Source organism: Calliphora vicina, chromosome 1 (genome assembly GCF_958450345.1).
Source record: "Calliphora vicina chromosome 1, idCalVici1.1, whole genome shotgun sequence".
NCBI lineage: Eukaryota > Metazoa > Arthropoda > Insecta > Diptera > Calliphoridae > Calliphora > Calliphora vicina.
In genome coordinates this window covers 151,158,238-151,446,595 of record NC_088780.1, presented here as the reverse complement: position 1 = coordinate 151,446,595, position 288,358 = coordinate 151,158,238, and the positions used below count along the sequence as shown (strand labels likewise).

The following is a 288,358-nucleotide window of genomic DNA, read 5'->3' as shown; positions in this document are numbered from 1 at the left end:
AGATATTAAGGATTTTAGATTTTTGAGTTTTTTCATATGAAAAATCGATTGCTTAGGAATCTGAGTGATCACAGATCGAGCTGCTTTTCTTAATTAAACGCTTATTTACAAAGATATTAACGATTTTAGATTTTTGAGTTTTTTCATATGAAAAATCGATTTTGGTTAGAAAAATGAGTGATCACAGATCGAGCTGCTTTTCTTGATTAAACGCTTATTTACAAATATATTAAGAATTTTAGATTTTTGAGTTTTTTCATATGAAAAATCGATTTTTGGTTAAAAATATGAGTGAGCACAGATCGAGCTGCTTTTCTTGATTAAACGCTTATTTACAAAGATATTAAGGATTTTAGATTTTTGAGTTTTTCCATATGAAAAATCGATTTTTCTTAGTAATATGAGTGATCACAAATCGAGCTGCTTTTCTTGATTAAACGCTTATTTACAAAGATATTAAGGATTTTAGATTTTTGAGTTTTTTCATATGAAAAATCGATTTTTGCTTAGTAATATGAGTGATCACAGATCGAGCTGCTTTTCTTGATTAAACGCTTATTTACAAAGATATTAAGGATTTTAGATTTTTGAGTTTTTCCATATGAAAAATCGATTTTTCTTAGTAATATGAGTGATCACAAATCGAGCTGCTTTTCTTGATTAAACGCTTATTTACAAAGATATTAAGGATTTTAGATTTTTGAGTTTTTTCATATGAAAAATCGATTTTTGGTTAGAAAAACGAGTGATCACAGATCGAGCTGCTTTTCTTGATTAAACGCTTATTTACAAAGATATTAAGGATTTTAGATTTTTCAGTTTTTTCATATGAAAAATCGATTTTTGGTTAGAATATCAGTGATCACAGATCGAGCTGCTTTTCTTGATTAAACGCTTATTTACATAGATATTAAGGATTTTAGATTTTTGAGTTTTTTCATATGAAAAATCGATTTTTGCTTAGGAATATGAGTGATCACAGATCGAGCTGCTTTTCTTGATTAAACGCTTATTTACAGAGATATTAAGGATTTTAGATTTTTGAGTTTTTTCATATGAAACATCGATTTTTGGTTAGAAATATGAGTGATCACAGATCGAGCTGCTTTTCTTGATTAAACGCTTATTTACATAGATATTAAGGATTTTAGAGTTTTTTCATATGAAAAATCGATTTTTGGTTAGAAATATGAGTGATCACAGATCGAGCTGCTTTTCTTAATTAAACGCTTATTTACAAAGATATTAACGATTTTAGATTTTTGAGTTTTTCCATATGAAAAATCGATTTTTGGTTAGAAATATGAGTGATCACAGATCGAGCTGCTTTTCTTAATTAAACGCTTATTTACAAAGATATTAACGATTTTAGATTTTTGAGTTTTTCCATATGAAAAATCGATTTTTGGTTAGAAATATGAGTGATCACAGATCGAGCTGCTTTTCTTGATTAAACGCTTATTTACAAAGATATTAAGGATTCTAGATTTTTGAGTTTTTTCATATGAAAAATCGATTTTTGGTTAGAAATATGAGTGATCACAGAACGAGCTGCTTTTCTTGATTAAAAGCTTATTTACAAAGATATTAAGGATTTAAGATTTTTGAGTTTTTTCATATGAAAAATCGATTGCTTAGGAATATGAGTTATCACAGATCGAGCTGCTTTTCTTGATTAAACGCTTATTTACAAAGATATTAAGGATTTTAGATTTTAGAGTTTTTTCATATGAAAAATCGATTTTTGGTTAGAAATATCAGTGATCACAGATCGAGCTGCTTTTCTTGATTAAACGCTTATTTACAAAGATATTAAGGATTTAAGATTTTAGAGTTTTTTCATATGAAAAATCGATTGCTTAGGAATATGAGTGATCACAGATCGAGCTGCCTTTCTTGATTAAACGCTTATTTACAAAGATATTAAGGATTTTAGATTTTTGAGTTTTTTTCATATGAAAAATCGATTTTTGGTTAGAAATATGAGTGATCTCAGATCGAGCTGCTTTTCTTGATTAAACGCTTATTTACAAAGATATTAAGGATTTTAGATTTTTGAGTTTTTCCATATGAAAAATCGATTTTTCTTAGTAATATGAGTGATCACAAATCGAGCTGCTTTTCTTGATTAAACGCTTATTTACAAAGATATTAAGGATTTTAGATTTTTGAGTTTTTTCATATGAAAAATCGATTTTTGCTTAGTAATATGAGTGATCACAGATCGAGCTGCTTTTCTTGACTAAACGCTTATTTACAAAGATATTAAGGATTTTAGATTTTTGAGTTTTTTCATATGAAAAATCGATTTTTGGTTAGAAAAACGAGTGATCACAGATCGAGCTGCTTTTCTTGATTAAACGCTTATTTACAAAGATATTAAAGATTTTAGATTTTTGAGTTTTTTCATATGAAAAATCGATTTTTGGTTAGAAAAATGAGTGATCACAGATCGAGCTGCTTTTGAGTTTTTTCATATATAAAATCGATTTTTGGTTATAAATATGAGTGATCACAGATCGAGCTGCTTTTCTTGATTAAACGCTTATTTACAAAGATATTAAGGATTTTAGATTTTTGAGTTTTTCCATATGAAAATTCGATTTTTGGTTAGAAATATGAGTGATCACAGATCGAGCTGCTTTTCTTGATTAAACGCTTATTTACAAAGATATTAAGGATTCTAGATTTTTGAGTTTTTTCATATGAAAAATCGATTTTTGGTTAGAAATATGAGTGATCACAGATCGAGCTGCTTTTCTTGATTAAACGCTTATTTACAAAGATATTAAGAATTTTAGATTTTTGAGTTTTTTCATATGAAAAATCGATTTTTGGTTAGAAAAATGAGTGATCACAGATCGAGCTGCTTTTCTTGATTAAACGCTTATTTACAAAGATATTAAAGATTTTAGATTTTTGAGTTTTTTCATATGAAAAATCGATTTTTGGTTAGAAAAATGAGTGATCACAGATCGAGCTGCTTTTGAGTTTTTTCATATATAAAATCGATTTTTGGTTAGAAATATGAGTGATCACAGATCGAGCTGCTTTTCTTGATTAAACGCTTATTTACAAAGATATTAAGGATTTTAGATTTTTGAGTTTTTCCATATGAAAATTCGATTTTTGGTTAGAAATATGAGTGATCACAGATCGAGCTGCTTTTCTTGATTAAACGCTTATTTACAAAGATATTAAGGATTCTAGATTTTTGAGTTTTTTCATATGAAAAATCGATTTTTGGTTAGAAATATGAGTGATCACAGATCGAGCTGCTTTTCTTAATTAAACGCTTATTTACAAAGATATTAACGATTTTAGATTTTTGAGTTTTTTCATATGAAAAATCGATTTTGGTTAGAAAAATGAGTGATCTCAGATCGAGCTGCTTTTCTTGATTAAACGCTTATTTACAAAGATATTAAGGATTTTAGATTTTTGAGTTTTTTCATATGAAAAATCGATTGCTTAGGAATCTGAGTGATCACAGATCGAGCTGCTTTTCTTAATTAAACGCTTATTTACAAAGATATTAACGATTTTAGATTTTTGAGTTTTTTCATATGAAAAATCGATTTTGGTTAGAAAAATGAGTGATCTCAGATCGAGCTGCTTTTCTTGATTAAACGCTTATTTACAAAGATATTAAGGATTTTAAATTTTTGAGTTTTTTCATATGAAAAATCGATTTTTGGTTAGAAATATGAAATATGATTAAACGCTTATTTACAAATATATTAAGAATTTTAGATTTTTGAGTTTTTTCATATGAAAAATCGATTTTTGGTTAAAAATATGAGTGAGCACAGATCGAGCTGCTTTTCTTGATTAAACGCTTATTTACAAAGATATTAAGGATTTTAGATTTTTGAGTTTTTCCATATGAAAAATCGATTTTTCTTAGTAATATGAGTGATCACAAATCGAGCTGCTTTTCTTGATTAAACGCTTATTTACAAAGATATTAAGGATTTTAGATTTTTGAGTTTTTTCATATGAAAAATCGATTTTTGCTTAGTAATATGAGTGATCACAGATAGAGCTGCTTTTCTTGACTAAACGCTTATTTACAAAGATATTAAGGATTTTAGATTTTTGAGTTTTTCTATATGAAAATTCGATTTTTGGTTAGAAATATGAGTGATCACAGATCGAGCTGCTTTTCTTGATTAAACGCTTATTTACAAAGATATTAAGGATTCTAGATTTTTGAGTTTTTTCATATGAAAAATCGATTGCTTAGTAATATGAGTGATCACAGATCGAGCTGCTTTTCTTAATTAAACGCTTATTTACAAAGATATTAAGGATTTTAGATTTTTGAGTTTTTTCATATGAAAAATCGATTTTTGGTAAGAAATATGAGTGATCACAGATCGAGCTGCTTTTCTTGATTAAACGCTTATTTACAGAGATATTAAGGATTTTAGATTCTTGAGTTTTTTCATATGAAAAATCGATTTTTGGTTAGAAATATCAGTGATCACAGATCGAGCTGCTTTTCTTAATTAAACGCTTATTTACAAAGATATTAAGGATTTTAGATTTTTGAGTTTTTTTCATATGAAAAATCGATTTTTGGTTAGAAATATGAGTGATCACAGATCGAGCTGCTTTTCTTGATTAAACGCTTATTTACAAAGATATTAAGGAATTTAGATTTTAGAGTTTTTTCATATGAAAAATCGATTGCTTAGGAATATGAGTGATCACAGAACGAGCTGTTTTTCTTGATTAAAAGCTTATTTACAAAGATATTAAGGATTTAAGATTTTTGAGTTTTTTCATATGAAAAATCGATTGCTTAGGAATATGAGTGATCACAGATCGAGCTGCTTTTCTTGATTAAACGCTTATTTACAAAGATATTAAGGATTTAAGATTTTTGAGTTTTTTCATATGAAAAATCGATTGCTTAGTAATATGAGTGATCACAGATCGAGCTGCTTTTCTTAATTAAACGCTTATTTACAAAGATATTAAGGATTTTAGATTTTTGAGTTTTTTCATATGAAAAATAGATTTTTGCTTAGTAATATCAGTGATCACAGATCGAGCTGCTTTTCTTGATTAAACGCTTATTTACATAGATATTAAGGATTTTAGTTTTTTGAGTTTTTTCATATGAAAAATAGGTTTTTGCTTAGTAATATGAGTGATCACAGATCGAGCTGCTTTTCTTGATTAAACGCTTATTTACATAGATATTAAGGATTTTAGTTTTTTGAGTTTTTTCATATGAAAAATAGGTTTTTGCTTAGTAATATGAGTGATCACAGATCGAGCTGCTTTTCTTGATTAAACGCTTATTTACAGAGATATTAAGGATTTTAGATTTTTGAGTTTTTTCATATGAAAAATCGATTTTTGGTTAGAAAAATGAGTGATCACAGATCAAGCTGCTTTTGAGTTTTTCCATATGAAAAATCGATTTTGGTTAGAAATATGAGTGATTACAGATCGAGCTGCTTTTCTTGATTAAACGCTTATTTACAAAGATATTAAGGATTTTAGATTTTTGAGTTTTTCCATATGAAAAATCGATTTTTGGATACAAATATGAGTGATCACAGATGGAGCTGCTTTTCTTGATTAAACGCTTATTTACAAAGATATTAAGGATTTTAGATTTTTCAGTTTTTTCATATGAAAAATCGATTTTTGGTTAGAATATCAGTGATCACAGATCGAGCTGCTTTTCTTGATTAAACGCTTATTTACAAAGATATTAAGGATTTTAGATTTTTGAGTTTTTCCATATGAAAAATCGATTTTTGGTTAGAAATATGAGTGATCACAGATCGAGCTGCTTTTCTTGATTAAACGCTTATTTACAAAGATATTAAGGATTTTAAATTTTTGAGTTTTTTCATATGAAAAATCGATTTTTGCTTAGTAATTTGAGTAATCACAGATCGAGCTGCTTTTCTTGATTAAACGCTTATTTACAAAGATATTAAGGATTTTAAATTTTTGAGTTTTTTCATATATAAAATCGATTTTTGGTTAGAAATATGAGTGATCACAGATCGAGCTGCTTTTCTTTAAGGATTTTAGATTTTTGAGTTTTTCCATATGAAAAATCGATTTTGGTTAGAAATATGAGTGATTACAGATCGAGCTGCTTTTCTTGATTAAACGCTTATTTACAAAGATATTAAGGATTTTAGATTTTTGAGTTTTTCCATATGAAAAATCGATTTTTGGATACAAATATGAGTGATCACAGATGGAGCTGCTTTTCTTGATTAAACGCTTATTTACAAAGATATTAAGGATTTTAGATTTTTCAGTTTTTTCATATGAAAAATCGATTTTTGGTTAGAATATCAGTGATCACAGATCGAGCTGCTTTTCTGGATTAAACGCTTATTTACATAGATATTAAGGATTTTAGATTTTTGAGTTTTTTCATATGAAAAATCGATTTTTGCTTAGGAATATGAGTGATCACAGATCGAGCTGCTTTTCTTGATTAAACGCTTATTTACAGAGATATTAAGGATTTTAGATTTTTGAGTTTTTTCATATGAAACATCGATTTTTGGTTAGAAATATGAGTGATCACAGATCGAGCTGCTTTTCTTGATTAAACGCTTATTTACATAGATATTAAGGATTTTAGAGTTTTTTCATATGAAAAATCGATTTTTGGTTAGAAATATGAGTGATCACAAATCGAGCTGCTTTTCTTAATTAAACGCTTATTTACAAAGATATTAACGATTTTAGATTTTTGAGTTTTTCCATATGAAAAATCGATTTTTGGTTAGAAATATGAGTGATCACAGATCGAGCTGCTTTTGTTAATTAAACGCTTATTTACAAAGATATTAACGATTTTAGATTTTTGAGTTTTTTCATATGAAACATCGATTTTTGGTTAGAAATATGAGTGATCACAGATCGAGCTGCTTTTCTTAATTAAACGCTTATTTACAAAGATATTAACGATTTTAGATTTTTGAGTTTTTTCATATGAAAAATCGATTGCTTAGGAATATGGGTGATCAGAGATCGAGCTGCTTTTCTTGATTAAACGCTTATTTACAAAGATCGATAAGGATTTTAGATTTTTGAGTTATTTCATATGAAAAATCGATTTTTGGTTAGAAATATGAGTGATCACAGATCGAGCTGCTTTTCTTGATTAAACGCTTATTTACAGAGATATTAAGGATTTTAGATTTTTGAGTTTTTTCATATAAAAAATCGATTTTTGCTTAGGAATATGAGTGATCACAGATCGAGCTGCTTTTCTTGATTAAACGCTTATTTACAAAGATATGAAGGATTTTAGAATTTGAGTTTTTTCATATGAAAAATCGATTGCTTAGGAATATGAGTGATCACAGATCGAGCTGCTTTTCTTGATTAAACGCTTATTTACGAAGATATTAAGGATTTTAGATTCTTGAGTTTTTTCATATGAAAAATCGATTGCTTAGGAATATGGGATCGAGCTGCTTTTCTTGATTAAACGCTTATTTACAAAGCTATTAAGGATTTTAGATTTTTGAGTTTTTTCATATGAAAAATCGATTTTTGGTTAGAAATATCAGTGATCACAGATCGAGCTGCTTTTCTTGATTAAACGCTTATTTACAGAGATATTAAGGATTTTAGATTTTTGAGTTTTTTCGCTTTTTGGTTAGAAATATGAGTGATCACAGATCGAGCTGCTTTTCTTGATTAAACGCTTATTTACAGAGATATTAAGGATTTTAGATTTTTGAGTTTTTTCATATGAAAAATCGAGTTTTGCTTAGGAATATGAGTGATCACAGATCGAGCTGCTTTTCTTGATTAAACGCTTATTTACAAAGATATTAAGGATTTTAGATTTTAGAGTTTTTTCATATGAAAAATCGATTGCTTAGGAATATGAGTGATCACAGAACGAGCTGCTTTTCTTGATTAAACGCTTATTTACAAAGATATTAAGGATTTAAGATTTTTGAGTTTTTTCATATGAAAAATCGATTGCTTAGGAATATGAGTTATCACAGATCGAGCTGCTTTTCTTGATTAAACGCTTATTTACAAAGATATTAAGGATTTTAGATTTTAGAGTTTTTTCATATGAAAAATCGATTTTTGGTTAGAAATATCAGTGATCACAGATCGAGCTGCTTTTCTTGATTAAACGCTTATTTACAAAGATATTAAGGATTTAAGATTTTAGAGTTTTTTCATATGAAAAATCGATTGCTTAGGAATATGAGTGATCACAGATCGAGCTGCCTTTCTTGATTAAACGCTTATTTACAAAGATATTAAGGATTTTAGATTTTTGAGTTTTTTTCATATGAAAAATCGATTTTTGTTTAGAAATATCAGTGATCACAGATCGAGCTGCTTTTCTTGATTAAACGCTTATTTACAAAGATATTAAGGATTTTAGATTTTTGAGTTTTTCCATATGAAAAATCGATTTTTCTTAGTAATATGAGTGATCACAAATCGAGCTGCTTTTCTTGATTAAACGCTTATTTACAAAGATATTAAGGATTTTAGATTTTTGAGTTTTTTCATATGAAAAATCGATTTTTGCTTAGTAATATGAGTGATCACAGATCGAGCTGCTTTTCTTGACTAAACGCTTATTTACAAAGATATTAAGGATTTTAGATTTTTGAGTTTTTTCATATGAAAAATCGATTTTTGGTTAGAAAAACGAGTGATCACAGATCGAGCTGCTTTTCTTGATTAAACGCTTATTTACAAAGATATTAAAGATTTTAGATTTTTGAGTTTTTTCATATGAAAAATCGATTTTTGGTTAGAAAAATGAGTGATCACAGATCGAGCTGCTTTTGAGTTTTTTCATATATAAAATCGATTTTTGGTTATAAATATGAGTGATCACAGATCGAGCTGCTTTTCTTGATTAAACGCTTATTTACAAAGATATTAAGGATTCTAGATTTTTGAGTTTTTTCATATGAAAAATCGATTTTTGGTTAGAAATATGAGTGATCACAGATCGAGCTGCTTTTCTTGATTAAACGCTTATTTACAAAGATATTAAGAATTTTAGATTTTTGAGTTTTTTCATATGAAAAATCGATTTTTGGTTAGAAAAATGAGTGATCACAGATCGAGCTGCTTTTGAGTTTTTTCATATATAAAATCGATTTTTGGTTAGAGATATGAGTGATCACAGATCGAGCTGCTTTTCTTGATTAAACGCTTATTTACAAAGATATTAAAGATTTTAGATTTTTGAGTTTTTTCATATGAAAAATCGATTTTTGGTTAGAAAAATGAGTGATCACAGATCGAGCTGCTTTTGAGTTTTTTCATATATTAAATCGATTTTTGGTTAGAAATATGAGTGATCACAGATCGAGCTGCTTTTCTTGATTAAACGCTTATTTACAAAGATATTAAGAATTTTAGATTTTTGAGTTTTTCCATATGAAAAATCGATTTTTGGATACAAATATGAGTGATCACAGATGGAGCTGCTTTTCTTGATTAAACGCTTATTTACAAAGATATTAAGGATTTTAGATTTTTCAGTTTTTTCATATGAAAAATCGATTTTTGGATACAAATATGAGTGATCACAGATCGAGCTGCTTCTCTTGATTAAACGCTTATTTACAAAGATATTAAGAATTTTAGATTTTTGAGTTTTTTCATATGAAAAATCGATTTTTGGTTAGAAAAATGAGTGATCACAGATCGAGCTGCTTTTGAGTTTTTTCATATATAAAATCGATTTTTGGTTAGAAATATGAGTGATCACAGATCTAGCTGCTTTTCTTGATTAAACGCTTATTTACAAAGATATTAAGGATTTTAGATTTTTGAGTTTTTCCATATGAAAATTCGATTTTTGGTTAGAAATATGAGTGATCACAGATCGAGCTGCTTTTCTTGATTAAACGCTTATTTACAAAGATATTAAGGATTCTAGATTTTTGAGTTTTTTCATATGAAAAATCGATTTTTGGTTAGAAATATGAGTGATCACAGATCGAGCTGCTTTTCTTAATTAAACGCTTATTTACAAAGATATTAACGATTTTAGATTTTTGAGTTTTTTCATATGAAAAATCGATTTTGGTTAGAAAAATGAGTGATCTCAGATCGAGCTGCTTTTCTTGATTAAACGCTTATTTACAAAGATATTAAGGATTTTAGATTTTTGAGTTTTTTCATATGAAAAATCGATTGCTTAGGAATCTGAGTGATCACAGATCGAGCTGCTTTTCTTAATTAAACGCTTATTTACAAAGATATTAACGATTTTAGATTTTTGAGTTTTTTCATATGAAAAATCGATTTTGGTTAGAAAAATGAGTGATCACAGATCGAGCTGCTTTTCTTGATTAAACGCTTATTTACAAATATATTAAGAATTTTAGATTTTTGAGTTTTTTCATATGAAAAATCGATTTTTGGTTAAAAATATGAGTGAGCACAGATCGAGCTGCTTTTCTTGATTAAACGCTTATTTACAAAGATATTAAGGATTTTAGATTTTTGAGTTTTTCCATATGAAAAATCGATTTTTCTTAGTAATATGAGTGATCACAAATCGAGCTGCTTTTCTTGATTAAACGCTTATTTACAAAGATATTAAGGATTTTAGATTTTTGAGTTTTTTCATATGAAAAATCGATTTTTGCTTAGTAATATGAGTGATCACAGATCGAGCTGCTTTTCTTGACTAAACGCTTATTTACAAAGATATTAAGGATTTTAGATTTTTGAGTTTTTTCATATGAAAAATCGATTTTTGGTTAGAAAAACGAGTGATCACAGATCGAGCTGCTTTTCTTGATTAAACGCTTATTTACAAAGATATTAAGGATTTTAGATTTTTCAGTTTTTTCATATGAAAAATCGATTTTTGGTTAGAATATCAGTGATCACAGATCGAGCTGCTTTTCTTGATTAAACGCTTATTTACATAGATATTAAGGATTTTAGATTTTTGAGTTTTTTCATATGAAAAATCGATTTTTGCTTAGGAATATGAGTGATCACAGATCGAGCTGCTTTTCTTGATTAAACGCTTATTTACAGAGATATTAAGGATTTTAGATTTTTGAGTTTTTTCATATGAAACATCGATTTTTGGTTAGAAATATGAGTGATCACAGATCGAGCTGCTTTTCTTGATTAAACGCTTATTTACATAGATATTAAGGATTTTAGAGTTTTTTCATATGAAAAATCGATTTTTGGTTAGAAATATGAGTGATCACAGATCGAGCTGCTTTTCTTAATTAAACGCTTATTTACAAAGATATTAACGATTTTAGATTTTTGAGTTTTTCCATATGAAAAATCGATTTTTGGTTAGAAATATGAGTGATCACAGATCGAGCTGCTTTTCTTAATTAAACGCTTATTTACAAAGATATTAACGATTTTAGATTTTTGAGTTTTTCCATATGAAAAATCGATTTTTGGTTAGAAATATGAGTGATCACAGATCGAGCTGCTTTTCTTGATTAAACGCTTATTTACAAAGATATTAAGGATTCTAGATTTTTGAGTTTTTTCATATGAAAAATCGATTTTTGGTTAGAAATATGAGTGATCACAGAACGAGCTGCTTTTCTTGATTAAAAGCTTATTTACAAAGATATTAAGGATTTAAGATTTTTGAGTTTTTTCATATGAAAAATCGATTGCTTAGGAATATGAGTTATCACAGATCGAGCTGCTTTTCTTGATTAAACGCTTATTTACAAAGATATTAAGGATTTTAGATTTTAGAGTTTTTTCATATGAAAAATCGATTTTTGGTTAGAAATATCAGTGATCACAGATCGAGCTGCTTTTCTTGATTAAACGCTTATTTACAAAGATATTAAGGATTTAAGATTTTAGAGTTTTTTCATATGAAAAATCGATTGCTTAGGAATATGAGTGATCACAGATCGAGCTGCCTTTCTTGATTAAACGCTTATTTACAAAGATATTAAGGATTTTAGATTTTTGAGTTTTTTTCATATGAAAAATCGATTTTTGGTTAGAAATATGAGTGATCTCAGATCGAGCTGCTTTTCTTGATTAAACGCTTATTTACAAAGATATTAAGGATTTTAGATTTTTGAGTTTTTCCATATGAAAAATCGATTTTTCTTAGTAATATGAGTGATCACAAATCGAGCTGCTTTTCTTGATTAAACGCTTATTTACAAAGATATTAAGGATTTTAGATTTTTGAGTTTTTTCATATGAAAAATCGATTTTTGCTTAGTAATATGAGTGATCACAGATCGAGCTGCTTTTCTTGACTAAACGCTTATTTACAAAGATATTAAGGATTTTAGATTTTTGAGTTTTTTCATATGAAAAATCGATTTTTGGTTAGAAAAACGAGTGATCACAGATCGAGCTGCTTTTCTTGATTAAACGCTTATTTACAAAGATATTAAAGATTTTAGATTTTTGAGTTTTTTCATATGAAAAATCGATTTTTGGTTAGAAAAATGAGTGATCACAGATCGAGCTGCTTTTGAGTTTTTTCATATATAAAATCGATTTTTGGTTATAAATATGAGTGATCACAGATCGAGCTGCTTTTCTTGATTAAACGCTTATTTACAAAGATATTAAGGATTTTAGATTTTTGAGTTTTTCCATATGAAAATTCGATTTTTGGTTAGAAATATGAGTGATCACAGATCGAGCTGCTTTTCTTGATTAAACGCTTATTTACAAAGATATTAAGGATTCTAGATTTTTGAGTTTTTTCATATGAAAAATCGATTTTTGGTTAGAAATATGAGTGATCACAGATCGAGCTGCTTTTCTTGATTAAACGCTTATTTACAAAGATATTAAGAATTTTAGATTTTTGAGTTTTTTCATATGAAAAATCGATTTTTGGTTAGAAAAATGAGTGATCACAGATCGAGCTGCTTTTCTTGATTAAACGCTTATTTACAAAGATATTAAAGATTTTAGATTTTTGAGTTTTTTCATATGAAAAATCGATTTTTGGTTAGAAAAATGAGTGATCACAGATCGAGCTGCTTTTGAGTTTTTTCATATATAAAATCGATTTTTGGTTAGAAATATGAGTGATCACAGATCGAGCTGCTTTTCTTGATTAAACGCTTATTTACAAAGATATTAAGGATTTTAGATTTTTGAGTTTTTCCATATGAAAATTCGATTTTTGGTTAGAAATATGAGTGATCACAGATCGAGCTGCTTTTCTTGATTAAACGCTTATTTACAAAGATATTAAGGATTCTAGATTTTTGAGTTTTTTCATATGAAAAATCGATTTTTGGTTAGAAATATGAGTGATCACAGATCGAGCTGCTTTTCTTAATTAAACGCTTATTTACAAAGATATTAACGATTTTAGATTTTTGAGTTTTTTCATATGAAAAATCGATTTTGGTTAGAAAAATGAGTGATCTCAGATCGAGCTGCTTTTCTTGATTAAACGCTTATTTACAAAGATATTAAGGATTTTAGATTTTTGAGTTTTTTCATATGAAAAATCGATTGCTTAGGAATCTGAGTGATCACAGATCGAGCTGCTTTTCTTAATTAAACGCTTATTTACAAAGATATTAACGATTTTAGATTTTTGAGTTTTTTCATATGAAAAATCGATTTTGGTTAGAAAAATGAGTGATCTCAGATCGAGCTGCTTTTCTTGATTAAACGCTTATTTACAAAGATATTAAGGATTTTAAATTTTTGAGTTTTTTCATATGAAAAATCGATTTTTGGTTAGAAATATGAAATATGATTAAACGCTTATTTACAAATATATTAAGAATTTTAGATTTTTGAGTTTTTTCATATGAAAAATCGATTTTTGGTTAAAAATATGAGTGAGCACAGATCGAGCTGCTTTTCTTGATTAAACGCTTATTTACAAAGATATTAAGGATTTTAGATTTTTGAGTTTTTCCATATGAAAAATCGATTTTTCTTAGTAATATGAGTGATCACAAATCGAGCTGCTTTTCTTGATTAAACGCTTATTTACAAAGATATTAAGGATTTTAGATTTTTGAGTTTTTTCATATGAAAAATCGATTTTTGCTTAGTAATATGAGTGATCACAGATAGAGCTGCTTTTCTTGACTAAACGCTTATTTACAAAGATATTAAGGATTTTAGATTTTTGAGTTTTTCTATATGAAAATTCGATTTTTGGTTAGAAATATGAGTGATCACAGATCGAGCTGCTTTTCTTGATTAAACGCTTATTTACAAAGATATTAAGGATTCTAGATTTTTGAGTTTTTTCATATGAAAAATCGATTTTTGGTTAGAAATATGAGTGATCACAGATCGAGCTGCTTTTCTTGATTAAACGCTTATTTACAAAGATATTAAGAATTTTAGATTTTTGAGTTTTTTCATATGAAAAATCGATTTTTGGTTAGAAAAATGAGTGATCACAGATCGAGCTGCTTTTCTTGATTAAATGCTTATTTACAAAGATATTAACGATTTTAGATTTTTGAGTTTTTTCATATGAAAAATCGATTTTGGTTAGAAAAATGAGTGATCTCAGATCGAGCTGCTTTTCTTGATTAAACGCTTATTTACAAAGATATTAAGGATTTTAGATTTTTGAGTTTTTTCATATGAAAAATCGATTGCTTAGGAATCTGAGTGATCACAGATCGAGCTGCTTTTCTTAATTAAACGCTTATTTACAAAGATATTAACGATTTTAGATTTTTGAGTTTTTTCATATGAAAAATCGATTTTGGTTAGAAAAATGAGTGATCTCAGATCGAGCTGCTTTTCTTGATTAAACGCTTATTTACAAATATATTAAGAATTTTAGATTTTTGAGTTTTTTCATATGAAAAATCGATTTTTGGTTAGTAATATGAGTGATCACAGATCGAGCTGCTTTTCTTGATTAAACGCTTATTTACAAAGATATTAAGGATTTTTGATTTTTGAGTTTTTTCATATAAAAATAGATTTTTGGTTAGAAATATGAGTGATCACAGATCGAGCTGCTTTTCTTGATTAAACGCTTATTTACAAAGATATTAAGAATTTTAGATTTTTGAGTTTTTTCATATGAAAAATCGATTTTTGGTTAAAAATATGAGTGAGCACAGATCGAGCTGCTTTTCTTGATTAAACGCTTATTTACAAAGAATTTAAGGATTTTAGATTTTTGAGTTTTTTCATATATAAAATCGATTTTTGGTTAGAAATATGAGTGATCACAGATCGAGCTGCTTTTCTTGATTAAACGCTTATTTACAAAGATATTAAGGATTTTAGAGTTTTCAGTTTTTTCATATGAAAAATCGATTTTTGGTAAGAAATATGAGTGATCACAGATCGATCTGGTTTTCTTGATTAAACTCTTATTTACAAAGTTATTAAGGATTTTAAATTGAGTTTTTTCATATGAAAAATTGAGTGTGAGTGATTACAGATCGAGCTGTTTTTCTCGATTAAACGCTTTAAGGATTTCAGAGTTTTGAGTTTTATTATATGAAAAATCGATTTGAAAAGGGTTTATAATTAAAATAGTAATTTAAATTGTTTCCTAAAAAGGTCTGCTGTAAATAGGCCACGAGAAAAAAACTCACATACAAATCCAAACACTAGTAGTTCAAGGTTTTTCCTTTTAATTTCTTAGTTTTCTTAGCAACATTATTTATGGGCATTTTTTTATTCAACGTTGGGGATCCGTTTTTTTCTCAACTTCTTCCCAATATTGTGGTCAATACAAAATGTTGTAGTTAAATAAATGTGTTTAGTTTATTAAATGTTTGTGGTTTCTCTTTCATATATTTAATGACATTGTCGTATGTGTTGGATTGGATTGGGTCGTCATATTCAGTCACAGAGTGTGTGTATTTGTTTCTTTCCTTATTTTTTTTATACTCATTCAACATGATTAAATCTTAATGAGGCTTAATAATCTTTTAAATCCTCACAACCTTAACAAAATGAAGCAATTTTTTATTTTTGTTGATTTTTTTTTTAATTTTATTATCATGATTACAAAAAAAAAAAAGAATCAAAAATTCTTTTCATTCAAGAAATACAAACGAAACGTTTTTGGAGGATTTTAATTTTTTTAACAGACTCCCTTTGAATTTAAATTAATCTGTCGGATTAAATCTTTCAGGCCATAACGAAAAAAAAACTTTGTATTTAAGTATTTATGTGATCATATGATGATGATGATGAGTTCTTTTTTTTATCATCCTCTAACATGACAGTTTATGAACTTTTTACCACAAGCAGGACAAGAAAAAAGAAGCAGGCAGGCAGCACACCAAATATAAAATAAAAATAAATAAACGAAGATAAAGTTCATCACTTTAATTTTATAACCAACCTGACACAAATCATGACAGTGACAAGTGTATTTTGAAATTAAAAAAAAATTCAAATTAATACACTTGCTTGCATACATACGATTATGTATATGATTATGTATGTATACGTGTTTATATAATAAACTCTCCCTCTCTTTGTCTGTTTCTATTTCCTTGTTTTCTCTTAAACCCTTCTCTATTAAAAGAAACCTTCCCTCTCAGTGGCTAATTCGGTAATAATGTCCTTTTAATATGCCTAAAAACTTTAGTACCCACCAAATACCCCCTTTCTGTTCAAAATGTAAAACTCTTCTCTTTTCGGATGAATCCAAATTCAATTTAAAAGAGACTGGACGCCAAGTACACAATTTAGATAGTCTATAGTGAGGGACTGTTTTTTCAATTCATATCACAGACTGATTTTAAACGACGTTATGCATCCAAAAGCTGGGGAAAATATGTCACTGGTTTGGAGATGCCAGCACGATATCGCGAAATATCAATACCATAGATAACCTATGGAAAATTGTAGATTCCAAAATACGGTCTCAAATTGTACCACAAAGGAAGATCAGATCAGATGCCGTTACACATGCATGGCAAAATATTTCTAAGAAGAGGATTGATTCTTTGAATGCTTCAATGCATCGTCTCTGTCAAGTCCGACAATAATTTATTTTCGTGAGTGATTTTTGGAAGTGGGTCTTATATGGGAGCTACGATCAATTATGTCCCGATCATCATCAAATTAGGTCGTGTGTTTTATTTCTAAATGAAACTTATTTATGTTGAATTTTATTTTTTTTAAGAGTTTTATGCTTGTTTAAGTAATTTTCGGAAGTGGACCTTATATGGGAGCTAAATTTGTATCAGTTATAGTGATTTTTGCAATGGGATTTGTATGGGAACCATGATGACCTGTTATGGACCGATTGCCATGAAATTAGTTTGCGTAATTTCTTTCTATTTTTTGTGAATACCAACATTTTTAATTGGAAGTGGGCCTTAATTGGAAGTGGGCCTAGTCAATTATGAATCGATCCGCACAAAATTTAAAAATTGCGACCTGTACTTTGCGTACAAGTTTACATGGATAGTGATTATGAAGTGATTCTGAATCGATCGGTGTTAGACCATTTCCGAAAATCACTTTAACGAGCATAGTTATCTTAAAAATATTGGACTTTTCCGGGAAAATTTTCGTGTAATTTTTTAATCCTTAAATGTCCTTTTTGAATAGACTTTTTTTGATTTTCTCGAAAAAGGGTAAAATTGACTCCCAAATAGAGGAGATAGAGGTTTAAGATCTACCACTAAAATTATCCCCATAAAATTCCACAATATAACTCTGACAATAACAATTCTCTCAGACATAAACTTACAACATTTTTTCATTTAATATAATGCTCCCTTCGAACAAAAATTTACAATTTTGACCCACTGACTTAGCTGTTTAAGTCCACTTTAAAAATCAGTTTAATGAGATTTTTAAAAATGTTCGTATTCAAATAAATTTCAACATAAATAAGTTTCGTATTTACACTAATCATGTCGCCTAATTCCTAACTCCCATAAAACCCTCACTTCCGCATCAAAAATAAGCAAAATTTTAAATTATGTAAAATAATATTTACATTTGGTGTACATTTCACAAGGAGACCTTTCGCGACTCGTTGGCTCGGCTTTACCGACTTTTAGGCATTCGGAGCAGGTCTCTGCTGGTTGGTTACCATAACACAATAAACATAGCATACAGAGCAGTATTATTTTAGGACATTTTTTGCTTGAAAGGCAATAACATTATGACAATATGACATGATAGGAGACCTTCTGAATTGACCAATTTTAAATGAATTTAGACAATTGAAAATTCTGCTGTCAATTGTCTAACTGTTTTGCTGTTTTGCTTTTGGTTAGTGGCACAAGTGGCGGCAAATTAAAATATTGTGTTAATTTTTTGACATCCTTTAAAAAATCTTCAAATTTAACCAAAAACTCTTCAACTCCTCAATATGTCAAATCTAGCAGACAGTCAGCGCTATTCAGCAAGATCAATAACAAACCACTCTACCCTTTTGGTGGTTAATAAATAATTCATTGCTTTTAATTACAATATTATAAACTCAGGACAAACATAAAAGGGATGATGTGATAAATAATAGGAGATGATAGTGGTGGTGGTGGTGGTGATGTTATGATACTCCTGTATTTTTTTATAACCCCACTTTTTTGCACACAAAAATTATAAAGCAGCTGCTCTTTAATGAACTTTTCTATTCTATAAATTTCATTTAACAAGTGTTACATTTCAGAAAAAAAACAAACTATAGTGTTTTAAAACTTGTTTTTCATTTTCTTTATTGTTAAATTTATTGCTATTGAACCGTGTTTATTTTGTTTGTTTTTTTCCTCTTTTTTTTAGATTTAACCCTTATGTTTCCATAAATGTTTTTGATCATATAATTACATTTAACTTTGTGTAACATTGTTTTTTATAAACCTGCCAGATGCGTATGATTTATTGTCATTAGATGATGTTCCAAAAATGTTTTGTTTTTTGTTAGTTGGTTTTAATTTTGTGGTGTAGATAATTGTAACAAGTGGAAAATTATTAGGGTTTTATGGAAATTTGTTTAAAATTTATTTGAATAACAAAATGTATAAATGTTAAGATTTTATAGAAAGTTCTAATTTAATTATTATGAGCAATAAATTTACAGATAATTTACAAGATGTACATAGATCAAATTATATTTTATAAAATGCCATTTAAGATATTTACAATTGTAATATTCGATATCGGGAAAAATGTGACCGAATAACGATACCGAAAATATAGATTAATTTTAAAGAAGAAACATGTTTTGAATAGAGTAATTTAATTCAATAAAATGAAGATACAAACAAGATGAATAGCGACACCTAAAATTGAGTTTCTGTTTAGGCCTAATTTTGTTGTTTAGCCTAGTATTAGTTTGGTTTTGGGCCTGAAATCCCCAGTTTCGATCGTATTCTTGATATTTTCAAATTTCAAAAATATAAAAGAAAAACTTTCGAATTACAATTAAAATTATATATAAAAGATTATAATAAATATGATTTATTGGGTGTATGACTTAAAAATGCGGGATTTACAACAGATGGCGAATTTTTTGAACTTGGATTTTGTTTTTATTAACTTATTAGTCATTGTGAAGGGTACATATCTGTCATTTATTCCCATTTAGTCATTGAAAATTATAATGTAAACAACAAAGTTTGTTTTTGCTTTGAAAATGTCATAATTTGTACCAACACAGCGTCATATGCGGGAAGTTTTGCTTTACTTCTTTAATTTGAAAAAAATGTCTCTGAAGCACACCGATTGCTCACCGAAGCTTATGGTGAATGTGTTTCATCGGTTTCAACGTGCGAGATATTGTATGTGCGGTTCCGATGTGCTGATTTTGATAGGGAATACAAAGATCGCCCAGGCCAGCCAAAGAAAGTTTGAAGACCAAGAATTGGAGGCATTATTCCATGAAGAATATTGTAAAACCCAACAAGAGTTTGCAAAATCATTGGAAGCTAGTCCAGCAGCAATTTCAAAAAGTTTGCGAGCAGCAGAATTCATCCAAAAGCAGGAAAATTGGGTACCATACTAATTGAAGCCGAGAAACCTTGAAAAATATCTTTGCATATTCGAAATGATGCTTGAACGCTATAAAAGAAAATCATTTTTGCACCAAATCATTACTTGTTATGAAAAATGGATCCATTACGATAACTCGAATGATAATAGATCGTACGTGAAGCCCGGCCAACCAGCTTAATCGACACCAAAGTCAAATATCCATTTCGTTAAGGTAATGCTTTGTATTGGTTGGTGGGAGCAAAAGGGTCCTATCTATTACGATCTGCTGAAATCTAACCTGATAATTACAGGGATCTTGCACGAAACGTAACTGATTCGTTTGAAGCGAACATTGGCCGAAAAACGATCAGAATATGCGACCAGATATGAAACCCTAATGCAATGCTAGGTCACATGTTGCAATACCTGTTAATAAGTATTTAGAATGAAGTGGTAGGGAAATTTTGCCACACCCGTTATATACTCCATACAGTGCCAAGTCCGACTATTAGTTGTTTCGATCGACGTAGAACATTCTCTTTGGGATACGCTTCACTTTGGAAGAGAGTATCCGATAGTGGCTTGATCCATTCTTGGCCTCAACACCAGTTCTTTTGATTCGGAATCCATATGTTCCAAGAAAGATGTGAAAAGGTCATAGTGAAAAGGGCGGCTCGATGATTGATTTCGTCCACTTTATCCACAATCTCGAAAGCTCTGTCATTTGTTGTCGCTTCTAGGTATGAGCTGGTCTACCAAGTCGTCTTCTTCCCTGCGGGTTCCAGTCTAAGCATTTTTTGGCAATGTCATCTGTCTGGTTTTCGGAGGGTGTGACCTATCTAACTCCATCTCCACTTTTTTATTTCCGTTTTAATAGGCTGCTTTGCCTCCACCCAAAGGTGGTTGTTGGATATTGTCAGAGGCCAGAAAATCCGTAAGAGAAACACTTCAAGACATTGTGTATCTCGTGATGCCATGTTCCAGGTCTTACATACATACAAGTAGGAATTAAATAGTTGGACTTTGGTTCGTTTCGCAATATTAGATGATTTCCAAACCGGATTTAACTGGGCAAATGCACTCTGTGCCTTATTTTTGCGATCTCTCTGATGGTGGAAATTTGTGACTGCATAATACCTCTCTTCTGATGGCTTGTTGCTTTCAGCATCACAACATTGAGGACGCATTTAAAAAACACAGCTTTGTCTAACTTCAGTTTTGACTACGATCTTGTCCCTCAGCTGTTTTTCACGTAACATACGGCAAGTGGCATTCTTGTTTGATTAGCTGTGTTCATTTTTCGGGGGCACCCTTGCATACCAGCGAGTTCCATATAGCGTTATGGTTGAGTGTGTCAAAGGCCTTTTCTGGGAAGATTTATGATGACTCCATCAGACAAATCGGCAGGAAAATATTCATGTGCCCAAAATGGTTTAATAATGGGTTCCAGCAGTCGCGCACTGGTTATACGGTCGGCTGTAAGCAATTCTGGAGATATATTATCCAAACCAGGTGATTTGTTTGGTTTGAGAGATCTTATCACTTATTTCAGGACAATCAGTAGAGATGTCACCATTTGGTGTATGCAGTAGATGTTGATAGTATACCGGAGTAAAAGCTTTCCCATGAAATTTCTATGTTTTAAGTTCTCCCACATCGTTTTTTAAAGGCTTTCCGATCGATTATTGACATACACGATGGGTTTCAGCCGCAGCATGAAGTTCTTTTGCTATGTTGTTGACCCATTTCCATTTACCTCTCCGGGCACTGCGTTTTACCTCAGAATTAAGGCGGGGCCTACCTGAGCGTTAAAATCACCCATCATTATGACAATATCTTGTCACTGTTGCGAGGACGCTATCGAGAAGATCATAGAAAGATTCCTATGTGGAGTTTTCAGAGGTTTCCGTGAGGTACGCCCCCACGAAATATTTCGGGCTTTTCCACGCACTCTGGCAGTAATGATTCTATCGGAATGAGGTTTCCAATCAATTAGGGCACGTTCTACCTGTTTTGAATCCGACGCCACTTGGTCGAAATCGTTAGCTGGTTTTCCGGAGAATTGTTCTGATTCAAACCATCGCATTTTGCATAACTCAAGTAATTAGAGATTATAAGCGGATAATTCTTTGCATAATGGTGTAAGCCTTGAGGTTTCCAATAAAGAACGTACATTCTATGTTCCAATTCTAGTCCTAGATTTCATGCAAAATACCGTCGTCGTTTTATCGAGTTTATTAGTTATTCTTGTTCTGGTTTCATTAATAAGATTGCGTCCGATCCTGGTGTTGGGGCTGCCAACATCGCCACTGGGCATGCAGAAGTGTGTAGGTATTTAGCCATACAAAATATTAGGGTTATCCCGCCCATGGTCGGTCGTTAGCGCGACAGTGGACACCAAGTATTTTAGACAGTGGGTGAGGTTGACATTAAGAAAGGTTTGGCCACGTAGACAAATTTAAGAATTTGCTTGCGCTTCACTTTTCCATTATACCCCCAATGGCCAATACTTTGAATAAATTTATATTGTACAAATATTTCAAAATAAAAGCTAAAAATTTGAAAAAAAAAAATTCAATAGTAGGAGTTTGACTTATTATTTGGGAATTCAAGTATTTGCTGGTTCATTATTAATTATTTAACTTGGTTTGCCAATACAAAACTTCCGTAGCAACCTATATACAACCAACGGCCTAAATACAAAAGAAATCATTAAATAATTGCTGTATGTTTTCTTAATAAAATATTTGCTTAAACATATTGTTAAAATTATTGTGAAGATTGTTGGAAATCACCACAAAACATACCAATCAAAAAAACATTTTTTGAAATTTAAGTTATTTAGTGTATTGTAGAGCTCATTAAGCAATATATATTTTTTATTCACATTTTTAGTTTTCGTTAACTCGAAATCGAATTTAAACACAGAGAATTTTCAATTTATTAACGCTGAAATAAAGCAAAACAAAAACAGACAGCTTTTAAATATTTGTAAGATTTTGTTATTGTTATTGTTGCTGTTTAGTTTACGTTTTATTTTTGTTTTGAAAAGGGTTTCATTGCTATTTTGTTGGTCGGTCGGCTGATTGCTTCAAATTCGATTTTTCAATGTTTGGTTTCTAATTAAAATACCTTTTGGTCTTTAAACTTGCCACAAACACAAACAAAATTATTCCGCATCTGTGCTAGTGGTGGCGATATTAACTTTTTTATTTAGTAGTATTGGTTGTGGGATCGTGTGTGTGTGAGAAAGAGTTAAAGGAAAATATTTGGTTGAGCTTAAAACCGATCGTAAGGATGTTGTATTTGGTCGTGGTGGTTTTAGTGTAGTGTTGGCGGTCTCACACACAAAAAATAAATACGAAACTTTAAAAATAATAAGCCGACCTTAAAACGAAAAATTCTCTACGATATAAAAAAAATAAAAATAAACAACAATAACTTTAGTAACAACAAATAAATTAGAGGGGGTCTTTGCAGACTTTAAAATACCCTACTATTTATATAGAAAATGATTAAAAGAGCTACAAGAGTAAAATTTCAAACGCAAGGATTTGCTGTTTCAATCATTTTAGATGTTGACTACACAGCTTAGTACTTATTAAGGTTATAAAGATCAGTTAATAATTTTCCCATGATTACATTCTGTTACATTTCATCACTTTGTCAGCAACAGCTATAACTGGCCTGCTGATTCTCAGCATTAAAAGAACCCTGATCAAATATTAAACTCTCGTTAAAACCCCTGCTCAAAGAAATTACATTATATGTAAATGTAATTTTAAGTCATTTAAGGAGACCTCTTCCTAGCAATTACTAGACCTTGAATACAAATTGGCCACCTGAACACACCTATTCCCCCAATCCAAAAGTAGGTTTTGTTGAAAAACGCAGAAAAAAACATCATCATATGTACATATGTGCATTTTATTACTAATGAAGCACAAAATGTTGAAATATTCGCTTGATGTTGCATAAAAAAAATTCCTATGAAATTGGCCAATACACCACCAGCAAAACCCTTGAAACAAGTCCGTAGAAGTGAAGGGGAATAAACGTTTTGGTTTCTTGTAGATACGTATGGACGTAATGCTTACATCTACTACACTGATCTACTCGTACTATGTGTAGCCGCAGCATGCGTGAATATGCGGCGCAGCATGAGTGTAGACGAGAGAGAAAAAATGAAAAATGTGCGAAAGTTTTGGTTGGATTTTAAACATTTGCACAGACTCATCGTCATCATCATGATCATCAACATGGATGCAAACGAACTTGATGACGATTGTTGGTTTGGGAAAAGAGGAATAAATAAAATGACTCACATTGAAATATGAAAGATGCTGATGAGGATGATGATAAAATTTAAAATGTATTTAAAACGGAAGCATGATGTTTTATAACTTCTTTTTAATAATTTTAATTTGTTCTTAGTGAACGGGGAAAAAAAACTCATTAAAAATAAATTTTGTTGTGAAATTGTCTGTGTGAATAAGAGCCAGTTTAGACACCAACTTTTTAATGATTTCATTTCAGTTTTTGTGGCAGCCAATTAGATAAATGTTTTGGGATTTGTTTATATTTGAATTAAATTAAAAATGCTTATTATATAGACATTTAATAGATAGAACGAAATATGCATCTCAGCCGTGATCTTCTTGATGTTAAAATGTTTAACGTTACTAGCTGAACGATTGCAAAGTAAATGTCTAATTAATATATTAAGTTATTAGAATGTGGGATGTTTGTACAATATAGATTTATTCAAAGTATTGACCATTGTTAGCTATCACCTTTTCCAATAATTCTGGCAACATATGGATTCCGTGCCAAAAGAATTGTTCATCTTTTAAGGCCAATAACGAATTAAGCCAATGTCGGATACACTGTTCCTAAGTGAAGCGTATTCCAAAGAGAGCGTTCTACTGTGATCGAAACAAATAGTAGTTGGACGGGGCACGGTTTGGACTATAAAGCAAAACTTCTCAAACTCGTCTTTCTAAATAGTTGTCATGATGGAATATTACGGTCGCATATTCTGGGCGTTTTTAGGCCTGGCCAGACCAACATAGATCATAATATATAGAACCCTTTTGATCTCACCAAATACTGAGCACCATAGATATTTGTCTCGTTGAACGGGCTTCACATACAACCTCTTTCTTTTCTGGGTATCGTAATATATTTTTCATCGCAATTAATGATTCGGTGCAAAATTTCAGACATGCAAAATCGTCTTTCAAAGTATCTCGGCTTCAATTCGTATGGTACCCAATTTCCCTGCTTTTGGATGAATCCTGCTACTCGCAAACTTTTTGAAATTGCTGCTTAAGGAGCTCCCAATGATTTTACAAGCTCTTATTGGGTTTTACAATATTATTCATGGAATAATGCCTCCAATTCTTGGCCTTCAAACATTTTTGGCTGGCCTGGGCGATCGTTGTCTTCCGCATAAACCAGTATTAAGGCGTTGTCCGATATAGAGTTAATGCTGATCTACTTTATCACGTCATTTAACATATCCTGCATGTCACATAACCTACACGCAGAGAAAAAATATGGTTGGACATGGTTACTACAACTATACTATGTTCTCTGTAACAATATATTGTTGTCGTAAACATATAATTATTGTTTTAATTTAATTTCAACAATATTATAGTTACTGTAAACGTTTATATTTTCATCGCAATTATAAATATGAATATGGTTTTCGAACAACTAAATAATGATAATTAGGTAAACATATTATTTTTATGTACAACCATTAAATGTTAAGTTTATATACGCGTAGTCATAAAATGTTTAAGATGTTAACAGAATATGTTTAGAACAACTAAATAATAATAAATGTAGTCATAATATGTTTAACATGCAAAAAAAATATGTTTACTTTTAATAGTCTGTTTTCCCACCATTTGTGAGTGTTGGTGTTTGTCTCAGCTATGTTATTTTTACAAGTAAATTTTGAGTGTCTGTAATTCCCATTCGCTCTATAGTTTTATTTGTATATTATCTTTAACTTTCCTAGAGCGAATAACAATAAATTTGATTTAATCAATAATATTTTAATTGTGAATTTAGTTAGTACTTTAAAACTAAAACCTATTAAAATTTTGTATTTCCAAAAATAAATTTTAATAACAATATGATTATTTTGGATCATAATATGATTAATTGTATCATAATATGATTTAATTGGGTCATAAATATGATGACTTTGGGTCATATTATGATTGATTTTTATCATAATTTGATTATTTCAGAACATATTATGATATTTTATGATACTAATAATGATCATAATATGTTTTGGACTACAAGCAAAAATCTGATCATAATATGTTGCTCTTAGTTTATGGTTACCACAACCATGTTTTTTCTCTGCGTGTATGGGAGAGTTCACATTTATCATCAGCCTAGTCTAATGACTCTTTTCTAAATCATTAATTTTCAACTGCAAATGGTCACCAAAAAAAGTGTCATCACACTGTTGCCATAGTTATTAAACAGTATAAGGAAGGAAGACTAGAACATAGATAGGCAACCTTGATCAGGAATAAGGTCTAACAGATACTTTAGCTTTTGTGCATGGGAGTTACTCCTCAATTTGATTCGAAAGGAAATCGTTTCGAACGTATTTAGCACTCAATTTCGAACATTTTCATTTTTCGATTGAGTTACGCAGTAACCGCCCTGAATAATGAAATGTAACATCCAGATAAGGAATAGCATAGGTGTCTCAATGGTATTAGATGTTTCTACTTTTGAAATGTTAAAAATTTAATTCCTTATGAAATACCTAGATTTTTTCTAAACACATAATACAACTCTAATAATTCTTCTAAATATATATAAATGACTTTATTAAATAAAATTGCTTGAATTGAAAAACAATATTTTGCAAAGTTATTTATTTTTTTCTCAACAAAATTTATATTTATATACTACCAAATAACTTTCAAAGTCACATACAGCCATTAAAGGGATTTTTCTATAGCAAAAAAAAAAAAACAAAAGATTATCTTTTCAAAAAATAAATAAATTTCCTAGAAACTGATGAGATTAGGAAACATATCGAAACAGTAACAAGGTGTTTTATGTCTCACATGTATGGAAATCAATAGAAAAAAACAGAAATAAATAAAAAAAAAACTAAATAAACAGACATCATTTGGTCTTTAATATAGATTTCCAGCTATAACCCAACAGTTTAAACATGAAATTGTAGTAAAAGTACAAAAATCGAAGAAAAACGTGCGCGATAAGTTTTGTGTAAATCACGTCAAAAATCGAGTGTTGAAAATATTGCTTTTGGTTATTGTACTTTTTTTTTTTTTGTTTATTGTTGCAATGACTTTGTTGTTGTACTAGAGCTGCAGCAGCAAGCAGTGTTGTCTATACGAGTGTAAAGTGATGGTGTTGAAAAACATATCACATGCAAAATATACTTTAATGTTGCACCTTCTTCACCATTAGGTACATAAAACATGCAGTACTATCTTGCATAAAAAAAAATTAAAAGAAAAACGTTATAAATTGTTGTTATGGTTGTTTAAACCTTTAATGAACCAGGGAGTTTTTAAATTAAATACCATTTTAACATGTTTTTGAAATGCAAATAACTTATGTTACGCATATTTATAAGAAGAACAAATTGAACTTGTTGCTAGAATATGGGAAACTTTCCATATTTGACAATATTTATATTGGGAGGAAATGAAACATGTCAGTATAAAAATGAAATCCGTTTCTTTTCAAAACAGGTAATTGAAAATCGCACTTGAATAAAGGATATCTTAAAAAAGTATATTTTTTTCTTCTTCTTGGACCAGCACTCAGAAGATGACCTTTACTGATGCAAAACATTGTGTTGAAACTAGGAAAATAGGTTATGGTAGGAAGGATATAGGGAGTGGTGTTTGTGAACATTTGATTTAAATTTTCCTATATTGAAAAAGACAGGAAATACTTCAGGAGGAAGCTTATTTCACATTCGGAAAGTACGGCTAAGGAAAGAATTTTCTCTGTAGTGTGTTGTGCGGTTCACTGGACAATCGAGCACAAAGGGATGTGTTCTTGATGAAAAACGTGTGTTACATATAAATGTGCGCGTTTCAGAAACAAGTTCTCTAATTTCATCAGAACATTTTACATTGTAGTACCGATTGAACATTGAAACGCTGCCCACATTTAGTCGGTGCTCCAGCGAATCAATAGACTTCGATGCCCTAATGTCACCAATAATCACCTTCGCCCTCTCCGGTACACGGTCGAGAAGCTCCAAAATATACTTTGAAGCACCGTCGCATACATGGGAGTTGTATTCCATTTTCGATCGGATATAGGTATGCAAATAGAGAAGAGATCAGATGAAGTGTAGTAATTCCTACAACGTTTCAGAAAATCATGACAGAAGAAGCTTTCAATTCTTTCGACACTTGAAAAATGTGTTTAGACCAGAGGACATCACATTATATTCTCATACCCAGAACATCAAGAGCGTTTGATTTCACAATATTTACACAACCCATAAATACAGATGAAGCAACATAGTCTGCCGTTCGTTCGATATTGTCAGAAGGTTCCGATTAAGGGAATCATTCATGTTTTGCCTCATTGCCCCAATCTCCGACAGGCTTGGTCTGTAACTGAAAGCATATGAATGACAAATGTTGCTGTCATCTGCAAAATAATAGATAGCGTTGGAAGTTTGACGTAGAAGGTCGTTTTGAAAAAATAAGGAATAGAGTAGGAGAAAGAACTGATCCTTGCATTACCCCTGAATTTATCTTGAACTTGTTTGATGAGATCCCATCTATAACAACTCGTATAGGGCGATCTCTGTGAAAGCTTGATATAAATCGAGGGAAGTTAATACCGTCCTCCGAAATTCGACAGTTGTTAGCGGTCATAGTGTTGAAGCTATATCTGTCAAAATCGGATAAATGGATGAATGGGTACGTCAACAAATAAAATTGTCGAATTTGGGAAGATACCAATGCAATTGAGATTCAAGAGCGTCCAATGCACCCCGAAAACGTCACTCAGGTCATCACCGCCGACGGCGAGCGCTACTGGTCCATGATTACCAACTTCTTTTGGCATAAATTTGATGATATGGACACCAACGACATGTGGTTTCAATAGGACGAGTGATTTGAGGATAGAGGTGATATGAAATGGCCACCGAGATCGTGCGATTTGACCCCTTCTTCTTGTAGGGATTTCTTAAGTCGCTGGCCTTTGCGAATAAGCCACAAACCACAGCGGCCCTCAAAGCCAACATAACCCATGTAATCGGTCAATGGAATGTTTAAAATTTGCAAGATGCAAGATATTATATTGCGTGTATAACTTTAAAATGCGGGATTTACAATAGATGGCGTATTTTTTTAACGTGTATTCAAATCATTTGCGAGCAGCAAGAATTGAAGCCGAGATAACTTGAAAGACGATTTTGCATGTCCGAAATGATGGCTCCAATAATATAACCCGAAGAATAAGAGATCGTATGTGAAGCTCGGCCAACACCAAATATCCATGGCGCTATGGTAATTTTCTCTATATATGCAAGGAGCAAAAGGGTCCTATCTATTATGAGCTGCTGAAATCTGACCAGACCATCACAGGGAATCTCTACCTAATGCAACTGATTCGTTTGAAGCGAGCATTGGCCGAAGATAGCCGAGAATATGCGGCCAGACATGAAACTGTAATATTCCATCATTACAACGCAAGACCACATGTTGCAAAACCTATTCAAAGAATTTAGAATGAAATGGTTGGGAAGTTTTGCCTCACCCGCCTTATAGTCCAGACAGTGCTCCTTCCGACTACTATTTCGATCGATGCAGAACGCTCTCTCTGGGATACAATGCACAGAGAAACCGAGTATCCGATATTGGCTTCCGCATTTTTAAGTCATACACCCATTATTACAGACGAAAAATGTCGATGATATTTCACACACACTTTGTTTTAATTAAATTTATAGATAGGAAGCGCTTATAGAAAGACCCTTTAATTTATCCAAAAAGCTACTCTTTAGACAAGGTTTGTCATAATTAAAATTTATATATTTACAATGACTTTGTTGGAAGAAAACATGTCACCTCCAATATTCGTACCAATTGTGAGACACATTGTGCATTTAAGTGTTAAATTCACATATGAATATGCATCTTAGTATTATCGTCATTTTTTTTTGTTTACGAAAGTTAAAGAAGAAAGAAAAGATCCTTCGACTTTTATTTCATGTTTTTCATTTTGGCAAAAAATGCGCATGCAGTACCCAACCAACAACCATCGATGATGATGATGCTGATGATGACGATGGTGCATATTGAAAAATGTTTATTGTAAACGCATTTTGATCGCAATCATTGAAGTTGAAACACATGCTTATAAAGCTCAATGATTATGGAAACAAAACCACAAAAACTGCAGCTAAAAGAAGTACGAATGTAAGAAAAAATTTTATAACCGTAACAGAAAACGTACAGAAAATTTACAAATTTGCATGCAGTACCTTACTGACTGGTAAGTATTTGGAGTAAGACTCCAGGCATACAATGTGTGTCTTTATATGGGCTCTCTCTCTCGTCGACAAAACAACAAAAGATGCAGTGGCAACTTAAACTGCGTTTAATGGCTGCAACATGATGACATGATGCCAATACCAGGTAACCATGCAAAAAACTAAACTAAAAACTAAAACACATACGACGACTATATATTGGTGGCTGTTGGACAACTTACCAACCATACCAAGTCATCATCATCTTCATCCAAACCAACTCAACCAAATACAGCCATTGCACACAGCGACCAACAACCGACAGATTTAGCAACACTTATTTTCTTTACTGCACTTTTTGTTGTTGGGTTCTCCGGTGTGTTGTTGTCGAGCGAAGGTGCTGGCAAGAAAACATGTGTTGTTTCGTAGCTGCCGCTAAAGTACATGTAAGTGTCATATTGATATGAATTTATGACATCACGTGGCCATGTAATCGACATTTTCGGTCATATTCAAATGTAGCAAGCTGCCATTAAATGGCTTTACGAAATCTATGTACATTATAACATTATAAATGCAAAATACATTATTGAAAATAAACTACATAGTGTGAGATTGCTATAATCGGTTTTATCGAATCTTTTTAAGCTCTTTTCAATACTATTTTGAATGCACAGCGAAATATATACACACAGCCCCAGAAGTGAGTATACACAAGTGATTTTTTTGATTTTTTTAAGATCATAAAAATCATTGTATTACGAATTAAATTTTTTTTTTCAGAACCATATCAAATTATTCAACTCAATCTCCAACAAACCGAATCTTTTAAATTTGAATCTATGGACAGATTTTAGGATTTTCATTATCTTAAAAAAAATCAAATAATTTTTGGTTTTTACTCACTTTCGTTTTAGAAGATTTTCAAAAGTTTACGATTGTTCGCTGAAAAGACAAATTCTTCTGAAGATAAGTATTCCTATCATAGGTCAATCCCTATCATAGGCCAATGAAAACGGTCAGGGGATCAAATAGGTGAAGAGCTAACTGGTATTTTTTTACCAGAAAATACAAAATCCCGGTCCAACATTTAATGGTACCATTCTTGAATTCTCGAGAAAAGTCAAATACTACTACTTTGGCGTTATTTTAAACTCTATGCTTTTGTGGAAACTTAAAGTTTTTTTTTTTTTTAAACAAACACAAACTGCGAAGCGTTTTGCTTGTATGCAGAAACACCCAGAGTCTCTGGCAGGAATCGAAACCGCAACACTTGGATTGATTGTCCAGTACACTATCGTCTAGTCTATCGGGGCAAATATATTATAACATACCCTTGAGAAGAGATGGGGTCCTATCCTATGGATAGTTGTGGACACTGAAACACACCTCAACATTTTGAACATGGAATAGAGACTAGCTTGCTGTTACTGGCTCCATGTGTTCATTTCCTCAGTCAAATCTGGTCGCTGGACATATTATTCCTTAAAATCTACATCATATGTTTCTATGCTATGACGGCTCTTAGACTTCAGTCAAGCTGACTGAAGCATTACCACATTAACCCCGCACAATCATACAAAAAGTAGGCAAAATTTGGGAGTAGCAAACGACTTATATAGTTAGTAGCTACACCGAACTTTGATATAACCTTTAAGAACAGAATACCTAAACGAAATGACTGGGCTGTGAACTCTTTCTTCCGATGAGACGCGATCTCAGTCCAAACTGAAATATGAAGATTGACATTGGTTTGGGAATTTTCTTTTGGCGTACTTGCAGTGTTGCCAATTTAGCCCTTTTTGGGCTAAATTTAGCACTTTTCAATCTTGTTTAGCCACAAAAAAATTAATTTAGCCTTTTGCCTTTTTTTAGCCTTTTTTATTTTCATTTAGCCATATATATTTACTCTAATGAAAATTATATATTTACTCTAATGATCTGAAATTTTTGGTGTTGAAAATTAGTAAAATCAGTTCAAAAAAATTGGCAGGGATATTATGACAAAAATTAACTAAAAATGTAAACAATTTAATTGTTTGAACCTTCCATACATTAAAAAAATGCCATAACTAATATAGAGAAAATGGACGTTATTTGAATAAAAATTGTTAATAAATATGTTAATGTTTTACGTGCGGGTCCTTGCGTTTATAAAATCATATATAGGGTTAAAGAGAATACTTTAAACTTTATCTGGGCGATGTATTTGTTGATACTTTTGAAGGTTAGGTTCCTCTAAATTTAAAATTTGATGTAAATATAGTACTTTAACAAAAATTGTATAACACATGCCATGTAGTATACCGTTTTCAAAGACTACATTCCAACCAATTTAGAAAGAAAAATTCAGTTCATTATCGATAATAACTTAGCTATGATCATTTATACATATCTGATCAAATATAAAAAATTAACTTTTATCCAAATTTAAATTAAATATTTATGTTTACATATTTTGGCTACCTTAGTTTTGATATGTTTACTAACTAATGGCAAAATTTATGTTTTTGCCAATGAAAATCAATTCTGTACGGCGAAGTGTATAATTTTTAGAATATCTTTTTTTCTGCATTACATGAGAGGCATATTTGCCATATCAAAATATTCTCCATCGAAGTTATCACAAAGGATTACTTTATACATAATTTGTCTTTCATATAAAAAAATTTTCCTAGGAGCATTTTGCAGGCCAGGTGATAAATACGAGGTGATAAAAACATCGGCATATGATATACGTGTGGCCCCATATTACGTTATTTGAAAGTTAAGGATCAACATACAGGAATAAATATTCTTATTTTCGCATTTGAACGTGTGTTATATTCATACATTTTTGTTTGTCTATTCGGCATAGCCAAATGTAACATTCTAAGTAGTTTTTTGTGTCAAATGTATGTATTTTTTTAATTAAAAATGTTAGCCCTTTTTAGCCACTTTTTAGCCCTTTTTTAGCCTTTTTTTTCTAAGTATTTAGCCCTTTTTGTTCACCATGAATTGGCAACACTGCGTACTTGCACCATTTACCAAGAGGAGATTTTCGGTATCGATGTAGCTGGCAGAAAATTATTTGTCGAAATTGATATCTACATGAACAATCAGGGATCTCAAATTTAACTTAAGATTATGGAAATTTTATCTTAATTGTACTTATTCGCTGGCCCAACTTAGACAACAACTTGTAGAGTTAATATGGGTTCCTGGACATGATAGCAACCCAGGAAATGAAATAGTTCTTCATTTGATCTTGATTGTAGAATTTTCAAAATGCACTGGCACTTTCTGGCACGGAAAAGAACCAGGAATCTCCTGGCACTTGGTAGGAAACCACTACTTACTTACTGTTATAGAACTGTTTCATGATCTGGACGAACTCAATGATGTGTCACTGATAAATTTTAGTTCTTACGTGGACTTAGGTCGGAGGTTAATTCATTTAAAGTGTATAATGGTATCAAAATGGGCCTAAGAGTTTTTGAGTGTACTGGCTAATTGCGAACCGAACTATATATTCGGGCAAAAAAAGTCTAAAAAATGTTAATGCTATACTTTAAGTGAATGTTTGAGCTCATTTTAGCATCAAAGTTAGAAATGGACTTATTTTGCTTTTTCATGTTAAATAAAATTTTTAGCTTATGACAAAACATAAACTGAAGCCTTCTTCAGTCTTTTAACAAGAGTCCAATGTATCTTTATTTACCAACAAATATTTTTGAAAAATTTCTTCTGCATTTTCATCACAACATTTCCTCGCGTATGTCAATCTATAAGCTTCGATCGTTTTGTAAAAAATCTCTTTGTTCCTTTCTGGAACTCAATATCGGGTAAAATGTATCATAATTTTCTATTTGAGATTTTGTTATTCGATATCGAGCCAGACATTTTTTACATTTTATTGTAATTTCGATATTGAAATCATTTTTCGAGACGATACGAATGCTATAATTCGGTCCCTGACCTTTGTTTCTGTATATTCAAATATTTAACAAGAACTTCATTACCAGACTACTGGCCAAATCGAGCTAATTTGCCGATTTCTTTATTTTTTCTTATTCATAAACATATCACACTGGTTCCTCTAAAGCAGCGAAATGCAATGAGCTCTCAAATGAGCTCTCTTGTTTTTATTTTCACATGTACGCAATCACACACATTGTATAAAAACAGTCAGTCTCGCATGAGCATTGATAGAAGCAGGTTGTGTTACGCTTTTATGTTCGTTTATTTCATTATTTCAGCTATTTGTTTTTGTTTTTGCCAGAGAATAATTCTCAACTCATACAACTACAAGATCTAAAAACTGTAGTGGTGTGAGTTTGCATTTCGCTGCTCTAAAGAGAGTCAACTCAAAATTTCAGTAGCGGCAAAAAACTGTTTTTTAATACTGTTACGTTTTAACCTTTTCAAAACGTTTGGTTTATTTCCTTTAAATAAACCGTTTAGTAGTTTGAAAATTGTAACAACTCTTTATTTATTTAAAATATACAACAACAGAATTAAATAGTCACTCAATGTTTTTTTTATACACGTTTATAAATTCTCAGAAATACAGACACTTTATAATGTATACGAATTCACTTGAAAAATACAGCACACTTTAAGGCACTCAGTTGATGTTTATTCAAATAGGGTATCTGATAAACTGACTCACGACTGCAACCTCTGCCACTATTTATAACACTGCCATCTGCACTCCAGATTGTTCTTTAACTGTCAAAATTCGAATATTCTAGATCTTGCTAATACATACGCCATCTGTGGTGTACTTTCTACAATGTTGTTTAACTGAATATTCGAATTCGAATACAGCGTTGCCAACTTACGATCAAATCAACTGAAAGCTTTTATTTAATAATGCCCACAGATATGTTTCAGTTTGCTATTACAGCACTGTTATTTGAAAGCATTATGCTACTTTTAAATCAGCCCTTAAAATCGTTATATTTGAATTCAAGTACAATTTCGTAACAATACATTACAATGAAAGTTGAAGACGGATACACCAGATTTTTTTGAGAATAGAGAAAATGATGTAAGATCGATTTCTTGCAAAAACACTTAAAAATGATAAGGAGATTCGAAAAATTTGAGCACCTTCATTTAAAAAATTTACTGAAGATGCTACAAAATCATAAAGAAAAAATCATCTAGCCAAGTGTTAAACTTCTTGATCTAGGCTGATAAATGGTAGTCTGAGATTTTCGGAATTCTTTTGTTGAACCAATCAGGAATAATATTTATATCAGAGTTAAAGTGCATTCAAAAGAATAATCGTATATTTGCGCATTTAATGATTCGTAACAGTCGTGCAGATATAATCCTGATTTAACAATATTTCTCATCAGTATCTTTCTATCTATAATGAGAACATAATATATCCATGTGTAACAAACGGAATGACACAAACAATAAACCTCCTGAATATTTAATGGAAGTTATAAAAGGCTTCTAAAAGGTAGAGCAACAAAAACAACAACAACTATAATAATAATATGAAAAAGTATGGCAAGTTGAGATCCATAAAACAGTCTATCTGTCCGTGATGATGTCCGTCCAAACGTTTGTCTGTTTTCTACATATATATTGAGATAATGCCATGTTTAGAAGAAAATGATTGTGTGTGAAAAAGAACATTAAAACTTTTTGTTGCCGCAGTTGCTGTTGTTGCAACAGCAAAAGTTCCTTTAGGTGAACGCATTTTTTTCTCATAAGTAGCTGAAAACAACAGCAACTTCTAAATAGTAATATGTCTTGCAACATATTTAAACATACATAGTAAAATGTACTCGTTCGTTTGTACTCGTATGTAAAACATGTTGGCATGTTACGACAACTACTTGCTTCGTTCGTTCGTAGTTGGTTCGAATATGGAGTTTGTTGCTCGTTGTGGTGTTAAAAACACGCAATCTTGTTGAAAGTAATTGGTTAATTATGTTACATGCTAAATTTTGTAACGTATATAAATTAAAAAGGACTTCTAATGGATTCCAAGATTGATGTATAGATTCACTAGAAAATTAATATCTTCGTTGTCGACATAAATTCTTTTAAGAGTCTCAGAGACTGGTGAGACTAATAAAGAAACACTTGAAACAACAACTGAATGGCAAAAAAAAAAAGAAAATAAAAATAAAATGAAGGAAATAAAATGTTGTGAAAAATTTGTCAAAGCTGCATTTAAGGAAAAAAATATGTAGTAACTGAGATTACTTGCATACATAAATTTATTTTAAATACATAAATAAGTCTTTTAAAAAAGCGATTTCTTATTGAGGTTATGTCCTACTAAATATGTATGTATATGGCGAATATAATAAATGTCTAAATTCTAAAATATGTAAAAAAAGGTATCTAATAAATTATTGATTTTTTCTTTTGTTAAACTAGTTGCTGCACTTAAAACAATAATAGCAACATGATTTGTTTAAACGTTTTTTAAATTACTTTCAAAGATTTTTCTTTTATATAGAAATGTAGACTATTTTATATAGAAACTAGCTAAACCCCGATATGATGCATATAAAAAAATGAGAGACCTATTCGGACAAAGTTTGAATAATCTCATAATTATAGTTCTCAAGATATTTAGAAATAACTGCTTACTTTGTATGGGTGGTAACTCATCCTTTGTACCGATCCTCCCATTTTTCGGTTAAATATCATGCAGTAATACGAAATTGATTCGTATAAAGTTTGAAGACTTTCACAATAATGGAAAATAACTATTTACTTTGTATGATAAGTGTCACGCCCACTAATACAATCCCGCCCATATTCAGCCAAATTTCATATAATGATAAATTAATTCGCACAAAGTTTAAATACCTTTACGATTATAGTACTTCAGATATTATAAATTAAGAAATTACATTGAATGGGAGGTGCCACGCCCATTACTACAATACTACCCATTTTCAGCCAAACTATGTACAATAATAAAGGAGATATTCGGACAAAATCTAAAGACTTCCACAGCTATTATAAATCCCGCATATTTGAGTAATACACCCAATATTTACTTTGAATGGGAAGTGCCACGCCCACATGAAATGTCCTTTTGTTTCTTTCAGATATAGTAAAAATTTCAAGATCGATTCAGTGGTTTAGGCTCCTATAAGACACAGCCAAACAAACAAATAAACAGATATACATAATTTTTACTTGTATCTATATTGTATTTAATAAGGAGTGAGATCAACAAAACCTTAACACACATTTTTTTGTATTATTTGATTTTTTTTTTGATCAAGTTACCTTTGACAAGTGTGCCAGTTATTATGTTTAATATCAATTATGTTCGTTTGTGGTTAATCTGTTTAAAATGAGTGACGAGAAAAAAGTGCGTACCAAAATTATTAAATATTTTCAACAAAACCGAACTTGGTCCTACAACAACTTGGCCAAATAATCAAAGGCACTGTTTCCAATGTTATTAAACAGTATTGGAAAAACTAGTCCGTTGATAGATAACCTGGTTCATGATGTTTCAAAAGCTAATAAATAGAAAATACCTGCTGCATAATGAATGACAAAACGTATGCCTGTAAAATTTTTTGCAGCTTCGACGTCAATATTGTTATGTTGCTGATGCTCGAGTGAATGTTGTAGAAAAGTTTAGGACCCAAAAGCAGAACATTTTCCCAAAAAGTTCTTGGTATGGCAAGCAATATTCAGTTGCGGCAAAAAAAGCCATACATTTGTTTCATAAGGAAAAAAGTACGTACTAAAATTATTAAATATTTTCAACAAAACCCAACTTGGTTCTACAAAAAGTTGGTCAAACAATCATAGGTCTTCCGTCAAACTGATTCCAATCTTATTAAAATTGTCCGTTGATAGAAAACCTAGTTCAGGTAGAAGGAATGGTCCACATGATGTTTCTAAAGCCAATAAATAGAAAGCATTTTAAAAAGAGCTCCCAACACATTCGGTAGGACTATTTGGTACGAAAAGTTAAAACCAATACAAGTATAAAAACATACAAGGCTCAAAGAGTTTCTGACAGAAACCCCGCTAATAGGGGGGTCAGACGGCATGTATTGCTTGTGTATTGGGACATGTATTCGAAACATATGGAATTCCATGTGTATGTCAAAATTCACGTTAGACATACGATTCATAATTTCCACGTTCAAACGTACATATGTAATTGCATGTGACATAACCTCTATTTGCTTATATGTTTGATGTTTTTAACAATATATTTATTTAAAACGCTTTTAAATAACAATAAATATATTTAATGCAATGAAACTTATTTTGTTATGATTTTTCTTTACTCGATATTGTTTTGTTTTTTTATTTTGCACTCACACAGTGTTGTATTTCAAAATACAACACTGTTATACACACGAAAATGGAACATGCTCTAATTGCCAAATATGTCACGAGTAATACACATGTATTTTACATACACAAAGTTTCATATGGATCACACGGTATGTATATGTTTACATGTGGAAAAATGTCCCAATACATGCCGTCTCAATACAATGTCCCAATACAATACGTTCAATATTTTTATGTTGATGATGCTCGAGGGAATGTTTAAGAAAAGTTTAGGACCCAAAAGCATACAATTTTCCCTAAAAGTTCTTGGTGTGGCAAGCAATGTGTAGTTGCGGCAAAAGAAACCAAAGAATTGCTACAAAGGGCTCTATAAATACCGAAATTTACATCAAGGAATACTTACAAAAGAGAATGTTTCCATTCATAAGACTTCTTAATGCGTCTACTTTGTTGGCTTGATTTGTCATTCTGTCATTATGATAATCAAGGTCTTGAGTGGTACAAGAACAATAATGGGGTATTTGTACCAAGAGTTGCAAATCCTCCAAACTGCCCGGAGCTAAGGCCAGTGGAGAGATATTGCGCTCTTGTTAAAAGAGAATTGAAGAGCACAAAAATGGTGTCCAAAAGTGTGGTAGATTTTAAACGGACTACCTGTTTGAACTATGTGACAGAAAACTCTATAAAAACCTTAATGGAAGGGTTTCCGGAAAAGGTTAATAAATTCATCATTATTAGAACTATAAAAATAATATTTTTTTGTAAGTTGTAATAATAATTTCAATCAAATAAAAAAAACTCAAAACTGTAGGTTTATTGTTTTTTTTATTAACATTTAAGTATGTTAAGATTTTTCGATATCACTCCTTAGTGTTATGGCTCATATTTAACGCAAATCTTTGTAAAATTGATGATATCTTTTTTGAGATATGCTGTTTTGATGAAAAACTTTAAAATATACGAATCATTAGCTTTAACTAATGCGAATTCAAATATTTTGAATTGAGAACTTTAAATTTCATATGACCATGGAAAAAAATATATAACAAATATTATCGAATTTAGAAGAGTAAAGATTCAAAAATTCAATTTTCTTGTCCACATTTTTTGTTACGTCCCTTTACTTATATATTTTTAAATAACAACTTTCCACATCCCTGTTATTTTTTTTGTTAACAAAAAATATTCAAAACTTCTAAAAAAAAATAAACATAAGTGTCAACATAAGAAGGTCAACTGCCAGCACTTGAAATAGCACGAGTCATAATAAAATAAAATAAAAAACCAACTCAACTAGATTTAAAAAATAAACCTCAACCCACAAAAAACAACAACTGAACGACAGATACAACAGACAACGAGCGAACGCACTTGAAAGCCAGACAATGCAGTTTAACACACTTGTACAACTGATCAAATTTTCATGCGAAATTGTCACATGTTCAAATTTTTCTTAGACAACATGTCGAAAAAATTGTAACAAAAAATATAATAGAATAGAAAGGACTCACAAAAATAAACCTGAAATCTAATCAAATTCATATTAGTGGTATTAGTGGCAGCAGCATCATCAACACCCATGTGGAAACCACCACCACTTCCCTTAAATTGGGGTTTCATAGTGTACGTTTGCGCATTTGTAATGCTTAATTTAACAGATACAAATATCGGCCTCTTTTCGTATCTGTGTGTCTCGCAACCACCCTTAAGTGAGTACGCATGTGTGCGTTTTACTTTAATAGAATTAGAACATTGCTGTAATTGTTGTTTTGAATTGACTTTTATGTTGCGGTTTTAATTTTTTAGACAAACATTACAATAGGATTAATTAAGGATTACTTTTGTTGTATGAATAATTAATTCGAGAAGGCATACATCATTATTTATGTTTGGGGAGGGAGTAGAATATTGAAAATTTTGTAAAAGTGTTTGAATTATCATATTTTTAAATTTTAAGTATGTACTTTAGATAATTTAAAATCTGGAACAATATAAGTGATGATATCGCCATTGCCATACATTGCAACATCCTGATAAAACGCGAACTAAAATGCTTCCAAAAAGCAATATTTACAAGCTGTTCTCTCAATATATTTGATGTTTTCAAAATATATCTAAGAGGACACTCTCTCAATCTCATAATTAAACAAAATTTAACAGGTGGACGAGTTCTTTTTGACATCGAATTTAACTGTTTGTGTGGAGAATATAAAAGACTTTTTGAAATTCGGAAAACCATCCAAATACAAATAAAACATGCTAAATTTTTGAGAGTTGAATTAAAAATTAAAGCCCGATTTCATAGATTTGATTTCGGCATAAATAAATAATTTTCGATCGTATTCCACATATTATTTCCCGAAGATCTCCAAATGACTGTTAATTAGTTGTATATATTTTTGTTTGCAATTTATAATGTTTCCTAATTTGGAGAGAAACAATTTTTATCTTTCGATTGTATTCCTTTCAGAACCTTCCTAAGAAATTTTCCAAAAAACGCTCATTTTGGTGAGCGTTTCGGATCTTTCAAATGGCCGCCTAGATAGTCTCTTTTTCTTTGGGGTTATGTGAAGTCGAAAATCGTAATTCGCGATTGTTCGTTCGGGTAATAATACTGATGCCAACATCCAATTATATTTTAAATTTTTTATTTAACTCTAGTGGAATATTTTTGCAACATTCAAATTAGATGAAAAAGGTATTTGTATTTTAAAGAAATTAAGCCATTCAAAATAAACTTTTTTTAAACTGTTTGTAAAAACAATAAAATCAAATTAAAGAAATAATGCTTCCGTAACAAAAAGAAAATTTTATCGCGAATGAAAATAAAAAAAATATTCTTATTAAAAATTGTATAGCCATAGAAGACAGATAAACAAAAAAAAATCAAATGAAAAGCTCAAGACAATTTTCTTTTGTTTTACCATTTTTAGTCTGTGTGTGAGTTTGTTGGCAGGCATTTTATCAAGATTTTCTGTGTGTTTTTTTTTCAGGCGATTGTCTATGCCGCTTTTACCGCTTTTCTATACATTTTGACAAGTGTTGCAAGTTGTTTCTATTTTTATTTTATTTATTTCGATTCGTTTCATTGTATTCCTTTGTAGCACCCACATGCTGTGAAAATTCCTTGTTTATTGGCATTTTATAAACCATCATCATCATGATCATCGTCGTTATTATTTTTATTATTATTATTATGGTACTATGAGTATGAGTGTAGTGTAGTGTGGCAGTTGAAGTTGCAGTTGGAAATGGATTTGAAGTTGTTGTTGTTGTTTGTGCATTTAAAATGCACTTTTAATAACATTTATGGTTATTTTGTTGTTGTTGTTGTTGTTGGTTGATATTGCTGCCTGCTCCTTAAGTTGGTTTTGTGGTTTCTATTACAGGGCTGGGGAATTTAGTATTATTGTAAGTTTTCCCATATATTTAAAGGTTTTAAAGAATTCAAGGGCAAAATTCCCACTGTGAGATATGTGGCATAATTTTAGTACTATTCCTACTCATTCTTATTGATTCAACAGTAGAAGCTATTGCATATTTGCTCTTTGGAAGCTACTGTTTAAAAAATTTCCAAATTTATTGAAAGTTTTTACACGGTCTTAGATATGCTTCAATCTAAGTTCTTTATACAGATAGATTAGCTTCAATTGTAGCTCTTTATACGATCTTAGATTAGCTGCAATCGTAGCTCCTTATACAGTCTTAGATTCGCTTCAATCGTAGCTCTTTATACAGTTTTAGAATAGCTTCAATCGAAGCTTTTATACTGTCTCGGATTAGCTTCAAACGAAGGGGTTTATACAGTCTTAGATTAGCTTTAAAAGAAGGAATTTATACAGTCCTAGATAAGCCTCATTTGTATATTTTTATACAGTCTTACATTAGCTTCAATATGTGCTCTTTATACAGTCATAGATTAATTTCAATCGTAGCTTTTATACTGTCTTAGAATAACTTCAAACGAAGGGGTTTATAAAGTCTCGAATTAACTTCAAACGAGGGAATAACTTCAGTCGTAGCTCTTTATACAGTCATAGATTCGATTCAAACGTAGCTATTTATACAGTCTTAGATTAGTTTTAATCGTTGGTATTTATTCGGTCTTAAATTAGCTTCAATCAAATGCCTTTAAAAAGTATTAGACTAGCTTCAAGTAGTCCATCTCCGTTTAAAATCTCTTTAAGTCTCTTTTAACAAGAGCCCAATATCTCTCCACTGGCCTTAGCTCCGGGCAGTTTGGAGGATTTGCCTCTCTTGGTACAAATATCACATTATTGTTCTTGTACCACTCAAGAGCTTGTTTACCATAGTGACAGAATGTCAAATCAGGCCAAAAATAAGTGGATACATTTACAAGTCTTATGAATGGAAGCATCCTCTTTTGTAAACATTCCTAGATGTAAATTTTGGTATTTATACAGCACTTTGTAACAAATGTTTGGCTTCTTTTTCCACAACTGCATATTGCTTGCCATACCAAGAACTTTTTGGGAACATTTTCTGCTTTTGGGTCCTAAACTTTTCTACAACATTCCATCTAGCATCAACATACAAATATTGACCTGGAAGCGGCGAAAAATTTTCCAGAACATATGTTTCGTCTTCCAATATGCAGCAGGTATAGTTTTTTTTATAAAATATGACTTTAATTTCCGTGCTCTGTTTTTGGCCTGGAACTTTTTGAGCCTTGTATGTTTTTAAACCTGCATTGGTCTTAACTTTTCGTAGCAAATAGTCCGAGTACTGAGCTAACCGGGAAGATTTCCTACTGGATGTGTTGGGAGCTCTTTTGAAAATGCTTTCAATTTATTGGCTTTAGAAACATCATGTGGACCATTCCTTCTACCTGAACCAGGTTTTCTATCAACGGACAAGTTCTTCCGATAATGTTTATTAACATTGGAATCAGTTTGAAGGCAGAACTTTGTTTGTATGGCAAACTTTTTGTAGGACCAAGTTGGGTTTTGTTGAAAATATTTAATAATTTTAGTACTCACTTTTTTCTCGTCATTTATTTTAATCAGATTAACAACAAATGTACATAATTGACATTAAACATAATAACTGACATACTTTTCAAAGGTATCTTGATAAAAAAAATAATAATATTTGGGTTAAAAGTTTTAAGGAAAAACGTGCGTTAATGTTTTTTTGATCTCACTTCTTAGATTAGCTTCAATCGTAGCTCTCTATACAGTAATTTATTACTAATTCCTAATTTCAAATTGAACATATTTTTAGCTTGTTTTGAATTTATTTATTTTTTGGCTGAGTAGTTGGGTGTTATTGCCAGTACTATTGTGGTACTTTTCTAAGTTCTTCAAAGTATTTTTACAATATTGAAGCTACTTTAGAAAGTTTTGAACTAAAATTGGTAAAGTTTCAGCAATATATCTCTTAAATAATTTAAAATTAAGAAGTATTTTTAATAACACAAGATTATTTATCCATCCACTACTTTTTGCTTCCAGCTATATTTTGTAAATTTTAAATTCCCATTCCTGTTTCTGTGGCCAAGTGTGCGTCTTGGTTTATTCGCTTAGTTGGCTTGCGTCTCTTTTCATAGCAACTTGCAGTTGTTTTTGTTGCTATTACTCATTCATTGTTTGTAAGTTGGTACTCTTGCAATACTTGCAACGTATTCGTATCCTATACGAATTTATATTGTTTTGTCCCCCATCTCAGGTTGTCATAAGAAATATGATGCCTTTGTCAAGATGCTTTTGTTTTGTGTTGTGGTCTGGTCTTCTTATGGTGTTTTCTTCTTCTTAATAAAGTTGTAGGAGTTTTGTTCAACTCCAAAATTAACAAAACAGAACTACAACTCAACTGTTTGTAGTTTAAAATAGCTGTGTTCGTGTTCGTGTAAGCGTGTGTGTTAATGTTAATGTAGGCCATTTAAAAAGGGATTTAAATGTATATTTGATTATCGCGTTGACAGGTTTCCAAATATTGAAACTTTTTTTGTTTGTGTGAGTACAGTATGTACTTATATTCCAAAGAAATCATTAACAATGTGGTTTTTTCTTTGTAACATTTAACTAATTGATTTGTACTTATTTGTAGTTGACAATGTAATGTAATGAAATGAATTATTATGGTTATAATTCAATATAATTGGATATAAGTAGTATTTTAATAATAATTTCAAAGCTTTTTAGGTAATTGGGAGTTCTTTGAAAATTTATATAAGTAGATAGTTTTTAAACTTTTGGTATTTTCTTTTAACATGTGGTATTATACCTCCATCATTTATTGGGGATCCTAAATTTTTTTGGAATGCATAATAAATAGATTTATTTTGGAAGGCTCTAATCCTCGCATTAACAAGCGTGAAACCTGACTGAGGTAGACAAATAAAATTAAATTTGTGCTTTTGTTGCTCCCACAAAATACAGAGAATTACTTTAGTCCCATTGATACTTGGCTTTGGTGTCGATTCGGCTGGTTGGCCAGGCTTCACATACCATCTCTTACGATTCGGGTTATCGCAATGGAAATTTTACATCGTAGGTAATGATTCGGTGCAAAAATGATTTTCATGGTCTCTTGGCTTTAATTCGTATGGAAGCCAATTTTCCTGCCTTTCTCTGTTGTTCCAAATCAAAATCTAGGTGGACAAAATTATGAAAATCGGTATCTTCAGATTTTGGAAAAACTAAGTTTTTTCGGAAGCTGACAATCTGCTCTCCTCCAATACAAATGGGTTTTTCAATTGGACATTTCGTTTTCTCGACAGAAGCGCCAGAAGATCGACAAATTTTGAATCATATTTTTTTTTAATTTTTTACTGCTTTACTAAATTATATATATCTCAATTGTTTTACCATATAGAAATTCATACTTCAAAACATAGACAAACATTGATATAAGCTTTTATTAAGTGTATATCTTATATTTATGGGCCACTCCATTTTCCTGTTATAGTCCTTTAACTTGGGTCTCAAATATACTGATATTTTTTTTCTAAGAATATTATATAGCTTGCCAAAAAAAAAGACCGTCGAAGCCCGTCCAATGACTATATACATCATTTAAAGAAACTTCTGGGGAATGTCTTTGTAAAAAAGTTGTAGCCGCCAGCACCCGCCGAAATATTTTTTTTAATTTTTACGGAATGGAATTTTTAGAAATATTTCATTATTTATTATTGATTTTTATATATCTAGACCCTACTGTAACTTGAAAAAAAGTTATAAAAAGAACGCCAAATAATTTTGTCCACCTAGATTGTGATTTGGAACCACAGTGCCTTTGGATGAATTCTGCTGCTCGCAAACGTTTTGAAATTGCTGACTGAGTTCCCAAGTTCTATTTTCGCACACCCTTCGCAGTAAATCGATCCAAGTACTCGATCGTTTCTGGTTTATCTGCATAGATATGGGACTTAACATATCCCCAGAGAAAATAATGTAATGGCGTTAAATCACATGAACGAAGTGGCCAATTAACAGGTCAATTTCATTAAATTATTCGTAAAATTTTTCTCTCAGTAAATTTACTGTATCGTGTGACATGTGACACCATCCTGTTGAGACCACATGCCTGCAATAAAAGTGCTTTCCAATTGAGGCCCAACAAATTTCTATACCGCTCACCGTTGACTTTGACGTTTTGATCATCGCTATTTGTCATATGGAACAATAATTCCACTAGCCCACAAATCTCACAGTGAGTTTTTCTAGGTGAAATGGTGTTTTGAAAATGGCTAGAGGATTATCATGAAATGCGATAATTCTGTTTATTGGCAGACATTTAATAAATTGTGCTTCATCAGTGAACTAAATTTTCCATTGACATTTTGAGACAATAGCGATGTTCCCTTCGTCCCATTCACGAATTGTACGGCAAGATCCTTACGCAAAATATTCCATCATGTGGATAGTCACAAGTTTAGTTGTTGACAAATTGATCATCATCAACGCTACGCTGCCCTGAGGGATGGAATGGTCGTAGAGCATTGAAATTTGGCACCGAGAATTATATGGACTAAATTAAGAAAAAAATAAAATTTTATCTAAATCCACCACGCCCAATGCGCACTGGCCATACAATCCAAATAGATTTTTTTCGCATAAAATTGTTCCCATCCAAGTAAAAGTCTAGAAATTTGGGTTTCAATAAAATCTGTCACGCCCACCGCCCACGAAACCCATACATAGATAAGAATTTTTTTAATATTTCGTTTATTATTCGATAAAAAATTTTAAGTTTTCATCATGTTCCGAAAACTATTTTTTTGAACTATAAGTGTCTTTAAACATTTCTCTACAAAACTGCATCATTTCATTTTTGAAATTCGGGGGCGTATTATTGTTAAGAGAAAACATAAATCGATCCCACCAGAGCCGCCGCAGCAACCTGTATTAATAACAAACTTTTCTCCACCTTTCACCACCTTCCCATCTCCAATCTATCCCCTTTCCAAAGAGAGTAACATAATTGTATACAGACATTAATTGCCTGAGTGTTACTGCTCTCAAAAATAAAAATATTAATCTCTCTGATGGACCATAAAATGCACGTAATGCGTAATGAGTTTGTCGAATTGAATAATCATTTTCAAAATAATTTTAAAAACATTGCTCTGGCGTTAGTCTATTCATAATAAATAGCAAAACCAAATTAACCTCAAAACAACCCAGAACTGTTAAATCGGCTGCAAATTTAAAGTTCTCCTCCTCTATAAATAAACTATTTATATAAAAATCTTTCAAATGGAATTAAACAATTTGACATCGTTTTTAATTTTTCATATAGCAGAAGTACTCCAATTTGAGACCTTGAGATTCCGCCCGTCTTTGGTCTTTAGAGTCCAAATTCAAAATTGAAGATTGCACGTAATGCTTGATGAGTTTGTCGAATTGAATCATCATTTTAAAAATAAATTTGAAAACGTTGCTCTGGTGTGAGTCTATTCATGATAAATTTGCCAAACCAAACTAACCTCAAAACAACCCAGAACTGTCAAATCAGCTGTGACAGGAAACGGTGCTGCCAATTTAAAGTATAAAAAAACACTCTTAATATTAAAATCTTTCAAATGGAATTCAATCAATTTGGCATCGTTTTATATTGTTCATATTCCGGAAGTACCACACTTTGAGACCTTGAGAATCCGTACTCCTTTGATCTTTAAAGTAAAATTTCAAAACTTGTACTCAACTACACAGAGAAAACAGATTCGTGATAGCAACCGAATTTGTTTCCAATCGAATGATTCTATCTTAGTGACCGAATTTTACAGTTGTGGCTACAATATTTTGGAAGGGGTAACTAAAGTTTGGTTGCCTCAACTGAAATTCTTCTTTATCAACTGACTTTCTGTTGTTAGAACAGAAAAATTCTATATGTGCAACCGAATCATTCGATTGGCAACAAATTCGGTTGCTATCACGAATCTGTTTTCTCTGTGTACACCTCACCCATAGCCACATTTTATTTAAATCGGACTATTCCTTTAGAAATTGAAGATTTATTTTCGATATTCCCCCACTGTGCAACGTGTCACTGTTTGGTGTGAATTTTGGGCTGGAGGCTTCATTGGACCAAAATTCTGGTCTTGATCATTGAAAACTTCAACTATAAAGTTAAACAATTAAAATAAAATATTTCAAAATCTTTTAATTTCTATAAAGTTGCATCATTCTTCTGTAGATTCTCCAAATGCGTACTTATTTTCATAACTACTTAATACCTCTAAGTTAATTAAAGTAATCCTTTTGACATGCCCAAAACAATAAGACAATTACAATTAAAATCGCTTATAACTGTTAAATACCGCAGCCAAAAATGAATTTATCACAGAACAATAATCTTTATTGAAATAAATTATTTTTAATCAATGGCCATTATTAATGGCAACAATTTAAAAATTAAACTACAAAGTAGCTACAAATCTTGTTGCATTATCAGCACTAAATCTTAAACAATCTTTCAATTCCAACCAAAAAAAAAAATAAAATATAAAACTCACTTTAATCCTCTGCACAAGTTCATACATAGATATATGTTGTATGTAGCATGAACGACGAGTAGCCAATAAATTGTTGCTGAGAGTGTTTCCTCCTCTAACACAATGAATGACTTAGCCAGGGATTATTGGTCATGTAGTTGGGTTAGAATAGAATATTGGGACTGGTATACTTAGTATTCCTGTGTGTGATTGTTTAGTTTAAGTATTTTTAATCGTCTAATACATGATGGCAGTGATTATGTCAATAAAATTTACGCTAGATTTGTTCAAATCGAACATTATTTGTGGCTGTGTGCAACCATTCATTCCACCAGCCAACCAACCACCAGATGAGAATTGATATTTTTAGAAGCGAGAAGAGAGAAAGAGATTAAATTATAGGAAATTAAATGTAATTTAGAAAGCAAACAGCTTTAAAGTGGCAACAACTGTGTAGTAAACGGTGCAACTGTTGCAACCGCATTGGCATCATCATCATTATCATCATCATTCTGGTATTTAGTACGTAGGAAGTTAATGTGCACGGCTGGTCGGGCCAACTGACAAGTGCGTATGTGTTTATTTTGGACTGTAAATCCTGGCACGCAGTTTTCGTAAAACCGAAACATATGCGTGCATATTCCTACACCACCAACATTGTGGCAAGAAGCATGTTTGATAATCTCTTAAATCTTTAACATGGTTTTAAATCTGCACAGACACATACAAACACACAAACAATATTTCAACAACTACAACCAGAAACAAGTTGGGCTGTGTTGTGTGCAGAAAGAATTCCTTCCATTCATTGCAACAAAATAAAAATTATTATCAGAAAATCAAACATATTGAGTAATCAAATCGAACACAATAAACATTCATATCAAAAAATCCAATCTGACAAGGACGTTTGTATTCAATGTTGTTGTTATTGTTAATCCTTAAGGCGTGTAAGTGTTGTTGCTTGGTTTTTGTTGTTATTTTTAAAGTGCAACTTACGCATCCTCCCCTGTTTCGAATGGTGGGTGATTAACCTTATTCCTGCTGCTGTTCATTGGCACCCTTATTCCTGCCTCAAACAAGTACATTTATCAACAAAAATACGTTGGCAATTAGAAATTTGGTTCATAAAACCAACAATATTTATTATTCTCTAGTAATGAATAAGTTGGCTAATAAATTTGTACATTAATAATAATTTCAAGCTACTTTTTTTTTAGAAGATTTTAGGAGTTTTGTAATAATGAAGGGGGTGGTTTATGTTTGACAGTGCGTAACCACTGATTTTTACGTTACAAGTTACATGTTTTTCATGTCCTTTAGATGTTAAGAGTTGCACCTTAATGATGTACTTGTATTTTGCACTGGTTTATAAATTTTAGAGCAATTAATTTTTGTCACTTTTATTATGGTTTCGAAAATAAAATTTAACCGTTACAATTTCTGTTGTTTAGTTTCAACCCCTTTTTGCCTTGATGGTGAAGGATGCTGTTTGTTTAGTCTTCGGCTTTGTTATCACAAGTTGTTTTGCTTTTTAGATTTTTAATAAAAAATATCATGATTTTAAGGTAAATTTCAAATATGTCTATGAAATTTTAAAACGTTAGCGTCGGCTTGACTTTTGTTTTGAATATGTTTCACAAAATTATATTTTTACTGGCTAAATCGAAAGCAATAAAGTCCTGTTTTTACAAAATTAAAATAAATTTCTTTCCCTGAATCAAGGAGAAAACATATTACTTTATTAGACTGCTGAACGTTTATATACAGAGAGCTTCAAATATGAGTAAACACCAGTGAATTTTTTTATTTTTTTAAGATCATGAAAATCATTATAGTCCGACTTAAATCTTTTTTTGGAACCGAATCTATTATTCAGAACAATCTCCAACAAACCGAATCTTTTAAATTGTAATCGATGGATAGATATTAGGATTTTATCTTACAAAAAAAATCAAATAATTTGTGGTGTTTACTCACTTTTTAGGCTCTCTGTAGTGTCATTAAATGCATCCCTGAACTAGTTCCATGTGAGACCATTTCCAAAAAAGGACGAGTGCTATATTCGGCTGTGCCTAATCTTATGTTTCACCTAAGCATACTTTAAGACTAATATTAAAAACAATTTTTGGTGAAAAAAATATTATTACATTTTTACCTTTTAAAAAGGTTGGTTTATTTCCTTTAAATAAATCGCATTATTTTAGCTTAAAATATGTAACAGGCAATTTCAGCTTAGTTCCAAAGACAATTTTTGCATTGTTATTTTGGGGAAAGTAAAGTGGTGAATCTAGATATTCGGTAGTGTGTGGCATGGAGCTCTTTTACCAAAACTTATTGCTTTTGGTGTCGGTAATATCTTCTCTCGATTTATATCGAGCTTTCTCAGAGATCGCACTATATGTGTGCACAGAGAAAACAGATTCGTGATAGCAACCGAATTTTTTGCCAATCAAATGATTCGGTTGCACACATAGAATTTTTCAGTTCTAACAGAAAGTCAGTTGATAAAGAAGAATTTCAGTTGAGGCAACCAAACTTTAGTTGCCCCTTCCAAAATATTGTAGCCACAACTGTAAAATTCGGCCATTAAGACAGAATCATTCGATTGGCAACAAATTCGGTTGCTATCACGAATCTGTTTTCTCTGTGTGGTAGATAGGATCTCATCAAAAAGATAAATTCATGGGTACCGCAAGGCTCCGTTATTTCTTCTACTCTATTCCTTATTTTTCTAAATGATCTTCTACGTCAAACATCCAACCCTATAAATTCTTTTGCATATGACACCAACATTTGTCATTCATATTCATTCAGTTACAAACCAAGTCTGTGGGAGATTGCGACAATGAGGCAAACGATGATTACCTTTATCGGGACCTTGTGACAATCTCTGAATGGGGTCGTGCGAATAGGGTCGCTTTCAACGCTCGCAAGACACAGTGTTGCTTCATCTGTATTTATGGATGGTGTAAATATTGTGAAATCAAACGATATTGATGTTCTGGGTATGAGAATAGAATGTGATGTCCGCTGGTCTTAACACATTTTCAAGTGTCTAATGAAGCATTCAAGTGTCTCGGCTTTCTGAAACGCTGTAGGAATTACTTCACTCCATCCGATCTCCTCACTATATCCGACCGAAAATGAAATACAACTCCCATGTATGGGCCGGTGCTTCGATGTTTATTTTGTATAGGGCGAAGGTGATTATTTGTGACAGTAGGGTCCAACTCTATTGATTCGCTGGAGCACCGACGCAATGTGAGCTGCGTTTCACTGTTCTATCGGTACTACTATGGAATATGTTCTGATAAAAATAGGGAACTCATTCCTGATACCCGCAGATTTTTACGTAATACACGTATTTTATCAAGAACACATCCCTTTGCCAGTGGACCGCATAACACAGTGTAATGCAGTTTAATTTTCCAGCTGAGGTATGACTCAGTCTGTCCAGGTTCGATTCAGAGGTCTGCTTCCTTTGAAATAAAAATGTTTGGGTGTTATAAATATATTGGTGTATAAAAATATTCAAAACAAAGCATTTATTAACGAATCCTTTATCTACTTATCCAATACTTAAATCTACGAAGTTATTCAACAATTCAAATACGTTGAAACGATGAAACGTAGTAGCGGCGGGACGGTAGAAACTTATACGATGATGAAACGGCAGAGTCGGTACACACGGTGAGTGGTGAAACGATGATGGAAATCGATTGATCCTCGGCTTATGGAAAAGAGAAAACAAACGAGAGTTTGTGTGAAATATTACAAATTCGGTTTGTTTAGTTCGGGTTGTTTAGCAGTCTAGTATCTACAGTCGGCTAAACTACAACGAAGTCAAGAAGAATTCGGCTACGGATGCAAAAATACGATTACAAGAAATATTCGGGAGTTCTTACGATCGGCTAAATACTAGGAAGTTGAGAAGAATTCGGAAGTTTTTGAATTCGTCTACGAATGCAAACTACAATTGTAAGAAATGTTCTGGATTTCTTACGATCGGCTTAAACTATAACTAATTCGTCTACGGATACAAAAATACGATTGTAAGCTAAAATAGGTAGTTCTTACGATCGGCTAAACTACAACGAAGTCAAGAAGAATTCGGAAGTTCTTGAATTCGGCTACGTATGTAAAAATACGATTGTAAGAAAAATTCTGGAGTTCTTACGATCGGCTAAAACTACAACTAATTCAAAAAGAATTCGGGAGTTCTTGAATTTGATTACGACTACTAAACTACGAATGTAAGAAAAATTCGGGAGTTCTTACAATCGGCTACGGTAATACAATTTTTTTATTTTCCAACGTAGTCTCCTTTGAGCTCTATGCACTTTGTCCATTGTTTCTCCAATTTGGTGATACCTTCCAAAAAGTAAGAATTTTCGAGGACATCAAAATAGGTATTTGTTTGTGATATGATTTCATCGTTGGAGTCAAATCTCTTTCTGCCGAGACATTTCTTCAGGAGCTAAATCCGGAAAATATTGAGGAAGAGGGAGAATTTCCTAGCCTAATTCATGGATTTTTGCCATGGTAACTAAACATGTGTGTACCCGATTGTGAGAAAATTCGACAGCTTTCTCATAACTTAGGTATGATCACTTAGTGATCATTCAAAATTGAAACCACTGATCCTAGTGAAATGATTATGGCTCAGACAATCTCTCGCACTTTCAATCTCCGATCTGCCTACAGCATGTCGTGATTTTTTCCAATTGTTTCGGGTGTAGAGACCGCAACTAGGCGTCTAGAACGGTCGACATCTTCCGTGCCTGTACGGCCATAACGAAATTATTATTATTAAACGAAATTCACTTTTTTCCAATTTCTCCTAAAGTCACGAGGTAGTCTGCTATCAATGTCTATCAAATACAAAATAAATGACATTAAATGATTTGAAACATTAATGGGTCAGTTACTTTCGGGCTCTGATCAACACTCAAATATTATTAAAAACTCATTCTGTGTTTACATTTCAATTGAAATGTTTGATTTTTATCTTCACTTTATATTGTTTAATTCTTTTAGATTAACAGTTTAATTTAAATATTTTCTGCATGTATTTTAAGAATTTTAATTTCTAGTTCAAGACTTAATAAAAACCACTTAATCGAATATTTCAATAATGGTCATCTGCACTAAAGATTAGATTATTAGAAACCAAATATTTTTAATTTAAACTTTTAACCTTTCAAATGAGAAGCAACCAGCTTTCTCACAACTTCTACACATTATCTCTCACCGATGCTTTAATGATCAAAGTGATTATAAAAATATAAAGTTAAAGAAAATTAAGAAAAATAATTCAATATAGAATATAATGCAACAGTAACAACAACAAAAATATCTAAAAAAACTAAATTGGTAGACCTAATTTCCAAACATTTCATAATCTTGGCATAATTTTGGCAAAACCAGCAGGCTAACAAAAATGTTGGTCTACTGGCGAACGCAAACGAAGCAAAACTTCAAAATAAGACCAAAACCAAGAAGACAAGACAACGTCACCTTGACGCTGTTAAGAAGCTGCCGTGTAAAAATTTAGGAAAACATTAAATGATTTGAAACTTTGACCTTAACAACAAAAACTTATTTAGACACACACTCTAAAGCTAAGTGCTTGGCAGAAATGATTGGCCGGCAAGCTTTTGCTAACTTGGTTCTGACTTTGGCGGCTGATGAAGCTGAGAATTGAGTTTTTTTTTGTTGTTCTTTGATACTAAAAACATCTATATTTTTAAACTTTAAATTTAAACTAAAAATAGTTTTTTTTTTCTGATGATGAATACACATTAGAAGCTAAAACCATAAAACATTTATGAATAAAATGCTAAAGAAAAAACAAAAGTGGACGTTTATAAATGTTATTTGCCAATTTTGGGGTTAGAGATGAGCGTACAAAAAAAAAAAAGACCTTCTTAAGGTTCTGGTTTTATAGTTGAGGGAAACTGTGTTAATATACCTTAGTTAATTGGTGTTTAACCATAAAAACCAGTAAAATTCAACGTTAACTTATGTAAGTGGAAATTGTTATCTTTTGAGGATTATAAGAAAAACCTGGGTATCTTTTTTAAAAAGAACTTGGTTCAAAAAATTGCAAATATTCTCAATAATCTTTAAGTATCAGTATAGGAGAAACATATATTTGTGATTATCATGCTTGGGTTTGTGTTTTAAGATGAAACCCCCCAAAAATAATATGAACAAAATATCAGTTAAACTTCATGCAATCTTAACAAATAATAATGTTGGGAAACAGTGGTTGCTATACTTTTTTAAATGAAACCAAAAAATTAATAATGAAGACGAACAAAAAAATATGTTCATTTTGACGATCTTACTAAATCATTCCCTCATGATGTTTTCTGATAAAACAACTGATCTTAGACGACCTTCACTAAATTTATCCTATTTCGAACGAAATTCTTTATTGTATTTGGAAACCCAGCATCACTTTTTGTAGTGATCGTCTTAAAGCTTTCCTCAATTTCATAGTAAGTCTAATGACGATTCTGCAAAGTATTATTTTCATTTTAGACGATCTTCGGGAATTTAATCCTTAACCTTTATTTTTCTTCTTCTTGTACTCATGCAAAGCATTGTTTTAGAACTAGTAAAATAGGTTATGGAAGGAAGGAAAGATTGAAAATGACAGCAAAGACTTCAACAAGTTCCCTAATTTTATCAGAACACATTCTATTGTAGTACCGATAGAACAGTGAAACGCAGCTCACATTGAGTCGGTGCTCCAACGAATCAATAAAGTTGGATCACCTTCGCTCTCTCCTGTACGCGGTCGGGAAGCTCCAAAATAGACTTTGAAGCACCGGGATTGAAGTAATTCCTAAACGGTTTCAGAAAATCGAGACACTTGAATGCTTCCTTCATTAGACACTTGAAAAATATGTTTAGACCAGCGGACATCACATTGAATTCTCATACCCCGAATAAGAAGAGCGTCTGATTTCATAATATTTACACCATCCATAAATACTGATGAAGCGACATGGTCTGTAGTTCGATTTTGTGTCAACATGCAACAATTTTTCAATAAGTTAAATTACGATTTTGTGATATCAGGTCATTACATTTTGGTATTAATATATCTGTGCCGGCTAAATTCAGATGCCTGCTCCTTTGGTGTATTAAAATATATACAGAGTAAAGCTTTTATTAACGATCTACTTATCAATTACTAAATCTATGAATTATTCAACTATTCAGTGCGATTAAAGGATGATTCGACAGAGCTGAGCGGTGTGAAGGTGAAACTTTGATGATAATGTTGGAGTGTTTGGAGTCGGTAAATCAGTTAACGACGTTGGTAATACTATAGAAGAAGAGGTTTATTGTAAAGAAAATTAAAACAAATCGGATATCTTGTAAATTATACGGAACACAATTCGGTTGGTTTAATATAACTACAATTGCGAGGAGATTCGGAAGCTCTTAAATTCAGTTACGAATTCAAGAGCTCTTGACTTCTGTTCTTCTTATGATCATACGAAACGGAGTTTGTTTAGTATGATCGTAAGAAGAAGAGAAGACAAGAAGAATTTGAGAGTTCTCATAATCAGTAAAACTGCAGTCAAGACATGAAGAATTTGTAAGATCGTGATTTCGACTAGGACAAACTAAGGAGTGAGATCGAAAAATTCTTAACATACATATATGTTTATAAAAAAGAAACCACTAAACTTACAGCTTTAATTTTTTTTTTATTTGATTGAAATTATTATTACAATTTACAAAAAAAATTATTTTTATAGTTTTAATCACTAGTGATGAAATTTTGAACCTTTTTCGGAAACCCTTCCATTAACGTTTTTATAGTGCTTTCTGTCACTTTGCTCGAACATGTAGTCCATCTCCGTTTAAAATCTACCACACTTTTGGACACCTTTTTTGTACTCTTCAATTCTCTTTTAACAAGAGCCCAATATCTCTCCACTGGCCTTAGCTCCGGGCAGTTTGGAGGATTTGCCTCTCTTGGTACAAATACCACATTATTGTTCTTGTACCACTCAAGGGCTTGTTTGCCATAGTGACAGGATGCCAAGTCAGGCCAAAAATAAGTGGACACATTATGAAGTCTTATGAATGGAAGCAGCCTTTTTTGTAAACATTCCTTGATGTAAATTTCGGTATTTATAGAGCCCGTTGTAACAAATGAGTGGCTTCTTTTGCCGCAACTGCATATTGCTTGCCATACCAAGAACTTTCTGGGAAATTTTGTCTGCTTTTGGGTCCTAAACTTTTCTTCAACATTCCCTCGAGCATCAGCAACATAAAATTTTTGACCTGGAAGTTGCGAAAAATCTGCCAGAACATACGTTTCGTCATCCATTATGCAGCAAGAATATTTTTTTATAAAACTTGACTTCAATTTCCGTGCTCTGTTTTTGGCCTCTAAATTTTTAGTAGCGTTCCTGTCAGGAACTTTTTGAGCCTTGTATGTTTTTAAACCTGCATTAGCTTTAACTTTTCGTACCAAATAGTCCGAGCACTGAGCTAACCGGGCTGCTTTCCTACCGGATGTGTTGGGAGCTCTTTTGAAAATGCGTTCTATTTTTTTGGCTTTAGAAACATCATGTGGACCATTCCTTCTACCTGAACCAGGTTTTCTATCAACTGACAAGTTCTCCCGGTACTGTTTAATAACATTGGAAACAGTTTGACGGCAGACCTTTGTATGCTTGGCCAACTTTTTGTAAGACCAAGTTGGGTTTTGTTGAAAATATTTAATAATTTCAGTACGCACTTTTTTCTGGTCACTCATTTTAATCAGATTAACAAAAAAATTAATATAATTGACATTACACATAATAACTGACATGTTTTTCAAAGGTAACTTGATCAAAAAAAAATTCAAATAATACTTGGGTTAAAAAATGTAATGAAAAACGTGTGTTAAGAATTTTTCGATCTCACTCCTTACTGTAAGTTGGAAATTTTGTAAGTTCTAGGTTTCGGCTTAGACAATTTTGGAGTTCTACATTATTGTTAGTGCTCACTACAACACATGTCCAATTAAAAAGCAGATCTAAGTCGCCAAACTCTCAACTAGAATATCTTCTCTTCTTCCAGCATATCACTATTTTTCTTGGTATCGGCTTAGACAATTCTGGGTTCTATATTATTGTTAGTACTCGCTACAACACGTCTCGAATTAAAGAGTCGCCAAATTCTGAACAAAATATCTTCCCTTTTTCCTGCGTATTACTATTTTTATATGATTTCGATATCTACGAAACGTCCTATTATAGTCGGAAGGATCCGATATAAAGACAGAGTTTGCAAGATCCATTAAAACACGGGCTGAGATTATCTGCCCAGATTTCATCCAAACATCGAATCCATAAAGAATCTCCTACTTCTCAAATGATAAGAGCTCTTTAAAATGGGAGCTATTTTCAAAAAGCATGTTAAGATCATGACAATCGATAAATCATACTGATTAGCGCCCCACAGTGGTATGAGACAAAAAACGGAAAAAAGGGAAAAAAGTACTTTTTTTCTTTTTAAGTTATCTAAAAAAATTTTAAAAAGGTGTATTAGGAAATTATCCTTTTTTTAAATGAAAAAAAAATTGAAAATTGTTGATACCGAGGTGACCAGGTCCATCCAAAAATCGCCTATTTTTTTTTTTATCTAAAATTCAACTTTAGGGCAAAAATTCTCAAATCGCATCAAAATATAGTTACCCATTTTAGATGGACCAAATATGTTTTTAATTGTTTTGTAAAGTGTTCCGATACTTCAGCCAAAAAACTAAAAAAAGCCCATTTTTGGGAGTTTTTAACACTTTTTTGGGAATTGCGGGATTCCAAATTTCAAAACTTATTTTTAGCTTTCTATTTTCAATGGCAAAATCTATGTAACTTTAAAATATTAAAGATAAGGATCAGATTTTCACTTTTGAAGAGCCCGCATTCCAATCAGCTTATGAAATCAAAATTTTTATCAGGAAAGAACTTTGAACAGTAGCTTTTAGTAACCTTTTAAGCATATTTTTTATTAAATTGTTTTTGCTAAAGTTAACAACAATTATAATTGCATCGCCAGACAGCAGTTACATTTTATACTCATATAAATATTTCGCATTTACATTGTATAAATGAAACAATTTAAGATATCTTTACGTATATCATTAAAAAAAACCTGAAAATTCCATTTGTTTCCTCCAATTGCTATTTTAGGCCTTATAAATTAATTAATGAATGATTATAATCACTGTTCATGTTGCAAATAACTCTTGTCTGGATTTGCTCAACAGACCTGATTTGGCACCCAATGTGTTTATTCCGCTACTTGTATCCAAATTCCTACATATTTTTTTTAATTTAAAATTATGAATTCTTATGTATGTATTCCATTCGTAGTAGATACTAATTAAAACTTGCCACAAACTACTGTGCAGCATAAAATCTTAAACATTAAGATTATTGTTTCTTAGATGTTGTTTGTAGTTGTTGTTGTAACTGTTGTTGTTATTGTAAAATGGCCAATGGTTCAATGATTTGCTTTAGTACAGAGAATATTTCTGTTGCTAATATTTCTCATTTTTGCTTAGCAGTTATTGCCAGCATTTATTGTTGATACTTTGGTGGTGCTGTAGCTGCTGCTGCTGCAAAATGTTTGCTACAAATACATTTATTCATTGATTTCGTCTTCGTGATGTACTTTAATGAAATGAAATCTGATACCTTCGTGTATACTGGATTTTAAACTTCTACTACAATTTATTTATAATTTTTTTTTGTTTTGCGCAAAATACTGCTCACTACTATCCTGCTTATGATGATCATAATGATCATCATTATAATCAACAACATTCGTATTCGCATCAAGCAGAAGCAGCCTTTTTAAATCTATTATAAGCCATGAATTTTATACTCAAATGCTTGTACGAGTTACTAAAGCTGCTGCTGCAGCAGCAACAGTTGCTGTCTACTACCACTACTACTACTTCCACTTCCATTGGTACCCATAATATTGGCATCTGTAGTATATGCCAACATGTAACAAGTTTTTGGTCTGCCCGCTTACAATGCAGAATGAAGAATGAAAGAAAAAAAACCTTAAACACAAATTATTATCTGCCGTTTTATCCGCGTTGCAAATATTAAATTTCTCATCACGCCCTAACCACAAGGCATTTCGGTGGTGGCGATTTTTATTTTCATTGCTTTTTTAGACCCCCAGAGGGGGTAAGCGGGTGCTTGGTAGTGGCACAATTAAAAAACGTGAAAATTTAAGCGTTCTTAGCACTTTTTTAAATGTTTTTTTTTGTTAAAGATTTATGATTTTAAGCATTTACTACAATTACTTACACTTTACCATCATACACGTACATTAACAACACCATGCCACAGACATCTTTCAATGACTTTGGCACCTTTTTTTATAACATTTTGTTGCTAAAGTTAACAACAATTATAATTGCGTCGACAGACTGCAGTTACATTTTGTACTCACATAAATAGTACTTAACTACATTGTATAAAGGAAGCTATTTAATATCCTTAAAAAAACGTTAAAATTCCATTTTTTCTTTGTTATTTAAGGCCTTGTAAATGTATTTATGATTATTTTATAATCTCTGGCTATGTAAAAATTAAGTTTTACCGGTTATTGCTTAAATATGATTTCATATTTTGACTAAAAATTTTATTACACAAACTTTAAGGGATTTGAGATGTGCCAACACTGCACATAGGTCTGGCGAACCACATTTTTTGGCCAAAACTCAAAACTCCTTTTCCTATATTTGTTGTTAGAATGTGGTAGCAAACACTTCAGAAAAACAAAAATAATATTTTGTTCGTTATTCTATGAAGGGAGAAAGTTCAATGTTTTAAGTGCAGTGGTCAACTGAAACACGTGGTGTAATTTTTTGTTTTCTTTGAGTCACATGTTACACGAATATAAAAAAACGTTTTAAATCAGTTAGTTATGGATATTAATGACGATGGTAAGTAGTTAAATTTTTAATAGTGAAATATTCAATAAAAATTATGGTAATAAGAAATTACATAAAAAACTTGCATAACCTAAAAATCAGTGATTTTAACTTTTTATAAAAAAAATAGTATATAACTTATATAATTTCAACCGATTTCAACCAACCAAAAACGCACAAAATTACAGTGATATTTTGTGCTTACGAATCATCATCTGCTAGTTTTTGCTTATTTTGAAGAAATCAATTTTTGTTTCAGAAAACTTTTTCTTCAAAAATTATAATTTAGTCATAATTATATAATGTATATAACATACATAATTTCAACCGATTTCAACGAACCAAAAACGCACAAAATTACAGTGATATTTTGTGCTTAGGAATCATCCATAAATTTCTGCTAGTTTTTGCTTATTTTGAAGAAATCAATTTTTGTTTCAGGAAACTTTTGCTTCAAAAATTGTGATTTACTCAGAGTTTGGCAGAGTGGAAGTAAAAAACTAAAAAAAAATTAAATTATTAAAAACTTAATAAAATTTATGTTTTTTGTTATTAATTGTATCTTTTGTATGAATTTATGTATATAAGTGAATATTTTAGTTTTGGCCAAAAACAGTGGGTCGCCAGACCTATGTGCACTGGTGCACAATTTGTAAATGAAATCGTTTAAATCTTAACCATTTCCGAGAGATAAGTTTTCAAAATTCAGTCGATCCTCTTGCATCGCTTTTTAGTGATGATGATGTTTGCCGGGCTGAGGGATTTGAGCCCTTTCAATGATTTCTAGGGAGAGAATATTTCGTTTGGGTCATGGGATTTTGAGGGGATAACATATTTATAATAAAGTTGTTTATATTACACAGGTCTACAATGATTTTAGTAAAGCCAAAACTAAAACTGATTTTAAGTATATTCGATATCCTGATTATATCTGTATTAGGATGGGTCGATTATTATTTTATAGGTTAGAACCTTTGTTTTTGGATTTTCTGCGTTGGAGGTCCTTAGGACACTTCCATGTGATACTTCAATAGTAATCTGCCATCAATTTTAAATCTTGATTGAAAGGTTCTCCTACACCCAGCGGAAAAATGAACACCTCCGTGTACAATTTGACACCATATCAACCCCGTATGTATACAAATTGTACACGAACGGTGTCAATTTGACAACTAAAAATGACACCATTCCGTTGCCGAATTGACACCATCCGTTGTCAATTTGACAACGTTCGTGTACGATTTTATAACAGACCGTTGACAATTTGTCACCGTTCGTATACGATTTGACACCAGACCGTTGTCAATTTTACACCATAAGTTGTCGACTTGATACCGTTCTTGTACGATTTCACACTTGACATTTTTTCCTTTCTATTTTTTTGGTAATTAATATAAATATGTAACAATTTCTTTATTTTTTAAATTTTTTAGTACAATACTTATAAATACTTAAATATAAAAACTATAAGTTTCCATTTGGAGTTGTATGTCGTCACTGGATTCGGTGGTCTTCTCTGCCTGCATCTTCATCTGCATCAACACTAATTCGCAATCAAACATAATTACACTTTCTTTATATTTTGGTTTTTTTAACCATTTATTTGCATCACTATTACCCTTTAGTATTTATTAAAATATTTTAAATTTTTAATGTAACTAAAATTAAAACACACTTATAAAAAGCAATGTTTAAAAAGTATGGTGTCAAAATGACACCAACCGTTGTGGATTTTGCAACGTCGTTTTTCCTTCAGTGTACAACCAAGTTTTTTAAAACTAATTACAGGGTCTATAACTAATTCCTGGTAATTTTGTTTCCTAAGAAATTTTCACAATGGCAACAAAAGATTTCCAGCCGCTGCATCTAAATCATTCATTGAATGTCTTATTTGTGTGCCATCAAGAATAGCTTTATGTACTCAAAACTGAGGACTTTCATTAAATAAATTCAAAACATGAACCAGTTTTATAGAATGCCTTCACATGTTGCTTCATAATCCCAATATGATGTGTAATTTAGGAAAAATTTTCTTATCTCTGGAACCATTGTTTTTTCATTGTCCTGTTTTCTCGCAGAGCCAGGCGGTAAACCACGATATGTCATTTTCCCAGGGACCGTAACGGTTATAAGTGATATCAGAAAAGTTATTTTATTTGTGACTTTAAAAATGAAAATCCAGTTATTATTCTACGAAAAAATAAAAGTTCGCATGAAACTCTTAAAAAAAGAGTTTTAAATAGTCGCCATAAAAAAAACTCATTTGAGGAGTTTTATTTTTTCCGTCAGAAAATAAAACTAATTTTATGTAAATGGACACCTAAAGCTTGCCGCTGCTTAGATCATTACAATTTGTAAAGCACCTTGCATTGCAATTGAATAAATTGTCATTAAAATAAAATCAAGTGGGATTTTAATTTGCTATTGTTTGGTTCCTATTGTCAAATTGCTGTTGTTTTTTCTTAAACAAATAAATTACTACAAACATTATACCAGATAGACTCAATAAAGAAAAATACTGACAAACAAATTTGAAAATAAACGAAAAGAGTTTTATTTTCTGACGGGAAAAATAAAACTGCTTAAATGAATTTTATTTTATGACGGAACAAATAAAACTCCTCAAATGAGTTTTTTTCTGACGGGAAAAATTAAACTCCTCAAATGGGTTTTTTTGCGGCTATTTAAATCTCTTTTTTTAAGAGTTTGATGCGAACTGTGTAGGTCTCCATTGACTCTAACATAGAAACAAATCATAAGTACACCAAACTTCAAACAACTACTTACCGCTTTCCCACTGTATTAAATATTCACTACACACTTTACATTTTTCGCTATAAGGACATCATGTTAAAATCAATTTATTTATTGAAATGTATTTATAAGATTATGAAACGGGCACAAGAATTTACTTATGGCAGCCAATATTGAAAAATTAGTTTTCCGTTAACTGTGTTATAACAGGTGCACTTGGGACAACTCCATCTGAGGCACTGTTAACTGATAACCGCGAACACCACATTGGGACTAAGTGGCACAAAAACATGGCAACTTAACCACTTTAGTCATATCAGATGGCCATCACATTCCAAAGAATGTCACCGAAATATTAACTGAGGGATTAAGATCACATCAAAACCAAAAGTGTCAACATCATTTACAGAGTCATTGCAGCAACGTCACCCTTAATGTCCACATTTCGTTTCGTAACAGAACTAGCATCCCTCAAAACTCTCCACATTCTATGTAAGCCAAGCAATCTACAAATATATCTGCTCTCATTGCAAACGATTCCGATATCCTCGTAACGTTTTCATAATATAGTCTAAAAAATCCGAGAGCAAGAGCCCCGATTCCATTCTAACATCAACCCCGTAATGAATCCTTTTCCATCTCAAAGGCACAAATGTCAAAAGGTGTGCTAAGTTCAAATGTCATCTAAAGAACATGTAGTAACAGATGCATTTAGGACTACTCCATCTATTTCATCAGGCATTTTGGTAGAACAAATAGCCCCGACTATGAAAAAGGCCCAAATATTTGCCGAAGTATTAAGATCATACGAAAGGGTAAGAGGTAGTTTTTAATCAAGCCAGTTGAATTTGATACTGTCCGTCAAATTGGCCTCGCAACAAGTTCAGTATCAAGGGATATCTGGCACATATTTACTGTTGACAAATACCCCGTTAGATCCCTTGAGAATGTGTAAACCATATCGAAAACTGTATAAGAATGTCGGATGTTTTTGATGGGTTCTTGGATATGGTGACTTTGAAGGTAGTTGCTGACACGTATGCGCAGACTACCCTATGTTTGATTAAGTTTAGTTCACTAAGGGTGGACAAATAATTTAAAATAAACATTATCTCATTGCCAAAGGCCTGGTCTCCACCTATATGGAGACCAGACCTAATTTGGATACTTTGGAGAGGACACGACTTGCAATAAAGATCAGAAAACTTCACCTAAGGAAAGTAATATCGATCATTACTAGTTACTGATCTCTAGGTTCCCAGGCTGTGATTCTCGTACAACCACTTTTGTGGAATTTGTTTCGACGAAGTAGAAGAGGTTACAACTGAGCATCTTTTATGTAATTTTTCGGAATTTGGGGAATTAATACAATGAATGTTTGGTCAACAACTTCTTATTAACAAGACTTGTCTCTCTAAGCGGAATTTGGGTAGAAACCATTATAATACTAAGACGGCTGGAGAGTAATGGTGATCAAGAAATTTAAAACAAGGTATAATAACGGGTCCGACAAATAAACCATACCTAGCCTATATCAAATATGATACAATTTTGAAATTAAAATCTTCGTAAAAGTGTCATTCCATTAAAAGTACATAGAATTTCTAGTCGAGCCGCTTTGATCCTAATAATGTACCTACACCCATATACATATTTGTTTTAATTCAATGTAGATATCTAAAGAAAAATTATTGATTGCAGTTATTCAGCTTGTCGTATCAATTGTAATTCTAAAATAGTTTACTGTCTCAAGTTATGTTGTTTTAATTGAATTTTCTATACCTTGGAGAATTTCTTTTTCTCTAACGTTCCTTAAAGTTCTATTTATTTAGCGTTTTTTTTTTCATGTGCCAAGAACTTTCAAAATTCCCGCCACCTTCCTTTTTATATCATATTATTTTTTGTTAAATGTTATTCTTGTTTTATTTTGAACAACTATTTGTAGAAGATCTTGTTGCTTTAGCAAAAAGCTGTCGCCATCATCAACATCATCATCCTCACCTATTTTTATTATTGTGCTTTGCTGCAGCACAACTGTCTCCATCATCAGTGGGCCATTGAATCAGTTTGATTTCGTTTGAAATTGTAGAACTCTGACCATGATGATCGTTTTAATTTTATTTTTGGCCGGCTTCTAGTTTCTCCCGCTCTTTCGAGTAAAGATCTGTTAAACAAAAAAACAAAAACAAAATCAAATCGAAGCAGTTACCAACCTAACCAAACAAAAAAATTGGATTTCATTAATTCGTGTTTTAAAATGAAGTGGTTTATCATTCAGTTTTTTTTTGTTGTTAGCTGCTCCTTCTCTTTGCTGCAGTTGGAGTTTCTTTGTGGCACATTTTGTTGTTGCTGAATTCATGTTCTTCAAATATTTGTATTTGTAATTGTGCCATTGATCATGGGAAATGGATTTGTAATTTAAGATTTCTATTTGTACAGTTACTTTAATTAAATGAAAGTTTTTTCATTACTGTTGCTGTTTAGTCTTTGCGAATTAAAAGGATTTAAAGGGAAGTATTTCTGGGGATTTATTGTATGAGATGGAAATCTTTGAATTTCATTTTACACCATTGGTGGTTATATAATTTTAAGACCGATTAGAAAATCTTTTGGCACCTTAATCATTTTTAGCATTTGTTTTTTTAATAATTTATGAACTTTCATATTAAATTATCTGTTTAAACGTTTAACATTTTCCTTAGCAAATAAATTACCATAATTTGAAACCAGTACTTACTAATAACTATTGCCAAATCATTTTCATTGTTTAATTTGTGATTTAAATAAACAATAACGAAATACATCTTCTCAAACAATATTGCTAACCATTAGTGCAGTTAATTCACACCATCAGCTTATTAGCCTTATAAGGACATTTAAACGAATGTATGTATGAATGAATGAATAAACTAAATTGAATTTGTATTCGTATTCGTAGGAAACAAAATAAATAAAAACAATTTTAATAACATATTAGTACTTACAAACAATAACTCTTGTAATGTCAACTTAAACACATTCTCACCCAAGTTCAACAATACGGCAGACATAAATCATTCTTGATTTAACTCTCAAAGGAGCACAAACTACAAATCCACCATAAACTCCCTTTAACAGATTTAAATAACAAAACTATATAAATAACCACACATACATACATAAATACATATAGTTTCAATTTCAAAAATAAACTACAATTGTGTTAAACATGGAAACTATGAAAATTATTGTCAAGTATCGACAAAAAAAATATACTGTAAATAAATGTGGCCAGTAGAAAAAACAAATCTCAGCCTCACTGGGAGTAGTTATGCTGGGTTTTTTGTTTTGGTTGGAAACGTTTTAGCTGGTTGGTTGGTTTGGTAAGGTTTAGTTGGTCTGGTGGTTTGTTTACCTTAAAGAATACACAATACTGCCAATTATAATGACTACGATTGAATATAAATCAAAAATAGGTAAAAACAAACAAACAAATAAGACTGGCTTATAAATGAAAAAGAAAAAAAACACTGTCGTACAAGGCAACTGTTTGGGAGAGGAACAGAAAATAAAACAATCAGAAAAATTATTAAACAGAGATTCCGAATCATACGGAAAAACCAACTACCATAGCTGTCTGATTACCATATATCTTTGTAGACTACAGTCTAATACTTAGACTACCATCTTATACTTAGACTACCCTCTTATACTTAGACTACCGTCTTATACTTAGACTGCCGTCTTATACTCAGACTACCGTCTTATACTTAGACTACCGTCTTATACTTAGACTACCGTCTTATACTTAGAGTACCGTCTTATACTTAAACTACCGTCTTATACTTAAACTACCGCCTTACACTTAGACTACCGTCTTATACTCAGACTACCGTCTTATACTTAGAGTACCGTCTTATACTTAAACTACCGTCTTATACTTAGACTACCGCCTTACACTTAGACTACCGTCTTATACTCAGACTACCGTCTTATACTCAGACTACCGTCTTAAACTCAGACTACCGTCTTATACTCAGACCACCGTCTTATACTTTGACTGCCGTCTTATACTTAGACTACCGTCTTATACTTAGACTATCGTCTTATACTTAAACTACTGTCTTATACTTAGACTACCGTCGTATACTTAGACTACCATCTTATACTCAGACTACCGTCTTATACTCTGCCGTCTTATACTTAGACTATCGTCTTGTACTTAGACTACCGTCTTATACTTAGAGTACCGTCTTATACTTAAACTACCGTCTTATACTTAAACTACCGCCTTACACTTAGACTACCGTCTTATACTCAGACTACCGTCTTATACTTAGAGTACCGTCTTATACTTAAACTACCGTCTTATACTTAGACTACCGCCTTACACTTAGACTACCGTATTAAACTCAGACTACCGTCTTATACTCAGACTACCGTCTTAAACTCAGACTACCGTCTTATACTCAGACCACCGTCTTATACTTTGACTGCCGTCTTATACTTAGACTACCGTCTTATACTTAGACTATCGTCTTATACTTAAACTACTGTCTTATACTTAGACTACCGTCGTATACTTAGACTACCGTCTTATACTCAGACTACCGTCTTATACTCTGCCGTCTTATACTTAGACTATCGTCTTATACTTAGACTGCCGTCTTATACTTAGACTACCGTCTTATACTCAGACTACCGTCTTATACTCACACTACCGTCTTATACTCAGACTACCGTCTTATACTCTGCCGTCTTATACTTAGACTACCGTCTTATACTCAGACTACCGTCTTATACTCAGACTACCGTCTTATACTCTGCCGTCTTATACTTAGACTATCGTCTTATACTTAAACTACTGTCTTATACTTAGACTACCGTCTTATACTCAGACTACCGTCTTATACTCAGACTACCGTCATATAGTCAGACTACCGTCTTATACTTAAACTGCCGTCTTATACTTAGACTACTGTCTTATACTCAGGCTACCGTCTTATACTCAGACTACCGTCTTATACTTAGACTGCCGTCTTATACTTAGACTACCGTCATATAGTCAGACTACCGTCTTATACTTAGACTACCGTCTTATACTTAGACTACCGTCTTATACTTAGACTACCGTCTTATACTTAAACTACCGTCTTATACTTAAACTACCGCCTTACACTTAGACAACCGTCTTAAACTCAGACTATCGTCTTATACTCAGACTACCGTCTTATACTTAAACTACTGTCTTATACTTAGACTACCGTCTTATACTCAGACTACCGTCTTATACTCAGACTACCGTCATGTAGTCAGACTACCGTCTTATACCTAAACTGCCGTCTTATACTTAGACTACTGTCTTATACTCAGGCTACCGTCTTATACTCAGACTACCGGCTTATACTTAGACTACCGTCTTATACTTAGACTACCGTCATATAGTCAGACTACCGTCTTATACTTAGACTACCGTCTTATACTTAGACTACCGTCTTATACTTAAACTACCGTCTTATACTTAAACTACCGCCTTACACTTAGACTACCGTCTTATACTTAGACTACCGTCTTAAACTCAGACTATCGTCTTATACTCTGCCGTCTTATACTTAGACTATCGTCTTATACTTAAACTACTGTCTTATACTTAGACTACCGTCTTATACTCAGACTACCATCTTATACTCAGACTACCGTCATGTAGTCAGACTACCGTCTTATACTTAAACTGCCGTCTTATACTTAGACTACTGTCTTATACTCAGGCTACCGTCTTATACTCAGACTACCGGCTTATACTTAGACTGCCGTCTTATACTTAGACTACCGTCATATAGTCAGACTACCTTCTTATACTTAGACTACCGTCTTATACTTAGACTACCGTCTTATACTTAAACTACCGTCTTATACTTAAACTACCGCCTTACACTTAGACTACCGTCTTATACTTAGACTACCGTCTTAAACTCAGACTATCGTCTTATACTCAGACTACCGTCTTATACTCAGACTACCGTATTATATTTAGACTACCGTCTTATACTCAGACTACCGTCTTCTACTCATACTACCGTCTTCTACTCATACTACCGTCTTATACTCATACTGCCGTCTTATACTTAGACTACGGCCTTATACTCATACTACCGTCTTATACTCAGACTACCGTCTTATACTTAATTTACCGTCGTATACTTAAACTACCGTTTATACTTAGGTAAAAATGTCGTTTCTTATTTGATCAGTTTTTTTTTATCCAGTTTGTGACCGTCTGCTCTAATGCAAAACATAAGACTTTAACAACAAACCTTGACTGGATTTGGGCAGCAAGAAGTCTCCCATCATCAGCCTGTTAAAAATAATATTTGGTTTGTTTTACATTATTTAATATTGATTTAAGTACTTTTCTAACAATAATTTGGGATTATGACAATTTTTGAAATCTGAAGAGGAAAAAATTATTGTTTCTATGCATCACATTACATAAAAGGAGTTCGTTCTGCTTAAAACAGACTTTAAGGCGTTCTATGGTTTTAATCTTCTAAACTCCAACGCATTTGTTCGAACTCTAAACAAAAAATCAATTTGGTTACTACAAACAATATACATAAGTACATAATAAGTTTAAACAACAAGCCAAACTGAAAAAAAACAGCAAATAAAACATTTATTGTTAACAATTCATAACTGGTGTAGATAGTTGTAGTAAACTTGCACGCTGCTGTTGTTGCTGTTGTTGGCCAAAGAACACTGCTTTATAAATTGTTGGCAGTTTGTTGAAACTATTATTGATGTTGTTGCCGCGCTGCTAGTTGGTGTTGCTGTTTACGACAATGCCATACATGCATCATTTTACTTTGGAGTAAAGTATGACTACAACATGTGTCTTGTGTGCTGTAGTTTTTTTTTGGTTTTTTGTGACTTGTACGACAAAAAGATAAAACAAATTGACTTCGTGTGTGCCGAAAATGTCTTCTTGAGAACTTTGTAACTTAAAATAAAGTTTTGTGTCTTTTTTCGTTGTTGTTTTCTAATTTTTCTTCATGAGTTTTTTTTTTGGATGCTTTTAGTTGTAAAAGTTTTAGAACAGTGGGTTAGAGGGATTATTGAGTAACGGTAGTAGTACTCAGTATACTCAAAGTATGAACTAATACTCAGACTACAGACTTTTACACATATGTACTACCTTTTTATACACTGACTACGTACTTATACTCAGACAACTGTCTTATACTCAGTCTCATACTTATACTGCTGATAGCGGTCTTATTCTCTCTTATATTCAGACAACAATTTCATAATTATATACATATGTGTTTTAGACCTAACTCAGACTAATATATTATACTCAGACTATAGTCTTATAATCAGAAATTACTGACTTACCTTCATATTCACTTTAAACTACTTACTGTCTTGAGGAAATCCTTTTCATTAATTACAAATACAAAAATGTATTCCTCATTTCTCCAAATATTGGCCCACTGTCGCTGTAGCATTTCATTACTAAGTACATTGAAGCCAAAACAACAACAACAACAATCAAACAGAAATTGAACATATTGTTTCCTTTTGGTACCGAGTACTTAACAATTTCTTCATATCCAAACGTCACAACAAACAATAACATTTCATATAAATCCTCTTAAAGAACAACTGCAACAAAAAAAGAGGCTACAAACAATAATATACGACGACATACTAACTAATAAGTTAAAGATGTGCAACGGTTTTTTAGTACAATTGTTCGACAAATACCAAAAAAAAAAAATAAAACTTTAAAAAAACTTTTTGGTACTGTTTTTTTTTTGTTTTGGCCTGTATTACAAGTATGGTCTAACAAATCGATACAAAAAAGAAAAACAATACCATCACATACTTATTGAGGAAGAAACGAAATGAGAAAAATCAAAAAAAAGTTTTTTGTAGAGTTTTGCACCTACTCTGGTAATGCAAGAGAAAATAAAGTATGAAGACAGCATCACCCAAAGCTGTCGTAGTTTTAGAGTATTAATTCAATTCTAGTTTCATATATCAAGGTTTATTCTCAACAGGTCTTATATTCAGATTACAGTTTTATCTTATACAACGCTGACCGTGGTATACTCAAACTAAGACCGTCTTGTAGTCAGACGCTGACCGACATATACTCAAACTAACCTTCAGTCAGACTCAGACCATCTTATACTTAGACTCTTACCGTCTTATATTCAAACTAAGACCGTCTTATAGTCAGACTCAGATCGTCTTATACTCAGACTCTGACTGTCGTATACTCAAACTAAGCCAGTCTTATAGTCAGACTCAGACCGTCTTTTAATCAGACTTTGATCGTTTATACTCAGCCTTTGATCGTCTTATACTAAGACTTTGATCGTCTTATACTCAGCCTTTGATCGTCTTATACTCAGACTTTGATCGTCTTAGACTCAGACTTTGATCGTCTTATACTCAGATTTTGATTGTCTTATACTCAGACTTTGATCGTTTATACTCAGCCTTTGATCGTCTTATACTAAGACTTTGATCGTCTTATACTCAGCCTTTGATCGTCGTATACTCAGCCTTTGATCGTCTTATACTCAGACTTTGATCGTCTTATACTCAGACTTTGATCGTCTTATACTCAGACTTTGATCGTCTTATACTTAGACTTTGATCGTCTTATACTCAGACTTTGATCGTCTTATACTCAGACTACCGTCTTATACTCAGACTACCGTCTTATACTCACACTACCGTCTTATACTCAGACTACCGTCTTATACTCAGACTACCGTCTTATACTCAGACTACCGTCTTATACTTAGACTACCGTCTTATACTCAGACTACCGTCTTATACTCAGACTACCGTGTTATACTCAGACTACCGTGTTATACTCAGACTACCGTGTTATACTCAGACTACCGTGTTATACTCAGACTACCGTCTTATACTCAGACTACCGTCTTATACTCACACTACCGTCTTATACTCAGACTACCGTCTTATACTCAGACTACCGTGTTATACTCAGACTACCGTCTTATACTCAGACTACCGTCTTATACTCAGACTACCGTCTTATACTCACACTACCGTCTTATACTCAGACTACCGTCTTATACTTAGACTACCGTGTTATACTCAGACTACCGTCTTATACTCAGACTACCGTCTTATACTCAGACTACCGTGTTATACTCAGACTACCGTCTTATACTCAGACTACCGTCTTATACTCAGACTACCGTCTTATACTCAGACTACCGTCTTATACTCATACTACCGTCTTATACTCAGACTACCGTCTTATACTCACACTACCGTCTTATACTCAGACTACCGTCTTATACTTAGACTACCGTGTTATACTCAGACTACCGTCTTATACTCAGACTACCGTCTTATACTCAGACTACCGTCTTATACTCAGACTACCGTCTTATACTCAGACTACCGTCTTATACTCAGACTACCGTCTTATACTCAGACTACCGTCTTATACTCAGACTACCGTCTTATACTCACACTACCGTCTTATACTCAGACTACCGTCTTATACTTAGACTACCGTGTTATACTCAGACTACCGTGTTATACTCAGACTACCGTCTTATACTCAGACTACCGTCTTATACTCATACTACCGTCTTATACTCAGACTACCGTCTTATACTTAGACTACCGTGTTATACTCAGACTACCGTCTTATACTTAGACTACCGTGTTATACTCAGACTACCGTCTTATACTCAGACTACCGTCTTATACTCAGACTACCGTCTTATACTCAGACTACCGTCTTATACTCAGACTACCGTCTTATACTCACACTACCGTCTTATACTCAGACTACCGTCTTATACTTAGACTACCGTGTTATACTCAGACTACCGTCTTATACTCAGACTACCGTCTTATACTCAGACTACCGTCTTATACTCAGACTACCGTCTTATACTCAGACTACCGTCTTATACTCAGACTACCGTCTTATACTCAGACTACCGTCTTATACTCAGACTACCGTCTTATACTCAGACTATCATTTTATACTCAGACTACCGTTTTATACACAGACTACTGTCTTATACTCAGACTACCGTCTTATACTCAAACTACTGTCTTATACTCAGACTACCGTCTTATACTCAGACTATCATTTTATACTCAGACTACCGTCTTATACTCAGACTACTGTCTTATAATCAAACTACCGTCTTATACTCAGACTACCGTCTTATACTCAGACTACCGTCTTATACTCAGACTACCGTCTTATACTCACACTACCGTCTTATACTCAGTTTACCGTCTTATACTTAGACTACCGTGTTATACTCAGACTACCGTCTTCTACTCAGACTACCGTCTTATACTCAGACTACCGTCTTATACTCATACTACCGTCTTATACTCAGACTATCATTTTATACTCAGACTACCGTTTTATACACAGACTACTGTCTTATACTCAGACTACCGTCTTATACTCAGACTACTGTCTTATACTCAAACTACCGTCTTATACTCAGACTACTGTCTTATAATCAAACTACCGTCTTATACTCAAACTACTGTCTTATACTCAGACTACCGTCTTATACTCAGACTATCATTTTATACTCAGACTACCGTTTTATACACAGACTACTGTCTTATACTCAGACTACCGTCTTATACTCAAACTACTGTCTTATACTCAGACTACCGTCTTATACTCAGACTATCATTTTATACTCAGACTACCGTCTTATACTCAGACTACTGTCTTATAATCAAACTACCGTCTTATACTCAGACTACCGTCTTATACTCAGACTACCGTCTTATACTCAGACTACTGTCTTATAATCAAACTACCGTCTTATACTCAGACTACCGTCTTATACTCAGACTACCGTCTTATACTCACACTACCGTCTTATACTCAGTTTACCGTCTTATACTTAGACTACCGTGTTATACTCAGACTACCGTCTTCTACTTAGACTACCGTCTTATACTCAGACTACCGTCTTATACTCAGACTACCGTCTTATACTCAGACTACCGTCTTATACTCAGACTACCGTCTTATACTCAGACTATCATTTTATATTCAGACTACCGTTTTATACACAGACTACTGTCTTATAATCAGACTACCGTCTTATACTCAGACTACTGTCTTATACTCAAACTACCGTCTTATACTCAGACTACTGTCTTATACTCAGACTACCGTCTTATATTTAGGCTATCGTCTTATACTCAGACCACCGTCTTATACTCTGACTACCGTCTTATCGTATACCTTAAAGTGTAATACTTATATATTTTAACTTAGCCACCTAATTGTAAACTATTCTCGTTAACTAACCAATTCCTTTCAATCTCTGCCAGCCTCGACCAAGCAGCAAGCGAACAAAAATATTGAGTATTTGTTAGTTAATTCGTTTAGTAAAGTTTTGCCGCTTCACATGGCATCATAAATTATACGAATAATTGACGCTTTCAGTGAACTCAAAATGCAAAAGAAAAACTTGCTACAAGTATAAGAGAAAACAAAATAACAACAACAAAAAAACTGTGTTTTTTAAGCGACAGCCAACAAGGCTGTCGTCAATTTAATAGGGAGGTAGGTGGTTGGCGGTTTGGTTGAATGTTGCACTTATTTTCGATATATTTTTTTTTGTCCTGGTGGCTTCTTATAATGATGAGGATGGTTGGTGGTGTGGTTGTAACAATAAATGCAACAGAAGATCTGTTTAATATTTAACATCTGAAGTTGCTATTGTTGCTGTTGTCGTTCTTATTATTATAGTTATTTTATGTTTATTTTTTTTTGCTTGATATTTTGAATTCTTTAAAGCAGAAGCCAAATTAACAGCAACAATTTTTGTGTTGTCGCTGTATGTTGAATGTTGTCGTTTTCATAAAAGTTGATGCGGTAGGTTTATGAGATGACTGGAGTACGACAACAACTTGTTGTATTTCGATTTAAAGATGAGATGAGATCGAGATAAGAATCTTCCAAATTTAGAAATAAATAAGTTAAAGTATAAGTATAAGTACTTGTATTTGTACATACAAAACATACGTATGTATGTACCTAAGAGTTGCAAGTAAAATGTGTGTTTAAACTGATTTGTTATAGCTTTAACCCCTTGTTGTGCTGCAAGTACTTACACTTGCAACATTGTATTTATTTTTGAGATGTTATGATTGCGATAGGATAACAGACATGTTTGAGGACATATTTAATTTGGGAGTAAGAAACAAATTGTTATAGAAAATCGTGTTTATTAGTAACCTTTTTCATACTAATTGATTTATTAAATGAAGATAAAAAAAACAGTAGTGAGAGAAAGTAAAAGACATATTGTCTGCTTCTATATCAACTAGAAAATGATAAAGTTTCTGAAATATGAATTTATGCAAAATAATGCAGACTAAAAATGTAAAAAGCGATTTAAAATCTTGGAATGATCGTATCAAAACCAACACTTCCAAATTACAGTTCCGATTTGGACAAAATTTAAAATATTCTCGTTCCTGGAATTTCCTGATCTTGTACCATGGTAATGCACGATCGAAAGGCCTTAATGAATTCTAATTCAAATTTGGAGTATAAAAGCATTTGTATTTCACTTAATATATATTCTGTATATAATTAAAACTATTCTTCTACTAGCTAACATTCCACTAATGTCCACTCATGCCTCAAAACATCAATAGCTACCGATTCCTCAGTATTTACTCTACTCATTAATACAAATGTGACACATCAAATTAAATATCGTTTAACAACAGAAAAAGGGGTTAAAAACATTACGTATACAAAATGTTGGTGGTAATAATAAATATTTTTGTTTGCAGCAACAATAATAATGCACACAGCATTAATGCGTCTGTGAGTGAGTGTTGTGCCTTTTAACCAATTGCTGTATAGTTTTCTAAACAATGGTCTCCACTCTATATTCATATAATACCTTTCAGCGTACAGGTGGTTATGGCCATTGTGTGCATTATAATGCAGACACACAAACACACGTACTGGCACGTAATAATAATATTTATACAAATCTTAACCACACTGCACTAAAGGGTGATCCATATTTTTATAAAAATTAAAAAAAAATACAAATTCCCTTGGTAAAATTTCATGTGGCTGGCTCATCACATCATGGCTCATCACATCTTGTTTCTTGATCGGTGTTTCGGTTTCTAGCTTTTCCCGAATGGCTTAGAAAGTAGTCGTCTTAAGGGTCTTTACTGAATGATCCGACCAGTGTCGATCTTTACCAGTAATTTTTTAGTGCAAAAAATTTAAAAAAAATATTTTTGCTGGAAATGCACACAAATTTCTCAAGGTTACTGAGAAACATAAAATCAGTTGATATTCATCTAAGTCACTGCCTTGTACATTTTTCCCAGTATATCAAGATTTTGAAAAATATTATCAGTTCCCAGTGATAAGACAGGAAGCGTCATTCAATTAAAATCGTCCAAGTTTTCATCTTCAATTCTAGCTCACAAAAAGTAGTTAATCTCTGTTGACTGAAATGCCATTTCAATGGTGCTTGTAACATGATGTTTTAGGCCAATGAAACGAATGATCGTCCAAGTGCAGCATATCTTCAATTTTATCACATTAACGACCCGTCAGAGATTGATAGTTTTCTTATATTTTACTATTACCAATCAATTCATGCTAGGTTTCCTATTCGCGAAAAATATGCCGGGAATATGTATTTTTTTGGAAATTTTTTGGGAAATCTCGGGAATTTCTATATAAGTTTCCTTCTTATAGTTGAATTCGAACAATTTTACTGGTTTTTGCTTAATTTAGTATTAAAAATTTCCCGGGATTGAACCGATTTTTTTATTTCACGGGAATAGAAAAAGTCGGGGAAATTAAGAATCATATCAAAAACATGTAAGTCGATTGTGCAATAGTGTATGGCATTGACCGAGCAATTGAAGGGAGTTCTCCTATTAATCACCACCCACTTCATCTTCAAATAACATCCGCTTACAGTCCCATTTTCATTAGATAACACCGGTCGACACGACTTTGGGTCTGACTTCGAAATATAATTTTTTCGTTTCTTTTATGTTGCAAATAAAGAAAAAAATATTTTTTTTTGTCAAAGTTTGTTTTTATGGAAATAAGACCAACTTTCGATTTTTAAGAATAATGACTGTTTTTCTCCAAAAATTTTTGCTGAACTTCATAATACTTTTAATTCAAGACTAATTATAAATAATAGCTTGGAGATAGAAACTAAAATAAAATCAATTTCAAAAATTAATATTTTTAGTCATTTTCATATTTTTGTATGGACTTTCTCGTATTAAACCCCAAATGTAGTCTCCCATCATATTTTCGTTATACTGTCCTGGGTAACACAGTTCTAAGTCTATCACATCTTAAAAACTCTCTCCTTGCTCTTTTGAGTAGGCACCCATATTATCCTTAAATTGGTCCAGATGTGCATGTAGAATATGAACTTTATGGGACATTCGTCTGCCCAAAACCTTAAAGTTTTCAAGCATAGTTTCAATTTAATCGTAATAATTATCCATTAACTACATCTTTGAAACTGTTCCAGGCTTGAGTAACTAATATTGTGAATTCATCACTGTTTATTATTTTTTTATTTGTGGTCCTACGAAGATTCCTGATTTTATCTTCTCTTCGGATAATTTGTGAAAGAATCCTTTTAAATATTCGAAAGCTTGATTCAATGCTTTCACAAATTGTTTCATTATTCCTAGTTTGATATGGAATGGAGGCGTTAAGATACTTTTTTGGATCTACAACTGGTTCCCATTTGACGTTATGTTCGATAATTCGACAAAAATCTTCAAAACTTACTTTTCTACGTAAAACAGACAAAAACCAACTTTAAAAACTAGGAATTGGTATTTAGGTGTTTTTCGGTGTCTATTAATATAATTTATGAATTATAACAGAAACCCAAGAATTTTTATTTTTTTTTGTTGACCGGTGTAATATATCAGATCCTCTAAGACTAAATTCAGGTCATGCCTGATATTCTTTTCAATTTGCTGCTGTCCATGGACTCCTAATAAGATTTAGTTTGTATGCAGCTTGGTGAATTAATTAATCCTTTATTATCTTGTGTACAATAAGAGCCTCTCAATCCACTCAACCGATGTACGTATCAAGATCCACTATTAATGAATATTGTCGTCATGGATATCAGCATATCTGCTTCAGGCACCTAAAAAATTCTTGTTTGATCTCTCAGTCTAGATATCTGTCACAACTTCTCACAGAAAACTCCACTTCACATGCCATTTTATTTCGTTGATCCGTTTCAACGGTATCCAGTATTATGATAAAAAAAAACGTTCAGTTGGCACAATGCTTGTCTCCTTATCGAAATGGAATTGAGCCGATATGTAATCAGTCTGGTCTGCAAGTGATATTTACTTATCAAAGATTAGTCATCGGATCTGAAGACCCCACGTTTTATCAATTAATGCCTGACAGCTATTCTAACTCTTTCCTTCAGGATTTGAAGAGTCCATTACATTTAGATTCGAAAATCTAACCTAAAAACATCGTTTCCTTTGTCAAATTTAGAGATTATCCACCAAATTTAGAGAAGTTAGGTATCTTCTCCTCATAAACAGATCGATCTCGTTTTCTGAGGATTAATAAGTGTCTGAGAGCACATTCCATTACTTTCGAATCCGTAACATTATGATTACCGATCCGACTTTCAGTAGGAGATTGTGAGTTTAAAAACTCGGTTAGATAGTTGACGACGTCATCTTGGGAAGTAACGGAATCCACCAATTCGACAGCAATTTCACTATGAATCTTAAAATTCAATTCATCGACATCAATGTTATAACAGCCAATTTGTTGGGGATGACCCCTACTCATGCAAAGCATTGTGTTGGAACTAGGAAAATAGGTTATGGGAGGGAGGATAGAGGGAGTAGTGTTTGTGGACATTTGATTTGAAATTTCCTATATTGAAAGTGACAGGAAAGTGACCACATACGGACAGTAAGGCTAAAGAACGAATTTTCCCTGTAATGTGTTGTGCGATCTACTGTCCAGTCGACAACGAATTGATGTGCCCTTGCCGAAGAGCGTGTGTTGCGTAAAGATCTACGGGTTTCGGGAACAAGTTCTCTAATTTCAGCAGAGCACATACCATTGTAGTATCGGTAGTACAGTGAAACACAACCCACATTGCGACGATGTTCCAGTGAGTCAATAGAGCTGGATACCCTACTGTCACCGATAAGCATCTTCGCCCTCTCCTGTACGCGGTCGAGTAACTCCAAAATAGACTTCGAAGCACCGGCCCACACATGAGAGTTGTATTCCATTTTAGGTCGGATATAAGTGGTGTAAATAGTAAGGAGATCAGATGGAGTGAAGTATTTCTTACACCGTTTTAGAAAACCAAGGCACTTGAATGCTTCTTTCGACACTCGAAAAATGTGTTTTGTCCAGCGGACATCACACTGAATACTCATGCCTAGAACATCAAGAGCTTCTGATTCCTTAATATTTACACCACCCATAAAAACAGATGGAGCATCATGATCTGTTGTGCGTTTGTGGGTTAACATACAACATTGAGTCTTGCGCGCATTAAAATCGACTCTATTCGCACAACCCCATTCAGAGATTGTCAAAAGATCTTGGTTGAGCGTATCATTCATATTTTGCCTCATTGCCCCAATCTCCGACAGGCTTGGTCTATAATTGAATGCATATGAATGGCAAATGTTGCTGTCATCTGCAAAAGAGTAGATAGGGTTGGAAGTTTGACGTAGAAGGTCGTTTATAAAGATAAGAAATAGAGTAGGAGAAAGGACGGAGCCTTGCGGTACCCCTGAATTGATCTTGAACTCGTTTGATGAAATTCCATCTATAACAACTCGTATAGTGCGATCTCTGAGAAAGCTCGATATAAATCGACAGAAGTTATTACCAATCACCGCCAAAAGAATCATCGCACCACCAAACCGCCTTTGATTGTTTACTAAACCTTGCAACGGTTTGTCTAGTGCCTCCAAAGATGCATGCGCCATTGTACATTCATCCCAAACGATCAGTTTGCTTTGCTGCAAAAGTTTGGAAATCGCAATGTTCTTGGAAATGTTGCATGTTGGATATTCAATGGCAACTTGAGTGCTGAATGAGCAGTTCGACAGCCTTCCAACAACTTAGCTGCAATTCCTGATGAAGCAAGTGCAATATCATTCTGCGAACATATCGTTGCCGAAATCAACGCGTTTGAATCGATTAAAGGCTCCAGTTCCACCGGGAGCCTTTTATCGCTTAAAAATTATGGATAGCTACACCAGTATTTGGTGCACCTGTACGTTTACAAAATTTCAATACAGTGTGAAACACCACAGAGTGTGAGTCTCTTGTGTATGAGTGCCAGTATGTCGTTTGTTTGTTAAACATGCCAGTAATACAACAAATATTTCGTGTTAAACTTTTGTATTAAAAGAAAAAACAAAATAAGAAAAAACTAAAAAAAAACCAACAAAAAGCGTTGGAGTTGGTTGGTTGGTGTTAGTATTGTCGTCAATATTGTCGCTTTTATTGTTGTTAAAAATCTGCCTGTTTCCTTCTCTTTTGCACTGCTCACAAAATATTGTTGTATTGTTGTTTTATACATTTTTTCGCATCGTTTTGTCACTTTTTGGTTTAGTTTTAATTCCATGTTGTTATTGTTATTATTATTTTTTTGTGTTTTGTTGTTGTTGCTGTTGTCTCGTTAACTTAAAATCGTTTTGTTCGGTGTTGTCATCATTTTGTACCTTTAGTTTGTTTGATTTTTTTTTGTTTAATACTTTTTTATTATAAATAACTGTCTTTTTATTTGGTACTATTTGGTAAAAGGGTATTTAAAAGAGTGAAATCTTGATTATAATCTACACCATGTTTGGCACTCCGTTTGTAAGACTCTTGGAAGACCTTTTCAACAAAGTGAAATATATTTTAGTTCTTCGGTTAAATTGTTTTTCCAAATAATTTTTGACAAACAATTTTTTAACAAAATTTGGCCCAGACCAGCCAAAAAGTTTGAAGACCAAGAATTGGACGCATTACTCTATGAAGACTGTTGTAAAACTCAACAAGAGCTTGTTTATCATTGGGACCAGCTTCAGCAATTTCAAAACGTTTACGAGCGCAGGATTCATCCAAAAGCAGTGAAATTGGGCACCATACGAATTGAAGTCGAGAGACCTTGAAAGACGATTTTGAATGTTCGAAATAATGCTTGAACGTTATAAAAGAAAATCAGTTTTGCACCGAATCAGTACTTGCGATGAAAAATGGATCCATTACGTTAACCCTAAGCTTAAGATTGAAGCTCTGCCAATCAGCCGAATCGTGAACATAGCCAATTATCCATGAAGTTAAGGTCATACTCTGTATTTGGTGGGAGTCAAAGGGTCCTATATATTATGAGCTGCTGAAATCTGACCAGATCATCGCAGGGAACCAGTACCGAAAACGCTCGGCCACATGTTGCAATACCATACGAATTGAAGCCGAAATACGGTTTTGCATGTCCGAAAAGAAAATCAATTTTGCACCGAATCATTACGAAGCCCGGCCAACCGGCTGAATTGTCAACAAAGCCAAATACCCATGGCGCTAAGACAATGATCTTTATTTGGTGGAAGCAAAAGGGTCCTATCTATTATGAGCTGCTTAAATCTGACCAGGCCATCACAGGGAACGCAATATATTCGTTTAAACCAGGCATTGGCCGAAAAACGCCCAGAATATGCTGCCAGACATGAAACCGTAATATTCCATCATTACAACTCTAGGCCATATGTATGAATACCTGTTAAAAAGAATTTCGAATGAAGTGGTTGGGAAGTTTTGCCTCACCCGCCTTATAGTCCAGACCGTGCCCCGTCCAACGATCGATGCGGAACGATCACATCACTCTCTTACAAACTGTGTGTGATTTACTTCTATTAAAGATGCTGTGTTGATTTATCTGACTCTAAGATGCTCTGTCCGTCCATCCGTCCGTCGATACGTTTGGTAACCTTTTTATTATTTGTATTATCAGTACGAGTATTTGTTGCTGTTGATTTCAGTTTAGTTTTTGTTACTTTTTTTATATTTTTCTGATTCTGTCGGTACCTTTTGTTTTCTTGAATCTGTGTAGTTGACTCTCCATTGGTGCTCGTTTATTTTTTTTATTTTTTTTTTTGCTTTGGTTTCATCTTTTTGTCATCGTTTGTGGGTTTTAGGTTTCTTTAAATTTTTTTTCATCTTCAGATTTATATATTTTTTTTGGGGGGGATTTTTAGTGTTGACAGTTTTGAGAAATTGTTGTCGTTGCTGTTTGAATGTTGGCTGTATTGTTGTAGTTGTTGTTTGTTTGAAGATTTGCATAATTATGTTTTAACAAGTTGTCAAATCGTTATAAATTGAGTTTATACTTTTTTTGAATAAAATTTTGTAAGATGAAAAAATATCACAGCAATAACATAAAAACAAATCTGTGAATGAATTGTTAAATGTAGTTAAGATTCTGTATGAGTGTGCAGTTATTTTTTGTTGTTTAAGAAATCTATGGAAATAAGATTTAAATAAATAATATAGTTGAGGTTTAAATAGTAAAGGTAGGTGAGGGCTAGAAAAGACTTTGTTGTTTATGTTATAGGCCGGGCAGAGTATTTCGTAACCGTTTGAAGATAAATATGTACTTTAGGAATACTAAATGATTGACTAGCAGGCCAGAAATAATCACTATAGATATCCGAGTACAAATTTCCAAAAAAACTTTTGGAGTCAGGAAACTTACAGGAGAGAAATAGTCGCTGAAATCTGTTATAAGAAATGAGGTAACAGCAACCAACTTCTCAGATGCTTTTAAAATGAATGGCATTTTTTCTGTTCTTGTACTGTATTCTTAGCCAAAACCTCTGTTATTATATTGCTCCCAAATCTAAATGATTGACTAACATGCCTGGAATAAGGACTATAAACATCCGAGAAGCAAGATCGAAAAATCCCTTGGAATCAGGAAGTTAACCAGATATAGTCGCTAAATTTTGTTATAAGAAATGAAGCAATCATTTGCCAACTTCTCAAATGTTTAGAAAACCAATGTTTCCTACTTTTTTTAAGTTTCTTTACAGTTCTTGTACTGTATTTTTTGCACAGATCTTTTTCATTATTTTTCTCACAAACTGTATTGAGAAACTTGCTCTGCAGTAGTTTCCAGTCGCCGAGTTAAAAGGTAGTATGGTAGAGTACTTTGTGAACATTTTAAGATAAAGATTTCGATAAAGCGAAATGTTTGTCTAGAATACCAGGTATAAAGACTATAAATCTCCGAGAATAAAGTTCCAAAGAATCCTTGGAATCAATAAACTAACCAGAGTGAAATAGTCGCTAAATTTTGTTATAAGAAGTGAAGTGAAGGAGTGAATATCCATGCTAATGCTAAAACACCTAGGCGAGCAGTTAGTCGGGTATCTGAAAACGGTTTTTAATCTTTTAGGAAGGAGCTTAATAATACCCGAAGCCTGGAAAATGGGTATAGTGAGTGTTCCCATTGTTAAAACCTGGGAAAATCGCGAGCGAGGGACAATCGTAAGGGCCGATTTGCTTCCTGTCACCTGTGGCGAAGACACTCGAAGCTCTTCTCCTCCCCCATCTGACCAGCAGCTCGTCACCAGCATGGATTCCGTAAGATGCACAGTACCACCACAGCATTATCCGCCATGGTATGGTATTCAGGCAGCCGTCCAAAACCTTAGGTATTGTTCAGCTCAGTTGGGTCCAATAAACGTTCCGCCATAGTCACTCAGATCTCAAATCAACACAGGTCTTTCAAAATCCTTCGTCACGCCACTCTCTTCCAGCACATCCTATAGTCCACAATGACCAAAAAAAACGAAGAGATGGATAGTGAACTGTCTGAGTGGCAGGCAGTCGTTCGTGGAGTTTAGAGACAAATGCTCAAATTACCGTAGAGTTAAACAAGGAGCCCCTCAGGGTGGGGTCCTGTCGCCGGTCCTGCTTAACTTCTACCACTCTAAACTCCCAGTGCCCCCACAGGATGTGGGGGTAATCACATATGAGGATTACGTATTGGCACAACGTTGATAAGCTTTGGCAAATGGTTATCTCAAGAAATCCACAATTTATTAATTGCACGTAACCTGCAGCTATCACCAACGAAGTCATGGGCAACACTCTTCACCACCTGGATGTAGGAGGTAAAACTCAACTTAGGCATTATGGTCGACGGAGTACAAATTCCAACAGAGAACCACCCGAAAATCTTGGGCTTTCAACGAATCCGGGAGCAACAGACTTGGCATGCCACTTGCCAACTCTGAAGTCGAAACCAGCAACTTCTAAGATGCTGACAGTAGCCAACAAAGCCAATTCGGCAACAGACAATTAATCATCAGCAGCAGATTGTTGACCTTCCAAGAAGATGTTAAAGAATTTCCCATCTAAGGTCGAGCTATCAAATAAGCTAGAAGATTCGTAATCCAGAATTGAAAATTTTGACCCATTAAATTACTTTATTAAGAAACATAATGCCAGACTTCTCTCTACAATCACTTAATCATAAATAAATATACCTGCATTATCTATTTCACACAAAAAATCAAAGTGTAGGCAATATCGCCAATTGTTAACATTTAACCAGATCATCATTAAAATAGTTAAATAATTATTTTACTGGTAAATTTTTATGCTTTTAATCTAAAGAGCAATCAAGATTCTTAAACAATTTCTTAATTTTTAAAATAAAAAAAAAATAATTTGCCAAAGAACATTTAGCTTAATCTCCAATACATTTTCAAAAATGTACTTTAAACAATTAAAACATTAATCAGTTACGTTTAAAGATAAAAACTTAACTTTACAATTATAAAGCTCCACCTGAGAACTAAAGAACCAACGACTGACTGAGTTATTTGTATAGAATTGTGTGGTAAATGTTGTTAATTCTGGGAAATATTAATCTGTTGCTTAAACTTAGCAACGAGTACAACGATGTAACACAAGGATAATAAAACAATTTAAACATTTTCCACATATTTTTGTGTAAAATTGATTTAAATTTAACACAGCCTTCAATTTCTTATTGTATTTTTTGGGAAACCGTTGATAACCGTAAAAACATGGCATTTTAAAATATATGGTTCGGTTTGATTTAGTTAAAAGATGAAAAGAACTCCAAACAATCGCTGTAGTGACTCGTTCACGATAATGGTGTGAACATAAAGCTTGTTGTACGCCGCAGACAAGTTATGTCTGCTCCGAAGTATGTACTTGCAGCCAATGTAGCATAATGCATCATTCATTGTTGTTTTCATATGAAATTACTACTGCCAGCTTAAGAGATGAGCACGAGTACATGAGGAAGAAGAAGAAGTAAAATGTGGTGGGGAGGAGAAGGAGTAGGAGGAGGAGAAAAAAATGTTACCATAACCCGACACTAATTTATAGCAATACTAATATTAAGTAATTAAATGTTGTTAAATACTGCCATAAATGCAAAAACTACAACTGCAACAACTACAGTGCTACGCTCGCTCTTTGGAGTATTAAATTGCAGCCGCAAAAACAAAACAGTAAAAGCGGCAAAAAACAAAAACACACACCGAGAAGAACCAGGTAGTTAGCCAGTTTTCCAGCCTGGCTTATAGGAGCACCGGCAACACAGCTCCAAACAATAAAGCGAAGCAAAGCACAGCACAGCATAGTCTGGCCACTAAACGCTGCATGATCATACGAAGACATGAACCAAAAATGGTGAAATCTAATTTAATTATCAAATGCTATTACAAGATTCCATAGCAAAAATATTTTCACACCTCAGCCAGCCAGCCAGCCAACAAACACTCACTCTAAAGGTGGCTAAATGGCTGGCTGGCTGGATGGTTGTATGACTAGCATGGCTTTGGCAGGCTGGCTAATTAACTTGGTAAATGCTGTAGTCATGAATTGGAACTGAACTAAAACAAAACTCAACTAAACTAAAGTGAAGTGATGTTTGTGGAGTTTCTTTTTATTTATTTATTTTTTTGCACAACATTTAGGATGTCAATTGAAATTAAAGAGTATCAGACGTTTCGACCGACCGACAAATATTTATTAAGGAATATAAATATGTTTAAATGGATGGTCCCATTATGATGCATTCTTCTGGTTGTTTTTTTGTGTATAAAACCAACTCCAAACCGAAATAAAACAAACCAAACTTCATTAAATGCCTTAAACAGATGAAGTGGTTTCTATTAAATTGGTTTCAGACGACAGCAATCTATGTATGTTTGTACGAGTTACAATGAGTTACCAAGCTACCAAGCCAAAGAATTCCCAAGCTAATCGGAAACAGATGTAGAGCACTATCTATGGTTTGTGTTTCTTTTTTGCAATCGCTTGTTTTTGGTCTTCGTTTGATTTGGCTTTGGGTTTGGCATTGTTGTTCATTTTTATTATTATATTGTATTACAGAGACTACAACATGGTATGGCTATGGCTATGAGTATTTTGTACGATGGCGATACAATTGTCATAGAAAATGTTTAAAAGAAATTGTCTCCTTTGAAACTGTTGGCCATCGACATATTTGGCAACAAATGACAGGGCGAACAAGTGTGTTTTGACGCACATGCATCATCGACCCATCAGCTCGTCATCACAATGTATCTGTGAACTAAAGTGAAATGGGATTATTAGCAGAGTTGTAGTGATTTATGTGTGAGTTTCGGGGTAGGGGAAATACATGACGATATTTTAATATGCGAGAATTCAGAATGTTTCTAACACTTGGCTTGTCTGACATTACAAAATGTCAGATTAGTTTGGATACCAGGACAAAAGCCATTCGAGAAAATGTACTCTTGGCTTTTCTGCAGACATATCCAGAGTCTTTGTGGGGAATCGAACCCGCAACAGACATATTGATAGTTCAGCGCACTATCACCTAGTCTACTTATTAAGGCACCCCGATAGCATGCCAAGAATAAGAATTCCGAGAAGATATTTAGAAAGAACCTTTGCAATCAGGGACCAACCGAAGAAAAATTTTCGTAAAATTCTGTTAAGTATAAGAAATGATGAAATTGGCGACTTCTCAGATAGTTTGAAAACGAATAGGATCTTGATTTTCAGGTTTCTTCCAGTTCTTTATCAGCAATTATTTGGCTAATAAAGCGTATCTTGGAAATCTCTCTAAATACATTGATCGTGGTTATAGATATATATTGAAGTCGTTTCCCATCTTTAGTCGAAATATCGAATATGTTAGAAGATCAGGACACAGATGATTTAGGCTCATTAACACCTACTCCACCGGAAAGAAATAGTCGTTAATTTCTGTTATAAATGACGCAATCCCTCATGGTTTTAAAACGAATGCCTTTTTATTTTCAACCTCTTCCCAGTTCTTGGACTAAGTATTCTGCTGTTCTCAGTCATTAATTTTGTCACAATACATATTCGTTCGAAAACTGAATTAGTTTCCTATCTTTATGAGTGAAATTTATATAAGGACATCTGCCATCAATATAAATTCATACATAATTTGATTCCTATTTTAGTCGGAATATTGGTTGTAAAGAACTTTGTGTTTTAATGATCTACGATTATTGCTCCTATAGTCTTAATACTGGCTCAACAGAGCCAATGTATTTATTATGAGTTTTATCGTTAAATGGATGAAATGGGATTATTAGCAGAGTCATAGGGTTATATTTGTAACCAATACTGCAGAAGATAATTGGTTTAGGTCAATATGTAGTCAGTTTGAAACATCGTTTGCAAATGTTCCATTTTGCAAGAACTGAAATATGTATTAAGTAAAGATTAGAAGACCAACGTTGTAGTAGTATACTGAAGTGCCTTCGTATTTGAAGTAGAAATATAGAATGTTTTAGACGATTCGCGTAGGGAAATGGAGTAAAGATAGTTTTAGGATCAAAAACTCGTTTTAAATCGGGGAGAAATGGAAGTTAAATTCAGTTAGCCTAAATGACACAGTCGGTTTTTTTTGCTTTTTAGTTTTTTCCCAGTTCTTGTGCTGTAGTCTTAGCAGAGATCCCTTTCATTATTTTGGTTAAAGTAAATCGAGGTAAAGATATTGGTGGTAACTTAGAATGGGTTCTCAGAGATGCGGAACAAGAATGAGTAACCAGCATTACCTTTTGTCCTTTACCCATACAGCACAGATCATGGCAGGAGTTAGATCGATGAAAGTACCAAATAAGGATCACCTCTTGCAACAATAACTGTATTATATGAAGATAAAATACCGATTAACACACCGTATGGAAACGTATCATATTGCATGATCACATAGTGAAATATGTCTAAAATAGAAGATCAGGAGGCTCAGTGAAGCCAAAGTACGAGAGTATTGATTAACAATTCCCGCATTATAATCATTATCTCTTTAGGATAATCAAGCCTGTTTTCGTGAGTCCTCTCGAGACTGTTTGCGTCTCACCAGCATTCGGGTTACACGTCGAATTCAAAGTTTCTAATTCAATCGAGAAATCCCTGGAAGAGTTCCATGTTCCTGGAAGAGTTCCAGAAGACGAATTTGGATATTCAAGAATTTCACCACCCTACATGAAGATGTAAAGCGTTTGGTTTTGCAGATGGGTTTTGCGTAGCGCATGAGATTGTCTCTCAAAATTACACTGTCCTTGTTCACACCTCCACTGAACACAACAAATACATTTGGCAGGAGTTCTAGCAATGAAAGGAGTAATATCTGATAGTATGGATATCTCATGAAACGGTTAATACAGACTATATCTATTAACAATCTTTAGAAGAGACGATCAATGAGTTGAACTTAAAAATCGTCTGGTTTCGTGTAAAGAAATGGATGATGAACTAGATTGTTCCATCTTACTGAAAATCCACCAAACGCAAATGTTGTTGGTATTGGAATCTCTGCACATGTAAATGAGGAGAGCCCTTAAAATCTTAACGGTCCTTATTATAACTTCCAAGGACAATGCAAGGAACACATTGGAAAATGATAATTGATTAATCTCTTAGATTAGGAAATTTAGAGTATTAACCGCTTCACTGGTTGAGAGGGCAGAGAGGAATATTAATTTCTAAAATTTTTTCTGAAGTACTGGTTGATTCTACGAAGAGGGCAGAGAGGGAGATTATGGGTCTAACTTTATCAAGCAAAACACTTAATCTTATCAAACATATGAGATGGTTCCACATAAAACGGATGTCTAAAGCAACATAAAATTTAATTTATCATTAAAATTAGCTTTAGTTCTTTGATGTACAACTTTTTCTCTAGCTGCCGCCCCTGACATTGTGTCAGTTTTGAAGCAATCTGTGAACTGATGGTGGCAAACGTGCTCCAGAGAAATATTTTTCAATTTAATTGGTAACAGTTGGTCACATAGTTTCATTGGCTCCTTGTTAGATTTTTCAACCTGGCTTGTGTGGCGTTATAATTTTGTTGTTTATACGGTGCAACATCCATCTATTGCCAGCAAAAAAACTCCGACTGCAGCAGTAGTAGCATCAGCAGCAATAGTTGCAAACGCAAACGAATACGCATTTTTATGCATGCTCTTATTTAACGTTATCTTTTACACTCTCAGGGGGCTCAAGATGAAGATGAGGAACCCAAAAGATGAGGTGAAGTGCACCGGGCAAGAAATGAAATGAAAACAAACAAAAAACAAAAAGAAAAACAATAATTTTATGAAATGATCTTTTAAAATCAACGGGAATCGCAAATGTAATGTAAGACCGCCGTGTTGTCGCCACGTTCAAGACATTATTCCATATACGCCGTATTATTACGAGACCATGCAACAACATGCCTCTAAAGGATGTGACTAGTTTTTGCCATCAGCAGTTCTCGATTATACATACGTTTTGGAACAACAACAACAAAGTTGATGGAGTTTAAATGCCAACAACAAAGAACCAGCAGCAGAAGTATCAGAAGAAGTTGGGCGAATAAAAAATCAATCACAGAACACAGATGTGCGTTGAAAACATGAATGAAATCAAATGATGTCAACCTGCATTTATGATGATCACGTTCGTTCTTTCTTCATCAGCGCAAGATGATGCTGTTGCTGCCAATGTTGGCAGTAAGTTATAAAGCAAGGCTGATAAGTCGTTTCATAGAAATATATTGAGATACCTATATACAAAGTCCAATGTTTCTCTAAACACTCATGTTGTCGGCTGACCTGCGTTTTGTATGTAGTAATAAATCATGGAAATTCCATGTGCTGATTGCTCTTGCTTATACCCTGAGATCACCGGGTAAATGACGCTATTCTCTAAAAAAAAATAATATTGCTACGATCAGGTGGAGTAATTCACTGTTTCCGTTTGCATTTGTCAAACGACTGCGATACACAAAAACAAACTTCTTGTCCTGAATTTCTAGAGTATTTTACCGGCTGCTCTCGTACCTTGTACATTTTAAAACATCAACAAACTAAAAAACTTCATAAAACTGCTTTAAACAAACCGGGATAAATGATCGATCGTTTTTATAAAAGAACAAAACTTGGCTTGTGAATTATTTCGTTAAAGTTTTTTTTCTTCTTTTAGATTATGTTTCATCATCAGTTCATCTTCATTTTCATGAATGTATGATAAAGTTCTTTTGCCTTTTAGCAAGGCTATTGAATTTTTAACACCGGTTTTAAACGCACTTTTTGTGATGGCTGTTTGGCATCTTCACCAAAGCCAAAGTGCATCGAAAAAAAGAGGCATCACAGCAGAAGAAAAAGAAATAGGGCTTCTGTAGAAGCAGTATTGTAACAGAAAATCGCTTAAGGAAAAATTCTACAGCAAAAAAAGCAGCATAAAAATTATGTTAAAAACCCATAAAGCGCCAGTTTAAAAAATATGGTAAAACATACATAAAAACTACAGCCAACACTACTCCACTCGTACTAATAAACATTATACATTTTGAACCACACACTACAGCCAAGAACAAACATCGGGCCAAAGCACAAAATGAAGATGAGGTAAAATAATCTAAACTCGTGATGCATCAGCAGGAGCAGCATCATCATCACCGTCACTACTCGTACGTACACACACTCTACACATTTTGGCTGTAATGCACCTGAAACATTTGCAACAAGTGCTTGAAAAACTTCTGAACAGATGCACGCAATAAACGCGGTTACTGAACTCCTTTTACACAAATACACTACACAACTCCGAGATCGTAGATCGCGCTAATACTCATACACACACACTCACACAACAAATCTGTGCACTCTCTCGTTTCGTTATTGTTTCAACGAAGACGCCATTTAGCCACGGGCAGTAAAACAAATCGTTAAACGCACTACTTACCTTATATCACATATTCAACAACAGAAACAGCAACAACAATGAAGATCGTTTAAGCCACGATCTTGAATAAAAACGATCAATCGTTAAATATACCAAAAAAAAAAGAAAAACACAACAATACCAGCTATATTTTTGAATAAAACAACAAACAATTGGCTGTACAACAACAATAACATTTTGTATAAAATTGGTAGCAAAAAAGCAGTTATTTCATTTGGCTTAAACACCAATCAGAAACCAGAAAGTTCCCCTTTATTTTGTTTGCATGAAGAAAAAAACTCTCCCTCTCTCTTTTGTTTTATAATTTTCAACTCTCTCTTGTATTTTGTTTTGGTATTTGCTGCCGTTTACAAGGTAGGTACTAAATGATTGGTACTTTTTTTTAAAGAAATTAAGGATGACTTTGAAATGGTATACTCGGAAAATATTTAATGAATTTCGTGATTTTAACAAAGGCCAAAATAGTAATTATATCATTTAGCGTTACCAACCCTAAGTGTAATCGCGTAACTGATTCCTTATGAATGAAGAATTTGCTTCAAAGCCACCAATTACAAGCTGCGTTCAAATGGATTCTGCACATACTTTTATATATTCTCATCCTACATAAGTAGGATCCCCAGACTCGAAGGATCCTCTAACAGTGTGATGTCGAAGTTTGGATGACTTCCCGAAGGAATGGTTGTACTCATAACGTTGTGGTATCTCTCAGCGAAATTGTTGGCTATTGGAGCTTTGAGAAACTTGTTCCTATTTCGCATCTTGCTTTTAATTGTAGTGTCGTGTGCTGATTTGTCTGAAGTGAATCCCAACGGTTTTGAGCGGTTTATTGTAGAATTCTATAACTTGATTTTTTGAACAATCGACAATTCAAAAATTTAAAAATCTAACAAAGTCGAAAGGTAAACAAGTTTTGTTTCAACTATAAAACTTTTGTTTAATACCGGTTGGATTCACGCCATCGATTATGACACCTAAATCCTTTTAAGATGCGAATATCAACCAGGGAAGATTAGGCCGTAAACTGTGTCCTTCAGTCTATACTGGTGATTCAAAGCACTGTTTCGGGAATCTTGACCTTAGCCTTCTCTCAAAATGCTTAATGTCTACACCGTTTTTTTTTCGGAAATTTACGCCATATTACAGTCTTGCAGTAATGAAGGCTCCCAGTTCAAACGTGGTGAACTATTCCCGTGGGCATCCGTGGAAATGAATCTGCTCAAAAACGAAATCTGTGATCTTGATGATCTTGACATGTGAGTATCTTTCTGACTGCTGAAATTTACGCCATATCTTTGGTTAACATTATGAATTCAATGTGAATTCAACCTAGAATCATCGACCATTGATATCTACTTGGATAGCCTTGTAGCAATCAATACTCTTAGTTCCTACGTGGTGAAATCCAAATTTCTACTAGATTGTGTACATTTCCTAAACCATCCTGGATGGTTTCCGAATATCGAGCAAATGTGAGGTCATCCGTTGGAATACTGACAAATGTGATATAATAAACTCGTCTTCCTGGGATGAATATTTGTCGCGAAAAGACATTCACATCCTCTTGGTTGCGATATCGAACATGATCGCTCAAAGAGCCGGCTCATCGGAGGTCTATAAATGCCACTAGTAGAATATCCAGGATGCTATGACCCTCTCAGACACGGGAAAGGATCAATACTCTTTTGGCACTTAGCAAGGACTCATTCGGACTTCTTATAGGTATACTTACTTGGCCACGTGTGGATCCAGGGTGGTTAACAAGGAATTTCCCTCCTAAAATGAAAAATGTCAAATAAATTTTACCTTATTTCCCAAATGGTTATCCTGGTTCCGTGCCTGTACTGGGCACTATATGATTGGACGTATGGATTACCGATGTAATAACTACTGCCACAGTTGTTTGGATCAAGATAGTTGATAGATCCAAAACTATGCTGGCAGTCTAAGATAGCATGATATGGACTGTCTCACGAAAATGACTGGCGATCCAAGTAATCTTACCTAACAAGTCGCAAAAGCCGATAATATATTTGAAATATCTACTAAATTAGATTAAAATTCATAATATGGTTTTCTACTTAAAAAATATTTAATGCAGTACAATACGATAAAGTGACGACTAGTCAGTGAACTACTAGTTTTAGAGCAATTGTCAGTTATCACTTACTAAAAGGTACTATTTTAAAAAGTACTATTACTATTGCTGCCATTAAATGATCACACACATTTCTGATCCCTCTCTCTCTTTGGTTTTTGTTTAATACACTCTCTACGTATTTTGTGATTATCTCTCTTATTTTATATAGCTTCAATACTTTCTGTAAATATGTGTAATTTACTTTCCATCCCCTTAAAACTACACAATACACGTTTATTACACTTTTATCTCTTCATTTAACTAAAAACGTAAAGAAGTGTTAATTTAATCTGGCCTCGGGGGTTGCGCTACTTGTATTCTTTTGACTTTAACGTTGTAGTCGATGCTTCCTCTTTGATTTTATTTTGATCTTGTCTTGCGTGTTGTATTCTCATCTTATTGTTTCTATTCGATGTTTTAAACTACTGTTTGTTTATTGTTGCTATTGTTTTTATTGTAATCGTTATAATTATTTTTTTTATATTTGACAAAGCACAGTGGGCCGAAATGAAAAATATGTAAATAGAGGTTAGTGTAAAACTAGTAAAGTGATGTTACAGATCGGTGCATGAATGTCAATATTAAGAGAGATAAAATTAATTAAGCATTTGGAAATTGGTTTGGAAATATGTAAATTCGAAATATACAAAGAGTACCAAAGTTGATCAGCTAGATCTTCTTCAATTTAAAAGTTGTATCCCTCTTCTATTTATTGATAATCCTAGTTTTTTGTCAAGATCTTTCTAATGTACTAATGTAATTTATTTTTCAACCCACTGTGCAACATAACTAGTGTTAGTGAGTAGTTGTAGTGGCAGTAATGTAAGCAGGTATTTAGAGCATGAATGATTGAGTTTTTATTATTTTTGTCTCTGACTCTGGCTCTGTGTCTGTCAGTCTACATCTCTGTGTGTATGTGTTGCTTTAAGGCGTGTGGTCGGTTTTTTATAGGAAAATCGCTTTTAGGCCTATAATTAAAATTAATAATAAGACGGTGGTAGTTGTCTTAATTTTGTGTAAAAAGACTTAATTATATTTATTATTGTTTTATAATACTGTTATTGTTTAATGTTTTTGTTGTTGTTGCTGTTGTTTTAGTTGTCTCTGTTATTAACCATTTTTAACTGGACTGTGTGCTCTAGAATGTAAAAACAGTGTTGAGACTAGAGTGGTGTAGAGTGTTGGCATTGATGTGCTTTTTGGTGGTCTCGTTTATAACGATGGGAATTTTTGTGTTAAAAATATGTATTAAATGATTACGTTAAATGGTCAATGTATTCGGTTAGTCCATATTAAGGAAAATAAATTAAATTGTTACCAAATGATTAATTGTTTGAGTTGTTTATAGTTACATACATACATATGTATGTTGCTGGTGATTGGTGTAATAAAAGAAATTGAAAATTATTATAAAATTGGACGGCCCAAAGGGATTTAACTGGAGGTCTTTGTTATAACATAAATAAATTATTTATAACATAAATCATTACAATATTTAATTGAAGTTGTGAGCCATTTTGGTTATGCTATGAAATATAGCTGCGAATTCCATAATAATAATGTTATTAATACTTAAAATTATTAATAATCTTACTATTAGCGAAGTAATGTTTAAACTTTTATTAACAACACTGTAAGATAATTATCGTAGTATGCTTATTACTACTTGTACAATATAACCTAGAGGTAAGGGAACTGATTTAGTCACATATGTGGATATGTGGAAGTGTCATCTTTGAGGCTCTCAGTGATAAGGAGTGAGATCGAAAAATTCTTAACACACGTTTTTCATTACATTTTTTAACCCAAGTATTATTTGAATTTTTTTTTGATCAAGTTACCTTTGAAAAACATGTCAGTTATTATGTGTAATGTCAATTATATTAATTTTTTTGTTAATCTGATTAAAATGAGTGACCAGAAAAAAGTGCGTACTGAAATTATTAAATATTTTCAACAAAACCCAACTTGGTCTTACAAAAAGTTGGCCAAGCATACAAAGGTCTGCCGTCAAACTGTTTCCAATGTTATTAAACAGTACCGGGAGAACTTGTCAGTTGATAGAAAACCTGGTTCAGGTAGAAGGAATGGTCCACATGATGTTTCTAAAGCCAAAAAAATAGAACGCATTTTCAAAAGAGCTCCCAACACATCCGGTAGGAAAGCAGCCCGGTTAGCTCAGTGCTCGGACTATTTGGTACGAAAAGTTAAAGCTAATGCAGGTTTAAAAACATACAAGGCTCAAAAAGTTCCTGACAGGAACGCTACTAAAAATTTAGAGGCCAAAAACAGAGCACGGAAATTGAAGTCAAGTTTTATAAAAAAATATTCTTGCTGCATAATGGATGACGAAACCTCCAAACTGCCCGGAGCTAAGGCCAGTGGAGAGATATTGGGCTCTTGTTAAAAGAGAATTGAAGAGTACAAAAAAGGTGTCCAAAAGTGTGGTAGATTTTAAACGGAGATGGACTACATGTTCGAGCAAAGTGACAGAAAGCACTATAAAAACGTTAATGGAAGGGTTTCCGAAAAAGGTTCAAAATTTCATCACTAGTGATTAAAACTATAAAAATAATTTTTTTTGTAAATTGTAATAATAATTTCAATCAAATAAAAAAAAAATTAAAGCTGTAAGTTTAGTGGTTTCTTTTTTATAAACATATATGTATGTTAAGAATTTTTCGATCTCACTCCTTAGTTTACTGAATTAATCTAAGAGATATTGTTCCGTTATCGATATTATATACATATGTATATGGGAGATTTCATGTCAAGTGAAGCAGCTTTTAAAATCGATGTCTTCCGATCGGGATGAAATTTGCACCAACGTTAGTCCAATTTTTCAACAAGATCGGTCAGGAACTCTCTGAGTTAGATGGGGTCCAAATTTGACATGTTGGCCAAACATGTGTTTTTTCTCATCCATATAACTTATTACCTATTGTTCTTAGCAAAATGAGTCCCAAATAGTTTAGATAGCTATTTCATCAATTTTTGGAAAAAATATTTTTTTTTCAAAAGAAAGCTTAGGTATCTATTCATTTAAGCTTAGGATTTTCCTTTAAGAGCTTTTTGATCGCTTAGTGGGGTGCGAGTTGGATATATACCAAAATATATGTTTTGTAACTCAAGGCATACAATTTTTGAGTTAATTTTTTTTTTTTAAAAAGTCAAACAAGTTTTTGATTTTGGAAAAAATTGTAAATTTTTTTAAAAAAAATTTTTTTCGAAAGACTATTTGTGACACATTTTGCTAAGAACATTAGGTAATAAATTACATGGATGAGAAAAAACACCTGTTTGGCCAAAATGTCAAATTTGGACCACCTCTAACACAGCGAGTTTTTGAACGATCTTGTTGAAAAATTATGTCTGAACCCAATAGGACTGACCTTGGTGCCAATCCCGATCGGAAGACATCGATTTCAAAAGTTAGTTCAATTGACATGAAATCCCTCATATATCATTTACTTTATTTAAATGAATTTACAAGATACAGACAAATAGTAAATTAAATAAAAGTTCAGAGGGAACATAGCGCGTCTACAAATTCTATCCACTTTGCTCGATCATTAGCTAGGCTATTAGCTTGGTTCCAAGTCAGATTGCGAGATAAACATTTCTTCTTCATAATTCGAATCCAAGAATTCCGGGGCCTACCAGGATAAACAAATAAATCAAAGAGTGTATGAGATATCTACATATATTCGCATAGACCTGCGACTTAAGAAAACCTCACAAGAATAAGACTAACGAGGTCAAATCGCGCGATCTCGGTTGCTAGTTCACATCACCTCTACGTGGGATGGCAATGTTCTCAAATCGCTCTTGAAGAATGACCAATATGACATGAGCCTTATTGTGGAAACCACGTGTTGTTGGTGTTCATATCATCAAATTTAGACAAAAATAAGTTGGAAATCAACTTTCCTTTGACGGTGAAATATGAACTGATAACACCGCCAGCCCAAAATCCACAACAGACTTTTTCGGGATGCATTGGACGCTCTAAGATCTCATATAGATTGGTATCGGATCAAAAATCTGTAATATTTGAGTGGATGAGAATTTTTGTAAGATTTTTTTTGTTGAATAGGTGGTACTTTAGGCTTTACTATGTATTTTTAATTATAAAAATCGAATTGTTAAAAAAAAGTTATCAACAGTGAAGAACCCATTTTTTGATTTTTTTTTGGAGTTTTTGTATAAAAGTAATAGTACTATATATAGTACACTAACTCACATATTTTTAGACCGATTTTAAAATTTTAAACAATTATGGAAAGGCATCTAATTAATCTTTTATAAATGTCTAAATATTTCATGAAATTATGGAAGTTTTTATAAAAAGTTTAGCATTTTTTATTTTTTTTTCGTAATTTTTCAAATTCGACAATAGTTATTTTAATTTTTTGTTATGAAAACCTTTTTTTTTTGCACAGTATTTTAAAGAAAATTTTATGTAGACAAAAATGAGACATTACTTGTTAAATCGGTTTATATTTGCAAAGGTTATTAAACTTTTTCGAAAAAATTTACCTTGCAAATTAAAAATTGATAAGATTTTTGTTTTTTTTTTATTCATATGCGCTGAGGGAGAAAATACTATAAAAGGTGCTAATGAAAATTTGAATAACTTTTACAATTCTCATCCGGTTAAAAAAAATAAAAAAAATTTGTTAAGAACTAAATTTAGTTTATACATAGTTATAAATTTGTATAACTTATCATAGCAAAATAAGCTATCAAAAGCAACTAAAATAAAAAAAAAACTTGACATTTTTTTTTTTAAATTTCTGAGTTGCTCAACACTTTTGCATGCCATTTGCTTTTAGGCACCAAAAGGCAAACGGTGCCAATAGTTAAAATCCTTGTCAAAGTTGCGTAGGTAAGCCATAAAACATTATATATTTTAAATAAATAAATTTCAAATCTGCTAACAATATATACAAAATTCATTACAAAGATAGAATCTGGATAAGATACCCTTTCCAACAAGGTATAACAGTTCTGAAAAAAATAATTACAAATATTAAAAATACGCCCATGAAAATGGTATAATTTTAACTCCCTAAATCTTTAAAGTCGAAAGTAGTGTGTTCTGTCGCCATTTTCGAATACTTCTGTTGACATATTATTAACTATAATTTCTGCAAATAATTATTGCTTGACATCTTAACTTTACGATACAATTTGTTTTATGGTTAATTTCAATCATTTGCAAAAATCAATTATGATATGCATATACCTTATATAATCCACTGTGCCTCGCCTCGATATCCGAACAGAAGAATAATTTTGATAAAACAATTTTATCATTTGCACGTGTTGTTAAACGCTATATTCATACATGGTTATTTGGCAAAACAAACTTAATAAATGACAGCCAATTCTACAGATGTTACTTCAACAATATGGCGGATATATACTGTCAAAATTCGGAAGTCCCTATTGGAATACCCTTTATTTTATAAATGCTGTTCAAGGTGGAATTGAAATGATATACAAATTGGTGAAAAACAAGCGTAACACAACCCTCCTGTACGAAATAAAGTGCGAGACTGACAGCTTTTATGTATCTACGTAGACTAGGTGCCCCGATAGACTAGACAATAGTGAGCTGGACTCTTAATCTGAGGGTTGCGTGTTTGATTACCAAGATTCGGTAAAGTCGAACTTTTTCCTATTCAAATTAAAGTTCCCATCAAATATTTTATACCCAGGTTTATTTCCCGCCCAGAAATGTTTAGTTGAGTCTACAACAGGTTTTTTTTGCGAACTTTTTAAATACTTGAAGGAGTATTAAAACTAACAAATTCATAAATTTGACCTATTTTTAATTACAAGTTGTTAAATATCAAAACTATTTTTATTACTTGAAAACCCCATAACTAATTTCAGTTACATTTTTGCAAGTTACATTATTTTGCATTGCAAATTTAATGCATAAATATTAAATTTTACAACCATAAAAATGCATATTACAACCAACACTTAACATATGCTGCACAACAATAACTAATCTAATTGATTAGAAATGAAATTAACGAACTTCCAAACAAAATTAGGAAATCAAGGGATGCAATAAATAACTAACCATAACACCCTCTTATCAAATACACTGGGAAAAATAGAAATAGAATTTAACAATAAATGATTTAATTGTAACAATTGAGAGAATTATCATAATATTACACAATTTATGCTCTTGCTCTCTTATAATAATAGTATTTGCTCTCTTCTGATTTTTCTAATTTACGCTCTTTTGGGTGAATGTTTTCAAATGGAGTATGGTCACCCGAAACTCAAGTATCTATAAACTACAAAAACAAACAACCAACCAACTAACGAATAAACGAATCCAATACGAATAAAATTATTGTTGTTGTTTGGTTCTTGGATTGTTGCTGTGCGTATGTGTTGAGTTGGTGGTGTATCTGTGTGAAATGTGAAATGAAATGAGCGCATGCCGCGAGGTTTTGTTAGCCGCAGGACTTGTACAATTTAGTTGAGCGTCATACTTTGAGCTGTAAGCAACAACGGTCGGATAGTTGGTTGCTTGGTTTGCTAGTTAGTTATTATTTAGTTAGTGGTTGGTTGTAAACAACACATTTATTACATTAACTGCTTGTTTATTATTGCTTCTTCTTCAAACCAGATAGATACATTTGAGAGTTTTGTGTGTGTGGTTTTGCCTGTGAACGTACTCTGTAATGTAACATTCTTTACAGCAACATTATGTTGTGTTAACAGTGAACTGTTAAAAAAACCTACAACGAAATCTGTGTAAAACAAAAACAAAAAAGAGTTTAAATTAAAGTGAGTGCAGCAAAAAAAAACAACAATTCTCTGTAATAATCAGCATTCATACGAGAATAATTGTAGTTAAATGTGTGTAAAATATATAATTGTTGTTGTTTGAGAGTTTCATACTTTACAATTATTAGTTTTATTACGATTGCGATTATTATTGTTATTAAACTCAATCATGAACGGAGTAGCAAAATACGTTACTTGATATGTGTGTGCGTGGATTAAAACAACAAATACACTAAATGCAACATTAAACACACGGACAAGTGCAAGTGAAAATTCATAAATAAATAAATACAAATTTTAAAGATTTAATCAAAACAAAAAAAAAATATCTTTGAAAACAAAACGAAAATTTGAAGAAAAAAATTTAAAAGAAAATCATTGAAAAATTTTAAGAATTTTAAAAAAAATCATTCGAAGATTTCAAGAATTTTAAGAAACAAACATAAAAAATATTTTTAAAATAAAAAAAGTAAGTGTGTAATTAAAAGTGTTTAAAAAATTATAAAAATATTAACAAAATACATACTTAATTGAAAAAAATAAATTAATTTTTTTTTAAGTAAATACAAAAAAAAACAACAATTCTCTGTTGGTATCATTAAAGAAAATATTATCTTGAATTTAAATAAACCATTTACTATAACTTAATACAGTTGTAAAGAAAATGTTCTTAAAAGTTTTTTTTTTTAAATTTTGAAAATTTAAATATGTTGTGATAAAAATTTACATAAAGTTCATGAATTATTTCACCTTTATTATGGATTTATATGAAAACCCCATTTGAACATCAAAGAGAAGTAAACAAAAGAATTTTTTCATTTAATTTTTTTTAGGAAATTTAAAAGTTTTTTTTTTAATTTATTATAATTTTATCAGTGAAATTTTTAGTTATTGTAAAAATAATAATTGAGTATTGTAGTTCTATAAGTTTCGTTGTTATCTAAATTAAATAAATAACTTTTTAATAAATTATGTTCTTGTTAGCATATCAAGTGTGTTTAAAGATTTTAACATTTATTATGAGTCATTCCAATAAATTTTTACTCTAAACTGAACATTTCTTTAGATCTTGCTTGTTTTAGATTATACATGAAATAGCCACAACTCATATTTATTTCAAGTTGATATTCTTTTCAAAACTCCGCTTTTCAAAACTCCACACAAAAATATTTTTGTTTTTATATTCAAATGGTTAAACTTTTTCCTGAAGATGCTACACAAAGAGTAGCGAAATATTGAAAAAAATAAAAATTACAAATATTTGTAAAAAAGTGACCTCAAGCTCACTAAATATAAAGAAAATTAATAATAAAAAGGTCGAAAAATTAGACTATAATTAACTAGATTTTTATTAAAAAAGCACAGAAAATTTTGAGTCAAATTCAGATTTTTACTGAGATGTTACCAAAAGATTACTTTTTATGATTGAAATTACTAAATTATTTGTATATTTGTGACATACACAGAAAAAATTATATTTCAATTCAAACATTTATCCCATATTGAACTGGTTTCAATTATTTCATAATTAAATTCATTTGCTCAAAAACAAAATTTCTTGATATTTTCTATTGAATTTTGAGTTTTGAATTTGATTATTTTTACAATTGAATATACAATTTTCGTTATTAGTTGAATTTCAAATACAAAAATTATTGAATAGATAATTTTCGTAATTGAAACACAAAAAATAACAAAAATGTGTTTTCAATTATGAAAATTATCTATTCAATAATTTTTGTATTTGAAATTCAACCAATAACGAAAATTGTATCAATTGTCAAAATAATCAAATTCAAAACTCAAAATTCAATAGAAAATTTCAAGAAATTTTGTTTTTGAGCAAATGAATACTTGATTTAATTATGAATTAATTGAAACCAGTTTAATATGTGACAAATATTTGAATTGAAACGGTTTAAGAAATAGTTTTTTCTGTGTATATAACGAGTATCATTACAAACATATAAATGATGAGACAGTTTTCATTCAGTACAATTTCCAATTTCTTTAACACTTTATTAACAAACTAGAGTTATTCATCAAAAATCATTTGCAGTCCTTAAAGTAATACATTGATATTGTCGAAATTTTCTCCAGAACTCTTAGCCAGCAGGGGCCAAACGCAATCGGATATTCAGGTGTACACTCACGAATGTGAGCGAAACCTATCAAATCATTAAAAGAGAAACACATTGAAAATTGTGCATCAAACACACAATCAGAAATTTTCAATAAATTTAAAATAATTGAATTGAAAATTCGAATATTGGATTATTCATTTGAATAAAAAATTTGAAAAAAACTCAAGTAGACAAATCAAAAATGCATGGTGTCAGATTTGCCGATTTATCGCAAATTTGTAAAAATGTCAAAGTACGATTTGCCGAAAACAATTCAATAAATATTCATAAGGTATTTTACATTAACTAAAGTTTTTACGATTTCAAAAATATTTTACCGATTTTGACGATCTTTTAGTTAAATTTTTGCCATTTTATACAAAAATCTTTTGTAAACGTTCTACCACCGTTTGGGAACAAAAACTTCGACCGAAGTTTAGAATAATTTTGTAGTTGTTAATGGAGAAAATTCTCCTTAGGTCATTAAAAATTCATTAAAGAACAATAGAAAGTTGCAAAAGAAAGACTTATGGTGTATTCTTTTTTAAAAAAAATTGTGCATTTTTTCTGCCCCTTGTTTTCTAAATTTTGCTTACAAAACCATATTTTTGGTACTAGTAACGGACATTAGGTCATTAAAATTGAAATCTGTAAAATAATGATTTTCTTTCATGTAAAATTATGCATTTTTCCTGCCCTTTACTTAAAACGTCATATTTTTGGTATGTATTTCAGTTAAATTTGGTTCCAAATCAAATATATTCTAATGCCGAGTTTAAAATAATATTGTAAATGTTAAAGAATAACGATTTACTTAGGTCACCAAAAGTCCTATAAAAAGCTATAGAAATGTGTAAAATACTTACTTTCTTTCTGAAACCTATAGTTTACAAAACCGTATTTTTTGGTAATAGCAAAGAAATATGTAAAATAACAACTTTCTTTCTTGCAAAATGTTGCATTTTTTCTGCCCTTTTTTAAAAAATATCCTATTTTTGGAAATATTGCAAATAAATTTCGTAGCAATATAAAACTTTTGAGAAATACATCAATATTTTATGAAATATAACCCCTATTCAAAAACAATTCTCAATTTTTTTTATGACGTATTCCCATTTTTTTTTTTAAATTTTGTAATTTTCATATACATTTTCTGTCCGTGTTTCCAAATCAGACCCTTACATTTTCCCATAAATTGTACAATCCTATAATATGTTGGTAAATAATTAAAGTTATTTAAAAACAAGTAAGAGTGCTATATTCGGCTGTGCCGAATCTTATACACCCTTCACCAAATTATACTTAAAAATTTTAAATATTTTTGGTAAACAAAATTTAATTTTTTTTCCAGTTGTTTTTTTCATTTTTTGGAAAAAAAAATTGTTCGATTGTTATTTTAATTATTTTTTTTTAAATTTTAAAATTTTTTTTTTGTGAAAAAAAAAATGCGGGTTAAAAATTTTTTTTCCAATTATGACCCATTGTTGCAAATGTCTTTGAAATATCTATCATTAGATATCCATATTGTCTATATTAATGTCTTAGTAATCCAGATATAGGTTAAAAATAGGTCGAAAATCGAGGTTGTCTTGGTTTTTTCCTCATATATCAGCCATTTGTGGACCGATTTTGCTGATTTTAAATAGCAAAAGTCTCGAAAGCATGTCTGACAGAATTATTGAAGATTTGGATCCCGAAGATATCGGGGGTCTTCAGAAAATTGATTTCAACAGACAGACAGACGGACATGGCTTAATCGACTCCGCTATCTATAAGGATCCAGAATATATATACTTTATAGGGTCGGAAATGAAAAATGTAGAAATTACAAACGGAATGACAAACTTATATATACCCTTCTCACGAAGGTGAAGGGTATAAAAACGTCCAGTTTTATATAAATTTGTTTGGGAATATATAATTTTTAACTATTAGATGTATAAATATTTGAACTTAAATAATAAATTCGAACAAATTGTACAATTTCTAGAATATTTTTCATATTTTTATTTATCCCATAATTAAAGTTATAGATCTTGAGAAAACACATATGCATAAGTTAAATGTCTAGTATGTACTTTGAAAGGAAGGCAGAAAAAGGGCAACTTTTTTTGACAATAATAAAAACAGCTTTAATTTTTATAAACCTCATAAAAGAAAAGCAAACTGTCATTCAAATTGTTTGCTATCGATTTTTTAAATTTGAATTGATTAAATAAAAATTTTATTTTTGAAAAAATTATTGAATATTTGCTTTGTCTTTATTTATTGAGCTAGCTATGGTTATTGTGATAGATCTTGAATAACCCTTTTTAATAACACACATGCCAGGTTTTCATACTATTTTTATTCATAGGAGGGCAGAAAAGGGGCAACATTTTATTGCACCAAAACAAAAAACGCTTTATATATTTACATAAATCGTGAAAGGAAAGCAAGTAAATCAATTTTAGGAAATAACTTACATAAATATTTTATGAGATATATAAATATGTGAACTTGAATTAAATTTTTAAACAAATTGTACAATTTTAGAATATTGTTCTTTATTTATTGCGATAGATGTTGAAAATACCTTAAATTTATGCCCGTAACTTTAACAAATAGATAACTACGATGTAAAATACCCAGCAGATAAATTTACCTAAGACATTAATTTCATATATTACATAATGTCCGTAATTTCAACAAATAGATATCTATTAGTGCTTAGTTACTTATGGAGTAAAAATATTTGGTAATTTTAACCCGTAGATATTGTTTTGAAATCAATGTCAAGTTACCGTTTAGGTAAATTTATCTACTGGTTATTTTACACCGTAGATATGAAATTACGGGCATTAATCATACATATGCCCAGGTTGAATATCCAGTACAGCTATTTGCAAGGAAGAGGGCAGAAAAAGGGCAACATTATTTTTGCCAGCAAAGAAAATAGCATTCGATTTTTAGACAAATCATAAAAGAAAAGCATGTTGTTAAATAAATTCTGCTATTGTGTTTTATTTAGATTTGAATTGCTTAAAAAAAAACCAAATACATTTATGATGGTGTTGATATCCAACAAGCAATTTTCAAAAGATTATATGTATGGTCATATAATATGTTGATGTTGTGGATGTCGATATTATTAATATGCTTGTTTTTGTTTTAAAATTTAATTGATAAAAATATAAACAATTTGTATACATAAATAATGAAATATTTATTTATGTACTTTATACTCACTCTCACTCTAAATTTTGTATTTTACTCGTTTAAAGTTAAATAATAATACTTTATTATGTACATTCTGATATACTCATGTAGATTCATTCAACTATTTTTTGTTGTTATTTATTTGATATTATTATTATTATTATTGTTATTTTATTCTTATTATTTAAATGATTGTGTATGGTAACGACAAACTAATATGTATTGTACAATATACATATAGTAAATCGACAGTTTATTTGAGTATTTACTTGCATACAAGTACGACTGGTCAACACTAAACGTGTATTCATTTAAATTTACTCGTAGTTACTCTCTACTTTAGTGGTCGGCATAAAGAGAACATGCAACATAAATTATCATAACATGTGAATATACTTTATTTGATGATTTAGGTTGCTGATTTCATAATTTGTTTGAACTTTGCTGATTTTCATTGTGTTTACAGGTTACAATTAAATAGTCATACTTGGACCCTGCTAGCTATGAGTGCCGACCACTGTTCTTCTCTATTGATTGCACTCATACTACTATTTACCAAGGTTGCCAACTCTTCAGCTCAGAAAATGGCTAGATTTAGAATTTAAAATGGCTAGAAATGGCTAAAACCCAAAATAACTGAATACAAATTCATAAATATTACCTTTTTATTTAGTGAGATCGACATTATCTATATAAATAAAAATCATGGTCATAGTCCAACATAGGTTTTTACGGAATGAAAAATTGACCAAGCCCACTTTTTTTGATTTATATTTGGCCAATATTTTGCTTAAATGTTCGTATCCAATTTAAGTTTTTCAATTTATCTAAAATCGGAAAACGGCTATTTGGCTAATTTGTTTTTAAATGTTCGTAGTAAAATTCGTAAGAAAAATTTACCACGCCCACTTTTTTTCGATATATCTAAAATCGCTGAACGCCTGGACCGATTTGGCTATTTTTTATTAAAATGGTTGATCGACCGCCATCTACAACATTGACCAGATTTTTTGATATGTGATGGAATGATAAATTTTCTCGATCTGTATAAAAAATGTGTACATTGGTTTTCATGTATGCTGTTGTTGCTTGGACAGGACAACGTCTGTCGGGTCAGCTAGTTAGTATACAAGGTGGCGCAAAAGTAAACTTCCGATGTTTTTTGATTCTTCTTGTGGATTATTTTTATTTGGTCTTTTAATTTTTTTTACATCAAGTCGAGAATATGATGTCATGTAAATGGCCGCCGCCACAGTTGATTGTCATTTGAGCCCTTTTTATGGCATTTTCCATCACTTTGGCCAAAACTTCCGGCGTAAGGTCCTCACATTCTTGACGGATATTGTCTTTAAGAACTGCAAGAGTCTGAGGCTTGTTGAAATAAGCCCGCGACTTCAAAAAGTCCCACAAAAAGAAGTCTGGAGCGGTCAGATCAGGCGATCTTGCTGGTCAGTGCAAATCGCCAAAACGGGAGATTAGGCGCCCGGGAAATACATCATTCAGCATATCGGTTGTGGCACGTGCAGTGTGTGCCGTTGCACCGTCCTGTTGAACCACATGTTTTCCAATCCCAATTCATCAAGTAGCGGCAAAAAGAACTCGTTTATCATTGCTCTGTAGCGCTCACCATTCGCAGTAACCGTTTGGCCCGCAACGTATTCGAAGAAAAAAGGTCCGATGACTCCTCCAGCGAAAACAGTACATTATACAGTGACTTTGAGCGGGTGTAATGGCTCTTCGTGGGTTACACGCGGATTTTCAGTGCCCCAGAAGCGTAAATTTTGCTTATTTTCGTACCCGCTAAGATGGAAATGGGCCTCATCACTCATGATTATTTTTGATGAAGTCACCGACCGATTGGTCAAATAAATAGTCAGCAATATTCCGCGTTCTGGAGCAGTGTAGCGTAACATTGTTTATTAACGTGAATTTCGCATGTGTTTACTACACAAATGTCAAAACAGAACTGACATTAGGGGCCAATCGCAAAATTTATAGCATTTTCTGATAGGAGGATTACTTTTGCGCCACCTTGTATAAAATATTACATTTCTTAGCAGATTAAAAAATTGTAATATCAATAAAAATTGGTTCCTTTTTGATAAATTAAACGAATTTCTGGGCACTTATAAACCAAATCGGATCGCTTAAATAAATGTAAAATAGATTTTTGAATATGATTGATGTGTTTGCTTTGGAAACAATTTCGCAGCCTGTTCTCATCAAATCCTCTACATAAGATTTTTTTTAAAAAAAGACTGTTTCTTTGTCATTTGATGAAAAATAATGTCTTATTTTTAAAAAAAATTCACGAAAAGTTTAAAATAAAAAAGGCTAGGACAAAATAAAATGGCTAGATCTTCCGGCTAGATTAAATCTAGCCATTTTTTTATGGCTAAATGTAAATAAAATCGCTAGATCTAGCCGGAAAATGGCTAAATTGGCAACCTTGCTATTTACTACTACAGACTATTTGCTCTCTTTTTCTCTCTCCTTGATTTGATTATTTGTGTTTATTGCATGATGCCAAATGAGTTTGCAAAGAAAAAAAAAACATACGATTATGATTATTAAAAATAATAATAAATAAATAATACATAAATAAGGAGCCAGCCGTAGTTTTATTAAAATTTCCCTAGAAATTAACCAAAAAAATGTGCAAATAAATCTTAATACTTATAACTAAAATGGAAAAAAGCGGCGGCATATTTTGAAGATTGCTCAAAAAAAATATGTACTAAGATTTTCAAATACATAACACCGGTTTAAATACAATTGCTGATATATAAAAAAAATAAATTAAAAATGTCACCAAAAAGAGAATGTATGCTAAATAAAATATTTAAAAATATTAACATAAATAATCAATAGTTTATGAAAAAAGGTGTGTTTGGTCAATTTAATTGATAAAGTTATAGAATCGATTTTCTTAATAGTGCGATGTCGGTTATCTGCAGTCAAGAAAATCCAAAGAAATTTTAACATCAATGTAACTGACTCAAATTCCAAGCACTATTCACAAGCCGTAATTAAACGATAATAAAGTAAAGCTGTAATTTCTGATTCGCTCTTTTTCCTATTTCTCAAAATTATATAAAATTTACTTTTTCTATTAATTTAATTTTCATATAACAATTCAAGTTCAATAAAATAAAAAAAATAACTTCTTCTCCCAACTGCTGACAGTAAATCCTATAAGCTCCCTCATTAATTCAGACATTAGGTCTAAGCAAGAAAACCCCAAAAAAAACTCTTAATAAAAACCCAAATTCTAAGAACATGATCTTTAAGATCGTTCTTATACATACATACAAACACAAAACAGTTTCAAACTCTATAAAAAAAACTTCATTCATGAACTAATTAGTGATCATCATCAATACACATTCATTTTATGACACTATTAACATGAAATGCCCCACAATATTCGGGGTAATAAAAACTGGAAATGTAAATTAAATAAAATATTCCCACAAATCTAAAAAAAAATTGATGGCCAACATCAATAAAAAATGTAAGAAAACAAGAAGAAAAACTTTTTGGAAAAACTATAAAATAAAGCTAGCTACTTTTTTTTTTAGTAAAAAAGTATTTTATTTGTTTATAATCTCTTAGGCCAATAGATTCTTCAAAATACTGTTGTTTGTATTTAATTTTTATATTGAAAAGGGCAGCGATTTATTTTCATTTAATGACACTCGCTTTGATGAAATGCAGGTGATGCTTTATTTTGGAATTCAAAATTTTTCTTTTATTTCCTTTTTGTTTTATTTTTTTTAACAAAATTTATGAAAAAGTAGTATTTCAAAAAATAGTTGCTTATTAGAAATTGCGAATACGTTTTTTTTTGTGAAAATCATTCTGTTAAATAAAATTTGATGAGCACTGACGCAGTTTTTTCTAATATCTCGTGAATTTGGTAAAATAAAGTTTTTACACATAATTTTTTTCAATAAATACAAACTAGAAGAGATTTACAAAAGTTCTGTAAAACCTTTAATTTCGTAAGCTAACTGTTTTAAAATCAAATTGTAAAATACAAAGGCAGTTCTAATTTTTTGCCAATATCTCAGCCATTTATAAACGAATATATAATTTTCAATAACAACTTTTTCTAGAACATAATATATATATTGGGGATTTCAGGTCAAGTGAACCAACTTTTGAAACCGATGTCTTGTGATCAGGATGATTTTTTTTGTTTTTAATATGGACCTTTTTTTATTTTTTTTTTCGACTTTTCGCTTATTGTGATTTAACAAAATAAATGTTTTGTAACTCAAGACATAAAAATTTTGAAATTTTTTGCAAAATCAAACACTTTTTTGCATTTTTTTTATCAAAAAGGGACCATTTTTCAAAAAAAAAAGAGTCAAAAATGTTGGGGCAACTTTTTCTAAGAATGATAGGTAATAAGTCCCATGGATGAGAAAAAACTACCGTTTGGCCAAAATGTCAAATTTTGACCCCCTCTAAAGGGTGCTGACCGATCTTCATCCCGATCGGAAAACACCGGTTTCAAAAGTTGGTTCACTTGACGTAAAATAATAAATTAATATCTCATCTAAAGGCTTTGTTGGAAAACATTTTTTTATTTCTCAGATCTGCTGATTTAAAAAATTTTGTGATTTTATTGCCAGTAAAAATAATCTCTGATTGATTTTATGTTTAGATTAAATAAATAATATGTAATTTACAAGTTATTAACACGTTTCTATTCCATTTTATAGTCAGTATTATGGTTAGATTATCAATTTGATGTTTTTATTTTAGTAATAAAATGTTTGGTAATAAAATCTGTGATGTTTTTTCGAAAACTATTTATAACTTGTGGGTTTTAAATAAACATTACCAGATTTATTTTTATAATTTAACAATTCTATTTTATGTTGTATTTAAAAATGTATCTGTAAAGCTATAAAATAAATGCAAATGCCCAATAATTTTAATATTTGTGATTTGAAAAATGTAGCTGACTATGTTTCTTTTGAGAGCAGATTAAAATCAATTTGTAATTTACAATACCCAATTAGTAAGTAAATTCAGTTCCAGGTTGATGTGGGCGCAGATATAAGACACAGGAACTCCTAATTGTTCACTAACAATATTTAGCAAAGTTGTAGCTAGGGTATAAAGCTGAATAACTTTTCTAAACATATCAATGCACTCTAAATAGCTTATAAAGATCACTTTGTACAGGCAGACAGACGGACGGACATAGCTAGATCGTCTTAGAATCTTATAAGAACCCAGAATATATTTTTCAATATACACCCCATATTTTTGATGGTGGGTATAAAAATCGAGGTAGTTTGCTATTTGGCCATTTGTGGTCCGTTTTCCGCTATTTTAAATGGCAATCTAAGATGGACTATAGTGGATATATTGATGTATCAATAATGTTTGGTGGTTGATTTCACCAGACAGACTATGAGGGTGGGTCCGCGACTTTTTGAATTTCTTGACTCTTTACTGAAAGGGCAACACTTCTTCTGTCAACAGGCATCTGTCAGTTGACACCTGTCAACATTTTAACAAGCTGCGTCAATTAGTTTGTGTTTGACAGCCATTGATAGCAGACTATCAATCGTCTGCTCATTAAGCATTATTTTTTGAGGAAAAAACCCATAACTCAAATAAAAGCTAAGCTTGGTACTTTGGAAACTCTGCACCATCAATTTCAATGGTAAAAAAGTGGTATACTGAATTTCGTTGTGGCCGTAGAAGCACGGAAGATGTCGAACGTTCTGGAGGCCCGATACAATTGAAAAAATCAGGATATACGGTTTGGGTATAATAAAGCTTTTCGCTAGATGGCTGCCCCGTTTGCACACAATCGGGTGCACAAAAGGGTATACATGTGCAGTTTCCATGCCAAAAATATATGAATATATGATCATAGCCTCATGCTCTCTCTTCCGCTATATTCTCCGGATTTAGCCCCAAGAGGCTATTTCTTGTTTCCAAACCTTAGAAAATGTCTAAGCGGAAAGTGATTTGATTCCAACGGTGAAATCATCTCACAAAAAATACCTATTTTGATGACCTCGACAAATTTGAGAAACATTGGACAAAGTGCATAGAACACAAAGGAGACTACATATATTGAAAAATTAAATAATGTTTCATGCAAAAAGGCAGGGACTTTAATTTATATCCATTTACTTCTCTATATTTCAAATTGAGAAATACTGATTCATATCTAATGATTAATTTATTATTTATTCAAAAAGCCAACAACTTTTTTTTGTAATAACCTGCTGTCCAAACTAATTATATACAATTTCCTTTACATTTCAATCTAATTAAAGTAAAACCTGTTGCCTTTAAATGATCTATAATTAAACATTTACTATTTAACATAAATAATAAACAATTAACACTTTATTTGTTAATATCTCTCTCTTTATTTACCTACATATGATTATAACAAATTACTATAACATTATTATCATTTACAGCATTAAGTGCTCCAATTACAAAAATTAAAATTAAAGGCATGCAACAAATAATCATATGGCATCAAGCAAACATTTCAAATAATAAGAAAACCCCTTTTTTATAGAAAAACTTATACAAAAATTCACCCACTAAACAAACACCTACATATACTGACACAAAGAAATTTACACAAAAACACACACACTCATGCATGCATATGTACGTGAGAGCAAAATAAAAAAATAAAAAAAAACATAAATAAAATGCAATATAACTTCCGGTCAACTACTAAACTCTAGTTTAAACTACACACCAATAATTATCCAACACAAATTTTGTGTGCTTGTGTGTTTGAGCGTGTCTCATTTTAACTCTCATCAAGTCAAGTGTATTTAAAAAAAGTATGTGTGAATGATGTTGTTTAGTAGATGATCATGATGGCTGGATTGGATGAATGTTCATCACATTATGATCGTGGTCGTCGTCGTCGTCATAATTTTTATAAATCGTTGTTGTATTGACAGAGTCAACGACTTCCGTTTTATGAGAATTTTTCTTTATGAAATTTATTACTCTCCGTACGTTGGTTACAAATGAGGTTAGGCTGGAAAGTGCTTTGCAGATAATAAAACAGTTTTAGAGACTTTTTTATATGGCCTTTTTTAAAAAAAATTTCAGCTGGGAAATAAGAGATATTTCAACTATAACCAGCGAAAAATTATAGTTGTAAATGATCACCGTAATCATTTCAATATTTTTTAACGATATTATGGTTACTGTAATTTATAATGTTTACCGAGACTATAATATGCTGAATTTACGATTAACATGATGGCAGTATTTGTGTTTGTGGCTATCATTTTTATGATGAAGGGTTATACCATATTATGGTTATCACATATATTTGTCTGTGCCGAATCTTATCAAATTTTAAATATTTTTAGATAAACATTTTTTTTTTCAAAATAGTATTTGAAAAATTCGTTTTCCAAATTTTGTATTCGAAATTTTTAAATTTATTAGTGAAACAATTTTTTTTGGTGAAAAAATAATTCGGGTTAAAAAATATTCTTCGCGATTTTGACCCATTTTAAGTCCAAATTACTATAGCCGTATATACATCGTTGCAATTGACTTTGAAATATCTATATTTAGATATCCATATTGTTTATATTTATGACTTACTAATCGAAATATATATAAACAAGTAAGAGAGCTATATTCGGATGTGCCGAATCTTATATACCCTTCACCAAATTATACTTAAAAATATAAATTTTAAATATTTTTAGGTAAACAAATATTTTTTTCCAAATTTGTTTTTTTTTTAATTTTTTGAAAAAAATTGTTATTTAAAATATTTTTTTTTTAAATTTAAAATTAAATTTTTTTTTTTAAATTTAAAATTTAAATTTTTTCTTTAAATTTTTAAAAAAATTGTGTTTTTTTAATTTTTTTTTTGGTGAAAAAAAATTCGGATTAAAAAATATTTTTTACCGATTTTGACCCATTGTAGGACCAACTTACTATGGTCTTATATACGTCGTTGCAAAGGTCTTTGAAATATCTATCATTAGATATCCATATTGTCTATACTAATGACTTAGTAATCCAGATATACAGTGTCGGACAAAACTAAAGCACGGACTATTACCTCGTAACAAAAACCACAATAAAATTTCAAAAATCACGTTTTTCATTTTTCTTTTTATAATTTTCGATAGAATATATGTTAGGAATTATAAAATAGAATGAATATTCATTTATTTCTAATAAAAAATAAAAAAATCACAAAAAGTTTTACATTACCCTGAAAAGTGCAGCGGCAAAACTAAAGCACATAACATAGAATATATACTCTTTCATTAAATTACAGAAAAATACGAAGAGAAAATATTATTACATAACGAAAAACTTTCTCTTAAAGACATTCTAAGAGTTATTACAAAAAAATAACACGTGTTTTACTATCACTTTTGATCTTTACCATTCCCAGTGCATTTTTTGCGATTGAAAGTACAAAATGGCTCGTAATAAATATTCAGTGCATTTAAAAGAAAAAATAATTGAAGATTTTAATAAAGGAGAATCTGTAACAAAAATTGCAAAGAAATTTAATATTCATCATAGCGTAATTTCCCGAATTATAAGCCGCTTTAAGTCAACAGGTTCACTGGTTACCATACATAAGGGTGGTCGACCACGGAAAACCACTAAACGGGAAGACCAGGCTATAATTCGAATTTTAAAAAAGGATCCCTTTACATCTGCAAGGTCCATTGCAAACCAACTGGCATTAAATATTACTCCTAGAACCATTCAAAGAAGAGCGGTAGAAGGTGGCTTAAAATCGTATAGGACTGTAAAAAAACCATTTATTTCCACAAAAAATAGACAGGCTAGAATTAATTTTGCGAAGGAACATTTAAACTGGAGTGTAACAGAATGGAAGACAGTACTGTTCTCCGATGAATCCAAGTTTAACTTGAAGGGTTCTGATGGATATCAGTTAGTACGGAGACCAGCAGGGCAACGACTTAATCCACTGTATACTAAAGGAACTGTAAAACACGGAGGAGGTAATATAATGGTCTGGGGATGTTTCTCTGGTCAAGGTATTAGACCCATTCACAAAGTAAATGGGATAATGGACCGTTTCATGTATAAAGACATACTGGAGAATGTAATGCAGCCATATGCGGTGGAGGAAATGCCACTTAATTGGAGGTTTCAGCAAGACAACGACCCCAAACACACTGCAAAATGTGTGAAAGAGTGGTTTGTTGCAAATGAAATCAATGTCTTGAAGTGGCCAGCGCAATCGCCAGATCTCAACCCGATAGAAAACCTATGGGAAATTGTAGATCGGAAAATATTGCGCGATAATTGCAAGAATTTGGAAGACCTTTTCCGCCAAGTGGAAATAGCCTGGAATACTATTCCTGGGGAGGTTATATCGAATCTAATTGAGTCCATGCCTCGTAGATGTAAAGAAGTCTTAAAAAATAAAGGCTATGCCACAAAATATTAGAAATATTTTTAGTTTTAGTTAATATTTATAAAATGTGCTTTAGTTTTGTCGCGCCCAAAAACGACTGTTGAAAATGTGATATGAATTTTTTTTGTTATAGTTAATGAAGTTATTTATTTTTTGTTTCTTTTTAATAAACTAAGATGTTATCTTAATAAAAAAGTTGAAAAAATATAAATACTAACTTGAATACTATTTTTATTGAAGTGTTGTGTATTAAGTATTATCCCGTGCTTTAGTTTTGTCCGACACTGTATGTAGGTAAAAAATCGAGGTTGTCCTGGTTTTTTCCTCATATCGCAGCCATGTGTGGACCGATTTTGCTGATTTTAAATAGGAAACTTCTCGAAAGCATGTCTGACAAAATTATTGAAGATTTGGATCCCGAAGATATCTGGGTCTTCTGAAAAATGATTTCAACGAACAGATGGACATGGCTTAATCGAATCCGCTATCTATACTTTATAAGGTCGGAAAATTGTTTTGTGGAAATTACAAACGGAATGGTAAACTTATATATACCCTTCTCACGAAGGTGAAGGGTATAAAAATAGGCTGTCCCGGTTTTTTCCTTATATCTCAGCCGATTTTCTCTATAGCAACCGATTCGGGAGAATTACCGATATATTGATGTATCAATATCATGTTTGTAAGTTATTTGGGGGCTACGGAAACTTGATTTCAACATATAGACGGACATGGCAATATCGACTTCGCTGTCTATAACGATCCAGAATATATATACTTTGTGACGTCGCAAATGAAAAATGTAGAAATTACAAATGGAATTTCTTGGTGAAGGGTATAAAAAGGGGAAAATAGAAAAATGTTTAGATAAATTTTCCTCTGCAAATGGTTGAACTGGATCCGTGTCTGGATTATCATAATCTGAGAGCAACATATCATGATATAATGAATCATCATGAATATTTTTGCCATAATTATTATTTACCTCAATCATCTAATATGAATGTTACACTCATGCGAATCGTAACTTTAGCATACTATGGTTGCTACAATCATATAAATAACTATAGTGATAATAAAATTTTTAAAAATGCTCTATTGCTTCAAAAAAGTTGTTACTTTTGAAGGTTTACAAGCATGAAACAGCGCTATTAATATGACTGCAACATCTAACAACATTGAGCTGACAGCTGTCATTTGTTCATTTTAAAACTAATTGTGACATTTGTGTTGGATTTCTAAAGCCCTTTTCCAATTGCTCTCATTTATATAGGAATGCTTGCAACAAAACCTTTAAATACATTGTACATGAAATTATCATCGTTTGTTGTAGTTTTCTGCTGTTGTTGTCTTTTTATAGTAATAAATGCAAATTAATTAATTAATTTATAAAACGAGTAATTAACACCATGTTATAAAAGTCAACAAACAAAACGACAATGAAAAAGAAAATTCCAAAACCAAAGTGTATAATCATGGGAGACAAACAACAAACCAGCCCATAACAAGACAAGTCAAGACACAGCTAAAGGAGAATAAATTCTCAGCAAAAACTATATAAAAAGAAAAACAAAAAAAAAACAACCACAAATAAACAAAAACTTAAAAAACAATTAGCAAACAAATACTTCATGTGGTTTGGTTTGCTTTACTAAGCACTGGCCATATTTAGGGGTGGTGGAGGAGCAGCATGAGATGAAGCAGGGACAGAATTGATGCAAAAAATAAATAAGCAAAATTGCATACAAATTTATAAGCATGATTTTTGCTTGTCTGTCTGTCTGGCTGTAAGTTTCTGTTCACCACTAATTTCCCTGCATGCATGCGTACATATAAATAAATATTCTTTATAATACCTTCCTTCTATATACTAAATACTGCATGCAGACTGCTCTGCCACGTTCTTTCGTTTGGCTGTCGATGATTGCAACAACAAGTGACAACATTGACAATGTTGCTGCTGCTCATCGATCTTCTTTATGGTTTGTTTATGTTGTTGCTGTTGTTCCTGATGATGACGATCGTTGATCGTTTCATGAAAACATTATAATATTTATTTGTTTTTTTTTTCTCATCTGTCGTTCTCTCAGGGGTATGATGATGATGATGGTGTATTTTTCTCAGTGTTTGCAGTGAGTGAGTGAGTGTGTCTGTGATAAAATGCTGGTTAAGCCAGCTCATTTGTTGTAGTAGTTTTACAATGATGATGACGATGATGCTTTTTCATTTCTTTTTTATGGTTTGTTTATTTTTGCAAGCAAGTGTTGCCGGATATTTTATTTTGTTTAATAAAAAAAAATGGAAAAAACTTTTTAATAAAATATAAGCTTAGTTTAAAAATGTGTTAACTACATTTTTATATAGTTTAAGCAGAGTTTTAAAATCCAGTTTTTTTTAAAATATTGGTAAATTTCTGGAGAATTTACTACCCATAGTTAATTCTATATAGTGTAATATCTATTTCTCGAATACCTGCTATTTATATTAAATTTGAGAAATCTTGCTATTATGGTAAATTTGTCGAGAATTTGCTATTTGTAGTAAATATTTTTATATTAGCTATTTCAGTAAATTTTTCGAAAATTAGCCATTTATAGTAAATTATTCTAGAATTTGATATTTGTAGGAAATTTTTCGAATATTTCCTATTGATTTTTGGCAAGAGTGGTTAATTCAGTTCTATTATTCAACATGGACCCGAAATTTCTAGCTGGGGATTAAATTAAAATGATTCATTCGACCATTTATCTCACTATTACACTTGACGTTTTATTTTAAGTTTATTTTATAGAACTGCTTGTCATTTTGTGTTGGAAATAGATTTGTACTAAACTTTGAAGAATTTGTTATAAAGAACATTCCAACAATTTAAAAATATTGTTACGTTTTTACCTTTTAGAAACGGTGGTTTATTTCCTTTAAATAAACCGCATTCTTTCATTTACACAACAATTTAAATAGTCACACTATTTTAATATACACACTTTATAATGTACAAGAATACACTGGTAATGCAGTTGATGTTAATTTTAACATATACATAGTGCTCTTTTCTAGTAGATTCATGAATTATCTTCAGCTTTTAGCAGCTTTAACTGTTAATGTTGTCATACTTATAAACAATGTTAATAACTGCGCGTTGACAACTTTGTTGACAAATAGAAGTCTCTACTGATGGAAATGCTTATAAACATGATAAATGTTGCAGATCGTTAAATTCAATTGATAAGAAATTCAATTTGGAAACAGTATGTACTTGTACTAAGAAATACTTCAGTATATTTTTGGTAAACTATTTCAAAATTGCAAGAAAGAAAAGAAAAATTCATTGCAGCTTTTTTTATCCTAGTTTTTAAATTTTCTGGGGTATATTTCAATCCCCCTTCAAGTTTTTTGTACATCTGGCCACATTTTATCAAACTTGGTTTGAAAAACAACGCGAAAAGTAACAGCAGCAAAATAAAAAAAATATTGTGAATTTTAAATTAATGTAAATTGAATTGCATTTGCATTAAACATGATGCTTATTTTTTTATTTTTTGGTGTGTTTGTGGCCGGTTAAGAGAAAAAATGATGAATGAATTTTTTAAAAGCATGTGATGATAAAATTGAAAACTGAAGAATCAACAGCAATGGTGTTTTTTCTTCTTCTTCTTGTTATTATTATTGAGTATGGTCAGGTTTTTAATTTTTATTTAACATTTTGTCATGAAATTAATTGAAATTATAAAAATGATATTGAGAAAGTAATAATTTTATACAGTCAACTGAAAGGAAAAGATATTAAAAGAAAATGAAATTTAATAAAAGAAAAAATATGCTAAATAAATTTATTAAAAGTATTTAATAAAACAAAGAAAATACAAATATTTAAATTTCTGCTGAAAATTTACTATTTATAATAATTTTATCTAGGATTTCTTATAAATAATTTCTATAAAATAGTACATTGAGAATTTGCTATTTATAGTAAATTTCTTGTTTTTTGAGAATTTACTACTTATAGTAAATTTATTATGCGTTGCAAACATATTAGCCCAATTCAAAATCTTGTGTAAATGGTCTTGCATCACAGAAATACTCCAATTTCTTGAGAATTGGCTATTTTTAGTAGAATTTGTTACTTTTAGTAAATTTTCTACTTTTGGTAATCTTAAAAGAAAATTGCTATTTATAGAAAAATTTTCAAAAATTTCTATTTTCAATAAATTTCTTAATAATTTGCTACTTTTAGTAAATATCTCAAAAAATTGCTTTTAATGTAATATTTAAAAAAATTGCTATTTATAGTAATTTTTTTGTTTCTATAACATTAATATTCAACAAATTATCGCAAAACCGAAAACGATTGGTTTTCAATTTTTTAAAATGCGATTTTGAAATTCTTCGGTTTTTTGAAACTCTAATTTATAGGACTTTTAAAAATATAGCTATTTATAGTAAATTTTTCAATAAATTGCTATTTATAGTATTCTTTAAAAAAAATGCTTTATAGTAATTTTTGCAAAAATAATTTATAAAAAAATAGCAATTTATGAAATTTTTTCAATAAATTGCTATTTATAGTATTAAAAAAATGCTATTTATAGTAAATTTTTAAAAAAATTGCTATCATTAATTTCTACATTTTTCATTTGCGACCCCACAAAGTATATATATTCTGGATCGTTATATATAACGAAGTCGATATAGCCATGGCCGTCTGTATGTTGAAATCAACTTCCGTAGCCCCCAAATAACTTACATACATGATTCATACATATATCGGGAATTCTTCCGGCTCGGTTGCTATTTAAAATCAACAAAAAATCGGCCGACAAATGGCTGGGATATAAGGAAAAAAAACCGGGACAACCTAGATTTTTGCCCTATTTTGATCTATATCTGGATTACTAAGTCATTAATGTAGACAAATGGATATTGTACGTACAGTGGTGGCCACCAATTTAAGACAAATCTTGAATTTTTTTCATCAACTGAATTTTAAGTGCGATAAAGCCAAAATAAAAGGACCTCTAAGGGTATGAAATTTATTATTAATGTTTCTAGTTTTTGAAAAATGTTTGGAAAAATCGGTAAAACATATATGGACAAAGATATGTGGAAATACGTTGACCCACCTCAGCGAACATCCGCTGTTAATAACATGATATGAGCGAAACTAATGGAACTAAAAATACGAAATTTGGTCCGAATATTTTATAATAATAAAAATATAATGATATAAATGTGAGAAAATATGTTTATTTAAAAAAAATTTTTTTTGGTCAAGTTGTAGAAAAATTGTGTGTTCGTGGTGAATATGTATGAATTGACATAGTCGAATAAAACACACTTGTGTGTTAAAACAGTCCTCATGCATACATATTTGTGGAAATATTTGAAAAAATAATTGACAATCACGTAGAATTTAGCAAACAATTTTTGTCTTAAATTCCTGGCCACCACTGTTTAATGGGTCAAAATCGGGAAAAATATTTTTTAACTCGATTTTTTTCATAAAAATTTTTTTTTTGTCATAAATTATTTTTTCAAAATTTTTTTTTTAAAAATTAAAAAAACAATTTGGAAAAAAAAAATTTTTTTTAAATTTTAAAAACCATTTTGAAAAAAAATTAAATTTTATTTAAATAAAAATATTAAAAAAAATATTATTTTTAAGTATAATTTGGTGAAGAATATAGCTCTCTTACTTGTTTTTATTTATTTTAAAATTTTACTAATATTTTTTTTTCCTTTTCTTTGCAGCAATCTTAACCTAAAACTGCCCATTTTGAATTTAAATATAAAATCAAACAAAAACCATTAAATCTATAAAATAAAAATATAATTTTTGAATATAAATTTTACAAAAATATAAAATAACAATGATAAAACTAAAATAGAGAGTGATAAATAAAATTTTGTTAAACAAAATATAAAAATAAAACACATAATTTTAAAATTGAAAAAGAAATTTTATTCTTTAATCTTTAATAATATGTTTAAAACAAAATGTACTAAAAGTTTTTTCAAACAACAGTGAAATTGTGCAAAAAATAAAATAAGCAATTAATTAACAAAACTTTCTAAAAAAAACAACATAAATCAATTCCACATGTATTTATCATCATCGTTTACCACAAAATCTTCATCATCACCTGCTACACATAAAATGTTTACCAAACATTTTCGCAGAAAATCTTCCGAAATTTATGGGAAATCCAGCATAAATTCTTTAAACCGTTCCAGTTGTTGGAGTAGAATTACCGCCATCAACAACACCATCACAATGCCTTGTATTTTAATATTTGTTATATTAAGTTTATTAGTTAATAAGGTAAGTGTTATTAATTGTTTATTATATTTACTCAACATATGCTAGTTGGGGAGCCATAGAAGGCAAAAATGCTAAGTCCGTTTTTATGATATTTTCTAAAATCATTAGATTTTAAGGGATATGGAAATATAATTTAAATTTCCTTATTTTATTTAAATAATATTGGACACCTGTGCTGCCTAAATCGATCATTGTTGATCTTTAACCATAAAAAAATGATTTAGTTGTTTATAAAATAAAAGAACAAAAAAAACCGCATTTAATTTTAATTTTAAAAATTAAAAGAAAATCTATAACATTAAAATCACTAGAAATGTAATAAAACCACTATAAAAACCCCAACAAATTCCTTAAATATTTAATTTACTTGTATACGATCGTAAACCAAAAAAAGAGTTACGTTTAAATAATGATTTTTTTCCACTTTATGGTGTTGATAAAAACCAGCCTCTTAATGTCTACTGTGTGTAAATTTCAGTTTAAAAACAATAGAATTGAAGAAAAAAAAAAATAACATTTTGTAATTTTGATTTGATGGATTCGTTTCTAGACACTTGTTATGGCCAACAACAGAGTGTGTGTAATCAATTAGAATCTCTTTAACCAGTAACAGAGTAAAGTACAGACACATATGGTGGAATTTTCTACCACTCAAACTCTGTTAACTAAATATGGTGTGTGTTTGTGTATCTTTTAGATTTCATTTAAGACAATAAAAAATTATATTCAATTTAATTAATTGTAAGTAGTAAAACGTGTATAGGCCTTTTTTTGCTGTGTGTTTTTTTTTTCTTAAACACTACAAGCTACAAATATTTCAAAAAGGTTGATGAGCATCGTTCACATCATTTAACAAACTGACAAAGAATTTTATTAAAATAAAAAGGAATACACAAAATAAATTTGAAAAAATTTCTTTAAACAAAAATGTTTAATTGTGTATGATTAATAATTCAAGATTAGTTAAATGTCTTCCAAGTCCAAAAACAAAAAAACTACCATAAAAACTACTCCCAAAAAAATGTATGTATTTAAACTATAAAATTGATTGAGTTTATTTAAAATATGGTTGGAGTATGAGTACGTTTGTGTACAAGTAGGAATCAAGAATATTTTATGTTGATTTCTGTTTTAGATAAAATATTTTTTAGTTCAGTTACCAGCCATTTGAAAAATGACTTTTTAAAAGGTATAAAATCATGTTTGTTTGTGTGTATTTCTTTATGTCTGGCGGTAAGTCTTTAGATTATTTGGCCTTAATTGTTGGGCTTCAAACTCAAGTTCATTAGTTTTTATATGTTTATTAATGAATTTAATGTAAAAGATCCTTAAAAACAAAACCTTCACTATAGAATGTTTTATGATCATGTGTGTAGCTCTTTATGTTAATGAAAGTGGGGGGTCAGAAAAATAAATCCAACAATTTAAGGAAATTTCTTTAGAATTTTTTTTTTTATAAATTTCTTAATTAGTTTCGTACTATTTATCTTGTTTGTTTATTGATAATGATGGTAGTTTGTTTAAATACTTAGCAACAACTAGCATTATCTAGTATTGTGTTTAAAGTTTGCGGGTTAGAGGGTTAATATGTATTGCGACATGTGGCCTAGCGTTGTCATGATGGAATATCACGGTTTTATGTCTGGCCGCATCTTCTTGGCGTTTTCGGCTAATTCTCGTTTCAAACGAATGAATTACGTTCGGTACAGGTTCCCTGTGTTTGTCTGGCCAGTTTTCAATAGCTCATAATAGATATGACCCTTTTAGCTCATAATAGATATGATCCTTTTAGCTCATAATAGATATGACCCTGGAAAGGGTATTTGAAGGGCATGGTCCCCAATTTCACAGCTTGTGGATGGGAGTAGCTCCCAATGATTTTTCAAGCTCTTGATGAGTTTGACATTAATCGTCATGGAGTAATGCCTCCAATTCTTGGTTTTGAAACTTTTTTTGGCTGGCCTGGGCAATCTTTGTCTTTCGTGTCAAAATCACCACTTCTGAACCGTACATGCCATCTCTCTCACGGTGAAACCGATGGAACACTTTCACCATAAGCTTTGGTGAGCAATCGGTGTGCTTCAGAAGTAAAGCAAAACTTCCCGCATACGACGCTTTATTGGCACAAAATTCGACATTTTCGAAACAAAATAAATGACAGAATAAATGTACCCTTCAAAATTACATATTAGTTATTAAAAAAAAAAATCGTGTTCAAAAGATTCGCCACCTATTGTAAATCCCGCATTTTTAAGTCATAAACCCAATATATAACAGATTATAAGTCAAGTCATTACTAAACTACTTCTTAGTAATAGAGACAGTATGAAATAGTCATTACAAATTATGTTGATCAGTAATAACAAGTTAGTGCGAAATTTTTGTTTAATGTTCGTGACAGGCAGTAAAAATAAGGCGAAAATACGTGCATTTTTTAAAGCATATTTTCAATAAATATACAATTTTCTTTAAAAACATAATTTGGCATATTTTATTGTTCTATTTCAGCTAATTTCTTTATGATTTCATTAAAAAAACTGCTTTGTAATATAAAACATAGAAAACACTACAAGATTTAATGTTACAAAAACTCAGTCACCCTTAAATTCTGATAAATTTAAAACAAACAAGTAAGAGTGCTATATTCGGCTGTGCCGAATCTTAAATATCACCAAATTATACTTCAAAATTTTAAATATTTTTAGGTAAACAAAATTAAATTTTTTTTCCAGTTGTTTTTTTAATTTTTTGAAAAAAATTTTTTTTCGATTATTTTAAATTTTAAAATTTTTTTTTTTAAATTAAAATTTTTTTTTTAAATTTTAAAATTTTTTAAATTATAAAATTTTTTTTTGTTTTTTCAATTTTTTTTTGGGAAAAAAAAATTCGGGTTAAAATTTTTTTTCCGATTTTGACCCATTGTAGGTCCAACTTACTATGGTCTTATATACATTGTTGCAAATGTCTTTGAAATATCAATCATTAGATATCCATATTGTCTATATTAATGTCTTAGTAATCCAGATATAGGTCAGAAATAGGTCAAAAATCGAGGTAGTCTTGGTTTTTTCCTCATATTTCAGCCATTTGTGGACCGATTTTGCTGATTTTAAATAGCAAAATTCTCGAAAGCATCCCGAAGATATCTGGGGTCTTCAGAAAATTGATTTCAACAGACAGACAGACAGACGGACGGACGGACGGACAGACGGACAGACAGACGGACATGGCTTAATCGACTCCGCTATCTATATGGATCCAGAATATATATACTTTATAGGGTCGGAAATGAAAAATGTAGAAATTACAAACGCCCTTCTCACGAAGGTGAAGGGTATAAAAAAGATATTAATTTTGTTTTTTTTAACTACTAGGGGGTCAAATTTATTACATTCTAAAACAGAATTAAAAATTATAATATTTAAAACATTATTAAAAATATTTAATAATTTTTTAATAAAAAACATCATGGGTGTTCAGTTAAGATTTCCTACAAACAACAACAACAAATCAGCTCATCTCCATAATGAAGATCGGTTTGTTTTAACTTGATTTTATGATCACTTGTAGTTCTCCTGCTGCCAGCTTCCTTAAAACATTTTATTTAACTGCTTTTATTTATTTTTTTCCTTTACAAAAGACTTTGTAACGTTTTCGTTTTTTTTTTAAATTGTTGTATGATCGTTTGCCAGTGATTACCATGAAGATCTGTTTCGTTTTGGTCTTTTCATTTCATTGCATTGCATTCCATTTTCATTTGTGTTTTGTGTTCACAGCTCATAATCCGGTCATTCAACATTTATTTACATGCAGTGATCGTAAGCATCAATTAAGAATAATTTACATGCACTAAAAACAAAAGACTCATACTCGACATTTAGTTTGATTCTGTTACATTTGTCCAGAACACTCAGTTTGTTAAAAGAATTGAAGTTGAAAGCTAAATTTCTGGTTTCATTTTTGAAGCCAGAAACTAACCAACCATCATAATTAAGTTGATGATAGTGTTGATGCCTGAAATGAGATTATTTCCTTATCGATTTTGTAAAAAAAGAGTTTTAACATTTTTTGCTAAACATTCGAATATTTTAAATTTTGGCACACTCTATAAGCTGGTTTTTCAAAACAAGTTTTTGACAATATTGTCTGGATTGTTGTTAAGTTTAATAGTCTATTTCACAATATCGAAAGAAAGATTTCGTTTGCATTCTAAGCGAAAGAAAAATTATTCATTCACATAAATATGAAGTTAGGGAAACCAAAATCGGTTTTCTTTCCCTTAGAATGCGAACGAAATCTGTAATTCGATATTGTAAAACAGGCTATAATTTTTTGTTAATTGAAGTTGATTTCATTCCAATTTAATATTTCCTTTTAGATGCTATGGTCTATGAAGCCCCCTCAGGGGTCTATTGTTAGTCTTCGATTTACGATTTAGTTAGGGTCACCAATCACTAAAGTCCCCTTATGGCAACAGGTAGAATTAAAAATCGTTTAAAATTCTTTATTGAAATATATTTGGTCTTCTGATTACATTAATATTCTCTCAGTAGTCCATTTTATATATAAATTCACTCTTTTTCACACAGTCCTCTCCATACAGTTATATTTACTGTTTTCTTAGAGAACTTTGTTTAGTCTTTTAGTAATGAAAACTAACCAGGAATAATGTAATATTACTTTGGCCCCCTTAGGGGTCATTTGTTAGTTATTAAAGTACGTTGCAATGTTTATTAAAGGGGAAAGTAAATCTAATATAAATAATAAGAAACCACTAAAGCCCCCTTAGTTGGAACCGCTCATTTAAGTCCCCAGGGGTCTTTTTTGTTATATGACAACAAAATTCTTTATAGATCTCTACTTGGTCTTCTGATTACATTAATGTTCTCTCTGTAGTCAATTTTATTGTCCTAATCATGAATTCTCTCTTTTTCATACAGCCCTCTCCATACAGTTATAATTACTGTTTTCTCAGAGAACTTGTTTAGCCGTTAAGTAATGTAAACTAACCAGGACTAATGGACTATTACTTTGGACCCGTTAGGGGTCATTTGTTAGTTTTTAAAGTACGCTACAGCCACTAAAGCCCAATTAGACCAGCTCATTTAAGCCCCCAGAGGTATTTTTTTGTTTTATGACAACAGGGAGAATTAAAAGTTTTTCAAAATTCTTTATAGAATCTATAACGATCTATAATATAGTTCTATATTTGGTCTTCTCATTAATGTTCTCCCAGTAGTCAATTTATTGTCCTCAAAAATTAAAATATTTTAATGTTCTCGCTATAGCCTAAATAAATTCTCTCTTTTTCATACAGTCCTCTCCATAAAGTAATCTTTACAGTTTTCTCAGAGAAGTTTTTTAGTCTTTAAGTAATGTAAACTAACCCCTCAGGGGTTAATTGTTAGTTTTTAAAGTACGTTACAACATTTAAAAAAGGGGGAAGTAAATCTAATATAAATGCATATATATGTACATATATCCAATCCTATTTATTTTAACAATTCCTCTAAATGTGAAAAGTGGTAAAAATATTATGGGCCAAAATTTATTATTTGTTCACTTTTGACCTCTTAATTGATTTTCTAAATCCCTAAAGCCTGTTACTAATTGACTACTGCAAAATTTATGTATGTATATTGATTTCAAACTATGTAAATACTTTGTCATATTTTGTATTTATTTAAAAAAAATACAAAGCAAATACTTATGTATTTTATAGCAAAGAAACTATCAAAAACATTAAACTGTCAAAAAGACAACATTTTAATGTTCAGAAAATCAAAATCTAAAAAACTCTAAAAAAAAACCTCAAACTCAATCTGTCGAAATGTCTGAAAGAGCAATGTTCCAATTAACAAGCCCTAAAAACAAAACAAAAATCACTTCAGAAAGCAAAAAACTCAAACAAATCATACTTTAGGTTTCTTAAATAAAAAAAAAATCTTGCTGAAAAAGATAAATAAAAAAAGAAACTTTAAAACACAAATAAACAATTTGAAAACAGTCAATACAAACAACTCAAAATTTTAAGATATTTTCACACAGTTCAAAACTAACAACAAGAATTCTTAAAAAAAAACCTTTTTTCCAATTTGAAACTATTGAATGAACATTAAAAGAATAGATAGATATAAAGAGTTATTAATATTCTTTGTAGTAACAACAACAACAATTTAAAGAATAAGACGAAAACAAAAAAGAATTATAACTAAACGATGGTCAAAGATTTAAACTAATGAAGATAATTTATTACAAGATGCCGTTTAATTAAACTCAGATAAGATCTCAGCTTAAATACAACAACCACAAACCGTATTGATCTTAAACAACAACAACAACGCACAAAAATTATACTAAAAGATGATTCGAAACCAGACCAAAAATAAACGACAGAAATGAATTTAAACCTAAAAAAAATATACAAAACTTCTAAATGAGGTTTAATTTTGTAGGTTTTTTTTTCATTCCTCCACTCAGCTACCTTAAACAATCTGTGTATCTGTGTATAGGTTTCTTCAGAAGTATCCTTTTGTATAAACACTACTACGATATTGTGTGAATATCTTTAAACTCAGTTTAGTGTATCTTTTTCTACTGCTCGCAGTCGTCTGTGTTTGGAGTTTGTCAGACAATTTGTGAACGCGAACCATAATTTTTTGTTGTGGTGTGTTTTTTTATGATATTTTTTTTTAAAGGCTGTTGATCAGTCGGTAGTTTTTTTTCAGTTCTGTTAATTTCCCATCATCAAAATCTTGAAAAAAATATCGGAAAAAAAAGTAGTCACAAGATTAAGCGTTAAGATCATCATCAAGATTTGATTTTTTGTATACTTTTCAGTTCATTCTTATTTATATTTTTGTTATTTTTTAAGGAGTCACTCAGTTAGTCAAAAAAACCTTCAGTTTTAAATAAACCAAAAAAAAAGGAAAAAAAATCAAATTATTGGCTCATGCAAAATATGTATTTTGCTCTAGACAGACTACCCAGGCTTTAAACTTAATTTGTTGTTTAATTTTTGTTTTATTGAACTTTAAAGTTTTTTTATTTATTATTATTTATAAAGAGAACTCTTTCTTAATTGCATTTTGTATAGCCAGTATGCATTGGTATATATTGTATTTTTATGATTCCATAAATGGTTAAAGGAATTTCATGTAGAGTTTTATTTTTGCTCTTTTTTTGGATTTGTATGGTTTTCTTAGTTAATTTGTAATTACTGAACGATTTGGTTGTTTCTTTGCTGCTGTAGGATTAGTTGTATCAGTTTTAAGGGGAATTTTGAAAATATTTGTTTACACATCTTTTTATTTTAGTAATTAATTTTTGAGGGAACTTTAGGTCAGAGCTGTAAATGAATCATTCTTTTTTGATTTTAATTCATTATGAATTAGCTAAATTTTGAATTAATTCATTGAATTGAAAAAATGAATTGAATGAAATTTGAATCAATTCAAACGAATTAAGCAGAAATGAATTTCAATTCATTTCTAATTCAAATGAATTTGTAAAAATGAGTTGCAATTCATTTACAATTCATTTGAATTGAATTGATTTTGAATTAATTCAAATGAATTAGAAAAAAGAATTAGCAATTCAAATGAATGACTCGAAAATGAGTTGCAATCAATCAAATTCAAGAGCAGATCTCTAGGGGGAATGAAACATTTCTCCTACCAAAATGAAAATATCCAGTACAAAAATTGAAAAGCCTTGTCCTGTATACGCGCCTGATCAATGAAAACATGGTGTTTGGAGTTTATTTCTTCAAGAAGAACTGATTTTTATTTTGAAATACGCTGAACGACAAAACATATTTAATATTCAAGAAGCAATTAATAATTTTTGAAATTTTGTGACCCACGACCACCCAACGACAAACTTTTTGCTAATATTTATATTATATTTATTTCAAAAAAATAAAACTATCTTCCAAAAATAATCAAAAATCAGGAAAAATAACAATGTATGTAGTTCAAAACACAATTGAGTTTCATAAATAAGGCTAATTAGATTTAATTAGAATGCATTTGGAAATGAATTGCTAATTTTTTTTCTAATTCATTTGAATTAATTCAAAATCAATTCAATTCAAATGAATTGTAAATGAATTGAATTAATTCAAAATCAATTCAATTCATTTGAATTGGAAACGAATTGCAATTCATTTTTACCAAATTCATTTGAATTAATTCAAAATCAATTCAATTCATTTGAATTAGAAACGAATTGCAATTCATTTTTACCAAATTCATTTGAATTGACTCAAATTTCATTCAATTCATTTTTTTGTGTGAATGATTCGCGAATTAATTCAAAAATGAGTGATTCATTTACAGCTCTGCTTTAGGTTGGTTAAAGAATTGCAATAGAAAGGCAAATATGTTTAACAAAATTGGAAAATAAATTTGTACAAACAAGTTAGAATGTTATATTCTGCTGTGTTAACTATGCTCCACCTAAAATTTGAATTTCAACAAATAACACAAACCTGAGCTTAAACCAAGCCTAGCAAATCTGTTGATGGTCCAGGAACTATCGATTTTATTTTGCATTTATGGTCTTCCCTGGTTACCAACTGGAAGTCAACTGACCCTACATACTTTACCAAGAAACTTTCTGGTATGTAACTTGTCAAATGTCATGGCAGTGTAGTTACTGATTCTAAGTTACCACACTAGATTCTTAACTGGTTACTTGACAAGCTATTTAACTAGTTAATTTCACAAGTACATGTAAGTACATTAAGCCAATTGACCCCTAATAGTCAGTGTAAGAAACTGTTCAAAGTTCAAGAATCCGAGTCCACAGGTTGTAATTTATTTTAAAAGATTTTACCCGAGTACCAAATATTGCACAGAATCAAATATTTGGCCTAATCCGAAACCAAACATTCGGTGAAACTTTAGAAATAATCCATTTGAAATATAATGCTCTCCAGATTGCAAAGGATAACTAAGTGATAATGGGCACATAAAAAAATGAATTACCTAAAGTATAATATGAGAAAGTGTTTAACTAGCTACACTCTAGATTACTTAGGGACACTAAAGTGACAAATATCTATATGTCAGATTGTCTGAGCAAGACTTGAGTTTATAGAAGAGAGAGGAAAATCTTTCCAATCTCTTCTCCTCTCTCATCTACAAACTCAAGTTTTGGGCAAGTAAACTAGACTTGTGTGAACCAGCATTGTCATTGTCAAAATCTAAGACTTTTTTGAGGACTAAATGGGAATACAATGACAAAATACCCAATGATATGTTGTTAGTAATAGATAAAATAGCCAGTCCTTAAAATATAAAACAAATTTAATATAAGATTGATACATAAAAGTGAAATGTAAAAATGTTTAAACTGACTACATTTTAGATTACTGAGGGTCATTAATGTGACAATTGAATCTATTTTAGGTTACCTGGGATGTGTTAAGTAAGCAATATAAATCTTTTGGAATTAAAAAGCTGGTAACTAGACATAAGTGATAATTGCTTTCTAGAAGTCATTATTTGTAAGTGTAAAAATTAAAGACATGTTTTGTCTAGAGGAAATATAATGACAATTGAACAAACGATATGTTTTTAGCAGTCAGTAGAATACGAGACAGTAATGAGCCAAATGATGCCGACGATACTTTGAATAATTACATTTAAAGTGAACTTTAACTGGCTACACTTCAGATAACTCACATACATTAACGTTAAGGTCAAATATATACATTGGAATCATCGAAGGATTAATTGTCAAACGAACTCTGATACTGCGCTCACTTTTTGTCATTTATGATCAGTATACTCTGGTAAATCCAAGGCGAATTTATATACAAGGTGGTGTCGGTGGCGAATTCAGGCAAATTCATGCATTTTTTATATATGGAGTTTGATATTCGAAACAATGAGATAGTTGTTTTGAATGTCAAACTCCATATATAAAAACTTAATGAATTCGCTCGTTTTTGCCCGAATTCGCCACCGACACCACCTGGTACCTAAATTCGCCTTGGGTAAATCATCATGAATAGATTAACGCTTTGAATAACGCTTCCAAATTATTCAAATTTACTTTGAAAATCAGTCATCCATTCGCTCAACTTTGCTCAGAGATGAGGCTAATTTTTGGCTTAAAGGGTTTGTTAATAAACAAAGTTACTGCATATGGAGTAAAACCAATCCCTAACAGACCCTACAAACTCCATTACATCCAGAAAAATTCACCGTTTGGTACAGTTTAAACGTTGGTGGCATCATCGGACCTTGTTTATTAAAAAAAGAAGCTGGAGATCGCGTTACTGTCAATGGAGATCGTTACCATACCATGATCAATTATGGTTCGGCATCGATCTATGTTATTCGTGACATGCGGCCAGCAATGCTTGAAAAGGTGGCCTAAAATGGAACGTCCAGAATGCAGCCACGGTGGCCACATACCCGAAATTGATATATGTTTCGCAATGAGTAAAATGACTTGAAAACAAAAACTTAAAATAACTTATAGACTACAAAGAGCTATTAGGTGACAATTATCTCTGTTTAGATATCGTCTGAAGAGCAAAATAACTAACTTAAAAGTGTAAACTGATTTTAGACTACATCAAGCTAAGAAACGGTAACAATGTTCTTCAAAATATTTTCGATGTTTTCTCACTATTTTCCTATTTGACCGATTTTATAGATTTTCAAAACCCAACTGCCTAGGATAATAATAAACATTCTGAAAGAATTGAATTACTTTTGGGTTTTATATTTTCAACTTGAACATAATTTACACAGACATAAGGACCTGAACAAATCTTGAAAATTACAAGATACCTTTAGGATGAGTGATGATATTGGCTACGCATATAAATATGGAACAAACTCTGGAATTACTGTTAATAACATTACAATCATTCAATCTTTATCTTAAAAATAAATGTTTGCAACAAAAAAAAGTGCAAAATTAAAGCACCATCATTAAGAGTAAACATTCTACAACTACTTATTCTAGATAATTTATACATTTACTACTCATTTTCTCGAACTCTTCGTAACCATAAAATAATCTCAAGTGTGTCATAAAAATGTTAATTTTATAATGATCATAAAATCATCTAAAAAGCATTTGTTACCGTTATAATAAGCAATTTTGTTACTACTTTTAAATTACTACAAAAAAAAAAAAAACTTTATTTATAATTTCTAATCAAATTAGAACAGATTTATAGAAGAACATTAACAATACACAACGTCAATAATAAAACGAGCAACCGACCAATAATGAATGAATGAATGGATGCATGAGTCAACTGTTTTTGCTTTTAACATGGAATACTGGCTAAAAAAAAAGACAACAAAGTAGAAATTTATAAACCATAAAGATTTTGCCAACTAATAATTTAACACAAACACAAAATGTTTAGAACAAACTTTACACGTACGCGACGAGTACACAACAGTTTTCAGACACTGGAGCGGCTTAAACCACTTTGGTCATTTTAAATATCTACATAATTAACTGACACATTTTGCCACTTTACGCGCGTACAAAATTAACAACATTAATATTATAACAAACTCATAGATACTTTACCTTCACTTAGCTACCTACCTAGCTAGCTATACACTCTTACATATTTAGTTACTAATTTGTATGTATTACAAACATTTCTTTGGTATTTTTTCTTTCTATTCTATGTAATTTTTAACTCTATCGCTTGAGTACACGTACACGTTGCTAGTTGCTGTTTGAAAAAGTCTGAAAAATTTAATCCCACGATTTAAAATTAACTGAATTATGGACATTTAGTGGACAATTTTTTTCACCTCATACATAGTACATGTGTTTGGAGACTTTAACTATTGCTAGAAAAAAATCTTAATTTATTATAATATTAGGGAGGTTTTGGTTTAAAATAAATGCACAAATGTTAACATTTAAAAAAGCTCTCAAATGTTATTTATGAAATTCTAAACCGATTTAGTGTGTGTAAATCAAGCTGACGTCTAAAATACCAAACCAAAATTAATGTGATTTATGTAGAATATTTATTATTGTCTTAAGTAGTTGGGTATTGAAAATCATCAAAATCGGTTTAGTAGGAAAAAAGTTATAAACCTAAATAGGAGACAAAAAATTTAAACATTTTAACGAAACATATTTTAATGAATGAAAATTACAGCAATAACCTTAAGAGCATGATGTAGGAATACTGGTGTGAATGGGCAGAATGTCTAATTACGCTCTACATAAATAAACTTAGAATTCTAAATCGTTTGTAAAATTTAAAAAAGGAATTTACTGCTTTTTTTTGATTCCCCCTAATATTTAGTCTTTTACATGCATATTACTGGCAAAAAAAACAACTTATTATAATGGCTATAAAAAATTATTAAAGTTTATTTGTCATTAGTTAGTAGTATTAAACTTAGTAAGTATGACTATTAGACGGTAGTAGTCTGGTTATTGTATTAAAGGTCTTTAATGCTTTTGTAAGTAACAAACAAAAAAAAAAGAGAAAACAGGAGAACAAAAAAAAATATGAAAAACTATTAAGTTAACAAAGTTAATGTTAAACATAAATTGTCTGCAGACGCATGCACAAGTCCTGGCTATAGCAACGACAGTTGAGGGCAAAAATAACTACTCCTAATAGCAAATGTACAGAAGATCTAAATGGGCAAATACGCAGGGAAGAAATAAGTACTTTAAAATATTTAGAAAAAATAGCTAAAAATGGTGAAAACTAAGACAATTCCACTCTAATAGCAAAAGTTATTATTTTAATAGCAAAAAAGGACTTCCAAAGAAGCTTAAAATAAGTAGAAGGTTCAACATAATTTGACCTTAATGAAAAATATATAAAAAAAAGTTATAAATCTAACTTTTCGATGATAAACTATTTTTTTAATGTTTTTGTTTTATAAAAACCAAGATCTAAATTTATAAAAAAAATCAGTTTCTAAGCAGTAAATATTTCTGACAGTAGCCTAAATTCCAATATTGACGTTTTCGATGAGATTACGCAAAGAAAATGCTGTGTTTACTTGGCTTTTCTTGGCATTAAAAAGGATAAACATATAAACATGAAAACAACCAAGCAACATGATAGACTGCTCCAAAAATGTAAACATTGCCACCATCAAGAAGAAATATAATGACAACTGGCTGAAAAATCTGTCATTTGTAAAACATTTTTTTTTTTACTTCGCAAAATGTCGAATTTTGTGTCAACAAAGCGTCATATTCGGGAAGTTTTGCTTTACTTTGAAAAAAAATTGCTCACCAAACCTTATGGTGAATATGTTCCATTGGTTTCAACGTGCTGTGAGAAGCCGAGAGATATTGAAAGATGATTTTGTATTTCGGAAATGATGATAGAATGATATAAAAGAAAATCATTTTTGCACCGAATCATTCACCCTTATCGTGGTTGGCGTAAACGTCGTACGCCTACGACAGTTTCGTACTAGATTAAAGAAACAGTTTGTATTTTATCTTTAATCTAGTACGAAACAGTCGTAGGCGTAAGACGTTTACGCCAACCACGATAAGGGTGATTACTTGTGAAGAAAAATGGGGCCTTTACGATATACCGAAGCCTACGAGATCGTATGTGAAGCCCGGCCAACCAGCCGAATCGACACCAAAGCCAAATATCCATGGCGCTAAGGTAATCCTATCTATTATGAACTGCTGAAATCTGACCAGACCATCACAGGGATCCTGTACCGAACGCACCAGATTCATGGACCGAATGTAATATTCCATCATGACAACGCTCAGTCACATTTTGCAATACCTGTTAAAAACTATGTAGAATAATAAAGTTGGGAAGTTTTGCCTCACTTGCCTTATTGTCCAGACCGTGCCCCGTCCGACTACTATTTGCTTCGATCGATGCAGAACGCTCTTTCTGGGATACGCTTCAATTTGGAACACAGTATCCAAAAATATCGATCAGAAACCCTGGGTTATTCTTAAACTCCAATTTTAGAGGGGATACGTAATATTATCTGTGTGACTGTACGTCAAATGTCACAGCACAAAGTCAAACAATTAACAACATGCTGATTTTATCCTGTTGCTAATTCGTCAACTGAATACAAATGTCTGAACAAAAACTTGTGGTCCTTCGAACCAAATCATATATTTAAAGCACTTCTGGGCAACGATTATTTGGTAGTTTTAAACCAAATTTTTCGAAGCACCTTTATATCAATTTAGTTCTTTTGTAGAGCAATTGAGTCAGAACTTCATTAAGAATTTATGGTCCTTCGAACCTAGGGATTTCTTTAAACCTTTTGCATTCAATATAAAGTTAGATGTTATAAAACAGGTTATAGGATTTAGGTTTGTAGAACTTTAAATTACTGTTTTAAACAGCTTTATCAAAACTACATTAAGAATTGTTGGTCCTTCGAGCCAGGCAATTTTTTTCAACCATTTATATGCCATATTTCGTTAATAGTTATGGAACAGATAAAATATGTGAGTCGTTTTGAATGACGTTTACAACAATTTTGTATATTAGTTAGTGGCTGAGTAAAAATTGCATACGAATTTTATGGTCCTTCGAACCAGCAGATTTTTTTTAATCAATTCTATGTAGTATTAAGTTAGTAGTTAAAAATTAGATAAAGAATTTGGAGTAACATTGTTCCGTAGTATATATATCTAACAATTAAGTAATGAATCATTACAAATATATTGGTCCTTCGAACCAATTATTTTCCTTAAACCATTTCTATTCTATATGTATATAGCTAGATTTACAATCGACTATTTTTAATTTTCTCTCAAACATTTTTTGTCTCTGTTGCTGCTATTTACAAGACCTCTAATGTGTTTAAACCTCAACTATTAAATTACTTTTGTTATAACATTAAAACTCTTAGCTAAGTATACCTATATTTTTACTACAAAGTGTTATATGATTTTGAGAATCTTCAGTTGAATATTATTTTGTTATTTGTAGCTGGAGCATTGACTACTACTCTTAGTTGAAAGTATCTAAAGTGTTGAGTTGCTAAACATTTTTTTTGTTACTTTATATGGATTTGAAAAAGTTACAATTATGCTTAATCATGTTGTTGGTTAATTTTTTTTTTATATATTACAATATTTTTTTTTTTATTTGAAACTTGTAGGTATTGGAGACTGCCAACACCTTTTTTTATACAAGTTTTTTTTTTTTAATTTTAATAAGTTTTTTCCTAGTAATTTAAATAGTGTTGTTTTTTTGATTATCCAAATTATATTACATGTTCAATTTATTTTTTTTAATGTTTTATATCTAATGAGATTTTCAAATTGTTACATGTTACTAGTCAATAGTTTTTGATGTACATTTGAGTTGAAAAACTGTTGGCGGTCTCATTTAATTAAATGGGATTTTTTCTGGTTTTTCTTTGAATTTTTAAATCAAAAAACTCCATCAATTTCCTACATCAATATTTTTTTTCGAGATTGTTATAATAATTTATCATAAATCATGATTTCAATGAATGTTTAACAATTTTCTGCTTAATTTTGCATAACTATTCTGTGTTTTCGTTTCGTACTTGTTTAGTTTATTTTTTTTTAATTCATATCTCTTAATTAAAGTTTATAGAGCTTCTAATTAAAACTCTGCAGGCTCCTGTTTAGTTCACTATTATTTATTTATTATTTCTCTTTTCTTGGTGATTTCTTTAAGGCTACAAGATTTTCAATTTGTTGGGCCATTATATTTTATGGCTTCATTAATGTGGCCAAAATGAAAGTCTAACTTACGAATTATGAAAAATTTAAATAAAAATATGATTGGTGGGAATTTTAAATATTTGTTATTTTAAATAAATTTTTGAATGATTTTAAAAGCTTAATCATAGACAATATTTGGCGTTTATATGATTAGTATTGATGATTAATGATTAACCATTTAAATATTAAGTTGTTGTAATCAATTGTTAAATTTAGAAAAATATACAAATCTTAAGAAGGCATTAACTTAAATATTTGAAAAATTGGCAACATTTTTTGCCAATAAATTAGTTAAAATGGGTGTTTTATCACAGCTTATAATTTAAAAAAAAAAACATGGCATAAAATATTAATTTATTAAAATTTTTTGGTTGTTTTTAATATGCCAGCTTAAAATTTTAATTTTAGATTAATGAAACACAAAGCTATGATTTTCTTTAAACAAAATAAAGTAAAATTGAAATTCGCTTTAAAAGAGCGTTAGACCAGTGGTGGGTACTTATAGTTAACAGCAGCCTAATAATTTCAGCTACCCAGCTGCAAATAGCATGAATGTTTACATTTGGCGAATAATTTAGAGATTGAATATCAGCATAATAATTAGGAAATGTATTTTATACATCATTACAATACATTCACATACAAATGTGGCTTGTTCTGTTTGTGCCGACCACTGCTTTACACTGAAAACTTAAAGTTTAGCTTCTCAAGTATCTGCGTATTACTTTATAACTGGTTTCTATGAGGCTTTAACAGTACTGTACAGGAGAATCAAAATTAGGAAATGTATTTTAATGTGGACTGTTATGTTACTGCCGATCACTGCTTTAGACCGTTGGTGGCCAAACACTACCCCGGAGTAGTTATGTTATTCTCACTAATACATACGCAATACGAATGCTCTGAGTAAAAACACAAAGTAAACTCAAAACTAAAACAATTTAATTAAATTTTTTCAGTGCAAAGCACACGCATTTCCATTTGAGTACTTTTTTATTTTTTCACTACTACATATGCATTTTAAGCACTCTCTCGTTGGCCACCACTGCTTTAGACTGAAAGCTTAAAGTTTAGCTTGTCAAACATCTGAATATTACTTTATAACTTATTGCTATGAGGCTTTAAAGCATTGGTCTCCAGCAGTACGCCCGCGGGCACCGTCTATGTGTGAGTTTCTTATACATGTGAAACCGAAATTAAAAAGGAACATGAGTTATTTTACAAGTGTTGCCAGTGAAGGATATTTTCATATTTTCGTAACACTAGAATACGAAGCAAATCTATTGTTGTCAGAGTTTGGTTAACAATGCTTTAAAGGTACTGTACAGGAACATTTTAATTAGGAAATGTATAAATGTATTTTAATGTGGATTGTTCTGTTTGTGCCGACCACTGCTTTAGACTAAAAGCTAAAAGTTTAGCTTGCCAAGTAACTGAATACTGCTTTATAACTTGTTTCTCTGGAGCTTTAACAGTACTGTTCAGGAATATTAAATATTTTTCGCTTTCAAAGTTATTTAATTTAAACTTTCAAATCATTTAACTTTCTGTAATTTAATGATATAAAACTATGATGACATTTCCCTAGTTTATCATTATTATAGCCATTATTTTGTTAGCTGAAAATATTTTAAAAAATTTCTTTTTTTTTTACTTTAAATTACATTTATTTCATTATTTCCTTTCAAATTTTCTTAATACATATCTCCGCATTCATTGCCGGGGTAATTGTCTTAAACATGCCTGATAATTCGTTTGGTTTGATTTAAACGCATTTATCATTATTTTCATTTAATTCATTTAAATCACAAATGAAAGAAAGATGGAAATAAAAAACACATAAATAATGATATCATGAGCTTTTCCTTCTGCAACACTTAACATATCAAATTAAACAACTTCAGACAATCCTAATTCCACTTGTTGACTGAGAGAAGAAACAAGAAAAAAAAAAGAAATCATCCTGGTCCTGGATTTCCAATACACCTTCTGTTAAAAACTTTGCTTCATTGTGTTGTGTTTTCTGTATAAACTCAAATGTTTCTCAATCGGTTTTACCACGGTATCAAGGTAAAAAGTTAAGAAAACAAACAGAAACGGAAAAAAGTAAAAAAAAAAATTGAGGATGACAACTCATTAATGAGGCCGATGTCATGCAAATTCCAATGGTTTCAGTCAAGCGACATACTTCTTGTAGCTTCTTAACAAATACCAGCCAGCCAAAACCAAACAATTCTTTCTTTCATCTCAGCTCAACTCAACTTTTCAAACAGCCACTACAAAACATCTGCAACCAAAAACACCATCATCCTCAGCGTCATCATCATCTGTATCATTCTCATTGCCAGTGTTTTTTTTTGTTTGTCTTCTCTGCTCAATGTTGTCGTCTTCTTTATTTTTTTTTTTGTAGTCATCATCATCAATGTTGTTGTGCTTGTTGGAGGTACAATCACATGGTCATCATTATTCCTATAGCCGATTTGAAAAGTCCCCAACGAAAAACTAAAATAAACTACTAAAAAGTCTTACATTCTTTTAGACGACATACTTAATTTGATAAAAAAAAATAAATAAATAATCAAACAACAAACGATTGGCTTGAAAAAGAAGTGCTCCCGCATAAGGGGTCTTGTGCCGATCCATTACAAATGAAATGCAACAACATTTTATCGGCAACAAAGTGATTTTTTCTTATTTTGGTTTTCAATTTGACTTTATGATATGTCAACAATTTCCTTTCAAGAAAACTTTTGCAGTTATTCATGTTAGAAATTTTGACCATGTTAATTCCAGAGAAACTAGCCCTTCTTAAAGCTTGATTAGCTAAACCAAGTTTAATTAACTAAATAATACACATATATAACTATAACCCCCATTTCTCTCTCTCTTGCACTCTCTTAGTTTTTGTTTAAAATTAACATCTGTACTTAAGTATTTCACTTTTATACCACACCAAATGTCAACAACTGATATCAATGTTTAAAAAAAGTTGGTTCTTTTTTATATTTGTCATATATTCCTTTAGTTTTCTCAACAAATCTGCAGACCAGCTCTGCAGTTACCACCAGCTAGTGATTACAGCCAGAACAAATAAAAGATTTGTAAAGGAAAAAAAAAAGAACAGAAATAAGTTTCCAATAGTCACTGGCCGATTGTCGTCATCATTATCATTATCAAGCACACATCAATGTCACAATACTCGTACACCGACTTTAATGACAATCAGCGCCTGAATACATTTTAAATGTTTCGCGTTGATGTTTTTCTTGTAATTTTTTTTTAACGTTTGAAGATGTTGTTTTAATATCCGTTTAAGTTTTGGGTGTATGTGTACGGAAATTCAAGTTTTTTTTGGTGGCTGATTTAAAGAATTCTACTGTTTTTCCTTTGGTAGCCACAGTACATGGGGAGAAAAGTTGTAGGAGTTTCAATATTTCAATATCTCTACAACATAACATTTTAAATATGTTTATTTAAATATGTTTATCCACTTCAATCTGCTTAAACATTTTTGGTCCTTCGAACCACTGAAACAAATTAAAAAAGTACCTGTTCAAATAATATAAATCTAACCATTTCACTAATTTTAAAGAACTTTAATGAATTTTTATTCCAAATATACAAATTACTTGTAACTATAAGAAGTTTTATATTTTAAGATTAATACTTCTAAATGACTTTCTAGAATATTCGTTAAATGTCAAAGCACAAAGTCAAACTATTAACAACATGATGATTTTATCCTATTGCCAATTCATCAAATGAATTCAAATGTCAGTGTCTGTCATTCAGATTTAAAATAAGGCAGCAGTCAGACAGTAAAACTGCAGCAAAAACTTGTGGTCCTTCGAACCAAATCATATATTTAAAGCACTTCTGGGCAACTTTTAGTGTTAGATTGTTTAAATATACAGTAAATTTTAACAATTCAGTTTAAATTACATAAAGAATTTATGGTCCTTCGAATAAATTATTTTAGTACAATTGCTTAGTAGTCGTTAATCACTTACATAATTTAAAACTAGAGTCATTTCAAAGAACTTTTTATCAATTTAGTTAATTTATTATACTGAGTCAAAATTTTATTGAGAATTCATGGTCCTTGTAATTTGTTGGCATTGCAAAGATTCTAGTATTATTTACTTGTTTGATACTAGAGTCATTTCGAAGCACCTTTATATCAATTTACTGCTTTTATTTACCAATTGAGTCAGAACCACATTAAGAATTTATGGTCCTTCGAACCCAGGGATTTCGTTAAACCTTTCCCATTCAATATAAAGTCTGATGTTATAAAATAGTAATAGGATTTAGGTTTGTAGAACTTTAAATTACTGTTTTAAATAGCTGAATCAAAACTACATTAAGAATTGTTGGTCCTTCGAACCAGTCAATTTATTACAATCATTTATATACGATATTTCGTCAATAGTTATAAAAATATTTAGTACTAGAGTCGTTTTGAATGACGTTTATAACAATTATATATATATTAGTTAGTGGCTGAGTCATGTAGTATATGGTAGTATTAAGTTAGTAGTTAAAAATTAGATAAGGAATTTGGGTCTAACGTTGTTCCGAAGTAGCTTTTTATTAATATCTGTTATCAATTAAGTAAAAAACATTACGAACATATAAGTCCTTCGAACCAAGTATTTTCCTTAATTCATTTCTATTATATGTTTAGCTTAACCTTAGATCTGGCACAAAAATTCCTTAAAAATTCAACGATTTTGGATTCGCAATAGCTTTATCGATTTTAATTCAGGGCAAAAACTTTAATTTTTTAAGTTGGGCCAGAATTAAATCAAAATATTAACCTCAAGTTTTTATAGTTTCGAAAGAAGTTTTTTAGTTTTTTTTTGTTTCAGAATAGTTTTAATAAATACAATGACACATGTTTACAGAACTTTTTTTGAAATAAATTTCTAATTTTCTCTCTGTGTGCAAAAATTTCGTATGCTGAGACATAAAAGAGAACAAAACAGCAAATAATAGCAGACTTGGCCTGTAATTTCTGTAAAAGGATTTGGTGTAGTTGCTGTTGGTTAAATGGTATGTAACATTGGCAATTGTTGTCCATCTGTTTTACTCAAACGACTAAGACTTGATAAACACACATCACATCACATTGTTTTATTTTTTCATTTCATCATCATCATCTACATTGTCTTCTGCGCCACATCTACAGCTTCAACATCATCATCAGTTCGATACGATTTTATGCAACAACAAAACCTTACTTGCTTACATGCATGCATGCAGCATGCATCATGATGATGCATTCAATATAAAATCGTCTTCATTTGTGGGGATTGATCAATGTCTGTTTAATACGGACTTATACATAGTAGTTGCATTTGTTGTTGCTGGTTTCCACCTCTTTTTTTCAACATTGTTTTTCTTATTTTATACAGCTTTTGTTTTGATTTTGTTTGTGTTTGTTTGTTTGCTGTTTTTGTTGTGTCTTTTGTAACGGCCTTTAGTATTTTGTTGAAATCCAGAAATTTTATATAAACAACAAAAAAAATCGTTTATATTCCCAGATTCCCACCTGTGATGTGATGGTGATGATCATCATCATCAAAACATTCATACACACTCGATCAGAAATGTTTGTTTGATGTTTTCATGTATTGAGACAATTTGTTGGAGTATGAGTGTTTTTCATGATTTTGTTTTAATATCAGCTTTTCCCCCTTTGCTTTAATGTTTGATATTTATTTTAGTTGTTTTTATTTTTCTTTTTTTTTGTTATAAATAAAACTTCAATTTTCTTAAAGATCAATCTTTATAGTTTAAGTTTTATTTTTCTTACTTGGTTTTTTGTTTAAGCTCTCAGACTTGACCAGGCTTAATTTTGTGAAAAAAAAACTCTCTTGTATTTTCTTTCATTTTATTATTTTCCTGTTCAAACGAAAGCAGTATTAAAAGGAATTTCTGATGTAAAATCGGTTAAGATCATTAATTAGCAAAATATGGTAAACTTAGCAGGGTCCTTGATTTCTGAAATTTGAAATTTAAATGAGAATATCTTAATAGGAGATCAATGATTTTCCAATATTTTGTTAATACAACCCAATAAATTCTAATAGTATTATTCCTTTTGACTTCTTCAAAATAGTCGTGCTAGTCATAGTCTTGCTTGTTTCCAGTAGCTATCAGTTCCGAGGACAGTTGCTGGATTTTTGGTTCACTGTAATAATAGAGCAATTTCGAAGCACTTTTAAGTCAATTTCGTTTTTTTTTATTTAGCAATTGAGTCCTTCGAATCTAAGGATTTCTTTAAATGTTTTCCTGCCAATATAAAGTTAGATGTTATAAAACAGGTTATAGGATCTAGTTTTTCAGAACTTTAAATCCCTGTTTTAAACAGCTGAATCAAAATTACATTAAATTGTTGGTCTTCCGAAGCAGGCAATTTCTTTCTACCAATTATGCGATATTTCATTAATAGTTAATTCAATTTTGTATATTAGTTAGTGGCTGAGTCAAAATTACTTTGAAAATTTATGGTCCTTCGAACCAGCAGATTTATGTTTATCATTTCTATGTAGTATTCAGTTAGTACTTAAAAATTAGATAAGGAATTTGGTACTAATGTTGTTTCGAAGTACATTTTTAATAATATCTCTTAGCAATTAAGTAAAAAACATTACAAATCTATTGGTCCTTCGAACCAGATTTACTAAAACCAATACTATTCTATATTTAGCTAGATTTTGAATCTGGCAATCAATGATTGGTGGTTTAGAATGGAAGGTTTGTTACGGGTAGGGATGCCAATCCCGAAATCCCGATCCCGAAAATCCCGGGATTTTTCGGGATCGGGATTTCCCGAATCCCGGGATTTGTGAAAAACAATCCCGGGATTTTTCGGGATTAACAAATCCCGAAAATTACGAGATTTTTTAATATTTTAGGATGAAACCTAGAAAGCTAAATTTCAGCATACTTATAATACTAATATAAAACAACTAAGAGTGGTATATTCATCTTTTATACCCACCATCAATATGTAGTTTTGGTCTTCTATGGGGACTTGAATCAGTATTTATGAATGAATGAAATTTATGTTAATATCATTATATATAAATTATTTATTGACAATAAAATATTTTCTGATATAGAGGTTATATTATTATGGACTGGCCCTCACAAGAGTTGGTAGAAAGATTAATTTTCATATGCAACTTGTTTATTAAATTTTATCACTATATTAATTATTATAAGACAACTATGAATGTTAAAGTCATTTTCTGAAGGGAACCATGTATGGGGACTAGGGACAAATGTAGCCCGGTTTCCTCAATACTTTATATATATATTAATTCAATCCATTAGTTTTTGCTTTGTTATATTTCTACTTAGTGTATTAACGAAATAAATAGTTTTTATTTTTGAACTTGATGTTTTTTGACATTTAATTAAAATCCCGAAGTCCCGAAAAATCCCGAAATCCCGAAAAATCCCGGGATCCCGAAAAATCCCGGGGTCCCGAAAAATCCCGGGATCCCGGGATTTACATTTCTAAAATCCCGAATCCCGGGATTTGTAAAACCCAGTCCCGTTTGGCATCCCTAGTTACGGGTGAGGTTTCGAAACGCCGTAAAATGTATTACATATTGAATTTGAATACAAATTCTTGGAATATTCGCGAAAAAATTAAAGAACTGAAATTTATCTATCTTTTTTTATAAAGAAATGATTATTAGGAATATTATAGACCGATTTTCATTAGTTCCTAGCTTTCTCTTAAATTTCAAAAGCACTTTCCACGTTACCCTCATATTTATTTGATAATTTTTGATTGGTATGAGTTCTAAGACAGAAGAAAATTGTATCTAAACCGGTTGTTGCATAGTTTATCATATTTTCCGTTTTTTTTTCTGTTTCGTTTTCGTTAAGAAAATCGTATTTTTTTTTAAATTAAGATTTTCCCTAAGTTGAGTGCTGGCTGGGTATGCCGCTAATACTTTTTAGTTTACATAGTTAAAATTCAAAATTTTTTTCTACTTCATCCTTTTAAGCTTAAGCTCACACTCTCTGGCCTTTGGCCATAATAATACATGATGTAAAAAAAAAGAAAACTAAATGAAGATAGACCAAGTTAAAGTATTTTTTAATTCCACTTGTTGCTGGAATTAAATTTTCAGTTTTTATTAATGAATGTCATGTAACCAGTCACACATCTCTTGAATACATAGAACTATATGAATTATTATTACTATAACAACTAAACTACAAATATTTTTTAACTCAGACACTGATTTTTTTGCACATAAATAACCCAGCAAACATATTAATCGTACTATGAAAGGAAGGAAAAACTTATTTCTTGTTTTAAAGCTTTAAAAGATTTTTGAAATATTAATTTTGCTCACTGGGTTTGCAACTACATAATATTACATACATACCTGCATTTAGCTGAAATTTTCCTAGTAAAAAAGTAAAATTTAACAGGATTGTCATTGTCAGATATAAATACTCTATGTAAAAGTTTATGTTTTTTTTTTATTTGTTTTTGTCTGAAATCTTAACAAAGTGTTTAGAACATCATACATCATGCATGAGCACAAACGTTCCTGTTTAAGTTCGTGTGGCGTCATATTGAAACCATCATCCACTACTTCCATTCTTTTTCCCCCTCCTGCTCCCTTGCACTTAAGCTTAAATCAAATCAAAATTGATATAGAAGAATAAAAAAAACTCAAACCAAAGACTAGGCTTTTATTTATTTATAATTTATTTAAGCGCCTTTATTTCTTTTTAAATGCAGCAAACAAGTTTTATTAGTTTTTGTGCGTAAGATTTCTTTTTCGCGCAAATAAATGTGTTGTGACTTTTAATTTAGATTGTCAAGAATTTAATACTAGGAAAGCAATTAAACCTAGAACCAAGGTACCTCTGTTCTCCTTTTCATTGTTAAATAAATGTGTGTGCTTACGCATTTTTAGTTAAACTTAGGCTCTTAAATGTGGTATATAACTAGTACCATTTTACAGCTGTCATTTGTTTGACATTTTGAGAGAGACAGAAAGAGAGAGTGCAAACAGAGTTAGAGAGATAAGGTTGTGTAGCATGAATAATATTGAGGATGTTAGATTAGCGTCTGTCAGTGTGATATAAAGTCTTAAATTAAATCTTAAAGATTTTAATGACAGAGTCAGTATTAATGATTCTCTATTTAACTAAGTTAAACAGGAAATTGCAAGCCACCAAATTTCAAAACTTAAGGGTTTTGGTCTGCTTATAGTCTTCATGAATTTTCCTTTTTTCTCATTTGCTATTAATCAATCTGTGAGTTGTATTAAATATAATAGAAACCACATTTAAAATGTCATTAAATAAATGCTTTAAATAAATTATTTGGTAATGTTTATTTAGTTTTAGTTATATCTAAAGATTTTTCTTAATTAGTTTTGTTTTTCTGTTTTTTTTCTTTACAGATATCTGCCGCTGGTAATTTTGAATTAGAAATATTAGAAATTTCAAATACAAATAGTCACTTATTAAGTGGTTACTGTTGTGGTGTTCCTTTAGAGATAAGAAGTACAAAAACAACGGGTAAGTACCATATAAATTTATTTAAATCTAACCACAAATGATAAGGATATATACCGTCCTTTTACTAACGATCGAATATCGTAAACTCACCGCAAAAGCCCTGATATTTGAAACAGCGTTTAAAGACGGATTTCAGTAATTAAAATATAACATTTTTATATAGTATATTTCAATCTGCGCTCAATTATCTTTCTAACGACATATAAAAATCAATGATTACTTGAAAAAAAATTTATTATGCTTTTGGTCAAAGTTAAATTTAAAAAAAGAAATTACTATGTCCGATTTTAATGATATTTACCAAAGTTATTGAAAATTCAAAAAATCATAACTTTTAAACCTCATAATGTAGTACATCAATTTTGATTTATATCTGAAGATAGAGCTAGCTATTGCTATAAAAGGTATAGAAACATATTTTTTCGATAGGTCAATGGTCATATAATAAGATAAAAAGTTCAAAGGTCAATATCTCAAAAACCGTATTTCTTTTTTTAAATTCTTTAATGAATATATAATGGTAGCCTAAATCTCTTCTGTGGTCTTGCAAAGTTTCAAGGTGGATGCTCGTTTAGTTTAGAAGTTATGAACCAACAAATATTTCAGAAACAAATTTTAATAAATTGAGAATTACTGTCTAAGATTCCATTAAAAATAAAATTTTATTCTTAATTCATCTGCAGAAAGCATTTTTAAATACAATTATTTTGAGGAGAAATCTTTCTTTTAGGGTAGAATTACCTCAAATTTTGTGAAACGCCAAAGTTGCCATTAAACTATCGGTTTTGAATGTCAAACAAAATCATTAAAAATCTATGTGACAACAATATAGTTTACAAGTCACGCTCTCCAAAGTTTTCTGAATGAGCTAATGCACATTACTACGTTTTAAACTTTGTTTTAATACAGATAAAGTAAAGCAGTGACCGGCACAAAAAATATGCCACCTTAGCAAATGTATTGTAATATGGCTAAATTGAATTTTCTAATTACGATTTTGATTCACAATCTTCAGTTTACTTACCTTTCACTGCTGTTAAGGTAGCAAAATCTGTTCTAAATATCTACATAATGTACCACAGTATATTTTTGATATTTTAAATTCAATAAAATTCTTTTGGAATATTATAACCTGCATCAGTATACCTATGCTTACAATTCAAAAGTTCATATTTTCAAAAATTTGTGAATTGTCTAGAAAAAAAATAAAATAATTGACTCTTTAGGACCAAAATTGTGGACTGATCTCCATATTAAAAACAATATACACATTTTTCTTAAGGATTTTTAAAAGGAAAATCGGAATACAACGTTTTTTACAATTATTTTTTTTATAAAATTTGAAAAATTTAGGGCCCTAGTCATAGGTTAACACAGAGACGAGAGGTAATTGTTAAAAACCTAACTCTCACAACAACAAAATACATGCTAGTCAATGTATTTTGTTGTTGTATCAAACATATGATTTGTTGTATTTTTGTTTGACAAATCGTACAACAAATGTAGAACAAATGTCGAAATCAAGGCGAATTAAAATATCACCATATTATTTACAATAACACAGGCGCGGATCCAGGTCAACCATTTGGGGGGGGGGGGTTTGTTAAATTAAAATTTGTTCTACATTTTTCTTTTTATTCCTTTTTTTATATGAAAACTTTTCCGTTTTGAGGGGGGAAATTCCCTATTTCATCCCCTCTGGATCCGCGTCTGCAATAACAAATGTGAACATAAACATAGTTTGACAGACATTAAAACACGGCGAATTAAGAAACTGCTGTTTTTATGAACTCACCTTGTTAATACGCCTTGGACTCTATGTACAATTGTCTATGGTCCTAGTTTTCTAAAACGAAACGTTTTGAAACATCTATCATAAATTTTTTCCATACAACTTTCAAAATTCTATTTAATATTGAAATTTACAATTTTTTTTTTAATTTTCCAAAAATTATTTATTATTTTATTTTTCTTTCCAGGCTGTCCGCCTTGTTCTACAGCATTTCGACTGTGCCTTAAAGAATACTCCGCCATTGAGCAGGGTACACCCAGTATAACGACAGGTTGTTCGTTTGGTAACACCACAACAACAATACTGGGTGGTTCCAGTTTTGTATTGAGTGATCCCGTTAGAGGGGCCATGGTACTGCCATTTACATTCAGATGGACGGTAAGTCAAAAAAACTATTAATTTTAATTATAAATATTAATGAATTGTATACGGACTCAGAAGTCTAAAGTTATAATACGAAACTTTCAGAATCATAAGTAATGCATATCTTTGGCATATAATTTGGGATATCATTATAAAGTGTAATACACCATCTAAATAAATATAATAAAGAGGTCATGAATTATATTTCTTATTAAATCAAGTTAAACATATAATAGATGTAAATGAGAACAAAAAGGCTACGAAGAATAATGTCGAAGATCCTAGCATAGCAGTATTATTTCTCTTTTGGAGCTATTTCACTACAATTATTTGATTCTAATTCTTAAAACTATAAATAACTTAAAGGGGGGAATTCATTTTTCATAACTTTTAAAATTTAACATAAACAAACTTTAAATAATTTGTTATCTTATATTAAGCCTGAGTGAGAGAGAGATTGAAAGAGAGGTTTTTTTTGGCTCCAGTATACATCAGTGATGAGATTTGTGGCACAATACCTTTCAAAATATTTTGAATAAAAATGTTCAAATTATAATAGTTGGGTAATAAATTTTAAAAATAAAGAAGTTTTTCCAGATGGCAGGGATGATAAATTCAGCAGAAATGTACTTTTTCACTACAAATTCTATTTCAAAAGTACTCTAATTAATTAAGTACTATTTCAAATTAAGTCATTGGTTAAAACATGCTAAAGTTCGATTATCGTATAATACCACTATTCTACTTAAGGAGTCCTAAAAATATTAAAGATATTATTATATTAAACTTTGGTAGATTTGATAGTGACCAAAATCAAAACTTTTATAGATTGTGGAATTTTGAAACAGTTTCTCAACTGATCATATCTCAAACCCTAGGAAACCAATAGATATTTTTGAAACCATACAAAGAAAACTTTATTCTATTCAAAATGATTTAGATTATTAAATTATTTTGGAAATTGCTGTGTTTCGGATTAGACGGAATTTAGATTGCTGCCAAATAAGTCTGCTACAGAAAATATATTTAAAATTCATTTTCATTTTATTTCATATTTTTTCTTCTTGATCTCAGATGACGCTGTATATTTTAATTTAATTACCATTACTTTTTCCCAAATTATACATACATATGTAAATAATGTCAAAAAAGTACTGAAGGCCTGTTTACACCCCGAAAAGTAATTTTGGCTCTAAATGTAAATGTTAAAATCCCAACACTGTTATACATATGTATGACGTGAATGCGGATGATGGCTTGTGCCACATTGTACATGGTGCTCGAATTTTGATTTTCTTTTATAAAAAAAAACGTAAAACATAAAACAAACTTTGTTTAGCACATGCCAAAACCGCAAAATTCTGATAAGAACTTCTACAAAAAAAGTACCATAATTTATAGTTACATATTGCGACTTGTTTATATGCAAGAGAAAACATATTAAAATTTTTGGAATCTGTAGCATGGAACTTTTGTATAACATAATATCGTTGTACATATTTAAATACTTGTATATACTTTTTATTTATATTTTATAAACAAAACTACTGACCTACATACATATGTACATGTACAGAAATGTTCTAAATTCTTTATTTTAATTAAAAGTCAAATTTTTTTGCTTTAAAGAACTTTTCAAATATTTTTAATCTTTCCTAAAACATTAATCATTAAGCAATAGTCTAAACGTGATTTTAACCCATAATGTTGTTCCATAATTTCTGACAATGCAAGGTCATCAATTTCTTTTAACAAATAAGTGTTGATTGCTTTTATGTTTTGCTTTTTTCTTAATATTTTGATAGAGCAAACAATGGTTTTAAACTCCAACCACCAAACCAAAAAAACCAAAGTCTTAAATACTTTAAACAATAGCTGTACAAATTGTTGTTTATACTTTAAAATATTTAACAATTTATAATAATGTTTTCTTTATTTTTTTTTAATACTCAACCATTCATACATTTGTTTATTCATTGTTCAATCAATCCCGGCCGCAAAACAGCCAGATTATGGTGGCTGGAAATCTTCTCTATCAAAATATTAGAATTACATTTTATGTTTTTTTTTTTTGGAAATTTATCATTAATTTTTGTGTTTTTTGGTTTTGTTTATTTTTAAGGTTTTTTATTTATTAGTATTTTGGTTTGTATTTATTTGTAGTAAAACACAATTAAATTTTGAACACAAATATTATTGTTACCAAAATAGAAACAGCAGGCTATTAATTTATATGGTAAATAAGATTAAAGTCTTTTACAGTTTTTTAGAAAAAATTAAAAGTTCTTTTGTAAAAATAAAATATTTTTATGAAAGAATTTTAATTTGTTAATATAACGGTAGATTTTTAAGTTTTAATCATTGAAAACTAGGAAAATAATAATTGTCAAGATACCAAAAATTTAATTTTGTAAATGTGTAGAAATATTCTATAGAAAAGTGTCTTGTGTAGACTCTTTTTTGTATAGAAAAGTGTCTTGTGAAAACTTTTTTCTAAAGAAAATTGTCTTGTGTAGACTCTTTTCTATAGACAAGTGTCTTGTGTAGACTCTTTTCTATAGACAAGTGTCTTGTGTAGACTCTTTTCTATAGAAAAGTGTCTTGTGTAGACTCTTTTCTAATAGAAAAGTGTCTTGTGTAGACTCTTTTCTAATAGAAAAGTGTCTTATGTAGACTCTTTTCTAATAGAAAAGTGTCTTGTGTAGACTCTTTTCTAATAGAAAAGTGTCTTGTGTAGACTCTTTTCTAATAGAAAAGTGTCTTGTGTAGACTCTTTTCTAATAGAAAAGTGTCTTGTGTAGACTCTTTTCTAATAGAAAAGTGTCTTGTGTAGACTCTTTTCTAATAGAAAAGTGTCTTGTGTAGACTCTTTTCTAATAGAAAAGTGTCTTGTGTAGACTCTTTTCTAATAGAAAAGTGTCTTGTGTAGACTCTTTTCTAATAGAAAAGTGTCTTGTGTAGACTCTTTTCTAATAGAAAAGTGTCTTGTGTAGACTCTTTTCTAATAGAAAAGTGTCTTGTGTAGACTCTTTTCTATAGAAAAGTGTCTTGTGTAGACTCTTTTCTAATAGAAAAGTGTCTTGTATAGAGTATTTTCTATAGAAAAGTGTCTTGTATAGAGTATTTTCTATAGAAAAGTGTCTTGTGCAGATACAATTCTATAGAAAAGTGTTTGCTTCTTTAATACCCTTAACTTTTTACTCAGACTTCATGTATTTGTCGAAATTTTAAATTTTGTATGTATATTGCATAATTGTTATGATTTTCCTTTGTTTATGTTAAAATAAACGAGAAGTCAATAACATTAAAAAATCGCCCATTCATTTAATTTTTTGTTTTTTTTTTTAATAAAAAATAAACTTAATAATTTTATAGTTTTCTTTAACCTTTTAATACAGCAGTCAGGCACCAAAAAAAAGGCAATTAAAAAAATTAAAATTCGTTTTTTTTAAATTTAACCTTGTTTTTGTTATAAATCTCCATAAGTTCCTAGGTTAATGTTTTTAAATTGCTACAAACATCAACTATATGGGCTTAAACAAAATAAAACTGTTAAACTGTTTTGTATCTAAACGTATGTTTAGATGTAAGTGTGGTTGGCTTCTTTTTCCTGTTAAAATAGCATCGTTTTATATATGAGTTTTAGGCATTTATTGTTTATATGCCGCCTTTATAAGAAATTTTTAGTTTACTACTTATTATTACTACCACCATAACCAACAACCACTACTTGCCACACTTGGTTGCTTGTTGACTATAGTTTAAGTTTTTTTTTTGTTTCTTTAACTTTGCTAAACATACAACATGAGGAAAAAATCATAAAACAAAACTATGTATTATGATTAAAAGTTATTTTTGTATTTCTGTTTTAAAATTAATGATTTTAAGCTACGGGTAGTAAACCAGATGATTCTGTCTGTCTGTCTGTCTTTTGTCTTGAAACAAAAACTCATAATAAATTTATGCTTGATGTATTATTTTTTTCCAAAAAGGCTTAAACTATTTTCCGTCTTTAGGAGCAAAAAAATGTATGTAGCTTTGTTATGTCTAAAAATAATTTTTAGTTTTCTTAAATACTACAAGAATCAAACAACAGCTAAAATAGTAGTAAAACAAAACATGATCATTTTCTGTTAAACATATTGCACAGTGGGGGTACTGAAAATTCAAAATAAAGAAAAATTAATGGTTGGTTAATTAGGTTTAAGGCTTATCAGATAATATTTATATGTTTTTTTTTTTAAATATAAAAAGAAAAATTTAATAAATTTGGTTTCTTTTAAATAGACAAAAAACACTCAATCTAGGGAAGACATGGAAGACTTGTTCCCTACTCATGGAATGCATTGTGTTGAAACTAGAAAAATAGGTTATGGGAGCGAGGATATTTGATTTGAATTTTCCTATATGAAAGTGGCAGGACAGAGTTCAGAAATTTTACATTTTTTTAGCGATCTTGTCATCTAAATGTTTGATTTACCTTTCCCATAACAATAACCTTGATTTTTGCAATTACATTTATCCATTTTACACCCCACTGTGTTGGGTTTGTTGGTGGTTTTTTTTTACTGATTTGTTTCTTTTGCTTTTTTGCTGCTTTCATGTACAATCAGTTTTAGGTTTGTGTCTTTAGTTTTTCGTTTGGCTGCAGTGTTTATGTTGCTTTTGGTATCTCTCTCTCTTTTGAAAATTGCACTTGTTTTGTTATTGTTGCCGTGATGTTGTTTTTGTGTTGAAAATTGCACTTGTTTCTTATGGTTTATAAATTGCTTTACTAGCTGTGAATCTTTTGTTTTTCGTAAGCGTTTTTTTCTCTTTTTCCTTTTATTATTAACAGCAACACAATCGTGTTTAAAACACGTTCTAAAATTAAACACTAATTAAACGAAAGGCTGCCTGCCAATAAACTTTAAAATACCGAAAGATGAAAGTCTGTAAATAAAAGATAAACACTGTTGTTTTTTTTCTTCTGCAAACTTTTTATAATTTGATAAATAACATTTTGAATGGCTGGAGTTTAAAGTATAAGGAAGAGGAAAAAAAACAGGACTTGACACAGGAAGAGATTAAACATTATGTCGGCTTTTTATTAAAAATTGCCATAACTACTTTTTATATCAAAACGTTATAAATAATAACCAAAGTTTTAATTAATAAAACATTTGACATTCTTTATCTTCTACCATATCTAACCTTGTGTATTCTCATAGATTTGTTTATAACCTTGTTACAATTTGCTTGCCTTTTTTTAATAATATAAAAAATATTTAAAAAATTAAACATTTGACACATACAATTCTTTAATTTTTTAAGTTTATATAATTTTATTATGCAATTGTTGTTTAAATTCCATTTATCACATCTGTTCAATTCCATTGACATCCCATTTTGGCTTAAATAATGGCATTTAACCAAGAAAAAATATCTCTAAAATCGTTTTTATTCTAAGCTTTACAAAAAATCATAAAAACAATTGTTAAAAGAACAATTTATTTTTTTTATATTTCAACTCAATATGTGGTAGCACCTAATTTTGTATGTCTGTCTGGCAAATAACTTAAGGCTAAAATATTTCAACATGACACACCAACCAACCAGCCTCTGCCTGCCTGTAAGCCACAATTTGGCTTACAATTGGGATCTACACAGTGACTGAATGATTTCTTATAAATCGTGGTAAAAAGTGTTAAATTTTAAACACCATCTATTCTTAATATAGTAAAATAGAGTCTTAAACTCTCCTCCCTGGCTGAACATTTTTTTGTTTGTGTTTTTATTATTGTTTTTGTTGGTTTCTTAACTGCCCATATACGGTGTAATATGAGAAACAAACCGAAAAAAAAATATTCGAAAAATCATGTGTTTCAACTTGTTGAAAAATAAACAGAAATAAATGCAACATTAACCGATAGCTTAAAGCTATTAAAACTATAGATATGTATAAACGAGTACTCGTTCGTTCGTACTCACACATGTATTGATGTGTTTTAACTCTATTTTTTTTTCTCAGTTTCATTTGATTTTCAAACTCATTGGACACGACGAACGGTGGGTTTCGAAACGCAAAATTTTAATGCAACATTTTTAATTTTTAAACATTTTATTTGAAACCAATAAATTTATTTAAAATCATTTTAAATACATAATTACTTTTTTAATTGAAAATACACTTTAGCAATAACTTTTCGACTCAAATTTCTTTTATAATCATTTGCTTAAATTTATGAAATGGCTATTTGCATATTTTACATATTAAACATTGAAACATTATTAATATAATTTTAATTTACAATATATAGCATTAACAAATATACTTCGTTACGTTTTTTATAATGGTTACCCCTTACATTTGACACGACTACTTTTGTATTTTAATATCAATTAAAAAAATACCAAAATAATTTTACCCTATACAAAAAATTACCAGTTACTTAATGTTTTAAATTGGTTACTTTTTAAATTTGCTCAAATATGTTTATAATAACAGGGAAATATATATTAAAATATTTAAATAAAATTCAAGTTTACTTATTTTTCAAGTGGTTACTCATTAAATTTTATTCCAAAATAATTAAAAAAATTACATATTTTTTTTATTAAAACACAAAACGTAACAAATATTAACTATTATATTTAAATTTGATAAGAATTCCAACGGTTACTCATAGTTTTTAAATGGGTACTCATTTATTTTATTAATTTCAAGCCCACATAATCTTGTTAATCATCTCTATTTTACATAATTCTTGTAAATTTAAAATTTTATTATCCAATGAAATTAGAAATTCAACGGTTACTCATAGTTTTTAAATAAGTAGTCATTAATTTGATTAAATTAAATTTCACTTATTATAGAAATCTTCTTTATTTAATATAAGAATTAATAATAATCATTTTCTTAAACAAATAAAATAAAAAAAAATCAGCGGTTACTTAAAGTTCTTAAATGAGTACCCATTATTTTTTTATGAAACTACAATCACTACGTTATGTAAATAATATTAATATTACATATTCTTATTAAATACCTTTAAAAATCAATGGTTATTTATAGTTTTTATATGGATACTCGGTATTTTGTTAAAGTATTTTCCCAATTCTAATAAGATTTTTACAAATAAATTATTTTCCATTCCTAAAGCTAATAAAATATCACCGGTTACTTATATTCATTATACGGTTACTCGTTACTTTGATTAAATATTTGATTCAAATATTATAGAAAAATAACAGCTTTTAACATAAATAATAAAATTTACTAAATAGTATTAAAACGTAACTGGTTACTTGTAGTTTTTATATGGTTACTTGTTAATTTTATGAAATTATATTTGAGAAATTAAATTATTTTTCAATTATTATAGTAAACTTAATATAAATGTTTAAAATTTATCATCTTTTTACAAAATATTACAAAAAAGTAATCGGTTACTTGTAGTTTGTATATGGTTACTCGTTCATTTTATGAAATTTTATTTCATAAATTAAAGAATATCTTATTTATTTTACATAATAATCAATTTATTTAGCAAATATCACCGGTAGCTTAAAGTTTTTAAGTGGTTACTCGGTAATTTAATTCAGCTATAATTCAAATATTTAATATTTTACATAAACAGTATAGATAATTTATTTTTATTAACAAATATTACTAAAAAAGTAACGGTTATTCATGATTTTTAAACGAGTACTCGTTAATTTTTTTTACAAAGTAATTCAAATATTTAAGAAAATCTTTAATATTTTTCGTTATTATTATAAATAATATCTTTTATACCGAATATTATAAAAACCTCTACGGTTATTTTTATTTTATTACATGGTTACTCATTAATTTTTTTGTAAACTAATTTTAAAATTATATAAAATCTTTAATAATTCATAACAAAATTTACCGATTACTTAGAGTTTCTAAATGGTTACTTGTAAAAATTATTTTGTAATAATTTAAAATATTTCAAATATTAACAAAATATTTTTATTGATTTGCTCTAACATCACATCTTATACGGTTAATGGTTACTCGATAAATTTGTTTTAATATAGATATAAAATTAAAAAAAATTAATAATTTTTAAAATTTCTGTAAATTTTTATGTAAATCTTGTCAGTTAAAATCGTTTACTTTTCAATTTAAAATGGTTACTTGTTGATTTTTGTTTGCTTAATTAAAAAACAAATTTAATAAAATCTTTTATTTTTTTTAAATTTCTATTGAAATAGTGTTAATTTTAAAATGGTTACTTAAGTATTTGAAATGGTTACTTGTTAATGTATGCTTAATATTTTGAAAAGAAAAGCAAGGCATCATGGAATTTTAATTAAAATCACAAATCTTTAATAACTAACCATTGAATATTTATACAATTTGCTCTATTAATAGAACACATTTTTTAATTAAATTAATAAATTATTTATAAAATTTCCAATTTCCATAACTTTTCCTTTTGTCCTTAACACTGTGTGTGTGTGTTAGAGTTTCTTGTTTGCTGCCTTGTCTGGTTGCGGTCAATAGCAATAGTAACATTGAATTTATTCATCTACTGTAATTCTAACTATTTATTCTTAAGAATTCAACAAAAACAAAATTAAATGCAACTCTCATACTCAGCCTAGGAATTGCTGATACTAGACAATAGCGTGTGTGTGTGCTGGTTGGCTGGCTGGCTGGCCACATTTCATAGAAACGTTTAACAAACCATTGCAATATGAAATGTTTTTTCATTATATTCATTTAATTTTGTTGTAAATGCAGCATGGGGTGCTGTGTGGTAAGAGGCAGAAGAAGAAGCAGAAAAAAACGAAGTATATTAAAACGATCACATTTGCGAAGAGAGTACAAGTAGTACAATACTTCTTAATACCCAGACTATCAACTACTACCAACTTGTATGGATACTTATAGGCAGTAGTACTCCTCGTACCATTTACCAAGAGCATACGACTGACTTTTACGACTGGAGTAGAGAATTTTAATGCAGTCTTAACTGAGACACTTACACACACTCGGTCGGTCGGTCGTTTAGTTGGCGCGACAGACAGCCCAACAAACCAACAGTCATTCATTCAGTTACTTAGTCAACTCAGCCAGGCACATTTGTTAAGACGAAAAGAAAAGAAAAAAAAACATACTGAAAAAAACAACCTGTTTCGTGGGAACATTGCCTTGCTTGGAGTTCGAAAATCAACAGCAACAATAACAACAACAACCACAACATTACAAACAAAAAATGTTTAAAAACTTCATGAGCTCATAACATACCACAAACAAAAATAAAGACAGTTAAACCAACATACAAACCGTCAATATTAAAAGGCTTAAGCATTAGGCTCTGGCATTGCTGCCAGCTTTTGTTTTTGTTTTTCTACTTCTCTTCAGTTTCAAAAAACTGACCAAATTGTCTAACACACATTAACACACACACACACTCTTAAGTTGGCTTAAAGCAGGAGCTTAAAAGTATGCAATGTTATTAAATGAATTATTTTCATGAGGATTTTCTAAGTGAATTTAACTTTTACATATCTGTTCAAACAGGGAGTTTAGCTTTCAGAAAATTCCCAATAAGCACCAAAGCCCCAAAACTGAAGCACTTGAACATTTTGTTGGAATTTGACTTGAATGCTAAGGTAATTTTGTGTAAAACTTGAAAAATATTTGAAAAAATAAAATATTTTTCAAACAAAAAACATGGCTTGAATTTATATTTCCTTTTTACTGGAGAATGCTATTAAAATAAAGTTTAATACAACTGTAATTCAATTGCTTGACTGTAATTCAAGGCTTGAATTACACTTGATTTCAACTTGAATTCCAGTTAAAGTGCTTATTGGGTTGCCTGGAGTGGAGAATCATAGTTGCCAAATTAGTCTCAAATTAGATGAGTGGTAAATCAGCTCTACGTAGCCTTGATCTGTTTTGAGTTACTGCAAGTAGCCTTGCGAGCAGGTTCCGATGATGATGTAATTTTGACAAATAAGCTTTACGAGTTTTTCTAAATTCATTCTTGACCAAAGGCACATCTAAAGCTCTGTTATTGTTCTCATTTCTTATGTATTTGATTGTGCCCTCTGTTTGTGATCTATACTTGTATTGCTTACTGTTCCCTATAATTGGATTCCAAATTGGTCTTTAAGACCGTCTTATACAGAATGACTTTACAGTTAATTTTGTAAAACTTGGTTTGAAAATGTCTGAAGTATAGTAGTTTAAAGTCAGTGTGATTTCTATCCAACTAAAGAAATATACATTCAGCTATGTTTTTTTTTAAAAAAATACGTAGGTTTTGTATGAAAAAAAACAAAAATGTCATTAATTTTTTAATCGATTTTTATTTAATTACGTGGCTTGGAAAGCTATTTTAGCATGCTTTTTTACTAAAATAAGAAAAATAATTTGCTAATTTGTTGGTAAAGATAGGTTTTTACGTAACACAACCATTTTCCAACAGATTTTCAAAAAGTCTATTTTGTTTGAAAGGTAAACATATATCTTTTAAATAAAATAAATGATTGTAAAATCAATTTCAAAACAACATACTTAGGCTCTTTTGAAGTTGTTACTTTAGGAATATTATTATTTCACTACATTTCTAATAAAAAAGTACTAATCGAAGTGATCAAAAAAAACTACAAGTATTTCTGAATTCAATCACCTAAAATAAAACACAATTGCTTATTTTTGCTGTAGCATAGTGTTATTATCAAAAATTAACTTTAACAGATTTCTCTTATTTGCTAATACTAATTTTATAACTTCTATAACATTTATAATTTTATAACTTTTGTAACTTTTATAGCTTTTATAATTTTCACAACTTTCATAACTTTTGTAACTTTCATAACGTTGATAACTTTTGTAAATTTTACAACTTTCATAACTTTTGTAACTTTTATATTCTTTATAACTTTTATAACCTTTTATAAATTTTATAACCTTTATAATTTTTAAAACGTTTATAACTTTTGTAAATTTTATAACTTTTATAACTATTATAACTTTTATATTTTTTATAACTTTTAAAAAGTTTAAAACGTTTATAACTTTTATAACTTTTGTAAATTTTATAACTTCTATAACATTTATAATTTTATAACTTTTGTAACTTTTATAGCTTTTATAACTTTCACAACTTTCATAGCTTTTGTAACTTTTATAACGTTTTTAGCTTTTATAACTTTTGTAAATTTTATAACTTTTATGACTTCTATAACTATTATAACTCTTATAACTTTGCTAAACAAAACTCTTAATAAAAACCTTATAGTTATGAATGAAATTGATAATCATGGCTATTCCTTTTCTCACTTTCACCATTCACCGTATTTTTGTAAACGTAATTACAGCAATATTTATATAAATAAAGTTTCTAAAATTATATAATTAAGGTTAAAACATTTATAATTAGAAATGCTGAGGAAATTACATAATATTGTTGTAATTATGCTTGCAAAAATACGGTGAATGGTGAAAGTGAAAACAGGAACAACCATGAATATGTTTTTACCATTTGTTAAGCATGATGATTAACAGCCTAACCACAAAATAAATTTCAAAATTATTTTGTTAAAGCCGACTTTATTTTATAATAGAACTTTTGGTTTTTCCGTACCATAAAAAAATATTTAAAAAAGCTTTCAAAACTTTTCCCAACCCATTTTTATACATGTAAATAAATAAAAAAAATAATTTTCTAAAAATTAAAAAAACAAAATGTACATAAAATTATAAAACAAAAAGCTTATTTTAAAATAATTAAACAAAATTTAAAATTCTATTTGAAATTTGTTCAAAATTATGGGTTTGAAATCGATTTTTCACCTTTTGCGGTTAGGCTGTAAACTTCTAAAAGCAGCATTTGACTTCAAACCTATTTTCAACCCTTTCAAACCCTAGTTAATTTTGGTTATAATTAAATATTATTATTAAAATTAAATTTGTATACACAAAATTGACTTAATACTAGTAAATATTGACAATCCCAGAAAATTTTGTAAACAGCTTAAATGTTGTAGGCCTTTAAATGGTTAAAAAAAAACTGTTATTGTGGTGTAATCAATGTCTTCACTTATAAATTCCTTTTTTTGTTAACCATTCTCAAAACTATAATCAATAAAACAAAATTATAATTTCTCGAATTCCTTAAACACAAATAAAAACTAGACTAAATGAATAAATTATTTGTATTTAATGCTGCAATTTAAAAATGTAATTCATATTTATTTATGCAATTACAAGAAATCAATTTAAAATTACAATGAATTCATACATTTAATGATTAAATTGTTAAATGAAAAGCTTAAACACACACACATACACACAGTGTAACAGTGTGTGCGTGCTCAGGTGTTAGTGTGTCTGTGCGTGTTTTTATATAGAACTCATAAATGAAACCTGTTAAATGAATGAAATGAAGAAATGTTTTATTTTTACTTTGTATTTAACTCGTTCGTCCCAAGTATTAATTCTTGTACTTTTTGCTCCCCATTTCTGTTTCATACAATTCACATTTGTACTTTTTTTCTGCTTCATTATGTTGTTGGTCGTGTTGTTGTAGTTCTTCTTCTTTTGTTCAAGGTGTTTTTAAGCCATTTGTTTGTTGTTGTTGTTTATGTTGCTGCTGCTGCCGTTCTGGGTTCTGTTTAATTTCTTTTGATGAAATACTTAAAAATGTTCGAGTACGTACATGTTCTACATTTACAAAGGTAGACAGACGGAGGGACAGACAGACGCAAGGAAAAAGCAGACAAATACAATCTATATAATAACAACAACAATATCACAAAATGTTAATCGTGTTTGTTGTTGTTGTTGTTGCTGTTATAGTTTTGTTGTGTTGTTTTTGCCTGGTCATACACACTCGTATTGTTGGTGACTTGTTGTTTACATGATTTGGTTGTTATTATTATTGTTGTTGTTGTTGCTGTTGATGTTGTTTCATGAACTCTTTAAGTGCGTTTTTTTTGCTTTATTTAGTTTGATCATTAACTGAAGTTTTTAAATCAAAACTTCTACAATTTTACACCAGTCTTTAGTCCAGCAGTTGATTTGTGTTCTTAAACCCTTTTCTATAACCTAAAACGTGGACGGTTTTAACTAATCAAAAATTAAAAATCAATTTCTTTCTGGAACAAAATTCATTCAAATCTATGAGTTTTATTTAAAAAAAATCAAATAATCTGTTTTCATTATGATTAGTTTGTTACTTCTTCCGTAGAATTATTAAAATGTTAGAAGTTTGTGCTTTATTTGAATATTTCAGTATGTTCATTGAAACTAACTGTTCGAAGGTCCTGAAGGATCCAAATACTATATCAATATATCGGAAATATATTCTAGAATTTTGGTATTACAAATCGGCAAAATCGATAGACAACTAAAACTAAAACTTTTATAACTTATATAACTTTATAACTTTTATATTTTTTATAACTTTTATATTTTGTATAACTCTTATAATTTTATAACTTTTATAGCCTTTATATTTCTTATAATTTCTATAACTTCTAAAACTTTTATATTTTGTATAACTTGTATATTTATAAAGGTTATAAAAGTTATAAAAATAAAAGTTATAAAAAATAATTTTTATAACTTTTTTCAATAAATGAAATTTTTATCTATAAATGACGAATATAATCACTTTACTCGTTAAAAATTATTATAAATTATTGTTATTCGTGTTATTATTTTGTGTTTCTTTTTCAATTTTATAATATTTGGGATGATTTTGTTTTTTTTATGTTAGTTTTTTATAAAAAATTAAAAATTCACAAAAAATTAAAAAAAAATGTTTATTTTAATCGAATAAAAAATATACGAAAATTTAATCCGAATAATATTTTTTCATTTTATAATTTTTATACCAAAAAAATATGTATAAAATTGAAATAAATTAAAACTAATTGTCAAATAATTATAATTTCATAGAAAAATAATAAAAATTTATTCAAATAATTATAATCGAACAAAAAAATATCCGAACAATTTTAATCCGAATTATAAGCAATTTTTTATATAAAAAACATATTTCAAAGAAAAAAAATATTCAAATAATTTAATGCGAATAATATTTTTTTTCAAAATTATAAAAAAATTTGTATAACTAAACAAAAATTTTCGAATAATTTTAATCGATTAAATTAAAACTTTTATAACCTTTATATTTTTTATAACTTTTATAACCGTTATAACTTTTAAAACTTTTATAACCGTTATAAGTGTTATAACTTTTATAACATTTAAAACTTTTATAACCTTTATAATTTTTATAACTTTTATAACTGTTATAAGTATTATAACTTTTATAACATTTATAACTTTTATAACCTTTATAATTTGTATAACTTTTATAAATGTTATCAGTACAAGTTTTATAACTTTATATTATTTATAACTTTTATAAGTTTTTTATAACTTTATGACTTTCTCAACTTTTATAACTTTTCTTAAATTTTACGAGTTAACAAATTTTAAAACTTTTACTTTGATAAATTTGATTTGGATTTAGTTTTTACAAAACTTTCAAAATTTGTTTAAACTACATTTAGCGTGTCATTGCACTTCGCCTACTAATGACTGTATTCCAGTTTCCTACAAAATGACTTTGTAATTTAATGTTTTTTAAGCTGTTCTTTTTTTCATTTTTGTGTGGTTCATTCCTTTTCAAAATGTTTAAATTGTTGATTTTACAGTAGGCTGTTTTTTGTTGTTGTTGGTTGTTATTGTAGTTCTTGTAGTTTTTATTATTGTTGTTTGTACACACATTGTAAAGAGGCCTGATGTGGTTGGTTCTCTTCGTTTTGAGGTGGCATGGTGGCATTTTAATCAAGATCAAAATTAAAGATTAAACTTGGCTTAAATGCAATCATGCTTATGTCTTTTCATTACCAACAAATACAAAACATATTCTGCTTAAAAAAAAGAAGACCCAGAAAAAAGAAAGAGAGTATAATAAAAATTGGTTTCACAGGATTACAAGTATAATTTGAAAGACTTTATTTCTTCTTTTTATTTCGTACGTACCGTTTTAATTTACCAAATAACCATCCAACGAACGAAAAAAAAAACTAAAAGTGTTATCAATGATTGTTTAGCTCTTGAAGTATTTTGTTGCTTTAAAATTGTTTTTCTTAATTCCGCGAAATATGATTACAATTTTTTTTTGTGTTTTCTTTTTATATTTTTGTGTTAAATCATGTAATTTGTTGTTAAACCCTGTAATTTAGTTTTATGTTTATTTTTTGGCGTTTTTTTTTGTTTTATTTTTGAAACTCCCAAATTATATTTTGTTTTCGTTCATTTAGCGGGATTTTTTTAAGACATTAAAAATTATTATTCCTCTTTTAGTTAGTTACCTTTATGCGTGTTTATAATGTTTATTTTTTTAAATTTATAGTTTTTGTTTGTATATTTTTTTTATTATATGTACGTTAATTGGACAAGTTAATATCCGACTTGAGGTTATATCATGTCAGTTAAAATGTTACTTTACTTAGTTAAAGTGTTGTTGCTGTTTTTAGCTCCTTTTTTAGCATTATTTTTTATATATTTTTTGATTTTCAGTTGGCGTTTTTGTGGCTTAAAGTGTTACACATTTAATTAAATTGTAACCCACAAATTTTTTACTTCCTTTTTGCTCTACTTAAAACTTGTTGAAATGTGGCCTAATGTTAAGTTAATGGTGGTTTGTTAATGTTTTTTTTCTGTGGTGTGGGGTGCTGGATTTTAGTTAAGCAAATTATGAGAGTCTTGTTGTAAATTAAATTACATTTAAATAAAATTTTTAGTTAAATCTATAGGTGTTTTTTTAAAAATGCAATTTTTACATATGACTTATTATTTACTAATAAAAATGCTGAATTTTTATTTTAGTCCTTTTTATATGTTATAAAAGTTAGGGAAGTAAAATATATTTTTTATCGAATAAAAAAATTCGAATCTTATTAAATTTTAGATTAAAGCAATTTAATTTCAATAAATGAAATTTTTATCTATCAATGACGAATATAATCACTTTACTCGTTAAAAATTATTATCAATTATTGTTATTCCTGTTATTATTTTGTGTTTCTTATTCAATTTTATAATATGTGTGATGATTTTGTTTTTTTTATTTTAGTTTTTTATAAAAATAATCATATTATTCTTGAAAAATTATAAATTCACAAAAAATTTAAAAAAAAAATTTGTTCGAATAATTTTAATCGAATAAAAAATGTACGAAAATTTAATGCGAATAATATTTTTTCATTTTATAATTTTTATACCAAAAAAATCTGTAGAAAATTGAAATAACTTAACAAACCAATAAGTTAGTTTTTTGAAGGAAATACTAATTTATTTTCGATTAATTAGAAGTTAATAAAAAAATCGAATAAAAATTTGTTCGTATAATTTATTTTGAAAAATTATAAATACACAAAAAAATTTAAAAAAATTTATTCGAATAATTTTAATCGAACAAAAAGAATATTCGAATAATTAAAATCCGAATATTTTTTCATTTTATAATTTTTATTAAAAAAAATTAATTATAAAATTATTTTTTTTTAAAAATCAAAATATATCGATGAATTTTAATCGAATAAAAAAATATTCGTAATTAAAATCCGAATAATATTTGTTTAATTTTATAATATTTTTTTAAAAAAATCATCATAAAATTTGTAGTTCTATTGCATAATTTTTACATACATATGTATAAGCAAAATCATCAAATTTGTATAACAAATCAAAAATATGTATTAATTTTAATCGATTATAAAAACTTAACCAAATAATTTGATTTGAAATAAAATATAAATCTTTAAAACGTCATTTACTTATTTTAAAAATTTATTCGAATAATTTTAATCGAACCAAAAGAATATTCGAATAATTAAGATCCGAATAGTATTTTTTTTAATTTTTTATTTTTATACAAAAAAAATCATCTTGAAATTTGTATAACTGAACAAAGATATTCGAATTGTTTGGAATAAAAAATATTCGAATAATTTAATCCGAATAATATTTTTTCACTTCCTTAATTTTTATATATACTCAAAATTATCATAAAATTTGTATAACTAAACAAAAATATTCAAATAATTTTAATCGATAAATTAAAACCTATTGTCAAATATTGTCATAGAAAAATTATAAAAACTTATTCGAATAATTATAATCGAACAAAAAAATATCCGAACAATTTATATAATTAAAATTGTTCGGATATTTTTTTGAAATAAAACCTATTGTCAAATAATTGTAATTTCAGTAAAAATTTATTCGAATAATTTTAATCGAACAAAAAGAATATTCAAATAATTAAAATACGAATAATATTTTATAATTTTTATACAAAAAAAATCATCTTGAAATTTGTATAACTGAACAAAGATATTTCGAATTGTTTCGAATAAAAAAATATTCGAATAATATTTTTTTCAAAATTATCATAAAATTTGTATAACTAAACAAAAATATTCGAATAATTTTAATCGATTAAATTAAAACATATTGTCAAATAATTATAATTTCATAGAAAAATAATAAAAAATTATTCGAATAATTTTATTAATTTTTTTTTCAATAAAAAAAAATAAAAATTATTGTCAAATAATTGTAATTTCATTGAAAAATTATACTTTTTTTAAATCCTAAACATACTCCAAAATTTCTAAAATTAATTTCTTCATGCCATTGGACCGTTAACATATACTAATTCCTTTCATTTCAATTTCGTTAGCAATTCAATTTCATTTCATTTTCAAACAGAAAGAAAAAAAAAGAATGGAAACAAGTCATGTTAATGAGCTGATTAAAATTGATTTAATTACAATTGAATTTAAAAAACACACACTTACATAAACTGTTATTTTAATTTAATATTGTAACATTTAACAGCAAAATGTTAACAATTTTTTGTTTTAATGCGAATAATATTTTTTCATTTTATAATTTTTATACCAAAAAAATCTGTATAAAATTGAAATAACTTAATAAACTATTCGTATCATCGATTATAAAAATTAAAACAATAAGTTAGTTTTTTGAAGGAAATACTAATTTATTTTCGAATAATTTGAAGTTAATAAAAAAATCGAATAAAAATTTTTTCGTATAATTTATTTTGAAAAATTATTAATACACCAAAAAATTTTAAAAAATTTATTCGAATAATTTTAATCGAACAACAAGAATATTCGAATAATAAAAATCCGAATAATTTTTAATTTTTATAAAAAAAAAAATAATTATAAAATTTCTATAACTGAACAAAGGTTTTAATCGATTATAAAAACTTATCCAAATAATTTAGTTTTTTTTTAATAATAAAAAAATATTCGAAATTAAAATCCGAATAATATTTGTTTAATTTTATAATATCTTTAAAAAAAATCATCATATAATTTGTATAATTGAACAGAGACAAGCGATTAATTTTAATCGATTATAAAAACAAATCGAAATAATTTAGTTTTTTATAAAAATGTTTTGTTCTATTGCATAATTACTACATACATATAAGCAAAATCATCAAATTTTTATAAGAAATCAAAAAGATTAATTTTAATCGATTATAAAATCACAACCGAATAATTTGATTTGAAATAAAATATAAATTTTTAAAGCGACATTTATTAATTTTCGAATAATTATAAATTCATAAAAAATCGAATAAAAATTTATTCGAATAATTTTAATCGAACAAAAAGAATATTCGAATAATTAAAATCCGAATAATAAATTTTTATTTTTATAATTTTTATACTGAATTTTTATAGCTGAACAAAGATATTTCGAATTGTTTAGAATAAAGAAATATTCGAATAATTTAATCCGAATAATATTTTTTTCAAAATGATCATAAAATTTGATTAAATTATAACTTATTGTCAAATAATTATAATTTCATAGAAAAATTATAAAAAATTATTCGAATAATTTTAAACCAAATAATATAATTAATTTTTTTTGAATAAAAAAAAAAAAAAATTATTGTCAAATAATTGTAATTTCATTGAAAAATTATACTTTTTTTTAAATCCTAAACATACTTCACAATTTCTAAAATTAATTTCTTCATGCCATTGGACCGTTAACATATACTAATTCCTCTCATTTCAATTTCGTTAGCAATTCAATTTCATTTAAATTTTAAACAGAAAGAAAAAAAAATGGAAACAAGTCATGTTAATGAGCTGATTAAAATTGATTTAATTACAATTGAATTTAAAAAAAACACACACTTACTTACATAAACTGTTATTTTAATTTAATATTGTAACATTTAACAGCAAAATGTTAACAATTTTTTGTTTGTAACAATTAAATAAAACGAGTAAAAAGAAACCATTTCAATTTAACACAATAAGAAATGAAGACTTCATTAAAAACAAAGTATTTCAGTTAAAAACAACAGCCACAGCTAATTATGCGCCTTGTAAATGTTTAAACAAAAACAAAAGGCTTGCAAAACATACTGGCTTAGTGGAAACAGTAGCAGCTACATTTTTAAAACAGTAAGAGCAGAACATGATTTTTGCATTCTTACAATTGAAACAAAAAAAGAAAATCTTTTTTTTTTAATGTAAAATGTTTAAAATTTGTTAATTGGAACAAAACGTGCAAATAATTTTAAATTCAATTAAAAAAGAAATTTTTATGTTTTTAGTTTATTTTGCAAGGATCGTTTTAAATTATTGTTATTAAGATTGTTAACATTTATGGTTAAAACCATAAATCTAACTTTCAGTAGTAAGTAGTTGGTTGTGATTGGCTTTCAGTTCATAATTGCTTATGAATGTAAATTATGTAAATTTATTAACTCAATTGTTTAGTAATAAATTGTGTAAACACTATTTCAACTATTTCTTTTCTGTCTGTCTGTCGTGCCTTCATATCTCTATGTAGTTATTTATGTTAATGTTCTTGTGTACTTTTTAACACACCTTGTGTTACAATTTTAACAATTCTACAATTCTTTTTTCTTTACTTTTTTTCATACCTTGTAACATAACTAAATATGCTAATGGTCTTAACAATAACTATTATAATGCTAAAATACGTGGTGAGGTTGTGAAGTTTTTAAAGCTGAATTTTGTTTGAAACTAATATTTTTCTGCATCTGATTTAATTACCCACAAAAAACTCATTAAATTAACAAATTATCTGAGGCAACAAAGAAACCATAAATTTGCTTTAAACGCCAATTTCAATAAGTAAAACTAAACTGGCTTTACAAATCATTATAATCAAGCAGCTAGTTCATCCTTTGTTAAATAATTTTTCCTACTTATATGTAGAAATAAATAAATATCCATCACTTATGTAAATTTTCAGTAAAATAAAAGTGTTTTTTATTATCCAACGAAAAAAAAAAACCAAACAAAATCACATACATTTGCATTGGTAGACTTCTAGTATAAGTTAGTAAGTAGTTGCAGGAAAAAAATCAGGAAAAAATTTATTATTTCACATGAATTTTGTAGATTTACAAATAATTTAATACCTGTCCCAGCAATCAACTTGAACATCCATCAATAAATGGTCTTTCATCACCACCTTGAGTCATGCATACAATAAAATCCGAATGAATAAATTTTACATTTTGTGAGGATTTTTTTTTCCACAAAAAGAGCTTCTTATTTTGTGGCGTTACATGGAGTAGGAAAGCAAAGAAGTAAACCTCCCTCTTTAGCTCCTTAAGACCGATCAAACGACCATACACCACTCACTCCACCCAGTTTGTAAATGTTCAAAAATGCAGACGATTTTTTTTTATATATATTTTCGTTTTAATTCGTATGTAGATGTTGTATATGTAACTGCCACTCTAAAAGTATTGATAGTGTCTGTCTGTCCGAGTATAAAATATTTTGTGTGCCTTTTCATGATGTAAGTCACGATTATTTGTTGTTGAAGAATTATAGAGTAGTCGTCCACTAACCAATTTTTTTTTTTTTTGATTTTCGTCTTCTCTTTTTCTTGCAGTTGTAGATTTTGTTGGTGTTTTTTTTTCTTTCGTTTCATTTTATATCTTTTTGTGTGCAATGCTATTTCAATGAAACATTAAAAATATCTTTGGCAATAAATAATAATGATTTCATTTGGACTTTAACTTTTTTTCTATCATAACCGCAAAAATAAAATTAAACTAAGAAAGAAACACAAATTTACGTAGTTTTTTGCTGCTGCTTTCAAAAAAAAAAAAACCTTAAAGCTATAGGTTTTTCCGTAGTCTAGCTAGCAACAACCTGTAACTCTGTAAATTTGTATCCTAAGGAGTTAAAGAAGAGGTTCTTTTTTCTGTTAAAGTAAAAAAGGAAACACGTTTGTTTAAGGAATATGTGTACAACATATTCGTGGTAAAAGAGTTATTTGTTATTGTAATTTAAATAGCCTTTAAATTTTAGACGTTTTTTCTATCATAATAGGAACTGTTTAGTGGAGTTAGGAGGGAGGTTTTAAGGGTTTTAAAAACAGCAACATGAATATTATTAATCAAATTAATGAAATATATTATTAAAAAACCTACTTATTATTTTTAATTTAAGAAAATATTCTACAATATTTTATCGAATAAAAAATTATTCGTATAAATTTATTCGAATAAAGAACTATTTCAATAATTTCTTATATTTTAAAGATTTTATAGTCATATAAGAGTGAAAATAAACATTTTTTAAGTAAAATTAAATGAATGTTTTTAATCGAATAAAAAATATTCGATTATTTTTTCGAAAAATAATTATGATTTCATATATATCAACGATTTTTATTATCAAATAAAACAAAAATTGTTCAAGTGAGAAAAATATGTTTAATCGAATAAAAAATATTCGTGATTTTTTAGGATTAAACAACTTTATTTTCATTACTAATGTTTTCTGAAGTCTAATCATTAACATCTTTCCAGTAACTAACTTACGGAATGCCTTATTCGAATAATTTTAATAGAAAAAAAATATTCGTATAAGTTTTCGTCCTATTATACGGAAGAAAAATTAACGATTTTAGCGTTCAAAAACATTATTAAGAAAAAAACGCACCAAATCAATTTATTCGTTAAATAAAATTTTAATCGATTATTTTTATTCGTATAAATATTTTATATTTCGATTTTATAACCAAATGATCATAAATTTTTTATAACCAACTAAACATATTCGATTAATTTTAATCGATTATAAAACTTTCAACAAATATTTCTGTTCTTTTATGAAAAATTTAAATTTATCCTAAAATAATTATAAATTCTTGAAAAAATAAAATACAAATTTATACGAATAACTTTAATCAAAAAAAAAAAATATTCGAATAATTTTTATCCGAATAAAATTTATATGTTAGATTTAATAATCTTTATGTATAACTGAACATAAATACTCGATTAAAATTTATTTGTTCAATTTTATAATTTTTATACATAATTTGTATAACTTAACATAAATATTCGTTTAATTTTATTCGATTATAAAAACTTCACCTAATATTGTATTTTTTCTATAAAGAATTAAAATTTATTCTCGAATATATAATTAAAAATTCATGAAGAAATTGAATAAAAATTTATACGAATAATTTTAATCAAACAACGAAATATTCGAATAATTTTAAGCCAAATAAAATTTGTTTGTTCAATTTTATAATTTTTATGTACTATTTGTATAACTAAACATAAATATTCGATTAATTTTAATCGATCATTAAAAATTAACCGAATAATTTAGTTTTTTTTTTATAAAAAAATTAAATGCTTTGTCGAATAATTATAATTTTAAATAAAAATCGAATAAAAATGTATTCGTTTGATTTTAAAAAATAAAACAGAAAAATATTCGAATAATTTTAATATGAATAATTTTTCAATTTTATAATTTTTAAATTTAATTTATAAAAATGTATTCGAATAATTTTAATAGAAAAGATATTCGAATAATTTTAATACGAATAATGTAAGCTTAATTTCATAACCATTTCAGAGTTAAAAATATTATTTTCAATAATATTAGTTTAAGTAAAAAACGTACCGAATCAATTTATTCGTTAAATCAAAAAAAATAAATTTTAATCGATTATTTTTATTTGCATAATTATTTTATTTTTTGATTTTATAACAAAATCATAATAAACTTAACACAAATATTTGATTATTTTTAATCGATTAAAAAAACTTAACCGAATAATTTAGATTTATTCGTATTATAAAAAAAATAAATTTATTTTCAAATATCCAAAAAAAAAAAACCAATAATTTATTTTCGAATAATGAAAATTCTCGAAAACAACTTTATTAATCTAATAATCATTTTAATCGAATAAAAAATGTATTAGATTAATTTTAATACCATTAATAAAATCATAATTTTATGAAAAAATTGTATAATAAAAAAAGTTTTTATTGTTTTTTAAATCAAAAACTTATCGAAATCTTTTATTCAAATGAAAAAATATTCGATTAAATTTAATCGATTTTAGAAAAAATTACCGAATAATTTTGTTTTTATATCCAAAAAAAAAAAATAATTATAATCTCACAAATTGTTTAGTCTAATAAAAAATCATTCGAATAAAAAAATTTCGTATAATTTTTATCATCAAAGAACGATAAATCTAAATAATAAATTTTATTTGTTTAAAAAAAATTCCGATTATTTTTAGTCGTATGATTTTTGATTTTTCTTTTTTTTTGTAATTATCTTTAAACAAAAATCTGTTAATTTAATTTATTTAACTTAAACACTTGAATAATTGTTGCAAACCCCTTATAATTGTGATAAGCATCTTGTGAATGACAATAACAAGCACTTTAATAAAATTATACAACAAAAATGAGAATACACAAACCACAAAAATGACACAAATTTAAAATTTACTTAAAAATAAATAAATTTAAATACCAGCAGTACACAAGTATTGACAAGCTGAACAGAAAATAAATTACCAACTACTTGAGTTTAAGACAAAAACGAATAATTTTTGTTATTTTCAACAACATCATCATCAGGTTAATGAAATGTACAAAAACAAATTCAAATTAAAAGTAAATGAGTGCTTGCTCGTAGTACTTTACCTAAATATTTTTTTTATAAATTTACTTTAAAATAACGGCAGTCAAATTCGAAACTGACAGAAGCTGAGTTTTGTAAATATCTTGTTGTTTGTAGAAATATGAATGAGTAACTACAAGATGACACTTGAAATATCCACAAGTACACAATTGTACTTGTGTATTCGTAGTTTTGTAAATGTTTTTTTTTGCTGAATGAAGATGATGAGGTAGAAATTTAACAATGAACAACAACTCAATGATATACTTAATGAAAATTATAATAATATTTTAGCTTAAAGCTTTTTGATTTCATAAACAAGCATTTCTTTTTTCATATTTTATCTAAACTTAACAGAAAAAATATAGTTATAAAAATTCATATGCTCACGTTTTTTTGGTTAAAATGTTTGTGGACAAGATTTGAGGACACGTTTCTTGCTTTAAATTCTTATTGACAAAAGTTGGCACAAACAATAGCTGGCCAAAATGAAAAGCCATTCTATAAATACTCACCACAAACATTGTTCAACTTCCTAAATATATGTTTTAAACAATTTATATCCTGTAATTTTCTATAAAACGTATAAAACGTCTTGTTGCCAATATTGTATGTTGGCAAAAAGATGTGGAAAAAAAACTCCCATAAATGCAGCAGGCATATTTAACAATATTAATATTCATGACCAAGCGAAAGTAAGCGACTTTGTCTCGATCGTGTTTATAAGATACACTTTAAACAGAATTGAATACAAACATAAAAAAATACGAAAAAATATCTACCATACCGATCATCACTACTCGTACTACTACTATTCTACACATGCCACACAAACCATGTGCAGTAACCTTCTTTATTTTATTTTTTAAACAGAAAAAAAACTGATCAAGATATTGATTTTGTTAAAGCTAAAAGTTCTTTTGTTAAAAATCAGAATCGTAAGAAAAACTCGAAACACTCTACAAGTTAAAGAACTAAAAAGGCGGCTTTTTTGTTTAAATGCATATTTTATTAACTTTTGTTGTTGTTGTTATTGTTCTTGTACGAGTATTTTTGTTAACATTATTGATTTTGTTGTTGTTGTTGCTGTGTGTTTTTGTTTTCTGGTTTAGATTGTGTTTTACAACTGTTGTCTGTTTGTTTGGAATATTAATTTTTGTATGTTCTTAAATCAGTTTTGAGTAATGATCATGACGTTTATAATGAAATAAAGACTACTACTACAGACAACAAATATTTAGCATGTTTATTTTATTTTGTTTTTATTATTATTATTTTGTATGAATGAACTGTTTTGGGGACAGAAATTGCAACTTCCGTTGTTAGTAATAAAAAGTTCATTCAGCACACATAATACATAGTGTTAGTTTAATTTGGATGACATATTTTTAAAGAGAAACTCAGGCAGGCATGTTCCAACTGGAACGCTTGTTTTCAATGTAATTTCTAAATATTCTAAAAAGCACTTAAAGACTAGCATGTATAATTGCTTACTACGTTAAGGGAAATAATTATTGATTTAGCTTAAACAATGACAGTAGATTTTTAATTGGCAACGAGATACATAGTTATAAACCTTTGTCTATGACATTAAATAAGAATTTGACTAGACTAGGAGTTTTACTATGATTTTGAATATGAGTTTAAATATCAGTTTGACTTAAGGTAGGGTCACACACGGCAAAAAGCATAACCACTTTTTTTAAGTAAAATAAGTTTTTGAAATAAATAAAAGAATTCTAATGTCTTTTATTTAGTGGTTACGTCTTTTTCGTCAAATATTTGACATGTGTGACCCTACCTTAAGAGTTTGACTATGTGTGTGTTACTATGAATTTGACTATTAGTTTGACTATGAGTTTGACTAGCCTTTGACCAGAATTTGACAAGGCTTTCACCAGACTTTGATTAGACTTTGGCCAGACTTTATCTAGACTTTGACTAGACTTTGACTAGACTTTGACTAGACTTTGACTAGACTTTGACTAGACTTTGACTAGACTTTGACTAGACTTTGACTAGACTTTGACTATACTTTGACTAGACTTTGACTAGACTTTGACTAGACTTTGACTAGACTTTGACTAGACTTTGACTAGACTTTGACTAGACTTTGACTAGACTTTGACTAGACTTTGACTAGACTTTGACTAGACTTTGACTAGACTAGACTTTGACTAGACTTTGAATAGACTTTGACTAGACTTTGACTAGACTTTGACTAGAATTTGACTAGAATTTGACTAGAATTTGACTAGAATTTGACTAGCTTTGACTTTGACTTGACTTTGCCAAGATTTTGGCTATGAGTTTTACTAAGAGTTTAACTATTAGTTTGACTATGTTTTTGAATATGAGTTCGACTAGACTTGACTAGGATTTGACTAGACTTTGCCTACACTTTGACTAAGAGTTTAACTATGAGTTTGACTATGTTTTTGACTATGAGTTTGACTTTACTTTGAGTAGACTTTGACTAGAATTTGACAAAACTTTGTCTAGACTTTGACTAAACATTCACTAGACTTTGACTAGACTTAGACATTATCCAAAGTAATAAAAAGTTATTGTCAAAATTTACATCCAATACTTTTAAAGAACAATCGGATTTCAAATTCCAACAATAACATTTATCATATTATTTACAGTCGCATTTGATATCCATATTCGTATTTTCCTAGAACTTTCCATAGCAATATATAAGACAATATTGAAAATAATAAGAAAAAGTTATATGCGTCTGCACCGAGCCATGAGGAAGATAAAATAATTTTGTTTGTTGAAAATCAATTTTGAAGAAAACTAATTTTTGCTGAAAAAAATATGCTCTCAAATGGCGAAATGCGAAGATGCGAAAATATGCTCTTAAGAGAAAATTTCTTAAAATGTTCTGAAATGGAGGACGTACAGGAAAAGACATGCATGTGCATGATTAAGGTTTCCCTGATTATGGGTTTGACTTTCGGTATGACTGTAATTAAAATATGAATTATAAATTAGGACTAAGTACAAATGAGCTTTTAATATGTTACATTTTTCTCTTATAAGTATCACACTACATCTAAATTATTGAGCAAACAATTTTCTCCAAAACAATAAATCAACAATGTATGTATTCCCATGTCAAGAACCTCAAAATTTAACTGTATAAAAACCAAACAATCTCATTTAATTTATTTGTTCATAAATTCATAAAAACAACAAACTAAACATATCTAAAACAGTGAACGTTACAAATGACAATCATAAATATTTCCTACTTACTACCTACGCTTTTGAACTACATTTTTATGGTTATTAATAGATTTTAAGAAGATTATTGATTTTTGTTTATTTCTCGATACGATTTAGGTAGGCCTTACGAGGGGAACACAGCTACAAACAACATTAGTTCCATACTCGTATATTAAAAAACCAAATTAAATAAATTCCCATGGCAAAAAAAAGAAACAAATACGAATACCAAAATCAAACAACACAAAATTTATTATAACCAACAATCAAATTGGTAAAAAAAAAAATGGTTAGAAACGAGAAGAGCGTGTGTGTGGTGCCGCGAGTTTTGCGGCAACATTTTATTTATATTTGAAATCAAAGAATCTAAAAGAAAGAAAATATTTGTCGCTTTTTTTTAATAAACAGCAGATACCTTGATAATGATCATAATGATAATGATGTTGTGATATTGGGTGATGGTAATAATGATAGCTAAGAGAAACAACAACAACAAATATGATTATAATAATAGTGATGATGATGGTGCTGGCGATAACGTGGATATTTGATCGTTTTGTTAACTAAGCGTACGATTATTCGATACTCAAACACTGGGACTACTTAAACTTGAATTCATGCATAAAATATTAAACACACAGGTTCGATTAAACAACAATCTAGAATAAACATGTCAAGACACTTTTTTAAGCCACCTGAGATTCACATCTTCTGCCGGAGTTTCTTCTTTTTTTTTGGGTAGTAATGATAATGGTTGGTGGTGGTAGCAGTGTCGGCTGGTGGTGTTTAGGTGTGAATTATTTATAAAGCAAATTAAATGAAATGAAATAAAATAATTGTGTCTTTTAAATGTTGACATTAAGCAGACATCATTAGTTTTATTTAATGGCTCACACAAAATAAAATCAAAAAAAAACAAAAAGATTTCATGCTTAGATTTCATTTAAATACAAATCTTTTTGCCCCCCATTGGACAAATATCACAGAGAAACTAAAAGAGAAGCTGACTAAAATCACACTTAATTTGCTAAATTTATTAACATAATTAATTCATTGATTCATCGGTTTGTTGTTTTAAACGTTAAAACAATAAACAACTTAAATAAATGACTTGTTAGCGCTAAACATTTTCAATTTCAAAATGTCACATTCAAATTTTGAAACCAGAATTTAACAAATAATTTTGGGACATTTGTTTTTTTTTCTCAATGCAAAAATTATAGTTAATTTTGTACTGATTTATGAATTTCTTAAAGACCATGTTTTATGTTAATTAGTTTTTTTTTCTGTGGTGTGGTTTTCTATTTTGTTTTAGTTTAAGTTATAATTGTTTTTTTAATAATTTATTTAGATTTATAGCCCTTCATTTGCATAAAACATCTTACTATTGTCTATTTGATTTTTGTCATTTTGTTTTTTTTATCATAATATTTAAATACGTCCAAAATTAGATTGTTTATTTGATTGTTTTATGGGAAATTTATTTGAATTTCTAAAATTATGGCTGTTGTTTGAATGCGTTGACAGGTAGTACATGGTTTTTTATAAAATGTTATGTATTTTAATTGTTTCAAAATTATTACGGTTCGATTTTGTGAGAGGGAATTTACAAAGGTTTAGCTTTGTTTAGAAATTAATTAACACATTTTTAAAGTCAAATTTATGATGGTACCGAAATATGTTTTCATGTCAAGTGTTTAACATGAGTAATAATTTCTGATTTGGGAAAATATTTTTTAGTAATCGAATAACCGGACACGATATTTAAATAACAAGTGTTTTTAATATGTGGAAATTTATGATTTCTTTGGATGATGTTTAAAAAGTCTTTTTTAAATTAAAGAAACATTTTGTTAATCAAGTAACCGGGGTTTTCTACAAATTTAAAAAATCGATCACTAAGTAATGTTCGGCATTTTAGAATGATATATAAGATCCACTTTATCCTTTATTTATAAGTAATGTTTTAATCGGGTACTTGAAATTTTTAGTTTTTAAAATAAACGATAATTATTGTAATTCCAAATATTTATATAATTGAGTAACCAGATTTTTTTAAATTAAAAACGGTAGAAATATAATTAATAATATTTTATGATATTATGAAGTATGTTTTTCAAAACGAGTAACCGGTCTTTTGGAAACAAAGTCTCAGGGATCTATACCAAACAAGTTTTAACGTATATAGAATTCATAAATTCAACAGAAAACTATTTATTTCAAAAGTAACCGAATTTTTTTTTAATCGAGTACAGGATTTAAAAGAAAAAAAGGGGATGATGAAAAATATCTTTAAAAAATTTGTTTGGAAATCTGATCAGGACTTTTTCAAGGAGTTTAGTTAGGTATGATTTCAGATAAATAATAAAGTACAATAATTAACAAAAGTAACCATATATTTTGAAATACGAGTAACTGGATTTTTGTTGAATGTAAATTTTCGAATATTTGTTCAAGAAAAATTTTAAAGTGTGTAGTTAGTTGATTTAAAAAATAAGTATTTGTATCAAAAATAACCGGTTTCATGAGTAACCGGTTTTTAAATGAAAGACAATTTAACAAATCTCATCAAAAACAATATTTAATGTATGAAATCACAAAAATAAATATACATAACAAAAGTAACCGAATAACAAGGTAACCATATATTTTGAAATACGAGTAACCAGATTTTTTGTAAATAAAATTTCAAAAATCTTAACAAAACCTATTTTTAGCGAGTTTATAATTTCAAAAATAACTATTAATAACAAAAGTAACCGATGAACTAGGTAACCATATATTTTTAAAAACGAGTAACGGCATTTGTATTGAATCGAATGTTCAGAAATAATTTTAAATGTGTGTAGTAATGACTGATATTGAAAAAATTACTTACTAACAGAAAGTAAACGATTAATTAGGTAATCGTTTATTTTTAAACACGAGTAACCGGAGTTTTGATGAAAGAATATTTCAGAAATCTGATCAGAACAAGTTTTAAATGATTTAGTAATGTATGATATCAAAAAAATAATAAATATTTGTTACAAAAGTAGCCGAATAATTAAGTAATCGTACATTTCTAAACACGAAAATATTGGAAATATTAGAAATCTTATCAAAACGTTTTTAACGTGGGCTGTTATTTATGATTTCCAAAAAAAGTAATATTTATTACCGAAGTAACCGAATAATTAGGTAACCATATAAATTAAAAACAAGTAACCGGTGTTTTTTTAAAAAATTGTAACAAAAGCTACTTTTTAGCGAGTTTATAATTTCAAAAATAGCTATTTATGACAAAAGTAACCGAATAACTAGGTAACCATTTATTTTTAAAAACGAGTAACGGCAGTTTTATTGAATCGAATGTTCAGAAATCTTCTCAAAATATGTTTTAGCGAATGTAGTAATGACTGATATTCAAAAAATATTTATGTATTAACAAAAAGTAATCGAATAATTAAGTAATCGTATATTTTTAAACATGAGTAACCCAATTTTGGTGAAAGAAAATTTCAGAAATCTGATCACAACAAGTTTTAACTGGTTTAGTAATGTATGTTATCAAAAAAATAATAAATATTCGTTACAAAAGTAACCGAATAATTAAGTAATCGCACATTTGTAAACAAGAAAATATTAAAAATCTTATCAATGCCTGATTTAACGTGTGCTGTAATTTATGATTTCCCAAAAAAAGTGAAATTTATTACAAAAGTAACCGAATAATTAGATAACCATATAAAATTGAACACAAGTAATCGTATTTTTTTGGTAGAAAAAAAGTGCAGATATTTTTTCAAAGCAAGTTCTAACATGTAAAGTTATATATGTATATTTCAAACGATATATATCAATATATGGTTATATTCCAAAAGTAACCAAATAATTTAATTATTAAATAAACAGTTTTAAAAGCAGGATAAAGGAATAATCAGTTAAAATGCTGGAAAAAAGCATGTTCATGATTAAAATAATCATAAGGAGTAATTTGGCTTCAAATTAACAGTGACCGATTACTTTTGTAGTCGGATAACCATTATTGTTTGTGCTAAAATAAAGCAGAAATCAGTTATTAACAAAAATGTGGCGTTTCAAAAGAAAAATTATTCTTAAAAAGTAACCGATTATTTTTTGTAATCGGTTTGAAATACCAAACAAACCAGATTAAATAGATAATTCAAATGTTTAGTATTGTAATTTTTGAAGCTATTAAGAAATAAAGAACGTAATATTTAAAAAGTAATCGCATATTTTTCCATAAACAAATATAGCTGGTACTTATTTTTAAAAATTGAAAAAAATAACACATTTTTTTAAAGTTTTTAAGTAAAATAATTCTGAAATCATGAACTAATATTTTGAAAGCGAATAATTTTTATTTTAAAACCATTTAAGTTTTCTATTTATTTTTTAAATAGGTGTTAATTATATTTTGTTTAAGTTTTCGCCAAATTATTGCAAATTTATAACTTATTTTATGCTTTTTTAATCGATTAATATATTTGTTGAAAACAACATTTCTTTCCTGTTAACAAATTTTGAGATTTGTTTTTATTTTGCTAACATTGCCAATAACTAATTAATTGTGGCTAATTTCTATTGATGCCTTTCTAAAATATACACTTTTTTGTTTAATATTTGGAAAGTAGCAGAGAAAAGCAGCTTAAAAAAGTTGACACATCTTGTTAGCTGTATAATGGCATGTTAACCCTTTTGCTAACCCTATAACATGGTTTTCACATCACCAACAACAACATAAAAAAACCAGCTGTGAAATTACTTTGAAATTGTGTAAAACATCTTTGAAAGGTTCCTTGCAATATGGAGGTTGTTAAAGTAACTAATTCGTCACTTAAAATTTACAGTTACATGGTGTTTTTTATTTGATTTTTTTAAGCTAAAGTTGTCTAATTAGGTTTGCATTAAGCATAAAAAAAGTCTTCATTTAAATCAAGTAAGCAACATAAATTGTGTCACTATACCATCATGTATCTCTGGCAGTGACTATCTAAGCAATCCATCTTTTTGAACGACCAACCAGCCAACCATCCATCCATTTCATCCATTGATAATTGCAAAATAATCAAAATACGGAAAACATTATTTCAGTTTAGGTTGGTTTTTTTTTCTCAGCTTGTGCGCCGTTTTTACTTAAACAAACGAAGACTAATTAGTCTGAACGAATCTAAGTAAGAGAATATTTATTATTTTTGTAGTGTTGGCAAAAAAAAGGCACAAAAGTGACCCCAACCTACCACATAATGAAAAAACAAATGCTGTTTGTAAGTTATGAGTATGTAGCTTAAAACTAAGACACTTTTTTATAGATAGACAGACAGTCAAGTCAGTTAGGACAGACGGACGGATGGACAGACAGACAACCAACCGCCTGGTTAGACGGACACTTTAGACAAGTGCTTGATTTATTACGCTTTCAAAAAATAAAATGTTTTGTTTTTTTGTGATCTTTTTTTCTCCTAAAGTCTACAATATACAAATAAGCTACAATTTACTATATAAGTGAGTAAGTACACTCGTATTTAAAGTCAGGTTGGCTGAAAGAAATCTTTAGCAAAGAATGTATGAAAAAATAGGTTCACAATAACGTTTGACATGACATGATTGTAATCGTAACTAATTTAATTGCTTCTTTAGTCAATGTATACGGTCCATACAACAGATTGTTGCATATGCAAGTCTTGTTTTTATGAAGTATAGTAATTGACCCCCTTTTTTCCTTGTTTTGGTTTCTTTTTAGGGAATTATATTATTTATACATAGAGAACAAATTTTAAAAGACAGTGGAACTAAGGTATGGCAATTTGCTCTATATGACAGTACTTTCAAATGCATGTAGCATCTTTACACTAGAAATTTATCCATTTAAATTCAGATTTATCTTCCTGTGCCTATCACATCAAGTCTTTATTATTTATATTCTCAATACTAAAAGTCTAATGTCACAAAAAACTTATTTTTTATAATACTTGTTTAAAAAAACCATCATTAAAAGTGGTTTTTATCCTCACAAAATAGGGCTGAGAGTATAAATTGCACCAAAATATGTTATGGTACACAGAAAAGCACTTTAATCAAAATTTTAAGTCCTTTAAATTTTGAAATGAGCGAGTTTCATATAAAATAAGATTCATATGACCTTTGACCTTTAGTAATTTTAGTAACAAAACGACATTTAAATATACTTTGATCGTGGTATTAATAAAGCCAAGGTTTCTATATCATTTCATTCTAAACTTCTTCTTTATTTAGCAACTTTTCTTTTTAAGTATTTGATTTTAATATCAATCATTCAAAACTCTAACATATGGAGCTAAGGATATTTTTTAGGATTAAATTAGTGCCTTTTCTTTTTTCTCTTGAAATTTTATTAAAAAACAGTTTAGTTGTTTAGAAAAAAATATAAAATCAACGAAGAAGAGGAAAAAACTTTATTTTATTAGAATTTTAGTATATTTTGTTTAATAATTTTGAAACGAACTTAAATTGATAAATCATAAAATTGTTATAAACTGACGTTTAAACTAAACCTCATTTAAAAAGGCATCAAAGGTTTTTACCATAGATAGGAAACTCTCCTGTCAAAGACCTAACTCAGTTGTCAAAAATCTAAGAGGTAAAAATGTATTAGTAAAAAAACTATGTTGAGTTTTTTTCTAGCTTCCGCTCTATATTTATTTCTCTATGGTTTTTACACATACACAATACGAACATCAATAGAATTGCAAATATGTACAGAATGTTCGAGCGGAAATCATCTTCTTTCGGAGGGGGAATTGTAAATTTGAAAACTAAATTCAATAGAAGAAGAAAGAAAGGAGAATGCATTATTGGAGCGCGATTGTTCAATGAAAAGTTTCTATAATTGTTTGCTCTAATGGTCGGCACAAAGAGAACGAGTTTCAGTTGCAAAAGTGTTTCAAAAAGAAAATAATTTTTTTTAAATTTTGATTCACAGTCGTATAAACCATATAAAACCAGCTTGTTTGTGCTAATATTGCAACTGATCTCATATAAAAATCTGCAGATACTGCCCAACTTTTTCCTATTTTTTGAAAAATGTCATCAGGACAAAATCAGCAGGTTGTCAATAGTACAAAAAAAATGTTTTTAATTTTAATACTACTATTTGTTCCTCCTGGAATAACATTTACAAATGAGTATAGATCACTGATATGAACTCATTAGATTACTGATCTGAACTCATGAAAATCAAAAAAGAAGACCAGTGGTGTTGATGTAAAAGTTATCATGATCTTGAAATTAACAGCTAAAATTTCATGTATTTTTCTCTTGACCAAAGTTTTTGCGCTTTGTAAAAATCCCTGCTGTATTTCAGTTTCCTCGGCTAAGAATGCCGACCACTGATGTGAGATACACGTCTCCTCTAAAGCTCATTTACAAACGCATAAAATATGTCTACTCATTTAACTATTAAATCATCAAATTCCCTGTTAATCATTATGATAAATATTAGCATGTGACATGGCCACCATGATTTAAAATTTATTTTTCTACTTTGTTCCAAATTCATTTTGTCATTAATTTACTGTTGCTCCCCAATACATGCCCACTTTGCAATGATCGCAACATTTTTCCTAAGTAAATTATACCTGCCAGACAGACACCGAGCGAGTATGGCCACATAAAACGGATGAGTCTTGTGGTTTCATTTTCTTATGCACCCAGGCACCCTGCTCTTATCTCCGCTCTAAAGTATACGTTTTTTTCTTTTTTTTCCAATTTCATTTACAAGCTGATCATGTCAACGCATGCTTAAGCTTTTCATAAAAATACAAAGCAAAATAAAATAAAAAAAAACTTCACTATAAAATGATCTTGAGAAATCATAGTAAATTTGTATTTATTTACTTAAAAATAATTTGTTTAAACTATGAATGACTTGAATGGTGGCTGCTGAGACCGGTGCCGGGTGAATGTTTAGTAAATTAGCCAATGGACTCCCTTAAATATGGCAAACATTATAATGAAATTCCACAAAAAAGAACACACAACGTAGAACACACAATTATGCAGCAGGCAAACGCATTATCATCATTATGATCATACAAAAGTCATTATTATTATTATTTTTATTTTTATTATGAGCATAGTTGAACAAGTGATGGTGATCTTGTCATTATGTTAAACTGCTGCCGATGTATCGAATCTCCTCTAGCAACTACAAGTTTTACACTCACCCATACTACTTAGTAGTTGTTGTTGTAGTTGTTTTGCTGGCATTTATTTGTGGCAAAATATTGGCGCTTAAATATTGCCAGTCTAGTCTGGTCTTTAGTTTTCTATTTACTAGTGGCAGCAGCAGTAACAAAAAAAAAATATATAAAGAAACGTCTATAGACTTTTAAATGAGAATTTCCTGGCTTCCAGCTGGGCAACGTCGTTCAAATTTAATTGCTTTAAAGGCTTTTTACTTTAGTTATACACATACATAGCATTTTATTTGTATCTATGGCACTTCTACTGGCTCTTGAGTATAACGAAAAGAAAAGCTTAAACTATTTCAAAGTCATAATGTTTTCTTCTTTTTTTTGTTGTTTTCATCCACTCATTTCTTAGTTTAGTTTCTGTTAAAGTCCCTGTTTAAAACGTATTTCTTTTCGGTTTAAAATTTTTAATCATACAGTGTTTTTTGAATCATGTTTCCACACCATGAGTTGCCATAAATCTAATATCTAGCTTGGAAAAAACTAAAACAAAATAATAGCAATAACAGCAGAAAAAAAAAAAATATAAAAATCCTCTTAGATAGTTTAAGATGCCATAAAGTAAAAGACCTTTTTTATTTGACCACAAATTAAAAATTTTCTAGCAAAGACGATGAAAACAAAACTAGAAACTTTACGTACTCGTATGATACACCCGAAAAATGGTAGGGCTTGAATCTTATAAATTTTCTCAGCAAAAACTTTCATTACCAAGTAATGAGTTAAAATGGTAAATACTCGAACTTAACTACTTACACAATAGCACTTTAACTCATTATATTAACTCGCTGATGTTATTGGAGGCAAGTGCTTACCACGACTGCTTATAATGTCACGAAAACTAGTTACAAATAATAACTTATAGTTACGACTCACAGAATCCGTTATCAGTAAAAACAGAAACAGTCATTATATGACTACTTCTAAGTAATGTAGACGGTGATAGTCTTTCAAAAGCAAGCTATAATTGAAGGTCATTACCAAGTATTTTCTTGGTTTATAATATTTTCTAGAAATTTTGAAATGCAATACATTTTTTTATGTAATGAATGCAAACTTTATTTTAAAAAGTTCAACATCTGTTTAATAACTTTTTAAAAATTAGTTTCATTAAAATATTAAGCTTTCATAGTTTCGACCGCATTTAAAATATCGTGTACGTGAGTCTTCCCTGTTTCTATATAAAAAATGATGACGTCCCAGGAATTTCTTATAATTATTGTCAAATGCCAGGATGACAAAATCAGCAGGTGTGATTTTGATAGGGATATTAGAAGACAGGGACTTGAATTTCATAATAAAAGTTCGTCTTAATATTCCTAACATAATGAACTCACTGAAAATCCAAATTCCGCTACTTAAGGTTTTAAATGTCAAAGATCATACAATAACTTTTGGCATAAATCTTGCTTATTAAAATAATTAAATATTTAAGGCATAAATTTTAGTTTAAGCATATTTTGTCGCCTTTTAGTTATTTTTGTACTCACAGAAATTAGTTTTCTCAGTACTAAGTCACAAACAATTTTGTGCTATTCACATTTTTAAATGAATATTAAACATACAGGATCCATAATATGTGAGTTATGCTATGTATAGACGGTTGTCAGATCAGGCAATGAAAAATTGTTATCAAAAGGTAAATTGTCAGTTCAGACGATTGTAAGAAAACCTTACAATTTCATTGCCAGACAATTGTCAGACAATAAATTTATCTGCCGTTGTTAGTTAGACATTGTTTTTAAATACATCTGCACAGTTTTGCCAATAGAACAATGCCACCATTGTCAGATACATAAAATTCGCACATTTGACAATAAAAAGTGTCTAAAAATTATCTTGCAATGATCTGACAATATCAACGTAATGTGTTTATATTATTATTGTCTTACAATGTACTGACAATGCTTTTTCTGATAATGTTGCAAGACAAATATTGAAAGTTCACACGGTTTTCTGAACATTTTTCTGACAATATTGTAAGATCTGTCAACCGTCTATACATAGCTTTCTATACAAAATCGGAGTTATGTGACCTTTGCACTTTATTTATTAAATAACAAACAGGCATAGAAAGATACTTTGATCCTGTTATAACAATTTAAAATTATTTAAAAAAAAAGTTTTTTTAATTAAACTAAATTTAAAGCCTGAGATAAAAAAAAAAATTAATTCATAATCTGTAAAACAGATCGAAATGTTCAGCAGATACCAACCTAATTAAAGTTTAATACCAAAAGATCTTCATGTTTGATAGATTAATTTTTAATATGTTCAATAGTAACTTACTTCAGAGGCATAATAAGCAAGAAATTAGCCACATTTCGATTTTGCGACCTTTGACCTTTAATAGCTCGAATAACGGATAAAGATTTTGGCTAAACTATTGGACCAATATTTACAAAATTTTAACTAACAATAGAGCAGGAGTTACGCTTATCAACTGCTAAATCTGAACTTTGATGAGTAGTACGTAGATCATCTTGCCTATGAAAATATTTTTAAAACTTTTTTGATTTTTAAATTCCACCAGGCGAGATGAGCAAGAAAATTTAATTGATCTAATCTTCCTTATGTTACTTACTGTGTTGACAAAAACTTTATTTTTATTGTAAGAAAAAAAAAAACAACCAGTAATAAAATTTTTATTGATTTGAGATACTTTGCGTTGATTAATTTAGCAAGATAATGTCTGCCTTTCAAAAATATGTTTATGTTAAACAGAAATGCACTTAAATCAAAATATAGGAAATAACTTAAACTCATTAAATGAGATATATGCAAAATTGGATTTTCGTGACCTTTGACCTTTAGTATTTAAGTAGTAAAGAGGCATTTTAAGATCCTATGTTAATAGTATTAAGAATTTCCAGGTATATATTTCTTTTCATTCTGAAAATTTAACATATTACTAAGCCAAATTTTCGATTAGACTTTTTACCAACTTTCTTTTTGAGTGTTTGCTTTAAATAACAACCATTCCAAACTCTAACATAGCTTGATGGTTACGGATATTTTTTTAAGATTAGATTAGTTCCTTTACTTCTTTCTCTAACAGTTTTTATTAAAACACAATTTAATTGCTTAGAAAAAAACTTTCTTTTATTAGATTTTTTAAAGATTTCAAACATTTTTGTTTAACATTTTTTGAAATTAACTGAAATTGATAAAGCATAAAATTGTTATAAACTGACATTTAAATTAAAACTCATTTGAAATTATCAACTTGAAAAGTTTACAATATTTTAAAGAAAGAAAAAAAAACTAATTGCTTGCATTTGTTATGGATTTAAAATAAATTACAAGTGATTTTATTTTAATATTTATGATGGGAAATATAATAATTTATTTTATATTTGTTTTACTAAAACTGTATTGTATTAAAAAATTGTTAAAACAATTTTAAAAAGAAACGAATTGATTGGTTAGATCTTAGCAAAATTTGATTAGTTTTAAGTAGTATAACAAATTTGTATATTATTCATAGCTGTAGGAAATATGTCATTTAACAAATTTGCTATATGTAGTTATAAGCTATTTTGTTAACACAGAAAATAATTTAAAAAAAGAAAAACCTTTAAATGTTAATTTTGTATGGCATTTTTCTTGGGTAATTGTTATTGATTAAATCTAAATTCTTGTAAACTTCAACAGCGACAGCCACAAATTTGTCTTTGAGTTAATAAATTTTTAAAACTTCACGTTTATTTAAGCTGTTCGGTGTTGTGTTGTGTTGTCATTTGCTGGTAATAGTTTCATGTTTAAATTTCGTTAAATTATACATAAAACACATTAACACTTAAGTAGTATTTAGATACTTTGACAACCTCTACTTTTCTCCCAATTCAATTAGGCTACTGTTTCTTCCACTTTTCTTCTACACGTAATTTTCAACTCAACACAATAAAATGTAACCATTAACATCGAGAAATGCAAAACAGAAAAACAGACAGTTTGTATTTAAATGACTACAAAGTACAAGAATACCAACCAGCTTCTGTAAATGTTGAGGTTTTGTTTTGTTTTTTTTTTTGTTGAAACAACAAACAGCAACAAATTGACAAAATAATTTAACCTTATAGTAACCTTCTTAAAGCTTAAAGCTGTTAAAATGAAACCCGCCTTTTTTCAAAACCCCTGAAAAGAAAAACAAAAAAACAAATTGAAATCTTTTTAAACCTACTTACGAAAATGTATTTATTTAATTTTTTTCTTCTCTTTTTTACAGAAATCATTTACATTAATACTACAGGCGTTGGATATGTACAACATATCGTATCCAGGTATGTAATTATGTTTAAGACAAATACACCACAAGACATGAACAAAATAAAACAATTGTTGAAATGTTGAAATAAACAGACATTTAATTAGTTTAAATAATATTTACTAAAACAAGTGTTTGCTGTTTGTCTGTTTTGTTTAAAGAAATTTTTATATTTCAACAGTTAAAAGTTTAATAACAATTTAAAATTATTTTAAAAAAAATCAGGCTTTAATTAAAAAATGATTTTAAAGCTGGGCTTTAAAGGAATTAGATCATGGTTTGAAAAGCTGAAATCACTCTAAAGCAGTAACTAGACCCACCAACCAAAGATTTTTCTCGAAAGTTGTAAATTTTTTAAAGGTCAAAGGTCACACTTTTTGATTTTTAAATAATAATTGGTACGAACATCATACAAACCTGTCAATATATCGCACTGGTCCCTCTAAAGAGAGTCAACTCAAAATTGAAACATTTTCAGTAGATGCAAAAAACTGTTTTTTTTTTAATACTGTTACGAAAAAGTTGCATAATGCTTTCAAATAGCAGTGCCTCTCAAACTGTAACATATCTGTGGGCATTATTAACATTGAATAAAAGCTTTCAGTTGACCATTGATCGTAAGTATGGCAACGCTGTTTGCTGCGACCGTATTTTCGAATTCGAATATTCAGTTAAAGAACATTGTAGAAAGTACACCACAGATGGCGTATGTATAATAAACATCAACTGAGTGCCTTAAAGTATGCTGTGTTTTTCAAGTGAATTCGTATACATTATAAAGCGTCTGTATTTCTGCGAATTTATAAACGTGTATAAAAAAAAACATTGAGTGACTATTTAATTCTGTTGTTGTACATTTTAAATAAATAAAGAGTTGTTACAATTTTTAAACTACTAAACGGCTTTTATTTGCAATCAAAAGTATCCGGTTTATTTAAAGGAAATAAACCAACGTTTTGAAAAGGTTAAAACGTAACAATACATTAAAATGAAAATTGAAGACGGATACAACTATATTTTTTTGGCGAAAGAGTAGAGAAAATTATGTTAGATTTTCACAGTGTGTAGACATGACCACTGTACATCGATTTCTAGCAAAAAGTAAAAATCTTTAGATGTATGTAGAACATACAATTTCCTATATTTTCAATTAATGCACAACATTGAAATACTCGAGTTATAGAGCAATTTTAATGAGCTCTATAACTCGAGTATTTCAATGTTGTGCATTAATTGAAAATATAGGAAATTGTATGTTCTACATATTTTGTAATAACTTCTAAATACTTACGAGGCTTAATAAGCTAGATACAGGCAAAAACAGATATTGTGACCTTTGACCTTTAATATCTCGGATAACGGATAAAGATTTTGGCTAAACAACAGATCCAATCTTTACACAATTTTAAATATTTATAGTGCAGGAGTTAAGCTTATAGAATAGTGTGTGAGCCACTCCTAAATATGAACATAGGACAGGCTATAGTGGAGCAAAGTTAATCATATCGGCTGTGAATTTTTTTTTTAAATTTTTTTAAAATTTTTCTATTTTGATGATCACAAACAGCTTATGTTACTGTTTTGTAAAATACTTGAATTTAGCTTTAAAAGAAAATAACCAGTAATCAAAATTTTACTGATTTGTTACCGCTTTGAAGTCATTAATTTGCTATAAAAAAGAAACAAGTTCAGATCACATCAGTCCACACCTTTTGAAATTGTGAAAGTAAGCAAAAATGCCTACTTATATTCAAACTTCCTTCCCAAATGAAATAACTTCTTAAAATCTCTGCTTATGGGTTGGTGGCGTGAATTCTTTTTAACTTTGAAGACAAATTTAAATAACAAACAACAACATCATGAAAAGGTAGAGAAAAAACAAATCTAAGCATGTGATACTTTTAGTTGAACTTGTCGTTAACATTTTGTGTATGGACGCCAACGTTGATTTCAATTTACAGAAACCAATGTTTTTTGTAGTTGTTGTTTTTTGGTTTAAAACAAATCTACATTTTTGTTAACAATTGCCACCATGATCGTTTCCTTAAAGTTAACAGCAGCAGCAGCAACAACAAAAACAACATCAAACAACAACTACAATGTAAATGATTTTTAAATTCAAACGTGTTGTTGAAAAAAAAACTCTTAAACTTCAAATCCAAACGTCAAACTAATGTTTTGAACAACAAAACGAAACAGCAACAAAACAGAAGAAGATAAAACACACACAACACAATTTCCATTTCTTAAAACAACAAACAAACACCACCCATCTTGTGTTCATTTCATTTAAACAAAATATACTAGATCCTACTTTTTTCTTTCCTAATATTGTATTTTTTTCAACTTGTTTTTGTTTACCTATTTTTTTTCTTTTCTTTAAATTCTCCACCTCCTTCTCAAAAACAACTAAAACAACAACAAAGACTCTGAAAGGTTAATTGAAGAAACATCATTTTCAAGCGTGATTCTACCATCACCCGAATGGAAAACATTGGATCATATTGGTCGCAATGCTCGCATTACATATCGTGTCAGAGTTCAATGTGCAGCTACTTATTATAATACAACATGTACTACGTTTTGTCGTCCCCGCAACGATCAATTTGGTCATTACAACTGTGGGCCACAGGGTGAAAAGATCTGTCTAAATGGCTGGATGGGTGATAATTGTGAAAAGGCCATTTGTAAGCCCGGCTGTGATCCCATACATGGCAAATGTGATAAACCCGGTGAATGCGAGTAAGTACAAGTTCATTTTTCTTTTTTTTCTTTCTAAATATATATTTATAATTACCAGTACTGTTTTAATAGCTATAACAGTTATGACAGTTTGTTGTGTGAGTTAATTATATTAAAACATAATGTGGCAAATGAAAAGAAGAACAAAAAAACTTATATCTCTCATATTGCTTTTTAAAAAAGGGCAAATGTTATTGTCAATATATGTTTTTGTTTTTATTATTAGTGTTTTTATTGGTTTGTTTAGTTTTCTTAAGTTTTAAATAGAAAGTATTTTTTATTACTTTCACAGCATTGAAAACAAAAAAATTCAACTTTAACTCACGTTTTTGTTGCTATAAATTTTGTAGTAATTAATTTCTGCTTTATTTTATATATTTTGTCTTCTCTATTTAAAAGCTGTGATTTTAATAGTTGTTTTAATGTTTAAAAAGTGTTTTGAAGTAGACTTTTCACTTAAAAGAAATTTGTTTACAATTAATATTAATCATACGCCACCTATATACAAATTTGAGAAAACTAGATTTATTTCATTTGGCCATCAAGTAGTTTAGAGTTTAAGAATGATTTGGGTATAGATCTAGAGGTGTAGTTTATTAAATCCATTTTATAATTTGAAGAAAATGTTCATGTAAGTCTTGACTTGAGGTAACTCTTGACAATTTTTTTTTCTTAAGATTTCATTAAATGTTTTGTTCTTTTAATAAAACCCAGTTGAAATGTTCATATATGCATATTTAAACTTACTTACTACTGATAGATTTTAAATTTGCCATACTTTTTGTCAACTCTTAGACAAAACCAGAAAATTATATACAACAGCTCTTAAAAGGTTTTGGTGTCTTTTTTTTAGATTTTTACAAGGGATTGACATTAGTTCTAGCTGGCAAAAGGTTAGGTTTTTTTTTAATTTGTATGAAAAAAAGTTATTTAATCATTGATTAAGCCTATGTTATAGTATTAAAAAATGTTTAGCCTCCAAAACTTAACTTTCAGACAATGTGAAATATACTATTATTTAATATATTTTGAAAAGCTTTTATTAAAAAGTTTCACTTTAAAATCAATAATAAAAATGTTCAATATTTAATATTAATCATACGACACACTGTTCAAAAATCCACAGAAGTTGTGTTTTTACACTATTTTATTTAAAAATATCGAGTTTATAAGAAAATTAATACATTTTAGAACTGAAACTAAAATTACTTGAAATCTATCTATGAAATGTTAAAGTTTTTATGAAAATTTTGTAAAAAAAAATAAAACTTTATTTGGTTTTTCAAGCTTTTAGCTTTAAGTTTTTGAAACAAATAGTTTTAATCAATCTGTATAAACTTGTATTTAAAATTTGTTACTAAACAATTGTAAATTTATTTGTACTAAAGCATTTAATGTGTATTTTTCTATTTTAAAGCTTTTTGTGATTAATTCATATCAATCATACGCCACCATTTTCGCAACAGTATAAAAATTGACCCTATATTGAAATTATTTATTGTTAGATGTAAAATAAATATTAGCTGCTATTATAAATCTAAACGAAAAGCATTTAAATGTTTTTTTTGTTCCATTTTAAAGTTATGTTCTCTCTATTAATATCAATCATACGCAATCCTAGTGAAAATTATAAAAAAATGGATTAGACTTGAAGTGTTTTAGGTTTGAATCTAAACATTATTAATTTTCATTAAAAACTAATTTTAAATTCTCTAATGAAAAGGGTTATAGATAGATAAACATACACAGATCAGAAACTCTCCTGTCAAGGACCTAACTCAGTTGAAAAAACTTAAGTGGTGAGATTGTAAAAATTGACGTATAGGTGGCGATTTTGAGTATTTTTTTTTGAGTTATTTCTAGTCTCTGCTCTATGTCTATTTCTCTATGGTTTTAAAATTCGTTTATTTTATAAGGACTATTTTGTTAATTTAGGAATTTTTTTAATATTTTTAAATTAATTAAAAGTTTTGAAGGTCTGTATTTAGAATTGCTTTACAATTTAAAAACTATTAATTATAAAAAAAACATACTACTGGCGTAGTAAGACTATCTACTTTAAAACCCTTATTAAATCGAATCAAATTAATTTTCTTATTTGTTGAGCCGCAGAACAAACGGTACTTTTTAGAATTTTTTACAAATTGATTTTATTTGGTATTTTTATAATATTTGGGTTGAATTTTTTTCATCTAGAAAAAATCAATTTCCCAAAATTTTTAAATTTTCAAAAAAGTACCTTTTGTTTTGCGGCTCCTCATTTGTTTGAATTGGTAAATTCACACATTTAGAACCATAGACAGATACACATAGATCGGAAGCTCAGTTGTCAAAAAGTTATGAGAATGTATTAGTAAAAAAACTATGTGAAAAAACTGTTTCCGCTCTATATATATTTCTCAATATTTAGAACTTTATTCATAACAAATTTTCAAAGATATCAGAGATTTACAAAACATTTTTTTAAGGATTTTTGTTTTTTAGAACATAAATATAAAATGTTCTTTGTTTTATCTGTTAACAAACCCCTATAATAAACCTTCATCTGACTGCTTTTAAAAGGTATAAAAACTAAAAGCAAATCACTTTAATTTGTATTTTTCCTATTTAAAAGCAATTTTATTTGCAATTAATATTAATCATACGCCATCCTTTATTTTTTTTTTTTTGAAAAAGCAACAAAAAATTCCTTCCTTCAAGAAAACTAATTGCGTAAAATGGTATGTACTTTTGATTTTCTCTCTAAAAATTGTTTAGAGAGAAAATTATTAAATTATTTTAACAATATTTTTTAAATACTGTTATCTTTCTCAAAGATATCAAGTTTTCCACCCTGTCATTTGCCCACAACATATCAAAATTTATAATCTAAACAAAAAAAAAGAAAAAGAAGTTTCAACATCATTTTGTTTTTCTTGAGCATTTGAAATTCTAGGCCAAATCAGCCAACTACTACTAATTATAGTTTAAGTTATAATCATAATTTAAAATTGTTGTTTTACAACAATAATTTTCTGATACCAAAGACCAAAAAGAAAAGAAACTGCAAAAACTATTAAATTTGGACCAAAACTAAAATAAAAACAACAACAAAAAATTATTTATATTGCATAAAAGGCCAGACCTCTGCAGGAGAGTTTAAATATAGTATGTATATTGAAAATAAAAATATTTAGTTTTTTATTTTTATTTTTGGAGGAGAAAATCATAAACCATGCTTATGGTTTGCTTTATTACTAGCTGGCTATGGCTATTTTTTTTTTTTAGAAAATTTAGTGTTGGTTTGTTGCTGTGGAAGACCATGACGCCCCTTTTCCATGATTCCCAGCTTGAGGTTTCTTCTAGCTGGCTGGCTTGCTGGCTGGGTGCTTGTGGTTTGTTGCACTTCACCAAAAATCACGTATTCTGTGTTACACTATTTTCCACGTTACAATGAAGCGAAACTCACAACAACAAAAAATAAAAACAAAAATCACAAACGTTTGTTCGTGCATACAACACAACATTTCAATACATACTTACTTAGTCGTAATGTAGAAAAATAGTAACAACATCAACGAGAACATACAACAAAATCCCAAAATAAAACGAATTTCAGACAAGGTATTTCTTTATTTAAGTTTTTTTTTAATTTTTTGCTGACAACAACTTTGGAAAAAAAAAAAGTTTAAAAACTAAAACATCGATCGATGAGTTTGAAATTTCAAACTGATGATGCTGGTAGTTGCTGCTTGATGAGGTTGTATGATGATGGCTAAAGTAATTTAAATCAAAAAAAGCCAGCAACAACAACAGAAACCAATTTTTTTTTTTTTATTTCTGCCAACAATGGCCAAAACATGGAAAACCGTAGAGAGCTAACAATAAAAACCAAAAACAGCCAGAAAAGCATGTTTAGTTTTAGCAGTAGTTCGGTAAGTAAGTTAGTCAGAAGCCCAAAGATTTTATTATTGTATTTTTACATTAAAAGGAGGTTGGCTCCACCTACAATTTTAGTTTTTTTTTTTCTTAACCAAGAAACTATATTTGAACTACAAATAGTAAAAAATCCATTTCAAACAATATAACAATATAAGTTAAAGATATACCGAAAAATTACCTTTGAATTCAGGGTTTTACTTAAACAAAATTGTTAAATCATAGCAAATGAAATAAAATATAGAGTTTTGTAGTAGTAGAAATACTATAAACAATTGGTATTGTTTTAATAACAAATTTCCTATGAAATAGAGAAACAATCACAGCAACAAAAAGGCGATGTCTGTGGCGAAAACAACATCAAAGACGTGCCCTATAAACAGAGTTTTAAAGGAATTGAAACAAGTTGTAAAAATGCATCCAGATTTTCGGCCAATGCTCATTTCAAACGAATCAGTTGGAACCCTTTTGGTCCCACCAAATACAGAAACTTTGCGATATGGATATTTGGCTTTGGTGTCGATTCTGCTGGTTGGTCTGGCTTCACATACGATCTCTCACGATTCGTGTTATCGTAATGGATCCATTTTTCATCGCAAGTAAATATTAGGTGTAAAATGATTTCCTTTTATAGCATTCAAGCATAATTTCTGACATGCAAAATCGTCTTTCAAGGTCTCTCGGCTTCAATTCGTATGGTACCCACTTTCCCTGCTTTTGGATGAATTCAGCTGATCGCTAAGGTTTTGAAATTTTTGCTTGAGTAGCTCCCAATCATTTTACAAGCTCTTGTTGAGTTTGACAACATTCTTCAATTCTAGGTCTTCAAACTTTTTGGCTGGCCTAGGCGATTTTTTTGTCTTCCGTGTCAAAATCACCACTTTTAAACCGCACAAACCATCTCTCCCATGTTGAAACCGATGCACACATTCACCATAAGCTTTTTTTGCTTTACTTCAAATTTAAGAAGTAAAGAAGACACTGCTGCCCGCCTTGGGTACAAAAATACTTCTTAAAATTAAAATTTTTAATAAGCTTAAGGCTTTAACTATGATTTTCACATGCTATTATTTTCAATTAGACCATTAATTTTGAATATTTTTAATCATTACCATTTATTTTACAATCGTTCCCTATTTTTTTTTGCAATTAATATTAATCATACGCCACCATTGCTTGAAAATATACAAATTTGATTATTTACATTAAAATTATTATTAAATTTTAGAAATATGAAATTCTTTTAAACTTCTGTCTTTTTACTAAAAATGAATTACGTTTTTATTTTAACTTAAAGCCACCAACAGCAACAACAACACCATAAAAAGAGGGAGTATATTTGGGCTTCTATTTTTTTATTGTTGCTATTTGTTGTTACTTTTTCCATGTTATTCGCTTCTTCAAATAACAATAATATTTATCCAAAAAGCAGCAGTAGAAGTAGTAGTAGTAGATGTTGTATTAATGTATTGATGGCTCATCTTAGATGCCCTCGCAAAATATAAAACTGCCACCGCTGAAAAACTCAAACAAACAAATAGAAAAAAAATAAAACAACTACAGAAATCACATTTAAACAAAAGGCTTCATTTGCCAACCAGCATATTGCAAACAATTTTTTTTTGTTGCTGTTATTTTTACAAGAACCTTTAAAACATTTCCACACAAAACAATGTTAAGTTTGAATTGTATATTTCCTTGTTCAATGTTTAACAAAATCATTGTTTTAGTGCTAACAGAAAAAAAACTATGGCAGAAAATCCCTTTTGAGCGAAAAAATAGAAAAAAACACATTTAAACTTGATTTAAAACCTTTGTAGCTAAAAGCCTGTGAAAAATCTGTTTTTAATGTTTGGCTTTTCTATTATTTTTTAACACAAATTGTAGATTTAAAGCCATGTCGTTCGTAGTTTTAGTTTTAATTCTAAATCATGTTACAAATGCGGTACATCATTTTAACATACCGTTAAGATGTTTTTTTTCTTAATTTTATTTGTTTGAAGGAGAACTTTAAACATTTTGTTTTTTTTTAAACAACTGACAGTTGGTTAATTACTTAGCCGAGAAAATGTTTTATTCAAACTTTTTTATGTTAGAGGGTTTTCCCTGGTTTTGTTTTTAGTTTTATGTATAGGAAAAAAGGGGCTGGAAAAACAAATATTGTTTTTTCTAATTTTGTTTTAATGTTGAAATATTTATTTTTCCCAATTTGTTTTTTATTTTTTTTATTAAATGTTTCATAAAATCATTTATATTTCGTTGTTCGTAAATTGTTATTGCTATATTAACCATTTAGCTGGTTTGTGTCTTAACTCTTTTGTTTTTGAGGTTTGACAAATTGATTCACAAATCAACAATTTTATTAAATTGGGGCGATTAATACAAAAAGCCAGATTTTCAATTTATTTGAAAACCAATTTTTAAATAATAAATTTTTTTCGTAGTCAGAAAAAGCTGCAAAAGAAATTTTATGAAAAAAAGTACTTTTTAAATTTTTTGAAAAAGTACTTTTTTATTTTTTCAAAAAGTTTTTTTTTACAATAATTGCTACCCAAAAGATCACACATTTATTTTGTTTCAAAATGGATTTTTTAAAAAAAAAATTTTTTTCAAAAAAGTACTTTTTCATGAAATTTTTTTCTTCTGTAAACAAAAAGTTGTTGGGAGTAGAAGATGTAGAATTGATAACAAAATTTAGTTATCAGAAATCAAAAACTATTTAGTTTGAAAATGCTTTGAAAAATGTACTTATGGATTTCTTTTATTTCAAAAAAGTACTTTTTAAATTCTTTGAAAAAAGTACTTTCAGAAAAGTATATTTTTAATTGCTACCCAAAAGAGAACACGTTTATTTTGTTTCAAAAAATGACTTTCTAACTTTTTTCAAAAAAGTACTTTTTCATAAAATTTTTTCTTCTTTAAACAGAAAGCTATTGAAATTAGAAGAGGTAGAATTTGTAACAAAATTTAATTATCTAAAAAGAAAAATTATTTAGTTAGAAAAATATTTTGGAAAATGTACTTTCTGATTTTTTTATTCGAAAAAAAGTACTTTTTTTCAAAATATTCCAAATTTTTTTTCATAGACATGAATTCTGCACTTTATAGATTTTCTTTTGCAAAAAAGTACTTTTTAAATTTTTGGAAAAAATTATTTTTTTTTTATTTTTTCTCGTAAAAGTATTTCTTTATTTGCTACCCAAAAGATCACACATAAATTTTGTTTCAAAAAACTATTTTTTTTTCCAAAAAGTACTATTTCATAAAATGTTTTCTTCATTAAACAAAAATCTGTTTTTCAAAAAAGTACTTTTTTACAAAATGTATTATACTTGTTTCATCGTCAGAAGAAATCAGTTACAGAAATGTCTTAAATATTTTGACATGAACTCTCCATTTAATCGATTTTTTTTGCAAAAAAGGTATTTAAAAAAAAGTAAAAGTACTATTTTATTTTTTTTCAAAAAACTTTCAAAGAGCACATTATTATTTTGTTTAAAAAAAAATATTTTTCAAAAAAGTACTTTTTTATTAAATTTGTTCTACATTAAAAAAATTCTGTTGAGACTAGAACAGGAAAAATTTATAACAAATTCAGAAACTAAAAACTTTGGTTTACAAATTTTTGTGTTTACATAGGAAAAAGTACTTTTTGAATTTTATTTTCCAAAAAGTACTTTTTTACAAAACATTAGCAACCAAAAAAGTAACAGACATTTTGTAAGTATTTCAAAATGATTTCTGAAACAATATAAAATCATACTGGAGCAAAAGTAAACATTTTCGAAAATAGATTTTTATTCTATTTATTTTATTTCTATCTAAGAAATTAAAGAAGATATAAACTTTTCTACTTTCTTCTAATTTGCTGTTCTTTTTTTGAATTTTAATGTTAAAATATAGATTTTCCCAATATCTCTTTAAATCTCATTGAAAACCTTGGGAAGTTTATTAAGAAAAAAAGTAACTTTAATATAACTTAGCTATTAACCTTTTGATACTTCTTTCTTTTATATACATTTTCTTTATATATTTTTTTCGATTTCTCTTACTGTTACGCTCTCTTACACTTAACTCTATATATAAAGCGCAACCTTTGATGTTCAATAAAAGCTACTTTTTTTCATTTATTCCCAACCTTAGCTTACAAATTAAAAGTCATTCAAACATCATTATGATCATAAATATAAAATTCATGTTAACCACAGTTTGCCTAAACAATTATTACAAAATGAAAAATCCAAAAAAAATAAAATAAATTATATTGAACAGCAGCTTCCTGTAGGAAAATCTAAAAAACATAAAAGTAAAAATAAAAATAAAGCAAAAGGCAATTAAAAATAAACAAAAAACTAGGGACAAACTGAAAAGAAGTTGGTTGACAAATATGAATTACTAAAGCTTTTGACAACTCTTATTAAAAATACAATTAAAATGTTTTTTTTTTAATATTTTTTCTCTATTTTCTTTGGTTTTATCAACCAGCTTTAAACTAGTCATTTGTTGAAAACAACTGCCTTTAAACTTTATTCAATTAGAAAGTATATTTATAGTATCTAGTTTAACAAAACTAAAGCTTAACTAAATCAAAAATAAAATGAAATTGTAGGAAAGAAAAAAAATATAGCAAAATTGTAATACCTCGCCCATCTCTGTAAATGGTAATGCCATAAAAAGTAAACGGCTTAATAGCAAATCACTTTAATACTCTATTTATATCTGCCAATATACTTAAGTAAAGACGCAAAAACAGAAACGCAATTGTGAGTTTTGTTAACAGACGTTTATTAAAAACTCAAAACAAATAAAAAAACAAAACAGCAAAGTTGAGATAAATATTGTTAGAGTTTTAATAACAAACTAAAAAAAAAGAGGTAGATGTATCCTAGTGCAACAAGTGAAGTATAGTTGTAGACAATAACAAACATCAGCAAAAACAAAAAAAAAAACGAGCGAAAAAACTGGCTGATAATATGACAAAAAACAAAAGTTTATTAAAATATTCAAACTGAAGACAAAACAAATACCATCACATGTACAAGCATTACTAGCAGCAGCTAAAGCTACTCACACACTTTCAAAACGCTTTTCTAGAGATTAAAAAGTTTCTTAGACATGTGGAAAAAGCAGGGAAGTATAGCCTCCTCCCAGATAAATTCATCTGCACTTGGTCACAACCAGCAAGTCGTCTATAGTATTAAACTGTCATTGGTTTTTTAGTACTAATTATTTCATACTGCTGATATTTGACTGAATGCCTCAGAAAGTTAGGTTTATTATCCGGATGTTATCTGTTTTCCTCCACAGTTCATGAGTGCAATAAATGTCAACATCGTTTCATATACATATTCAGCAACATTTGTTCAATGTAACAAAAGTTATGAACCAAAATGTGACACACCTCCAATAAATTTATAGTTTTTATGTTTCTAAATCAATTTTCAATATTATTGCTACGGCTTTGTTTTTTGTTGTAATGAGTATACAAGGTTAATAAGAATAAGTAAATATGTTGTTGTAGTTTTAATTGTTGTTGTTGTTTACTCGGTTTAAGCTAAAGACAACAACATATGTGTGAGTAAATTGATATCAATGTTGAAACAACTGTAATTTGTTTAATTCGAATTATGTACATGTATTTATAAGATCTTTTTTAATATTCATCTCTGCCGAATATAGAATTCTAATTTAATTGGCAATTAATTAATTTTTATATCTCCTGGCTCATGTTTTCCTGGACAAAACAAAATTTAAGAAACCTCCACTTACTGTTCTTCTTAGCAAACCTTCCCTCCAACTCTCCACTTTTTCCTCTAAATTTATAGACATTTTTATTTACGTTAAACCATATTGAAACGCCTGTTGACGTTTTAGTGATAGAAACCATCTCTCTCTCACACTATAAGCTTAACTTTGAGCACGTCTCTGTAGTAACTATACATTCCTTAGACCTCAAGAAAATACACAGTTTCAGTTAGTTGATACTCGTACAACTACTACCTGTACTTTTCATTTGTTGTGTTGTGTAGAGTGTAATAAAACGTGTAGCTGTTATTTTAGCGCATCTGCAGCACACTCATCATTCAATAGACATCCCTCTATATCGTTTTTCTTTACTTTTTTTTTGTTTTTTATATATTTTTAATATAAAATGAAAAGAAACTCTGCATCATTGCTGTCTTCCTAGACTCCAACTGATGTTTATATGGATATTTAAACCGCCAGAGTATAATTTATGATTTCATTAAAGCAGCAAATTTTTTATCGGCCAACAAAATCTAAGCCATGTCATGTTGTTAAACTTATAAAGACTGATATTCAGTTTAAGTTTTTTTTTTCTTTCGTATTTATTCTGTGTTCAGTTTGATTTTAGCTGTATGCTGAAGAAAATATAGCAGGCATCATCAGTGCGTTTAACTGACAAACGAGAGGAAGGAAAATGTTTGTGAAAAATATAAACAATATCAAGCAAATACTGCGTGTTTATTGAAAATTGTGGTAAAATTGTGATGGGCAGTTAGTTGTTGGCTGAGAATGAAAGGATTTTGATTAGGTTTTTGAGTTTAAGTTAAAATTTCTAAGACTTAAGCTAAGTTGCAAATGTTTACTTCTAATGTTGATATTTTTAGGTGGTAAAATCTTGTTTATTCTTTAATACAAAAATCTTTGATGACATGTTCTAATTTTCTTTTATATTTAAAATCAGCTGATACCTATTTTCTAGGGTTTTAGAACTTGTACTATACATTCCGAAATTTTCTTTAAGTTATGATAAAATGAATCTAAACTTAATCAACTTTGTCTTCTAATTACCAAATATTTTCTGTTCCATTAAAAGAACTATACCTTCATCAGTAAGCTCATGCAATTTCATTAAAATTAGCTTATAGTTTGGGAAAAACCTCAACATTTTCCTTTAACGACTTAAGTCATTTTCTCCAAACTCCTTAGAATTTTATAGCATTTCATTTTTCTTTTCTATTTTCATTTTCAAATGTTTTTCTTTTATTTCACTCAATTTGCCGGCCACACGCAGCTGTTGTTTGTTGTCATTTCGTGTGTGAGTGTATCTTTGTTAGTTTTTGCCACTTTTCAATAAAAACTAAAGCTATTAAATTGAACATCAAATGTCATGTGAATCTTAAGTTGTCATCACAGTCATATACTTACACACTATGCTCAATAGTTGGGACAAACACACAACTACTATGACTACCATTACTACTTTAAGACTAACTAAGAGAGTTTTAAATTTCAATCTGAACAGACAGACATTAACACACACAGCAGGAATGGAAAACTTAAAGTTTTGTTTTGGCCAGTAGAAAAAGTACTAATAGCTGTTCATATAAAAGTACTGAAATTATTAAGGTTAATAGTTAGCGTTAAAATTTGAAAAAGTTACTTTTTGTATCAGTAATTTTTGCAGTTGAAAATGTTTACTTTTCTTCATTTGATTAAGTACTTTTATCTGCACTTTTATGTAAAATGGAACTTTTTCTGTATACTGAAGGTTTTTTTCAGCTTGGTTAAAAAATAAGTTTTTCTTATTAAAAAAGCTACAATAATTTATCTGCTAATAAAGTACTATTTTCATATGTGAAAAATAAGTACTTTTATCTGCTATAAAAAAGTATTTTTAACCATCACATTAAATTGTTTGTTAAAAAATGTTTAATTAAAAAAGTACTTTTTAAATAATTTTACTTTCAGCTAAACCGGTCTTTTATTTAGATATAAAAATGTCTTTTATCTACTAAATAAAGTACTTCTAACCAACAAATTAAATTTTTTGGTGAAAAAACCAACTTTTCCGCTAAAAAACTACTTTTATCTGCTTTCAAAAAGTATGTTTAACCAAAGAATTTAATTTTTTGATGAAATCTAAAATCGTGTTGAAAAATTCAATAAAATCAAAACACAAAAAAAAATAATATGAAAAAGTACTATTTAAATAATGTTAAAAAAGTACTTTTTGTTAGAACAAGACACCGGTTTTAAATATCAAAATGTTTTCTTTAAAAAACATTCTTATAAATATTACTAGTATTATGGTAAAAAGTACTTTTAATCCAAAAAAAATATTTTTAAACTAAATTTTAATGGATTTTTTTTGTTTGTAAAAATAGTACCTTTTTGTAATTTTTCAGCTACGGGGTAAAAAAGATTTGAAAAAGTACCAATAGTATCAAAAATAACTTGTTTAACTAAAAAAGTACTTATTTTACTACAAAAAGTTATTTTGACCAAAAGAAAATTGTTTTGCTAAATTTGATAACAAGTATCTAAAAGTACCTTTTTAAATAGTACTATTTTTTGCTTAAAAAGTACATTTTCCTGTTAAAAATATTCACTCTATCGGTAATACGCGTGGAGTTTTATTACTATCGTCTTATTCCCATGAAATTTTAATTCTTAATAGTTGATTTTGTTAGTAACAGCTGTTTATTATTTACAAAATTCCATCTAAAAATTTCACAACATGGGAATTTGTTTACGTGAACAAAGCTGATGAACGAGAAATGTGAAAAAGGAACATATTTCATGTGAAGTATTGATTCGCCATAGGGGTGATTATTTTTTGTTAAGCACTAAAAAAAGATTTGAAAAAGTACTATTTTATGTACAATAAATTTTTTTTTTACTAAAACAAAGTTCTATTATAAAGTTAGTGCTACTTTTCATATAAAAAGTAGTATTTCTTAGCTATAAAAAGTTCGTTTAACCCGGAAATAGTCTAAAATAGTGCCTTTTTAGTTATAAAAAAGAAAACTTTTGTTATAAATATTCTCTTTTTCTTGTAAAGGACTAAAAATGGCATTGAAAAAATACTAATAGCATCAAACCAAACTTTTTTAACTAAAAAAGTACCAAAAATTGCTCTTCTCATTTTTAAAAATTTCTTTTTATAAAAATGCATGCACAAAAGTAAAAGAAAATTACACAATTTTAGTTAAATTCAAAAAAATAATAAAGTAAGATTTTTATTTTAACTATTCAAAAAGTACCTAAATTCTAAAAAGTACTTTTTAAAATAACACTTTTTCAGCTGATAATATATATTTTTTCCAGCTAAAAAAAATACTTTTAAGCTTTGTATTTTTAAACAAATTAATGTTTTCTGCTTTCAAAGCAGAAAACTCATAACTAAGTTGTGATTTGTTTATTAGGTGCTGTACAATTTTATTGCCAACTACTCTTTTAAAAAAACCAAATTTTGTCTTAACAAAAGTCCCAAAAAAGTACCATATTACCTAATTTCCCAACCCTGTTTCAAAGTATATAACGCTTGTTTGTTTTTCTGTTGGCATTCCTATCAACTTCAAACGTTTGTATTGACGACGTTTTGTTCACATTAATGTAGACGTTGTGTAGTTTCGCTGTTTGAAATCACCATTACCCGTACTCGGTGAGTACTTTTTTACGGCCTAGTATTTGTTTCACTGTGCAGTTTTACACTGCTGCACAGTAAACATTAAATTGGTTTTGGTTGATTGCTGCGTTGTTTGCTGAATAATTGCTGTTTGTCTATTGACAAGTTTTGTTTGTTTGTGTGTATGTATTTGTTTGTATGGTGAGAAATTTGTGAGAAAAAAAATCTAAATCTTAATGGTCATGTGTAATTAAAGTGTTTGATTTCAAGGTATTTTCAATAAAAATCAAATTTAATGTCACTCATGCGCATTGTAGTGCAGTGTTTTTTTAAAAGACTCCGTTTTTTAGAGTATTTTTTGTGTTAAAATTTTTGAAATTTTTAAGTGATAGATGGAAAATGTAATGAGTTTAATGGTTTTATTAGAAATATTCTCAATTAATTTGAGTCAATTATTTTAGTAACAAAACTATTTTTTGATTAGAATTTAAGTTTTGAGAAGTTCTAACAAGTTATTGAAAGTATTTATAGATAGTTTAAGTGATTAAGAAAATAATAGCTGTATTTTAAAGAGTTAAGACAAAGTGGTGATAATATTGGGTTCTCAAAACAAGAGTAATATTTATTTTAAGCTATTATTTTCTATTTAAATAAGAGGTAGATTTAATTTTAGCAATGTCCTTGATACTTTTTTATTTAACTTTTCTCATGGAATTTTTTTTATCTGACCACTTAAGTAAGGTTAACTTTTTTTAAATTTTGAAATCATAATAATCCGGAATAATATAATCGTCTGTGCAGAATCGTATTTACTTTCTATTTATATACTAAAAATACATAAACTACACTCCGCAGCAATACTGGGTGTGTAGCAGGGGGTCAATTGACCCCGCATAGATTACAATTAGACTGTCTAATAGCTAGTCCGTAGTAGTCAATGCTTTGGATTCACATACCGGTTATATAGAGTCAGTTATTTTACTAGCTACCTAACTGGTTACTTGATTAGCTACATAACTAGTTATTTTAACATGTACGGACAGTCCAATAAACGATTAATTGTAAACAAACCTTCCTGCAACTAATGGCCAATAGATTACTTCTGGTGGGTAACATAACTACATTTGTATAGAGCAGTACACAATAAAGGTTACTTAGAGAAACTTTAGTGACAATTGCCTTCACAATAGATTACCGGGGGTGTATAAAGTAACCAATTGAATTTGTTCTACACTACACAAAGAACATACGTGTCCACTGACCCAAAATATATAAATTGGAGTCAGCTGTGTCGTTTCAACTTTGCTGTTTATTCACTCACATTAGACTACACTTATTCAGTGTATCCCCGCAGTTCTAGGGGATTAGCTACTAAAATAACTACCTTCTAAAGTTCAATACAAAATAAATGTTTAAAATGACTTCACTATAGGTTACTAAGAGACACTAAAATGACTATTGACCTTACGCTATGTTACATGGGATACTTCAATCAACACAGTTTGTACGAATTTCTCACAAAAAAGTACTTAGATACAATTAAGTGGCAATTGTATTCACGCTAGATTACATGGGATGTATAGAGTAACCAATTGACATCTCTCTGCACTACTAAGAGCACATACGTGTCAAATGACCCAAAATATATAAACTGAGGTCAGCCAAGTGGTCAAACATTAGTAACAATTGCTGTCAATTGCAGTATATTAATTTTGAAAATTGTTGTGTAAATCATTAAATTTTTTGAGGCTGTCTCATATTTTTGTTTATAACATTTTTTATTGTAAACCGATTTTGCTGATTTTCAATACTAAACTGCTTAGAAGCATGACAAACATTCTAGAATACCTTTTATTATTTAGGTATAGTACTTTGAGCATATTTACAATAGTTTAAGGATCCATATATACTTCACTGGATCTCAGATGAAAATCACATTTTTCACAAATAATGTAGCAGCTTATAAAAAGTGTCTTTCTTGTAAGGAAACAACTTCTCCGCTTGACCAATACATTTTAACACTCACCCCAAGTATTTACAAGTACCGAAGTAATTTAAGTTGTTGTTTTTTCCATAGATTTTTGTAAATATTACTTTGGCGCAAAACAGGCTAATGAAGCGTCTAATTAGAGAATTCACGCTTTTTATATTTTGCATACAATATATTGGCTAAAATGCGCAAAAAAGAAGACAAAAAAAATGAGATACAAAATATTTGCACTTTTTATTTGCAGACTCTTTTAGCAAAGACACACCAAGCGAATTGCATCCTCCAGCAAAGGGAACACAAATTTGTGCAGCTCTTTTAAGATAAACACTAGAAACTGACAAAAAAAAATAAGAAATAAAATCATAAAACCACGACTTAAATAGCAATGGCTATCACATTACCAGTAAAAAGCAACCTTATTACATACTTAGTTACTCTTGGTTTGCAACTAACTAAGTTTGTTTTATGAGCAGCGTAGTTTTTTTTTCTAAATTTTTTTGTGGGGTTTTGCCACCATTATAGAGGAGTTATTTTTTTTTATTACTTAAAGGTGCATGCTTGGTTAGCTGGGTGAGTGCTTGGTTAGCAGAATGGTTAGTTGGTTGGTTGGTTGGTTGGCTGGCTGGTTGTAGAGTTGTTTAAATGTATTTTGAGATGGTGGGTTCATTGATTGTTGATATCAACTATCTCAGCATAGAGCTACAACTCAATTAATAACAATTTCTCAGAACAATAAAGATTTCGTAACCTAAAAAAAAACTCCAACTAACAACAAAGTACCAAAAAAAATATTTTTTAAAAGAAAATCCTTTAAAAACCCAACTCCCTCTAACTGTATTTTTTTTTTTATTGGTGGCTAAAATATATTAAGAAAAATTAATTTGCTAAAAATGAGTTTTGTGGTTTAAAACTTTAAAGTAATTTACTAAAATTTAAAGCTTAGTTTTAAGCTCATCTTGCAGCCCTGGCTTCTTTTCTTATCGGTGTTAGGTTGTCGCAAGCTGGAATTAGTTGAACTTTTAGCGATGACTTTTGGCAGATGTATGAAACTTGAAACAATGTTAGAAAATTACTTGTATATAGGTTTTTTATTAGGTTTATTTAAAAAAAAACGTCTACTCTTCTGCCATTTTTTAATATAAAATAAAGTGCTTTAAAATAACAGTTAAATTTTCGAGGTGTCAAAAGATAAAAATTGTTTTTAGTGTAAAGTAAATCTTTATTTTTTGTTTTTGTTCTTTTTTAGATTATATATCATGTTATGATTTCAAATATATTGTTTATAATTTTTGTAGACAGTTTAATTAAAAAATCATGTTATTGAGAAGATTTATTTAGATTTTGTGAATTTATTGGCCCACAAAAATAGTACTTAAAATGCAGGTCAATTGAAGAAAAAAAACAGTTATTTTAAGCATAAAGATTTTAACCCAGTTTAATAAACTTTTTAATAACAGTAGTTTTATTAAATATAAAAAAACCTTGCCATATTCTTTACAGATTTATTTCTTAGCTTATTTTTATAAGTATCTAGAAGCTAGTTTTGTTTGTGCCTCTTACTATCTCTGTGTGTTGAAAACATGCTGGCATCCAAAATATTAAATCGAAATAAATGATTTTCATACAAAATGTTCATCATTATCCTAAGTAGATTGCTATTGAAAATCAACAATATTGGTGTAACAAAAAAAAAGTTATGAAGCTAAATGTGAGACAACTTAAAGAAAAATTACAAAAATTGTCAATATTGCAAGAAATTAGAATACGAGTTGGATAATGACAAATTTATAATAAGCCCGCCTAAGTGTCAATGGAATTCTAAGTTAATCTAGTTATATCCACATGTCCAGTGAAATTTGTTTGTGTAAAACAGGATCTTGTGCAAAATACTCAATGTTTTTCGTTCTTCTAGGAATTTTGGTATTAAAAATCTGTAAAACTAAATAAATAGAAATAAAGTTATGGACAATAATCTGAGATAAAGTCATATAAATTTTTAATTTTTCGAAATAAATTGGTTTTTCACACAGAATGTTTGTCATTATCGTTAGCAGTTTGGGTTTGAAAAGCAACAAAATAGGTTTAGCAGATAAAATAGTTGACATAAAAAAAAGACAACAAAAAATTACACAAAATACATTCAGATATTATAAGGAAATATAATCCATTAGAAGTGGGATAAAGACAAAGACCGCCTAGGTGTTTATGAAATTTTTAATTTGATCTAGTCATATTCGCCTGTCCATCTGTGTGTGTGTAAAACAGGCACTCGTCCAAAACACTCAAGAGAAATAAATGATTTTTACGCAGCATGTTTGTCATTGTCCTAAGTAGTTTGGGTTTGAAAATGAGCAAAATTTATTTGACAGAAAAGTAGTTATGAAGCAAGAAGTAAAAAAAATTTGAAGAAAATTGGAATTTCACAGGTATTGTTAGAAACAAGTAAAAAAGTATGGTTTCTCAAGCCCGACAATATAATACCCTACACTAAGTAAAAGAGCAAAAACATTTTTCTTTTAAAATTTCAATAATTTATATTTTTGAGTGATTTCGGAAGTGGGCCTTATATTAAAGTTAAAGTGATTTTCGGAAGCGGGTCTATATGGGAGCTATGACTAATTATGGACCGATCGTAACAGAATTTGGTGACATGAATTTTGTATATATAAAACTTATTTGGAGCGGAATTTGTGGATAAATTAAATATTTATGACCGATAAAGTCCAATTTCGGAAGGACATTTGTATGGGGGCTAAGTGAAATAATGGACCGATTTCAGCTAGTTTCAATAGGCCTTGGGCCGTAAAAATAATATGTTCCAAATTTGATCGAAATATCTTCAAAATTGCGAACTGTACTCTGCGCACAAGGTTTACATGGACAGCCAGCCAGCCAGCCAGACGGACATCGTTTAATCGACTCAGAAAGTGATTTCAAGTCGATCGGTATACTTTAAGGTTGGTGTTAGACTAATATTTTGGGCGTTACAAACATCTGCACAAACGCATTATACCTTTCCCACTATGGTGCTGTAGAGTATAAATAGCGTACATCTTGTTAGAAAATAGCGTACATATTAAGAGTAATGAAGTCAAATGTGGAAAACGATGGCCTTGGGCTTTGTGGAATTCTAAATTGATCTCTAGAGATATTCATTTGATCATCAGTGTGAGTAAAACACGATTTCATCAAAAATAAACAACCGAAATAAATGATTTTTAAGCAGACTGTTTGCCGTTTTCCTAGAAAGTTTGGTATTAAAAATCCGTAAAATTAATTCAATAGAAAAAAAGCTATCAACCATTCTCTGAGAAAACCTCGAATAAATATGTTATTGTTCATAATTATTTTATTGAATCAAAATTTACTATATTTTTTGTATATATTAAGATGGTAGATAATTATTTTTATCGATTAAAGAGCTTTCTAGATCACGCCCATATTAAGTGGGCGTTTTTTCTATATTTATTCTACAATTTGTTTGTTTTTTATTATTTTGCTCATGCAAGAAATTACTGCAGCCCTTAACTATTATTTTCTTCATTGAATGCAATTAACCATAAATACTTTTTTTGTATTGTAAATTCAACAAAAGTACATTTTTCCAAAAGTACACACACAAGAAAGAAAATACTTCGTTAAAACTTTGTAACACTTTTTAAGACAAAGTAAAGCACGTGTAAAAAAAACATAAGAAACTAAAAAAAAATACTTATTTACACTAGCAAACAAATATGAGAAACTGAAATCATAAAACAACAAAGACACAAACAAACATTAATGTTTATTAATAATAAATATTGATTTAACTTCATCACTTTAAAATCTCTTTTCAAAATTTAACTTCAAAAAAAAGTAACTTACCCAACTCGTAAATAGTTAGCAGTTGTATGTAAAAAAATGTTTGTATGTATTTATTTGAAAACAAAATCTTTTTAAGCGTGAAAACGTTTTAAAACAACTTTTAGTTACGTTTTGTTGAAAACCTTAATAAGCTGCTACAACTAATTCACACTTGAAGAGAAAACAATGGTTACAAACAAATTTAAATATTTTTGAAAAATAAAACAAAAATTTATTGTCTATTAAAACAAAACAAGCTTTAAAATCTTTATTAATTATTTGAGTAAATATTAAACCATCAAATTTTCAATAATTTTTGTGGGATTTTAATGGTTTTACGTAAATATTTTAAATAATATTTGATTTAATGTTTTAGGTAAATATTATTACTCATTATTTTGTGTATTTAAAAAAAAAAACAAAGCTTTAAAATAAGTTAAGAAAATAACTATTAACCAGTCATGTCAGCATCCCACACACTCTTTTATTTTATGAGTCTGTGTATTTATATGAGTCAATAAGGTTGATGTGTGTAAATCTCCTCCTCATCTTAACAAAACAGCAGAAATTTAACAAGTTTAGTTCATTAGCCTATGTTAACAAAGTGTATTCTAAAATAAAATTGAAAAAAAAAAACATTTCAATGTGGCATAGACAACAATCAATATGATGTTAAAGTAGCCATCGGCAATTTAAATTAAACATCACAATACCTAGGTGGCCATTATTTAAAAATACTTACTTTTAAGCGTATGTACTTTAACGCTGAATGTTCAATTTACATTTAGAATAAATGTTTTTTAGTAACTATCTGTAAATTAACAACAACAATGAATTTAGATTTTATTGTTTACACTTTTTTTATATTTATAAATCTTTTTAAATAGGACATTTCGTCAGCTTAGTGGCCAAAAGAACTAAGCCAACTTTTTACAAAAATTAAGATTTCAACACATAATGATGGAATAAGTAAAAATAAATATAATAGGCTAGCAAAAGAGCTAAGTCTTTTTCTTTAAATTAAGCTCTAGTAAAAATTTCAGATTTTTCCTGTTATTGAAATTAAAATAATGACAAATTATATAAGAGTCCAAAAAAAAAATCTTAAACAACGTTGCTAATTAAGAGCTTTTTAATTAATCAATTTAATTCAAAGATAATAGTGTTACATACAGTCCTTACATTACCAATCTTAATACAAAAGTGGGGAAAGCTACGTTTTGGTATTCAAAAGCTGATGGAGCTGAAAAACTTGTTGTTGCACAGAGCATACTATAACAAAGTAATGTAGCAGAAGTGGTGTAAGTTTAATATACCACTAAATAAATAGTTTGAGGTTACACCAGTTTTGCACTGATAGCCTCAAATAAGTTTCCAATTTCAATTCATTTTCAAATTGAAAATGCGGGAATTTTTCAAATGTTTAGATTTTATTTTGAAAAATTTGGACAATATAAATTTCTTCAAAGTATTGGCTATTGTTAGCTATGACCTTTTCCCATCTTTCTGGTAACATACGGATTCCGAGTCAAAAGAACTGTCATTTGAGGCCAAGAACGAATCAAGCCAATATCGGATGCTCTGTTCCAAAGTGAAGCGTATCCCAGAGAGATCGTTCTGCTCTCTCTGGCATACTATAAAGTCAGCGAGGCAAAAGTTACCAACCACTTCATTCTTAATAGTTTTTAACTGATATTGAATAGTCTGGCCGCATATTCTGGGTGTTTTTCGGCCAATGATCGCTCACAAACGAATCAGTTGCATTCGGTACAAGTTCCCTGTGATGATCTGGCCATATTTCAGCAGCTCATAATAGATATGACAATGTTTGTCCCACCAAATACAGAGCATTACCTTAGGGCCATTACCTTTGGCTTTGGTGTCGATAGCATTTCAGACATACAAAATCGTCTTTCAAGGTCTCTCTCTCTCAGCTTCAATTTGTATGGTACTCAATTTCACTGCTTTTAGATGAATCCAGCTGATTGCAACTCAATCAAATTGCAGATTGAATAGCTCCCAATGATTGTGCAAGCTTTTGTTGAGTTTTACAACAATCTCCATGGAGTAATGCCTCAAATTCTTGGTCTTCTAACATTTTTGTCTGGCAGGGCGATCTTTGTCTTACGTTATTTTAGCTGGAACTTTATAACTCAAAATTTCTATTGATATAGTTCAATAGTTTCACAAATAATTATGTATTAAAAACTCAACTGTTGCAGTTACCTTGCAACATACCTTGCTTCATTACTAAACTATTTCTCTTAAATGTAATTCCCTGTTAGCATGGTAATTAAAATTGTTTCTTTTTCTCAAATAAAACTCAATTTTAATTCCTTATGCTAACATTAAATCCCTGGTTAACTTACTCAAGTTTATGGGAATCGGGTTTATTTTTAGTTTTTTTGTATATTGCTCAACACAAATCAATCTGTTAAATTTTATTTATAATAAAAAATAACACCACAATATTTCGACGCCATCGCTGACAATAGTAACACAAAACATTAAACCAAAAAAAAACAAAAAAACAACACTAAACAATGCAACAAAAACTAAACCATCTTAAACGTCATTTAAGTAATTTTTTTTTCTAAAAACAAACGCGATAGTTTAAACCTGATACAACAAACTCGCCAAAAGAAGCAAAAAAAAACTAAATAAATAAATAAAAAATAGCAACAAAATAGTATTTTCAATTAAGCTTTTCAACACGCTTAGACACGGTTTTACAGACAGCTTTTCTTAAAGCCAAGGAGACCATAACAGCAACAGCAACAAGTTTAACAAAAGGAAGAAATCAGCCAAAGAAGACGAAGACGATCCACTAAATATGTAAAAAAAACAAAAACTAAACTAAAAGAAACTGTTGTAGTTGATGTTGTGGTTTGTGTAGCATTGTTTCTTTGTGAAGGATGTTATGCAAATTTTGTTGTTTTTGTTGCATTCATTCGATTCTTAAGGAACATGAGGAAGAATTTAAACCTCTATTCATGGCTGTGGCATTTTGGGAGGTTTTTTTTTATTCTATAACAAACAAAAACTATTCTAAATAAGAAATGTAACGTGTTGTTTTTTTTACTATTTCTTTTGGTTTTGTTTTATTCTTTATGTTTGAGTTTTAGTTTGGTTTATTTTCGGTATCGGTATTTTCGAAGTTTTGTTTAAGTAATTTGATTAAAACTTAAACAAACAAAAACCAAAAAAAAATTTCTTCTACAAGCATCACGAAGATGTAGTCTTAAAAAGTTGGCTAAGAACAAACAAAAAAAAATAGAAAAACTAGGAACTAGTGAACTTAAAAACTCCGACGTAGACATTTGTTAAATGTTTTTGGTTTTTTTACTACTACAGTTCTTTTTTTACACAACAAAGCATACAAAAACATGTCTGTTTTCAGTTTTCCGTATTTTTTTTTTGTTCGTCTAAAGTTCTTTTCAAAAGGAGTGTATAATGTTCTACATGTCACTGTTGCATGTTTGACATGGGGCGGTATACGTAATTAACCAAGCGAATCAATTCCCTTTAAACCGATCCTGGTTTCTTTGTTTTTGTGTTAATAAACCAACATTCCCATTTACACTAACATACCCAACATACTATTGTACTAAATAGTCTATGTCTGTCTGTATATATTGTAGAATTTTGTTAACTTTACATATTTATAAATAAATAAAGCCGCAAAAACTATTAAACCAAAAAAAAGTTTTCCTAACAAATGGTGTTGAAGTCATATAAATGATGGTGCAAATGATGAAATGAACTTAGGGTTAGCTAAACCATACCCAGCAACATCTTCAATTTTCCTCTTTTAGTTAGTCCGTTGCTTTAAAACTAAAACTAAAACCAGTAACAAAAAATGTCACATCATTTGCTGCTTTTCAAATATCTACAAATAAGTTTTTTTTTATTTAAATTCATGTATTTTCCTTTAAGTGACTAATGAGCCAACAAAATGACAAATTTTCGCCCTTAAAAAAAAATTGTATGTATTTTTTTTGTAAGTACGAGTAGTTTTTTCATCTGTTAATGTCTGTTTTGGTGTCTTAAAGTTGAAGTTTTAAGTTCTTTGAGAATCATGTTTGTTTTTCCAGTGATACCAACCAAAAATTAGACACGTTTTTTTCAATTTTTTTTCGTTCGTTTGCTGTTAAGCAAAACATTATTGTTGTAACAGAAGTTTGAAGTTCCCAAAAAATCTACAAAAAAAAAAAACTTACAACTTTTTATTTACTCGTTTATGTTCGTTAAGAATCTTGTTTAACAGTTTTGCTTTATGCAAATTGATTTTTTTTTAGTTAGTTTGGTCTCTGTTTAAATAAATATATTTTTTGCCGTTTTGTTGTATAATTTTCTAAACAAAATGTGTCACTTGTTAAACAATTTTCCAAAACGTTTTTGTTTCTTCATAGATTTTACTTGAATTTTTTTTTAATACAGGATTTTTCCCGATTTCCACAATTGCAACTCAATTTTTTTGTTTGTCTTATTTTGGTTTGTTTTCTCAATCTTTGTTGTTAAGGCTGTTGTTTTTATTGTGTGGCAGTTGTCACATTGCCATCATTAATGTCAGTTTAACAAACACGACTATTTTCTAGAAGTTGCTTAAGTAACAAATTCAGAGTCATTGGTAACCAACAAAAATCGTACCCGCACATTTTTGCTTTTTGTTCAGTTTTCTTTTCAGTCAATTGTGTGTGTTTTTTTATTTTTTTTGCCCAGAAATTCTTTTTGTTAATTAAATTAAACAATCTGCAACTAGCCAGTGAGGTTTTTGCTTTTGAATTTATAAAATTTTATTTGAAATAAGAAATAATTGGTATTTTGTAACGGAATTTTTTTGGGAAAAATTAAGTGGCATATGTAAGTTAGATTTTGAAATTAAGAGCGCCTTAATTTAGTGTAAATAAGTCAAGAAAATAAGTAAAGATTTAAAGAGTTTATAAAAATAACATATGTCGAAGATCTCAGCCAAGGTATCGGGATGGTTTAATATATAAGATTTTAGAGACAGTTCAACTTGCTTTTACACTTGAAACTCAAATACCCTTTACAGCCACAAGCTAAGCCATAGTTAGAAAATTTTAAACAGTTTTCGTTAAAAAATTTAAATTTTTTCGAAGATGTCTAAAATTTTGGTCTATAAATTGTTTGCCACTTAATCGATTTTGCTGATCAGCAGTTAAGCAAGACAGTAACTGTCACTAATGTCTGATGACTTGGCTGACTTCAATTTATATATTTTGGGTCATTTGACAATTTGAGAAGACAATTGGCTACTTTATATATCCGAGGTAATCTAACGTGAAGTCAATTATCACTTTAGTGTTTCTAAGTAACCTAGAGTGTAGTCACTTTAAGCATTGAGTTTGTACTGCACTTTTGAAAGTTGGTTTTTTATCCACCAGAAGTAATCTATTGATCAAGAAACCACTCAGACAGCTAGTAAGGTAATCGGTATGCGAATCCAATGATTCTCCTAGAGCTGCAGGGCAGTTGATTGCCAGTAATTGTCACTAATGTCTGATAACATGGCTGACTCCAATTTATATATTTTGGGTCATTTTATATTCTTTGTAGTGCAGAGAGAAAAGAATTGGCTACTTTTAGCCCAGAACATACCTTAGTTTTAATATATTCATTAGTATCGATTCATTCTGCATTATTTGAGAATTGTATATCGTTGGCTTAGTGTGAAAATGTTGTAACTCCACTTTTTATAAATTATTCAGTTTAATTACAATGTTCCTTTTGAGGACAATTTCTGAAAGACAGTATCAAAAAGGACATAACGCACCTCCTTTAAATTGCCAACGCACCTCCTTTAAACTGTTTACAGATTTCATAATTATTCGAAGATTTTCTGTTTTTCCTGTAAGATACTAAAACATTATAATACTAAGACAATTCAAGACAATAATTCTTTGATATTGTATTTCTGATATTTCACCAACTTTTTGAGTAAATCGGCACAGGAAAGAACTTTCATTGGCTGGGTTGTTTAATATTTATTAAATTATACCCTTAACCTTCGTGAGGGTATATATAAGTTTGTCATTCCGTTTGTAATTTCTACATTTTTCATTTCCGACCCTATAAAGTATATATATATTCTGGATCCTTATAGATAGCGGAGTCGATTCAGCCATGTCCGTCTGTCTGTTGAAATCAACTTTCCGAAGCCCCCAAATAACTTACATACACGATTCATACATCAATATCTCCGGAATTCTTCCGGTTCGGTTGCTATTTGAAATCTAGAAAATCGGTCCACAAATGGCTGAGATATAAGGACCTACTTTTTGATCTATATCTGGATTACTAAGTGATTAATATGGATATCTAATGATAGATATTTCAAAGATCTTTGCAATGACGTTTATAAGACCACAGTAAGTTGGACCTACAAAGGGTCAAAATCGGAAAAAATATTTTTTAACCCGAATTTTTTTTTTCAACAAATGTTTTTTTCGCTAAATATAAAAAAAATAAAAAGCAAAATAATTTTTTTTTAAATTTAAAAATTAAAAAAAAACAATTTGAAAAAATTTTGGAAAATTTTTGTAAAAAAAGTTTTGTTTACCTAAAAATATTTAAAATTTTTATTTTGAAGTACAATTTGGTGAAGGGTATATAAGATTCGGCACAGCCTAATATAGCTCTCTTACTTGTTTTAAACTAATTTTAAAATTTTCTTAAAAATGTAAAGTTCTAAAGTATTTTGAACAAATATTTTAAAATGTTCTTAGAATACATTACATTTTATTAAAAAAGAGAATATAAGTACATATTAAAAATAATTGATTTTATTCATAAAAATAAAAAGTTTATAAAACAACATTTTCGTTCAAAATTTGATAAATTTTAAATGCTATTTTGAATAAATTTAAAACATAGGATAGAACTAGAGGCTCTGAGAGTAAAACTAATTAGTCTCTCCCAAAATTTAATGGCTGACACAACAACAAAATACATTGATTTTTATGTATTTTTTTGTTGCAAGACTTCGGTTTTTGACAACAAACTTATGTATTTTGTCTCTATGTAACGAAGTCTTGCAACAACAAACTTCCGTTTTTGACAACAATCTTATGAGTTTTGTCTCTCAGTAATGCTTCTATGTATATTTTATTCTATGAGGAGGAATGTATAGATTTAATGTTTTATAGAGAGCCTTAGTAATTTTAAAAACTTTAGAATTTTTATTTCAGTTTAACAAAAATTCTCTACATTCTTTAAAGAATTTTGTAATAAATCTTTAAGCTCTTCATACATATTAAAATAAAACAAAAATATAACTAAAGTACAGACATATTTAAAGTAATATAAAAACGTTAACACGGTATTAAAAGAGTTTTATAACAATATTTAAAATCAAAAGGCTTAAAACACAAACCTGCCATTCTGTCTGTCTTTCTGACTGTCTAAAATGCTTCTTTTCAGATGCATTGTTTTTTTTTTTTTCTTAATGTGGTTGTAACAAGTAGTAATTTTTTCGCTTAATACTTACTATGTTAAATGTTCAGTTTATTTAACATTTTTCATCTTCAGAAAAAAATGTATGTAAGTATATAAAAATTGTCGACTTTTGACATCAAGAGTCTTGACATTACACGACAGGTTCTCATACTTACTGCAATAAATACCAACACCGCAGAATTATAATAAACACATGTTAAAACGACTATAAGTATTGTTTTCTTTTTTAAAGAATTCTTTTTGAAAAGTCGAAAAAAAAACGATGATATCTTGTGATGAAAATATTTAATCAGATCACTTAAAACCAATTAAAAAACTTAATATGCTTGGTTAGTTTAAAAGTTATAAAACGTTTTTTTTAAGAAAAAAAAACTGCACAAGAATTAAATTTAAAAGAAAAATTCACGCAAAAAAACTGAAACGAAACGAGACAAAAAACAGAATTAAACTTCCGCATGAACACAGCAGGCATGAAACCAAAATCTTTGCTTGTAATAAATCTTAAAGTTAGTGAAGGCTTTAAGATGGAAACTCAACAATAACAAGAAGAAAAAAAATTAAATAAAAATCCTACAACTACTGGTTGGTTTAGTTAAGCATTGCCTGGTCATATCTTTTAAGGAATACCGATGGCAAACAGTAGATAAATAACTTATTTTCGGAGGTCAACCTACCAAAAGTAATACTAATATAAAAAGATTGGCTGAAACGTTGTTGTATTCACAAGAAAGTACGAGTATTATATCAATGAAATTTACTGCCTGTAAATATACAAAAACGCAATGTGTAAATTTGTAAGGAATCGCTTGGTAACAAGTTATAAACTAAACGTGGCATTTTGGGAGTTTTTGCTGCTTAATTTAGTTGCACGTAAAGATTAATTAATTTTCAACTCATTTAACAAAATGTTAAGCAAAAGAAACGAGAACTTTGCTGCTTCATAAGATTAAATAGCTTAAAACGAAAGCTTACTAGCAAATAAAAAAAAAACAAGAACTCAAAATATGTAAGAAAAAAATAATAAAATTGATCAGATTTGTATGCTGTTTAAATTCAACACAGCAGGTTGTAAGCACGCATGCACGCACTCAAAAACTTATTTGAAATTAATCTGAAAATCCTTATAATCAACATACTACATATTCCTGGCGTAATCTTAATTGAGTATTTAAAATATGGTTACCAAAAAAGAACTAACAAAAAAACAAATAAGACAGATATCGAAAATAAGGGGTGCATTTATTTTTAGAAAGTTGTTAGTTATAATTTATCAATTCAAATTTAGTTTTTGCAATTAATAAATGAGCAAATATTTTATGTGAAGGGTAGTTGGAAGACAAATGTCTTTAAAAGAAAATAACTCTCCGAATTTCCCAGACTTAATTACAATTAATACTCTTAATTGAGTATTTAAAAAATATCATTTGTGGTCATCAGCGCAAAAGTGGTGTAACCCAAAATTTTTTTGTTTGCTTTTCTGGTGTTACATATAGTCCTTACATTACCGACTATTAATACAAAAGTGGGGTAAGCTACTTTTTGGTATTCAAAAGCAGATGGAGCTGAAAAAAATCGTTTTGCTCAGAGCATAATATAACAAAGTAATTTAGCAAATGTGGTGTAAGTTGAATACACCACTTTTTCATGGATAGCCTCGGCTATCAATTAATATTCAGTTTGTCATAAGCGTTGGAAGGCACAAAGCTTTAAAAGATAATAACTTTTAATTTTCCAGAATTTGTTCATTTCCAGGAATTACTGGGTAGATTTGAATACAAAATTAAGATAAAATCTAAAAATTATAAGTCAAAGTATTCCAGATTTGAGAAGACCGACTAAAAAAAATCTGAAAAACACGTGTTTCGAAACAGAACATTTGCAAATCGAATTGGCCTATTAGAAAGGTTATTTTCCTGTTTCAAATAAAAATGTTTCTGACACACAAAGAAATTAGTTATGGTTGTAAAAGTCGAATTTATTAACCCATTTGGATTACAATGAGACTGTCTAACCATTCCGGTTACATAGAGTCAGTTACTTAACTGGCTACTTGATCAGCTAAATAACTAGTTATTTTAACATTTACGGTAGCTAATTGATATCAAATACTGTGTTTAATAATAACCGATTGCCTGTAAATAAACCATTCATACGACAACTTTCCAATAGATTACTTCTGGTGGTAAAATAACTACTTTCTACAGTGCAGTACAAAATATACGTTTAAAGTGACTACAATCTAGGTTACTTAGAGACACTAAAGTGACAATTGAATTCACTCTATGTTGCATGGGATGGCTGTATACTTAAGCAAAAAGAATTTAAACTCTAAGGGCCATTATTACAACTTGCCTTTATAGTTAACTTTAAGCAATAGAAAATGGTACCCTTAAAGTTAACTTTATCTATAACGGCAAGTTGTAATAATGGCCCTAAGAGAATTATTTCAACACAATTTGTATAAAAACAGTTTGTGTGAATTAATCACAAAAATATCATAAATAAACGTTAAAAGTGACTACACTCTAGATTACTTAGAGACACTTAAGTGACAATTGCCTTCTAGCTAGGTTATCAGGAATGTATAAAGTAACTAATTGACTTCTCTCTGCACTACTAGGAGCACTTAAGTGTCAAATGACCCAAAACATCTAAATTGGAGTCAGCCAAGATATCAAACATTAGTGACAATGCTTATAAGGGATGCATTGACTACTTGCTTAACTCAAATATTACACTTGGTTGAAACATTTTAGTTGTTTATCTCTTAAAAATATTGGTATCCATATAAAATTCCACAGAAATAAGTATCATATATAAATAAATCATACAACCTAATTTTATGACGATCGGTCGGTCCATAATTCGTCATAACTCCCATATAAGGTCCACTATTGAAATTTTTAAAAGAAAATTTTATCTCTGGGAAAACCAAGGACTTTTCATATAAACTTAAAATGAGGGAGATTAAACAAAAATATCAACCATTAACATAACAAAAAACAAAAACTTATAAACCAAAATCATGTTTTAACAGTTATTTTAACACAAAATAAGTGGTAATTTCCAGCATTTTAGTTTGGGGATAGAGTATCCAAAACCGAAATCCGGTCAACCGGATTTTCATCTTTGTTTTGGTTTTTTGACAAACCGATTTTTGTAAGACGGTTTACCGGTTTTAATGAAATATATTTTCTAATGCTCAATCAAACATATTTATGCAAAACTTTGATACCATTTTTAAAAATATTGATTTATTTATTTATAAAATAATAACATAAAGATAGAGCTTTAAAAATTCAAAAATGTTAAATTTCCGAAGATTTAGTACACAATTCTTAACACATTTCCTATTAGCGTCCACAAATAAAAATAAATTTAAGGAGACCCTTTTCATATTAAATAAAAATTTAATATAAACCGGTTTTTTTGAAGACAAAACCCGAAACCGGTTTTTTTAAAAGACAATAATCAAAATAGGTTTTTTCAAAAACACACTATTTCGGTAAAACCGGAAACCGGTTTTTTGGACACTCTATTTGGGGACCAGTTATATTCAGTTTCTTTAAATAACCTAAAAATAAAAACATTAAATTACTCAACTAAAATTTGTCTTAAACAATTTAAAATTTATATTCGTTACTTTTTATTAATTTTAGCTGTCGTCCTGGCTGGCAGGGACCCCTATGCAATGAATGTGTGGTTTATCCTGGCTGCAAACATGGCTCCTGCTACGGTGAAGCCTGGAAGTGTAAATGTGATACCAATTGGGGTGGCATATTATGTGATCAAGGTAAGTTTATGAACTTTAAAATAACATACCAACTATTTTTTTTTGTCTAAAATCCAACTTAAAATGTTGCTCACATAATTCACATTACAATATTTATTGTTATACTTTGATTTAAATTCTTTTTGCTATACATATGTACTATGTATTTTCTTATACTTATATGTTTTTCTTTTTTCTTTTTTTTTTTTTGCTTTAGATTTAAATTACTGTGGCACTCATGAACCCTGCAAACATGGCGGTACTTGTGAGAATACCGCACCTGATAAATTTCGCTGCACTTGCGCTGAGGGCTTATCTGGTGAGCGCTGTGAAATCATAGAACATCCATGTGCTACACAACCATGTAAAAATGGTGGCTCATGCACGGTTAAGGTAAGTTTTAAATAATACTTATTGTATATTATTAAGGTTTATATTTTTATTTAGGTTTTTATTTTATTTTAAACAACACTATCATATATCATATCACAGACACATATGAGTTTTAGATTGTATTTATGAGCATTCTTAGTTGCATATACGAGTATCATTACATTTATGTGCAGATAAAAGGGTTTATTTAAATGGAGTCTAAAAATATGCAAATTTGCAAATATGTACTCTGCTTGCTGTTTTGTATGCTTTGCTATAGGAAAGAAGATTGAATTGAGCATGTCATAGGCCACAAAGTTAAACGTGATTGAAAATTATTGTAAATATTTTCTGCCAGCCAATTTGTTATGGAATTTATTTTTGGTTTTTCTTTTTTTGCAGTTCTGTAATCTTTATTCAGAGGGTTTTAAAAAAAAATATGAACAAATTTATAGGGGAAAATGTAAATTTCACACTGTCTCAAGGTTGTAAGTTAAAAATTTGTTTTCAAAACAAGATGGATTTCAGTAATAATTGATTTTTGTATTATGTAAATATGGCAGACTAAAAAAGTTTTTAAAAAATACTGATAGTTTTTTGAAGTTTTAAAGTTAATGACTTGTAATTCCATTTCCAAAGTATAATTACATTTACAATGATCATTTAGCTCATTATTTAAATACGGTGATGTGATTGGAGTCAACTACTTACCACTACTTGAATACTGATATCATTAATGTTCGTATTTCTAAAATTATTTATGCCATTATTCTGAAAGAAAATTCAGCTTGAATTTTTTGTACAGTATTCCATGATCTTTTGTTGATTCTCTTTTAATAGCTCTCTTAATTGTTTGTATTTAGCTTCGGTCACTTTCGTGTTGTGTACATGTAAACAGGCGATCTTCGATCTTGATAACTTGGGTTCTATAGTTGAAAAAGAAACATGACTTTTCGATTTTAAATAGTCATTTCAACTTTTATACGAGTACATTTTCCAATAGTCTACTTTTCGACTTTTGCTATTGTTATTATGAAAAGTTGATTTCGACTTTTTTTCAGTCTAAAGTCGATTGTTCTAACTATTGCACAATCAATTTATAAAGTCATAACTACGTGCGCTCAAATTTTATCGAATAGAAGACGTTTTCCAGTTAGTCAACTTTTTTGGAATTACATAATCGATTATTTGACTCTTTCCAACCAAAATGTCGATATCGAATTTTAAACTATTTACAGCATAAAATCGATTTATTGAACAATCGAAAAATTGCATGATTTATAGAACCCTAAAGTTATGATCAGTAAAATCGAAAAATTGAGTCAGGTTTAGTCATGATACTTAGAGGTGTAGGTAGGTTTCGTATTTCGGGAAATCTATAGCGAATTATAAGACTTCATCAGCAAATCATCAATGAAATAAAACTTCTTATCTAGCAAAAATAGTGTTACTCAAAGTAGATGCTTAAAGGAATGCTGTAGAAGAAGCTGTAACATTTTAATAAAAACGCAATTGAAGTTTTTCCAAACATTTAATCGGAAAAAATATTGAACCATTTACTGCAGCGTATTTGGAAGACATGATAGAAGTAACGTTTTCAAAATGAAAATCATTAAAGTCTCTGTTACTTTACTACCTATTTGCCACATTAATGTAAGCATTTACAGTAAGTAGCTATAATCGCATCCGAGTGAACATTATTTATTGCTGGGATGTTAGTTGAAATCACGCTTACATGGAAAGTATGATATTGTAATAAACCATAATGTTTTTCATTCCTCTAAGCAGTTTGGTATTGAAAATCAGTAAAAACGGTTCAGTAGCAGAGAAGTTATAAACCAAAATGTGAGACAACCTCAAAAATATGATTTTTACACTAATAGTTTTAAAATTAACCACAATTAATGCATAAGATAATATTACAGCAGAGGATAAATGGTATTTAAGATTCAGAATCTAAATTATTTAAAAAAAATGGCAAATGTGTACAAAACATTTTCAAATTTTTTTTCCAAATTTTTTTATTTTTATATTCCATAATTTGTTTTGAAATTTTAAAAATCGCTTTTATCGCCGCTGTTTCTGAAACAACTTAGCCAATGCCTTAATATACACCAATTAAATTATGTCGCTCTGTAATTCATGTAAACCTTTTGATGGAAGACAGTTCGACAAAACCAAATGATTTATGTAATTCTGAAATAATTCTTAATAACTAATTAACTTGATAATTAAAATAACAAGTTGAATGATCACTATATTTATAAACCTATGATCTAATTGAATTCATTTCAACTATTCTCAGCATTTACTCTTTGCGGTTTAGTGGTCACTTTACTAACCACCTTTCCTATAGTCTTTAAAACAAGGTTTATTGGCATCTAATGTCATTTTGCTAAACAATTATATTTTTTGAAATCATCGTTTGGTTAGATAAATATATTAATTTGAAAATATTTTAAAAATCAGTCTTTTTAAGAGACTTTCACGTATTCATTAAAAAAGTGTTTATTGTTCATCGAATTATGTGTTACTTTGCTATTTCGTTTGTTTGGTAAGAAAATTTAGTCAAAAAATAATAACCGCCACGGTAGTTAGTAAACTAACCACCTTTCTCCACAAAAAATACTTGGAATGGGGTGGTTATTTTATGTTTTGATTTATTTTTTCATACTTTTTATAATAAACTTACCTTGATTAAAGTAAAAATGCAATTGTTTTGATTTAAACTTATACACAAAAAGTGTGGCTAAAAGAGTTAAAGGTTTATGAACGAAAAACATTCAATGTTGAACCACTCAGCGTATGATTAATATTAATTATTTTAATATTAATTTATTTTCCTTATATTCTAATAAAGGAAGTCAATTTGATTGCTTAAGAATAGACAAAGCCCATAATTTCCCATAATTAAATTACATTATTTAACGAAACTAATATAAATTTGCTTTATTCTTTTAAAACTATATTGTTCAGTATAATGAAAAATGTCTATAAACATAATTTCATAATCATAATTTAGTTTTAATCCTGCAAATTATAACCATAACCATGTAATGGTGAAAAACAGAAAACAAATTAAAATCTAAATATACTTTAACAGCACTTAAACTGCCATAACCATACATATTGACTTCCCTCCTGTACCACAGATAAACAATTATGATCATACAAATATACTTATAATAGATATGGGGCTATAGGTAATATGTGTTTTATAGCTCACTATAATATAATATTTATTAATATTAATAATAAGAAAAACAAAAACATTGTGTATTCATAATGCATACAAAGAAGTACAAATCTTTATTACAATTTTATTATTAATTTAATGCCTCAACCGTGCAACAAAACTGTATGGCAAAGAAATGAAGGAAAAGAAAGAAGAAAAAAAACAAAATCATCCGCTTAAATATGAGTAAAAGCACACACAACTTAACTATTCAAAATTTGGACTGGCCTGTCTGTCTGTCTTTGGGACTAACCGAAGTTTATAATAATGCATGTGTTACCATGAGTGAGTGCTTCCACGCTGTTTATTACAATTTTCATTTTGTTTAAAATACTGATATTAACATCTTTTCTGACTGTGGCTTTGAAATGCAACTAAATAAATGAATAAATGTATGATGATCGTAAGCACATACGATGGGTTTTGTGGCCACTTCTTTCTTTATTTTCCTTTAAAATATTTTGTTCATGCTAAGTTTCCTTTTTTCTGTTTCTGTTTTTTTTTTTGCAGGAATCAAAAATACCAAATATAACTGCCTTGCCAATGTATCGTAAAATGCGTGGCATGAGTTCGTCGATGGGGAAACCAGTTAGTAGACATAATTTACCGCTGCTAGAATTGGGTTTAGGATCATCATCGTCATCATCATCTTCCATCTTAGCTGCTTTAACGTCATCATTAAACAACAGTAATAATACAGCAAGTGGACGCAGCACCGGCAGCAGCAGCATTATTAGTAATACAAACTATAACCACCAACAAATTCCACCAGTCTCGGAATTCACTTGTGCCTGTGTACCCGGTTGGACAGGTCCAACATGTGAAATAAGTAAGTTGAATTTATATTTTTTTTATTTATTTATTTTATTTAGTTTTTTTGTTTGATGTTTGAATTTTTTTTTTGTGTTTTGGATTTAGATTTGATTTACAGTGATTCAAATGTTAAAATTTCATTCTCAATTTAAATTAAATAGATTTAGAAATATAAGATAAATAGATAAAATTCACAAAATATTTTTAAATATACTCCCAATCAGTTCATAAATTGCTAAGTTATGAGGAAAAATTCTCTTGTTCACCCATTATTATTTATATATGGGGGATTTCATGTCAAGTGTAGCAATTTTTGAAATTTGAAATCGACGTCAACCGATCGGGATGAAATTTGCACAGTTAGTCCTTTTGAATATTAATTTAGACACAATTTTCAACAAGTTCGGTCGAGAAATCTTTAATTTGAGGTTGTCAAATTTTGACATTTTGGCCAAGCAGGTGTTTTTTCTCATCCATGTAACTTATTACCTATTGTTCTTAGCAAAATGTGTCCCAAATTGCATAAATAGCTAGTTATTCAATCTTTCCAAAAAAAAATTAAAAAATAAAAAATTTAAATTTTTTTTTTTAGAAATCAAAAATTTATTGACTTTTTTTTTAAAATGGTCCCATTTTTTTCCTCAAAAGTAAGCTTAAATATTTTCATTGAAGATATTTATCTTTCCGGATCCATTATTTCAACTAGTCACCATATAAATGTTTCCAAAATGAAAATGACAAAAATCTTCCCTACTGTACTATTTAATTGCTATATTTCAGTAGCTCTTTTTGCTATATTTGAGTAGCTATCCAACAATACACTGTTTTTTTACTGGAATTGTATGTATTCCAATCATACGCAATTTAAGAAATTTATTGAATTCGAGTGATGATGGATTATATAAAAGGTCAAGTCTAAAAACAGAAATTTTATTGAATGTATGACTTAAAAATGCGGACTTTTTTTTAAATTTTTAGCTTTTGTACAATATAAATTGATTCATAGTATCGGTCATTGTTAGCTATGACCTTTTCCCATCTTTCTGGCAACATATGAATTCCGAGCCAAAAGCACTGCTCATCTTTTGAGGCCAAGAATGAATCAAGCCAATATCGGATACTCTGGTCCAAAGTGAAGCGTATCCCAGAGAGAGCGTTTTGCATCGATCGAAACAAATAGTAGTCTGATGGGGCAAGGTCTGGACTATAAAGCGGGTGAGGCAAAACTTCCCAACCACTTCATTCTAAATAGTTTTTAACTCTTTGCGGTTAAGTGGTCACTTTACTAACCACCTTTTCTATAGTCTTTAAAACATAGTTTATTGGAAGGTATTGACATTTTTCTAAACAATTATATTTTTTGAAGTCATGTTTATGTTTTTTTGCAAAACTTTGCCGTTAATTTGAAAATATTGTTAAAATCAGTTTTTTAAGAGACTTTCTCGCATTCAATAAAAAAAGCACAGAGTGTTTATTGTTCATCGAATTCAGTGTTACTTTGCTATTTCGTTCGTTTGGTCAGAAAATTTAGTCAAAAATATTCGATTTCCAAAAAATTTATGTGAGACGTAAATTTTTATCATAATTATTTTTAATGCCAACCTTCAGGGTGGTTAGTAAACTAACCACTTCCAATAAAATCCACAAAAACCTTTGAAATGGCGTGGATTTTTTACGGTTTCATATCTGTCTGAATATTCTGGGCATTTTTGGGCCAATGCTCTCTTCAAACGAATCAGTTGCGTTCGGTACAGGTTCCCTGTGATGGTCTGGTCAGATTTCAGCAGCTCATAATATATAGGACCCTTTTGCCGACACTAAATGCAGAGAATTATCTTAGCACCATGGATATTTGGCTTTGGTGTCGATTCATCTGGTTGTTCGGCCACATGGAACCATTTTTCATCGCTAGAAATGATTCGCTGCAAAAATGATTTTATTTTATAGCGTTCAAGCATCATTATAGACATTCAAAATCGTATTTCAGCTTCAATTCTGATGGTACCCAATTTCCCAGCTTTTGGATGAATCCTGCTGCTTCCAGACGTTTTGAAGTTACTGATTGGCCGTGTCAAAATCACCATTTCTGAAACACAGAAACCGATGGAACACATTCACCATAAGCATTGGTGAACAATCGATGTGCATCAGCAGCATTTTTTCCTGCATAGGACGCTTCTTTAATCAATAGCTTTGAGAACATTTTTTTTACTTCAATCCCACTGTTTAAGTAGTGCCTACATACGAGTACATGTGCATTCACTTGATTTGATTTAAAAAATTGTAAATATTGTACTCATACTTATAGTTTGTTTTCTACAAACCGTTTGTTATGAATTCTTTTTAAACTAAATTGCATTTGATTTTGTTAAAATTATACAATTTAGTTAAAAGCATTTATTAGGATTTCTGTGTTACTATCACTCTAGTATAAGAAAAAAAAGTAGAAAAAATATTAAAAAATCTACTACATATTGAATTAAATATAAATTCGAATATAAATAAGTGTTTTTTTTTCTACAACATTGCGTGAATTTCATTAAGAGTTAAACAAAATCAAATACGAGTATGCAGGTTGTACTTGCGAATTAAAACATTTAAAATAAATTAAAACAAAAATTTATTATGAATCTAATTTACTGTCTTCGTTTTTTATTTTTTTGGTTTACAAATACATAAACTAACACTCTAATTTAGTTAACGTGTTGTGTTGTTCATATTTTTAACATTTTTGTTTTTGGTGTGTGGTAATTATGCAAACCAAAAAATCTTAATACAAAGCTGTTGTTTGCCATCTAATAATTTTATGGTTTTTTTGAATTCTTGAATTTGAGTTTATTGCATGCGAATATTTTTGTTTGAAAAAAAAAACATTTTATTACTCAACATAGTTTTGGTGAACATGCAATACTATGTATTTTTGTTTGGTGTAAATATGAATTTGTGAATTTGTATTTTGGAATTATATTAAAAGAGAACAACTGCAGCAAGTGGTAATAAAATATTTATTAAATTGTTTTGATGCAAACATTTTTCTTATTTTTTTTTTGTTTATTTACAATCAAATTCAATACTTAGGAAACAAACTTGATTGTTGTATATACAATATATTTTTCAAGTTGTTTAGTAAGTAACCTGATTAGTTTTTGATACGTAAAATTAAGTAGAACAAATTTGAAATATTTTTTAATAAAGAAAATATAGGTGTGGGGTATTTCTGATGAACACAGCAAACAAAATAATAATTTTACACTTGGCTTTAACTAAGATTTATATGGTTTTGATTGGTATGCAAAATGCTGTTAGGACAATTATTTTTAGTGGGAATATTTTATTTCAAACGACAAGGTCGACAAAGTAATCTGGAGCATATGGTTTTTAAATAAAATTCAAAAAAAAAACTATTAAAAAATAAATAGAAAATTTTGATGGATCTAAATATTAAGTTAGTTCCAATTAAAACTAGAATTATACAAATAAAATTCATGTTAACAACTGAATATTTGCTCGGCACCTATCCGAGTCCCATAGGGCCAAAGATTGTCAACTCAGCGACAGCTTTATAAACCGAAAGTTTTTCCCCAGGGATGAACGTTCGATGACAATAGACCTGTTACAACAACAACATAATTCCTTGTATACTATAAACGCATCCATATTTACATTACAACAACAAGCTAAGCATTAACAAGAAGTTTTGAACATTTTTCGAGATTGTCTCATATTTTAGTTCATAACTTTTATTGTAGTAAACCAATTGTACTGATTTTCAATAGCAAACAGCCTAGGGCAATGACAAACATTCCGGGGGAAGCTCATTAAGTTTGGTTTTGTATTTTAGATTGTAGCGTGTTTTACACACACAGAAGGCGGATATAGCTAAATTGACATAGAGTTTTATAAGATTCAAGAAGTATGTATTACATAGTTTGTGGAATCTTAGATGTACAATAACATAATTGTTTTCACGACAATTAGATCTTGGCTCCGGAACTACATGAGTCTTATTCGACCAAATATTGTCAACAAAGCGACAGCTGTATCAACCGGAAGTTTTTCCCTAGGAAAGAAATTTCGAAGACATTAGACTTGTTACAACAACAACAAAATTCAATGTACACATTAAACTCATCCATATTTACATTACAACAACAACCTAAGCATTAATAATAACTTTTGAAAATTTTAATTAAAAACATTAAATTTTTCGAGATCGTCTCATATTTTGGTTCATAACTTTTATTGTAGTAAATCAATTGTGCTGATTTTCAATACCAAACAACCTAAGACAATGATAAATATTCTGGGGGAAGTTCATTAAGTTTGGTTTTGTATTTTAGATTGGAGCGTGGTTTACACATACAGAAAATCGGATATAGCTAAATTGACATAGAGTTTTATAAGATTCAAGAAGTATGTATTACATAGTTTTTGGAATCTTAGATTTACAATAACATAATTGTTTCCATGTCAATTTAATCTTGGCTCCGGAACTACACGAGTCTTACTCAACCAAATATTGTCAACTAAGCAACAGCTATATCAACCGAAAGTTTTTTCCCAGGTAAAGAACACTCGACCTCAGCAGATCTGTTACAACCACAAACTCATACGAATACACCTAAAACTCATACATATTCACACTACCACAATCAGCTTAGCGTTAGTAACAATGTTTAAAATTTTCTTTAAAAATCTAAAATTTTTTGAGGTTATCTAAAATTTTGGTTTATAACTTTTATTCTAGTAATCCAATTTAATTGATTTTCAATACCGAACTGCCTAAGACAATGATAAATATTATACATGTAGCTTATTAGGGTTGTTTTTGTTTTTTGTATGGCAGCGTGTTTTACACACACAGGCAGGAGGACATATTGTAGCTAAATCTTCAAATGAAGAAGTGTATGTAGCATACATTGTGGAATGATTGATGTAAATCCTGGCTTAAATAGTTGATAAAAATTCTTTGTTTCTTACGTTTTTTTTATTTTATCACATGATATTTAAATAAAACCTCGTTTCTCAAGAAAATCAAAAATATTTGTTTCAGAAAATCAAAACAAATTATTTTTATCCCAATTTTCCGGCAGTTTCATTCCCTACAACTTTAAATCCAATTTTTTTTTCATTTTGTACCTTTTGTTTTCCAAAAAAAAAAAAAAACTTCCATTTCAATTTACCAAATTCTTTTTAACACAAAATTTCCTTATCTAAATGTGTCTTGTAAATTAAAAAACTAACACTCTTCTAAGCAAAAACTTGACTTTACACGTTCGCCAAAGTGCGTTCGTGTTTCATTTTTCTTCATAAAAAAAAACAAAACACCACAAGTTTCCAAAAAAAAAAAACTCTTTAGAATGCAAATTTCAAAGAAATTCGTTAACAACAACTAAGGAGTGAGATCGAAAAATTCTTAACATACATATATGTTTATAAAAAAGAAACCACTAAACTTACAGCTTTAATTTTTTTTTTATTTGATTGAAATTATTATTACAATTTACAAAAAAAATTATTTTTATAGTTTTAATCACTAGTGATGAAATTTTGAACCTTTTTCGGAAACCCTTCCATTAACGTTTTTATAGTGCTTTCTGTCACTTTGCTCGAACATGTAGTCCATCTCCGTTTAAAATCTACCACACTTTTGGACACCTTTTTTGTACTCTTCAATTCTCTTTTAACAAGAGCCCAATATCTCTCCACTGGCCTTAGCTCCGGGCAGTTTGGAGGATTTGCCTCTCTTGGTACAAATACCACATTATTGTTCTTGTACCACTCAAGGGGTTGTTTGCCATAGTGACAGGATGCCAAGTCAGGCCAAAAATAAGTGGACACATTATGAAGTCTTATGAATGGAAGCAGCCTTTTTTGTAAACATTCCTTGATGTAAATTTCGGTATTTATAGAGCCCGTTGTAACAAATGAGTGGCTTCTTTTGCCGCAACTGCATATTGCTTGCCATACCAAGAACTTTCTGGGAAATTTTGTCTGCTTTTGGGTCCTAAACTTTTCTTCAACATTCCCTCGAGCATCAGCAACATAAAATTTTTGACCTGGAAGTTGCGAAAAATCTGCCAGAACATACGTTTCGTCATCCATTATGCAGCAAGAATATTTTTTTATAAAACTTGACTTCAATTTCCGTGCTCTGTTTTTGGCCTCTAAATTTTTAGTAGCGTTCCTGTCAGGAACTTTTTGAGCCTTGTATGTTTTTAAACCTGCATTAGCTTTAACTTTTCGTACCAAATAGTCCGAGCACTGAGCTAACCGGGCTGCTTTCCTACCGGATGTGTTGGGAGCTCTTTTGAAAATGCGTTCTATTTTTTTGGCTTTAGAAACATCATGTGGACCATTCCTTCTACCTGAACCAGGTTTTCTATCAACTGACAAGTTCTCCCGGTACTGTTTAATAACATTGGAAACAGTTTGACGGCAGACCTTTGTATGCTTGGCCAACTTTTTGTAAGACCAAGTTGGGTTTTGTTGAAAATATTTAATAATTTCAGTACGCACTTTTTTCTGGTCACTCATTTTAATCAGATTAACAAAAAAATTAATATAATTGACATTACACATAATAACTGACATGTTTTTCAAAGGTAACTTGATCAAAAAAAAATTCAAATAATACTTGGGTTAAAAAATGTAATGAAAAACGTGTGTTAAGAATTTTTCGATCTCACTCCTTACTACTATTAAAACTTAACAGAAAACTGGTAAAAATGTTTGCAGTTGACCATACACAGCATTAAAATAGAGTCACTTATGACTAATTGCCAACTAATGCTGCACTAACTCTAGAAACCACAACAGCCTACAAAAATGTCTGCTATAGACTGTCAAACAGACAGACACTCTGTGTTAAAGTCAGTTGTTAGGAAAAAAAAAACAGAAAAATATATATAAAAAAGATAAATCTTTAACACTTGCTAAATATACTTAAGATTTTTGTCGCGTAAACAGAGTTTTTTTTTTCTTACTTTTTTGAAGTAAGTAATAAAACATACACAATATATGTTTGGTATGTGTAACAAAATGTGAAAATATAAATAAATAAAGTCTAAAAACGCAAAGTCTTTGCGTACCTGAACAGCATCTTAACTATTTTTTTTTTGGTTTTGAGTTTAAAAGCCAAAACCAAATAAGAATTACGTGTTGCTTTTCAAATTCTATTAGAGATATTGTTAATGCTAAGTACCCGCGCTGTACACTGTTTCTAGGAAAAGCTGTTAACAGTTTTGAGGAAAATTTTTTACAAATTACTTATTTCAATACAAATTGTGTAATTTTCAAATATTTGGAATAAATTATTGAATTTTTTTTTGGAAGTGAACTAAATTTCTTTTGAAAATGTGATACAGTGAATATTGTAATATATACATACGTATACTAGTTCGATAAATATCATAGAGAATGATGTAAGATTTGTGAAAATTGTAATCTTCTTGTTGTAATACAGCATTATATAATTAGCGTTAAAGTTGATTATCTCTATGAATATGTCAGCAGTTCATTCAATAAAACCGTCACCAAGAACTAATTCATGAGCTTCATTTAAAGGCATTTATTTGAATAGAATTATTTAACATTTGAATTGATTCATAATGGAGTCAATTCATACGACCTTTGGATGATTCATTATATATAAATCTAATCAAAATTAAATGAAAATATAATAACTTTATTCAATATTTTTTTATCCACCATAAAAAAAGATGGGGGCTATATTGATTTTGTCATTCCGTTTGAAATTTTTATCGGGAAATTTCGTGAATTTTCTTTTTAAAGTTGCAGTATTATTTCCTCACAAATAAAAAATATTCGTTGTGATTTCTTGTCAATCGAATGATTCAATTATATTCATAGATTTTTTCTATACTAACAATAGAATGTCTTTGACAAAGAAGATTTTCGATTTAAATAACCAAATTTTTGTCACCCCAACTAAAATTTATCAGCCATAAAAGAAAATTTCGGTCATTTAGACTAACCCATTTATTTGATTAACCGATTATCGGTTATCACAACTAAAACTGTGTGACAAAATATTTAAAACAGGAAAATAAACATTTCTAGTATATCGAGAATTATTGAGATGCTTTACATTAAAACTTCTATTTAGAATAACTAATGACAATAATAATGGTTTAAATTGGTTTATATATTGAGTGTCTGACTTAAAAATGCGGAATTTTTTCAAATTTTTAGCTTTTACTTTGAAACATTTGTACAATATAAATTTATTCAAAGTATTGGCCATTTTTAGCTATGATCTGTTCCCATATTTTTGGCAACATATTGAACTGCTCATCTTTTGAGAACAATAACGAATCAAGCCAATATCGAATACTCTGTTCCAAAGTGAAACGTATCCCAGAGAGAGCGTTCGGCATCGATCGATGCAAATAGTTAGTAGTCGGATGGGGCAAGATCTGGACTATAAAGCAGCTGAGGCAGAACTTTCCAACCTCTTAATTCTAAATACTTTTTTTGCAAATACAAGTATTGCAACTTATAGCCGAGCGTTGTCATGATGGAATATTACGGTTTCATGTCTGGTCGTTTTTCGGTCAAATCTCGCTTCAAACGAATCTGTTGCGTTCGATGTAGGTTGCCTGTGACGGTCTAGTCTGATTTCAGCAACTCATAATACATATTTATCTTAGCGCCATTGATATTTGGCTTTGGTGTTGATTCGGCTGGCTTCACGTACGATCTCTTACGCTTCGGGTTATCGTAATGGTTCCATTTTTCATCGCAAGTAAAGTTCAAGCATTATTTCGGAGATACAAAATCGTCTTTCAAGGACTCTCGGCTTCAATTGGTATGGTACCCTGCTGTTGGATGAATCCTGCGTCTCGAAAACGTTTATAAATTGCTACTAACTCAGTGTATTAATTTTTCATCGCAAGTAATGATTCGGTGCAAAAATGATTTTCTCTTATAGCGTTCAAGCATCATTTCGGACATGCGAAATCATGTTTTAAGGTCTCTCGGCTTCTATACGCATGTTACCCTACTTTTGGATGAATCCTGCTGCTAGCAAAAATTTTTAAATTACTGCTTGTTTAGCTCCCAATAATTTTGTTGAGTTTTACAACAATCTTCATGGAGTAATGCCTCCAATTCATGGTCTTCTAACTTCTCTGGCTGGCCTGATCGATCTTTGTCCTCCGTGTAAAAATCACCACTTTTGAACCAACTCTCGCACGTTGAAACTATTGGAACACATTCACTATAAGCTTCGATGCTTCAGCTGCACTTTTTTCAATTTAAAGAAGTAAAGCAAAACTTCCCGCATATGACGATTCGTTGGTACAAAATGTTACATTTTCGAAGCAAAAAAAAAATTTTTTTTTGTTTGCACTTAATGTTCACTTACTAATTAAGAATAAATAACAGATATGTTCCCTTCAAAATTATATATAAATTAGTTAACCCTCTAGTGCTTAACCCTCCGGCGGGTAAGAAGGTCCTTTTGGGGACCTTTTTCATTTTCAAACTGAAATTACTCCTAGATGGTCCATGGGAAGTATACCCACCCCCACATGTATTTCAAGGAAATTTTATCTAGAATCGTTTAAAAAAAATCAAAGCGATCCGACCAATAGTTTAGTTTCTATTGAGATTTAAATGTGTTTAGTACGGGAACTTGTGAAAAGGTACCTTGTACTGAAATTTCAACAATAGCTCATAAAAAATTAATAATGTTATATATAAAAGAAATTTTTTTTTCTAACATTCACTATACATGTATAATTAGTAAATAATAATAAATCAAAACAAAAAAATGTTAAAAAAATGCGTTTTCATATAAAATTCCCTAAAGGTCCCTGTGGACCTTGTACTTCGGACATTTGTTAGTCAACCGTCGGAGGGTTAAGCATGCCTCAAGGCACTCATCGCAAAATGGAAAATAAATAAATGAATATAACATATATTTCATTTCAAATACTTCGAAAGCTTTTTAATACAATTTAAGTACGTTTTTTAGCAACTGTTACATGAGTTTTTGAAATGAAAAATCAGTTATATTTGCATATATTGGCATTTTTGTGATGAGGGCGTTGGGAATGCTTAAGCATTAGAGGGTTAAAACAAAAACCGCTTTCAAAAGATAAATTTAATTTAACTGCATTTTATGCATTTGGATCCAGTTTCTTTATGCTGTAATAGAATTGTGTCCATTGTTTTGATTTACTTAATTTGTTGCCTTTTTTAAATTTCTCTAGAAATGGTGTACACATTACCAGAATATTTATAAACTTTTTTAAAAAAATATTAAGAAGATTTTTTTTTACTTTTTTATTTTCAAGCTTTTCAATTTACAGAAGATGTATGTTTATAGACAACAACAGCACTAAAAACCAACAAAAAAAAAAAACATAAATAAAAAACATAAAGGCTTTTAGTTAGTCCGTTGTTTTGTTGTCTGTTATGACAAATGGGATGTCTTGTCAAAAAGGTGTTAAGAGCATTTTAAATCATTTTTCAAACTACTTTTTTTCGGGACTCTGCTATTTATTAAATGATTTAACATTGCGTGTTAAAAGAATTTAAAAATTTCCTAGCTTTCATTACAACACTGTAAATACAATTTTGTAGACAAAAAATTCTCACCAACATGTTGCAAAAAAATTTAGCAACATCTTTTAAAGACCTCATTTTTTATTTATTAAATTTTTTTTTTTGTTATTCATCCACACATTGTTAATATGGAAATAAGGCTTTAGAGCACGCTATTTGTGATGTTGGCTTTCATGTATCGAGGTTTAAACGTTTATTTAATTAATAAACAAATGTTGAAATTTCATGCGTTGTTATTTGTATTTAGTTTTGCAGATTTCTAATGGTTTAATGTCAGCCATTGAAATTTACCAAAAAAAAAACTGAAAAAAAACTAAATTTACATCGTCAATCCGTTGAACAAAAAAAAACTGGGTTAACATTTTACTACAAATTTGGTTTATGGTCTGACATACGTTTAATTAATAGACCACTATAAAATCTATTAATTTGGTAGATGTGTTTGTTTTTATTTAATAATAAAAAAAAACTTGTAACAATTCAAAATGACTGCTCGTTAGGTGCTCTGTATTTACGCATTTTTTTTTTTTGTTTTAATAAAACTCATCAAAAAAATATTGTTAAAGTTTTTTTTTATAATAAAACCAAAAAAACCAGCAAATATTTTAAGAAAAAGTAAATAATTGTTGTTGTCTAAATTGTTAATAATTTGAAATCCCGCTGGTTTCGTTTTTTATGAATCTCAAAAGCCTTTCACATTGTATATGAATGTTTCTCAGTCTGTCTGTCTGTCCTTATTTCTGCCTGTATGCTTACAATTCATATTTAATCTTGTATTATTTTTTTAAATTTCTACTGAAGAGGTTTTTCTCATAAATGTTTAAAATTTGTAACCACTTTTATGTTGCTTTATTTGTATAAATGTATGTACATCATGTAAGAGTTTGTGTGTTTATTTTAAACGTATTTTAAAGACTCATTTAAAAATTGTTTACTTTTTCTTTATGTCTTAAGTTTTTTTTAGTATTTTTTGCTGTGATTTCTTTCGTATTTGAGATAATTATTCAAAGATTCGTTTTGCTTAACAATTTGTTACCAATTGCAATACATATGTTGGCTTCTTATGTTTAATAATGTTGGGCCACAGTTTTTGAAAGAAGTCAAACCAAAAACTGTTTATTTATTTTACATTTATTTACTTACAGTTTTTTCGAAACAATTCAGTCTTTTAAAGCACTGCTCCTGTTGTTGTTTTATTTTTATTGCAACTTTGTTTATTGCTGTTTTGTTGTTCAGTTTAGTTCAGTTCAGTTTTGGTTCATGTTGTTATAGATGACTGATAACTGACTTGTAACCGTTTTAAATGCTTATAGTTTTTTTTATGATATATTGGCTTATAAATATTGAAAAGGAAGTTGTTAAACAGAAACAAATAAAAACTGTAAGAAATTTTTAAATTAAACTAAATTAATTCATCAGGAAATTGTTATAAAATAAGAAAAAATTATAAATTTAGATTTTTGTTACATAAAAATTGTTTTCAAATAAAAGCATTTTGGTAACAAATAGATTTTCACTCAATTTTATTAACATCTTAATCAGTGATCGCCACTCATAGCCACCTAGTTTAAGTAAAATATTCATAAATCGTTGCTTGTTTTTTTCGCGATTATTTTATAATTTTTAAATTAATATATTTTGGTATATCCCTGATTTGTGTAGTTTCCTCCCTTAGTTTGGGGTTATGAAAATGAATTCTGCTAATGGGTGTATAACTTAAAAATGCGGGATTTTTTTTTTAATTTTTAGCTTTTATTTTCAAACATTTTTACAATATAAATTTATTCCATGTATTGGCCATTGTTAGCTAGGACCTTTTCCCATTTTTCTGGCAACATATGGATTCCAAGCCAAAAGAACTGCTCATCTTTTGAAGCCAAGAACGAACCAAGCCAATATGGGATACTCTGTTCCTAAGCAAATAGTAGTCTGGACAATAAATCGGGTGAGGCAAAACTTCCCAACTACATCATTCAAAATACTTTTTAGCAGGTATTGCAACATGTGACCGAGTGTTGTCATGATGAAATATTACGGTTTGATGTCTGGCCGCATATTCTAGACGATTTTTGGCCAATCCTCGCTTCAAAGCGTTCGGTACAGGTTCCTTGTGATGATCTGACCAGATTTTGGACCCACCAAATACAGAGCTATGAATATTTGGCTTTGGTGTCGGGCTTCGCAAACGATCTTGTATGCTTCGGGTTATGGTAATGGATCCATTTTTCATCGTAAATAATGATTCGGTGCAAAAATGATTTACTTTTATAGCGTTCAAGTAGCATTTCAGACATACAAAATCGTCATTCAAGGTCTCTCAGCTTCTGTGCGTATGGTACCCAATTTCTCTGTTTTGGGGTGAATACTGCTGATCGCAAACCTTTTGAGAATGCTGCTCCCAATGATTTTGCAAGCTATTGCTGAGTTTTACAACAATCTTCATTTCTTAATGCCTCCAATTATTTGCCTTCAAACTTGTTTGGCTGGCCTGGCCGATCTCTGTCTTCCGTATCAAAATCACCACTTCTGAATTGCACAAACCATCTCTCGCACGTTGAAACCGATGAAACATATTCACCACAAGCTTTGGTGAATATGTTATACTTCAGCGACACTTTTTTTCAAATTAAAGAAGTACAGCAAAACTTCCCGTTATTAACAACAAAAGCCGCGTTCGAGAGATACGCCATCTATTGTAAATCCCGCATTTTTAAGTCATACACCCAATATCCAAAATATTGTGTACAAAATTTTTATCAATTCTATAGACCAACACGTAAAAATGTATTTTTAAAGAATATGTTTCTATTTAAATTAAAATGTTTCCCGCAGAAACTTGCTAATGCCATGTAATACTGAATAAAATACTTTTCAATGGCTACAACATACCATCTGCATTACTTAGAAGTAGTCGAATAATGACTTATTTACTATCTGATATATATCTGCTTATTTAGTAGTAATTTTTCCTTACTGATAACGGTTTCTGTGAATTCTTTCAATTAATGTCGTTATTTGTAAAAATTACAAGCTGCAAGAACTTTCTGAAACTAAAGTTAAGTCAACTTTGACACTGTACAGCCCACCTGTATACAACAAAGTGGACTCAAACTAAATTTTGTGAAATATAATAAAACTTTTATATGCTTTATTTTAACTTAAAATGAATTTTATAAATTTGGGAAAATTATATTTTTAAAAATTTTATTACTCAAATATTTAAATTTATAAAACATGTTAGTTATTTACATAATAATTATTTTTTAAATCTTGATAACTCAAAATTTTCATTCAATGATTTCATATGCATATTTTTTTTTAAATTATTTTCCTCCAAACCACTTATATTTGTAATTTTTTTTTATTTTGTTCACATTTAATCTTAAATCTTTACCAAACAAAACAATTTCATTTAATCATTTAACTAAAATGCATTTTTCTTAAGAACATTACAAACAAATCAAAACGAAAAATTGTATTTAGAAAGAAGAAAAAAAAAGATGCTCTCAAGCAAATCCACCTTATGCACCTTACTTAACTAATTGTGTTTATTTAAGCACGCAACAGATACAAAGATGGACACATCTTTACAAAAATAAGATGAAAATAACGATGATGATGATTGAAAACGAAAAAAGAAAAAAAAAACGAATAACAAAAAATGGAAAATACGAAATACTGGTAAGAAAAACATAGTATGCAAACATTAGATTTCAAGACAACAGATAAAAATGTCCACACTCACATAAAACACATCACTCAAGTCATCTAAAACGTTTACCAACAACACAGAGCGAGTAAAAAGAAACAACAACCACAACTTGAAGATCTAAAGAGATGGCACTTGAAGAAAAGATAAATCTGAAAGAAACCAAAAAATAAAAACTCAAACTCTTAAGCATTGTGTTGCAGTTTACAAACAAATACTTGTATTGAAAACACTTTAACCCATTAAAGATAAGCTTTACAACAAATACGATCCTGGGGATAATATTGCAGGATCATGCATTATTTCAGGGTATATGATTTAACAGTTATCGCCTAATGTGGTCAGTTTGCTGGCCGAAAATTATAATCATTTAGAAGTGAAGTAAATATTGAAATATATGGGTTTAACTAGAAGACTGTACAGCAAAAACTTAACCAGAAATGTTATTAATTGTTATGATAAATATTTGTCAAGTATAGACAGGGGGTTACAAAGTTTTTAACATGGTGATGTCATTGAAGGCAAGTACTTACCACAAACGATTACAATTATGTGGTTAAATAAGTCATTATTTTGATATCACTAAAAAACGAATATAAAACTAAAGCACAAGCACTTACAGAAGCCGTTATAAGTAAAATTTTAACGTCTGGTTTGTTTCTATGATCCGATGCTGTAACGGATCAATTGACAGCTGGAAATTTTTAAAATATTTATAGACTCCTGATACCAGTCCCCAAAGGTTTAAACACTTGTAAAGCTCTTTAAAGGCAGATTGCCAGCACAGAAAACATAAATAAACCATTATTTTGCATCAGTTTTTCTGCAATTCTGTGTTTGAATATTTGTTTGTTTGTAGTTATATGAGAAAAAAAATAAAAATAAAGCCGTTTTCAATTCATTGCTAATGTTATTTTCTTGATCTTTGTTTAATGTTGTTTTCCTTTGCTGCTTTCCTTTTTGCAGATATCGATGAGTGTGCCGGTGGCCCTTGCGAACATGGTGGCACTTGTATTGATCTAATCGGCGGTTTCCGTTGTGAATGTCCACCCGAATGGACAGGCGATGTGTGTCAAATTGATGTAAACGAATGTGAAATCACTTATCCCGTCTCAGCCACATCATCCACCACTCACCACCACCTGCACACATCCACATTGCGTACCTCAACGGCGGCTGTAGCTGCGGCTGCCGTAGCAGGCTCTAGCACTTCATCATCAGCTTTAATTGCCGCCTTAAATGCCGCTTCATCTTCTTTGGCAGCAGCGGCGGCAGCAAATGGCTCTTCAGGCATGTTTGGTCCCTGTGTTAATGCTCGCCAGTGCATAAATATGCCGGGGTCGTTTTCGTGCGTCTGCCTGGAGGGTTGGGGTGGTCCCACATGTGCTAAAGATTTCGATGATTGCGTGGGCCAATGCAAGAATGGTGCCACTTGTATGGATTTGGTTAACGATTATCATTGCGCCTGTGCAACTGGATTTACAGGTAAACAAAATAATCCATAACAAATTTTCAAAAATTCAAATAAATATAAAATTTAACATGTGTTTGGAAAACTGGCTGGCTGACTGGCTGGCAGGCTGTGTGGAGCCAGCCATTGAATGTTGTGGAGCTTAATTTCAAATATTGCGTTAAGTGTGTCTTATGTTTAAAACGAATTTCAATAGAAAATAAACTAAACTACTAAACTAAACTGAAATTTACCCACATACGCCAAACATAAAACCACTACAACTCTTGGGGGTATTTAATGTGAGTTGAGAGTGTTGGTGTTTGCTGCTGCTTAAACTAGATGTTTCTGTTACACTTTTTAACAAGATTCAAGAATAAAGTTTTTTTCGGTCAACTTGTTTTTAATTTTTTTTTACACACATTTAAAGTTTTAAAGTATGTTTTTTTATACTCATTGAATAATTTTGATGCAATTATTAATGCTTTCAATTTTTTTTCATTTAATTTTTTTATATTTTTCATTTTTTCTTTTTTTGTATTTTTTGTGAACAGGTCGAGATTGTGAAACTGATATTGATGAATGTGCTAATTCACCGTGTCGTAATGGTGGCGAATGTGTGGACATGATTGGTAAATTTAATTGCATTTGTCCACTGGGGTATTCCGGTACATTATGTGAGGTATGTTTCTGTTTTTTTTTTCTTATTTGTACTCGTTTCGTGTTTAATTTGTTTTTATTTAATTTAATGTATATTTAATATATCAATTTGTTGTTGTGGAGCGTAAATTGTTTAAAGTATATGTTGTATATTTTTATTAGTTTTGTTTTTAATACACGTTTATTATTGTTAACGAGTTGTTAATTTGAATTTAAATTGTTTCATTAGAAGAATTAATTGTTTTTTATTTGAATTCCAAACAAAATAAATAAAACCAATTAATTTTGGATTTGTAGCAACACAAAAAAAAGTTTAAAAAAATGTCATTTAAAAAACCTTCAATTTGAAATTTATATAAAAATATCGGGTTTCATATAAAAATATAAAAAATCAAAAAATACTTAACATTAATTGGAACAGTTACAGCTGTTTTTTCACTTAATTATAAATAAAGTTTTAAGTTATTAGAAAATTACAATTGTAATCTTGTTTGTATACAAGACAGGGAGTTCAATTAAAATGCAGCGGCAAACAAAATGTTAGGGCTTCTAACTTCTGCTATTGTCAACTGCAGATTTGGCTTAATTTGAACTTTATGACATCTATAAATTTCCATCTACCAATAAAGTATTGCAAATGTTATTTAAAATATTCATAATTTTAAACATATCATTTCTGTGATTTAACTTAGTTTTATTTAAAAAATGTGAACTAAACATCGAACATTCAAGTTTAACTTAAATATATAAAACATTCGAACCCAATATGAAAAATTCGATTATGAATGTAATTTTGAAAAATTCAATTTAAGATTTGAATTTAATTTATAAAATTTGAAACTAATTTAAAAAATTAAAATTTTATTTTGAAAATTTAAACTCAATATAGAAAACCTTTAATTTACTTCGAATATTTGAATTTAATTTCAAAGAAAATTTCAAAAATTCAATTTTATTTTCAATTCAAATATTGTAAACTGTAAACATTTGAATTTAAATTAAATTTTATAACAAAAATTCAAATTTTATTTTCAAAGTTCGAATTTCCATATTTTTAAAGTTTGGAATATAATTTAAAAATTTAGTTAATTTCACAATGGGAAATTTTAATTTAATTTCGAAAATATGAATTGGATTTCTATAATTCGAACTTAATTTAAAATTTATTCCACTAAATCAAATATTCATACAAACGAAACAAAATATCGAAAATTCTAGTTTTACCTCAAAAATTCTAATTTAATTTCGAAATTTGAGTATGATTTCGAAAATTTTAACTTGATTTAATACACTAAAATTTTGATTTCGAAAATTCAATTAATTTCTAATATCAAATAAAATTTAAAACATCGAGAATTCATATTTAATTTCGAAAATTCGAACATTCTAATTTCAAAATTGGAATTTAACTTTAAAATTTCTAATTAATTTCGAAATTCGAATTTAACTCAAACTTAATTTCGAAGTTAAAACATCATGTCAATTTAATTTCAAAGTTTGAGTTGGATTTCGAACATTCAAATTTATATAGAATACTTTTGTTTAACCTTAAGAATCCTAATTTAATTTCGAAAATTCAAAATTAATTTCCTTTGATTTCGAATATCTAAATTTAACTTCTAAGTTCGAACAGCATAATAATATTGACTAGGATCGCCTGGTGGCCGAAATTCGACCACTTTTAAAACGCTTTTTACCACTTTAGATTTTATTTTGAATAAACAAAACAAAACAGATTTAGAAAATATAAAATATTAGAATAAATATTAAAAATTAGAACTATATCGAAATTATTTTGAAAAATTCGTACACCAAATGTTTAGTATCAAAATTTCGAAGTTCATTTAAGAAAATTCTACTAAATTTAAAAAATTCTTATACAATTTTTAATTATGAAAAATTTAATGTAATTTCGAAGTCCAAATTGTATTTCTAATATCGAAAATTCAAATTAAGGTCAATAATTCGAAACAACGAAACCAAATATCAAAAAATTTAGTTAACCTTAAAAATTCTAATTTAATTTCAAAACTCGAATATGATTTCCTAAATTCGAACTTAATTTCAAAAACTCGAATTTGATTTTAAAGATACAAATTTCATGTCTAAGTTTAAACAAAATTTTAAAAATTCGAAATTTTTTAAAAAAAACTTCAAATTTAATATTAAAATTGTTATTTAATTTCGTAAAATCGAACTGAAAATTTAATAATATAATTAAAAATCACCAAATTAAAAAAATTTTAAAAATAAAAATAAAAATAATTTATTTTCTTAAAAATATTCATAGTTTTGACTTAATATCGAAAATTTGGATATGAATATAAAAATATTGAAAATTTAGTTAGCTCCTATTTAATTTTACGATGATTTGCATATATTTTCACCATTTAATTTGCTATAGGTCTTAAGGTTGTAATACCCGTAAAAAATACTCTTCGTTACTTTTTAGATCCATACAAATTTACTAAGAATTTTGATTGAATTGGTTTAAATGTTTAAATTCCCTTCTTTTTTTTAATTTGTGAAAGTATTTCAGCATAATTTCAAATTAACTTTCAAAATCATGTTCAACATCATCAACATAATGACTTCTTTTTCACAAAATATTTTTTTTTACATATTGATTTCATTGATTTGATTTCTGAGGCTTATTCATTTTAATTAAAACAATTTTAATTCAACATGTCTTTCATGTTTGTCTGTTACTTGTATACATTTAAATGTTAATTTAATTTACCATTACATGTCTTTAAATAATGTTCGTATTAACACCTTCAATTTTTGCTCCAAATAAATTACATTCATTTAATATTCTCCACACAATACGATATGACACATTCATAACAACGAGACGAGAGTTGGAGTAAAAAAAACCTTCAACAACATTTTCATGAAATCGTAAATTTTATTTTGAAACAACGATCACTTCATGTTTAAAATTCTTAAACGGCTAAAAATCACATAAATTCTATGAAAAATCATGTTGAAACGGAACAATATGAAATGGTATTCATATGATCATATACGAAAAATAAAAACCTTCAAATTAACAAAGAAATAAATAACTAAAGACTTTTGAAACAATAAGTATGTATGAATGTTTTTTAGTTCTTTATTTTGAAACAAATTATCGATTGTGTATTTTCTAAATAGTCTTCATTTAACAAATGAGAATGGGTTCAATGTTAAGCAGCCAACAATAAAAATGATCTAGAAAGAAAAACAAAATATAGAATGACAAAATAAATAAAGCCTTAAGTATAATAAAACAAAATAAAAAAAAGTGTACTAGCTGGCTTGTATGCGGCAGAAGAGGAGTTTAATACTTTTGCATGCGTGTTAAAACATGTTTTTGGTGTTTAAAAAAGCATCAACAAAAAAAAGTTATAACTGAAAAGCCAATACACCGAGTATCACCAGCACAGTATCTGTCACACGAATTTGATGCTTTAATACCTTTTAACACTAATCGCATTACGAGCAATCAATTGTGATGAGAATATAAAAAAGAAACAGACACACACTCACTCCAACGTAGGAGAATGACTTTTGGCTTAAACACAGATACTCACTCACATCCACATACAGATACATATTAGTATGGATGGATGTATGTATCTGTGTGTGACACAGAGTGTCCAATTTATATCGAAAATGACTAACAAAATTTAGATTGTTTAAATTTAAACATTTTCTCACGTGCTTATTTGTTTGATCTTTTTTCCATTTTATTTGAATGAACAGTAAAATATGGTTCTTCTAATAATAAAATTAGAAATATATTTTTTTGGAGCTCATCGTCCATAGCATCAACATCTGCATTAAATATATGAAATACAATTTTTTATTAATTTACTGCTTTTAAGCATGATACGAAGATTTTTAGTTTTAAATAAAATTAAGAACAAAAGCAGAAGAATCATTTAGGTTTTAAAATTAATGAACTGCCAACCAAACAAAAAAAGAACACACACAGGAAATGAGTTTAAATAGCATTTAAAGGAATTTTACATAAATCATATAATTTTAAAAGGAGTTAAACAGGAAAGGAACGAAATGAAAAATGTTTAATAAAAATAAATGTTGTCCATGGCCATACAAAATTTAACAGAATTTCGAAATTTGCTCTAATTTGTTTTTTATATACAAGGTTCAAAGTTCATATTTATTAATAGATGAGTGCAAATTAACTAAACTAAAACTGTTAATAACATTAGAAATGTTAGTAAAATTTTATCATTTTTGTATTCATATTAAAGTTTATGAATCGTAGATTTGTTCTGGAAGTCCAGGCTATATCATAGAAAATCGTCCTTGTACAAAGGATATCTCAAAAATTTACCAAAGATTTTCATTAAATATGAGCCATTGCACGATTGAAAATCAAGCACCGCAAATAATAATTATTTTTCAAATTTCAACTAAAAAAATCATGAGCTATGTCCATAAGATGTACACCAACATGATCACTGTTGCAAAGAGAATCGTATCCCAGAAAGAGCATTCTGCACGATATAGACTATAAAGCAGATGAGGCAAAACTTCCCAACCTTCTTTTTAAATACTTTTTAAAAGGCATTAAAACATGTGACCGAGCGGTGTCATGATGGTATATTACGGGTTAATGTCTGACCGCATATTCTGGGCGTTTTTCAGCCAATGCTAGCTTCAAACGAATCAGTTCCGTTCGATGCACGTTCCCTGTGATTCAATTCAATTTATTTTTCATAAACGTGATGGTCTGGTCAGATATCAGCAGCTCATAATAGATAGGACCCATTTGATCCCACCAAATACAGACAATTACCTTAAAGTCATTGGCTTTGGTGTCGATTCGGCTGGTTGGCCGATCTTCACATACGATCTCTTATGGTTCGGATTATCGTAATGGATCCATTTTTTATTCCAATTAATGATTCGCAAAAATGATTTTTTTTATAGCGTTCAAACAGCATGCTGCAGCATTTCAGACAGACAAAATTGAGTTTTCTCAATTCGTATGGTATCCAATTTTCCTTCTTTTGGATGAATACTGTTTCTTGCAAACGTTTTGAAATTGCTGATTGAGTAGCTCCCAATGATTTTGCAAGCTCTTGTTGAGTTTGACAACAATCTTGATGGAGTAATGCCTCCACTTCTTGGTCTTCAAACTTTTTTGGTTTGGTCCGTGTCAAAATCACCACTTCTAAACCGCACAAACCATTTCTCGCATGTTGAAATCGATGGAACATATTCACAAAACTTCCCGCATATGAGTCATTGTTGGCACAATATTCGACATTTTTGAAGCAAAAAAAAAGTTTGGTTTTTACACTATAATGTTCAAGAACTAAGTGAGAATGAATTACAGATATGTACCCTTCAAAATGACATATAAGTTATTAAAAACAAAACCGCGTTCAAAAAATACGCCATCTATTGTAAATCCCGCATTTTTAAGTAATGCATCCAATATAAGTTTTTTGATAATTCTTCGACATATTGGGAACATACTAAACGTTTATTATCTCGAGATACCCTCATTGTTTGGTTCTTCCAGAAATTAAAATCAACAGATTTTTATTAATTTTCCAAAAGAGAATTGGCCTACATGAGTTTATGTGTTAAGTCTTTTGTTTTCGTCTACATAAATATTTGATTCTTATGTCTTAAATCTTTTGTTTTCATATAAATTCATACATACTTTTACTTATTAAAAACATTTTATATTTGTTTTTGAATTTCAGGAAGCCAATGATCATTGTACACCCTCGCCCTGTCTAGAAGGTCGTTGTTTGAATACGCCCGGCAGCTATTACTGTCACTGTCCACCTGGACGAGCTGGCAAGCATTGTGAACAAGTGCGTCCTATGTGCAATCAGCCCCACTGTAATGGTTAGTATTTAATTAATCAGTTTTGAAATTTCCTAACAAAACTAACAGCTATTTCAATTTCCTAATAATGTTTTTTTTTACTTTGGGTTTGTTTTGTTCTCAAACAGATGGTTGTTTTGCCAATTCCACCATTAATTCTTCGAAAAATTTACCCTGTTCTGGCCATGGCACTTGTGAAATGGGTGATGTGGGTACATTTTGTAAATGCCATACTGGTTATACCGGCACATTTTGTGAACACAGTAAGTATTTTGTTAAACCATAAATTTATCTAAAAAATGTATTTCTCTTTTTATTTGGTTTCTATGAGCAATATTGTGAGAATTTTTGTAAATGTCTACGATTTGATGTTGTACATAACTATTAACAAGGTTTTTTGTTGTTGTTGTGGTTTTTTTTATTGTGTTTAGTTTGAAAAATCAAAAAATAAAACTTGACTTTGATTAGCAATTTAAGCTGCTGTTAATCAGTTGTTAATAAACAAAATAGAAACAAATTAATCATTCAATCATAAAAAATATGTATAAATTAGCTTTAAATACTACGGAAAGAGATACAAAGTGGAAACGGGTTAAGATTTAAAAGAAATTTAAATAATTTTCACACACCAAAGGAACAGCTACAAAATTTGGGTTAAATCCAAAAAAAAAAGTTTCATATTTTAATTTCTAGTGAATTTTTGTTAAACTTGACTTATAAAATCTCAAAAATTTAATGTGTAATCATGTAGAAAATTGTTCATGTTAGTTTACGGAAAGGGAACATTTTAAAAGAAGATGGATGTTAAAGTATATGTAAATGATAAGATAGAAGATTGAGGTTTATTGGTATAAAAGCGAAATATGTTTAAAGAAGTATTAAGCAGTTTCAACAAATTGAATTTAGTTTTATGGCTATTAAAACAAAATTTCAATAACTATACGTTTGTGGCGGAAATACAAATTTGAATTTTAAAACTTAAATTTGATTTTAATTGTTACGAAAAAAAACGTACCAAATGAAAGGTTAAAATAAAAAAAATAGTTTCGATTTTTTAATAAATTATTTAATTAATTTTATTTAATTAAAATCAAATATTAATCAAAACAAAATAAATTTATTTTAAAATTTTTTAGTGAATTTAACTAATTTTAGCTAAATTTAAATGAATAAAATGAATTAAAGATAATTTCGAAAATTTCGAAATAAAATTAAATATTCGAAATTAAAATATAAAATGATTAAAAATTGTCAAAAGAAAATAAAAAAATAATTAAACATAATTTCGAAAATTCGAAGTTAACTTCGAAATACATATGTACTCAATTTTCTTTAAACATGTTATAAAACGTTAATCAACTATTTTAAATTAACATAAAATTACCAAATTGACTTCAATTTTGTTATAAATTTACTAAAATAATGTTTAAACTATTGTAAGCAGTTTTTTAAATTTCTTTACAATTTAAAGTGAATTTAATGTAATTTCGAAAATTTTATTTAAATAAAATATAAAATGAAAAAAAATATTCTAAACTTAATATAGAATTTATTAAAGTTAATTTCGAAAATTCGAACTTAATTTCGAAAATTCTAAATTTTGTTTAAATAGAATAAAAATTTCTAAAAAACTGTATAAACTAAATTTAAAGGCTATTTAACATGTTTTCGAAAATTCGAATTTTATTTAAAAAGTTTTAAATTATCTTTAAATTACCAAATTTTCAAACACGTTATAAATTAACTAAAATAAAGTTTAAACAACTATTTTAAGCAGTTTTCTAAATTTGTTTACAATTTAAAGTGAATTTAACTAAATTTCGAAAATTTAAAGTTAACTTCGAAATACCAAATTTTATTTAAATAAAATATAAAATGAAGAAAAATATTGTAAACTTAATTTAAAATTGATTAAACTTAATTTCGAAAATTCGAAGTTAACTCCGAAATACCAAATTTTGTTTAAATAGAATATAAAATGTCTAAAAACGTTCAAATATAATAAAACATATTTTCGAAAATTGGAACTTTATTTCAAAAAATTATCAAATTAATTTCTAAAATTACTAAAATAAAGTTTAAACAACTATTTTAAGCACTTGTCTAAATTTGTTTCTAAAATTCGAAGTTAACTTCGAAATAGCAAATTTGGTTAAACGTAATATAAAATGACTAAAAAAATAATCTGAACTAAATTTCAAATGAATTAGACAAAATTTCGAAAATTCGAACTTTATTTCGAAAATTAAACTAAAGTTAAAACAACTATTTTAATGAGTTTTCCAATTTGTTTTGCAATTTAAAGTGAATTTAACATAATTTCGAAAAGTTTAAATATTCTAAACTAAATTTAAAGTTTAATTCAAAATCACAATCGAGTTAAATTTCATAAACTCGAAATTTCGAAAATTCAAACTTTATAATAAATTGAAAATTCGAAAAACGAAAAAAAATATTGAAAATTTTAGTTTACCGTATTTCGAAAATTCAAACTTAATAATAAATTGAAAATTCGAAAAACGAAAAAAAATATTGAAAATTTTAGTTTACCGTATGTATTTCTAAGTTCGAAAAAATTCCACATTTCGAAAATTTGAATGAAATTTCGAAAATAGCAAGATAAATCCCAAAAATTACAATTTCGTAAATTCTATATTAATTTATAAGTACGAATTACAAAAATTCTAATTTACATTAATAATTAATACATAATTGTAACTTAATATCAATAATTTAAATTGAAATTTCATTCGAATATAAACTCAAATAAACCAAAATAAATTCACAAGGTCATCATGTCATATTATCCTAATACTCACGACTCGGCGGTTCAGCTTAACCGACTCTTGTGCGTTCGGCGCATATCTCTGCTGGTTGGTTACGATAACACAATAAACATAGTATACAGAGTAGTATTATTTTAGGACATATTTTGCTTGAATAGCAATAACAACATTTTGAAATATTAGGACATTATGACAATATGACATGATAGGAGAACTTGTGAATTGACCAATTATATTTTCCATTGCATTTCTCTTTTAATTTGTAATAAACTCAAATCTTTAACTCTTTTTATAACTATGTATGTATTTATTTCTTTTGCTTTCCATTTGCAGATCTTAATGAATGTTCACCCAATCCTTGCCGCAATGGTGGTATATGTTTAGATGGTGATGGCGATTTTACATGTGAATGCCCTTCTGGCTGGACTGGTAAGCAACCATTAAATATTAACTTAACTAACCTTTAACGTAAATTTCTATATAAAAAAACCAACAAACCAAATTCCTTTACCAAGAACAAAGTTGTTTTTGTTTTTTATTTCTGTTCGTATATAACATAACAAGTAACATTATTAAGCATAAACTTACAACATGTTTATAATAAACGCCTAAAAGTTAAAGAAGTAAAGGAATAGGATAAAAAAAATAACTTAAGCACTTGTTACTTTAAATACAACCACAGAAAAAACACTCACAACAACCTAGTAACATAACTAACTTCTTAAGCAAACATTAATCATAAAACCAAAGGAAAAAAAAAGAACAACCAAACACATTAACAGCAAATACCAACAAAACATTTAAAACGTAAAAGACCTTAACAATAACTTAAGGTAAAGCAGCAGGCAAAATCCTGTTTAAACATGAAATTTAATTTAAAGGAAAAAACATCTAAAATGAAGAAGGATTTTTGTAAATAAAATTAAAGAATTTCATTAAAATTCCTAAAAAACTGAAGTTTGAAAACTGAAATTCTCACAAAACAAATAAATATTCAAATTTATATTAATTGCTAACGTCCATTTTTCACTAAGTTTAACTAACCAGTTAAGCTGGTGTGGTTTTTTTTGGCTTATTAAATTAACAAATTTAAATTTGATTAATTTTTATTTATATTATAAAATTATAAATTGACCAATAAAACCAAAAGACAAACCAGTTAAAAAATTGGCCAATAAATTCTAATTAATTTCTATTAAATTACTGTTTAAAAAAAATCGCCATTTTATACGCTTTTGTGAAATAATTTTCAAGTTTAATTAACTACTGTCATTATTCTTTGTCTACATTTTTTACTAAAGCTTTTAAATTTAATTAAAAAAATGCTTTGAATATTATGCCACCTTTACAATTTTGGATGAATTCATATGAATTCATTTAAATTCATTGTCGCAAAACTTCTTTTAACATTTACCATCGAATTTATCATAGTTATCTATGCAAATATTTGTCTAATACTAAATTTATTTATATTTATATGATTTTAGTGAACATGTTCGTTCACTGAATTAACTATGACATGATAAATGTTTATTGATTTAAATTAGTATTAGAAACATATATAGAGAGAGATATACTTATTTAAATAGATTTTATCTTGACTTTAAACAAGTGCGAAATTGTGTTTAGTTTATTTTTTTATAAAGAGATATAAATTGATTGTTTTTGGTGGCTTTGTTTTGTTTCGGTGAAATTTAAAAACAAAATGGAGGTTTAAATGGAAAATTTTTTATATTGTTTAAATATTTTTAAAATAAAATTAATCTAGGGTGGAAACAATAAATTGCGTCAAGGAATCGGACCTTCAGAGTGGAACCATTTCATAATAATCAAAAAACTATAAATATATTGTTAGTCATACCTTTGTAAATAGTTGTCCGTTTTTTATAAACTTAGGCCGGGTAACTTATCAAAATTTTAAACATACTTTGGCTTAGCTGTCATTTCTTAAGACATCCTTTTTTAAATTTTCAATTTAATTTTTTCTCTAAACCTATATAAAAACCAAACTTAAGCGAGTTTCGATATTCTGGTAAATTTCAAAACTTCTTAAATTTTGTTTAAAAAAAAAAAATATTTCAAAAATTGCCTCTTAAAAACGCAAAGCTTAAGACACAAACATTAATTTTTTAATTGTCACATTTGTTTTCCACTATTTTTTTTTTTAATTTTCTAAAATTTAGCTTGAAAAATATCCAAAGTATTAAACCAATGTCTGCAGTTTTAAATACACTCATATATACATATCTACATAAAGTAATTTATAAAATTTTTGCCTGTAAATTATTTTTTAAAAAGTTTTATTTCTAATGACAAAATCTACATTTATCTTTTGTTTTAAATGTGAAACCATTAGTTTTCAAATGGCCTTAATATTGTATGGAGTCTAACAACATCCTTCCTAGCTTTAAACTTTTTAAACATACACATACAAACTGCTACGTAAGTTTATTTGTATAGACTCAGTATAAAGATATGAAAATAAGTTTACACTGACTGCAAGTATAGTTTGGCTACAACAATTCAATTACAATTTAGTTTTTCACACTTGCCATACAATTTTCAACACCTTTTAAATTTCACATATAACTGCCAAAAGCATCTATTTGTAAAGTCTGATTTGAATCTCTTAAACAACCACAGCCACAGTACCACAGCAGCAACAAAAACAAAAACTGAGACTCCAAAAAGGCCATTTATTACAAACTAGTGACGCATCCTGTTAATGCCATACAACTACTACTACCACTACTATTACTACTTACTGCTGATTGCTAACATAACATTGGCTTGGATTTTTTTGGTGTCTCTCCTTGGTTAGATGTCGATTCCAATGTATGAACAAACACGAAACTTTGTATTTCTTTTTTTTTTTGTAGATTTCTTGAGCCAAAACGATCTGTTAAATAAAAAAAAAAAGAAAACAAATGTTGTTGTGTGTGGAAACGCGATCTTTAGGTTTCATATTAATTCCCTTTCGCGTTTTACAAGTAACACGACATTACTACATACAAGAACCACAACACCGCCACAAAACAGAGACAAGATGATGAAAAAACGCAATCCTTTTTCCAAGTAGAAATTAGGTAGTTTCAAGAGTTTCCATAAACATGGTACTAGAATCATAATAATTATGGTACTTTTTTTAAAAGTCCTAAAAAACAAAAGACTTTAAATATTTGATAATACTAGCTGAACCCGGTCCGCTTTGATGGCTCAAAATTGTAATGTATTTTAGCGTTTAGTTGTTGGATCATTTACTAAAATAAAACCACAAATTTGCACTTTTAACTCTTCTTATGTTTTACATCCTGCACTTTTACACTAAATTACTGCCCTTTTAATTCTCATCTTGACGAGCTATCAAATTGTTCACAGAGCCATCAAGTTCTTGTGCCGATGTTATGTTCAAACAACATTGACAGAACATTTGTTCGAACAACTATGTCTGCTCCCTTGTTAACCTTTCAACATAGGATAATGTTGCCAAACAATATCGGTTTGCTAACATATCTCAGGGCCATTATTACAACTTGCCGTTATAGTTAAAGTTACATTAAGGGACCAGATTTAAAAAAGTAATCATACTTGGAAAAGTTGTTTTATTTTCTTTCCTATAAAGAAGAAGCTGTCTGAGAAAATGTTCGAAAGAATTTATTTTTAACTAAATTTTCAAAATCAAATTAATTTGTAAATCTTAAGAATTCATTGCGAATTAAGTCATAGGCTTAATTCCTTATTATTTCAAATGTATTGAATTCAATTCCTTACTGGATTCATTAAAGTTTTCTTTAATTCTAAAACCTTTACAAAATTTTCTTCAATTCAAATCTATTACAAATAGGCTTGAGACAAATTTATTTCAAAGTTGGCTATAGTTACCGCTAAGCTACTGTTAAATAACTCTCCCTTGTTTCCACTTATGGATCAACATGATATAATGTTGGCAAAAATTAATCGCCAGCTTCGATGTGTCAACATGTCACCATCACCAAAAAAAAGGTTGAGAACATTTTTTTCAAAGTTTGCTACCGTTACCCCTAGAATACCCTTTCGGTCATATATCGTTACCATTACCAAGTTAATTCCAATTACCGTAACCGCTAGAATACCGCTACCGGTGAAATCGAAAATTTAGTTACCGATATTCTGTAAATAATTTCACATTTTGATCTGTAAATATCGCTACCGAAATAATGTAAATTAGCGTTACCATTACCTTATTAGCCGTTTCGAATGCGTAGCCAACCTATTTAATATAAATTTAACCATCAAAAGTTGAGTAACATTTTTTAATGAATTAATTCAACAATTAATGATAAAATAAAAAGCCTTTTAAAGGAACTAAAGCATTAGTTTTGTTGGAAATGATTTTATAGAAAGAATTGCTGACATTTTCTGAACTCAAATTTTAATGAATTATGCTTAAATTGAATTAATTAATTCGAAGCTCTGCACAGAGTTAGTAATGTGACTGGTTCTTCGGGTATAGGAATCGATTGTATTTCTAACACTTTGTACACTTTAACATGGCGTTGATCCATACTTTTGTATACATACACGCAGAGAAAAAATATAATTGGGTGTTACAAGTTTTTTAACTATATTATAGTCACAGTAACCATTTACATGATTGTGGTAACCATAATATGGTTAACTTACGATTCACATGATTGTAGCAACCATATATATGGTTACAGTAAACATATATATGTTTGTGGCAACCATATTTATGATGAATAATTTTATCATAATATGTTGTTCTCAGATTATGATAAGCCTTAAGCCGAGAGCACCATAATAAGTCCTTCATCATATAAATGGTTGTCACAAACATATATATGTTTACTGTAACCATATATATGGTTGCTACAATCATGTGAATCGTAAGTTAACCATATTATGGTTACCACAATCATGTAAATGGTTACTGTGACTATAATATAGTTAAAAAACTTGTAACAATATTGAAATGGTTACAGTAACCATGCCCAACTATATTTTTTCTCTGCGTGTACTTTGAGACAGATAAAGGAACTAAACTAAAGGAAATGCTCTATCACGGCACTAGTACATTTAATTAAATATTGACGCACATTTTCCACAGGTTAAAAATAGACATTTTTGTATATCAACAGAAAGGAAAAGGTATTTAGTTTTCAAAAATCTTTAATAACTTTAAATACATGAAATTCATAAATGCCTTCTCTGGAAATAATATTCACCCTAACTATTAAAAGTTCAAAACAAAAAGCTTTTTTTTTAAATAATAAAACAACATTAAATAAAATAGACTTTCCATAATTTGAATATTTTCTGAAAATCGATTCTCCTGTCCAGGTTTCTGAGAGAGTATATAAAGTAATTTTGAAAAAAATTGTTTAAAGTTTCCAAAATTAGAGGAAGTTAACATAACTTTTTATATCAGATTAAAAAAATCTTGAAATTTCGGCCTATTCTTTAGGTACGGGTATTATTAAAGCCCATGTACATACAAACTATTTTTAGTACTTTTTTTTCTAAAATATTAAAAAAAGTACCCATTTAACCTATCATCACTGCTGAATTAAGCTAAACTTAAGCTTAAAAATGCACAGCTTTCCGAGGTTGGTTCTGTGAGCAGTAAGGTGTAGTGTAGATGGAGTAAATGAGTCGATGGCTCGTTGGCCTTAGCAATCAGATAAAAATACTTCACACACGATTAGGAATTTTTAATTAAAATATTTTGCTTTTTTTCTCTCTCTATAGACATTATTGTTGTTGTTTGTATTTGTCTTATTTCTACTACTTTTTGGTTAATTTTTAGTTAAACTCATTTATACATACTCACAATTCGCATGCATATGTAAAAAAGAGAGGATCTTTAAGGGTCTGTTGCTAAGATAGCTAATGTTGTTGTAAAAAAAGTACAACCTGCTGCCACTGCTTAAAAAAAAAAATAAAAATTTAATTTTTAACAGACAAGTACATTTAGCAATACCAGAACAACTAGCATCGATGAAAATTTGTGTTTTTTTTCTGTGAACATGCGAATCCTCCAATGATTTTTTTTTATTTTGGTTTGTTTCGTTAAATTTAAGAACTAAAGATATTTTGCAAAAGTTTGCCAGGGCTGCGTGTAAGCAAAAATTTATTTATTTATTTGTATGTAGTATATAGTCAAGGATCTTTTAAAGGTACAAAAACAAAACAACATTCGCTTTCGTGCCTATATAAACTCATTCAAAACGTCTTCTCTTTGCATTTAGCCAGAAAAGCTAAATGTTAAAGAAAGACGGGGGGAAAAAATAACGAAGAAAAAATACATTTCAACCTGCCACTACTGACTGTATTGAACATTGTACAACACAACTTTTACAGCAGCCGTCTCAAAGTGGTGATAGGCGTTTACGTTTTGGGTTTTTTCTACGTTTTACGTTATTTTTAAGCTTAACTTAATACGTTTAAAACTTAACTTAATATATTTTAAAAAACCTCAATCGATTGAATGTCTGTCTGTCTACATGTGTTGGCAAAGACCAAAATGTTACAAATGTTTAAAGACATGCAAGCGGGTGTTTTTGTAACCAACGATCTTCTGGATTCTTTTAATTTTCCTAGTGTCTTGTATTTCTAGTGTGTGATGAAGTTAATGTGAATTCTGTTTCGTTCATACATCCATATGTATGTGCAGTTAGTAAGTTGCAAGTTTTAGAAGCTCAACCATAAAATGTTTTAAACATTTTGAAGTCTACAATTTGGTATTTGACTAGCTACAATAAAGCCACTAAGTGGCAGTTGAAAACAATTTCATTTAATTTCTTATGTCTGTTATTAAGTTAAATCATGTTGTTTTTGTTTTAGTTTAAAACCTAGGGATTTCATATAGAAAGATGGCTAGGATATTTAAGGATTAATTAAAAGAGTTATTACAACAAAAATGTCTTTCATTTGTGAAATTTAACTTCCTTTTCGCTTCTTTGGAAGTTCTTATTTAGCAAGAGAATATTAAAACACATTCAATGCAACTGGAAGGAACCGAAACCAGTTTCAGATTTATTGGATTAAAAATTATAAAAACTGACTAACAGTACCTCATTTTTGTGTACTACTTGTATGAGAGAGATTTTTCATTCGAAATGTATATAAACTTCTTGTTAAATACAGGGCATCGATTAAAAAATTTGAACTTACATAAAACGCAAACTAAAGCGAATTTCGAAATGCTGGAAAACTTTAAATTTTGTATGAACATATCTACCAAATATAATAGAATTCAGACGAGTTTTGAAATAAAACCAAAAATGCTGTTTCTTTTATAAGTTTTACAAATAAAATTTCACTTTTAATTTAACAACGTATTTGTTCTTTTTTTACAGGCAAACGCTGCTCTGAACGTGCCACCGCCTGCTACAATGGTCAGTGTCAAAATGGCGGTACTTGTGTGGTTGGTTCACCCGACAAAGGTTTGCAGTCACAATGTCGTTGTGCTCCCGGTTGGGATGGCACTTTCTGCACCGAACGCATTGATCAGTGTCGTGGACAACCTTGCCACAATGGTGGTACTTGTGAATCGGGTAGTGGCTGGTTTCGTTGTGTATGTGCTCAAGGTTTTTCCGGTCCCGATTGTCGTATAAATGTCAACGAATGCTCACCTCAACCTTGTCAGGGTGGTGCCACCTGTATTGATGGCATTGGTGGTTATACCTGTATCTGTCCTCCCGGCAGACACGGCTTGAGATGTGAAATATGTAAGTATAGCATCTCTTAAAACATTTTATTAAACTCTTATACTAATTTCTATTCTTGTTTTATAGTACTCTCCGATCCCAAATCTGCTTGCCTTAATCTTACCAACTCAAATTCTCCCTATTCACCTTTGAACAAAACCCAAGATGTTTTGGCTCAATTGTTGACGGGTCAAACGAATGAGTATTGCAATGCTTGTAATTGTGAAAATGGTACTTCACGCTGCACCAATTTATGGTGTGGTCTACCAAATTGCTTTAAAACGGACGCCTCTTCAAAATCATCGAATTTTTCAGGGGTTTGCAAACAACATGAAGTTTGTGTGCCTACTTTAAGTGAGAATTGTTTAAATGGACCTTGTTCGTTAAGAGGTGATTGCCGTTCTCTGGAACCTTCTCATCGGGTGGCACCTCCGCGCCTTCCCGCTAAAGCTGATTGCTGGCCCAATCAGGCCAATTTAAATGATAATTGTGCCAGGCTTACCATACTATTGGATCGTCAAAGAGTGGGCACCGGTTCCTCGGTGGAGGGCTTATGTTCGGTGTTAAGATTTTTGCTGGCCTCAAGATTGATTAAATTGCCCAAGGGAGATAATGAGGGCATGTTAATAGTAATCTGTGATTTGAAAACTGGCACCAATGATACCATAGAAGTGACAGTGGTAAGTTAAAGATTTAAAACATGTATTAAACATTTAATAACATAATTTCTTTATTGCAGTCTTCCACCCAACAAAATGACTCTCAACTACCCACTGCCATAGCATTGCTGGGCGAACTTTTGTCTTCTCGCCAATTGAACTCCTTGCAGCAGAAAAACGATATGAAATCAACCAAATTGGCTGCTTTAGTTTCCATACTGGAAGTGAAAGTGGAAACGGCTTCAATTGCGGAGGGCAATAGCAATAGCCTTTTGATAGGCATTTTGTGTGGCATATTTATTGTACTCATTGGTCTGGCTATATTCCTGAGCCTCTTCTGGCGTCAACGTATTGTTATGACTTCCACATCCGGCATTAATTTGGCACCCTCCATGGATGCCTTAAGGCACGATGAAGAAAAATCCAATAATTTACAAAACGAAGAAAACTTACGACGCTATACGAATCCCTTAAAGGGTAGTTCTTCCTCGTTGGGACGTGTTAATGGCATGGAATTGAGTTTAAATCCTGCCCCTGAATTGGCTACCGTTAGCACTCTAGCTAATGCTTCTGCCTCCAGTTCCGGCGTACATCGTTCACAACCCTTGTATCCTGAATCGAATTTCGATTGTGATTTAGAAACGACCACAAAAAACAAAGAATTTCATACAAAACGTAGTTCACAAATATTATTGCATAAAACACAAAATTCCGATATGAAAAAGAATACGGTTGGCTCTATAGATAGTCCTCGAAAAGATTTTGGCAAAAGATCAATCAATTGTAAATCAATGCCACCACCACCCTCATCCTCATCGTCTACGGTGACGACGGCGGTAACGGAATGTAATGACTCGGAAATATTAACAGTTTTAGTGTAGTGTAGGAGCTGGAAGGTGTAATAACTTAAAAACTGGGAAGAGTTGTAAATATTACGCTCACTCAAAGTGTTTGTGCCTAGAAAAAATAAAGAAAATTTAAAATAAATGTGATGCTACTAGAACTGTTAAATATTTAAGAAATCAAAGGATTTAGAGATACTAAATCTAAAATCCAAATTGCTTCCTAGATTTATAAAAACAAAACTATTTATATACATACATATTTAAACATATTAGTATTGATCTCAATAATAAAAAAGGCCAATTTCTTTTCAAGAGAGTACAAAAAGAAAGCATAGAACTGCGTCAATTTCACACAAAATTTTACAATTTTGAATAAGACGCTAAACGTTTTAAAAACTAAAAAGCTTCCTCGCAATACAAAAATGCATTTATACATCATTTAAGAAGCCATCATTTCAAATAACTACTCTTGAATTTGTTTAAATTTTACTTAAATATTACATAGTTTAAATAAATATTAACCATATTAAATGAATAAGCCAGAAATAACGACTATACTTACCTTAAAATAAAATTTAAAAGTAAGTTAGCATAGAAGTTTAAAGCAATTACAATTTTTAAGTAGTATTAATAGTTTTTAAAAGCAATTTATTATAAAATATTAAAAATAAATCTTATATAAAAAAAATCCTACACAGTGTGATATTAACAGTAATTTAAACAAGAAATTAAAATAAATTTAATAAAATAAACTAAACTAAACTAGTAAAAGAAAAAATCACAGTTTGAAAAATACTGTGTAAAAAAATTTGTACTTTTTTTTGTAATTTGTAATAAAATGTTGTAAATATTAAATTTCAAATATAAAAAATATACATAAATATATATTGTAAAAATTGTAAAAAAAATATTAATTTAATTATTATTAATGTCCGTTAATATATATTTTTTTAGTTTATAAATCATTGCATACGCTTTAAGTGTAATTAATTTTGTAATATTAATGAAATATAGCTTAATTAAATTCTGTTTAAATAGTTAGTGTATTGTTTAATAATTATATTTTGTAGTATTAAGATTTTTTATTTTTATAATTTTTTTTTAAATATATTTTTAAACGTTTTAAAATGTGCTAATATATAAGTTGCAATTATTTTTTTTTTTATTTTTATAAAAATAACAAGTTTTATATAATAATATTTTTTATTAGCCAACTATTTATTTTTCAGTTAATAAAAATGTGTGTTTTTTACAAAAAAAAGAATAATAAAATAAATGTTTTGAAATTACAATAGAAAGAAAATTGTTTTATTTTAAATGCTTTTTAACTGCAGCTGTAATTTTTAGATATTTAGAATCGATTTACCATTTGGTATAACATCCTAGTTCGTAAAAAAACTGTTTGTATTCACTGAGATAATATAATTTTATACTTGGCTTTGTCATTCAGAAACCAAGATATGTATATCACATGAAGCTAAACGCCTAATCAGTGACCAATCAAGTTATACGCCCATGTTCTGAAACGCCAAACAGGTGTTGTGTAAAACGCAAGTGTATACTGAAACGAATAGCAAACGGCGTGGTTTTCAGAACATGCTGAAATGCGTTTTTCAAACCGTACGCGATTTGAAAACGCTGCGTTTTCAGAACATGAGCGATAAACTCATTTAGGGAACGAAACGAAAAATTTCTCCAAAAAAAATATTTTTGAACCATTACTCTTCTAACAAGTTTTCCATAGCCATACAGATATCCGTTTCTCATCAAAACAGAATATTGCATAGATAATCGTCCTTGAACAAACGATATATCAATAAAGATATCTTCCATTTTCCAAGATTTTCCTTAAATATGGGCTATTGCTCGATTAACTAGTAAGCTACTTAAAATTTTGTACAGCCATATAGAAGTTGTGTACCAAGTTTAAATAAATTCGGAACGGATAAGGACCGAACAGTTTTATTTCCCCCAATACAAATTTCATAATTTATTTTTTGAATTTTGACCTTGTTGTCAACAATTTTTAGAAGTTTTCTTTGAATCGTTAAACGCCGATGAATTATCAATCAGCTGCCGCCGCTTAAATTTTTTTTCTCATCAAAGACAAAATTAAAAATGTAGACGATTCGTTGACAATGTCGCCAAAAAGTCACCGAAATAATCGACAAAACTTGTGACTTGGATACACTTGTTCTCAGTTTTCCTTCAGGAAAATTGCAATAAGTGACTAACTGTTGTTCTAATGGCTGTTCTCCTAAGAAAATTAAATCCGTTTTTAAAAATTCTTACATTTAAATTATAACGGTAACACCTTAAAATAAGTGATACCAATTTACATCATCTAAAAACATCTGGCAATGTCACCCGAAAACAAAAACAAGTGATAAACATTGAGTTGGCAACACCTGCAAACATATGTTCCCTCACACACAAGTGCAATATTTACTGATAAATTGACAAAGAAAATATTAAAGCAGGCGAATTCAAGTGATTATATTTAACATTAAAAACAAATTGATAAGATTTAACTAAATAAACATTTATTGTTAAACATAAAGAAAAACCAGCAACAAAAGTAGTGGAAAAACAATTAAAAATGTTAAAGTTTATTAAGAAATCATTGATGAGCCTGTACATGCAGTATGAATTGGTGACATGCATTTACATGTTTGAGCCATGGGAAAAGAAGTTAATAAGTAAATATAAACAAATATACAGCATCTTATATATTTACACAAAGTAATTAATCAATAAATTTATTTAAACTTTTGTATTACAGATGGTTTTGTAGCTTTAATATTGGCTTTGGTGTTGTTCTCCAGCTATGTTTATTTGCCATCATATATTCAGACATTTTTGCAATTTGTAACACCTCTGCCATTACAAGAACAAAGTCAAGCGGCAACCTCTTCATATGCAACGCCCATATTACAAGCCGATAAGATAAGTATACGTTAAGTTTTCGTTACACCCAAAACAATTATACATTTTTAAATCTTTATATTATTAAAACAAGATAAAAACAATATTTTTTAAGAATCTTAGTGCAATGTCTATCTATAGATCATTTCTATTATATAAATTTACCACGAATTTGTTAAATATATCTTCCTGTTGGTATTTAAATAAGTTTAAATTTTCTTGTTTGTTTTTTTTTATTAGTATTATTTTATATTAGAAAATATTTTGAAATTTACATTCTTTTGCGTGTTTTGCTCAATTTAAAACCATAACCATTGAACTAGTGCTAATCTATATAATATAAAAATGGTGTAAAAAATGTATAGTAATTCATAAAATGAGAACGGCTGGGCCGATATCTGTAAAATTTTTTGTCAGTTGTTCGTATTTACGGAAGAAAATTTTGGAAAATCTATCCGGAAATGTCGGAAAATTGGAAAATTGTATGAAATTTTGAAATTATTACTTATTATTCCCTAATGGCTTTCCAAATCAAACAACAGAAAGTTCTTAGTGTAAATCATGGAAAATTAATTGGGGCGAGGCGAATTTAACCGGGTCCGCTAGTTTTATATAAGAAATAGAAATAATTAATTACAAACAAATTAAATAAATATAAAAGAACTTTAGTTATTTCCTCCATGATTTCCAATTATAGTCTAATATTAAAAATACCAATTCCACAATACGAATCAAAGATGCATTGAAAAACAAGCCGGCCAATCCTCCGATAGAAACTGAAAATAAAAAATGTTTTTTTTTTATTACATTCGTAACATTTAATTATATTCATAATTTTCCATTGAAATCATATTTTAATAAAAAGTTCCATTGATTAAAAAATATTAATGCAATTCACAATCTTGTGTACCTATTTGTGTATTGCAAATTTATGCAATGGTGTATTTCTGTACATTTTGTTAGTGTAAAGAAAAAAATTCAATGCATATACAGTGCCGAACTTAAGTATTGGCACAGGATGCTCATTGTACTTTAAGGTCTATTTAGAGGCAGTATTGTAGAGATTTTTAATAAAAAAATATATTTACCAGATAGACTGTTGAATTTCCTATAAAATATAACCAACTTCATTTCCACAATTTAATACCAAATACTTCATTTCAATGAACAAAATTATTGGCACACTTCATTAAAAGCTAAAAAAACATTTGATTTAGGAAGCAACATTGCAAAATTTAGTATATAGTTGCAAGTGATTTTTGCTTTATAACTGCCTGGAGTAGCTTAGGCATGAATCCACCAACTTGTTTGTGATATCTGACCCAAATCAATATCAATATTACCAAAAAACCAATTTTTATTTGTCAAAAGGATTTGTTTTTATTTTAAACAAAAACTTTGGTGCTAACTTATAGGGCCCATACACAACACCATCGTTATTGAGCAATCAAGTGATTGTGCAATTAAGCTTGAAGCACACAATACACCAGCATGCTGGTACGGTTATAATGAATAATGATAAAATTTTTGGTGCACTTATTGTTGCTATTATCCTAAAACGAAAAATGAGCAAAAAAATTGTGTTTGGATGAAGAAATGAATAGAAAACAAAGGGGAACTAGAACATTCTAAACTTCTAAAAGAATTGACAATCAACGCAGAAGATGATGATGGTACATTTTCCTTCTCTGGAACATTCCTGATCTTCCAAAAATTGAGTTTATCGTAATACCACAACGAAGTCTCAAAAACATCATCTGTTCCTGCAGCAGATTTTTCACTTTTTTTTTGTCGAAAAACTTGTAATTTGTTCGAAATTTGTCCTTTTTAACACTTTTTCTCTATTTGCTTCTTGGTCCACCTCTTTTAATTGTTCTACCATTCCGTACTTTTAACTTTCCATGGGCAAGACATTGTTTTCGTTTGAGAAATGCTCCCCAAAATATTTTTTCTTTGGCATTCATATTTAAATTTTTTATTTTTTGATGTTTATGCCATGAGTATTTAAATTGTATGAGCTAATTTTACAACACACGATTCAATCATGCAGATACAATCAAAAAAATATCAAAATATTTTGATAAAGCACCAGCAGCTGGTACAATTACACCACAAGCTCATACACGGTCAATCAGATGGCACAATCACTTGATTGCACAATTATATGGTGTTGTGTATGGGCCCTATTAGCCAGGGAAAAATTTTAAGATTTTAACAGTTCTAATTAGTTTGCAAAAACCACCAACTTTAGAACAGTATTAGAATTAAATTTATTCTGGCTTGAATTAAATTTTTGCTATTGGCTGCTTTAAACAAAATGACTATACGACATTAGAAAATAAAATCCACAATCTTCATTGTCACCATTATTGAGAAATAGAATATGACTTTCAAATTAAATAAATTTAATGATAAAATCATTGCTTATAGTAGTGATTAATAAAGTCTATAAAACTAAATTCATGGGAATGATTTATTTACTCCAGACAAATAGCATGTCGTAATGAAATACTAATAATTTAATAATGCATATGTTATTATATTTTTGGTAATTCACATACACATTTCACATAAGGGATTTTTATAAATTTATTAGCTTTAGAAAATCCCCTAAGATGACTCAAACTTCAGTTCATTTATAACTTTCAATTAACAATTTCAAAAACCACGCAAAATGACAAGCCAGAAAGAAATATTGTGTACATCCATAATATAATTTACATAATATAAATTTTCAACTTACTCATCAAATCTAGATTTGTTTTATTAACTCTTCTTACATAACGAGTTGTTGGCAGTTCGGCTAATGATATTTTAATTTTGGTAAAATCTGAATTCTTTTGAATACTATTAAAATAGAAATAGAATGAAATGTTTATTTTATGCCTATAAATTAATAATATCATTTAAAATCGTACTTATCTGCTGAATTGTAGATAATATTATATTCAGGTTCATCACAGGGACTCATACAGTCGCACAATATACGTTCATCCACAATATCATAATGATAATCCGATATACATAATAAACCATCATAATCACACATTTGAAAAGGAGAATCTTAGAAAAATATTCAAAGTTAACAAAATAAAATTCCATAATTTTTTATATTAATCATCATCATGCTAACTAACCTTCTTTTACCAAAAAATGAGTGCTACAATTACACAATTTTAAATGTATGGCAAAAATACACTCCACTATACACGTTGAAAAACTATAAAATTCGTATAGTCCTAATTCTTTGCCCAGAACTGTAAGTTCATGTTGAAATCGACACCTTCTTTCATCATAATTGATTTTATATAAATTTGGATGATTAAAAACTTCCATGGCATTGACGACTAGCTCCTTGTTGGTACCCAGCAAAACTGTTTCTTTAATCATGCCATCGGCACTTTGGTAAGGTATTTCAACGGGAGAATGGACATGCAACTGAATATCGGCCGTAACTTCTAAAGTTAAATAACCAACACCCACTACACGATTACTGGCATATTCTACATCATATTTTTTTCTACAAATAAACATAGATTCAAATTGAATTCAATTAAACAATTTAAAAATAAAGTCACTTTTTACAAACCTCGCTTGATTGGAATTAAATGAAAAACAAACACCATATTCGGTATGAATGGGATAAAACTCATCACAACAATCGAAGAAATTGTTTTTATATTTACAATTCATTATTAAATCGGTGCAATTGGTGCGAAACTAATGAAAATAATAACAGATTTTACTGCTAATTATTACGTATTAATGGATTATGCTGCTAACTTACCTCCTTCAGTAGTTGAGTAAAATTTTGTGGACATGTTAAGTTCTGATTTTCACAATTATCACATGATGTACAACTACCATGGTAATATACAATATCTCCCACCACATCATCTAAACGCATATCATGTTCCACCCCAAAATATTGTTCACTTAAATCCCATATTTTTTCGCCATTATATAGCTCACATATGGTAACGGCCGGAAATGAGGTATTCCAATTAAGACTAAATTCATTAAAATCATTCAAATCACATGAATAGATAGTTATGTTAAGTTTAACTTACAACAGTGTATCCAAATTGAAAGTAATATTTGTAGCAAAAAAATTACTGTATAAACCTTTAGAAATTTGTATATAGTATGGCACCGATACTCCCACAAAGATAATATAAAATATTCTACAATAGAATTTAATTATAATTTCAACAATATTTTTTTAAGTTTATTTTTTTATTATTTAACTTACATTTTGGGAATTTGTTTTAATTTTTCTTTCCAGTTCATATTGTTTGTTGCAGCTAAACTAAACTAAACTGAATTCTCAATCATTTCTTGTTTTCAATAAATAATCAATATTTAATATTTTGTAACATACCAAAAGAGCAGTAATAGTATGTTAATTGATGACATTTTAGCCCTTTTGTTTGTTGCACGAAACGTGACTAAATTGTGTGATAAAATCTATATATTCTATTACATTTAAATACATTAATCATGTAAAAGGGAGTAATGTTGTGGTAAACACATGTTTAGTATTTTTGTCAATTTTATGTTTGCTCAAATAGTATAAGCTTTGTTATAAATGTTTTGGTTTCAATTTCAAAAATAATTCTATAAAATGTTGCAAATATACAGTGAGTGTCACTCAAAATCGTACAACGTATTTTTTTTTTTAAATATTATGAAATTATACAGGCAATAATTTGTGATTATATAAAAAATTAAAAGTCATTTTATTAATTGGAACAAAAAATATGTATTTCAACAAAAAAGTTAACAAAACCTCAATTCGTTAAAAAAATATTGATGAAAATTAAAGAACATCACAAAATTCATATTTCACTTAAATTCGTACAATTATATTAAATTATAATTAAAACTTTAAAAATTAAAAAAAATTTTAATATTAAATAATCCTAATACTTTGTAGGGTATCATTTGTTATTTTTTAGTGCCTTTACGATTTTAAATGCAGCGTTGATATTCTGGGCACTGACAGTCTTAACCAATTTTTTTATTTGTGGATAAGGGCAATTAAAATTATACCCAATTTTCTGATAGGTAATAGCACACACAATATAAAAATAGCATTTTAAAATATTTCCAAAACATCAACTTTCTAAAACTAATGAATACAATTTGACTACGATGGTGTACGATTTTAAGTGACATTCACTGTACATACATGTAAGTTTTATAGACCGTAAACGAAACCAGTTGTTATTTTTATACCCTTCACCATGAGTGGATTTTGTTGTTCCGTTTGTAATTTCCTCATTTTCCATTTGCTATGAGACACAAAACTACACCGGTAAAGGGTATGTTTAAAAAAGTGGTGGCGGCACTGCCGAATATAACACTTTTAATTGGTATACCCTTCACCATGCGTGGCAAGGGTATATAAAAGTTTGTCATTCCGTTTGTAATTTCCACATAAATTATATATATTCTTTATAGTCGTAGATGGTGGAAAACACCAAATATCCAAAATCGTAAATAACTATAAATAAGCGTTTAACCCATTTTGTACCGCCGTTGCGTTTTCTCAACACCATCTTTAAATGTAAATAAAACTGGTTTTAAACCTTCGATTTGAATCATTTAGCTTTCTATCCTTAGTTTAGAGGATTTACTATTCCGATCTGATTTTAAAAATGATATTCCTCCTTGGTGTCATTAAGGCAAACAAGCTTTAATAGAAACCAGCATACCAAAATTTGTAAAGAAATTTAAACGCTTTCGGGTAGTGGTACAAGATGGGTTAATTGGAATCAGGAACTCGATCTGTGTTCACTTATATTTCTGATTAAAATCTATATTTTCTGTAAAAAAAAAACTCAAAATATCTGAAAATCTCAATAACTATGTAAATATGTGTTTAATTGGGATCGTGCTCCTGATCTGTGATCACTCATATTTCTGACTAAAAATCGCTGTTTTATATGAAAACCTGAAAATATCTAAAATCGTTAAATAACTTTGTAAATAAGCGTTTAATTGAAAAAATAAGCTCGATCTATGATCTTTCATTTTTCTTACCAAAAATCGATTATTGTTATGAAAAAATCCTAAATAAATTTTCGAATACATTGTTGACGGTTTCTGGTTCTGGTGATCTTTAGAATGGCACAGACGATATTAGCCTTAAAGGTGTGGATCGTTTATTGATTATTCGCATATCATCGGTATTTAGCGGCACTCCGAGAAACAGTATAAAGGGGTCAAATCGTGGCCAATTGACATCGCCAAGACCGCTGTTAAAACGATTACCGAAAATATCAATTATTTCATGAATTGTATGACATGGAGCGCTATGCTGCTGGAACCAAAGATTATCGAAGTTCATATTTTCCATTTCAGCACATAACAAGTCCGTAATCATGGATCTGTATTCATTTCGGCCAAACTTCATTTCTTTTCAACAAACGCACAGTTTGGGCAACACAGCACTCACTTTGGAAATAAGTTTGCAGTATTTCCCAAGGTTTTCCAAGCGTACATCGATTCATTTTGGGTATTGAAAATAGGCGTAATCGGACCATTAAAAAATTAACGATATTGGATGAACCAGATAAATGTTTTTTTATACAAAATACACAAAAAGATTCCACCGAATATAACACTCTTGTTTTTACATAAAATGCAGCTGTTGCTTCCATTTCAGATAATTTTAAACAACAAACAAGAGAAATTATTTAACAAATGACGATCAATCGCTAAGAAAGAAAACATTTGTGATAAAAGCTAATTTAAAATTTAAGTTAATATTTTAACAAGTTCCCTATCAATACGGAAACGAAACATTTCATCAATGTAGAGAATTTTTGTTAATTTTTTTTATTTGTTTGTTGAAATTCATTTTATGTATGTATAATTTCATAAACTGTTTATCTCTAACTACGATTACTTACATATGAATTATTATGTATGGGAATATAAAATTGTGAAATACTCAAATTACTTAAAAATAAAATCTTAAACTACTAGTGCGAACTACTTATGTTAATTAACCAACAATGTTATTTGTGATCCAGGGCAAATAGGTTAAAACATTTGTATAAATACCAGGAAAGCCTTGCTCTAGATTACAGGCTATACCGCCCGATGCCACAATGCCGTATTGTATAAAACGTTTGACATCCGAATAGGTGTTAAAACCAACTAGTGGACCACCACTGTCTCCCCTACAGCTGTCACGACCCGTTTTCAAATCACCAGCACAAATATGTTTTAGATTTATATCGATTGAAAATGACGAAAATACATTTTGGCACACTGAACGGGATTGTCCTAAAACCTCTGCTTTTAAAAGTATTGACGATCTAGTGCCTTTAAATTAACAAAGGATTTTAAATAAATTTGAAGATAGTTATGAAGATAAACTTACTGTTTTCAGTAGCTCCCCAACCAGCTATGGTAAATTTATTTGTAGTCGTTTCATAAGATGGCTTTGTTATGGGCAAACATACAGGCTTAATATGTCCTACAACAAGTATTTGAAGTTATTAAAATTGTTATTTACGGCCATTATTACAACTTTCCTTCATGTTCGTAATAGTAAAAGGTAACTTTAAGCAGAGAATATAAATGATTTATATTCTTTGCTTTAAGTAATAAAGTTAACTTTTACTATTACGATCATAAAGGTAAGCTGTAAAAATGGCCCTTAGTCTATTAAAAATTGTACTGACTTTTGAAATCTACATTGCGGTCCAACTTTACCAAGGCAATATCATTAATGCGCCTTCTTTCATTATATTTGGGATGAGTGATTATTTTTTCTACTCCAAAATCTTCCACCACTGGACTGCATACATTTTTCCGGCCTTTTCTTCGGCAATCAGGATTTGTTGACAGATCATGTTCACCCAAACGTACACCAATTCTGTAAAATTATAGAAAAATTTTATTTAGATTTTTAATTTATATTTTTGTACACATATACCTACACAGGATATATGCCTTTGTTAACACAGTGTGTGGCGGTTAAAACATAACGGCTGGATATCAATGATCCACCACATTTAAACTCATCACCCGGTGCATCGTAGCGCAATAATGCCATCCATGGATATTCAGCTAAATCTGTTTCATTGCCACCGGCCACACGATCTCCTCCAGAACTGCCACAGCTTAATCCGTTAAGGATATTTAATCCTATATTATTATAACAGAAATATAAATAAATTTATAAAGTGGTTTTGATGTTGAGAGAAGTTGGTTTATAAGTACATATTTTAACATCTTAATTTGATGTATGACTTAAAAATGCACGATTTTTTTCAAATTTTTAGCTTTTATTTTGCAACATTTGTCCAATATAAATTTATTATAAGTATTGGCCATTGTTTGCTATGACATTTTCCCATCTTTCTGGCAACATATGGTTTCCAAACCAAAAAAACTGCTCATCTTTTTAAGCCAAGAAATCAAGGCAATTTTGAATATTCTGTTCTGAAGTGAAGCGTATCCCAGAGAGAGCATTCTACATCGATCAAACAAACAGTAGTCGGACAGGTCAAGGTCTGGACTACAAGACGGGTGAGGCAAAACTTCCCAACCACTTCTATCTAAATAGTTTTTAACAGCAATTGCGTTGTCATGGTGGAATATTACGGTTTCATGTCTGGCCACATATTCTGGGTGTTTGGCTTTGGTTTCGATTCGACAGGAGATCAAATACGATCTCTTACGCTTCGGGTTATCGTAATGGATATATTTTTCATTACAAGTAATGCTTCGGTACAAAAATGATGTTCTTTTATAGCGTTCAAACAGCATTTCAGACAAACAAAATAGTCTTTCAAGGTCTCTCAGCTATGGCACCCAATTTCCCGGCTTTTGGTAGCTCCCAATGGTTTTACAAGCTCTTGTTGAGTTTGACAACAATCTTCATGGAGTAATGCCTCCAATTCTTGGACTTCAAACTTTTTGGCTGGCCTGGGCGATATTTGTCTTCCGTATCAAAATCACTACTTCTGAACCACACGTTGAAACCGATGAAACACATTCACCATAAGCTTCCAAAATATGAGGCTTTGTTGGTATGAAATTCGACATTTTCGAAACAAAACAAAAAACGTTGTTTTCACTATAATGTTCAATAACTATGTGAGAATAAATGACAGATATGCACCCTTCAAAAATTACATATTAGTTATTAAAAACACAAACTGCGTTCCAGTTTAAAATGGATTTCTTACAAAGCAAAACCCTCTTCTGTTAGTTTTTCATATTTCAATTCTTGCGTAGAAAAAACCCTCCCATCTTGACAAAAAATTTTCATTAGTACAAAATTGTAAAAATAAATTAAAATAATAAAAATTGAATTAAAAAAATATTTTTTTTTTGTTCTCCCGAAAACTTGTCTTTTCTAATATAAAAAATCGACCAAATCCAAAACAAATCGAAACATTTTTCTTTCAATTTCATCTTAAACTAAAAATATTTTTTGAAAGCACAATATTTTTTCTAGAGTTTTCCTATTGCATTTCTTAGACACTTGAGTTATGACATTGTAAACTTTAAAACTCCTTTGAAATTCCATATGTTTTTCTTTTTAAAAGTTTCGATATTTTTTCCGAATACTAGCCGAAATCTGATCTAATCGTAAACCGAATATTTGGACGAATTCTAATGATTTGATAGCACTTTAAAAATTTAATTATGATTACACTTGTTCATATTATTATTTTTTTCCTTACATACATACCTTGAGCATTAAGTTGTGAATTATAATCTTTATTATAGTCAAGATCTTCAGTTAGTCTAGGATCAGTATTAGATGGTGTGACTTCTTGGTTTACTGTTGCCATAGTCGGTTTAACATAGTTATTTGGCAATTTGCAACAAAGTCGTATCTAAAATAATAATTTTTTTTTGTTAAATATAAATACATATAAATGTAATTTACATGAAAATAGTTATAATAGAAATATATACTTACTGGTTCATTACCACGCGAACACTTTGACTTAAATATATAATTTAAATAATACTTGGGAATTGCTTCAGTACTGCCATAATTCTGTGTCAATTCCCTTACGTATGGACATTCCTTATACGGAACACAAAAACCATTTTCCAATGCTGGTGTAGTGCAAGATTCCTCTGTAAATTTCAATACGAATTAATTTATTATTTGTAACTTTTTAACTTGTAATTAAAATAAAAAAACATACGTCCATTAATTACAGTTGCAAAAAACAAAACATTTAATAATTTAAATAAATTTCTATATAAACAGTTCATTTTTTAGTTTTTTACTAAAATGATTTTCCTCCACAAGTTTTTCAAGTTCAAGTTTTTACTACTAGTAGATGATTTTTCAAGCAAGTATTCTTCTCAACTGTTTATTAACACAAGCGATGCATACAGTTTTTATTAAATTACTTGTTTATATGTACAACAAATCTAAAATGTAAATGATCTTTAAATTTTAGTACAATAAACCGGCTTTTATTTCTCTCGAATTAAAAGCGTGCTTAAACTTGATTCTCTATACTATGTTGTTAAGTTATTTGAACGGTTCTCGAAATGCGTTCAATATATTTATGAATGAATGTAAAAATGAATTTGCAAAATATATGTATGTATTTATTTTTTATCAGACTATCAAAAGAGTGTATATCTTTTGATAGAGCAGTTATATAATGAATGTTTCTTGGAGACATATTTTCTTTATTATCTTAAGTTTCAAATAACAACAATTATATACAATTTTGTCAAAGCCATTTCCCATTTATCCTAATGGGGAAAGTCATTATTTCTCTAGTGCTAAGTAGTTAACAATTCAACGTTTACTACTAGGGTATTCATTCGACTAATGATCGTTCGATTAATCGAATAATTTCTTAGGAATAATTATTCGAGCATTTTAAAAATGGCCATTTTCGAATAACGAATAATTCGAACAATTTTATGTAGAATAATCGAATAAAAGGAATAAATGTTTATATATATTTAAATTTATTAAATTGCTTAAAATTTTTCATAATTTCAAATTCAAATAAGTACTAATGACTCACAAAAATTGTATTGTTTCTGAAATTCGACAAATGACGAAAGAGAATGGGACTTTCGATCACTGTAGATGAGTGTTCCGATAGCTCCTTCTATTAATACTAATATTTATGTATTGTAAGTTACAATTCTAAAAACAAATCTTTCAAAATTTTTAATTTAGGACTTGAACCAATGATAATAAAAGGTACGGAATAAAATATTTGTTATTTAGCTGGCGAAATATTAGAAAAATCGAAATTAATAATCAAAATTTTAACTTAGATTAAATTGGAGTTGAATGTAATGGAGAATGTGATTTTGAAACGGTCGTCGAAAGTGATATTGAGGATGACATTTATAATGATTATATTGAAATAGTTGAATGGCTTGATATTAAAATATATGTATATAAATGATGTTATTAACCGCGTACGTAAATGTTGCAAAATAATTAATAAATCGAATGATAAACACAAATATTGCAAACCAACGTTTTGTTACAAGAAAAGCATGGAGTTCGTCTTCTACATGATTTTGAACACCGTTGAACATCCTTGTCTAACATGGTAATAACTTTTTTCGTATTTGAAAATGCGTCAATCATGCCCTGCCTGACTTCGAATTAGCCACGTTCACTGACAATGATATCAAACTTTGGACAGATTCCCTTTATTGTGGAATTCCCCAAGACCACTTTATTAAGCAAAGATTCGGCAACGTTGATAGATACAATTTGTTATAAATAGTTTAGAAATAGTGAATAATTAATTTACTAAAGAATTAGTCTCAATTTAAAACCAGAATTAATGAACGACATAAAAAAGTTCTTAATACATTTATATTGTATTTGAATTCTGAAGCTAGTGCTTTAATAAATTTGAGCTAGTTGGACATGAACTAGCTCAAATTTATTAAAGCACTAGCTTTACCCGGTGCGCTTCGCTACCCCTGTCGTAGTAAAATAAAAAATATATAGCCTATTGACGCTTCCCAGTAAGGATCTATCTACGTTCCAAATTTCAATAAAATCGGTTCAGCCGTTTAGGCGTGATGATCAAACAAACAAACAAACTTACAAAGACATTTATATATTAATATAGATAGCTCCAAAACGGAAACTAAGGGGTTTGCTAGTCAATTGTTTTGTAGAATATTTCTGTTGAAAATTTAATGATGGACTTTGTTTTTGAATGTTTTTTAACATTATCAATACTTTAATTGTTAACTTTAACGTTATTTTTTGTTTTTCTTTAACAATAAAATATTAAAAAACCGTAACCAAAACTTCATTCTTTACTTTTTTAAACAAATTTAAGTTATTCGAATAATTCGATTAATTTTAAACGTGTGATCAAATTATTCGAATAAGTTAAAATCTCTTATTCGAGTTATTCGTTTTATTCGAATAAGAGAAATATCGAATAATTCGAATACCCTATTTACTACATAAGGTAGAATTCTAGCAGTTTATTTATAGTTACCAAATATGTAACCAAGGTATCTACCGGTCTCCATTTCATTTTAAAATATTCTTTATAGATAATTTTAACTAAATACAGTATCTAAAACCTAAATCCAATCTCTCAGTTTGTTATTAAAATACTCCAGAATAAAGTCATAATCAATATCGTCCTTTATTACACCAAATTATAAAATTGTTCTTTGTTTAGTTTTCTTCTAATATTTATTGTACAAATTTATAATTTTACACACTTTCATCATGGAATATTACGGTTTCATGTCTGGAAGTCAATGCTCGCATCATTCAACTCATGATATATAGGACCGCAATTTTGAAGATATTTCGATAAAATTTGGTACATATAATTTCGATACAATTGGACTAAATCGGTCATAATTGTTTAATTTATATAGGTATCTTCACAAATTTTGCTCCAAATATGTTTTATAATGAATTCATGTCACCAAATTTTATTTTGATCGGTCCATAATTACTCATAGCTCCCATATAAGACCCGCTTCCCAAAAACATTTTAATGTGCATAAATCTCCTAAAAATGTAGGTATACACATAAAAACAAACATAAATAATTTTCATATAGACATAAATCACACGACCGAATTTCATGGCGATTGGTCCATAATTGGACATAGCCCCCATATAAGGTGAAAATCACTCACGAATATAAATTATTTAAATTTTAAAAGAAAAATGTTTTTGCTCATTTACTTAGTGTAGGGTATTATATGGTCGGGCTTGACCGACCATCCTTTCTTACTTGTCTTTAAATTGAAGGTGTGAAAAAAATTTGGTAAAAAAACTCCAACAATGCTGTGAAATTTCGTTGATATAGCTCCAATAATTCCCGAGATACCAAATTATTGTTACAAACGGAATGACAAATTTCGAACTGAAAATTAAAATTCAGGAAAAATGTGTAAAAGAAAGATGTAGACTTAACATATGTAGTTTAGCTAGAATAAATTTCAGCCTAAAACTAAATTGTTATGTACTTATTGGAAAAGCATTTCCTAATCCTTTTTTTATATTAAACTTAAAGCCTCCTAAAAATCTGCCAAATACAGAGAATTGCATTATCGCCATGGATATTCGGCTTTGGTGTCGATTTGGCTGGTTAACCGGGCTTCACGTGCAAACTCTTACGCTTCGGGCAGCATTTCGGACATGAAAGACTATTTTCAAGGTCTCTCGGCTTCAATTCGTATGGAACTCAATTTCCCAGCTTTTTGATGAATCCTGATACTCGCAAACGTTTTGAATTTTTTGTTTGAGTAGCTCCCAATTGTTTTACAAGCTCTTGATGAGTGTGACAACAATCTTCATGTAGTAATGTCTCCAATTCTTGGTGTTCAATCTTTTTTGGCTGTCCTCGGCGATCTTTGTCTTCTGTGTCAAAATCACCACTTCTGAACCGAACAAACCATTTCTCACACGTTAAAACCGATGGAACACATTCACCAAAAGATTTAGTGAGCAATCGGTGTGCTTTAGCTGCACTAATTTCCCAATTAAAGAAGTAAAGCAAAACTTCCTGCATATGACGCTTTGTTGGTACAAAATTCGAACACTATAATGTTCAATAACTAAGTGAGAATAAATGTCATTAAAAACAAAAACCGAATTCAAAAGATACCGCATTTTTAAATCATACATCCAATATCCAATAGGGACGGAACGAAAAATTTTAATTTCCTTTCTATATATTATATTTTAAGTTCTGTAGATTTCAATATTCCCGGTAACCCTGTTTAAGCGGTAACGGTACTTTGGCTTAAATTATATTTTAGGGGTAAAGGTAGCTTAGCTATAACGGTAGCCAACCTGGCGAAAAAGCGGAGCAATAAAAGACAATTTCTATACATCCACTGAATTTAATGTACTATTAAGAGTTTTGCTTGTCATTATTTCTGTTGTAGTCTTTTTTTCGTTTTGATTTCAGAACATCTTTCGAAACTGTAAATATTTTGTGGCCAGTAATTTGTCCAGAAACGTCCAAGTTTTAAATTTTCTTGAAACACTTCACAATCAATTTTTAGTAATTGCTAATAAGCTTTTAACAAATGGAATTTCTAGATTTAATATTTCCCAATAAAAAAAAAACAAAAGCATTCTTTAATATCCCTGACTTTTTTCATAACAAGTTAATAATGACGTATAGCAACGATTTAAGTTTAGTATTTATTTTATTATGCACAATATGTATGAGTCACTTAAGACCAGAATTAATTAAGCTGAAATTCTTTTTTCATTACTTACCAATGCAAAAACAAAAAAAATGAACACAAAAAGAAAACAAACAGGTGTTGTACATCGTTTTCTCTTGTCCAATTTATGTAAAAGACACTACGCAATTTGGAGTAAAGCAGACATGGGGAACTAAAGTGGTAGAACTAGTTTGAGAGCAAAGCTTTTATTATAGATTGAGCTAAAACAATTAAAAGCAATTAAGATATTGTGGTTGAAATCACTTTGGTTGAATATTTATTTTGTGGAACGTATTCATCGATTAATTATAGTTATAAAGCGATGCAAAAAGGTTGCACAAATTATTATCAGCGACAAAAATGTGTTAATATCTTTATAGTACATAAATCTTTATAAGCATAGACACGAACGATCAGAAATAACTTTTTAAAAAACATAGTCAATTGCAGGCTATGAGAAAAAGAAATCCCCCCAAAACCGAAAGATTTTAATATTAAAAAAATTAATTTTAATTTATTTAATTATAATACAAATTTTACGAGGGCGGTTCACTTGAAAAAATGCACTTATGATGTTGGTCGATCAGATATTGAAAGTGCGTGAGATTGTGGAAGCCATAGGCATTTCGCATGGCTCAAGTCTATGGCAAAAATCAATGAATTAGGCTACGAATTGATCCCTCATCAGCCCCATTCTCCGGATTTAGCCCTGAGTGACTGTTTATTGTTTCAAAACCTGAAATAATAGTTCGGTTGAAAGAGATTTGACTCAAAATTATAAATTTTGGGTAAACAAAATTGTAGAAGGTTGAAAAATAAAATAATTTTTTATTCAAAAACATTAAGAAATAACATTTTGCATTTCTAAACTACCCTAAAAACGCTTTCAGTTTGGGTAGCTACCGTTACCGCTAAAGTACTTTTACCTGTAAATACTGTTACCGTTGTAAGGTTTTAATTTATGAAAGATACATTTTTAATTTCAATAATACCACATTTGTCAAATTATTTTTAATTTTTGTACAATATATTTTTTAATAATATAAGTCTGACCAAAATTACCATTACCCTTAAAATACCGTTACCGAAATAATCCAGATTAACTTTATGGTTAACTTCCTTGTTTAATAACTATTAAAACTGTACAATAACACACAAAAACCTAAGAATAACATTTTGTTACATCCTTTATTGTTAATAACATAATTTCTATTTTTTTTATATTTTTGACATCGTTCAGAATTACTAATTTATATAACTAATTTGTTGATGCATATTTATTATTATTATTATGTATAATAAATGCATATTCTATTCATACATACATAAATTTTAAAAAGATATACTTCCATTAATCCAAATTAAATGGTTAACATTTTAAATTGCTGATTTTGTTTTGTGTTTTTAATCCAATTGGCGTTACTAATTTAAATCTGTAAAAATAATAACACAATTAATATTAAATATTAAAATTTTCCAATTCACAACCTACGATGTATTGTTGTATCGTTATAAGGCAAACATTACACTGAGTAAATAAGCAAAACCATTTTTCTTTCAAATTTCAATAATTTTTTTTTGTGATTGATTTTCGGAAGTGGGCCTTATATGCAAGCTTGGCCAATTATTCACCGATCACCATGAATTCTGATCGCGTGATTTATTTCTATATCAAACATTTATGTTGCATTTTTTTATAGCAAAATATCTTCAATACTGCGACGTGTACTTTGGGCACATGTTTACATGAATAGCCAGCCAGCCAGACGGACGGTCATCGTTTAATACATTCATAAAGTGATTCTAAGTCGATCGGATACTTTAATGCTGTTGTAGGATATAAGAAACAAAGTAATTATAAATGTATACAACAATACATCGATACAACTGTACAACACCCGTTGTGAATTTTATTTTAATTTATTCACCTAAAATCGTAGACCAATTTTCTCTACTCTCTCTAGTATTATAATTGTATATTGAAGTAAATAATACATTTTTAATACAATTCACAAATTATACTACAATAAATCGATACAACACTATGATATTAATTGTCCAATTTAACCCTTACCTTGATTATCAGATCTTTGGATAAATGCTATTCCAGAGTTTTCTTTTAAATTATCCGTTATCCATTGTATATAATGCGATATATTTGTATAAATTCCTGGTATATTGACAACTCCACATTTGTTTACACCTATAGAAACGATTCCAAATTGTATAAAACGTGGTCGTTTGTCATAGAAATCTCGATAACCCAAAGGTCCTCCAGAATCGCCACGACATGAATCAACTAAGTTTCGGCCGCCTGCACAAACATGTCCATCGTTTAAGGGATGACGTAATTTATATTCACGCAACTGATTTTCACACTCCAAACGATTTACTCTGGGTACAAAAGCTGTCAATAAAACATCGGAAGTTGTGTCTAGAAATATTGAAAATAATTAAAATATACAGTTTAATTAAATCGGTTATGTGAAATGCATACCATTTTCGGTTTTACCCCATCCTGTTAGTACATAATTTTCATGCTCTTTCGTGCGTAGATTTTCATAAATCGGAAGACAAATTGGTTTGATGTGACCTATATAAAGGAATTAAAAGCAAGTAAGAATGTTATAATCGGCTGTGCCTAATATTGTATACCCACCATATGGTGAATATTGTAAGAAAATTATTAATGTTCAAGTCATTTTCCGGGGGGACATTGTATAGGGTCCTTGTATTGGACTTGGGACAAATCTTCCCGTACTTTACAATATAACATATTTATGACTGCTCAAACACTATTCTGGGGGGTCATTAGTATGGGGGCTAGGTGAAATCATTGCCCATTTTCAATACCAAAAAAAACTTTATCAACAGAGAGTATTTGTGGAAAATTTCAGCCAGCTAGCTCCTTTTGGACATGGCTATATCGTTGGTTTAAAAAATTTAAAACATTTAAATTATATTAAATGGTTTTATATAAACACATTAGTTACTCTACAAAAGTCCAATTTTTTGCTGTTTTGACATTTGAAACAAACTTTAACAAAGAGATTTCTCAAACCTGTTACTTAAGTTCAATAAAACGTTGGTTTGTATATTAAATATTGTTTATAATTTGTTTTGCGCTTAAAATATTAAGCTTAAACAAACAATATGTAAGACATGCGCAAATTCAAGACGAACTTAACAAGGTAACAGCAAGGTCGAATTCAAACAAACCCAGGCGAATTCATTAATTTTTTTATATATGGAGTTTGACATACCAGCGTTCCTGCGAAAATTTTGTATATGTGGCGTTTGACATTTCACCGTACAAATTTCCCAATGACACAGTTTTAATTAAATTTTTCAATTTCATTATTTCTAAATAATGTTGTTGAGATTTAGCATACACGATAATAACTATGCTCACTTACGTTTAAATTCCACTTTACGCCTTAATCTTATTAGTGCTATATCATTGTATATACTTTGGTAATTTTCGTGTATTATCACTTCTTCAATTTCAACATCTTCCACGGGTGGAGCACACTGTTTTTTTCTGATAACATTTGTGCAATCGACTGGAGTACTAATCTGAAACTCTCCCAAACGAACTGCTTTACTAAAAAAATAACAAAAGTTATAAGATTAGACAGATCGCAATAAAATACTTTTATTTGTTCTTACAGAAAATGTTCTCTTCCCTTAACACAATGAGCCGCTGTCAAGATATATTCTTAAAAAGAAAACTATTAATTTTAATTGGACAAGAGGTTAATTTTTCAATGCTCAATAACCTACGATCACTTATTAAGGTGCCACCACATTTGAAGGGATCAACGGGATCATCATATTTCAATAAAGCCATCCAAGGAAATTGAAATAGTGATGCGTTCAGACCATTTGCTACTGTATTTACTAAATAAACACCACATGTAGTATCTTTTAAAATATTCAATCCTTCAGCATTTAATTGAATTTCGCTTTCATGACAACAAACATGTGCAACATTTTTAAATGTTCCACAATGCAATGAAGCTAATTTTGATTTATCGTGCTCTGAAATAATTTCACCAGTTTGGCTGATTCGTGTAAAAAAATCATAAACTGTTTTACACGATTTGACTGGCATACAGAATCCAGGCTGTTGATCTGGGGTGAGACAGGGTGATGCATATTCTAGAAGAGAATTTAGATTTATTGTTTTAATTAAAAAATTAAAAAAAATTTTAATTTCTTAGAACTCGTACTTACTGGCATTTACGTGAATCGCTGCTACAATCAACACTAGGAACATCAACCAAAACATATTCAATTCTGAAATTAGTTGTTTATTTTAAATAATAAATATATTTATTATTTACTGGATATTTGTATAATTTTCTTTATAGTAATATTTAAATTTCTTAAATTAATTATGGTCTTGCACAAATGCAAAATAAAATACTACATGTTTACTTGATTTTTATTAGTTTTAGGAAACGTACTATTTTGTTTACTAACAACATTTATAAGTACGAATAACTTATTAGTTGATAATGTTGATATAATAGAAAATATTTAAATGTATTAGTTCTCTATAGTGAACAAATTTTATAAAAAAAATGCCTTTAGCTTTAAATTATTCTCTGAATATACCTACATATCAGCTATTTGAACTTACACTCTTCATGAACATTTATGAATTACATCCGTTTAATCAAATTGTACCCTAATACTATTAAGTATGCAGATTAGAACACACCCCTACATTAGCATCACTGAAATAGTGCGCATTTATGTGCAGAATATTGGAAAATCAGAAAAATGTCGAGGTCCAGAGTTTGAATACCGCGAAAAAATATTAATAAATACTTTTCCCATAATAATAGGGAATTTGCCGGGAATATTTTTTTTTTACATTTTTGTTGGCAAATTTTGGTAATTTTTTGCTTCAGTTTCCTTCTTAAATTTACAGTCATAGAGAATTATACACACAGTCTCAAAATTGAGTAAACACCAGTAAATATTTTGATATTTTTAAGATCATGAAAATAATTATATTCCTCCAACAAACTGAAACTTTTAAATTTGAATCGATGGATAGATTTATGGATTTTCATTAACATAAAATAACACAAATCATATGTCTATACATACACAAACATTGACTGAAATGTATTTTGTTGTTGTGAGAGTTAGGTTTTTTAGAACAGTTTTATTTCCACACAGATAAGAGAGATTCGTTGTGATTTGTTGTCAATCGAATAATTAAATATGTATAAATGACATAAATAATAAGTGGCAATATATGGATTCCGAGCCAAAAGATCTGCTCATCTTTTGATACCAAGAACGAATTCAGCCAATATCGGAAACTGTTCTAAAGTAGTCAGTAGTTGGACGGAGCACGGTCTGGACTAAAAAGCGGGTGCTACATGTGGCCGAACGTTCTCATGATGGAATATTACGGCTTCAAACGAATCAGTTGCGTTCGGTACAGGTTCCCTTTGATGGTCTGATTAGATTTCAGCAGCTCATAATAGATATATCTATCATGAGCTGAAGTTGCGTTCGGTACAGGTCCCCGTAATGATCTAATAAGCTTATAATATATAAGACCCTTTTGATCTCACCAAATACATAGCAATACAGACCTTAGCGCCATGGATATTTGGCTTTTATGTCGATTCGGCTGGTTGGCCGTTCTTCACATACGATCTGTTAAGCTTCTGGTAATTGTAATCGATCCATTTTTCATTATAGCGTTCAAGCTACATATGGTATCTGGAAATTTATTTATCGCACACATGCGATTTCGGGTTTCAACCTAATTTAACAAAAACTGTATATGTTCCAATACCTATCTTCTGTTTAAGTTTGGTTGATATCGGTTCCGTTTGAGCGTAATGCGGCGACATACGTAAGGCCAAAATCACCTCCTTTTTTATATATATTACTGTTATTATTAAAATACCGTGACCGCTAAATTGCCATTACCGAAATTTTCCAAATTGGCGATATCGTTTCAAACCAACTAATTTTCAAAAAAAAATCCACAAAATGAGTTTCTAACTACACAATTTTTTTTTTAACAATTTTTTTTTAACCACTTGGCAACAATGCACTCAAAAAGTTAAAAAAAAGTTTTGATTTCAAAGTGTTGAAAAACCCTAATAGCGATTCTTTACACCATTTCCAATTATATTTCAGAAGTTTCTAATTGTATTTATGAAATATCATGTATGATTAGAAATTCCTGAAATACAATTAGAAACTTCTGATTAAAATCCTCACTTCTGGCAAAATTTTTATGTTTTTTTAACAAAAAAAATTATAAAAATTATATTTTCTTTAAGAAATAATTATTTTAAATTCTGCTCTGCTTAGTTAATAAATAATTATCTACTAATAAAAAAATATTTATTTTACAGTTGTGGTCGTGGTCTACACAGTACCCACCTACTATTCAAATGAATTAATTTATTTATAATTTTTATTTTTCACTTATTGTTGAGCAAAATTTTTCACCTTCTTAAAATAAACTTGCACAAATTCAAATCCAAAATATTTTAAAATTTATTATGTCATTACAGTTTAATGAGAATGTAAATAAATTTAAATATACATAAATGCAAAGCAAAAACCCCAAAATTTCAATTCTCTGATAAAATCTAATGCAAAATGTTCAAACACACTTACTTTATAAGCTGCCCACATCTCTGGGGCATTCCCCAATACAATATTACGTACTCCACGAAAAAAAGTTTGTTTTTAGAAATTTCTTATCAATTGCTGAGCAGTAACAGTAGTATTATGAGTGTTTAAAGGGATGTAGACTAAAAGAAATATTAGACAATTCTTTTTTATAATTTTAAATAAAAAAATTTTACAAATGTTTGCAAAAGCTAAAAACAATCAATTGAAACTAATTTGAAATGATGTTTATAGTACAATATGTCCCAATTATTTGCCTACAATAAATATTTTAATATATTTTAACATTTTAAAATACATTTCTAAGTCATAGAGAGGGAGACCTTCTCTATGACTTAGAAATGTGTAGCCCACACAATAATTTGAGAAAAACATTGATTAAACTGTTCTTAGAAATAAATATTATAAAATATAATCAACAGTTTGAGTAAAAGAAATACACCATTTACAATTGAGCAATAAATTTATACAAATCTTCACTAATGAAATATAACAATGACAATTCATATGTATGTAAAAGATATATTAGTTTAGTTATAGATTTTTTTATTTAGTTGTTTTTATACCAATGTGCCTTTTTTATAACCTGCTGTTCTTTTGGCACAGAATCCATATTTTGCAAAAAAGATGGGAAAAGATCATAGGTAACAATGGCCAATAAAGGATGAGCCAAAAAAATTTATACTTATATTAAGTTAAGTAAAACTTAAACTGTTCAATATAAAAATTCTTAAAAATGCATAAATTTATTTAAATATTCTACTAATTCATTAAACATTAAAATATTGTCATATTATTCGGTTTTTATAAATTTATCCACTTGTTTCCGTTACCTTTTTGGACGGAAATCGGAAATGTCCTGGGATACCTATCTCCTGTTCTTTAATTATTTTGTACAAGAGCAAAATACCTTTCCGCAGGCCTAAGTTCTGGACAGTTGGGTGAATTTGCCGCCCGTTGTACAAAATTAATATTATTGATTGAATACCACTCAAGGGCCTTTATTCCATAGTGGCATGATACCAAATCGGGCCAGAAATATGAAGGCACTCTGTGCTGTTTTCAGAAATGTAAAAACCGTTTTTGTAGACACTACGTAATATAAATTTACGTAATATAAATAATTGGCTTCTTTTGCCACAACTGTAAATGGCTTGCCACTAGGGTGATCGATTCTTCGACATTTTTTAGAAACCGTTTCGGTTTTTTTATAATAACCGGTTAACCGGTTTTTTGCTAATATATTAAAATATGAAGAAAAAAGTTTATTTATTAAAATAATAGAACAATTTTGATTACTTCTTTTAACCTTCACAAAGTCTTCGGTTCTAATTTGAACCATTTCGAAATTAATATTTATTTTTTATCGAAAAGTGAGTGGTTGATATTTTATGAATTTTATTTAATTTCAAATGTCAACAACTACGTTAGGTTTTTAGAAAAACAAATTTGCAAAACGAATATCATCTATAAACTTGTTTGGACTTAAGGTCTTTGGGTCATATATGACCTGCAGCAGAAATCTTGAAATTTTGTTACACACAATTAAGTTAAATGTTTTCATAGCTTTGGTAGCACTACAATATATCTTTGGTAGCTCTCATACATATCTGCCTAATTTCATCATACATGCTAATCATTCGAATGAAAACTGGGATTCCCCAGGTAAAAAACAAAGCTATGTTTTTCTTATCCTTCATAAGGTCTTCGAGTAAAATTTGACCCATTTTGAAATTAAAATTGAATTTTTTCTAAAAGTGAGAGGTTGATATTTTATGACTTTAATTTCAAATGTCAAACATTTCGTTAGGTTTTTTTTTTAAATTGATAAAAAGTATTCTTTTTTCTATTTAGTTGAAAGTAGACCCAAAGATCGTTAACGTGAGTAAATTTGAAGACTTTATGAAGTTAAATAATCTCTTAGGAATCAAGCACAGTTTAAATGCTTTGGAGTATATCGATATTTTCTTTTGTTTTTATAAAACTAGACATCAAAAATTATCTTTCACTCAGTGTACTTGTAGGACATATAGATAACAAAGCATTGAGTAAGTTTTCTGGCTTTTTGGATCACTTGTCTATATAATAAAAGTCTTCTAAAATATTTGGAGTATTTGTTTTAAAAAGTTTTTTGGATTTTGAATATTTTTTAAAATTTTTAATACACTAAAACTCATAAAACACACTTTTAGAAAAAACCGGCTATTCGAGGAGAAAACCCCGGTTTCTTCGATATTCGAAATGTAAGCTCTTCAAAAAAACCGAAACCGACCTTACCAAAAAAACCGGTTAAAACCGAGCCGATTACCCTACTTGCCACATAAGAAACTTTTTGGAGAATTTTGTGTTTTTTTGTCCGGTATTGTTCTTGAACATTACCTCGACCATCAGCCACATAAAAATTTTGATCCGGAAATTGTGAAAAGTTTGTCAGTACATAAACAACTGGGTTTTTACTGCATTGTGATCTAGAATTTTCTGAACTTTATACGACTTTAACTTTACGAGCTTCTTCTGATAGAAGTGTTCGGTGCTCTCCGAAAGATTTGTTCAACTTCTTTTGCCTTAGCAATATCGGTTAGACCTTTTTTTCTATCTGATCCAGGTTTTCTTTCAATGTTCAAGTCTTCCTTACACAAAAAATCTGTTACAATTTTTTTGAAAGTTCTTATTGAATTTTTTGAAAAGTTTTAATTATTTTGTCACTTACTTTTTGTTCGCTGTCCATTATGACCGAAATAACAGCTGAAAATTAATGATTTAGAAATGATAAATCATTGACATCTTTTTAAATCAACGTCATTTAAAAAAATGTTTGGACCAAGGATAAATTTTTGCTAGAATAGATTTAAATTTTTCATTTTTAAGTCTCGATAATTCTTACGGGAATATGCTCAATTATGGAGCAAGTTTAACCATATTTAAAAATATAATAAATTTTATTATCTAAAATATAAACATTTTATTATGTTTTAGTGTATTTAATGAATTAATTAGCCTTTTACCTCAATTCAGAGAGAACCAATGTGAAATCATGAACCGAATTTTAAAATATTTCCAACAATCAATTTATGGTCCAATTTTGCAGATTTTTACCTGGATATTTTTTTTATTTGTCTTAATTTATTTCCAGAATATTGAAACTTTATAAAGTCAGAAACGAATATTGTAAAAATTGCAAATCATGATGAAGGGTATAAATAAATGTCTACTAGAGCGTCTCTCTTCATATGGGGAAAAAAGTGTT

The 288,358-nt window shown here is 29.4% G+C and overlaps 4 protein-coding genes across 4 annotated transcripts; 2 read left to right on the top strand and 2 right to left on the bottom strand.

Annotated features, from left to right (window-relative positions):
- The first annotated feature begins 121,523 nt into the window (after positions 1 to 121,523).
- Positions 121,524 to 261,051, top strand: Ser (Serrate). The gene is made up of 16 exons (XM_065516162.1): positions 121,524 to 121,791; positions 146,961 to 147,078; positions 149,058 to 149,248; positions 188,969 to 189,023; positions 191,434 to 191,749; positions 222,012 to 222,145; positions 222,342 to 222,517; positions 226,242 to 226,560; positions 241,813 to 242,331; positions 242,851 to 242,978; positions 248,686 to 248,833; positions 248,941 to 249,075; positions 251,932 to 252,027; positions 258,957 to 259,328; positions 259,395 to 259,987; positions 260,047 to 261,051. Exons 1-16 carry the CDS (start codon positions 121,570 to 121,572, stop codon positions 260,845 to 260,847), a joined length of 4,323 nt encoding a protein of 1,440 aa, XP_065372234.1. The 5' UTR covers positions 121,524 to 121,569; the 3' UTR covers positions 260,848 to 261,051.
- Positions 261,052 to 263,350: 2,299 nt separating this feature from the next.
- LOC135959091 (serine palmitoyltransferase small subunit A) lies at positions 263,351 to 263,950 on the top strand. The gene is made up of 2 exons (XM_065510114.1): positions 263,351 to 263,510; positions 263,594 to 263,950. Exons 1-2 carry the CDS (start codon positions 263,411 to 263,413, stop codon positions 263,770 to 263,772), a joined length of 279 nt encoding a protein of 92 aa, XP_065366186.1. The 5' UTR covers positions 263,351 to 263,410; the 3' UTR covers positions 263,773 to 263,950.
- A 79-nt stretch (positions 263,951 to 264,029) lies between these two features.
- On the bottom strand, positions 264,030 to 268,026 carry ppk31 (pickpocket 31). Its single transcript, XM_065503373.1, has 8 exons — positions 267,989 to 268,026; positions 267,807 to 267,920; positions 267,524 to 267,746; positions 267,326 to 267,456; positions 266,874 to 267,256; positions 266,655 to 266,799; positions 266,480 to 266,583; positions 264,030 to 264,512 (listed from the first exon to the last, which is right to left on the bottom strand). Exons 1-8 carry the CDS (start codon positions 268,024 to 268,026, stop codon positions 264,406 to 264,408), a joined length of 1,245 nt encoding a protein of 414 aa, XP_065359445.1. The 3' UTR covers positions 264,030 to 264,405.
- A 2,537-nt stretch (positions 268,027 to 270,563) lies between these two features.
- On the bottom strand, positions 270,564 to 282,808 carry LOC135964091 (transmembrane protease serine 9-like). The gene is made up of 12 exons (XM_065516159.1): positions 282,670 to 282,808; positions 282,217 to 282,594; positions 282,103 to 282,151; positions 281,850 to 282,037; positions 280,931 to 281,026; positions 280,508 to 280,867; positions 273,689 to 273,852; positions 273,455 to 273,602; positions 271,692 to 271,899; positions 271,434 to 271,627; positions 271,130 to 271,225; positions 270,564 to 271,071 (listed from the first exon to the last, which is right to left on the bottom strand). The coding sequence occupies exons 1-12, from the start codon at positions 282,722 to 282,724 to the stop codon at positions 270,749 to 270,751; spliced, it is 2,259 nt and encodes a 752-aa protein (XP_065372231.1). The 5' UTR covers positions 282,725 to 282,808; the 3' UTR covers positions 270,564 to 270,748.
- Between the last annotated feature and the right edge of the window lie 5,550 nt (positions 282,809 to 288,358).

Excerpts from the sequence above, each read along its gene's own strand:
- Ser (XM_065516162.1), top strand. The coding sequence starts at position 121,570 with ATGTATTTATCATCATCGTTTACCACAAAATCTTCATCATCACCTGCT. Across the intron at positions 149,249-188,968 it reads CATTTACATTCAGATGGACG|AAATCATTTACATTAATACT; the intron begins GTAAGTCAAAAA and ends TCTTTTTTACAG. Across the intron at positions 249,076-251,931 it reads CGGCACATTTTGTGAACACA|ATCTTAATGAATGTTCACCC; the intron begins GTAAGTATTTTG and ends TTCCATTTGCAG.
- ppk31 (XM_065503373.1), bottom strand. The coding sequence starts at position 268,026 with ATGAACTGGAAAGAAAAATTAAAACAAATTCCCAAAAT. Across the intron at positions 266,800-266,873 it reads TCATTTTTTGGTAAAAGAAG|ATTCTCCTTTTCAAATGTGT; the intron begins GTTAGTTAGCAT and ends TATTTTTCTAAG. Across the intron at positions 264,513-266,479 it reads AACAAATCTAGATTTGATGA|TTTCTATCGGAGGATTGGCC; the intron begins GTAAGTTGAAAA and ends TTTTATTTTCAG.
- LOC135964091 (XM_065516159.1), bottom strand. The coding sequence starts at position 282,724 with ATGTTTTGGTTGATGTTCCTAGTGTTGATTGTAGCAGCGATTCACGTA. Across the intron at positions 282,152-282,216 it reads TGGCACCTTAATAAGTGATC|AATATATCTTGACAGCGGCT; the intron begins GTAGGTTATTGA and ends TTTCTTTTTAAG. Across the intron at positions 271,072-271,129 it reads TTGGGGAGCTACTGAAAACA|GCACTAGATCGTCAATACTT; the intron begins GTAAGTTTATCT and ends GTTAATTTAAAG.
- LOC135959091 (XM_065510114.1), top strand. The coding sequence starts at position 263,411 with ATGTTAAAGTTTATTAAGAAATCATTGATGAGCCTGTACATGCAGTAT. Across the intron at positions 263,511-263,593 it reads ATGGGAAAAGAAGTTAATAA|ATGGTTTTGTAGCTTTAATA; the intron begins GTAAATATAAAC and ends TTTGTATTACAG.